This window comes from Pecten maximus, chromosome 3 (assembly GCF_902652985.1).
Source record: "Pecten maximus chromosome 3, xPecMax1.1, whole genome shotgun sequence".
Classification (NCBI taxonomy): Eukaryota; Metazoa; Mollusca; class Bivalvia; order Pectinida; family Pectinidae; genus Pecten; species Pecten maximus.
The window spans coordinates 29,066,516-29,354,873 of NC_047017.1; the positions used below are offsets into that span (position 1 = coordinate 29,066,516).

At 38.6% G+C, this 288,358-nt stretch overlaps 9 protein-coding genes across 10 annotated transcripts in view; 7 read left to right on the forward strand and 2 right to left on the reverse strand.

Annotated features, from left to right (window-relative positions):
* Window positions 1-14,916: 14,916 nt before the first annotated feature.
* On the forward strand, window positions 14,917-16,707 carry LOC117322699 (mucin-2-like). The gene has a single exon (XM_033877638.1). It carries the CDS (start codon window positions 14,917-14,919, stop codon window positions 16,705-16,707), a length of 1,791 nt encoding a protein of 596 aa, XP_033733529.1.
* Window positions 16,708-22,749: 6,042 nt separating this feature from the next.
* On the forward strand, window positions 22,750-160,456 carry LOC117323839 (protein jagged-1b-like). Its single transcript, XM_033879322.1, has 22 exons — window positions 22,750-23,731; window positions 91,164-91,212; window positions 112,322-112,576; window positions 116,956-117,010; window positions 137,247-137,380; window positions 140,593-140,712; window positions 140,883-140,996; window positions 145,909-146,136; window positions 147,421-147,467; window positions 147,945-148,118; window positions 148,400-148,550; window positions 148,690-148,854; window positions 150,593-150,706; window positions 150,855-150,968; window positions 151,200-151,313; window positions 151,627-151,771; window positions 152,014-152,099; window positions 153,150-153,388; window positions 154,621-154,887; window positions 155,743-155,874; window positions 156,083-156,254; window positions 156,546-160,456. The coding sequence occupies exons 1-22, from the start codon at window positions 23,396-23,398 to the stop codon at window positions 157,034-157,036; spliced, it is 3,702 nt and encodes a 1,233-aa protein (XP_033735213.1). The 5' UTR covers window positions 22,750-23,395; the 3' UTR covers window positions 157,037-160,456.
* On the reverse strand, window positions 159,415-165,802 carry LOC117323841 (protein ARV1-like). The gene is made up of 6 exons (XM_033879324.1): window positions 165,572-165,802; window positions 164,364-164,483; window positions 163,749-163,908; window positions 163,354-163,417; window positions 162,809-162,957; window positions 159,415-161,584 (listed from the first exon to the last, which is right to left on the reverse strand). The coding sequence occupies exons 1-6, from the start codon at window positions 165,689-165,691 to the stop codon at window positions 161,469-161,471; spliced, it is 729 nt and encodes a 242-aa protein (XP_033735215.1). The 5' UTR covers window positions 165,692-165,802; the 3' UTR covers window positions 159,415-161,468.
* LOC117323842 (ribonuclease P protein subunit p20-like) lies at window positions 165,676-167,135 on the forward strand. Its single transcript, XM_033879325.1, has 2 exons — window positions 165,676-165,842; window positions 166,386-167,135. Exons 1-2 carry the CDS (start codon window positions 165,805-165,807, stop codon window positions 166,807-166,809), a joined length of 462 nt encoding a protein of 153 aa, XP_033735216.1. The 5' UTR covers window positions 165,676-165,804; the 3' UTR covers window positions 166,810-167,135.
* Window positions 167,136-167,618: 483 nt separating this feature from the next.
* LOC117323840 (translation initiation factor IF-2, mitochondrial-like) lies at window positions 167,619-199,546 on the forward strand. The gene is made up of 17 exons (XM_033879323.1): window positions 167,619-167,731; window positions 169,813-170,020; window positions 170,230-170,359; window positions 171,357-171,419; window positions 172,197-172,338; window positions 173,719-173,879; window positions 174,238-174,414; window positions 174,545-174,594; window positions 174,805-174,894; window positions 175,032-175,156; window positions 175,924-176,002; window positions 177,275-177,400; window positions 189,618-189,840; window positions 190,476-190,613; window positions 194,077-194,241; window positions 194,963-195,103; window positions 199,294-199,546. The coding sequence occupies exons 2-17, from the start codon at window positions 169,937-169,939 to the stop codon at window positions 199,464-199,466; spliced, it is 2,067 nt and encodes a 688-aa protein (XP_033735214.1). The 5' UTR covers window positions 167,619-167,731; window positions 169,813-169,936; the 3' UTR covers window positions 199,467-199,546.
* A 9,150-nt stretch (window positions 199,547-208,696) lies between these two features.
* Window positions 208,697-229,545, forward strand: LOC117323843 (3-hydroxyanthranilate 3,4-dioxygenase-like). The gene is made up of 10 exons (XM_033879326.1): window positions 208,697-208,829; window positions 210,564-210,645; window positions 213,839-213,922; window positions 215,230-215,336; window positions 222,137-222,238; window positions 223,167-223,207; window positions 224,685-224,830; window positions 225,226-225,294; window positions 227,325-227,407; window positions 227,753-229,545. Exons 1-10 carry the CDS (start codon window positions 208,732-208,734, stop codon window positions 227,829-227,831), a joined length of 891 nt encoding a protein of 296 aa, XP_033735217.1. The 5' UTR covers window positions 208,697-208,731; the 3' UTR covers window positions 227,832-229,545.
* A 19,164-nt stretch (window positions 229,546-248,709) lies between these two features.
* On the forward strand, window positions 248,710-271,156 carry LOC117323844. Its single transcript, XM_033879327.1, has 6 exons — window positions 248,710-248,813; window positions 250,153-250,394; window positions 250,868-251,207; window positions 251,872-251,973; window positions 252,123-252,230; window positions 271,050-271,156. Exons 2-6 carry the CDS (start codon window positions 250,170-250,172, stop codon window positions 271,142-271,144), a joined length of 870 nt encoding a protein of 289 aa, XP_033735218.1. The 5' UTR covers window positions 248,710-248,813; window positions 250,153-250,169; the 3' UTR covers window positions 271,145-271,156.
* An 8,871-nt stretch (window positions 271,157-280,027) lies between these two features.
* Window positions 280,028-286,072, forward strand: LOC117323847. The gene is made up of 3 exons (XM_033879330.1): window positions 280,028-280,782; window positions 283,422-283,488; window positions 284,385-286,072. Exons 1-3 carry the CDS (start codon window positions 280,430-280,432, stop codon window positions 284,607-284,609), a joined length of 645 nt encoding a protein of 214 aa, XP_033735221.1. The 5' UTR covers window positions 280,028-280,429; the 3' UTR covers window positions 284,610-286,072.
* A 570-nt stretch (window positions 286,073-286,642) lies between these two features.
* Window positions 286,643-288,358, reverse strand: part of LOC117323846 (E2F-associated phosphoprotein-like) — a 5,468-nt gene continuing 3,752 nt past the window's right edge. Inside the window, exons 4-5 of one of the 2 annotated variants that reach the window (XM_033879329.1) lie at window positions 287,426-287,642; window positions 286,643-287,087 (exon numbers count right to left, since the gene is read on the reverse strand). In XM_033879329.1, the coding sequence (XP_033735220.1) occupies window positions 286,733-287,087; window positions 287,426-287,642 (572 nt within the window). In that variant the 3' untranslated portion in view covers window positions 286,643-286,732. Of the gene's footprint in view, window positions 287,088-287,425; window positions 287,646-288,358 lie in introns of both variants that reach the window. The other variant, XM_033879328.1, reaches the window with a different exon arrangement.

The following is a 288,358-nucleotide window of genomic DNA, read 5'->3' on the forward strand; positions in this document are numbered from 1 at the left end:
AACGTTTTGATGTCCTCGTTTGATTTACCTACAATTTACATATTTTCAAACGTTTACTATCTATATCAATCTATAAATTCGGGACATGTTTTTTGAAACATTCTGTATTGTACATGGAACGGGAAACCATTAAACTTTTACAACCCTTTACCGGAATAGTTTACTGTTAATAAGCGGCCGTGTGTCTGTTATATCGACTGCATTCCCTTCCGGAACGCCTGGACTCGTCAACTTCGTTTTACTTAGTGATTTTCCTGATGTTTTTGATTGGTGTATAAAATATACCCAGAATTCATAGTCCTATGAAGTTATATTTCAGTAAAAATTACCATTAAGGAAATAGAAAACACGTTTTGTAATGAACTAGGAAATTATGAAATTTGGGTGTAATTGTCATAGCTCTTTGTAACATACACATTAAAACCATTCCACGGAAATACTGCCAAAACGAAGATGTACTCCTCAAAATGAAACAAAATGTTAGTTTACAAGGATCAACGAGATATTACATATGATGGTATAGCTTAGATCTATTAACCGAGGTCAAAATATGAATTACTGGAACATGTCTTTCGGAAAGATACGATGTTGTTCTGCTTTATCGCCAGTAATCGTTACATACATATCGGTCACACCCTGGAATTATAACATGGCGTTCTCAAACGTAGTGGTGAGGACGAACTCCCGGGACATACCTGTAACCATCAAACACTTCAAGCAAATTAAATATTTTCAAATAATCTAATTATGATGACAAGGTCCTCGTATAGCCGTCCTCGACAGACATATCCTGAAGCCTGCATTGCATCTTATCGATATAAAACGCTTTGATATGTAAATACCGACGGTTAGGGATGTCGGAATATAACTATCGAAAAAATGGCATACCACTCTTATCACTAGGTTTTGATCACTCCCCTAATCAATGTTCTTATCACATGTAAGATATATCGTGCCTTCCAACGCGTTTAAATCGAGTAAGAAACTCAAGACCTGCAAGTTGACTCTTTTAATACTTTTAATATGTTTAACGTTCTTTGATTGCAACAAGTCCCCAGTACAGGGATGTAATAACTTCAGAGCGCCTCCTCTTGAGTAAATATTTAATGTGTAGAATTCACTTTGAATCACCAGGCTTTTAGGTACAGTTTTTATGATTTACCCTTAATTATAAGTGATGTGTTATAGATACACGAATCTGTGCTAACCTTTCTCACGTTCATCAGGTATTTATAGAGAACAGTTCCGTGTGGTAGTGACCCCCCTATATATAACTGTTACCATGTCACAGAGAACAGTTCCGTGTGGTAGTGACCCTCCTATATATAACTGTTACCATGTCACAGAGAACAGTTCCGTGTGGTAGTGACCCTCCTATATATAACTGTTACCACGTCACAGAGAACAGTTCCGTGTGGTAGTGACCCTCCTATATATAACTGTTACCATGTCACAGAGAACAGTTCCGTGTGGTAGTGACCCTCCTATATATAACTGTTACCACGTCACAGAGAACAGTTCCGTGTGGTAGTGACCCTCCTATATATAACTGTTACCACGTCACAGAGAACAGTTCCGTGTGGTAGTGACCCTCCTATATATAACTGTTACCATGTCACAGAGAACAGTTCCGTATGGTAGTGACCCTCCTATATATAACTGTTACCATGTCACAGAGAACAGTTCCGTGTGGTAGGGCATGACCCTCCTATATATAACTGTTACCATGTCACAGAGAACAGTTCCGTGTGGTAGTGACCCTCCTATATATAACTGTTACCACGTCACAGAGAACAGTTCCGTGTGGTAGTGACCCTCCTATATATAACTGTTACCATGTCACAGAGAACAGTTCCGTATGGTAGTGACCCTCCTATATATAACTGTTACCATGTCACAGAGAACAGTTCCGTGTGGTAGGGCATGACCCTCCTATATATAACTGTTACCATGTCACAGAGAACAGTTCCGTGTGGTAGTAACCCTCCTATATATAACTGTTACCATGTCACAGAGAACAGTTCCGTGTGGTAGTGACCCTCCTATATATAACTGTTACCATGTCACAGAGAACAGTTCCGTGTGGTAGTGACCCTCCTATATATAACTGTTACCATGTCACAGAGAACAGTTCCGTGTGGTAGTGACCCTCCTATATATAACTGTTACCATGTCACAGAGAACAGTTCCGTGTGGTAGTGACCCTCCTATATATAACTGTTACCATATCACAGAGAACAGTTCCGTGTGGTATTGACCCTCCTATATATAACTGTTACCATGTCACAGAGAACAGTTCCGTGTGGTAGTGCATGACCCTCCTATATATAACTGTTACCATGTCACAGAGAACAGTTCCGTGTGGTAGTGACCCTCCTATATATAACTGTTACCATGTCACAGAGAACAGTTCCGTGTGGTAGTGACCCTCCTATATATAACTGTTACCATGTCACAGAGAACAGTTCCGTGTGGTAGTGACCCTCCTATATATAACTGTTACCATGTCACAGAGAACAGTTCCGTGTGGTAGAGACCCTCCTATATATAACTGTTACCATATTTCAGAGAACAGTTCCGTGTGGTAGTGACCCTCCTATATATAACTGTTATATCACAGAGAACAGTTCCGTGTGGTAGTGACCCTCCTATATATAACTGTTACCATATCACAGAGAACAGTTCCGTGTGGTAGTGACCCCCCTATATATAACTGTTATATCACAGAGAACAGTTCCGTGTGGTAGTGACCCTCCTATATATATCTCGTTAATACAATGTACATCACAATATATTGTTTCGTAAATACAATGTTCATTAGTATATATTGTCACGTTAATACAATTTCTACCACAATAGGTGGGGTAATCATTACAACTGTTGAATAACATTTAGTTTTTAAAATGTACCTCACGTGGAATAAACTCTAAAGGCGTTTTGATTGGTTGGCATGGTGACCATTGATCGGGATTATTTTTAATCACGTGGTTCAATGCAATTTGTTTTGCTATCATTTGAAGGCCGCTTCACGATGTGCTGGAAATGATAACGCATTAGATGTAGTTCGCAGTTGTTACAGATTCTTTTATTGCTTTGGAAGTATAAACCAATTTTTTCTTTTGTGATGATTTGTAATAAATTGTAATATTTCCATACATTTCCGAATTTGTCAGCTTTGCACATTACTTAGCGGCATTTCAAACACCACACCTGATATTTGAAACGAACACACGTTGACACAAATCAGGTCACTTCATTCTCAGAATGGCTTTTCTATTGTGGTAGAAACAGGTCACACAAACTCCTGGTTGTTGTATATGGTATTTCTTTCACTCTCGCTAAAGCTCGTGTTTTTGTAACTTTTGAAAAATAATTAACGAGGGTGACAGAAATACCATATACAGCAGTCACTCGTTGTGTAACCTCTAAATACATAACAATATATTGTCTCGTTAATACAATGTACATTACAATATATTGTCCCGTTAATACAATGTACATAACAATGTATTGTCTCGTTAATACAATGTACATAACAATATATTGTCTCGTTAATACAATGTACATAACAATATATTGTCCCGTTGATACAATGTACATAACAATGTATTGTCTCGTTAATACAATGTACATAACAATGTATTGTCTCGTTAATACAATGTACATAACAATATATTGTCTCGTTCAAAAAATGTACAAACAACAATAGCAAGATTTTGTACATCGCAAGAAATGCATCAAAAGGAAATACTTTGTCTATAAAATGTACAATAGTTGATGATATTAATTATATATAGAACAGTACGCTATCGTAGTTATACATCACTGTGATAGATTATCGTGGATGACAAAAAATGTACAATAGTATCTTCTTTAATATGAAATATCTCAGCGTTGTATTGCTCTTTAACTCCGTTAGTATGTTTGAATACATTAGTAAGATAATATAAATAGTTTACTAATCTATAATACACATCTCAATAAACAATGGAACTAGACTCAGTGTCAACCCATTCTAAAGCATGCGTCCATTGTCGGTAACACTGTCTACCTACAACAATGGGCAAGTCCTAGGAGAAGCAAGCTGACACCGTAATTACAGGTAATTAACAGATTAGGCTGGGCTGCTGATATATAGATTAGGGTTTTAATTAAACTGTATCCTGATCGTGATGTCCCATCTGTACCGGTAAATAATGTTCCCAAACTAAAACATCTGCGAGGTACGAACTGAGAGCACCTGCCACCGCATATTACCAATACGCCGGAATCTCCCTGATCGGGACCAGTTCTCAGCGGTGATCAATCGATCTCTGCGTCATTTGTGATTTAGTCTTTTTTTTTTTTTTTTTTTGTGGTTTACTGACGGATTGGCTGATATCCATTGAACAGTTTAAGCACCAATGCAGTGAAGAGAACATTATTTGTTTTTAAAGGAAACTTAATTGGTATCAATTTTATAAAACTATATCAAATGTACTGCATTTCCCCTTTTGATTTTACATATTTCGGAGACTATCAATGACGAGTCCTAGAAGGGTGAAACAACCGTATGATGTCCCTGGCTTCACTGACGAGTCCTAGAAGGACGAAACAACCGTATGATGTCCCTGACATCACTGACGAGTCCTAGAAGGACGAAACAACCGTATGATGTCCCAAACATCACTGACGAATTCTAGAAGGACGAATCAGCTGCATGATGTCCCTTACATCGCTGACGAGTCTTAGAAGGACGAAGCAGCTGCATGATGTCCCTAACATCAATGGCGAGTCCTTCCTGGTCGATCATTACTGACGAGTCCTAGAAGGAAATAAAACGCTGTATGATGTCCCTAACATCATTGACAAGTCCTTGAAGGAAGAAACATTGTACACATGTATGATGTCCCTATAGCATCACCAACAAGTCCTTGAAGGACGAAACAGATGTATGATGTTCCTAGCATCACTGACGAGACCTAGAAGGACGAAGCAGTTGTATGATGTCCCCGACATCACTTATTCCGAGTCTGTGGAGGATAAAACAGCGGTTTGATGCAGTTGTTATATTCACGTCTCTGTATTTGTCACTTTTCACGTGTGTGTCGTTTTTGTACATTTTAAAGCACCCGACTATAACTTGAATTAATCAAAGGACAGTTTAATAGATTTTACCTTTTGATGTATCAAAGGATTGGTTAAATGACACACACATTTAAATTGCACCTCTGAATGTGAATTTGAGTTTTAAATGGAATCTCTACTCGCATAAGTGAAGTATGATTATAATCAATATTAAACATGTATATTCATTAGTGTTTAAATTAAAACGATTAGGATATTAACTGAGGGTCTTTATAAACCTTTAAATATATGTAAGTTTTCAAAGGGACCAATCAATGCATTAATTAAAGAAGTGCATTCTGGTCTCAAAAATTTGGGAAGAACAAAGTGTAATAACACCATTATTTTTGTTGGGTTTTAGGTAAATACCTTTAGAAATATCAAACAGTCTAATGTCCTTGAATGCTATCTTGGAACCATCGGTTTATCGTTTAGAATATGATAGCCATCCAATTACGACAGTTAAAACGGACTTCACGTGCTTTATAGAAAAGAACCGACGCGCAGGAGGCTAAATAGCGTTTTAAGACAATTTAATGGAATGCAAACAGACCAGATGGTAGCTTCAATTGGGAACATTGATCTGTGAAGCACACTTCATTTTTCTGCATGTGTACTTGAGTTAAAGAGTAAATAGATCGTGCATGTGGTGAGCGAGAGGAGAGGACCTCACCGGACACAAAGGTCACGTTAGGTCACCGTAATACAAGTACACTGCATCCAGGAGGAGGAGAAGGAGGGGGAGGAGATTAAAAAAAACAAGCGCCATTAACCCAAGTTGAATCAGAAACAATAGACTGGTGTCACTACATTGTCACGAGATGGACACTGGGTGCGAGTATAAGACCACAGCGGACACTGACATCCGTCAACTAACCAGGACACTGTCCAGAACAATGGTAATACTGGTGTAAAAACAAAAGGCATTGTCATACATTTTATCAATGGTTAGTAAATAATGAATAAAACAATCGTATTTACTAACTGGTATATTTCTATGTCCTCGAATTAATTGTTCCAGGAACAATGAAAATATTTTGTATTATGGCGAGTGAAATATATATACGGAGACGTCTTTTATGTTTCAGTGAAGTTGAGTGTTTGTCCCCAAGGTTCCCGTGATACATGTCGACTGCCGATATACAGTAAGACACATGTCGACTGCCGATATACAGTAAGATACATGTCGACTGCCGATATACAGTAATGTCGACTGCCGATATACAGTAAGATACATGTCGACTGCCGATATACAGTAAGATACATGTCGACTGCCGATATACAGTAAGATACATGTCGACTGCCGATATACAGTAAGATACATGTCGACTGCCGATATACAGTAAGACACATGTCGACTGCCGATATACAGTAAGACACATGTCGACTGCCGATATACAGTAAGATACATGTCGACTGCCGATATACAGTAAGATACATGTCGACTGCCGATATACAGTAAGATACATGTCGACTGCCGATATACATTAAGACACATGTCGACTGCCGATATACAGTAAGATACATGTCGACTGCCGATATACAGTAAGACACATGTCGACTGCCGATATACAGTAAGATACATGTCGACTGCCGATATACAGTAAGATACATGTCGACTGCCGATATACAGTAAGATACATGTCGACTGCCGATATACAGTAAGAAACATGTCGACTGCCGATATACAGTAAGATACATGTCGACTGCCGATATACAGTAAGATACATGTCGACTGCCGATATACAGTAAGATACATGTCGACAGCCGATATACAGTAAGATACATGTCGACTGCCGATATACAGTAAGATACATGTCGACTGTCGATATACAGTAAGATACATGTCGACTGCCGATATACAGTAAGATACATGTCGACTGCCGATATACAGTAAGATACATGTCGACTGCCGATATACAGTAAGATACATGTCGACTGCCGATATACAGTAAGATACATGTCGACTGCCGATATACAGTAAGATACATGTCGACTGCCGATATACAGTAAGATACATGTCGACTGCCGATATACAGTAAGATACATGTCGACTGCCGATATACAGTAAGATACATGTCGACTGCCGATATACAGTAAGATACATGTCGACTGCCGATATACAGTAAGATACATGTCGACTGCCGATATACAGTAAGATACATGTCGACTGCCGATATACAGTAAGATACATGTCGACTGCCGATATACAGTAAGATACATGTCGACTGCCGATATACAGTAAGATACATGTCGACTGCCGATATACAGTAAGATACATGTCGACTGCCGATATACAGTAAGACATATGTCGACTGCTGATATACAGTAAGATACATGTCGACTGTCGATATACAGTAAGATACATGTCGACTGTCGATATACAGTAAGATACATGTCGACTGTCGATATACAGTAAGATACATGTCGACTGCCGATATACAGTAAGATACATGTCGACTGTCGATATACAGTAAGATACATGTCGACTGTCGATATACAGTAAGATACATGTCGACTGCCGATATACAGTAAGATACATGTCGACTGTCGATATACAGTAAGATACATGTCGACTGCCGATATACAGTAAGATACATGTCGACTGTCGATATACAGTAAGACACATGTCGACTGTCGATATACAGTAAGATACATGTCGACTACCGATATACAGTAAGATACATGTCGACTGCCGATATACAGTAAGATACATGTCGACTGCCGATATACAGTAAGATGCATGTCGACTGCCGATATACAGTAAGATACATGTCGACTGCCGATATACAGTAAGATGCATGTCGACTGCCGATATACAGTAAGATACATGTCGACTGCCGATATACAGTAAGACACATGTCGACTGTCGATATACAGTAAGACATATTAACAAACTCAATGAATCAGCATACAACAAACTCACGATAGAAACTGTGCCTCAAGTGTAACGGTAAGTGTAGGTGGTGTGGACGAAATCTATTGTTTAACAACAAGTAACGAATTCCGTAATGGAAAAGATTACTTCCCACCTGTGCCATGAGGTGCCTATATTTCTCAGCACTAGAACCACCAGACAAATATCCATGGTTGATGAAAAATGAAAACAACATTTCAAAATCGCTGACTTAACCTAGTTTAGATACTACAGTATAGTGAGAAAAAAGGTTTGTCCACATGGAGAGGGTAAATATAGAAAAAAAAAACAAAAACAAAAAACAAAGTTCGACGACCAACCTACGGTATACGATCAATAAAGTTATATATTATATATATATAATGTACATGTGCTGCAAAGATATATCAATAATTATGTTGTAAACCTGTTTGGTTCTTCTAATCTAAGGTTAGAATCCTGTTTTGCCCCATGTGGACCGGGATTCGTTAATGAAGAAATTGACATGTAAGGACGACTCGGGGTTAGATGAGGACGACTCGGGGTTAGATGAGGACGACTCGGGTTAGATGAGGAGGCTCGGGGTTAGATGAGGACGACCCGGGGTTAGATGAGGACGACTCGGGGTTAGATGAGGACGACTCGGGGTTAGATGAGGACGACTCGGGGTTAGATGAGGAGGCTCGGGGTTAGATGAGGACGGCTCGGGGTTAGATGAGGACGGCTCGGGGTTAGATGAGGAGGCTCGGGGTTAGATGAGGACGACTCGGGGTTAGATGATATGAAGCATGAGGAAGACAGTATTATGGTCGCCATGATGACAAAGATTTTCCGAGAACGTGTAAAATGCAGAATTGCCAAAACAAGAGTAACAAGGTTCAAGGCGACGAAAACAATCAAATTTCTAATCTATATCCTGGTCCCCTACTTACCCTTCATCAGCATCAAACGACATTTCTTTTAACAGCTTCTTATCATTTTACATTTTCAGCTTTTTAATAGAGAATATGTTGTTTTGATTTTACAGTGGTATTGACGCAGGTGCGAGATACATGTAGCCACTTACATGTTATGTTTATGTTAATTGATCGGCTGGCCGTATTATGTCATAAGTGTAGTGGTAGTACCCAAATACATACCGGACCTAAGTGACACTTCAAATCCTATCTTAATACTAGTAACATAAACGATTAATGCACGCCAACAATCGTCGTGGGAAAGACGAAGATATCCATTTGGAGGAGATTTCAAGAGCCTTGTTTTCAGTAAACAATTCGCCAATTGTTTTCATTCTGATATGGACTGGCTTCTGTAATTGGCCTGCCGTTAGTAAATTGTTTGACTTTCTCAGCCATGTCAAGCGTTGAGCCGTTCTGACATGCTGTCAAAACACACTCTAACATGCGCGTACATTGTACTGGGCCCATTTTCTTGGTAAGGTCAAATATCGTCCTCGTAAGGTTCGTGGAATATATGGGGCGAGAAGAAATCGTGTTAACTTACTTTTCTAATGAACACTATAAAACGGAAATAGCACGTTCATAAATAGTAACTACATTAAAAAGCCAACCAGCCTAATCATATGTTAATGTAACAATGATTCAAATAGCCAAAGCTATGTACTGGGACGTCGTTATCCGGTCATTTTCAGTATCGGTTATACTTATATACGATATTCGCTTGTGTGTCTCTACAAAATCATCTGAGATTGCTGGTTGGTAAGCCCTGCTGGTAAACTTCAGTCCCCGAAGTTTGCCGTTACCCTGCACGCCACGTTGGAATTCCTTTAGATAGTAACACCGGTTCAGAATACAAACACGTATTTCATGCTAATTTAATAATTAACAATAGTCATTAAAATAATAAACTGATAAAATTATGATGTCAATGCACATATCTCCTTCGATATGTCTAACATTTCTTCTGTCTTGTTTATTTTTCACGCCTGGATTTCCACATTTTAACCCCTGGTGCGGTCTCGATTCGGTATTTACTGTATGTATATACCAATATTCTAATTTATTTTTCAGACAAGGAGTATCCTGTATGGTGTCATAGATGAACATTGATTCTGAAGGATGTGATGTAGACAAGTGATTGTGTTATAAGCCATAAATACACGATCAAATAGCATAGTATTTGTTATAACGCCAACATTTACCAGCTATGAGTGAACATCCGCTAATGTGCTAATGATACATACAATGGACGATCCACAAACACGTGTTACGAGAAACACCTCGGTTTGTACGGATCATTAACAACTATTGGAACACTCTCGTTACTCCGATTACTGCTGGTTGTCGACAATTTCCGTTCATCAAGTATTTAATTTATGATTGTTTTAATACAACAGTATATCTGTACTTTTAGGGGTAGACAGGGGGCCGTACCTACCAGCATACCCCTAATCCACGTGACCAGCATACCCTAATCCACGTTACCAACATATCCCTAATCCACGTTAAAATACTTATGTATGTACTATTAGGGGTAGACAGAGGGACTATACCTACCAACATATCCCTAATCCACGTTACAATACTTATGTATGTACTATTAGGGGTAGACAGAGGGCTATACCTACCAACATATCCCTAATCCACGTTACAATACTTATGTATGTACTATTAGGGGTAGACAGAGGGCTATACCTACCAACATATCCCTAATCCACGTTACAATACGTATGTATGTACTATTAGGGGTAGACAGAGGGCCATACCTACCATATTCATGATCTACGTTACAATTGTTCTGATTCATCCTGCTACATGGCTATAGAATTAGGCTAAAGAGGAAAACTATTACAGGTTTGCAGATTAGCATAACTTGCACTCGTGCGAATCCAATTTGTGTGAGCATTGGTTACGTCAGAGAAGTTATAGATTCGTCAGTACCTATGGTTACGACTGCTAGTCCGTAATGATAGATTTAGTACCAGGAAATCGCCTTTCACACGCCCCAACTCTTTCTATTTTAGAAGCCGTAAATATTGCACTTTTTTTGCTATGTGTCTGTACTGTTGTTTCCATCGTATGCTTGGGGTGCTAGATGGTCCGATATGTCAGGGAGGTTGATACTAGGGATTCATCACACACCTTGTTAAAATGAAGACAAATTGTGACCTTCTACCAGAAAATGTTTGGGCCATAGTGTACAGATATGATAAGCCGTTCTAGATAACGTTACCATACGCTTTCTCAAACAGAGACGTTCTTCCAATTTCCTGCAAATGGAACAATGCTTCTTATTGTCTCCACAGACCCATTGGCAATTCTTTAACTCATAGAAGTATGGATCCATATCCAAATTCCATGACATTTCTCTAAACAGTTCTAACAGTTCCCCACATGGGTCGTTATAATGATAGGTCAGCGTTTTCGTCTCTCCTTGATGATAGTGGCCACATGTAATAATTTTGTGTAGGGGAATTATTTGACAGCCAAGACCGCTACACGGAGTTTTGTGTATGTAATTGTAGGCGTTTTTGGTAGACATTTCCGCATCAAAATTGAGGAACAATGCACTTCCTGTGCACTTGTATAGATAACGACCAATATATAACACAATAGCCCGTTGATATTCCGAGGCGTTTACAGGTCTAACGGTGCACTTTTCACTCCATTCTGTCGGCATCACATCCTCCACCAGATCATCAGCCATAAAAAACAATCATGTAAAGTAAAGACGCCAAATTCAATTTAAATAGTAAGTCCTGACCTGTTGACCCCAACAAATAACTTCAATGACGACAGTAAAATAACGACGTACGTCTTTGTCGAATACCAGGATAAAGCTCGTGCCCTCGTGGAAGTCTCCAAATATGTGAAATTTCAATCGGAGTGGTTCAAGGTGGTGAACTGCATTACAAATGTTCACCAGTCAACAGTTCCTTCACGGTTAAGGCATTGAAGATTCTTCAAAGCGACGAAGTGAAAATGATAGTTAAATCGAATGGCTTATTATATGTGAGTTAAGGTTGTTAGACTTTGGTGAACCCATACATCATGATTTCAGTTTGCCTTGTCGATAAAATTTAATTCTAATAGTTTTGTTCCTGTATCAGAAGAATTTCGTGAACAATATTATACTCCGCAAAACATTATTAATTTCTAGTTTAAATTCATTTTGTTTTACAAAACACATTTTGTGTCTCCATTTACCCGGATTTGTTTATCTACCTTTCTATGTTATAATGTCTGTGTGGATTATAACTCCCCTATCTACCTCCCTGTGTTAAAATGTCTGTGTGGATTATAACTCCCCTATCTACCTCCCTGTGTTATAATGTCTGTGTGGATTATAACTCCCCTATCTACCTCCCTATGTTATAATGTCTGTGTGGATTATAACTCCCCTATCTACCTCCCTATGTTATAATGTCTGTGTGGATTATAACTCCCCTATCTACCTATGTGGATTATAACTCCCCTATCTACCTCCCTGTGTTATAATGTCTGTGTGGATTATAACCCCCCTATCTACCCCCTATGTTATAATGTCTGTGTGGATTATAACCCCCCTATCTACCCCCCTATGTTATAATGTCTGTGTGGATTATAACCCCCCTATCTACCCCCCTATGTTATAATGTCTATGTGGATTATAACTCTCCTATCTACCTCCCTATGTTATAATGTCTATGTGGATTATAACTCCCCTATCTACCTCTCTATGTTATAATGTCTGTGTGGATTATAACTCCCCTATCTACCTCCCTATGTTATAATGTCTATGTGGATTATAACTCCCCTATCTACCTCCCTGTGTTATAATGTCTGTGTGGATTATAACTCCCCTATCTACCCCCCTATGTTATAATGTCTGTGTGGATTATAACTCCCCTATCTACCTCCCTATGTTATAATGTCTGTGTGGATTATAACTCCCCTATCTACCTCCCTATGTTATAATGTCTATGTGGATTATAACTCCCCTATCTACCTCCCTATGTTATAATGTCTGTGTGGATTATAACTCCCCTATCTACTTCCCTATGTTATAATGTCTATGTGGATTATAACTCCCCTATCTACCCCCCTGTGTTATAATGTCTGTATGGATTATAACTCCCCTATCTACCCCCCTATGTTATAATGTCTGTGTGGATTATAACTCCCCTATCTACCTCTCTATGTTATAATGTCTATGTGGATTATAACTCCCCTATCTACCCCCCTGTGTTATAATGTCTGTATGGATTATAACTCCCCTATCTACCCCCCTGTGTTATAATGTCTATGTGGATTATAACTCCCCTATCTACCTCTCTATGTTATAATGTCTATGTGGATTATAACTCCCCTATCTACCTCCCTGTGTTATAATGTCTATGTGGATTATAACTCCCCTATCTACTTCCCTATGTTATAATGTCTATGTGGATTATAACTCCCCTATCTACCCCCCTGTGTTATAATGTCTGTATGGATTATAACTCCCCTATCTACCCCCCTATGTTATAATGTCTGTGTGGATTATAACTCCCCTATCTACCTCCCTATGTTATAATGTCTATGTGGATTATAACTCCCCTATCTACCTCCCTATGTTATAATGTCTGTGTGGATTATAACTCCCCTATCTACCTCCCTGTGTTATAATGTCTATGTGGATTATAACTCCCCTATCTACCTCCCTATGTTATAATGTCTGTGTGGATTATAACTCCCCTATCTACCTCCATATGTTATAATGTCTGTGTGGATTATAACTCTCCTATCTACCTCCCTATGTTATAATGTCTGTGTGGATTATAACTCCCCTATCTACCTCCCTGTGTTATAATGTCTATGTGGATTATAACTCCCCTATCTACCTCCCTATGTTATAATGTCTGTGTGGATTATAACTCCCCTATCTACCTCCCTGTGTTATAATGTCTATGTGGATTATAACTCCCCTATCTACCTCCCTGTGTTATAATGTCTATGTGGATTATAACTCCCCTATCTACCTCCCTATGTTATAATGTCTATGTGGATTATAACTCCCCTATCTACCTATGTGGATTATAACTCCCCTATCTACCTCCCTATGTTATAATGTCTGTGTGGATTATAACTCCCCTATCTACCTCCCTGTGTTATAATGTCTATGTGGATTATAACTCTCCTATCTACCTCCCTATGTTATAATGTCTGTGTGGATTATAACTCCCCTATCTACCTCCCTGTGTTATAATGTCTATGTGGATTATAACTCCCCTATCTACCTCCCTATGTTATAATGTCTGTGTGGATTATAACTCCCCTATCTACCTCCCTGTGTTATAATGTCTATGTGGATTATAACTCCCCTATCTACCTCCCTGTGTTATAATGTCTATGTGGATTATAACTCCCCTATCTACCTCCCTATGTTATAATGTCTATGTGGATTATAACTCCCCTATCTACCTCCCTATGTTATAATGTCTGTGTGGATTATAACTCCCCTATCTACCTCCCTATGTTATAATGTCTATGTGGATTATAACTCCCCTATCTACCTCCCTATGTTATAATGTCTGTGTGGATTATAACTCCCCTATCTACCTCCCTGTGTTATAATGTCTATGTGGATTATAACTCCTCTATCTACCTCCCTATGTTATAATGTCTATGTGGATTATAACTCCCCTATCTACCTCTCTATGTTATAATGTCTGTGTGGATTATAACTCCCCTATCTACCTCCCTATGTTATAATGTCTATGTGGATTATAACTCCCCTATCTACCTCCCTATGTTATAATGTCTATGTGGATTATAACTCCCCTATCTACCTCCCTATGTTATAATGTCTATGTGGATTATAACTCCCCTATCTACCTCCCTGTGTTATAATGTCTATGTGGATTATAACTCCCCTATCTACCTCCCTATGTTATAATGTAGATTAATTATAACTCCCCTTTCCACGTTTATACCATGCACGCCACCATTATAAAACATCGCACTCACCACCAGGATCAACGTTCATCACACTCATCACCATCACCAATCCTCGTCAACCTCACCACCAGGATCATCAACTCTCGTCAACCACACCACCAGTATCACCAACCCTCGTCAACCTCACCACTAGGATCACAAACCCTCTCAACCTCACTACCAGGATCACCACCAGTATCACCAACCCTCGTCAACCTCACCACCAGGATCACCAACCCTCGTCAACCTCACCATCAGTATCACCAACCCTCGTCAACCTCACCACCAGAATCACGAACCCTCGTCAACCTCACCACCAGGATCACGAACCCTCGTCAACCTCAACGCCAGTATCACCAACCCTCGTCAACCTCACCACCAGGATCAACGTTCATCACACTCATCACCATCACCAACCCTCGTCAACCCCACCACCAGTATCACCAACCCTCGTCAACCTCACCACCAGGATCACCAACCCTCGTCAACCTCACCACCAGAATCACCAACCCTCGTCAACCTCACCACCAGGATCACGAACCCTCGTCAACCTCACCACCAGAATCACCAACCCTCGTCAACCTCACCTCCAGGATCACCAACCCTCGTCAACCTCACCACCAGTATCACCAACTCTCGTCAACCTCACCACCAGGATCACCAACCCTCGTCAACCTCACCACCAGGATCACCAACCCTCGTCATCCTCACCACCAGGATCAACGTTCATCACACTCATCACCATCACCAACCCTCGTCAACCCCACCACCAGTATCACCAACCCTCGTCAACCCCACCACCAGTATCACCAACCCTCGCCAACCTCACCACCAGGATCACCAACCCTCGTCAACCCCACCACCAGTATCACCAACCCTCGTCAACCTCACCACCAGTATCACCAACTCTCGTCAACCTCACCACCAGTATCACCAACTCTCGTCAACCTCACCACCAGGATCACCAACCCTCGTCAACCTCACCACCAGGATCACCAACCCTCGTCAACCTCACCACCAGTATCACCAACTCTCGTCAACCTCACCACCAGTATCACCAACTCTCGTCAACCTCACCTCCAGGATCACCAACCCTCGTCAACCTCACCACCAGGATCACCAACCCTCGTCAACCTCACCACCAGGATCACCAACCGTTGTCATCCTCACCACCAGGATCAACGTTCATCACACTCATCACCATCACCAACCCTCGTCAACCCCACCACCAGTATCACCAACCCTCGTCAACCTCACCACCAGTATCACCAACTCTCGTCAACCTCACCACCAGGATCACCAACCCTCGTCAACCTCAACACCAGGATCACCAACCCTCGTCAACCCCACCACCAGTATCACCAACCCTCGTCAACCTCACCACCAGTATCACAAACTCTCGTCAACCTCACCACCAATATCACCAACTCTCGTCAACCTCACCACCAGGATCACCAACCCTCGTCAACCTCACCACCAGAATCACCAACCCTCGTCAACCTCACCACCAGGATCACCAACCCTCGTAAATATCATCACAAATATCACGAACCCTCGTCAACATCACCACCAGGATCACAAACCCTCTCAACCTCACTACCAGGATCACCACCAGTATCACCAACCCTCGTCAACCTCACCACCAGGATCAACGTCCACCACAATCATCACCATCACCAACCCTCGTCAACCTCACCACCAGGATCACCAACCCTCGCCAACCTCTCCACCAGAATCACCAACCCTCGTCATCCTCACCACCAGGTCAATGTTCCATATTTACTTTAATGCTGCTGGTGACCTCCCTCATTTTGCCGGTTGTTCAAAATTAATCTTTGTATAGTGAGAATGTGATATTTATTTTTTGCTTAGTATCTTAAGCCAGATTAAAATTTTATCCTCAGTATCAATATAATCCTTCCACGTGCACACCGTATTATGGCCCGCGCCAATGTTTTACCTGTGTAGTACACGTGCTAGAGAATTCCCTGACACCTGAATAGAATAGAGATGCGTGACGTGTGTACAATAGTTTAAATCAGTTTAGAACCTGGATTAAAGCGGAAAGGAACAGAAAATCAATTAAGACTAGTTATAAAGGCCAAGCAAGAGTTTCCCCGCAGTTAGGGGAGATATCGATAGACAACTAACACGACTCCAGTACTTCAGTACACGAAACAACGGATGTAAGATATATCTATACAGATTACCTATTACTGATGAATAGCCTCTTTATTTTTGCTGAAAGGTTTTTTTAGTGATGTACCATTCCGTCAATATAAAGGTCCGAATATGAACTCAATGTCTATGCAACGAGTCCCTGCTAACACAACCAAAAACGAAATGGAGACGAAATAAAAGAAAATGTCGCAAGAAAAGGAAGCAAAACAATCAAAGCAACAGATAAATGTTGTCCTGGTGTTTGCCGACCCCGGGTCCTCTAGGTTTTAGTGCTTTCTCTAACCCGGCTACTGACACACGGATTCGATCTCGTTTCTTACATAGCTTTCCTCACCCAGCAGGTAACAATCTGTGCTCGTAATCTAATTAGCACGCGAGGGGTTGTTTTATGCTATATTTTAAATTGCTATATGTAGTTCACTCACCGATGAGGAAACAGCAGAAGGTAACGAGAACAACAGGTCCGCCGGAAATTATAGTTTTCTGAATATAGTAATGAATCTACGTTTTAACTTCACAAACCTATCATCAATATACATAACACGGGCACTCTGCTAGTGTAATATACATAACACGGGCACTCTACTAGTGTAATATACATAACACGGGCACTCTACTAGTGTAATATACATAGCACGGGCACTCTACTAGTCTAACATACATAACACGGGCACTCTACTAGTCTAATATACATAACACGGACACTCTACTAGTCTAATATACATAACACGGACACTCTACTAGTCTAATATACATAGCATGGGCACTCTACTAGTCTAATATACATAACACGGGCACTCTACTAGTCTAATATACATAACACGGACACTCTACTAGTCTAATATACATAACACGGACACTCTACTAGTCTAATATGCATAACACGGGCACTCTACTAGTCTAATATACATAACACGGGCACTCTGCTAGCGTAATATACATAACAAGGGCACTCTGCTAGCGTAATATACATAACAAGGGCACTCTGCTAATCTAATATAAATAACACAGACACTCTGCTAATCTAATGTACATAACACATACACTCTGCTAATAATTTCGTGTATAGTAACATTACATCTCGTGTATAGTAACATTACATCTCAGGTATAGTAACATTACATCTCGTGTATAGTAACATTACATCTCAGGTAGAGTAACATTACATCTCGTGTATAGTAACATTACATCTCGGGTATAGTAACATTACATCGCAGGCATAGTAACATTACATCTCAGGTAGAGTAACATTACATCTCGTGTATAGTAACATTACATCTCAGTTATAGTAACATTACATCTCAGGTAGAGTAACATTACATCTCAGGTATAGTAACATGACATCTCAGGTATAGTAACATTACATCTCAGGTATAGTAACATTACATCTCAGGTAGAGTAACATTACATCTCGTGTATAGTAACATTACATCGCAGGCATAGTAACATTACATCTCAGGTAGAGTAACATTACATCTCGTGTATAGTAACATTACATCTCAGGTATAGTAACATTACATCTCAGGTATAGTAAAATGGTATCTCAGCTAGAGTAACATTACACCTCAGGTGTAGTAACATTCCATTTCCGACAGTGTTTACATGTATATATCGATGTCTTTCACATTATATAGCGGGTGTTGTCAGTGAAGCACGAGACGCTTCCTTTTCGGGAACACGTGGTCTTTATTCTATGTATTGTTTTAGTGTTTCCATTCTTATCTTAATTCATATCTGTCCTTATGTTATCGATTTGAATTAACCTTACGGTGTAGCTGTGTCGTTTATGATATCCCGACATACTTTAGAATGACCTTTGTAGTTATCTCATATCTTTACAACCTTCACAGTAACGGTTGCTCCACCTGTTTCGGAATGTACTTGTTATTATCTATTAAAATAATATTTGTTGTGAAAACTTAAATTTGGAAAATATGACATTTTCCAGATAAAACAATGTGGGTGAAAAACATTTAAACCTTAACAAACCACCAAACATTTTAGAAATGTGCTATAGGAAATTAAACCATGTTTCCAGTTTAGATGTTACAAAAAGCAGAATACCTTCGTTTAATAGATTAATTATAATTTAAATACATTTGATATGAAATTGCCAATTAAAAATAAGGTGATTTATATCGATTTTTAGTAATTGTGAAAGCACCTGCCAACATATCTCGGCCATCCTTGTATGGCGCCCGGGGAAGGCTGGATATTGTGGTAGAGTAGTCGTTCTTGGCATACTCATTCCGTGTAATACGTATGGAGCGAGTGTTTAGATCTAGCTTAAGTTAAATGTGAACACTGAGAAACATTTAAACAACTTGTTTGCCTAAGAAGGATAACCCATCAAAAAAACTTTGAAATATCTCAGTTTTCGCGTTAATGCTTAGAAAGAATTCATTTTGATGTCTAAATGAACACTATCATAAAATATGTTACTAATGAGTTAGCTTCGCCTCTCTGATAAACGAGTTTTTTTTATTCATATTTGAGCGTCTAAATGATATTCACAGATATTGGATTTCTACTTTTACATCAAATGACACATTTGATAATTTATTATACCGCTTGATTTTATGTATCTAATTTATATTTTTTTCTGAATCGTGGGAAATTTTACATCACATATTTCGTTTATGACGAATTCATTTGAATATTTATCTGAAAGTTACACCACTAGTTCGATAACGGGTATTTATATCGCAATCATTGAAAATACATCAACCAGATACAAAGCGCTTTGAATATATAGAGATATGACACTCGCTGTTTAGGACATATCTTCTTCATAATTGTCGAATTATACACATCAACAACTTTGATAAATATTTTAAAGCCCGAACACGTTTGATATCCACTTACGTTGTCACTATCTAGTATGAAATCATTCGAGATGAAAATGACGAGAAAAATGACAGCTATTGCAAGTCTAACAGTTAAAATACTAATCACAAAAACTACCGCAAAAATCTTATCGGGGAATATTAACTCCGCCATGTATTTATGGTATATAGGTAAGACATTTTAAGTTAACTGTACCGTACACATCTATGTAAACAACATGGTCCTAGTTATATAGGTAAGACATTTTAAGTTAAATTAACGAACTGAGCTAGATCTTGTTGATCTGGAATTAAGACATTATATAAGTAAGTAAAAATGTCGGAAACTCAATTAACATATCACCTTTGGAGTTAGTAATAAATACAGATATGCCGAACAATGTTTATAGAACTGCGCCATAGACTCTTTAGGTCTCGCCAATGATGTTGTTGGCTAAACATATTGTAACTCAGACAGGTGTATCATAATGGTCCAGAACAAAAGCTATATTAGTAAGAAATACAACTCATCATCATCATGCCAGAATACGTATTCAGCTGAATTCATAAAATAGTTTCGAACAAAATAGTTAAGATACTAATTTAAGTACAGCCCAGGCGAGGATCACCTGAGAAAACAACCTGAAGACATCGCATGCCAACAGTAATAACACTAAATAGATGGGGCTAGGTAGAGTACGAAATGTGGCTGTACTCGCGATACCCCTCAATGTGACATTTCCTATCCCTTCACATTAGGTTCTCACACTTCTAGCCAAGTGGAACCAACCTAACGACCTGGCCCATCGAGCGCTGCCTCCCGTATCCCTCCCGAGCTGGCCACTAATTATGTATGCAGACGAGTGCAATGCGAGTTAGAAACCTCGCTTATATAGCAGCTAAACCGTTACGCCGAATAGTTATTACATGTCATCGAACGCGACATGGGCGTTAGGACGGACGTGGGGTTACGACTGGGTCGAGGAGGGTCACAATTACATCCAGTTTAAAGCTAGTATTAGGTATGAAAAGGCAAAACTATTGTGTGTTTATACAGATTTTTGTACACTTGTGTGACGTGCGCTTTGATTAATTTATAATCTTGAAAATTCAGAAATAAAACGAGAACGGTACGACCACAGCCAACCTGTCGCTGTCCGGTCTCATCGCCTCGATTCATTTTTGATTTATTTGACAAGATATATTGATGCTACGATTTGTTTCGTTTTTCCTGTTATCTTTATTTTGTGGTATGTTTTCTCTAATTATTTTGTGGTATATTTTATCTATTTTACTTTATGGTATAATTTATCTATCTTTTTGATAAGTGCCCGTCCTTAATATCCTTCTTTGGGCGTCAAACAATACCGAACAAATAGCTGGAAATCAACAGCGTTATTAGTTATATAGACCAGGTGATGATAACGTTGAGTCTACCTAAAAAAGGGAAATTTGCTAACCTTGAAGTACTATTTAAGTAAAAATTATTATCAAAATGTTGCTATATATTGATTCATACGCGATATTGCTTTACACACAGTTGTATGAAATATAAATCATCCGAAACACAACGATATATACACAAATATTTTGAATATTTTGATATTATACGCATCCAGTAAATTCAATTTCTCAGAGATCGTGTTCTAAAGGGGTATGTTGAGGAATGTATGTAGAGTACATTATATTATTGATCATAAAACGTTATAATTCGTAGGTTAAATTCGGTATTTGGTTGAGTTTAAATACCATTAATTATTTAGACATATTAAGTAATGTACTACTGAGTAAACACTTAAGCTATTGAGGACGAGTTGTTATATAGAGTGTGGAAAAACTGGAGACCAAACGGGAGATGCTTGGAGTGTGGTGTTCACGACAAAGACACGACAATTTACTTTACCAACTTTTATTGAGTTGATAGTTGAGATTACAGGTGTTAAATACGACGTTCGTAGTCTGAAAGTCAGCCTTGAGTGGTGGGCAGGGCGAGCGTCCTACCTGTGACGGGCCGTGACAAATGACTTGAAGGTAGAGGCGAGAGAGTTTTCCCACGATCCTCACTCTGCGTAGAGCTGTCATCCCTATTTACCAGCGTCTGTTTGGTCGCGCGTGCCCTTTATAGCCAACAGATCAGTATGTACGTTGTAATAAATAACAGTCTACCTGAATTCACCTGTAGTTAAGTTGGATAATTTGTATCGTTGTCAAATGAATGTTTAATATTAAATTTGTTTGAGCTGTGCTCTGACTGTTACTTCACCAAATAGCAGAATTTATGTCAAGTTAACGTCTGAATCGCACCTCCCGTTGGTACGACAAAGGCGAAATGTTATATTTTAAATAAGTTTATTTGACAGTTCACCAGTTATATTGGTTTAGTTCCTGCTCAGATAATGTAAATAATCATCAATAAGAAATTACCATACATATGAACCACGAGTGATACGGAAGGTCAATAACTATAGTTTAATCCATTGTAAAGCATATTATACTGTTCCAATGCAACAAAGACCCCCTGTGTGGAGTTTCGATAGGAAAACACACTGGCTGGGTACTCTAGGGCCCCTCTTGGATATAAAACTGCATTACTACCGTAGAAACAGCGATCGACATTTAATTCTTTAAAATGTGAACAGGTTTTGTAAGGTTGACCGGTCCCAAATCGATAAATATATATTAATACTGCGTCTTGTTAAACTACATTATATGCTTACAGGGTGCTATAGACAAGACGTCTACGGCTCGGGTCTGTCCTACACGAGCGGTCGCGTGAGTTGCGCGTGCCTACTGTTGACATGGAGCAGTACACTACTATCTGCCGCATCAGATTACCCCCGCCATTGGATGATAGAGAGAGCGTGCCGGAGGATTCCACAACTTATACGATGATGCGTAGAGGTTAGGTGTTGTTTGAAAACTTGTGGAACCAAGTGTTGGGTAATTGTAATGTAACGGCATCGCAATGCAAACACATGCAAATGAACTAATTTGATTTGAAGAACCTATTGTGCTGTGGTCACATGCTTGAGTGCGTGTCCGAGGTTCGCACGCCACAACGCCGACACCTGACCGATAGGCCTATAGTAGAACACTTCGAAAACAGACAGCATTGCCCCTTTAATTTTAACAGATACGAGGACATGCGCAGTGTATACTTGAGAGTAAGAATAAGTTCCCACACTGTGTACGATGGAGTAAAAAATTTGTGATCATCGCGAAAGATGCAAAAGGATTTAAATTATTTGTACCGTGGAAAATAGAATTCCTCGAAGGATGTTAATGGAGCGATTTTATGAAAAATATAAGTTAACAGGATTTGCCCAGTTTTGTTTTCGTAGGAATGGTTTTTGGCGATTCCTTGGAATCTATATGTGTGATTTTGCTTCGGAATGCTTCTCCAAGACAGGTATGTTTAATGGTTAACAGGGAGAAAACCTTCCCACGATCACGTTTTGGAAGGAAAAACTATGATCCTTTCCAGTTTATTTGTTTTTCTGGCAATCTTGGGAATTTCAACAGGTTCTGGTTACTTTGAAATTCAAATTACAACTATCCGGAACCCCCGAGGAGAGGTGTTAGATGGGGAGTGTTGTGATGGGGATCGGGATGCTGAAAATAAGTGTGTAGAGGAGTGCGATACATTCTTCCGTGTTTGTCTCAAGGAATATCAAAGTAGGGTTACTATCGATGGCCACTGTACATTTGGAAATGTTACAAGCCAGGTTTTTGGAGGAAATACCTTTACCTACCCAATGGATAGTAGCAGAACCCGACTAAAGCTACCCTTTGAGTTTTCCTGGACGGTAAGTACTTAGTATTTATTTATCATTTTGCATTAAAAAAATAATCGTTAACAGTATTATGAATTTATGCCATGACATGAAACGCGTTACTGAAGATAATGTTTACGTGGCTGGAGTGTCACAAGAGTGTCGTCTGCCCCGTGTGATTCAGTGGTCCTCAGAAGAGAAACGTTTGCCATGCGTGGGAGATTTTCTCACGCTCGCCTGTTCAGGTGTATATAATGTTGTCTATTTACCCTGTGGGCCAAATATATAGATATCCCTTACATGTGATCTACTAGTTTTGCTTTCATTTGAAGATTACCCAGGAAAGATAACACGTTCTTGCATGTATCATATCCATAATTCGCTGTACGGGGAAAAATTAAATAGCGACGAAACATGCATTATTATCACACAAGTTTTTACGTAAATGGTTCTCTGCATTCATTACATCACAGACATAGCACAGTTTGTGTTATATCACAATAACGAAAAATTAAAATAGATAAATATGTTTAAGAAGGTATTATAGAGCGTTACATTTATTCCGTCATAATAAGATCGGATCTAGATGTACTACACTTGATAAACCACTACAGGAATATGGCACTACAATAACATATATTAGCTCGTTAAATCCGTATAAGAATATGTTTCGGTAAACTATCTTATTTTCAGACAATATTAAGCAAGTTTCATTTATTGCATCACAAAAAGAACATACGTTCATTCTACATCAGTATGGGAAAACATCAGTGTGTTATAACATTAGAGAAAAATAGCACACATCAGTTAACTCCACCGTAAAACAGTAAATGGTCGTTACATTAGAACAAGAACATATTTTGGTTCGTTTCATTGTATCAGAACGTATTTGGTTCGTTTCATTGTATCAGAACGTATTTGGTTCGTTCCATTGTATCGGAACACATTTTGGTTGGTTACATTGTATAATAACACATTTTGGTTGGTTACATTGTATCAGAACGTATTTGGTGTGTAACATTGTATAATAACACATTTTGGTATGTTACATCAGTATAATAACACATTTTGGTTGGTTACATTATATAGTAACACATTTTGGTTGGTTACATTATATAATAACACATTTTGGTTGGTTACATTATATAGTAACACATTTTGGTGTGCTGGAGATCTACTAAAGGGGGCAAACAGACAAGTAGTAGTTCAGAAATTCGACATTAAACAGTTATAGGGAGTGATGATGAGGTACATTTTTGACATACATTCTAGATGATGCATTGTATTCTAATGACCTAAGAGGTATTAAAATCTCATTACCGTGTCAGAAGGTGTACGTGTGTTACAGGCTGGTAAAGACCAGCGCTCATTCTGAAGGAAGTCTCCTCCCTCCTTATAGTAAAACACTCGCATACGCGTGGATAAATTTCATTGATACATTTGCCAAGAATATGCCAACCTATTTCAAATGTGGCAGAAAAGAGTCTGTTTACATGAGCCTTTGGCGTGACTAAGTCGGTCCAACACATTTCAAGGTATTGCCGAAGTTCTGCGGGATGAGGCAGGATGTTTTGTGATCAACGTAACGCTCCGTCTCAAGGAATATATCCCCCACGTAGGGAAATGAGTAAGCTGCTATGGTTATGTTATACTGTACGATACACTGACCCATTTTGACATCTCCCTGTGTTTATAGGGCTATTCAATAAACATGTCTCATCGTTTACCGTGTCAACCAAAGTCTTTACATAATTATCGTCGGTATCAAACACTGTGACGGTGTATCACTTGCTACACCGTTTGATATAACTACGGAGGTGATGAATACAGGCATGTGTGAGGCAAATTACAAAGTCATTACCGGCAGGCGACATGCTCGCGATGGCGGTCGCCGGAAGTTGGCACGCGTCGCCACCGGTTGACGGAAGTCACAAAATTGGACTGTCAACATGCTTGAATTGCTCTCAAAGAGTTTAACGATTCCGCATCACGTATTCAATAGACGCTGCTTTTGAATTCTATAACCATGCCTATTCAATGTACTGTGATAGACCGACATTACAACACATATATTTCGATTTTATCAAAACACGTGTTTTCACATCTGACGGAAATGGAAAAGCAAATCGTTTTTTCTAATCCACAAAGGTATACACTCAATGTTACATGTACTTTTATACTTCTGTTTCCAGCACATTGGTAAAAGTTATAGGTCTTTTTTTTTTTTATTAAGGACAGTGTAACTAACATTAGTTTAAACATATATTTAATCATTAGTATTTAAACAGCATATTATACATTTTCCATGAGAAAATCGCGTGATGTACATTTGAAATATTTAAAATTAAAGTAACATAGTTTAACCACACAGGGCACACATTTCAATTATATTCATAAAACAATCAAATATAATAAAAAAAGTTTTTGAAATCCTGTACAGAGATATAACATTTTATACTGAAATCCTGTACAACAATATGATATTTCATACTGCAATCCTGTACAGCAATATTGTATTTCATACTGAAATCCTTTACAATGAAGTCGTATATATACTGAAATCCTGTACAGCGATATGATATTTTATACTGAAATCCTGTACAGCGATATGATATTTTACACTGAAATCCTGAACAGCGATATGACATTTCATACTGAAATCCTGTACAGCGATATCGTATTTATACTGAAATCCTGTACAGCGATATGATATTTATACTGAAATACTGTACAGCGATATTATATTTTATACTGAAATCCTGTACAACGATATATTTTATACTGAAATCCTGTACAGCGATATCGTATTTTATACTGAAATCCTGTACAGCGACATCGTATTTATACTGAAATCCTGTACAGCGATATGATATTTTATACTGAAATCCTGTACAGCGATATCTTATTTATACTGACATTCTTTACAGCGATGAGATGCTGAAATGATCTATAGTGAGAGCCTATTCCAAACTGAAATACTGTTAAACGATGGGGAGTTCTATAATGATGTAATGTACATTGAGAGCCTATTCTATATTGAAATACTGTTAAACGACGGGGAGTTCTATAATGATGTAATGTGCAGTGATAGGATATTCAAAATAAAGTAGATGTGATAAAAGAAATCCTTATAAATAAAATATTCAGTCAAAACCGATGGTATACTTCCTATTAAAACAGCATTCATTGTTATTCAGCAGGCATATCATTCCACACGACCTCGTAGTCTACCTCATCGCCAAGGTATACGAGTTTAAATACCGTTTGCTACATGTTTTGCAATGATAATTAAGGACAAATTGACTTGAAAATAGCGACGGAGATCAATTTGAGTTTTGTTGGATGTCGTTCCCACGCTTACACTGTTTACAGTGTTCAGACAGTCTCAGTCTTCTCTGTTACATTAGGGTGTCTTATCTCCTATATCAGCCCGTAATACACACTCCCTTTAACTACTTACAAAATACACTCCATTCTACATACTCAAAAATTAATATACACTCCAGTTTGCTTACTCATAACATACGCTTCATTTAAATACTTATAGAATACATCCTATTTTGCTTACTAATAAAATGCACTCCATTTTACATACATATATCACACAATCCATTTTACATACACGTAATAAATAATCCATTCTACAAACACATATTACACATATATGTTATACAATTTGATAGATATATTATTACACAACCATTTTAATAACATATATTACACAATGCATTTTCCGTTTTAAATTACACATTAACAGTGGAATTCTACAAGAAATAGTAATTTCTACCATTTGGGGTATTTATGAAAATAGATAATTAGATAAGCATAAGGTATTATTATGATTTTTTTGCGCTCAAATAGCAAATAAAAAAGGAGGTAGAAATTCTAGAAACAAAGTTTTATACATGATTATCAATCACGTGTCCAACGTGTTATAAAACAATAAAGACAAGGAATGTTTTACGTACTTACTGAAAACCATTAACATACATGTATTGATGTACACTGAAAACCATTAAAATATTGATGTACACTGAAAACCATTAACATATTGATGTACACTGAAAACCATTAACATATTGATGTACACTGAAAACCATTAACATATTGATGTACACTGAAAACCATTAACATATTGATGTACACTGAAAATCATTAAAATATTGATGTACACTGAAAACCATTAACATATTGATGTACACTGAAAACCATTAACATATTGATGTACACTGAAAACCATTAACATATTGATGTACACTGAAAATCATTAAAATATTGATGTACACTGAAAACCATTAACATATTGATGTACACTGAAAATCATTAAAATATTGATGTACACTGAAAACCATTAACATATTGATGTACACTGAAAACCATTAACATATTGATGTACACTGAAAACCATTAACATATTGATGTACACTGAAAACCATTAAAATATTGATGTACACTGAAAACCATTAACATATTGATGTACACTGAAAACCATTAACATATTGATGTACACTGAAAATCATTAACATATTGATGTACACTGAAAACCATTAACATATTGATGTACACTGAAAACCATTAACATATTGATGTACACTGAAAACCATTAAAATATTGATGTACACTGAAAACCATTAAAATATTGATGTACACTGAAAACCATTAAAATATTGATGTACACTGAAAATCATTAAAATATTGATGTACACTGAAAACCATTAAAATATTGATGTACACTGAAAACCATTAACATATTGATGTACACTGAAAATCATTAAAATATTGATGTACACTGAAAACCATTAACATATTGATGTACACTGAAAATCATTAACATACATGTATTGATGTACACTGAAAACCATTAAAATATTGATGTACACTGAAAACCATTAACATACATGTATTGATGTACACTGAAAACCATTAAAATATTGATGTACACTGAAAACCATTAAAATATTGATGTACACTGAAAACCATTAACATATTGATGTACACTGAAAACCATTAAAATATTGATGTACACTGAAAACCATTAAAATATTGATGTACACTGAAAACCATTAAAATATTGATGTACACTGAAAATCATTAAAATATTGATGTACACTGAAAACCATTAAAATATTGATGTACACTGAAAACCATTAACATATTGATGTACACTGAAAATCATTAAAATATTGATGTACACTGAAAATCATTAAAATATTGATGTACACTGAAAACCATTAAAATATTGATGTACACTGAAAACCATTAACATATTGATGTACACTGAAAATCATTAAAATATTGATGTACACTGAAAACCATTAACATATTGATGTACACTGAAAACCATTAAAATATTGATGTACACTGAAAACCATTAACATATTGATGTACACTGAAAATCATTAAAATATTGATGTACACTGAAAACCATTAAAATATTGATGTACACTGAAAACCATTAAAATATTGATGCACACAGAAAACGTTAAAATATTGATGTACAACAAAACGTTAAAATATTGATGTACAACGAAAACGTTAAAAACATTTGTCCAGGTATGTAGCGATTTTTTTTTGCAAAGCAACGCGGTTGTATCGGCATTAAGCTGCATGTAAGTATGGCTCGATTTTAGCTTGAGTACGTTCTACGTAACAAGAGTTATTGAGGAGCCAATGCAGATCGCGTGTGACTATTGCTTAATGTAGAATACTATTTCTATGGGGAAATTCGTATTCAACTTTAAAGTCCTAATCGTTATCATATGAAAGTACAGACGTAAGTGGAGATTCTGAGGTTCCATAAACGCCTTTGTATGATGAAGATAAATGGTATACACCAATTTACTTTACAATATGGTTAACATACCTCTGTCAACGAGATCGGCACTTCTTGTTAAATGGTCAATACACTGGAATTCGTTCATATATTTTATTTCACATTATCAAGATCACATTTCATTTCAATATCAATTTCTTTTTTGAAATGGTGAAGTTTTATGTGATATTTAACATATTACCGGTGTAATTGTCCATCATGGATCCAGCATGTTAGGTTAGATAGGAACTACCGTATGTGTTGTGTATTGGGAGAAAACAGCTGTAGTTTGGCACGAGTAGTCGGGATTTTGTAGGCTGTATAAAACATTAGCTGATAAAGCGCAGATTTAATATTCAAAGTGAGGGTAATGCACCATCACGTGGTCTACATTATCATACCAGGAGATCGTACGAGTGAGGGCTTGTAGAAGAATTTGGATATTATCTCCCAGTCGTATCCGTCTTAGATGTTAGAACATTTGTAATATTATCTTAATTTCCTTAGAAGATTAGGAGATATGATTTCGTTATTATATGCAATAAATTGAATCAATCAATCAGTGTACATAATAAAACAAAAAGGGCAATGTTTATTGTCAATTAGGCCACCAGAGGACAACCACCTAATACAGTGAATACACCGCCTACTAGGGCGACTTATACAAAACCACCTATTACTACAGCGACTAATACAACCTACTACTACAGCGACTAATACAACCTACTACTACAGCGACTAATACAACCTACTACTACAGCGACTAATACAACCTACTACTACAGCGACTAATACAACCTACTACTACAGCGACTAATACAACCTACTACTACAGCGACTAATACAACCTACTACTACAGCGACTAATACAACCTACTACTACAGCGACTAATACAGCCTACTACTACAGCTACTAATACAACCTACTACTACAGCGACTAATACAACCTACTACTACAGCGACTAATACAACCTACTACTACAGCGACTAATACAACCTACTACTACAGCGACTAATACAACCTACTACTACAGCGACTAATACAACCTACTACTACAGCGACTAATACAACCTACTACTACAGCGACTAATACAACATACTACTACAGCGACTAATACAACCTACTACTACAGCGACTAATACAACCTACTACTACAGCGACTAATACAACCTACTACTACAGCGACTAATACAACCTACTACTACAGCGACTAATACAACCTACTACTACAGCGACTAATACAACCTACTACTACAGCGACTAATACAACCTACTACTACAGCGACTAATACAACCTACTACTACAGCGACTAATACAACCTACTACTACAGCGACTAATACAACCTACTACTACAGCGACTAATACAACCTACTACTACAGCGACTAATACAACCTACTACTACAGCGACTAATACAACCTACTACTACAGCGACTAATACAACATACTACTACAGCGACTAATACAACATACTACTACAGCGACTAATACTACAGCGACTAATACAACCTACTACTACAGCGACTAATACAACATACTACTACAGCGACTAATACAACATACTACTACAGCGACTAATACAACATACTACTACAGCGACTAATACAACATACTACTACAGCGACTAATACAACATACTACTACAGCGACTAATACTACAGCGACTAATACAACATACTACTACAGCGACTAATACAACATACTACTACAGCGACTAATACAACCTACTACTACAGCGACTAATACAACCTAATACTACAGCGACTAATACAGCCTACTACTACAGCGACTAATACAACCTACTACTACAGCGACTAATACAACCTACTACTACAGCGACTAATACAACCTACTACTACAGCGACTAATACAACCTACTACTACAGCGACTAATACAACATACTACTACAGCGACTAATACAACCTACTACTACAGCGACTAATACAACATACTACTACAGCGACTAATACAACATACTACTACAGAACTACTACTACAGCGACTAATACAACCTACTACTACAGCGACTAATACAACCTACTACTACAGCGACTAATACAACATACTACTACAGCGACTAATACAACCTACTACTACAGCGACTAATACAACCTACTACTACAGCGACTAATACAACCTACTACTACAGCGACTTATACAACCTACTACTACAGCGACTAATACAACATACTACTACAGCGACTAATACAACCTACTACTACAGCGACTAATACAACATACTACTACAGCGACTAATACAACCTACTACTACAGCGACTAATACAACATACTACTACAGCGACTTATACAACATACTACTACAGCGACTAATACAACCTACTACTACAGCGACTAATACAACCTACTACTACAGCGACTAATACAACATACTACTACAGCGACTAATACAACATACTACTACAGCGACTAATACAACCTACTACTACAGCGACTAATACAACATACTACTACAGCGACTAATACAACCTACTACTACAGCGACTAATACAACCTACTACTACAGCGACTAATACAACCTACTACTACAGCGACTAATACAACCTACTACTACAGCGACTAATACAAACTACTACTACAGCGACTAATACAACCTACTACTACAGCGACTTATACAACCTACTACTACAGCGACTAATACAACATACTACTACAGCGACTAATACAACCTACTACTACAGCGACTAATACAACCTACTACTACAGCGACTAATACAACCTACTACTACAGCGAATAATACAACCTACTACTACAGCGACTAATACAGCCTACTACTACAGCGACTAATACAACCTAATACTACAGCGACTAATACAACCTACTACTACAGCAACTAATACAGCCTACTACTACAGCGACTAATACAGCCTACTACTACAGCCACTCGTCTGTTAGCTTGACTATTTGTTTGTTTGGGTTTTACGGCCCATCGACAGCTAAAGGGTCATTTAACCTTGACCAGGGCAGGTATGCATGTAAATATTATATATTATACTGTATCAATGTTCTACGCAGTAAGTTTTTAATAAAAACACAGTGGATGATGTGGAAAGTAGAATGAGTTCATGGTTAGTATAAATACAGTATTTATCATTATGGTATGGCTATTAGAATCAGTTCATGGTTAGTATAATTACAGTATTTATCATTATGGTATGGCTATTAGAATCAGTTCATGGTTAGTATAATTACAGTATGTATGGTATGGCTATTAGAATCGGTGAAGGTTAGTAGTATCCATAATGTATGCATTTATTACTGTTGATATTTATGCTAGAACGTTCGCACAGTAGAATTGCTGACCGCCAGTTACTCTGGTGGTACTGAAACGTTTGATCTAAAGAACACAATGTTGTGCTGCCTACAACAACTGTTTCGTCGGGGGATTAGGGAAAGACCTGCTCCCTGTCATCCGGAGGCCGCCGTCTCCATGGAAAGACAGACTATACTTTTCATTAATATTCACTCCTTAACTTAATCGTTTTCCCATAGGAAAGCATTATTGAGTTTAAGGGGGAAATAGTTAAGAAACTTTCCTTGAATTCTGTAGTGCTTTAATATGAAAAATGTTAAGTTAAGGATTTTCCTTGAGTAAGAAATATTGACGATTATTTGAGGCCAGCTCTGCTCAGTGTGTTACCTATGATCCTCAAATAGCCGGGTATAGGGACCGTGTGAAATCTATCAGATTACCGACGCTTCCCAGGCCCGCGATCACCCCTCGGTTTAGCATGTGCTGCTGACAAAAGCCTGGTACTCTACACCTGCAATTAAAATGAACAGCATTAAGGCCGTACGATCGTGTTGACATAGTTATACAGGTGTAATTCTGCCACCTCTAAAACACCCTCTAACATCTCAACTACTCTACACTAGGTAATGGCGATTATGTATTCAAGTACCATGACACGGTATAAGGTGCACTACATCATAGTAATCTGAACGCCTCCTGACAATAGCAGCAAAGGAGAGGAAGACACACAATAACGCTGTATGTATAGCATTAAGATATAATTATAGATATCAAGGTCGGTTCAGACACTATGACAACTGTGAGAAAGTTAGTATCGCATAGCACCGTGACCATCTACCTGATACAGACCTTACCGTGACAAAGGACCGTGACCATCTACCTGATACTGACCTTACCGTGACAAAGGACCGTGACCATCTACCTGATACAGACCTTACCACGACAAAGGACCGTGACCATCTACCCGATACAGACCGAACCACGACAAAGGACCGTGACCATCTACCCGATACAGACCGTACCACGACAAAGGACCGTGACCATCTACCTGATACTGACCTTACCGTGACAAAGGACCGTGACCATCTACCTGATACAGACCTTACCACGACAAAGGACCGTGACCATCTACCTGATACAGACCGTACCACGACAAAGGACCGTGACCATCTACCTGATACAGACCGTACCACGACAAAGGACCGTGACCATCTACCTGATACAGACCTTACCAAGTGACAAAGGACCGTGACCATCTACCTGATACCAGACCTTACCACGACAAAGGACCGTGACCATCTACCTGATACAGACGGTACCACGACAAAGGACCGTGACCATCTACCTGATACAGACCGTACCACGACAAAGGACCCGTGACCATCTACCGGATACAGACCCTTACCACGACAAAGGACCGTGATCATCTACCTGATACAGATGGTACCACGACAAAGGACCGTGACCATCTACCTGATACAGACCTTACCACGACAAAGGACCGTGACCATCTACCTGATTAAGACCGTACCACGACAAAGGACCCCGTGACCATCTACCGGATATAGACCCTACCACGTGCAAAGGACCGTGGCCATCTACCTGATACAGACCTTACCACGACAAAGGACCGTGACCATCTACCTGATAAAGACCGTACCACGACAAAGGACCGTGACCATCTACCTGATACAGACCTTACAACGACAAAGGACCGTGACTATCTACCTGATACAGACGGTACCACGATAAAGGACCGTGACCATCTACCTGATACAGACCGTACCACGACAAAGGACCCCGTGACCATCTACCTGATACAGACCGTACCACGTGCAAAGGACCGTGACCATCTACCTGATACAGACCGTACCACGACAAAGGACCGTGACCATATACCTGATACAGACCGTACCACGACAAAGGACCGTGACCATCTATCTGATACAGACCGTACCACGACAAAGAACCGTGACCATCTACCTGATACAGACCGTACCACGACAAAGGACCCCGTGACCATCTACCTGATACAGACCGTACCACGTGCAAAGGACCATGGCCGTGTCCCGCAAACAGCCGGTACCTCGTGTGCGGGACCCTGATGGTCTACCTAATACAGACGGTCCCACGGGCGCATGCACGTGATCGGCAAACTTTGGGAGTGTGAAGAGAAAGGCATCAGACATAAAGTTTGAGCTGGGACAGAACAGCGACAGAAGGCCTTATGTATTACCAACTGTCTTTGCCGATTGCTCTTTGGTGTGGCCGATTAACTTTGACCAAAATACTGTTCGATGAACAGTCAAATGGTATAAAGGGATTTATTATCAACAACAAAAGGTATACGATCTTCAAAAGTGGAAGAGATGAATGCTTAAATAGAATTGAATGAGAGTGGTACTTCTGTCGGCACGAGACAAGTAACCGGGAAGTACAGGCAGTTTACCGGAAGTAAACCCTGGAGCAACAGTGAGGCATAGACTTGTGTCAGGGGCAATACACACAGAAAAGATATGACATTCAGCGCGATAAAAAAAACGCGATAGACATGGTGACGGATGAGAGAGTGCATGGGAAAGTGCGCCTGCAATGTTAAAGGCGGTCATGGTGAATGAATCCGGACTGCAGTGTGTGTAACGACAATGGTTAGGAGTGTATACACAGAGTGCACACGATAACAGTGATGCATCACCATAATTAGAAAACTATCTGTGTTAAAATATCTAGAACGCCGTATACCTAGGCTGGCATGTCGTTGCTATTATGATGGTATAGTGGTTGGATGCTGGGCTGTGTGATCGAAAGGTCATGGGTTCGAGTCCCGACACGGGCACTGCATCCTTGAATAGGATACTTTTCTCCATTGTGTTCCAGTCGAGGGCAGTGCAAGAAAAGTCATGTGTAAGCTGATATTATATACAGATATACCATACAAAGTCAAACAGTCCCATCATCCTCGGTTCTAACAACTATTTGATGACCATACTCAGGTCTGAAGTATCAACCTCCCATAAACAGATCAGAATACATTGGAAAGAACATTCAAGTTCACTTATTGAAGAACGAGATAAACGTCCGATCTGGGAATTGACTGTAGTAAAATGCAATTCATCGTCTAATGAATTACACTTCCGATCTGGGAACAGACTGTAATAAAATGTAATTCATCCTCCAATGAATTACAGGGTTGCAAAGTCATTGGTATTTTTAGAATACTCTTTGACCTGTCCCTGGCGATTTCAAGGTCATATTTACACAATCTTAATTTTGTAAAAAGCCTTCCAAGATTGAAACAGGTATTTTAAGATAATTTTTTTAATGTTTTTGTATAGCTTTGATTTATTGCTCTAGCTCGTCCATTGCTCACGGAATGTTTGTTGATGTGTATTAACTTAGCATTGATGTCGTATTTTGTTTTGTTTTTGTTGGAAGGAAATGGATGTTTTAAACCTATACTAAACACATTGGAGGTTTGTAAAACATATTTTATGAACGTGTACCAACTGTAGGTGCCATCATTATTAGTGCTTTACTCAGAATTAGTGATTTGACGATTTTTTGTCATTATCGAGAGCTCTCAGTAGAGCAGCTTTGGTCGTAACATGGGATTCAACGGGATAATGGCGAAATTCTCTTCTGAAGGCATGTTTACAGAATTCAAAAGATTGTCTTGTTAAAATGATGTAAAATGATGTTTTATCAATGTGGAAGAGATAATAGAAATGTTTACCGTTTGTCTCTGATCTAGTCTTAGCACTGATAAGTATTTCATACAAAGTACACATACCGAATTTCTAAATTAAATGTCAGAATTGGTTGAATTAATGTATTATCAACATATGTATATAAAGTAAAAACTTACGACGAAAATGAATGGAATACACGAGCTTTTTTATAATTATGATAAAATCAAGACAAACACGGCCATGCACGATGGTTTATTGTGCAACAACTCTTTTACACCCGAGGCATGTCTCCAGTATTAATATAGTATACGTTTTTGGCTGCGGTTCAATAAAACTACTAAATCCACTAAGATTATTATTGAAGTTTTTAAATGTGGACCATGCTATTGATCAATTTTAACGTACGGCTTAAGTATATGGTAGTATTGTATGAGTAAACATTGGAACATTTTCTAGAGCAGATATTGTCAATGGCAAAAATCGAGTGAGGTTACGGAGCGAAGACTCGATTTACACATTCTGTATTTCATATTACGTAAGAGTTGAGGGGCGAGGAGCACTGTACCACATACCTTTACACAGCTAGCATCGCCTGCCCAATGGAACATCACACACGCTCTAATACGTAAGATATTGTTTACTAGATGCTGCCTGCTAGCAGACAGTGTATCAAGTAAAACAGACATTCACAAACCCAACACATTACCCAGTAATACACTGTCAATACCCATATCATACCGTCTACAAGACATGCAGCCGTGTGTCAAAAACGTTAAACTGAACCAGCCAAGGACGAACATACAACTGCTCAAGAAGCACGTTCTCTTTTTAACAAAATATGCATTCCGTACATATACACGAAACATTAACTGAAAGAACGTGATCAAGTCTTTGTTTCGTTAAAATAACCATTTTTCGATTAAACATGAGAGGTATCGGGTAACGAAAAGATAGGTATTTCAGTTACTGGTGGCAAAACCTTATAGGTTCCTTTATAAAGGTCGTACAAGTGAGAACATTAATTGGTCAGCATACACATTCCCAGTGTTATAGAATACATCTAAAACTGACGAAATGAGATGTGAATTATTCGAAACTTGATGATATCAAATAAAGCCCTTTTACCAAACATGTTGTGAATGAACCACTAATTTTGACGTGGCCTTATCGGGTCGCATCACGATTGTGTTTCCGCGATTGTGATTTGTATCATAGAAGTACCAGGGCACCATCTGATGTCTCACCAAAAGGCCATTAGACACAAACACTAGATGAAGTCCGAGTCCATGCATCAAGAATGACTTATGTAGATATGGCAATGCTTATGTTGTTAATTTTATGCGGTAATAATTTAACAAGCATTTTGATTGGCTGAAAAAACTATGTTATCAGCCCAAGTAAAAGGTAACGTCCCTGTTTATAATATTGTGTTTGATTGGATGATACAACGGCGTAATAATTTCTAAGAGAAAAGAGTCCATCAATAAAAAGAGATTTCCACTGGGATTGTGTAGAGTAAATTAAATTATAAGGTTTAACTTGAACAATATGATTATGATATTGAGCTATAACAACAAAAACTGGAGTGCACTCTCGTCATTTCGTGGTTTATTTAGAGTAAACGGCGTTTATGTATTTTGTTAAAGCTCCAATACATAAAAATATGCATCAAATTACTTATGTGATTACTGTGAGTAAACATTTGAATTTAAATTTGAATTTATAAACAAGTTAATCCTTAATTAAATACTGGGAAGACAGAATTATACTTTAATATATAATGCATTTAGTGAGAAAAAAATCAATAATTACTTACATCATACTTTAAAATGATATTTTCAGAACAATATTTTAAACATTTTCTCTTAAATAGCCTTTAGCAGTTTTAAACATATAAGTTTAAACAACAATATTTATTCAATAATCAAGCTTAGTGAATATATTTATTTACACTTGGATAACTAACTGAGAGCTAGATTTTATGATATAATTGTGTGATATATACACAGTAACAAGGTGGGTCCATTATAATTGGTATAGAGCAGACACCTGTAATATTTCCGTAGTATCAATACACCAGGGGGACATTTATCGGAATTACGGATGTCTGACTGCCGACAGACACAACTCTCCGGTGGAGATCAATGTACGGTACAATACCCTCAAACACGACGTGAAAAAAAAGTAAATTATAATGTCATTGTTGACAGGAAGGTGAAAATCATTTATAACGCTTCCTGTGTAAAGGTGACAATGGTTGTGTAAACATTCGGCATCCAGTTCTTATTTATATAACATACATCTTGTCTAAAGAAGATTCGTGGATTACATTTTTTATTTGATAAATAGGATCTGAAGAAGGTGTGGGTATAACACTGTAGAACACTGTCACAGTAAGGCGGCGGGCGTGATAAAGTGTGTGTCTGAACTATCCGGCCCGAACTCACTTTATCACTAGCCCTCCACCTCTGGGTTGCGAGTTCGAAACCCACGTGGGTTAGTTGCCTGGTACTGACCGTAGGCAGGTGGTTTTTCTCCGGTTACTCCGACTTTCCTCCACCTCCAAAACTAGGCACGTCCTTAAATGACCCTGGCTGTTAACAGGACGCTAAACAAAATAAACCAAACCAAATATTATTCTTCTTCTTTGGCGAAAATGATATTACAGACAGGTACGATGCACAGAAAACAGTGTAATTGATTTGCGCGTGTGGCATTGTAACCAGTCCCTTTATCGAGGGTGTATGCTAATAATTGTTTGACAGTATACATATATAAGCATGCTATAATACATCAATATTATACTGTAATGAGAAGTATAATATAGCAAATTTACCCATGAACAAAAGCCTCTCGGAGACCACAAATGCATAGTTACCAGTCCCGGACATAACTAAAAAATATATTACTGACTTTGGAATAAATTTTGATTTTTCCTATTTTTTGGCTTACACGAAATATCCGAGAGACTTAAAAAGAGTTTTTTTCCCCTGTTTACGATATTTTGATAGACCGTGAAGACACTAAGAATGATTAGATATTAGACATTATTTTGTGACTAACTGAGTAGCCAAGTCATAATTAGTACCAATGATGAGAATTTGCTCCACCCAGCCTCGTTCCCACTACTATCGGGTTCCAATGTTGAATGCCCACCCAGCTCTCCAATGGAAAGCTATCTGTGTGAGCGGCATTTGTCTTACTGTCATGCAATAATCCAGTTCCAATCAATACCACCAATGGGCTGTCTAAAGTTTTTAATTATTTACAATAATCGCGATCTTAATGAATACATCACCCCTCTCCTGTTTCTTCACTGTGTCGTTAAAATGCATAGCGCTCTTTTTGTTATGAGCGTAGGTGTCTATTTGTGATTAATATTGAAAGCATTGGTAATAAAATGTTGGGCAATTTCATAAACCAATGGCGATTTTGTTCCGATTTATCCGTTTCTGCCGTGTGGATGATACCGGCGTTCTGTCAGAATCAATATCACTTAATACTATTTTCTCAAGAATGTCCTGTCAATACTGTAATAAAGATATGATTTATTCTATATTCCGTATGGCGGGGTTTCTATTTTGACGCGTAATGCTGTGATGTGACCATTGCTCTACGATCCTTTGGTATGTACGCATTTGTGTAGTTGGTGACACTTTACAATTTCAAATATAATATGGGATGAAAGCGGCAGTTTTTGGTTGTCATTGTCGGTGCTGGTTATACATGAATAGTACATGTCAGTCAGTTGTACCAACACACCTACAAAAAGCATCCTGTATACCTGTGTTAGAATACGAATCTCATACTGAGTATAGTACATGTCGCGCGCGTGCACGCGATTTATATAAAGCTATAGAGTATATTTAGTAATTAAACTGTTTCTTTACAAGATGGTGTTTTGAGATAAAGATCAAAGCCTCGCTTGGCGTCTTTTACTAGGCCCTCTATCAAAGGAGGCTAATTTTGTGATTATCACGTGACAGGTAGCCGTGGGATTCGGGGGGCACCGTCCCTCCATGGTTTATCTAAATACCCAGATATACTCGCTGACTCCTTACCCAATTAATTAGAGGATGATGCTATAATGTTCCGAGTTTATTCGGTTCACATGACTCGCTGGTGATGCTCCTTTAGATTTGTCACGGGTATAGATGTATACGTACTATTCCCACGGTCACACGTACGTACACCATTAGCTCTGGACATTTCACAATATACAACGGAAAATAAATTTTACAGATAAATAGTTTAATATACAAATATTATAATACATCAAATATAATTATATCTTTTGACGAGATTGTATTGGCAATATCAAGGAACATTATTCATATTAAGAATTATTAATGAAACTGCATTGTATGTGCCAGACACTATTTACATAATTTAAATAGATCAACTAGTGACTATATACTATATAAATTGCATGTCATCTAACAAACAAAATATCAACAAAATGCATATATGTCACGTGACTGTTTAAGTCATGTGGCACGCTCTGGTCATTATAAATTGTACGATCTAAAGTACACAAACAAAATATTGGCGGGTAACAAAATGCATCTAGCATATATGTCACGTGACTGTGTAAGTCATGTGATACGCACTAGTCAAAATGGCAGACGTTTTAGATCTTTAGAGCCTGGTGAGTGGTCTTCAATATTATCACGTTGTACATTGAATTGTATGGTAAATCCAAAAGTACACATAATGCTGATTTTGCTTTCAATAGTTGAAGTATTATATTACGAGGACATTACAGGTGATGACATGATGTATAGTCTGGTCACATCTTTTTCTGAGCTGACATACATCATCCCATGGAAAAAAATCGTCTGAACAGGAACCGTCTAGATATCTTCACAAATAGGTCTCTTATGTTATTACATGAGAATTATCAATATCGCATGAACTGAACACACAGAGAAGGATTCTAAATGTGGGTGCATCAAGTTTTCTGATTTTATAGGTTTGGGTCTTGATTGTGTGGTGATAAGGTGGTGATGTCAATCAAACACTATGTAGTGTGCTGTTTTCGATCTAGTTCAGATCGTGTATGTTGTAGCTAAGGATTGATACCACTAGTAATTCAGTCCTGTTAACCTGCTGATCAGTGTGACTACCCAGCCCACCTAATTTATATATAAGTACACTTTCTCATTGAATGAATATCATCAGGATGGAATAAGAAAAATAATGTGAACAGATTATTTTGAGACCACATTGTAAGTGTATCTAGTTGTCTTGAAACTGATGTTAAAGGAAAATTGAAAATAACCATAAAAATTGCAGGCATGTCATTATGGTCAAAGTTCCTTTTTGAATTTGTCTTTAGTCTGTGACAAAAGCTTTGTACAAAAACCTGTTTACTTGCAGGTTTAAAGTGACCTGACTTAGCGACCATAGACTGTTTTATAGAGAAGTTATCAGTTTTGATTGTTTACCGTGATAAACAGGTTAAACGAAACATGAAGAAAACAGCAAGCAAAAGACTGGTAGGGAAAGCATAGCTCCAGCATTACAATGCCGTCAAACTGACTACAGAGTAATTGAGCTGTAATTATAAATAATAATTCTGCCCAGACTTATTCTACCATAAACAATAATAATCACATGTAACTTGATATTTAAGGGTGTTTAGATGGTGACAATATATTCCTGCTTTAATTAGTTTTTTTTGTTTAAATGATTGATGGATCAGTTTTAATTTTCTGTTAAGATTACCTCCAGTTAAACAGACCTTATGATCCCTATAAGTTTTAGCAATAAATAATGGTGATTTAACGTCAGTGAAAGAAAACCTATCAATGGTGCTCGTGTGCTATATCTTACAAAAATGATTTACAATTTTTGTCGGAAACTAATTGATTTGAAGTTAGAAGTGTTTGACGACTTGTGGAGCACATGCAAGTTTGTCTTGTCCCTTGGCCACCCAGATGAGCTCTGTTTTTCCAGTCCACATGTCAGGCCATCACTTTGTAAAAACATGTACTTAATTACATAATTAAGGAGAAATGTAATTGAGTATTGTATGCAGCTGTCTGTTTTTCTAGTTGTTTAAGAATAGTGCAAGCTTTAGATGGGTGGATCAGTGCAGAACACTTATTTTGATACCATGCATGGCATATCAAGGAATGAAGCAAGATCATGACTACTACAATAATGAATCTAGGTGGTTTGAAGAGTGGACACCAACCTCACAGAAGGTTTCATTACATATCTGGAGATATTCAGCCTGAAAGTTTTTTGGCACTAGATGATAGTTTATATGATTTTGTGATATTATTAATAAATTTGTAGGGGTGGAGAACTGTAATGTTGGCACCCAGGACCAGTTTTTGTGAGGATGTGTCAAGACTGTTTTATAAACTTTCATCAAGATTTTAACGAATTTGGCCGTTTGACGGTTTGGAGAAGATGTGTATATTTCGTGTGCTGAGACTGAGAGACTAGAGGTTATATAGTACATTCCCGTTCTGGCATGCAATCCACATGCATGCTATAAAAAGTGTAGGATGTGCATGTCACACACATGTGTAGATTATATATAACACAGGTCAACTTACATATTTATCTTCACACTATACAGGCCAATGATGATGACACAACTGTAAACAAGATGGCTTCCAAAAATACCTTTTTCCCTGTCAATTTGTGGAACTACTTTCTATTTTTTCTAGATTATTAATAGAACAGTGAAATGCCTGGGACTAGCTTAACATTCTAGGCAAAAAGAAAGTCAACAAATACTGAAAAATGTTTGTGATTTCAATAAGTAAACTACTTTGTATGTATATTTGGGGGCTATTATATGAATTTTTCTTTTTCACCTGTTCCATCAAATACCATATCACAAAATAATAAGCGTGGGAGAAAGTTTTATGATTGAATGGCCTCCTTTATTCAGTTCAATTCAATTTCTGCCTCTCATAAATCTTTATGCTTAAAGTAACAATTTTTGTGATAATCTCTGTATTTATTCTGAATTCCTTGACCAAGGTTGACAAAATCACTCAGATCCCTAAATCAGTAATAGGATGGAGTACTTAATGAAAAATACTGTGCTGGCCATGGGGTGCAAATTAATGACTTCTCAATCTCCAACACAATAGCCTGTTTAATTCCCATTAACCTGGGCTATAGTAACGTGACCTCTCTATTCTCAGCTTTTACATACCTAGAGAACTGCAAACTAGAAGCCCATGTAGCAGAGAAGTACTGCTGAAGTTGTGTCATAATTGTTATAGCAGGATAAATTGTTTAATTGTTAATTACTATAATAAGTTAAGTCATTGATAAATAATGTAGTTTAGAACTTCTGTTTTGACCATCAAACAAGAACATGACATAACTTTATACTTCTGTGCCAACCCATTAAACAAGAACATGACATAACTTTATACTTCTGTGCCAACCCATTAAACAAGAATATGACATAACTTTATACTTCTGTGCCAACCCATTAAACAAGAATATGACATGACTTTGTACCCCTTTGTTAGCCCATTAAACAAGAACATGACAAAGTTTTGTACCTCTATGTTAGCCGATTAAAGAACATGACATAACTTTGTACTGCAGTGTTGCCCCATTAAACAAGAACATGACATATCTTTGTACCTCTATGTTAGCCCATTAAACAAGAACATGACATAACTTTGTACTGCAGTGTTGCCCCATTAAACAAGAACATGACATATCTTTGTACCTCTATGTTAGCCCATTAAACAAGAATATGACAAAAATTTGTACTTTTGTGCTGACCCATTAAACAAGAACATGACAAAGTTTTGTACCTCTATGTTAGCACATTAAACAAGAACATGACATAGCTTTGTAACTCCATGTTAGCCCATTAAACAAGAATATGACATAACTTTGTACTTTTGTGCTGACCCATTAAACAAGAACACGGCATAGCTTTGAAGTAAACCTTTACCAACAGCTTTAACAGGTATTTAATATAGCTAATTGCTACCAGGACATATTCTGTTTGCTCTTTTGATAACATTTAGTGCTGAGTTAAAGCGTTTATGTCAATTTCATTAATTTTATGTAATTGCCACCCTATAAAATAAGATAGCTGATCACAGGGACAGGTGCATAAGAGGATTTTTTTCAGGAAATGTGTTTTGTTTAAAGGAATTCTTTGTAAAATGCTGGAAATTTAAAACAGCTATCTTATGAAGAGCCTGGTCAGAATGCCTCTGATGCCATCCCGGATATCCGTACAGACTAATCCAATCATCAATTTAGCATTAATGGTATTGTAGAACACTTTATAGCCACAATCAAGTTCATTTCATTTATCTTCAATCACCTGCAGCCAATCACCTAAGCTGGAGCCCATAACTCTCAGTGCATCCATAATTATTCAATTAGAAATTGTTTTTAACTGTCACAATAGGAAAAATGTGTTGGAAAAGAGAAAAGAAGAAAATTGTCATTATACCTGGTCGAATGTAAGGTAACTGCATGTCTGAGTGATGAATAAGTGACATGAAAATGAAAAGACATCAAATGGCTCAGATACAGGGTATTGTAGGGGAATGAGAAGGTACAGAGACCCCTCAGGTACAGGGTATTGTAGGGGAATGAGAAGGTACAGAGGCCCCTTAGGTACTTGGTATTGTGGGGGAATGAGAAGGTACAGAGGCCCCTCAGATACAGGGTATTGTAGGGGAATGAGAAGGTACAGAGGCCCCTCAGGTACAGGGTATTGTGGGGGAATGAGAAGGTTCAGAGGCCCCTTAGGTACTTGGTATTGTGGGGAATGAGAAGGTTCAGAGGCCCCTCAGGTACAGGGTATTGTGGGGGAATGAGAAGGTACAGAGGCCCCTCAGGTACAGGGTATTGTGGGGGAATGAGAAGGTTCAGAGGCCCCTCAGGTACAGGGTATTGTAGGGGAATGAGAAGGTACAGAGGCCCCTTAGGTACAGGGTATTGTAGGGGAATGAGAAGGTACAGAGACCCCTCAGGTACAGGGTATTGTAGGGGAATGAGAAGGTACAGAGACCCCTCAGGTACTTGGTATTGTGGGGAATGAGAAGGTACAGAGGCCCCTTAGGTACAGGGTATTGTGGGGGAATGAGAAGGTACAGAGACCCCTCAAGTACAGGGTATTGTGGGGGAATGAGAAGGTACAGAGACCCCTTAGGTACAGGGTATTGTAGGGGAATGAGAAGGTTCAGAGGCCCCTTAGGTACTTGGTATTGTAGGGGAATGAGAAGGTTCAGAGGCCCCTTAGGTACAGGGTATTGTAGGGGAATGAGAAGGTTCAGAGGCCCCTTAGGTACAGGGTATTGTAGGGAAATGAGAAGGTACAGAGACCCCTCAGGTACAGGGTATTGTGGGGGAATGAGAAGGTACAGAGGCCCCTCAGGTACAGGGTATTGTGGGGAATGAGAAGGTTCAGAGACCCCTCAGGTACTTGGTATTGTGGGGAATGAGAAGGTTCAGAGACCCCTCAGGTACTTGGTATTGTGGGGAATGAGAAGGTACAGAGACCCCTCAGGTACAGGGTATTGTAGGGGAATGAGAAGGTACAGAGACCCCTCAGGTACTTGGTATTGTGGGGAATGAGAAGGTTCAGAGACCCCTCAGGTACTTGGTATTGTGGGGAATGAGAAGGTACAGAGACCCCTCAGGTACAGGGTATTGTAGGGGAATGAGAAGGTTCAGAGACCCCTCAGGTACAGGGTATTGTAGGGGAATGAGAAGGTACAGAGACCCCTCAGGTACAGGGTATTGTAGGGGAATGAGAAGGTACAGAGGCCCCTCAGGTACAGGGTATTGTAGGGGAATGAGAAGGTACAGAGACCCCTCAGGTACTTGGTATTGTGGGGGAATGAGAAGGTTCAGAGGCCCCTCAGGTACAGGGTATTGTAGGGGAATGAGAAGGTTCAGAGACCCCTCAGGTACAGGGTATTGTGGGGAATGAGAAGGTACAGAGACCCCTCAGGTACTTGGTATTGTGGGGGAATGAGAAGGTTCAGAGGCCCCTCAGGTACAGGGTATTGTAGGGGAATGAGAAGGTTCAGAGACCCCTCAGGTACAGGGTATTGTGGGGAATGAGAAGGTTCAGAGACCCCTCAGGTACTTGGTATTGTGGGGAATGAGAAGGTTCAGAGACCCCTCAGGTACAGGGTATTGTAGGGGAATGAGAAGGTTCAGAGGCCCCTCAGGTACAGGGTATTGTAGGGGAATGAGAAGGTACAGAGACCCCTCAGGTACTTGGTATTGTAGGGGAATGAGAAGGTTCAGAGACCCCTCAGGTACTTGGTATTGTGGGGGAATGAGAAGGTTCAGAGACCCCTCAGGTACTTGGTATTGTGGGGGAATGAGAAGGTTCAGAGGCCCCTCAGGTACAGGGTATTGTGGGGAATGAGAAGGTACAGAGACCGCTCAGGTACTTGGTATTGTGGGGGAATGAGAAGGTTCAGAGGCCCCTTAGGTACTTGGTATTGTGGGGGAATGAGAAGGTTCAGAGACCCCTCAGGTACAGGGTATTGTAGGGGAATGAGAAGGTTCAGAGACCCCTCAGGTACAGGGTATTGTAGGGGAATGAGAAGGTTCAGAGACCCCTCAGGTATTTGTTGTATTTTTGTTTGGAAAGGAGGAGATACAGTATTAATAGACCAGAAAATCAATATCATTGCTGCCAATTTCAGAATTAAAAGTTCTTATCATTTTTCAACTGCCACAGGTATTGTTTGCTAAACAGAGGATGGTGTCCATAGTTCTGAGTCAGTGGCCTATTTCATTAAATATACTTTATATAGCCAGTAGTGAGATTGTGATTTCGTAATTGAAATAATTGATTTAGCTGTCTCCAAGATTGATGTCCTGAATTAATATGTGTAAGAAAAGGTGTTATGTCTGGGAACCTGGTACAGCACCAATATTTATTTCTCTTCCATCCTCAACTTTGGTTATAATTATGTAATTTACCTGATTGATTTCCAGGTAGGACATCCTTGGAGTCACAGGTAGCTCTCAGACTACTGTTATGTAGTTGCTATACTGGTGGTGAGGCTACTGTCAATGTAAAATGGGTTAGATTGTAAGCAGTATGATGGATGACACAAATGATGGATGGAAATTCTGTGAAATCTCTTTTATAAACTATACTTTAATTGATAGCTTTTAAAATTCTATTAGTAGATTGACTTTTGGTTAAAAAAAGGGGGTCTGAGAACAGAATTTGTTCCAGCGTCAATCTCTAATGAACGTATAATTACAGTTGTTTGTACGGCTGATTTGTTTTTCCAGTGCAAGGCCTTGATAGTATTGGTCCATGATGAAGTACTTGAGTCAGTCCCCTAGTCTATAACTGGTGGCAGCACCAGTTAGGTCCCCTTAGCTATAGTCTGTGAAAGGTGGCAGCACCAGCGAGGTCCTCTGAGTCATTTAGATGTGTGGGAGGTGGCAGCACCAGTTAGGTCCCCTAGTGTGTGGGAGGTGGCAGCACCAGTTTATGGTTCCCTGGTCTGTGACAGGTGGCAGCAAAAGTTAGGTTCCCTGTTCTGTGACAAGTGGCAGCACCAGTAAGGTCTCCTAGTGTGTGGGAGGTGGCAGCACCAGTTAGGTCCCCTAGTGTGTGGGAGGTGGCAGCACCAGTTAGGTCCCCTAGTGTGTGGGAGGTGGCAGCACCAGTTTATGGTTCCCTGGTCTGTGACAGGTGGCAGCAAAAGTTAGGTTCCCTGTTCTGTGACAAGTGGCAGCACCAGTAAGGTCTCCTAGTGTGTGGGAGGTGGCAGCACCAGTTAGGTCCCCTAGTGTGTGGGAGGTGGCAGCACCAGTTAGGTCCCCTAGTGTGTGGGAGGTGGCAGCACCAGTTTATGGTTCCCTGGTCTGTGACAGGTGGCAGCACCAGTTTATCGTTCCCTGGTCTGTGACAGGTGGCAGCACCAGTTTATGGTTCCCTTGTCCATGAGAGATGGCAGCATCAGTTCATAGTTCCCTGGTCTGTGACAGGTGGCAGCACCAGTTTATCGTTCCCTAATCCGTGAGAGGTGGTAGCACCCGTTTATGGTTCTCTGGTCCATGAGAAGTGAGAGCACCAGTTTATGGTTCCCTGGTCCATGAGAAGTGAGAGCACCAGTCAGACTGCAGTATTGTCTAGAGTGAAAGATAGCAACACTCATTTGAACTGTATAAAAATGAAGGCAACTGACCTCCTTGCATCTACATGAATCAGACTCTGTCAATCTTATACTGTTGTTGGGTGTTGATAGCTCAGTGGTGTATGGAATGATCTACAGGTGTCTATAATAGGCATTTCGTTCTCCAGAAAGTACAGATTTATTGTGTTGGTGTTGGCTAATGAAAGCTTCCCCCCTCTTCAAAATTGCCAGCACACTGCAAGGGAGATGCACCAATGTTCATTAAACTTTACAATAAAATATTCCAGAGTAAGTAGTGTACCATGTGTAGTTATTGGCTATTGAGGTTTTATACATGTATTGGTGTTTATAGTGACCAATTAATATGGCTGACTATCTGACAGTGATAGTAGGGTAGTGATAGCCATTCCTAGAATGAGTCTTCGGTACTGTCTGTAGGGTAGTGATAGCCGTTCCTCGAATGAGTCCTCGGTACTGTCTGTAGGGTAGTGATAGCCATTCCTAGAATGAGTCCTCGGTACTGTCTGTAGGGTAGTGATAGCCATTCCTAGAATGAGTCCTCGGTACTGTCTGTAGGGTAGTGATAGCCGTTCCTCGAATGAGTCCTCGGTACTGTCTGTAGGGTAGTGATAGCCATTCCTAGAATGAGTCCTCGGTACTGTCTGTAGGGTAGTGATAGCCATTCCTCGAATGAGTCCTCGGTACTGTCTGTAGGGTAGTGATAGCCATTCCTAGAATGAGTCCTCGGTACTGTCTGTAGGGTAGTGATAGCCATTCCTTGAATGAGTCCTCAGTACTGTCTGTAGGGTAGTGATAGCCATTCCTAAAATGAGTCTTCGGTACTGTCTGTAGGGTAGTGATAGCCATTCCTAGAACGAATCCTCAGTAATGCCTGTAGGCTGTAGCGTCGATAGCCATTCCTATATTTCTGAGAAGTTGACTGTACTTCTGGTTGACCGTTTGCCGAGGAACTTTTGCGATGTTTACAATTCTAGTTGTTATTTGGTAATGAAATAAACCACACATTTTGTAGACTCCGGTCATATTTGTTAACGGCTCTCTGATAGAGAAGCATGCTGGTCTTACACATCCACCCTCGTTTTACATATATCTATACATTCTTATCTCCCGAGTTGGTCCTTACTGTAATAGAGGTCTGTAGTTCCTGGGGATACCCCTACAGCTACAGGGACACTGAGTTAATATCAACAGTCACTTCAGCTCTCACAACTAATTTATAAAGTATATACACTATCTATTATCTCAATGTATTGTTTGCCCATCACTGAATTTGTTCACTGTCCTGATCGGGACAACCCTACATTAGTTACTCTGTGTATACAGCATCAGCATCAGTAGCATCCACAGGAGGTCATTTGACCAAATCAACAGATGGCAACCAGTACAGACTATATAGCTAGTAGGTTACGGCATGTATCTACAGATAGTCTCCAGAGGCCAGTACCGCCAACTCTTACTAGCATGTATCTACAGATAGTCTCCAGAGGCCAGTACCTACAGATAGTCTCCAGAGGCCAGTACCGCCAACTCTTACTAGCATGTATCTACAGATAGTCTCCAGAGGCCAGTACCGCCAACTCTTACTAGCATGTATCTACAGATAGTCTCCAGAGGCCAGTACCTATCTACAGATAGTCTCCAGAGGCCAGTACCTACAGATAGTCTCCAGAGGCCAGTACCGCCAACTCTTACTAGCATGTATCTACAGATAGTCTCCAGAGGCCAGTACCGCCAACTCTTACTAGCATGTATCTACAGATAGTCTCCAGAGGCCAGTACCGCCAACTCTTACTAGCATGTATCTACAGATAGTCTCCAGAGGCCAGTACCGCCAACTCTTACTAGCATGTATCTACAGATAGTCTCCAGAGGCCAGTACCGCCAACTCTTACTAGCATGTATCTACAGATAGTCTCCAGAGGCCAGTACCGCCAACTCTTACTAGCATGTATCTACAGATAGTCTCCAGAGGCCAGTACCGCCAACTCTTACTAGCATGTATCTACAGATAGTCTCCAGAGGCCAGTACCGCCAACTCTTACTAGCATGTATCTACAGATAGTCTCCAGAGGCCAGTACCGCCAACTCTTACTAAAAGGCTATTTCCGCTTTCTGATGAACCAGGAAGTGGTTGGGATCTACTGCCTCAGACCATGTGTTCCTTTAGAGATCAGCTGGTTTGTGTCATTGATCTTTGTCATATTTTAGTGATCTTTGTTGTATTTTAGTGATCTTTGTCATATTTTAGTGATCTTTGTTGTATTTTAGTGATCTTTGTTGTATTTTAGTGATCTTTGTCATATTTTAGTGATCTTTGTTGTATTTTAGTGATCTTTGTTGTATTTTAGTGATCTTTGTTGCAGGTTTTCAAGGTGACTTTGTTGTATTTTCGGGGACTTTATTAGAAGTGTATGATAATGCAGGTCCAGTCAGAGTACAAATTTTGGCTCAAAAGGCCAGAAGTATGAATATTTAACAAGGATGCACACATTACAGTGTATCAAGTTTTCACTCACCTGATCTACATAAGGCTGTAGGATTCATGTCATGTGACCAGTAACAATTAGTATGCATTAATATCAGTGTGAAGTTGTAATTTGAGTGTAATAAGGCATTATGTAAGTTCAAACAAGCACATGTTGGTCGTAAAACATTGAGTTCCTATCAGACTCTTGCCTGGTGTAATTGAAGGAGTGGATTCTCTCACTTTGAGGTAAAGGAGGGCCTGATTTAATTACTGGTAATTAGGCCCCTAACACCACCACAGTAGTTTGGAAACCTTTGGTACCAATGCTTGTGGTAATTATTATTCTGTAGATATTAAAGTTACTAGATGAAAAAAACCTACTTCTTTAAAAGAACCTCATTTGCTCAGTAGGTAAGTTGAAGGAATGAGTGATTTACCAAATGTGTTAGGCAGTTTCCCTTTGAACTTTATGTGACTAGATACATGTGGATATATAGGTGGGGTGAGGCAGATATACAATAAATACGATAGGTGATAAGGCAGCTCATATTCACCTACATGGTCTAGACTTTTTCACCCGTTGGCCTATTTGGTCTAGTGATGTTGGGGTGAGAGGTCTAGTCGACAGTCTGGAGCTGGTGGGGGATTACTGTGGGTCTGTGAAGTGATATGGGGATGGGAGGTGGGAGGTGGGGGTCGGAGGTGGGAGGGGGGGAGAGTGGGTCTAGTCTGCAGTAGTCTGGAGCTGATGGGGAACTACTGTGGGTCTGTGAAGTGATATGGGGATGGGAGGTGGGAGGTGGAGGAGGGGGGTGGGGGTCGGAGGTGGGAGGGGGAGAGTGGGTCTAGTCTGCAGTAGTCTGATAGTGATATGGGGTGATAGTGATAGTGGGTCTAGTCTGCATTGTAACAGTCTGATGGGGAACTGCTGTGAAGTCTGGGAGTTGGTCTAGTCTGTATCAGTCTGGAGCTGATGGGGAACTGTTGTGGTCCTGAACTGGTGGGGAACTGCTGTGGTCCTGAACTGGTGGGGAACTGCTGTGGTCCTGAACTGGTGGGGAACTGCTGTGGTCCTGAACTAGTGGGGAACTGCTGTGGTCCTGAACTAGTGGGGAAATGCTGTGGTCCTGAACTAGTGGGGAAATGCTGTGGTCCTGAACTGGTGGGGAAATGCTGTGGTCCTGAACTGGTGGGGAAATGCTGTGGTCCTGAACTGGTGGGGAACTGCTGTGGTCCTGAACTGGTGGGGAACTGCTGTGGTCCTGAACTGGTGGAGAACTGCTGTTGTCCTGAACTGGTCAAGAACTGCTGTGGTCCTGAACTAGTGGGGAACTGCTGTGGTCCTGAACTAGTGGGGAAATGCTTTGAAGTCTGGAAGTGGGTCTTGTCTGATGTGATGGAAATAAACCTGTTAACTTGCCTCAGTAGTTAGAGTGCCTGTCCACCAGCATTGGGAGGTCTGTGGCATTAGGTATAGATAGTCTGCCTAATGGCTATAGATTACTATCTCATGGCTATCATAGCATACATGCATTGGTTTTCCAAAGTATTGAGGGGATGGAATGAAAAAGAGATTAGAGGATGTTAACTTTTTTATTATCATTGTTATGGAAGATCTTTGTGTCCTGTACAATGGTCAGTACCTCTGGTTGTCTGGGATATTATGCTCAGGTGTGAATCATTGATTTCACAAATATCTACAGTAAGGAAGTAATTGATATCACTTAAACTCTGACACAGATGGTGCCAGCAGTTTTAATAACATCAATAATTAGGCTGGTGCTTTCTGGCTGTTTGATTATGGAGGAAAACCCAATATTTATCAATCTTATGGACTTAAAAAGAATGCATTGGGGTGAAAGTTTCCAGGAAAATAGTTTCTTTGTATTCTAAAAATCTATATTTTTCAGGGTGATTGGTTTAATCATTAAATACCATTGGTTGTGATGTTTACAAGATCAAAGGGGCTTGTTGGGCAGGAGCTTTGATGTCACCAAATCATTCAACTGTTTATTAAGTACAATCACATCAGAGTCACTGAAAAGATTGTAACACATGAAGAATGCTACCTGTAGTGCTCAAGGATTTTAGTTATCACTCCACTCTGTGTTATAATATTTGGCCGATATTTAATTTAATGTTAATATTTGGTAAATAATTTTCTAGAAATAATATGGGTAGGATTGGGCTAGTAGTTACTGCATGCAGTGATATATAACATTAGGACTTTGGTAGGATTTGGCCAGTAGTTACCATAGTGACATAACATGAGGACGTTGATAGGATTTGGCAAGTAGTTACAATAGTGACATAACATTAGGACGTTGATAGGATTTGGCCAGTAGTTACCATAGTGACATAACATGAGGACGTTGATAGGATTTGGCAAGTAGTTACAATAGTGACATAACATTAGGACGTTGATAGGATTTGGCTAGTAGTTACCATAGTAACATAACATGAGGACATTGATAGGATTTGGCCAGTAGTTACATGTACCATAGTAACATTGGGACATCGGTACGATCCTGCCAGAACATTAACCCTTACAACGATTTGTATAATTATGAAACTTTCAAAATGTTTCATTTTACTCTCATATTAATACAGTATAATTTATCAAAACAGGCCCCTGTCTACTCCGAATCCCTGTCAATTTTAGAGTGTTTCTATTATGTATAAAGATATTATATTGCATTTTTTTTGCATTGTGAACTTAAACTAAGAAAATTTTCCTTACTTATTTGATTATTGGGTATTTTGAGTATGTAAAAGTTGAACCTGTTTCAAACCACAGGACTTAATGTACTCTTGCCTCAAGTCAGAATGGAAGTCACATTTAAGTATAAAATGAAATTCATCTTCAATGTAAATTTTATTACACACATTTCACAATCATTGAGCTCTTTGTAGGTTTCTAAATCTACTTTGTTCAATATTTGAAGTATGTGAACTAAGCCTGAAACTCCCGACACACTTTTTGTATTCATGAGTTATAAATTGTTAAATAATATTGTGGGGAAAAATTCTCAATAAGGTGTCGATAAAGAAACCCTCTTGAACTTGTTTGAATACTGCATAATAATTCTTGCTGATATACATCAGATAATCTTTGTTCAATAATTCTATAAATATTTCTACTATTCAGAAGTGTCGCTGTTGATCGAAGTGGTAGATAATTAATCCTAAGTGTCGCTGTTGATCGAAGTGGTAGATAATTAATCCTAAGTGTCGCTGTTGACCGAAGTGGTAGATTAATTAATCCTGAGTGTCGCTGTTGATCGAAGTGGTAGATAATTAATCCTAAGTGTCGCTGTGGATTGAAGTGGTAGATAATTAATCCTAAGTGTCGCTGTTAATCGAAGTGGTAGATAATTAATCCTAAGTGTCGCTGTAGATTAAGTGACCATGGATGTGATTTACCCGTTTTTTTAATTGCCATATCGAGGTGGTTGATGACAATTTGCCACACCAAAATAACTATCGTCACATAACGTAAATACTTTCCAATGTGCTTTTTAAACAATATATCTGATCACATGCGTGTCTTTCGAGCATCGAACCAGTTGATCCAGAGTGTCTGTATATCGATACGGAGGATGACCCAAAACATGTGAACAGTTGTAAATGTTACTGTGAGGCAGTATTAGAAACTTTACAGACTTACTCACGAGATTTAAGAAATTGATTATACCAGCGACTAATTAAGACAGTAAAATACTATGTGGAAACAATAACGATAATAACGATAATAACAACAATTACAGCATTAACAACAGTAATGTTGTTTTTGTCGTTTGCAGTGAATGAAGGTGATTGGTATAGGATCTTTTTCTGACTTGAAAATGGTGACAGGAAATATTATAACATACATGTACATGTAGAATTATATATTCTTACTAGTAAACACGGATTCCCTGTCCTAGAATACGACCACCAAAATGGTGACAGGAAATATTATAACATACATATAGAATTATATTCCTACTATTGTACAGGGTTCCCCTGTCCTAGAATACGACCACCAAACCGGCATCCATAATCATTATTTAAAATTTAATGGGAAAAATGAAATCTCACCAAATATATTCCCAGTTCAATGACCCGAAAAATCTTGAAAACTTATCTAGGTGACTTGTGAAGCCTGTCAATTCATACTGGCTGTTAATGGTGCTTATCATTCACTGGTGTAACCATATACATATCTCTAAATACACAGACAATTACATATCCCCTAATACAGAGACACCTACATATCCCCTTACACACAGACAATTACATATTGCCAATTACAAACACTTACATGTCCCCAATTACAGACACTTACATATCCCCAATTACAGACTCTTACATATCCCCAATTACACAGACACTTGCGTATCCCCATGCAAATTAATACATAAACACTTACATATCCTCTAATACAGAAACACTTACATATCCTCTAATACAGAGACACCTACATATCCTTTAATACAGAGACACCTACATATCCTTTAATACAGAGACACCTACATATCCTCTAATACAGAGACACCTACATATCCTTTAATACAGAGACACCTACATATCCTTTAATACAGAGACACCTACATATCCTCTAATACAGAGACACCTACATATCCTTTAATACAGAGACACCTACATATCCTCTAATACAGAGACACCTACATATCCTCTAATACAGAGACACCTACATATCCTTTAATACAGAGACACCTACATATCCTCTAATACAGAGACACCTACATATCCTCTAATACACAGACACCTACATATCCCCAATTACAGACACTTACATATCCTCTTATACAGAGACACTTACATATCCTCTAATACAGAGACACCTTCATATCCCCTAATACACAGACACCTACATATCCTCTAATACACAGACACCTACATATCCTCTTATACAGAGACACCTACATATCCTCTAATACAGAGACACTTACATATCCCCTAATACAGAGACACTTACATAAGATAAACGTACTGTGAAATAAAAAGAGAATCTTCCAACTATAAAAAAGAAATTAACAGATTCTCCTAAATATAGAAAATAATTAACAGAATTTCTCAAAAATAGGAAATAACTAACACAATCTCCCAATTAAAGAAAATAATTAATAGAATCTCCAAGCAATAGAAAACAATTAACAGAATCTCCCAACAATTGAAAATAATAAACAGAATATCCCAAATATTGAAAATAATTGATAGAATCTCCCTGATGTAAAGAAAATTATTAATAAAATCTCCAAACAATAGAAAGTAATTAATAGATCCCCCATCTATAGAAAATTATTAACCGAATCTTAATTTCAAACTATAGGAAATAATTAACAGAATCTCCCAAATATAGCAAATAATTTACAGAATCTCCAAAAAATACCAAATAATTTACAGATTCTCCAAAAAATACCAAATAATTTACAGATTCTCCAAAAAAAATAGGAATTAATAAACACAATCTCCAAACAATAGGAAATAATTAACAGAATCTCCCAACAATGGAAAATAATTTATTTGTCATTGATTATTAATTCTCTGATCAATTTATGCATTGATTTCTCTCAAAGATAAATAATCTACAATACACTACCCAAGTTATACTTAATACCTATAAATAAATATAAATAAAATACAATTGTAGATGTAAACACACCATTTCTGTGTAATCCCATGCTGTAACAATTACAAACTTATAGGCCATTCATTCCTCTCTAGATGACATTTACCTTTGAACAGTCGAACAATCTTATATTTAGCAGAAAATTAACACACTCTGAAGTAGATAGGGAAAGCCGTGTATGAATTACTAGTCTTATGCTTCTCGTGTGTACTTCACAGGTTTAAAGTAGCTTTTTGGCATTGCTCTTCAACCACTTGATGAGGTAGCATTCATTTAACTAGTTGCCATCATAAAAATACTTGAGATGCTTGACAGAGGATCATCTATTGCCAAGTACAATTCATTAAGCTTGGAGAGTTTCTAACAAGACCTGTACGTTTGTAGATCGTTCATGGAACATACAGGTATCAACAAGGTACAATATATCTCTATACATACAGGTATCAACAAGGTACAATATATCTCTACACATCACAGGTATCAACAAGGTACAATATATCTCTACACATCACGTACAGGTATCAACAAGGTACAATATATCCCTACACATCACATACAGGTATCAACAAGGTACAATATATCTCTACACGACACATACAGGTATCAACAAGGTACAATATATCTCTATACACATACAGGTATCAACAAGGTACAATATATCTCTACACATCACATACAGGTATCAACAAGGTACAATATATCTCTACACATCACAGGTATCAACAAGGTACAATATATCTCTACACATCCCATACAGGTATCAACAAGGTACAATATATCTCTACACATCACAGGTATCAACAAGGTACAATATATCTCTACACATCACGTACAGGTATCAACAAGGTACAATATATCTCTACACATCACAGGTATCAACAAGGTACAATATATCTCTACACATCACAGGTATCAACAAGGTACAATATATCTCTATACACATACAGGTATCAACAAGGTACAATATATCTCTACACATCACAAACAGGTATCAACAAGGTACAATATATCTCTACACATCACAGGTATCAACAAGGTACAATATATCTCTACACATCACGTACAGGTATCAACAAGGTACAATATATCTCTACACATCACAGGTATCAACAAGGTACAATATATATCTACACGTACATCCCATACAGGTATCAACAAGGTACAATATATCTCTACACATCACATACATTTGCTATTATTTTTACATGGACATTGACCATCATCATGTCATTTTCTGTTGAATATATGAACAGTATATGTAAAATTGAGATTAAAACATGCTTCTTTCCAGGATATGGTTGAAGATTTGAAACAATGCCTGTGTTTTGCCAGCCACAAGTACCACTATACTGCTATACTTTGTATTCAGATGATTGTTAAGGCCCAATGGACCTTTTGTTTAGTGTTCTTTTTTATTCTGTATGAAAATGAAATACATCTGGTGTTTAAGTTTTGCTATCAGTCGGTTTGACATATAACTCCTTTTTACATCACTCAGCGGGTTTAAAACTTGACACTTATTCCTTTTTTTTAACATGAATTACAAAATAAAATAATTTATTTCAGCGGGTATTACTTTAATCTGATCTTGTTTAATTAGGTTCCAAGTAGGCCTAATACTGAAGACATAAAAGGAATGATATGACTTAAAGAGCTTCATTTAACAAATTACAAACGGTGTTGTTAAAGTTTGTAAGAATGACTTGTAATTAATGTACAATTATATTTAATAGATTGTTGTGCAATCATTGTAATGTAAAGGCAGCTGTGTGTCATTTGGGGATTAAGGGCTTACACACCCCGGTCAGAGCAGCATTTCCTCTGTTAGCTATCAGATAGATCACTTTACTGCTTCTTCAGTACTGTAGTGTACTCTCAAATGGTTTTGCTTGCGTAAATTTGGAGAAGTGTTGTCAACAGTGATTACATGAACATCAATTTTGAGTCCCTATGGTATACAAACATGTTGGTCGTTATAATTAGTTTTATTAGTTAGCTCATACCCAGGGGAAAAACCAGTGAAGATGAATTTCAGTAAAGCCTGCATCATGCAGGCTGTAATTAATACATTTTTACCCACGATGCCTCACTACAAATCAGTAGGGGAGGACTTATGCTAATACAAGCAAATCACAGACAAAGCTATTGGAATCTGGGAGATGAGAATGGATGACAGGGATGGATAATGATCATCACCGGAGAGAGAGAGTAGCATACGAATGTCTCCAACCCTCCCTCACATTGTCACTAGATTTGTAAAGCATAAAAAACGTCCTGCAGTTCTGTTTATTTAATCATCTGAAACAAAATAATGACCAAAATTCTGAGGAAATTCAAATCTCATTTGTTATCTGGAAAGTATAAAAAAACTGCATTCCTAAATTATTAAAGGCAGCCAAATGAGACAAAGTCTAAACGATAGAATGTATTTCTTGTCCGTGTTACTGGGCAATCATCGGCAGAATTAAAAACATTGATGTTTTTTGTGGTACATTAGTGAATGTATATCTACACAAGCATTGATGTGTTACAAGCATGTCTGGGTGCTCCTCACTCTTTCCAAGGAGAAAGTAAATTATCAAGCCATAAAACCTGGAAGCTATGCTGTGATTATGTGTCAGAACTTTGGACATAGACAGATAGGCCAGTGATTTGGGTGCGGTAATGACCGATGTTGGAGTGCCTGTCCCAACCTCTCTTCTCCTTTGTGGAATGATTGAGGTAATAATGGTATTCATTTGAAATTTTACCATCTAGACTGCCTCATTTGTAGAGTTTTCCTGCCATTAGTTCGAGCAGGATTCGAGTATTTAGTCAGCCATTTGTGTATATTGGTTTGACTGGAAGTTTGGGTGCTCCATAGCTGCTGTTGGAACTCCTCAGCTACTAACATGTCCCTAAGGCCAGCATTACCAAAGTTATGTTGGACAATGTAGGATGTACATTATTATGTCTATAAAGCACTGTAGATATAATCTTCATCACCTATAATGTAACAGATGATCGACAAATACACCACAAGAAAATACTTTACTATCTTATACCTGTTTTACCTGATATAAAGGTATTGTAATGACCCTGGATGTATTGAGGACATTAAACCCCTAAAACAAAACAGTATTTTACCCGTACAATCTTATCTGGGTACTTGTGCTGTAACGATATGCATCCCTCACGATATGATAGATATTGCAATACTCACGATACAATACGTATCACAGTAATTTATTTCGCAAATATTCAAGGAAATATGTTAAACACTATCTGTTTCTGTTACACGGATCCAAAATGTTTCCAACTATTTGATTTAAATTAAGCTGCCAGTTCTTTCAATTCTAAGCAGTCACTCAGCGAAAGCGCTTCCACCGCCATGCTGGATTGGGCAATACTAATTAACATGCAGAAAACCCGAAACGGCCTGATCTGGAAAAAAAGACGGAAAAAAAATCCAGTGAACCGAATTGTGCCATTTGCACCATGATGTATCATCCCACGGATTACTGTTGCAGCACTGTCTGATCGAGAGACCTGTTTCATATGTACAATGTTTTACCTGTACTATCTGATCTGGATACCAGTTTTACCTGTACTATCTGATCTGGATACCAGTTTTACCTGTACTATCTGATCTGGATACTTATTTTACCTGTACTATCTGATCTGGATACCAGTTTTACCTGTACTATCTGATCTGGATACCTGTTTTACCTGTACTATCTGATCTGGATACCTGTTTTACCTGTACTATCTGATCTGGATACCAGTTCTACCTGTACTATCTGATCTGGATACCTGTTTTACCTGTACTATCTGGTCTGGATACCAGTTTTACCTGTACTATCTGATCTGGATACCACTACCAGTTTTACCTGTACTATCTGATCTGGATACCACTACCAGTTTTACCTGTACTATCTGATCTGGATACCTATTTTACCTGTATGATTTGATCTGGATACCAGTTTTACCTGTACTATCTGATCTGGATACCTGTTTTACCTGTACTATCTGGTCTGGATACCAGTTTTACCTGTACTATCTGATCTGGATACCACTACCAGTTTTACCTGTACTATCTGATCTGGATACCTATTTTACCTGTATGATTTGATCTGGATACCAGTTTTACCTGTACTATCTGATCTGGATACCTGTTTTACCTGTATTTTCTGATACCTGTTTCACCTGTACAATGTTTAATCTGTACTATCTGATCGGGATATGTGTTTTACCTGTACAGTGTTTTACCTGTTCTATCTGATCTGGATACCTGTTATTCATTAATTCACCTGTACAAACAGACATATCTGTGAGATGTTACCTTGTTAATGAGATTATTTCCGTTTCTGTTTGGCCATTGTTGGCGTTCTGTGTGATAAGTGTTTGTAGTGCGGGGTGTGTTGGAGCTCACTGAACACATCTGTGTCTACTAACAAGTTGCCACTACGGATGTCTCTCACAGAAAAATAACAGTTGTATAAATAAAACTGTCATAAATTTGATATTTGTTTCTTTGATAAAAACCTGTAAAATCTGCGGCCTGTGATATTTCTGTTGGGCCCTTGTCACCATCATGTTAGCTGTGGTACACACTTCCCTGTATCTTACACTGGTCCATATGTACACAAAGGCTACCCAGTGTTTGGTTTTGCCAATCTTGAGAAATGCCACACTGCATTTCTTATCTGTGCACTTGTCTCCCACAAGGTGTGTTCCCAGAGATGTTGCCAATTTCCCTGCAACTAGGCCATGATACATGTAACATAGGCTCCTACCCATAATTCCCCCACCCAGCATGTTACATTAGGCTGTCCCATATATCTTCAGATTACCTGCAAATTGTAGATAACAATGATTTAAGTGTATAACAGCAATCTTGCCATTGAAATATTCCTTCGATACAATGAAGAGAATAATGTGAAGGAATTAATGAAAATAATCCTGCCCATGCTGGGACTCGAACTAGTGACCTCCTGCTCTCTAAACTTCCCACCTAAGCTCTAGCTTGGCTGATGAGAAATTTACACCAGCTAAATATGTACTCTCAATGTTTACACTCTAGTCTCTATACCTTTGTTGTGTTTGATATTTCAAAATTTTGTTCAGAATTGCTGCTGGTTTTCAGAGATTTTACAAAGTTATCAGTTCTTAAAAACAAAATTATCAAAATATTTTTCAAACCAGCCACTGTTTCAAGCACTGGAAATATTATGGTATAAACTTGACCATGCTATCATCAGATAGTTAAAGCATATCCTTTCAAAACATGTTTGTTTCACTGAAATTAGTTTGTCTTACAAAAGGAATTTGAAATGGTTTTCTGGCCAAGCCTGGGAATCCCGCCATAATCACCTTGCAGACAGAGGTAGCAGACGGCCATGTCAGTAGGTACATCATGTTACTACTCTGTATATAGTGATTACCGATAGATTACTTATTTCTGACCTTCTACACCAAGAATAATGACATTTCATGGGAAAATCTGTGAACAATTTGGATTTTATTCTCAGGAGAATGTCTTGTAGACATCTAGTTGAGTGGTATCGGGGTAAGATCTTCCCATTATGGCCGACTGTCTGGTCTCTGGTCTCACTGTGTGGGTAGCACATTCAGAACCACATTAGGGCTCTATGGGGTTGTACATTGATAAAAAATCAAGTGTCATATTGTCACTGAACAAGTTTATGCTGAATCATCATTTCACCATGGAGAGAGTGAGTCTGTAAGTACAATGATGAATAGGAATATATATTTCAGGTTTAATGACTTTTTTTTTCTGATGAAAGTAGAATTGACTTGATTCTGTTTTTCCTTACATGTATATTTCAGAAACCCCCAAAATGAAAAAGTAATATAATTTTATAAGATGTGACATAAAAAATTGGAATATTATTTTGAGATATAATACCATCACATCAAATTATCTTATTAACCGATACCAAATACTTAAGAAAGATTAACCATAACTATCCTCAGAAATTCAATGATTTTTGTATTATATGCATTGCCAGCAATGATAAGCTCATCCGCAGGCCAGTGGAGGAATTTGATAGGTTGGCCACACTAGGCCAGTGGAGGAATTTGATTGGTTGGCCACACTAGGCCAGTGAAGGAATTTGATTAGTTGGCCACACTAGGCCAGTGGAGGAATTTGATTGGTTGGTCACACTAGGCCAGTGGAGGAATTTGATTGGTTGGTCACACTAGGCCAGTGAAGGAATTTGATTGGTTGGCCACACTAGGCCAGCTGATGAATCTGATTGGTAGATCACACAGGACAGAAGTGCAGCCACTGGATGCTGTAACTGTTTGTAGAAGCCTGTCATTGCATTGTGAGTCATGATGTAACACTAGGGGTTTTAATACTGACAGATTATGTGTGGCAGGTCAATATTCCTACCGACAATCCGCTCAGGTTCCTTCTCATCTATATCCACGTGTCAGTAAACCATCTCCAAGATAATCCCAAGTCTATCGGGGAAACATTGTGATCTGCTGGCAATCATATATGTAGGACTTGTTACTCTGAAAGAACATTGCTGTTTGTAGGATTATGATGCTTTTTAAAATCCAAGAAGGTTTATCATATCCATTATGGACCTCCAACAGCTGCCAGCTTTTGAAAGGGAGGCCAGGGGGCTTTTAGTCACCGATATACACACAATGTTAACCTAGGTCGCTAGCCTTGGTAGAACTTCATGATATAGATAACAAAATATATGACAAAATTTTGTTTTAATTTTCTATCAAATCTTTTTTTAATTTCAAATAGTCAAGCATTCATTGAAGTAATGAAGATGCAAATATGCCATTATATTATTAAAGGCACACTTGTAAGCTACAGTATGGTGATATTGGAGATTGTAATTCAATGGGATGTGAAGAGAATAATTGATCTTAGTTGGACTCTCCATTTTGGTATTATTTCCGAATGGACAGTTAGGATAAAAATACACTCATAAATCATCTATGTGAGAAAAATCTTTGAAGAGATAAGGATGGTTGCTATCTTCCGTTGGGGATTAAAATCTAATCTATAGATTTGTTGTGGGTAAGACATCAAAATAAAAAGTATGGAAAAAAACATTGATAAGAGGGTGGCATGCTTTCAGCTGCCATAGGGTGATAATTGTCTGAAGCTCCCCAGTGACTGTGGATGGTCAACTATCCCCTTCTATCCCCTCCATCTCCTACCTTCTACTATCACTCTTCTATCCTATCTCCACCCTCCCCTACCCTCCTTTTACCCCCTCATATCCCCTCCTCCTTAGATCCTCCGTCCTATCCCCTCCTCCTTAGATCCTCTGTCCTATCCCCTCCTCCTTAGATCCTCCGTCCTATCCCCTCCTCCTTAGATCCTCCGTCCTATCCCCTCCTCCTTAGATCCTCCGTCCTATCCCCTCCCACAATCAATTCCCCTTCCTACACGCAAATTCTATCCCACTCTCCAATGAAAAATCAACCAGGGAAAATCTTTAAGATTAAAAGAAATATTAATAGTTTCATTTTGATTTTGGCTACTTGGTTGAATAGCACCAACTGACCGCCCCCAGCATTGTGAGATGTCCCTCTGTTGATGTAGTGCCCACTGACCGCCCCCAGCATTGTGAGATGTCCCTCTGTTGATGTAGTACCAACTGACCACCCCCAGCATTGTGAGATGTCCCTCTGTTGATGTAGTACCAACTGACTAATTGTGAGATGTCCCTCTGTTGATGTAGTACCAACTGACTAATTGTGAGATGTCCCTCTGTTGATGTAGTACCAACTGACTGCCCACAGCATCGTGAGATGTCCCTCTATTGATGTAGTAGCAACTGACTGCCCACAGCATTGTGAGATGTCCCTCTGTTGATGTAGTACCAACTGACTAATTGTGAGATGTCCCTCTGTTGATGTAGTACCAACTGACTGCCCACAGCATTGTGAGATGTCCCTCTGTTGATGTAGTACCAACTGACCACCCCCAGCATTGTGAGATGTCCCTCTGTTGATGTAGTACCAACTGACTAATTGTGAGATGTCCCTCTGTTGATGTAGTAGCAACTGACTGCCAACAGCATTGTGAGATGTCCCTCTGTTGATGTAGTACCAACTGACCGCCCCCAGCATTGTGAGATGTCCCTCTGTTGATGTAGTACCAACTGACTTATTGTGAGATGTCCCTCTGTTGATGTAGTACCAACTGACTGCCCACAGCATTGTGAGATGTCCCTCTGTTGATGTAGTACCAACTGACCGCCCCCAGTATTGTGAGATGTCCCTCTGTTGATGTAGTACCCACTGACCGCCCCCAGCATTGTGAGATGTCCTTTGTTGATGTAGTACCCACTGACCGCCCCCAGCATTGTGAGATGTCCCTCTGTTGATGTAGTACCAACTGACTTATTGTGAGATGTCTTTCTGTTGATGTAGTACCCAATGACTTATTGCGAGATGTCCCTCAACTACACACTAGGAGTCTTGTGTCCCTGGATTCCTTCTTATCTCTGTCTAATTAAGTCCTGAGAAAAAGAAACTTGTTCTGTTAGTACCTTTTCTTTGGATGTGTGAAAATGGCCTCCCACAAATGTAGGAGGTAATTTGTTTTGTGGATGATAGATGTGGGAGACTCGGGTTCCTTATCTGGCCGTACTACTGCCAATTAATGCAGCTTCTCATCACTTTTTCCACTTGGTACCTATTGACCCCACCCCCTGCCTCGATGTACCATTCCCTCACTATCATAACACAGGTGTTTCTTTCTCTTATCATGTCAGTTTGGTACATTTGTAATTTGAGATATTCAAGGTTTATTGATTATACAGAAAGATTCCAGGTAAGATTTACGTACATTTGTTTTTAGACTGGAAGGAAGGAAGGCGTTTTTGTTAATTTTGATATGAGGTGATTTCTAGGGTTTGTATTTACTAAAAGTTTATGTTTTATAATTTGTGGGAGATAATCAATGATGACTGTCAGTGATAGGGTCCCTCACAGATCCTTGTATTCTTATCAGTCATGTTTACACCTCCGATGATAATCAGGTATCTTGTCAAGATGTTGTGAAACTGAATCACTTTTGAAGTCTTCCCTAAAGCTCCTGGGGATTTAGTGAGATACCTTAGAAGGCACTATTATCACATGATCATGGGGTGATACTGTTTGATTGATGTGTGGGGCTGTGTGGGTCCCCTCCGAGTCCTGTGGTACTTGGACGTGATGAAGTGGGTGATAGCAGCCTGCTCATGCCCAGAATGAAGCCAATGTCAATGCTTTGTCAACTGTTATCTGTGTGACTGTCCACACCCTTCATCCACCCTGTTACCCCTGACGGAGAGAGAGGATGAAGACCCTGGGAATACTTATACAACATCTATAGCTTCTCATTCCCACCACCTTATGTAGGTTACATCTTCTAGTTTATGATCCATGATACAGCAACAAAGATACAGATAAAGGTTGTACTATAAAGTATGTAGGTTACAAAAGGTCACCAGTGTACTGGTGTAGAAAAGTCAGCATACTTGTTACCTGTATATCAAGGTCAGCATACCTGTCCCTGTGTACAAAGGTCAGCATGCCTGTCCCTGTGTACAAAGGTCAGCATGCCTGCCCCTGTGTACAAAGGTCAGCATGCCTGTCCCTGTGTACAAAGGTCAGCATGCCTGTCCCTGTGTACAAAGGTCAGCATGCCTGCCCCTGTGTACAAAGGTCAGCATGCCTGTCCCTGTGTACAAAGGTCAGCATGCCTGTCCCTGTGTACAAAGGTCAGCATGCCTGTTACTTGTGTACAAAGCTCAGCATGCCTGTTACTTGTATACAAAGGTCAGCATACCTGTTATTTGTGTACAAAGGTCAGCATACCTGTTACCTGTGTACAAAGGTCAGCATACCTGTTACCCATGTAAAAAAGATCAGCATACCTGCTACCTGTGTACAAAGGTCAGCATACTTGTTACCTGAGTAAAAAGGTCAGTATACTGATACCTGTCAATATGCTTGTTAACTGTGTACAAAGGTCAGTATACCTGTTACCTGTGTATGTCCTACATTTGTATAAAAAATGCTTTATATAGTTTAACAACTACTATACCAGGTTACCATAGAGATGTAATATCTATTTGGTTGCATCTGTACATGCACTTTGTTTCCATTCCATTTGAATTCCTAACAAATATCTTGGGTTCTTCACACATCCCAGACACAGCGTGCTCACTGCATTGTTCCTGGGTTTTTACGGAATTGTAAAGATCAACAAGTGTATCTGATAGAGTATGTGATTTGTTAGATACACATGTAGACAAGAAGGGTAGATCAGGGCTGACGTGATTATAGTAACAGACTGCAGGTATTAACCACTGCCTCTGTACGATCTGCTATATCCCCTTTGAAGTCACCTACAGATAGGCGGATTAGATGCTTACGTACTTGGGCAAATTGCCTGATGTTAGCTCTATCTATAGGTATATATCATGTCAATCAAGCTTCCTCCATTTCAAGGCTTTCATATTTTCCCTTCCTGATAAAACGACCAACAAAGACGGTGAACATGTTTTGTACTGCCATAACTGTGTATGTTAGATAAAAGTACATGGTGTTGTGTGGTGTAGTAGAGGGTGTTGTGTGGCGTAGTAGAGGATGTTGTGTGGTGTAGTACAGGATGTTGTGTGGTGTAGTACAGGGTGTTGTGTGGTGTAGTACAGGATGTTGTGTGGTGTAGTATAGGGTGTTGTGTGGTGTAGTAGAGGATGTTGTGTGGTGTAGTAGAGGGTTTTGTGTGGTGTAGTACAGGGATGTTGTGTGGTGTAGTAGAGGGTGTTGTGTGGTGTAGTAGAGGGTGTTGTGTGGTGTAGTAGAGGGTGTTGTGTGGTGTAGTAGAGGGTGTTGTGTGGTGTAGTAGAGGGTGTTGTGTGGTGTAGTAGAGGGTGTTGTGTGGTGTAGTATAGGGTGTTGTGTGGTGTAGTAGAGAGTTTTGTGTAGTGTAGTAGAGGGTGCTGTGGTGTAGTAGAGGGTGTTGTGGTGTAGTACAGGGTGTTGTGGTATAGTAGAGGGTGTTGTGTGGTGTAGTAGAGGGTGTTGTGTGGTGTAGTAGAGGGTGTTGTGTGGTGTAGTAGAGGGTGTTGTGTGGTGTAGTATAGGGTGTTGTGTGGTGTAGTACAGGGTGTTGTGTGGTGTAGTACAGGATGTTTTTGTTGTGTTACCAGTAAAGATTGTTTGTATTCCTGTAGTCCTTTGTTAAGGAACATTTGTATGACTTGTATATTAGCTGTTATGTCTTTCCCCGTATAAGGTACTGATGATTCATTAGATGTACAGGCTAATTAGTTGTGTAAATTTGAGGTCATCCCAGGCCGTGAGAAAAGCATGTAATAGCTTCTGTTATAAGATACATTCCCATACTGGTGCATACTAATGTAACAGTGAAGCAATTATCAGGTGACAATTATTGTTCACATACCTGCTACTGTCTCATGGGCAATGTCTTACAGGTATCTTACAATGTCTTACAGGTACAGGTATCTGACAATGTCTTACAGGTATCTTACAATGTCTTACATGTACATGTATCTTACAATGTCTTACAGGTACATGCATCTTACAATGTCTTACATGTACGAGTATCTGACAATGTCTTACAGGTACATGTATCTTACAATGTCTTACAGGTACATGCATCTTACAATGTCTTACATGTACGAGTATCTGACAATGTCTTACAGGTACATGTATCTTACAATGTCTTACATGTACATGTATCTTACAATGTCTTACATGTACATGTATCTTTAATTACAATGTCTTCAGGTATCTGACAATGTCTTATAGCTACTTACCTGACAATGTCTTAAAGCTATAGGTACACCTCACTGTCTTACAGGTATATGACAATGTGTTATAGGTACATGACAATGTGTTATAGGTACCTGACAATGTCTTACAGGTATCTGACAATGTCTTACAGGTACCTGGCAATATCTTACAGGTAGACGTATCTGACAATGTCTTACAGGTAGACGTACTTGATAATGTCTTACAGGTAGACGTACCTGACAATGTCTTACAGGTAGACATATCTGACAATATGTTACAGGTAGATGTCCCTAACAATGTGTTACAGGTAGACCTATCTGGCAATGTGTTACAGGTAGACGTACCTGACAATGTCTTACAGGTAGACCTATCTTGCAATGTCTTACAGGTAGACATATCTGACAATGTCTTACAGATTGACATACCTGACAATGTCTTACAGGTAGACCTATCTTGCAATGTCTTACAGGTAGACATATCTGACAATGTCTTACAGATTGACATACCTGACAATACCTTACAGGTAGATGTATCTGGCAATGTCTTACAGGTAGACGTACCTGACAATGTCTTACAGATAGACATATCTGACAATGTCTTACAGGTAGACATACCTGACAATGTGTTACAGGTAGACATACCTGACAATGTCTTACAGGTAGACATATCTGACAATGTCTTACAGGTAGACGTACCTGACAATGTCTTACAGGTACCCAACACTAGCTGTCTTAGGCATCTAACACCATGCCATATGTACATTTGATATAACAAGGATCACACACGACATTATATGTTGGTGTCTCATTAGACCATTTAAATCTAATAGTAAAACCATCATCTGAAATAATTATATCTTTTCTATGATGTTTATGGTGTCAGTGATGGTTATGACAGAAAAGACGTGTGGCTGTCAATCAGGATTGGATGAGCCACATAAAGAAGCTTTGAGGTGTGCACTGGCCTGTTTGAGTTAACAAATGTACCAGTAGATATGTTTATTTACTGAGTGAGTTAAATATGTTTCATTTTTTTTCTAAATTGATGAAATTATTGTAGATTTGTTAGGAGTGTAAGTTGTTAGGCTCCAGACAGCTGGAGACTTATTCCACCTATACACCGATAACATCTTAATTACTATAGGTATGAATTAAAATGTTTAATGCAGAAGATGGGGAGACTGGTAGAGTACATACAACAGAGCTAACTCTCATGTGCAGGTGTAAAGCACCCAGCATGTGTCCTCCTCTAATCCCTCACCATCTCTGTAGGACGCAGTGTCACACAACTTTGATGATCTGAGTAGGGAGTATAAACCAGGCATGGGAAAAGGCTGTCTGTGTTAGCTACCAGCAGATTCTTCATTGTATTGACAGTATACATAAAGTACAAGGTCACTGACATAAAGTACAAGGTCACTGACATATAGCACAAGGTTGCGGACATATAGCACAAGGTCACGGACATATAGCACAAGGTCACGGACATATAGCACAAGGTCACGGACATATAGCACAAGGTCGTGGACATATAGCACAAGGTCGTGGACATATAGCAAAAGGTCGCGGACATATAGCACAAGAGCACTGACATTTAGCACAAGAGCACTGACATTTAGCACAAGGTCACCGACATATAGCACAAGGTAAGCGATATATAAATCACATGGTCACCAACATATATCAGAAGGTCACCGACATATATCGAAAGATCACTGACATATAGCACAAGGTAAGCAATATATATACCACAATATGGCTTTATTATATAAGGTCACCGACATATAGCAGAAGGTCACTGACATATAGCATGAGGCCATGGACATAAAGCACAAGGTCACCAACCAAGTATTGACATACCTAATTTGAAAAAGTATGTGAAAATAAAACTACTGCACAAAATGCACTAAATTTTCAACAAACTTAAAGATTTATAGTAAACAGCGTGTGTCGATGATCAACACAAGATATCACTTGTCAATCTTGCTGATCTTATCTCAACAAAAGATAGATTTTTGGTCTCGTTTAAATTGATAAGCAACATGTGTTGTGAATTAATATAGTGACATATATATATTATGTTTCCACCAAAGCTGTCCCCAGCTGGCACCACAACCAGCTTGTCATAACAGGGAGACAGATACAACCTTGTGAATAACCTGACAAGGACGGCCACTGGTCAGTCAAATACCTGATGTTGATGGCCACTGGTCAGTCAAATACCTGATGTTGATGGCCACTGGTCTGTCAAATACCTGATGAGGATGGCCACTGGTCAGTCAAATACTTGATGTTGATGGCCACTGGTCAGTCAAATACCTGATGTTGATGGCCAGTGGTCAGTCAAATAACTGATGTTGATGGCCAGTGGTCAGTCAAATACCTGATGTTGATGGCCACTGGTCAGTCAAATACCTGATGTTGATGGCCACTGGTCAGTCAAATACCTGATGAGGATGGCCACTGGTCTGTCAAATACTTGATGTTGATGGCCACTGGTCAGTCAAATACCTGATGTTGATGGCCACTGGTCAGTCAAATACCTGATGTTGATGGCCACTGGTCAGTCAAATACCTGATGAGGATGGCCACTGGTCTGTCAAATACCTGATGTTGATGGCCACTGGTCAGTCAAATAATATACAATGTACCTGACAAGGAATAAGAAGGTGGGGAATAAAGATGCTGTATGGAAATGCAGTGGCCACTCAAATAACATACCTGACAAGGTCTAAGGGTGGGGATACAGGTGTTGTACAAGGACATACTGGTCACTCAAATAACATACCTGACAAGGTTTAAGGGTGGGGATACAGGTGTTGTACAAGGACATACTGGTCACTCAAATAACATACCTGACATTAGGTCTAAGGGTGGGGGATACAGATGTTCACAAATACCATAACTCTATAGGTTAAATGGCTTAGTTAATAGGGGCAGGTACGAGATGCTGGGACTGAATGCAAGTGTAATTTATGGGATATAGGGTAACAAAATATTGGGTAACATATGGTATATACAGTGTATATCCCTGGTTATTTGGTAGAACATCAATGAAAAGTCCAAATGAAAACCTAAAAAAGGGATTTGAGTTAGATTTGGAGTCAGCCTATTGTGGCCACCACAGAATCAGGGAAGTATAGAGGCTTTTAACAGATGGACTGTTCATCAGAGGGTTAGTCGGGAGATTGTAACATAATCAATTAAGCAATCTAGCTAATGATAATTTGTCAGTCATGCAGCAAAACTATGAAGGCTCGTTAAATCAATTAACAACATATTGAATAATTACAAAATAATCTTTGCACTTTATTTTCATGGCATTTATGACTACAAATTAACTGGTCTAAAGACTTAATGCAGTATGTGTAGTCTTTTCTTAATGTAAAAGAAAGCAAAACAATTTTCCTCAATACATTGAATGAGGAAGAACACATCATGGTGAAAATTCCCAGGATACTGGCGAGATCCCAAGCTATTGGATGTATGACCTCAGTGTTTGGTACACAACTCTGTTTACTACCACGGCATACATTTCCTACACCTAATTCTAGTTTTTTTTATCCTCATGCAGTTTTCCACAAAATGCCTTCCACACACAGATTGTATTTTCTACAGAAGACATAGGTGAAATTCCATTGAGGCAGATTTGATGTTTTCTCTCTATCAAAACTTTTTGTAAGGTGCAGCGTTTCTTGTTCCACTGAACTGAAGGCATATATATACATTTACTTTCTAAAACAGTCCTAATTAGGGTCATAAAATCAGTAAAGGTCATTTTGCATAATAAGAGCTTAATGCATGGTTGTGATAGATTCACGACAAAGTACACAGCAGACGCATGGCAATACATACAAAGGACCCCAAGAAATACACACGATGGACTCACAGCAATACACATGATGGACCCACAGCAATACACATGATGGACCCACAGCAATACACATGATCGACCAATAGTAATACACATGATGGACTCACAGCAATACACATGATGGACTCACAGCAATACACATGATGGACCAACAGCAATACACATGATGGACTCACAGCAATACACATGATGGACCCACAGCAATACACATGATGGACTCACAGCAATACACATGATGGACTCACAGCAATACACATGATGGACCAACAGCAATACACATGATGGACTCACAGCAATACACATGATGGACTCACAGCAATACACATGATGGACTCACAGCAATACACATGATGGACCAACAGCAATACACATGATGGACTCACAGCAATACACATGATGGACTCACAGCAATACACATGATGGACCAACAGCAATACACATGATGGACTCACAGCAATACACATGATGGACTCACAGCAATACACATGATGGACTCACAGCAATACACATGATGGACTCACAGCAATACACATGATGGACTCACAGCAATACACATGATGGACCAACAGCTATACACATGATGGACTCACAGCAATACACATGATGGACTCACAGCAATACACATGATGGACCAACAGCAATACACATGATGGACTCACAGCAATACACATGATGGACTCACAGCAATACACATGATGGACTCAACAGCAATACACATGATGGACTCACAGCAATACACATGATGGACTCACAGCAATACACATGATGGACTCACAGCAATACACATGATGGACCACAGCAATACCACATGATGGAATCCAGCAAGTACACATGATGGACTCACAGCAATACACATGATGGACTCACAGCTAATACACATTGATGACCAGCAAACATGCTGGACTCACAGCAATACACATGATGGACTCACAGCAATACACATGATGGACTCACAGCAATACACATGATGGACTCACAGCAATACACATGATGGACTCACAGCAATACACATGATGGACCAACAGCAATACACATGATGGATTCCCAGCAATACACATGATGGACCAACAGCAATACACATGATGGACCAATAGCAATACACATGATGGACTCACAGCAATACACATGATGGACTCACAGCAATACACATGATGGACTCACAGCAATACACATGATGGACTCACAGCAATACACATGATGGACCCACAGCAATACACATGATGGACTCACAGCAATACACATGATGGACTCACAGCAATACACATGATGGACCAACAGCAATACACATGATGGACTCACAGCAATACACATGATGGACCCACAGCAATACACATGATGGACTCACAGCAATACACATGATGGACTCACAGCAATACACATGATGGACCAACAGCAATACACATGATGGACTCACAGCAATACACATGATGGACCCACAGCAATACACATGATGGACCAACAGCAATACACATGATGGACTCACAGCAATACACATGATGGACTCACAGCAATACACATGATGGACTCACAGCAATACACATGATGGACCCACAGCAATACACATGATGGACCAATATCAATACACATGATGGACCCCAAGAAATACACATGATGGACCAATAGTAATACACATGATGGACCAATAGTAATACACATGATGGACTCACAGCAATACACATGATGGACCAATAGTAATACACATGATGGACTCACAGCAATACACATGATGGACCAATAGTAATACACATGATGGACCAATAGTAATACACATGATGGACCAATAGTAATACACATAATTGACATTTACAGGATGGACCCACAGGGTTGTGTTGATATGATAACTATATCAGCAATCTGCAATATGACTGACTAAAGGTCATCTTGGTTGACCTGGAGAAGAGATAAAGTCAAATACAGCTCATTAAACTAAATGATTTGTTAGGGTGACCAAGCCTGTTGTGAGAGGGGTTGGTGTGACCAGGATGACCAAGCCTCTTGTGAGAGGGGTCAGTCTGACTCCTGGTCACTCCCTAAGTGACCTAATGTCAGTTTACCTCTGTTCCTGAATGTCTACTAGTCTGGCGGTCAGAGATGACCAGTTGTATTGCGATCAGGTTCAGTAAATATTATACTGTTGACTTATGATGTGTGCTGAGATGTCCAATCATGAGCTCTTCCAATTTATGTATTCCGCTGACACTTTCATTTACTGCCTAATAATGACTGGTCAAGTTAGTGATGTCTACTACTGGACCAGGGGCTTGACCAGACCAATACATCTCCATATCTGTCACAGAAGGACCAATAAAAACACATCTGATGGAGATGACCACTCCAGAGAGGTGTAAAAACAGTAGTGGACACAATCTTCGAGGGAATTCACTTTAGCATAATTGACATTTAGTAGACACTTTTTGTTAAAAAACTCATTAGTTTGTGTTAAACATGCCGACAGCTACTGGACACCAGATTTCTCAGATAACAAAGGATTCACTAGATAATACTGACTAAAATATATCTGGCTCCACTAATTACTCTGTTTTAGAGAGATAATTTTATTAAGGTTATCACTGTGCTCTTCAATATTACAGCTGAAGTCTTGTATTTGATAAAAAGATGACTCATTTTGTTGAATTTTCTTCCTACGAATGTACAGCTGTATTAATGACATTTCCACTTTATTGTTTAATCCATTGGATTGAGGGGATGCATGAAGCATTGTTAATTGGCTCCCATAACCTGTTATAAGTGGATTACAGGTAAAATGGTATGCTGACTCACGACCCGCTACATAAGCTTAACAAGGCAAGCAGAATTTATTACAACAAATATTTATATTACATTGCAGGGCAAACCTTGTTGGCATATGTCAAACAAAAGGGATGTACAGTATCCTCTTAATTTGTTTTACACCAAATCATTATTGTACTCATCCAGTTCAATGGGACAGAACATTCCATTCTGGAGAATGGGGTAGATCGCTAATAGATATTAATAAAGATTTTAATTTGTGTTTAGCGTATTGTCCCTTCTGAAGAGGAACCTAGATGTTTTGCTAATAGTTCACTAAGGATAAGTAATAGGTGAGGGAAGCCAGTACATTGAAGCCTAACAAAATAATGGAACGAGATAACAAGTTATGTAGCAGCATCCAGGCCTATTTACACTGTAGTAAAATTAGTTAATTAATTTCATATGCTTAGTGTTTTATTTTTACATAAAATTTGAACACATGTGTTAGTAATTTTATTTAGAGAGTAATATTTAAGACTTTGAGGATTCTAATTTAGGGAGTGTGTATATAGACTGATGTGATTTTGTAGGTCAGACATGTGTTCTATATAATAAGTTACCAGATATTGCTATCTCCTGGTGATCAGGAAGGTCATGTCTGTTGTAATATCATGTCTGTAAAAAGTCTCAAAGTTTGGAAACAAACATCTAATACTTTGATTGGACTAGATGAAATTTTAATTTTCTAAAATTCTACATGAAATGAAACAATTACAGACAAGTAAATACAGGAATTGGAAGGTAAACATGTTTTATGCAGCACTGTTTAATGTAAAACTAAATTTAAATACTCTTTTCCTATGTCTTTTAATGTTCAATAAATTTAAAAGAAATCTAGGTAAATGTGCATGTGGGTTCTTTACATGTATTTTAAGTGTGTGTGTGTGTGTGGTATTTTAAATGTTATGAGAATCGAGGACAGGCCCTAGTCATGGCCAGACAACATCCCTATGTACATGTATATAGGTATATCAGTATACCTTTATCAGTATAACTGTATCACTATAACTGTATCAGTATACCTGTATCAGTATACCTTTATCAGTATACCTATATCAGTATACCTTTATCAGTATAACTGTATCAGTATAACTGTTCAGTATAACTGTATCACTATAACTGTATCAGTATACCTGTATCAGTATACCTTTATCAGTATAACTGTATCAGTATACCTGTATCAGTATACCTTTATCAGTATAACTGTATCAGTATAACTGTATCAGTATACCTGTATCAGTATACCTGTATCAGTATACCTTTATCAGTATAACTGTATCAGTATAACTTTATCAGTATAACTATATCAGTATAACTGTTCAGTATAACTGTATCACTATACCTGTATCAGTATAACTATATCAGTATAACTGTTCAGTATACCTGTATCAGTATAACTGGATCAGTATACCTGTATCAGTATAACTGTATCAGTATACCTGTATCAGTATAACTGTATCAGTATAAGGAAGAACAGAACTCTATGATTTGGCATCAATGGTTCCATATTAGTGGTTTTCAGTTTTACTTGAGGTTGTCATAGGATGCTGGGACTTATAAGTTTTACTTGAGGTTGTCATAGGATGCTGGGACTTATAAGTTTTACTTGAGGTTGTCATAGGATGCTGGGACTTATAAGTTTTACTTGAGGTTGTCATAGGATGCTGGGACTTATAAGATGTTAAATTCTAAGGATCTAATGTCGTTTATATTGTATTCTCCATCAAAATGACACAGTTGTGCATGTCTGGTGACAACGTACTGGGAATCATTAAAACGTACTGAATATGGATCGACTCCCTAGGAACAAGGACTTCCATAGAAACTAAGTAGAAACACAAAGACAGAGTCGTCAGGTCGTTAACACAGGGCCAAGGAGCTGTCCTTTGTAATAGATCTGTCCAGATTCTTGGGAAAAGTAAACTAAGAAATCCCTAAAGCTAGACCTGAAGTGTCAGATAACACTCCGACCCTGATAACACACACAACCAAATCTTATTTTCCTGACAAATACATCTCCTCTTTATCCTAAGGTCATTTCCATTTGACAGTGGAACAACATTTTTATAAAAGCTTACTTCTAAAAAAAATCACATCTTTGATTTGAATTGAATTATTGATTTGCAGCATTTGAGTGCTGGAGATTTAAAGTTGGGTATGTAAGGTTGTGTCTGGGTGTGTATATTTGCTCTAAGATTGGAGATTCAATTTGAATCTTAAATGTCCACATCTCAATGCAGTTCTGTCAACACAGACTGAATTGTAGTAAACAGGGCCTGAAGCCAGGGTGGGAAATGTTGCCAGGCATTTGTAGGTGCTGATGAAGTTTGGATGATTGTACTATAAGGTCTCACACAACTGAATATTTTACTAATGACTTAATCCACTCAATCACTCATTTGATGTTCAAATGATGTAAAATCTATATTAAATCAGAGTTTGAAGATTTTGCTACCTAAAAAATAATATTGTATAGGTTTAATGTCAAATAAGAGCACACAGATACTCAATAGGCATACCCTGACATTTACAGTTAGACTGTGGAACCCCCACCTGGGGAATCCCTGCCTTTTTTTACTTGTGGTCCTAATTAGTCATTTTCTTTTCAGTAGGAGTGTATATTTTTGTTTTTCAAGTGATAAGACATTATTCTTGTTTCTCACATATAGGAAGTACCTATTCCATATGTTAATTACTCAAGAAAAAAAGCTACAAACCTCAGAAACAAATTTTCGTTAGGGACTTGGTTCAGGTGAAACAGCAGCTGATTGGCTGATTTAGTTGTGTGAGTCCTTGACATGACATAAATGATAGTATGCTGAAGAAACATGTTAATTGGTTTTTATACTCTGTGGAATATTGACGGCTCTTTTCGAGTTTGTTAAATCCATATGTTTTCTATTTGTCTTGCAGTAGAAGGCTAATGTTTTGGGACAGTTTTCTTTGCAAACCTGCAGTTCAGTCACAATGGATGTTGCTGTTTTGATTCTTTTGTGCGGTTCTTGTATGATGCTATGAATTTAACTTAAGAAAATTGTTTTCACTTTTACAAATATTTGATGTATCTATATGATTTATAACTAAACTGTTTTGGGTATTGGAAAGCCCAAGGGACTGTTTATAAGGCCCTTTATAATTAGTTAAACTTTTGGGTCAAGAATTGAAATAATGGGAGTATAAATTTTACATTGTAAATTGTTTAAAACAAATTGTGCTGGGATGAAGTATTTCATTATGTGTCATATGCACTTATTAATAGGTATTGGACAAAATGCCCAAAACTGGCCATCCCAATTAATATCCTTAGTTGATGAAAGGACGTTTAACAATACAAAATCAAACCAAACCTAAAAATGTTTGGACTCAGTTAAACTTTCAGACTGACAAATCATAAATCTGTTTGCTGTACACTACAACCCCTACAACAATTTATTTTAAAATGCAATTAAAATTTATTTATTAAAATAGATGTTTATATATGGCCCTGGCTGACTGTCTTGGTACATTGTATCTATTAATAGGTAGTGTTAGTTTTGATGGTCACTGAAGTGTGAAATGTGTTTCTTTGCATAAAGTCAAGTCCAGGTGTAACATAAATAGATAAGAGGAAACAGGTTTTAAAATGTCATAAATTAAATATTACAGGTGTAATAAATGATAAAGTTGTTGTGTAATTTAGTGGTTCACACGGTATCAGGAGCTTCCTTAACACTTCGTGTATCCCCACGGAATCATTGTTCTATATATGAAAGATGATGTATTTATAGCCTTATTAATCAATGAAAAAGAAAATTTAACATTTGTAATATAAACACCAAGACATATGTATTTCTTAATTTGACTGATGTATACAAGAAAACTATCATGAGCACATCTAACATCACTATAATGAACAACTCTGATATCTGTATACAAACGTCTAGTATGGAATTGAAATCCAGCTCCATTATCACTATACATGTACAACAGTACAGTACAGGACTGTTCATCAATTTTTAAAAACATTTTTTTATGAGATTGTTATCTTTTATCATCACAATCCTGTATATTGATATACATGGTAACTATTCTGTGCCATTAAACATTGTATACCCAGGACATTAAAAAATACCTTACACTGTGAACTATAGTCAAACCTGTCAATAGAGGCCAATCATAGCAAGTCATAGCAAAAAAAAGTGGCCTTTATATACAGGTCCTTGTCATACAGAGCTGGCTTTTTTAGGTCAAAATCATCCTCTGGTCCTCAGATTAATTTGTGCGGTTTAGCATTGTTATATGCCCGTCAAATTTGGAGTGAGTATTGCGGGATGGCATTGTCCATCCATACGGCTGTCTGCTGTAAACATTCAGTTGTCCTGCAATCTCCTACATTTTTTTATCAATCTCTTTCAAGCTTATTTTTGCATAAGTTGTTGCCCTTTGTTTATATCATTATTTGGTTTTGTCCGGCAATCTTCCCCTTCATTTTTTTTGACCGATCTCTTTTAAAACTTTGAATACATTATGATCCTGATATAAAGTTGTGTCTCCTTGAAAAGGATTTCAATTTAACTTTTTTGCATAATTTTTTGCCCTTTATTTCAGTCAAATGTTTTGTGGGTAAAATTACACTGAAAAGTTTTGTGAGTAGAATTACAGAGATGCTTTGTGGGTAATATTACACAGAGATGTTTTGTGGGTAATATTACACAGAGATGCTTTGTGGGTAATATTACACAGAGAGGTTTTGGGTAATATTACACAAAGTTTTTTGGATAATATCACACAAAGTTTTTTGGATAATATTACACAGAGAAGTTTTGTGGGCAATATTACAGAGTTGTTTTGTGGGCATTGTGTTACACATAGAAGTTTTGTGGGTAGCTTATTACAGAGATGTTTTATGGGTAATATTACACAGAGAAATTTTTATGGGTAATATTCAGATTTACACATTGATCAGCCTGACATCTGCTGCTAGTTGTATGCTGACACTGTTTACACGGGTACATTCCATGTGAATACTTGGCTGTCTACCTTTTGTGTGGAGAGTTTTATGTCAGATGAAATTAAGATAACTTTATAATAGATTATTGATGTTGTAATATACACTGGATAAAAACCTTGTAGACAGCTATGTGGAGGTCACATGTTTGTGTGACAGTCGATTAAAGTTGTGTAGATGTTTGGTGCATTACGTTGATAATAAGCCATCTAAATGTACATACACATAATTCCTTATGCTGAGATGTTTAAGTAGGGCTCAGTGGTCCATAAGGTATAAATATTCCATTGTTTCTGGTAGATATAACAATGGTAAGTATATCCCATTGTTTCTGGTATGTAACAATGGTTAGTATATCACATTGTTTCTGTTAGGTAACAATTGTAGGTATATCCCATTGTTTCTGTTAGGTAACAATGGTAGGTATATCCCATTGTTTCTGTTAGGTAACAATGGTTAGTATATCCCATTGTTTCTGTTAGGTAAGAATGGTTAGTAAATCCCATTTTTTCTGGAAGATAACAATGGTTAGTATATCCCATTGTTTCTGGAAGATAACAATGGTTAGTAAATCCCATTTTTTCTGGAAGATAACAATGGTTAGTATATTCCATTGTTTCTGTTAGGTAACAATGGTTAGCATATCCCATTGTTTCTGGTAGATAACAATGGTTAGCATATCCCATTGTTTCTGGTAGATAACAATGGTTAGCATATCCCATTGTTTCTGGTAGATAACAATGGTTAGTAAATCCCATTGTTTCTGGTAGATAACAATGGTTAGTATATCCCATTGTTTCTGGTAGATAACAATGGTTAGTATATCCCATTGTTTCTGGTAGATTATCTGCAGACAGAATAAAGTAAAACCTATTTCCAGTTTGCGTCTCTGACTAAAGCAGCGTTGATTATGCAATAAGACACTTGTCATAATCGGTTTAGCCCAGGCGAGATTCCTATTGACCATTTTGAGATCCGGAACAGGTGATGGTTGGTCATGAAATAGCAATTCATCTCCAAGGATTGATCTCAGGCAGTCAGCTGATGTTGTTAAACAATTGTAATAGGAAAAATCCTCTCAGAACTGCCCTGTACAACACCATGCTGTCAGGCCGATATGTACCAATGAATTAAGAGGATAATCACAGCCTTCAAATGTTTGCTCGGCTGGCTGGTCTGTGTGAACCAGCTCCTTGTGTATGGGAAGATGTCAACTCCAGCTGCTTTTGTCTCACCCAATACACAGACAAAAATAACTCTTAATTCTCACCCTAATACAGACCTTCATGTTGCACAGACAAAAATAACTCTTAATTCTCACCCAATACACAGACAAAAATAACTCAATTCTCACCCAATACAGACCTTCATGTTACAGACAAAAATAACTCTCAATTCTCACCCAATACACAGACAAAAATAACTCAATTCTCACCCAATACAGACCTTCATGTTACAGACAAAAATAACTCAATTCTCACCCAATACAGACCTTCATGTAGACAAAAATAACTCAATTCTCACCCAATACAGACCTTCATGTAGACAAAAATAACTCAATTTTCACCCAATACAGACCTTCATGTTACACAGACAAAAACAACTCAATTCTCACCCAATACAGACCTTCATGTAGACAAAAATAACTCAATTTTCACCCAATACAGACCTTCATGTAGACAAAAATAACTCAATTCTCACCCAATACAGACCTTCATGTAGACAAAAATAACTCAATTCTCACCCAATACAGACCTTCATGTAGACAAAAATAACTCAATTCTCACCCAATACAGACCTTCATGTAGACAAAAATAACTCAATTTTCACCCAATACAGACCTTCATGTTACACAGACAAAATTAACTCTTAATTCTCACCCAATACAGACCTTCATGTTACACAGACAAAATTAACTCTTAACATCATTATAATTCATATACCCACTAAGCTCCAGTTTGGGAACACTAGTATGTTCACAGATATAAAATGATATGGAATTATGTATGGATGATTATGTCTGAAGAACATATAAGAAATTCTCCCATCTTCATCTTGTCCTGATTGACATGCAAGTGCTTCACACGAGCTTGCAGCTCCAATTTTAAAGACTGTTTCTTCCACTCACAGCTTACACAAAATTCTTAGAGAATGTGTTTAGTTGTGAGGAGGGCAGATAGGTAATATCTTGAAAATGTTAATTAGCATAGCATTTAGATTTAACTAGAGTACGCACACCTGGCAAATGTAGAGAGCATTTCAATAGCAATTACATCACCGATTTATGTAGCACCGTTTCAAGTTGAAAAATGATAGCAATTTATTGTCTATAATGGAGAATGCACATTACACGCTTAGAGCAGATGATGTGAGCAAATTCAAATCTTCATGTAAAAACAACTTAAGAGGATTCCTTTTATTACAAATATCTTTGTTTTGCTCGTCAATTGTGTGTTACACCTGGCTACAGAGTGAAGGAAGCTTGTCTGTTTATATCCTTAATATATTGACATTTCTATAGATATATTAACACCACTAGTTATCAATAGACTGGGTGGTGTGGTGGGTATGCTGATCTCAGATGTGTGTACCAGACCCTTTGGTCTTCTTGATCAGTTACATCCCCTCCCCTATGTTATCCTGCCTGGCCTGTATATTACAGCCCCTCCCCTAATATGTTCTTGTCTGGCCTGTATATTACAGCCCCTCCCCTATGTTCTCTTGCCTGGCCTGTATATTACAGCCCCTCCCCTAATATGTTCTTGACTGGCCTGTATATTACAGCCCCTCCCCTAATATGTTCTTGTCTGGCCTGTATATTACAGCCCCTCCCCTAATATGTTCTTGTCTGGCCTGTATATTACAGCCCCTCCCCTAATATGTTCTTGTCTGGCCTGTATATTACAGCCCCTCCCCTAATATGTTCTTGCCTGGCCCTTATATTACAGCCCCTCCCCTAATATGTTCTTGTCTGGCCCTTATATTACAGCCCCTCCCCTAATATGTTCTTGCCTGGCCCTTATATAACAGCCCCTCCCCTATGTTCTCTTGCCTGGCCCTTATATTACAGCCCCTCCCCTAATATGTTCTTGTCTGGCCTGTATATTACAGCCCCTCCCCTAATATGTTCTTGTCTGGCCCTGTATATAACAGCCCCTCCCCTTATATGTTCTTGCCTGGCCTGTATATTACAGCCCCTCCCCTAATATGTTCTTGACTGGCCCTTATATAACAGCCCCTCCCCTAATATGTTCTTGACTGGCCTGTATATTACAGCCCCTCCCCTAATATGTTCTTGCCTGGCCTGTATATTAACAGCCCCTCCTATATGTTCTTGTCTGGCCTGTATATTACAGCCCCTCCCCTAATATGTTCTTGACTGGCCTGTATATTACAGCCCCTCCCCTAATATGTTCTTGCCTGGCCCTTATATTACAGCCCCTCCCCTAATATGTTCTTGCCTGGCCTGTATATTACAGCCCCTCCCTTGCCTAGCCCCCAGCTCCTTCACATCTGAGTAGTTGATAGATGATCAATGTTTAAATATTATTTTTATCAAAAGTTTTCTGGCCCTCCATTTTTGATCTTCTGTTTCTGCCATTGAATGGTCATGCAAATGAAGATGACATTGGAATTTCCATAAGATCAAGCTCAAGATGTAAATGTATTGTGATGTTTTGTTAATTTAGGAAAGGTTTCAACCTTCCTAATGTTAAAGTGGTGACTCAAGTTGGTTTTTCCAACTTCTGATTGTAATAAAACTCATAATAGTACAAGTTTACTCATCTATGTTAGATGTTGGTGCAGAAACTGTCTGTGTACAGGGTTACAGTGAGGAGGGGTTAATGTCAGTTACAGTGGAGGGTGGGAGTCGGTGAGGATAGGATACCATGGGTTACAGTGGAGGGTGGGAGTCAGGTCAGGATAGGATACCATGGGTTACAGTGGAGGATGGGAGTCAGTTAGGATAGGATACCATGGGTTACAGTGGAGGATGGGAGTTAGTCAGGATAGGATACCATGGGTTACAGTGGAGGATGGGAGTCAGTGAGGATAGGATACCATGGGTTACAGTGGAGGATGGGAGTCATTCAGGATAGGATACCATGGGTTACAGTGGAGGATGGGAGTCAGTCAGGGTAGGATACCATGGGTTACAGTGGAGGATGGGAGTCAGTCAGGATAGGATAACATGGGTTACAGTGGAGGATGGGAGTCAGTCAGGATAGGATACCATGGGTTACAGTGGAGGATGGGAGTCAGTGAGGGTAGGATAACATGGGTTACAGTGGAGGATGGGAGTCAGTCAGGGTAGGATACCATGGGTTACAGTGGAGGATGGGAGTCAGTGAGGATAGGATACCATGGGTTACAGTGGAGGATGGGAGTCAGTCAGGATAGGATAACATTGGTTACAGTGGAGGATGGGAGTTAGTCAGGATAGGATACCATGGGTTACAGTGGAGGGTAGGATACCATGGGTTACAGAGGAGGATGGGAGTCAGTCAGGGTAGAATATCATGGGTTACAGTGGAGGATGGGAGTCAGTCAGGATAGGATACCATGGGTTACAGTGGAGGATGGGAGTTAGTCAGGATAGGATACCATGGGTTACAGTGGAGGATGGGAGTCAGTCAGGATAGGATACCATGGGTTTACAGTGGAGGATGGGAGTCAGTCAGGGTAGGATACCATGGGTTACAGTGGAGGATGGGAGTCAGTCAGGGTAGGATATCATGGGTTACAGTGGAGGATGGGAGTCAGTGAGGATAGGATATCATGGGTTACAGTGGAGGATGGGAGTCAGTGAGGATAGGATACCATGGGTTACAGTGGAGGATGGGAGTCAGTGAGGGTATGATACCATGGGTTACAGTGGAGGATGGGAGTCAGTCAGGATAGGATACCATGGGTTACAGTGGAGGATGGGAGTCAGTGAGGATAGGATACCATGGGTTACAGTGGAGGATGGGAGTCAGTCAGGGTAGGATACCATGGGTTACAGTGGAGGATGGGAGTCAGTCAGGATAGGATACCATGGGTTACAGTGGAGGATGGGAGTCAGTCAGGATAGGATACCATGGGTTACAGTGGAGGATGGGAGTCAATCAGGATAGGATACCATGGGTTACAGTGGAGGATGGGAGTCAGTGAGGATAGGATACCATGGGTTACAGTGGAGGATGGGAGTCAGTCAGGATAGGATACCATGGGTTACAGTGGAGGATGGGAGTCAGTCAGTGTAGGATACCATGGGTTACAGTGGAGGATGGGAGTCAGTGAGGGTAGGATACCATGGGTTACAGTGGAGGATGGGAGTCAGTCAGGGTAGGATACCATTGGTTACAGTGGAGGATGGGAGTCAGTGAGGGTAGGATACCATGGGTTACAGTGGAGGATGGGAGTCAGTCAGGATAGGATACCATGGGTTACAGTGGAGGATGGGAGTCAGTCAGGATAGGATACCATGGGTTACAGTGGAGGATGGGAGTCAGTCAGGGTAGGATACCATGGGTTACAGTGGAGGATGGGAGTCAGTCAGGATAGGATACCATGGGTTACAGTGGAGGATGGGAGTCAGTCAGGATAGGGTATCATGGGTTACAGTGGAGGATGGGAGTCAGTCAGGATAGGATACCATGGGTTACAGTGGAGGATGGGAGTCAGTCAGGATAGGATACCATGGGTTACAGTGGAGGATGGGAGTCAGTCAGGATAGGATACCATGGGTTACAGTGGAGGATGGGAGTCAGTCAGGATAGGATACAATGGGTTACAGTGGAGGATGGGAGTCAGTCAGGATAGGATACCATGGGTTACAGTGGAGGATGGGAGTCAGTCAGGGTAGGATACCATGGGTTACAGTGGAGGATGGGAGTCAGTCAGGGTAGGATACCATGGTTTACAGTGGAGGATGGGAGTCAGACTGGAATATCCAGGTCCAGTGATGTTTTCTTCATCAGGACAAACCTACTGTTCCTTCCTATTTCCATAGAACTCTCAGGTTTTGAGATATTTCCAATCTCCATGGAACTCTCTGGCTCTTAGATATTTCCTGTCTCCTTTGAATACCCAGGTTTTTTTTTATATTTCCCATCTTCATAGAACCTTATTGCTCTGAGACATTTCCCTATTTCAATGGAAATCTCATCTCCAAGGAACTCCCTTGATCTGAGATGTTTCCTGTCACCATAGAATTCTCAGGGTCTGAGATAATCCCTATGTGAAGACTTCCTCTACAATAACACATGGAGGAAGTGTTTATTTGTTTGCCCATCTGGCAGTGTATTTATTGACAATGTCAGAGTCAGGAGCTCTGGCCACATAATCAAAACCAGTCATAACTACTAAAGACCAACAACAATTAACCAAGGAACAAGTGTCTGTGGTTTTATAATGCTTATCATTTCCTTACTATAGATGAAAATCAGTAAAGGTATCTGATATAAAATATGTAACATTGAGGATATCTGATGTAGAATATGTAACATTGAGGATATCTGATGTAGAAAATGTAACATTGAGGATATCTGAAGTAGAATATGTAACATTGGGGATATCTGAGGTAGAATATGTAGCATTGAGGATATCTGAGGTAGAATATGTAACATTGAGGATATCTGAGATAGAATATGTAACATTGAGGATATCTGAGGTAGAATATGTAGCATTGAGGGTATCTGATGTAGAATATGTAACATTGAGGATATCTGATGTAGAATATGTAACATTGAGGATATCTGAGGTAGAATATGTAACATTGAGGATATCTGAGGTAGAATATGTAACATTGAGGATATCTGATGTAGAATATGTAACATTGAGGATATCTGAGGTAGAATATGTAGCATTAGGGATATTTGAGGTAGAATATGTAGCATTGGGGATATCTGAGGTAGAATATGTAACATTGAGGATATCTGAGGTAGAATATGTAATATTGAGGATATCTGAGGTAGAATATGTAGCATTAGGGATATTTGAGGTAGAATATGTAGCATTGGGGATATCTGAGGTAGAATATGTAACATTGAGGATATCTGAGGTAGAATATGTAACATTGACGATATCTGATATAGAATATGTAGCATTAGGGATATTTGAGGTAGAATATGTAACATTGAGGATATCTGAGGTAGAATATGTAACATTGAGGATATCTGAGGTAGAATATGTAGCATTGAGGGTATCTGATGTAGAATATGTAACATTGAGGATATCTGAGGTAGAATATGTAACATTGAGGATATCTGAGGTAGAATATGTAGCATTGAGGATATCTGAGGTAGAATATGCAACATTGAGGATATCTGAGGTAGAATATGTAGTATTAGGGATATTTGAGGTAGAATATGTAGCATTGAGGATATCTGAGGTAGAATATGTAACATTGAGGATATCTGAGGTAGAATATGTAGCATTGAGGATATCTGAGGTAGAATATGCAACATTGAGGATATCTGAGGTAGAATATGTAACATTGAGGATATCTGAGGTAGAATATGTAACATTGAGGATATCTGATGTAGAATATGTAACATTGAGGATATCTGAGGTAGAATATGTAGCATTGACGGTATCTGATGTTGAAGATGTAAATTGAGGGATGTTCCAGCACTCCCATATGACCTTGACATATGTAATGATTTCACTTGAAAGCATGATGAAATTTCATTGATTGAATCCCATGGGAGTTGAGCAGAGTGTTTAACAGATATTTATCTATTTTGGTTTCTAGCCCTGGGTTTACTATATCTTTACATCAGGTTTTTTCAGCTTTGTGGAAACTTTAAATTAAGGAAACATCTTTGTAATGTGACCTTTAACCTTGAGTTAGATGGTTGAATGTCTGACAGTAACGAGCGAGTGTACTATTGGGAACAGACATGTAATGTGTTTAATCCCATTGTAATGGCCAGACCTGGCACTGTCTTCTGTAATCTACTCAACTTTACAATGCTAGTTTCAGAGTTGTATGTAATTGAAGCACATATTACCGTGTATGAGGAAATGCAGTACTCCTCAGACACATAAACCAGGACCGTACCTAACTCAGATTCACAAAACACGCACAAACAAATTACTTACAAGTTGAAGATCACGTTTGAAACAAAAATGACAGTGAAAGCTTTTAGCATGTTATTACAGGACTGACTCAGAGCAGGTTAACTATTGTACAGTAAACTGTTGTATTAAAGCTTGTTTGTGTTTATTAATTGGATCAAAGTCCTGATGCAGTAAATGTCTCTGTGTAGTAACTGAGGGCATGCACAGTAAAACTTCTCCTATGTCTATAGTGTAACATAGCAGTACTGTGACACTCTCAACCTGTGGTCTGATGTGTTCCAATATGGCAGTAGGAAATTTGTAATGCCAATGTCAATGAAATGTTTAACACCAATGTCAAGGTCAAACAGGCTAGAAATATGAATATTAATGTCAAAGTCACAAAAAATGTAATGTCAAGGACACACTAACAGTGAATTTGTTACACCAATGTCAAGGTCACACAAAAAAGCATTATTAGACTGACAATTATGTCAGATACCAATGTGTGAGATATTCTGTAGTACTGTATGACAGTTCAGACTACCCACTGTGTAGACCTACTGTATGTAGTACTGTATGACAGTTCAGACTACCCACTGTGTAGACCTACTGTATGTAGTACTGTATGACAGTTCAGACTACCCACTGTGTAGACCTACTGTATGTAGTACTGTATGACAGTTCAGACTACCCACTGTGTAGACCTACTCTATGTAGTGCTGTATGACAGTACAGACTACCCACTGTGTAGATGTTCAGACTACCCACTGTGTAGACCTACTCTATGTAGTACGGTATGACAGTTCAGACTACCCACTGTGTAGACCTACTGTATGTAGTACTGTATGACAGTTCAGACTACCCACTGTGTAGACCTACTGTATGTAGTACTGTATGACAGTTCAGACTACCCACTGTGTAGACCTACTCTATGTAGTACGGTATGACAGTTCAGACTACCCACTGTGTAGACCTACTGTATGTAGTACTGTATGACAGTTCAGACTACCCACTGTGTAGACCTACTGTATGAAGTACTGTATGACAGTTCAGACTACCCACTGTGTAGACCTACTGTATGTAGTACTGTATGACAGTTCAGACTACCCACTGTGTAGACCTACTGTATGTAGTACTGTATGACAGTTCAGACTACCCACTGTGTAGACCTACTCTATGTAGTACGGTATGACAGTTCAGACTACCCACTGTGTAGACCTACTGTATGTAGTACTGTATGACAGTTCAGACTACCCACTGTGTAGACCTACTGTATGAAGTACTGTATGACAGTTCAGACTACCCACTGTGTAGACCTACTGTATGTAGTACTGTATGACAGTTCAGACTACCCACTGTGTAGACCTACTGTATGTAGTACGGTATGACAGTTCAGACTACCCACTGTGTAGACCTACTGTATGTAGTACTGTATGACAGTTCAGACTACCCACTGTGTAGACCTACTCTATGTAGTACGGTATGACAGTTCAGACTACCCACTGTGTAGACCTACTGTATGTAATACTGTATGACAGTTCAGACTACCCACTGTGTAGACCTACTGTATGTAGTACTGTATGACAGTTCAGACTACCCACTGTGTAGACCTACTGTATGTAGTACTGTATGACAGTTCAGACTACCCACTGTGTAGACCTACTGTATATAGTACTGTATGACAGTTCAGACTACCCACTGTGTAGACCTACTGTATGTAGTACTGTATGACAGTTCAGACTACCCACTGTGTAGACCTACTGTATGTAGTACTGTATGACAGTTCAGACTACCCACTGTGTAGACCTACTGTATGTAATACTGTATGACAGTTCAGACTACCCACTGTGTAGACCTACTGTATGTAGTACTGTATGACAGTTCAGACTACCCACTGTGTAGACCTACTGTATGTAGTACTGTATGACAGTTCAGACTACCCACTGTGTAGACCTACTCTATGTAGTACGGTATGACAGATCAGACTACCCACTGTGTAGACCTACTGTATGTAATACTGTATGACAGTTCAGACTACCCACTGTGTAGACCTACTCTATGTAGTACGGTATGACAGTTCAGACTACCCACTGTGTAGACCTACTGTATGTAATACTGTATGACAGTTCAGACTACCCACTGTGTAGACCTACTCTATGTAGTACTGTATGACAGTTCAGACTACCCACTGTGTAGACCTACTGTATGTAGTACTGTATGACAGTTCAGACTACCCACTGTGTAGACCTACTGTATATAGTACTGTATGACTGTTCAGACTACCCACTGTGTAGACCTACTCTATGTAGTACAGTATGACAGTTCAGACTACCCACTGTGTAGATGTTCAGACTACCCACTGTGTAGACCTACTGTATGTAGTACTGTATGACAGTTCAGACTACCCACTGTGTAGACCTACTCTATGTAGTACATGTACTGTATGACAGTTCAGACTACCCACTGTGTAGACCTACTCTATGTAGTACTGTATGACAGTTCAGACTAACCACTGTGTAGACCTACTGTATGTAGTACTGTATGACAGTTCAGACTACCCACTGTGTAGACCTACTGTATGTAGTACTGTATGACAGTTCAGACTACCCACTGTGTAGACCTACTCTATGTAATACCATATGACAGTTCAGACTACCCACTGGCTGTTTAGAACTTAACCTATCTAGCTTATCATTTGATGAACAATTATCTGGATGTAAGGTATAGAGAAATATTAAGATGTGGTGTAATTTTGATTTAGTGTTATCAAGTCTCGCCCGATATAGTTTAATCTCTGTATAACCCCTTCAGAGCACTCCGCAACATAATCTCTGTGATATAATGGTAATTCATGAGTTTCTTCTCATTTTTTCCTGCCCTTTCCTACATTTTCTGAAATACACAAGATAAAATATTGAATCTGTGTTTTTGTGTTTTACAGAGATCTTACACACTAATCTTAGAAGCCTGGGACCAGGACACCATGTCATGTAAGTACTATACACCCATATCATTGTCACTGGCATTATTGGAAATCTCCAACAATGACACAAATAACTGTTGGAACTGTATTGACATTTATGTTTGATCAACTAAACACAATTAATGTACATCAAGATATTGCTTAAGTGTTGTATACTGGTTATAGATTTTGATAAGCATTTAAACCCTGTATTTACTATGACCTTCTTCATATGATTTGATGAAATGCAACTATCAACCAAGAGGACAGACATAACACTAGGTAGGACACAGGACAGACAACACCTTGTATGACACATGACAGACAGACATAATATTTGGTATGCCACATGACATACATCACACTTAGTAGGATACAGGACAGACATAACATTATATAGGACATAGGACAGACATAACATTATATAGGACAGGACAGACATAACATTATATAGGACATAGGACAGACATAACATTATATAGGACACAGGACAGACATAACATTATATAGGACAGGACACACATAACATTATATAGGACAGGACAGACATAACATTATATAGGACATAGGACAGACATAACATTATATAGGACACAGGACAGACATAACATTATATAGGACAGGACAGACATAACATTATATAGGACAGGACAGACATAACATTATATAGGACAGGACATACATAACATTTGGTATCCACAGGACATACATCACACTTAGTAGGACACATGATAGACATACCATTATATAGGACACAGTATAGACATACCATTATATAGGACAGACAGACATAACATTATATAGGACACAGGACAGACATAACATTATATAGGACACAGTATAGACATACCATTATATAGGACACAGGATAGACATAACATAATATAGGACACAGGACAGACATAACATTATATAGGACACAGGATAGACATCACACTTAGTAGGACACAGGACATGTACAACACTAGGTAGGGCACATGACAGACATAACACTAAGTAGGACACAAGGCATACATAATGTTATATGCTAGGAAGGATACAGGACAGTAAGACAAAGGACAGACAGAACACTAAAGTAGGACACAGGACAGACATGACTCAAGGCAGGACACAGGCAAACACAGGACAGACACAACACTAGATAGGACACAGGACAGAAACAACACTAGATAGGACACAGGACAGACACAACACTAGATAGGACACAGGACAGTAGGACACAGGACAGACATGGCTCTACGCAGGACACAGGCAAACACAGGACAGTAGGACACAGGACAGACGCAACACTAGATAGGACACAGGATAGACATAGCTCAAGGCAGGACACAGGCAAACACAGGACAGTAGGACACAGGACAGACACATAACTAGATAGGACATAGGACAGTAGGACACAGGACAGTAGGACACAGGACAGTAGGACACAGGACAGTAGGACACAGGACAGACACAACACATACTAGATAGGACACAGGATAGTAGGACACAGGACAGACACAACACTAGATAGGACACAGGACAGACACAACACTAGATAGGACACAGGACAGACACAACACTAGATAGGACACAGGACAGACACAACACATACTAGATAGGACACAGGACAGTAGGACACAGGATAGTAGGACACAGGACAGACACTCTTATGTGCTTAGTTCAGTAAAGCGTTGTTACGTGTATCAGCAGTGAGCATCTATTATACAGAAAAAACTACCCATCAGCAGTTATATCCTGGTACAGAAATGTCGTGAGAACCATCAATAGTTAAGTACCCTCTCCTAAATAGATTGTATTATATCAACAAGCTGAAAAAATTCAATTAATTTTGTGTTAAAATTATCCAAAGAAAGTATATTTTATTTGTAGATTGATTTTTGTCTGACTTGTGTAGAACTGTCACTGTGAAGTTAGCTACACCTGATCTATAGCCCCATATTCTATATACCCCTCTATTTAGATGTTAGCGGCTTCACACATCCTCACGACCTATTGTTGACCTGTATTAGAAGCAGTTATCAATTTGTGTTTGTGATGTAATGACATACTAACTATTACCAATTGAGTGTAATGGACCCATTCATACACATTTCTCTTGATTTGCTCCATAAATTCTATTTAGTGTAGAATTGAATCTTTCATCTGTGAGAGGTGGATGTGCTTAACCATATGTTTAAACCTTTTGTTGCCCTAACCACCGTAAACAGGTACTTACTGTGGCCATAACTTCCCCAATATCTCATCTTGTCATTATCTAGATCCCTTCAACTAGAAGTTTAGATCAAGTCATGTAGATTTTTTTTGGGGAGGTTTGAAAATGCATAATTATATTTACATAAATTGTGAACGAGTTATCTTAACAACACTTTCCCATCACCTGTTATGGTCCTATAGATATAACTTGATTGAGATCAGTTCCTCTCTATGATAATGTCGTCCTACTGCCTCCATCTGTAGGCCTAGCTATTTGTATATACTTATCTGATGTGCATTCCATCTCTTAGTTTTCCTATGACATTTCTAAAGCTTTAGGAACCACTTAACAAACCAGCTTCAATGACACTTTAGTATTAGAATTTTATGACAGCATATAGTTCATGTTCACACTAGTATATCAAATCATAAGATACTCTAGGACAGCTTCACTCTGTTCATCTAATTGGTACTTTAATTTGATCGTAGTTAATATATCAAAAATATCTAGATTATAGTGAGATGAAATTGTGATTCACACAGTGTTGAGTTCTAGAAGGGGGAACAATACAAATTTTCAAGCAAGTTTTTATCAAAGATTACAAAAATAAGTCTTAACATTGATATAGTCTTGTGATAGTGTTGTGCAGTTCTGATAATAATTGTGTTTGTGTGCTTAGATCAACCAAAAGACCATTCACCTTTCATGGTCATAAACTTGTTATGAATAAAAACTGAGCATTTGTATTTAAAGTTGGTTGTGGGGTGAGTTAGTTACACAAGTCTGACTGGTAACTGATAGCTTTGTATATCAATGGCTTCAATGTTAAAAGAACATAAAACAGAAAATATGAATTTAACACATTAGCCAAAGTCAAATTATGATAATGAGGTAGTCAAGCTTAATTAGGTCAACCAAAAATGTTCAATGTTGAAACAGATCTTTTCCTTAAGAAATTACAATAAAAGAATATCTTGATCAAGGTTATGGTCATGGTTAGCCTCACACATAAGCTTTCATCAAACATTGGTCTATCTGAAGTCTGAAGTCAAGAGTCCAGGTGACCATGACCATTGGCTTATCTGTAGTCTGAAGTCAAGAGTCCAGGTGACCATGACCATTGGTTTCAAGTTGCTGATTGTTTTGCTTTTTTAATTTTCAAAATAAGAAATCGCAGTGGGATGAAAGGCACCGTGAACCTGACAGAATTCCTGTCTCTATTTGATCTGTGTAATTACAAATCTGCCAGCTTTGCTGGAGAGATGATGGCCACTCAATCAGATATATCAGTCAAAGTGCTTCTGAATTTGTTTGAACAGCATGCATCTTCAGTTGAATCTTGTGTCTCATCATAAACTGTCAGTTGGAGTTTGATGAGCCTGCTAGGAATGCATTCTGTTTACACTTAGCCAAAGTGAGGTCATAGTTCAAAGGCCAAAGGCTTCAGGACTGAAAAATGTACCCAAAACATCAATAAAATATTAATAGTTTGTTGTTTTCAAACACAGGCATTATTTTCAGTAGATTTCATTATAGAAAGAATTCAATGTTTTACATGAAAAGTTTAGCATTTTTGCTCTCATAAAACATTTGCAATACGATATCTTATTTCAAGGGTTAGTATCAGTTCCAATAATGGTTCTAACAGCAATGTGAACTGGGTGTAATATAGCTTCATTAGCACAATACATTTCATTAAATTATGTTTGAAACACATCGGATATTTAATCAAATTTGATACTGAGGCTGAGGTAGGTAATCTAATTGAGAGATCTGTGGAGGTCATGACCTTTGGCTGGGAGGTGAAGCTATATCAGACCTTAGGGCTGACTATCAGATCAGGCTGGGCACACCAATTTCTACAAGTGAAAATTGAAAGATGTATTTTAATGGAAATTGATAAAGGGTATCAGAGGTTATGTCACTCTTGGGGGTAGGAGATAGATGTCCCAACCAGGGGTCTGTGTGTTGGGGAGCTGCACTTAATGTCACACTTGGGGGCAAGAGATAGGTGTCCCGACTATAAGGGTCTGTGTTGGGGAGCTGATGGGGACTGTGTGTTGGGGAGCTGATGGGGACTGTGTGTTGGGGAGCTGTTGGGGGCTGTATGTTGGAGAGCTGATGGGGGCTGTATGTTGGGGAGCTGATGGGGGCTGTGTGTCGGAGAGCTGATGGGGACTGTGTGTTGGGGAGCTGATGGGGGCTGTATGTTGGGGAGCTGTTGGGGGCTGTATGTTGGAGAGCTGATGGGGGCTGTATGTTGGGGAGCTGATGGGGGCTGTGTGCCTCTGTAGTAGAAACTGTAGTAGATCTAGCCTGATAGTGCTTATTTCAATTATGATGAGGAATCTGGTAGAAAACACAAGTTATGATAAGGCATAATATGCTGGGATAAAATCAGAGATTTATAGAGCGTACCAAGAACAGATTCTCATGTCTGTACATCAGAGACTGAATGTAGCTGGTTCTTCACTTGTACAATTTTATAGAGTATCATCTTTGGGTATTCCTTGGGCACAAATTAGGTGCAGTATTTCCAAGCATGTGGGTATAGAGTCCATTATGAGCCTCTTTACTGATACCACTGATGTTTTTTCGTCTAATGAGCTAACACACCTAATATCATCTGTATATTCTACTCTGAAGGATTCCCCACTGTCCCTCATCTCTGCGGATATAAAAAGACTGGTATGACATAAAAATGTGAACTTTATCTCTTCCAGCTGCTAATTTCAGTCATCAAACTGGATTGGTTTGCTCCCCTAACATTGCCTAACTACTATCTGTGTAATACCTCAGGCTAGTGTAGTACAACTTTGTTTACATTTTGGCTTCGGCAGCTGGAAATGGAGCCCTTGGGGCTGGGGAAGACATAGAGCAGGATAATTATTCTGATTTCAATTTGAATTTCTGACATTTATTTCAGAAACACATCTAATCAGTTCTCCCAGTGAATTATTTAATTGTGTGAGCAGTTGTATTTTGTATTTGATAATTTGTATTTTAGAGCCAGTTTGGTAGAATAATGGACAAGGTTATCCATGGAGAGCTTCTCTTATCACAATTAAGTATCATTTGTTGATGTAATATTATATTTGGCAATGGACAATCAGAAAAAAATACACATATTTTCAAACAGTACATTTTAGACAGTACAAGAATGCAGCTATCGGTACACAGACCTGACTGAAATGTAGGAGTTTTTTAACCGAGTAGTTCAAGGTTATAGCCTCCGTTTCTATGACATCATTAGTTATTTCCTTATATATACAGGTGAGTGTTGTAGAGCTGATGCTCTACTTGTCTGGTTACTGACAGAAGTCTCACATCTACAGGGCACTGGAATCATACAGTAAATAATTCCTTCACAGAAGCATAAATATTGTGTCAGTATTCAAGATGATTTTTCCTTTTATCATTTTATGTTATTTTTTGAGGGAAAGAGAGAGAGGGGGGGGGGGGGGGGGGGGGGGGGTACAGGGACATGTAACAATGTGGTTTCTGGTGAAAAGGAGGTGCTTTCATTATTACAGTATGAAATGCTACGTTTTGGATTACATAGTCCTATCCTGGATGTCATACCTCTGACAATGAAGGACCTGGAAAAGTAGAAGCTGTAGGGAAGAGAGGGACTCCTCACAGAGCCTAGTCAGTCTGTGATAGATCTACCAGGTACAGTGGGGTAATGTTTGTTGATGCTGCTAGAGAAGACATCTGGTACTGAGGCTGGGGATGGAGAATCAGGTGCTTAGACTTTTTACAGTAAATATCTGAAAATTTGTTCAGCTCTAATCCTACCAGAATGGTAATCCAACATTACTGAGAATAAAAACAGGCTACAGACTGTTTGATATTCTGACCCCTAACCCACTAGTGTGTGGCCATTCTCTAGTGTTAATATATATAAGTGTGTGATACCACACAACACTATCTCCATGTGGTCAGCTATGGTCCAGTCCCTGCCTAATCAAGATTTGATGTATGGGATTGTAGACACATGGCCTTTTAGAGTGAGCTGCACTGGGCTTCATCTAGACAGGGAAGTGTGACCATGAAATCCATTACACCTTCTTCAGAACTCGGGAAATATCCTTACCCATGTGTTATACGGGTGTTATACAAGTGAGGCAGGTGTTATACAAGTGAGAATGGGTATAAACAGGTGTTATCAAGTATTATACAGGTGTTGAAAGGTGTTATACCTGTAAGGTAGGAGTTATACAGGTTCAGAAAGTTTTCATATGGGTGTCATCAGGTGCTATACAGGTGTAATACAGGTGGAAATAGGTGCTATGCAGGTTGGAACTCGTGTTATGCAGGTATTCACAGGTGTTATACTAGTGAGACAGGTGTTATAGAGCAGGGAACTGGTGTTATACTGGTGAGGACAAGTGTTATACATGTGAGAACAGGTGTTATACTGATGGAGACAGGTGTTATACTGGTGGGAACAGGTGTTATTCATGTGGGAACAGGTGTTATACTGATGGAGACAGGTGTTATACATGTGGGAACAGGTGTTATACATGTGGGAACAGGTGTTATACGTAAGGGAACCAGTGTTATTCAGATGAGAACAGGTGTTATAAGTGTGACAGGTGTTATACAGGTCGGAACATGGTCCGGAGACATGGAGGTGTATTGTACAGGTGGGTACGGGTCAAGACAGTGAGGGTAGGAGTTATGACTGTAGAGACATGGAGGTGTATTGTACAGGTGGGTACAGGTCAGGACAGTGAGGGTAGGAGTTATGACTATAGAGACATGGAGGTGTATTGTACAGGTGGGTACGGGTCAAGACAGTGAGGGTAAGAGTTATGACTGTAGAGACATGGAGGTGTATTGTACAGGTGGGTACGGGTCAAGACAGTGAGGGTAGGAGTTATGGAGGTGTATTGTACAGGTGGGTACAGGTCAAGACAGTGAGGGTAAGAGTTATGACTGTAGAGACATGGAGGTGTATTGTACAGGTGGGTACGGGTCAAGACAGTGAGGGTAAGAGTTATGACTGTAGAGACATGGAGGTGTATTGTACAGGTGGGTACGGGTCAAGACAGTGAGGGTAGAGACATGGAGGTGTATTTACAGGTGGGTACGGGTCAGGACAGTGAGGGTAGGAGTTATGGAGGTGTATTGTACAGGTGGGTACGGGTCAGGACAGTGAGGGTAGGAGTTATGGAGGTGTATTGTACAGGTGGGTACAGGTCAAGACAGTGAGGGTAGGAGTTATGACTATAGAGACATGGAGGTGTATTGTACAGATGGGTACGGGTCAAGACAGTGAGGGTAAGAGTTATGACTGTAGAGACATGGAGGTGTATTGTACAGGTAGGTACGGGTCAAGACAGTGAGGGTAGGAGTTATGGAGGTGTATTGTACAGGTGGGTACGGGTCAAGACAGTGAGGGTAGGAGTTATGACTGTAGAGACATGGAGGTGTATTGTACAGGTGGGTACAGGTCAGGACAGTGAGGGTAGGAGTTATGACTGTAGAGACATGGAGGTGTATTGTACAGGTGGGTACGGGTCAGGACAGTGAAGGTAGGAGTTATGACTGTAGAGACAAGGAGGTGTATTGTACAGGTGGGTACAGGTCAAGACAGTGAGGGTAGGAGTTATGGAGGTGTATTGTACAGGTGGGTACGGGTCAAGACAGTGAGGGTAGGAGTTATGACTGTAGAGACATGGAGGTGTATTGTACAGGTAGGTACAGGTCAAGACTGAGGGTAGGAGTTATGACTGTAGAGACAAGTGATATGAAAGTGGAGATATGTTGTATAGGTGGGTACAGGTGGTATACAGGTGGAGTGCTACCTTTAAATGTTATAGGTGGTAACGAGCTATAAATGTTCTTCAGCAGAGGACAAGTGTTAGCTATAATTGCCTTCTGACTTTCATGTTCTGTTAGACTGGATTTCCATCTTGATGTTGGATAAGATGATGATCTGCAATTTCTTATCTTAGGCATGCTGTACTAATTGCGTACAGGTATTCTGTGGGATGCTCAGGGCTGATTATCAAGTAATACTTCTTTCATATCTCCTTAGAAAGTCTACAATTAACATTTAACACCTGCACACTATAAAGAGAAGTTTGAACCACGGATGCTGAGGTCTTACATTGGATGTCAGTTGGTGGCAGCAAATTATGACCCCATTCCATGTGAAAACAAAGTTAACATGTAAAAGTTTTCCTTGGTCATCAAAGTCGTCCAGTGTCGAAAAGCTTTTAACTAGAAATGCCGTTCTTGGCACAGAATGTGACATTTGGATGGGATAGCATTTCTGTAATTTTTAGCTCACCTGGACCGAAGGTCCGGTGAGCTTATGCCATGGCGCGGCGTCCGTCGTCCGTCGTCCGTCCGTCCGTCAACATTTGCTTCAAATCGCTACTAGTCAAAAAGTTCTTATTGGATTTTGACCAAATTTGGCCAGAAACATCCTTGGCAGAACGGGAACAGATTTTGCATAAATGGTGACTCTAACCCCCAAGGGGCCAAAGGGGCAGGGCCCAATAGGGGAAATAGAGGTAATTCCTTTAAATCGCTACTAGTCATAAAGTTATGAATGGATTTGAACCCAATTTGGTCAGAAACATCCTTGGGGAAAGGGGAACAGATTTTGCATAAATGGTGACTCTGACCCCAAAGGGGCCAAAGGGGCGGGGCCAAATATGGGAAATAGAGGTAATTCCTTTAAATCGCTACTAGTCATAAAGTTATGAATGGATTTGAACCCAATTTGGTCAGAAACATCCTTGGGGAAAGGGGAACAGATTTTGCATAAATGGTGACTCTGACCCCAAAGGGGCCAAAGGGGCGGGGCCAAATATGGGAAATAGAGGTAATTCCTCTAAATCGCTACTTGTCATAAAGTTATGAATGGATTTGAACCCAATTTGGTCAGAAACATCCTTGGGGGAAGGGGAAGAGATTTTGCATAAATGGTGATTCTGACCCCAAAGGGGCCAAAGGGGCTGGGCCAAATATGGGAAATAGAGGTAATTCCTCTAAATCGCTACTTGTCATAAAGTTATGAATGGATTTGAACCCAATTTGGTCAGAAACATCCTTGGGGAAAGGGGAACAGATTTTGCATAAATGGTGACTCTGACCCCAAAGGGGCCAAAGGGGCGGGGCCAAATATGGGAAATAGAGGTAATTCCTTTAAATTGCTACTAGTCATAAAGTTATGAATGGATTTGAATCCAATTTGGTCAGAAACATCCTTGGGGGAAGGGGAAGAGATTTTGCATAAATGGTGGCTCTGACCCCGGAGGGGCCAAAGGGGCAGGGCCCAATAGGGGAAATAGAGGTAATTCCTTTGAATCACTACTAGTCATAAAGTTATGAATGGATTTGAACCCAATTTGGTCAGAAACATCCTTGGGGGAAGGGAAGAGATTTTGCATAAATGGTGGCTCTGACCCCGGAGGGGCCAAAGGGGCGGGGCCCAATAGGGGAAATAGAGGTAATTCCTTTAAATCGCTACTTGTCATAAAGTTATGAATGGATTTGAACCCAATTTGGTCAGAGATATCTTTGGGGGAAGGGGAACAGATTTGCATAAATGGTGGCTCTGACCCCAAAGGGGCTTAAAGGGCGCGGCCCAATAAGGGAAGTAGAGGTAATTGCTTTAAATCGCTACTTGTCATAAAGTTATGAATGGATTTGAACCCAATTTGGTCAGAAACTTCCTTGGAGGAAGAGGAACCTATTTTGCATAAATGGTGACACTGACCCCCAAGGGGCCATAGGGGCGGGTCCCAATATGGGAAATAGAGTTAATTCCTTTAAATTGCTACTAGTCATAAAGTTATGAATGGATTTGAATCCAATTTGGTCAGAAACATCCTTGGGGGAAGGGGACCAGATTTTGCATAAATGGTGACTCTGACCCCGGAGGGGCCAAAGGGCAGGGCCCAAGTGGGGAAATAGAGGTAATTCCTTTAAATCGCTACTTGTCATAAAGTTATGAATGGATTTGAACCCAATTTGGTCAGAGATATCTTTGGGGGAAGGGGAACAGATTTTGCATAAATGGTGGCTCTGACCCCAAAGGGGCTAAAGGGGCGGGGCCCAATAGGGGAAATAGAGGTAATTCCTTTGAATCGCTACTAGTCATAAAGTTATGAATGGATTTGAACCCAATTCGGTCCGAAACATCCTTGGGGAAGGGGAACAGATTTTGCATAAATGATGGCTCTGACCCCGGAGGGGCCAAATGGGTGGGGCCCAATAAGGGAAATAGAGGTAATTCCTTTAAATTGCTACTAGTCATAAAGTTATGAATGGATTTGAACCCAATTCGGTCCGAAACATCCTTGGGGGAAGGGGAAGAGATTTTGCATAAATGGTGATTCTGACCCTAAAGGGGCCAAAAAGGCGGGGCCCAGTGGGGGAAATAGAGGTAATTCCTTTGAATCGCTACTAGTCATAAAGTTATGAATGGATTTGAACCCAATTTGGTCAGAAACAGGGGAACAGATTTTGCATAAATGGTCACTCTGACCCCCGAAGGGCCAAAGGGGCTGGGCCCAATAGTTGAAATAGAGGTAATTCCTTTAAATCGCTACTAGTCATAAAGTGATGAATGCATGTTCTATAAACAATTCTTGAGGTCTTTCAGACCTTAGAGAGTCTGGACTTCATTACTCTTTAGAGCAGTTTGGATTCCCACACTATAACCATATATAGCATTGTTAGAGTTTTACAAATAAAACAAATTGAATATGAACATTATTTTGACAATTGGTCTAATCCAACCAGGTGAGCGATACAGGCCCCATGGGCCTCTTGTTATTTGTTGGGGCTGCAAGTGGATCTATGAGATACCAATTTGGGGTCTAGCTAAAGTTACCAGAGTTGATCATTGTTATGTGTCTCAAGTCATTGACAGGGCACAGAGTCCTATTCCTGACTGACAGAGAATTCCTGCTACACAAGCTCCAGTTATAACCTCTAGCCTGGTGCACAGGGTCCTAAGGCTGGATCTGCCTGGGTATCACAGAGAGCAAGGTCAGCCTCAGAACCATCTCCAGTGTCAGCCTCAGTATCATTCCTAGTGTTAGCCCCCAGTGTTAGCCCCAGTGTAGCCTCCAGTGTTAGCCCCAGTGTAGCCCCCAGTGTTAGCCCCAGTGTAGCCCCCAGTGTTAGTCCCCACCATTAGCCCCCAGTGTAGCCCCCAGTGTTAGCCCCCACCATTAGCCCCCAGTGTAGCCCCCAGTGTTAGCCCCCAGCATTAGCCCCAGTGTAGCCCCAAGTGTAGTCCCCAGTGTTAGTTCCCAGCATTAGCCCCCAGTGTAGCTCCCGGTGTAGCTCCCAGTGTTAGCCCCCAGTGTTAGCCCCCACCCAGTGTAGCCCCAAGTGTAAGCCCCAGTGTAAGCTGCAGTATCATATCCAGTGTCAGCTTCAGTTCCATTTCCAGTATAGCCCCCATTGTAAACCCCCAGTGTAAGCCCCCAGTGTCAGCCTCAGTATCATTTCCAGTGTCAGACTCAGTGACAATCATCTCCAGTCTCGGCCACAGTATCATCTCCAGTATCATCTCCTGTGTCAGTTTCTGTATCATCTCTAATGTCAGCCTCAGTATCATCTCCAGTGTCAGCCACAGTATCATCTCCAGTGTCAACCTCAGTATCATCTCCAGTGTCAGTCTCAGTATCATCTCCAGTGTCAGCCACAGTATCATCTCCAGTGTCAGCCACAGTATCATCTCCAGTGTCATCTCCAGTATCATCTCCTGTCAGTCTCTATATCATCTCCAGTGTCAGCCTCTGTATCATCTCTAATGTCAGCCTCAGTATCATCTCCAGTGTCAGCCACAGTATCATTTCCAATGTCAGCCTCAGTATCATCTCCAGTGTCAGTCTCAGTATCATCTCAAGTGTCGGCCTCAGTATCATCTCCAGTGTCATCTCCAGTATCATCTCCAGTATCAGCTCAAGTGTCAGCCTCAGTATCATCTTCAGTGTCAGCCTCAGTATCATCTCCAGTGTCAGCCTCAGTATCATCTCAAGTGTCGGCCTCAGTATCATCTCCAGTGTCAGTCTCAGTATCATCTCCAGTGTCAGCCACAGTATCATCTCCAGTGTCATCTCCAGTATCATCTCCTGTCAGTCTCTATATCATCTCCAGTGTCAGCCTCTGTATCATCTCTAATGTCAGCCTCAGTATCATCTCCAGTGTCAGTCTCAGTATCATCTCCAGTGTCAGCCACAGTATCATTTCCAGTGTCAGCCTCATTATCATCTCCAGTGTCATCTCCAGTATCATCTCAAGTGTCAGTCTCAGTATCATCTCCAATGTCAGCCTCACTATCATCTCCAGTGTCAGCCTCAGTATCATCTCCAGTGTCAGTGTCATCTCCAGTGTCAGCCTCAGTATCATTTCCAGTCAGCCTCAGTATCATATCCAGTGTCAGCCTTAGTATCATCTCTAGTGTCAGCCTCAGTATCATCTCCAGTATCATCTCCAGTATCATCTCCAGTGTCAGCCTCAGTATCATCTCCAGTATCATCTCAAGTGTCAGCCTCAGTATGATCTCCAGTGTCAGCCTCAGTATGATCTCCAGTGTCAGCCTCAGTATCATCTCTAGTGTGAGCCTCAGTATGATCTCCAATGTCAGCCTCACTATCATCTCCAATGTCAGCCTCAGTATCATCTCCAGTGTCAGTCTCAGTACCATCTCCAGTGTCAGCCTCAGTATCATCTCCAGTATCATCTCAAGTGTCAGCCTCAGTATCATCTCCAGTGTCAGCCTCAGTATCATCTCCAGTGTGAGCCTCAGTATCATCTCTAGTGTGAGCCTCAGTATCATCTCCAGTGTCAGTCTCAGTACCATCTCCAGTGTCAGTCTCAGTATCATCTTCAGTGTCAGTCTCAGTATCATCTCCAGTGTCAGCCTCAGTATCATCTCAAGTGTCAGTCTCAGTATCATCTCAAGTGTCAGCCTCAGTATCATCTCAAGTGTCAGCCTCAGTATCATTTCCAGTCAGCCTCAGTATCATCTCCAGTGTCAGCCTCAGTATCATCTCCAGTGTCAGCCTCAGTATCATCTCTAGTGTCAGCCTAAGTATCATCTCAAGTGTCAGCCTCAGTATCACCTCCAGTGTCATCTCTAGTGTCAGCCTCAGTATGATCTCCAATGTCAGCCTCAGTATCATCTCCAGTGTCAGTCTCATTATCATCTCCAGTGTCATCTCCAGTATAATCTCTAGTGTCATCTCCAGTATCATCTCAAGTGTCAGTCTCAGTATCATCTTCAGTGTCAGCCTCAGTATCATCTCCAGTGTCAGCCTCAGTATCATTTCCAGTCAGCCTCAGTATCATATCCAGTGTCAGCCTCAGTATCATATCCAGTGTCAGCCTCAGTATCATATCCAGTGTCAGCCTCAGTATCATCTCTAGTGTCAGCCTCAGTATCATCTCCAGTGTCATCTCCAGTATCAGCTCAAGTGTCAGCCTCAGTATCATCTTCAGTGTCAGCCTCAGTATCATCTCCAATGTCAGCCTCAGTATTATATCCAGTGTCAGCCTCAGTATCATTTCTAGTGTCAGCCTCAGTATCATCTCCAGTATCATCTCCAGTGTCAGCCTCAGTATCATCTCCAGTGTCATCTCCAGTATCATCTCAAGTGTCAGCCTCAGTATCATCTCCAGTGTCAGCCTCAGTATCATCTCCAGTGTCAGCCTCAGTATCATCTCCAGTGTCAGCCTCAGTATCATCTCCAGTGTCGGTCTCAATATCATTTCCATTGCCAACCTCAGTACCATTTCCAATATTGGACTTTAATTGATCCTAGTTGTGAAAGCAGGATTTGTATAATATTTTTTCATGAAATTATTTAAATAAATTACAGGTTCAGGATGTATACATTTTAAACAAAGGATTGGCTGCTGTTATCATGCTGCACATAGACTTTGATAAATACAGTAGGTTTTTACCAAGCGCTAGAACTAGGTTGTAAATACAGTAGGTTTTTACCAAGTACTAGAACGAGGTTGTAGTAAGCTGACAATAGCTACATTACTCTCAGTTCACACCAGTATTTATCTTTATATATAGAAAGTTTTAAATTCAAAGATTTTTTTTCTAACCTGTTCCACATTTTAAAAGAAAGCCATAGAAATCACACAAAGAGTGCTCCAATTACACTGTAGATAAAAGACATTTCAGTTACCTGCAAAAACTTCGACATTTGTGCTAACCACCTTTTTAGTAGGCTGTAAACAAATCACTCATCAAAAAAGGGCAAAAAGATAAGGTTTGATTACACTGTCGGGAGAGTATACTTTCACAATTTCCAACAATAAAAAGATGCATGTGTTTACATTTCTACCATACAACCTCTAGTCTCTACTCTACTCTTTTCTTCTGCTTTCTTGAGAATTGTTTTTTTCCCTAACAGTTGGTCTCGGGAGTTTTTTTTTTTTTTTTTTTTGAGTGATTGGTCTCAGATTTATTTTGGTCTTGAGAGTTGAATTTTCTTTTTGTTCTCCATTACTCTCTATTGGGCTTTTTCTAGGTGATCTTTTTTGTTTTAAGTTGCTCTCGGCTGTTAGTATTATGGGTAAAGAGAGGGTAGGTAATATAAGGCCGACATGCAGAACCTATAGTGGTAGGTCAAACTAGTCCAGGTAAACACTCTGCTTCACTTCCAATTAAGTTGACTAGCCAATCAGAGGGTAATTAATGTTCTAACCAGTTGGAGACTGGACCTCGGACGCTGCCCAGTTTTCAGAATCTGACTAAAGATCTGACCGGTGGGGCTGACCCTGTGATGTTTTCATTACCATGGGATAACCCTCAGGTTGATGTCTATAGGGCTGGTAGGAAAGCAGGGCATGTGTTTTACAAGACAGAGAAGGGTTTGTATCCGTTCTGACATTTTATATTGTCAGATAATTCCTAAATGTTTGTAGTAGTCAATTTTAACCTATTTTTGATTCTGTTCCGTGGTTATTTTTGGCTTCGGTAAGAAGATCTGACCTTAGACAGTCTGGATGCACCTTACAGCTTTATCATGTATTACTAAACTGTCCAGCATCTGCAGCATCCTGGTTCTCTAGTCCCCCCCCCCCCCCACCCCCCCACCCCCCCAACCCCAACCCCAACCCCCAACCCCCACTACACAAGGTCCAAAGGAAAATCAGAAATATATGAAGATCATGGAATAGATAACTGCTTGTGAAACGTGCTCTTCAAACACTCAAACTTCTGTTGTTTATTAATATGGACAAAAGTAATGTGCTTAATTCATTTACTAAAACATAAATTTCCATCAGATTCAACATTACTGATGGTTATTAAACAAATAAAAAGATGTATTATACTTATCATTGCCTTCTGCTGAGATTAGTATCACAAGATGATGGCGTAGATCTTGCCCAGTACCCAGAGTCTGGAGAGTTTGTGTAATGGAGACCACTGTAATTAGTTTGTATACAGAAATATCTCGTGTTCCTCTACTTTGTTTTCTATCGGTTATGATGGTGAAATAATTTGTAGAAGATTTGAGGAGATAAGTTTCCGTATATACAAATTAAACGTCCACCAAGTTCTATATAATAAAGTGGCCAATCCATCCACATTACCGTTATAAATAATCACTCCAGAAATTACGTAGACATAGACAACCAAATTTTCTGCTGATTTAAGCCATTTTGTAAGAATTATTTTAGATGATTGCATTATGAGTAGGGAGATGTTTTTGTTTGTGCTGCGTTAATAAGGGGTGTTGGAGGGGATGATGGGTAGTTGGAGCTCTCCTCCTCAGCCTGCCAGCTGGCACTCTGAATATTGGGTATGCATGATTTTACACAAGAATAAAACAACAGATCAGGAGTTCAAGGACGACTATTTTTAACTTCAAATATCTAGTTCTTATGTTATTTACATCATGGAAAAACTGTAGGAATTCCAACTTCTGCAAGACAAGTTTTCTTCATTGTAAAACTGAAAATTGAACCAAGACTGATATGATATGAGCAGAGAGACATGGCTGGTACTTGTCTGTTTTGCACTTAGTTACCAAAAAATATGTAGAAGTATTTTGTAGCTTGTAAGTGATGGTTGCCTACTACCATGGTACAACTCCTCGTAATGTTATTACTCCATGCATACACATCCTCGTCAAATTACGGGCGGACTGCCAGGGTACATTCCTCGTAACTGTTGAGCAATCTACTAGGTGCTGCAAGCGGCCATTTTCTACAACCATTGTTTTCTCTTACTACGAAACTCTCCAACACTGGCACAGGGCTTACTACGAAACTCCTCCCCACCTCTCCAACACTGGCACAGGGTTTCCTGAGGAACTTAGAAACTTAGAGTACCCCCCCCCCCTCAAACATTTAATAACTGCATGTTGCTAGTTTTACATAAAACTTTCATCCATCACTTGCCTTTATTTTTGGCTATTTTTTTTATTGATAAGTACCTTATGCAGTTTAGTGTATGATGTCTGCTATGGAAGTTATTTATTTTATGGTACGATGTCTGCTATGGAAGTTATTTATTTTATGTTACGATGTCTGCTATGGAAGTTATTTATTTTATGGTACGATGTCAGCTATGGATATATAGTTTATGGTATGATGTCTGATATGGATATATAGTTTATGGTATGATGTCTGATATGGATATATAGTTTATGGTACGATGTCTGATATGGATATATAGTTTATGGTACGATGTCTGATATGGATATATAGTTTATGGTATGATGTCTGATATGGATATATAGTTTATGGTATGATGTCTGATATGGATATATAGTTTATGGTATGATGTCTGATATGGATATATAGTTTATGGTATGATGTCTGATATGGATATATAGTTTATGGTATGATGTCTGATATGGATATATAGTTTATGGTACGATGTCAGCTATGGATATATAGTTTATGGTATGATGTATGATATGGATATATAGTTTATGGTATGATGATATTGTTCAGTATAGTAGTTAAGGGTACAGTGCTTGTTATTGTGTATTGTTTACAGTATAGACCTGATGACACATTGATCATGCTAATGAAGAGAGAGTTTTGTACTCTAGTCCTGTCAAGTGATGAGATGGGGACTAATTAGCAACAAGAGGCCTACTCTTCTGATGAAATATGACCATACTGTAGTAGATAAACTATCAACAGACTCTAGGCTTCCTCTCAATAGTTGGTAGGATGTACTCAGAGATGAAAGATCTCCACAACATTTTCGTTGTGACCTTCCAGGGTGAAGTTGGTGTGGAATCCAGTGAACTTGATGATTTCCTGTGTTTGTTTATATCAACAATTCTTACTCTGTCTTGTTTGAATCTGATTATGTAAACTATAAAAATTCAAAAGTTTATTGTAGGATGTCCCTTGTCTGGTTAAACTTTAGGATACAGTGTATATAGATTTACTGTAGGATGTCCCTGTCTGGTTAAACTTTAGGATACAGTGTATATAGATTTACTGTAGGATGTCCCTGTCTGGTTAAACTTTAGGATACATTTTATAAAGGTTTAATGTGGGGTGTCCCTTGTCTGGTTAAACTTTAAGATATAAAGGTTTACAAGGGGATGGTCCCTGTTTGGTTAAACTATAAGAGATAAAGATATAAAGGGTTACTGAAGGATGGTCTGTGTCTGGCTAAAACAGCCTAGGTTTGTGAGCTCCAGCTGGTATGAAGACCAGACTCGTCCAAGGATTAATTGACACAAGTATTTGGTGTTTACCTGAAACTTACTGGTGAATTCAGAGTGTTATGGTAACAATGTTGTTTACATACAGCACCAAAAATATTGGACAGTATTCAGTATTGGTGTTTTGGGATCAAGCTGTTTGGGTTAATTTGGTAGTTATGAAGGTTGAGGGCATGGTTCTGTAAAAGGTCTGCCGAGATTCTGTAAGAGGTCTGCCGAGATTCTGTCAGAGGCCTGCCGAGATTCTGTAAGAGGCCTGCCGAGATTCTGTGAGAGGTCTGCTGAGATTCTGTAAAAGGTCTGCCGAGATTCTGTAAGAGATCTGCCGAGATTCTGTGAGAGGTCTGCCGAGATTCTGTGAGAGGTCTGCCGAGATTCTGTGAGAGGTCTGCCGAGATTCTGTAAGAGGCCTGCCGAGATTCTGTGAGAGGTCTGCCGAGATTCTGTAAGAGATCTGCCGAGATTCTGTCAGAGGCCTGCCGAGATTCTGTAAGAGGCCTGCCGAGATTCTGTGAGAGGTCTGCCGAGATTCTGTAAAAGGTCTGCCGAGATTCTGTAAGAGATCTGCCGAGATTCTGTGAGAGATCTGCCGAGATTCTGTAAGAGATCTGCCGAGATTCTGTGAGAGGTCTGCCGAGATTCTGTGAGAGGTCTGCCGAGATTCTGTAAGAGATCTGCCGAGATTCTGTGAGAGGTCTGCCGAGATTCTGTGAGAGGTCTGCCGAGATTCTGTGAGAGGTCTGCCGAGATTCTGTAAGAGATCTGCCGAGATTCTATATGAGGTCTGCCGAGATTCTGTAAGAGGTCTGCTGAGAAATCTGGTGCATTCTGTCTATGTTAGGTTTGGGGAAATGTCCCAGAAAACAATATTCTGTTCTTCAGTAGAACCAACTGCATATCTCATGCTTGCTTGAATGTTTAGAGAGTATACACTTAAAGTACAATAAAGATATATGGTCTCCTTGACAACCATCATGAAGCCTTTACCGATTGGTTGACAACCTGTAACATTATCTGGATTCTCTCTTTCTTTTTGTTTTGTTCCAGAAACCTAGTAATCTTTTTTTTCTCTTTCACACATGATGATAAGGCAAAATATAATTAAGGTCACGATTAATGATGCAGCTCTAATGTGAGGTAGGATGGCAGACGGCCTGATTACCTGGGCAGGTTTCTGTATACACTTTGCGGTTTATCAGGTTTTACATAAATTATACTCATCAACCGTGCCGTGGGAAAGTATCTCAGTGTCAAAATCCCATAGCAAAGCTCAGGTGGGATTTTGTTTTTAGATATTAATTTATTCATGCACGTAAAATAAATGGCTCTTCACTGTGTTTTTTCTGGCATTGTAAGTTTAGTTGATGTCTAACTGTCCCTACCGGCCGTGTCACTCTATGTACAGGTGTATTAATACATGGCAATTGTGAGAACATTCTTAGGAATCTTTGATATATGACAAAGAACTCATAGCGTGGCAATATTGTGTAGGAAATTAAAATTGAAGTACCTGTAATGATATCATGTCAATGTTCAGTATTAAAGAGTTACGAATATATAAATATGTATATGTTATGAATTACAAAATAATTGTAAATGCATTTCTGAAATTTGTAAAAAAAAAAGATTCATAAAAAAATGAGATGACAGATATCAATTTGTTTTAATTTTGTGAACTCAGTTTAAGGTTCCCACATGATAATCTAGTTCAGAATAAAGTAATGTTTAGTTAATAGGTTCTGTATGAACTTGAAAATAACCTTATATGCTAAATAGAGTGAAAGGGTGGCAGGGCCCGGGGTGAGCAAAGGGGGAGGACAGAGGAGGGAATGAAAGAGGCAGAGAGGAAAGGGGAAAGGTGAGTGAAGAGAATGAAGAAGGAAAAGAAAAGGCAAAGAGAATTAAAATGGGAGAGAGCAGATGAGAAAAGGTGATGGAAAGTGAAGGGGTAATGATGAGAAGAGAGGGGATGAGAGAATGAAGAAATGTGAGGGGGACGAGAGGGTAGAACTCCTGATGATGAGGGGGAATCATTAAGGTGGAAACAATCATATAGGATTTGGTTTATGAAGCAACTTCTGGTGAAGATGCTGAGTAATGTCTCCAATTATTGCACAATAGTATCAGATTGTCTCGTTATGGATTCTCAAGATGTGTGGTTATCTACAGCTAGTGTCATGGTAAGGGATGAATTTGGATGGGAGCCTGTGTCCCAGTTACCGAGTGTACTCAAGAGTGTACCCATGTCAACACACACTGAACAACTCATTACACTGCACTGATTATCCTAGTTCTCAGTGAAGTTTAACCTCAAAGTTAGAAGGGCAGGAATGGGAAAATGAAATTAATCTACATTACATGAAGCATATATGTAATAATAAGTGTTTATTTCTACAACATCTTCTCTTATCCTCATGATCTTTTGTATGCGTGTCCTTCAAATGTCCATTGTCCATTTTTTAATCATTCTTAATTTTAGCACTCTTCCTCAAAAGAACTTGTAGATGTCCTAGCTAAGGTTCAAAGTTCAAAGAACAAGATGGCTGAGAGCTCGCAATATTGGTTTTCAACACTATATGATGCTATTAGATAGATCATAAGATTTATATAAGTATCGTCCTTTCTGCCCTTAGCTGTGCATATTTCATTTTGAGGCTATATGAATGGACAAGATTGCTAAGAATTTGATATTTGCATTCATAATGCTGTTTCTCCTTATATACTTAGGGAACTTTTTCATCATATGTCTGTTTTGATTGGTCTTTAATATGTCATATTTAATTCTAAGACATATTGCAAGAACAAATTGCCCTCCTTTTGAGAGCTATGGGAATTTTCAGAAGAAAAATACAGCAGACAGAGGTAAAATAAATCCAGCTACTCTACCCAATAACATTATCAGTTTGAAAGAGCAATTTCAAACACAGCGAAATTAATGCATTTTAAAGCATGTTGCCACATGATTCATTCACAATTGACAGGGATGTTAATATCACAGACAATAAAGAGGAAAAATGGTCCAAGGAACCAATAAAGGTGTACAATGGTGGAGGTCAATAATCCACTGTTTGGTTCTATAAGCATGGGTGCTGAAAAAGGTGATCAAATTTGGATCCTCATTGAAAGCAGCACCTCTAGATATAATGTACCTCTATAATATTTTGGTTTATTTCAGACGACGGTCAGATTATCGATCATGCAGCACCTCTAGATTTTATGTAACTATATAATATTTTGGTTTATTTCAGACGATGGTCAGATTATCGAACGTGCAGCCCATTCAGGCATCATACTCCCTGGACAGGACTGGCACACGATCACACATAACGGGCCAACAGCGGGCCTCATCTACAGGATACGCGTCGTCTGTGATGAACATTACTATAACACAACATGTACCAAGTTCTGTCGTCCACGCAACGACAAGATCGGACATTATAACTGTGATCAGAATGGAGATAAGGTGTGCATTGATGGCTGGATAGGGCCTGATTGTGAGGAAGGTAAGTAATGTGGAGTTAGGGGTAGGCTAGATAGAGCCTCAATGTCGGGAGGGTAGGTAACACAGAGTTAGGGGGAAGGCTGGATAGGGCCCCAATGTCGGGAGGGTAAGTAATGTGGAGTTAGGGGGCAGGCTGGATAGAGCGAAAAATGTCGGGAGGGTAGGTAACACAGAGTTAGGGGGTAGGCTGGATAGATCCCCAATGTCGGGAGGGTAAGTAATGTGGAGTTACGGGGCAGGCTGGATAGAGCGAAAATGTCGGGAGGGTAGGTAACACAGAGTTAGGGGGTAGGCTGGATAGAGGCTGATTGTGGAGAGGGTAGGTAACACAGAGTTAGGGGGTAGGCTGGATATAGGCTGATTGTGGAGAGGGTAGGTAACACAGAGTTAGGGGGAAGGCTGGATAGAGGCTGATTGTGGAGAGGGTAGGTAACACAGAGTTAGGGGGTAGGCTGGATAGAGACTGATTGTGGAGAGGGTAGGTAACACAGAGTTAGGGGGTAGGCTGGATAGGACCCCAATGTCGAGAGGGTAGGTAACACAGAGTTAGGGGGTAGGCTGGATAGGGCCCCAATGTCGAGAGGGTAGGTAACACGGAGTTAGGGGGTGGGCTGGATAGGGCCCCAATGTCAAGAGGGTAAGTAATGTGGAGTTAGGGGGTAGGCTGGATAGAGGCTGATTGTGGAGAGGGTAGGTAACACGGAGTTAGGGGGTAGGCTGGATAGAGGCTGATTGTGGAGAGGGTAAGTAACACAGAGTTAGGGGATACATTGTAGGTTGGATATAGGGGCTCTGTAGGATAAGTTTAGGGTAAACTGGAGTCCAGATATCGACCTATATCTTTTTTACGATATCTGTAGAAAGCTTGGCCAGAGTAATACCCTTTACTCTCTTTTTCAATTTTTTTTTTGTTTCGAAAATTTTCCTTAGAGTTATGCCCCTTTAATAATTTCCAAAAATTTAATGTGGGGGTGTTTAATTAGCCTTTAACATATAGTTCTACTTTATTTCAAGAAGCACTTTATTGTCATTTGAACCATGTATATAAAAATGTGTAAGAATATCCTCTTCACCTAGTTTGTGAATGGGAGTACGAATCAGCCAGCATGACAGGCCATTTCCAGTTTATGATAACATCACTGATGTCATATTTGACAGTATAGATGAAACTAGTTGTTGTTAAAATTAAAATTGAAATCCCAATGTTGATGGGTCACCTGTACCTTCTGTTATTGTCACCTCACCTGGGCGTGGGAAATGTCACTTTTAAAATTTCCGGATATTTTTTAATGTCATTTTATTTCCTTTTTGTTAAGTAATGCTTTTTCTTGGACATTAAGAGCAATTGTAAGTTTAGAGTTTCACTCCTACATATCACAAGTATATTGTGTGTAGATGGCAGGTAACACATTCTGGGGAGCCACATCAGTCTCTATAGTGAGTATGAGGAATGGCAAGTTGTAAATATAGAAAATAGAGTAAATCTATGTAAACCCCTGTCCACGAATCAGCTCCATTCCTCATTTTTGCAGAATCATTGATTTTAAAATAGTATGCTGAAAGTGGTACAAATTAGCTCTCCAAAAACTTTGATACTAATCTTTTATTCCGGGGAGGGGGCTAATTTGAGGATAAATTTGGTATTATATTATTAGCTCACCCGGCTTGAAGAATCAGATGAGAACATGTCATATCAGGTTGCATTGTCATCCATCCCTTTTGTCATTCTGTCAACTAATACTTAAAAAAAAAAAAATTGTCACCAAGTTGAAATAGAAATATCTTTAGGCTGTGGGGGAATTAAAAATGTTAAAGAGTGATTTCTCCTCTAGTACAAACGGAATGGCTGACTCCTAGGAGGCTAGGCTTAAAGTCTCTTTAGCTACTTCTTTGAAAGTACTGATTATTGTATGAACAACTCGAGTGTCCTTTTCTGACAAGTGACTTCTTCTCTGGAATCATATATTAAACTATATTTGGTTGGACACATCAATTGTCTGTTACCCATGGTTGATTGAACTACACTACGCTACACCTATCACCCTGTGGGTCAACTCAGTGAGAAATCCTTGTTTCCATGACGTCACTCTATAAATGGAAACCAATCAACATAACCCTTTCAGAATAAGAACTCTTCAGTTTAGAGGGAAAATATTAAAAAGTACATTGTACATGTAAAAATATGGCTGCACCCACGAAGGCATGCAGATTCTGTGATAAACATATAGTGGGCAAGAAGTCCTAGAGATCGTTAGTGTTTTAAACGAGTATAACCTAGTAGGGTAATGTTTTTGGGATGTAAGGAACATCCCAGGTGTGCATGGCATGTAATTTGTCTGTCCAAAAGCTAAACAGAGAATAGAAATTGAACAATGACTTGAAGGTGTTCACAGAGGCTGAAATGCCTGATAACCGGCTTTTCCACCACCTAGACCTGTTTTAACTGATAGGAAGACATCACTGTCAGACAAAAGGTATCAATAATATACTGCTGAAATGATCTAAACCTGTTGATATTAAATTTCTGGGACACGTTTTTGAGATCACTTGCCACCATTGTTGTTGATATTCAGCTTCTATACAGCATATCTTACCTTCAATCTGACTGGCTGAAACTTTGATAGGAAAATGTGATGGAGCCAATCAAATAGCCTCTTTTAAAATGAGGGTGAGCCAATCAAATAGGCTCTTTAAAAAACAAGGATTTTTCACTGAGTTGACCCACGGTAGCATGTAGTGTAATAAAATTAACCACAGTATCCAACTTGCTTTTGAAGTTGATGATTCTAAATGTAAAAACAGACTAAGAGGGACTAACTTCTCAGGAATCTTTAAAAAGGCAAGACAGTTTCTGATTGGTCAAGGTCCCCACTCTGTAATAACATATATATACAGTGCAGGTCCTATGGGGACAAACACTATAAGTAAATAAATAATGCTGTTAGAACTGACTCAGGGGTCCGCAGGCTTCACACACAACAGGAATCAGTCAGGATCTTAACACTATATAACCATATATAGTCATACATGTATATGTTCAATTTGCTGGTCTGAAGAATTGATCAAGTCTCATGTGCACTTAATCCTTCATGCTAACATGGTTGTCCTGTATACCTGATGACCTCTTAGGACTTAGTCTTGAGAGCTAGCTTAGAAATATTTGAAATCACTATCAAATATAAAAAAACATGTTTTTGCCTTATTGCCAATATGTAGGATGCTGGAGTATTTGATCAGACTCGCTGGAGTGTAGGAGAATCACAATCATCATTATCTCAACTTAATCAGTATCTTGTCATCTTAGTTAAATAATCTAAGTATTACATGAGTGACACAGGCCTGATGGACCCTTTGTTTGATTTTACTTGATTTCTGGTTTATAGTTCAAGTATTGGAAATTTGAAAAAAATTTTGTTTACACTTGTTGAATCATTGCAGGAAGGTGTTTTCTGTGTGAGCTTCACAAGGATCACCACAAATGTACATCATATTCAGCGCATAGCATTCAGTTAAGATCAGATTACAATGGGTCTTTTTCATGATAATCAATATTGTTTTTGTCAATCTTATCTAAAGAAATAGTTTTTATTTAAATAAGATAGACCATGTTTTTATTTTCACAAAAGACTAAAAATAAATAGAAACTTGACAGCACATGTTGTTTGTGTGTAGAGTGTCCAGGTGCCATCTCTAACCTAATTTAAAAATCAACATATTTTTATCCAACACAGATTGAACACACTTATGATCAGATGTCCTGTATAGAATTTCTATCTATCTTAGTATTTGATCTCTTTGTTGGAATGTTAAAAGACATAAGTTTAGTTTATTGATGTTTTACTAAGTACGACAAGGTATTACATCAAAGTATGACAGTGATTTACGGTGATTAATAGTGAAACAGATCACACCTGTTCTGACTACAGGAACCTATAGCTTCCAGGTTGTGACTGCTAATATTCACAGAGCTTTGACTATTAAATTTGTATTTTTTTTTTTAAGTTCATTTTTTTTACTTTGAAATTTAGAAATTACATTTATGCATATGAAAATAGAGATACCAAATTATTTTTCATCAGGAGATTGAAGTACATATGCTCGAAAAAAATTATACCTAGGCAAATTGGTACATCTAGATCATGTCACATTTAACACTGTTGGTCTTTATTTCACAGTGAAAACCAAACACTCTTTTTATTTACTAAACAGTATTTGCTCCTCTTAACAATTTATTGACACAGAATGTGCTTTGACCTTGGAGGTGACCTTGAAGCCTCATATCAAAGACAGATTTGTATAGTTATATTGTTAGAGGTCTATTTGTATAGAGATTTGTTCTGTGTAATGATTGAGATGTGACTTCCCGTCCTTATGTTTTAGCCATATGCCGAACAGGCTGCAGCCACGGATCATGCGACACCCCTGGGGAATGCAGGTAAGATGTCTTATTTCTTTTATCAGCAGGGACACCTTCAATACACTTATTTAATTGTTTATTTTTGTTTTGTGTATATTGTTTTCTTAATGTTACATTGTCATCAATTTCATTGAAAAGGACTGACTCATGAAAGCCAATGTAGGGATACTGAAGGTCAATATAGGGATACTGAAGGTCAATAAAGGGATACTGAATGTCAATAAAGGGATACTGAAGGTCAATAAAGGGATACTGAAGGTCAATATAGGGATACTGAAGGTCAATATAGGATACTGAAGGTCAATATAGGGATACTGAAGGTCAATATAGGGATACTGAAGGTCAATATAGGGATACAGAAGGTCAATATAGGGATACAGAAGGTCAATATAGGGATACTGAAGGTCAATATAGGGATACTGAAGGCTAATATAGGGATACTGAAGGTCAATATAGGGATACAGAAAGCCCAATATAAGAATACTGAAGGTTAATATAGGGATACGGAAGGCCATTATAGGGATACTGAAGGTCAATATAGGGATACTGAAGGTCAATATAGGGATACTGAAGGTCACTTGGAGTGGTCATGGCACCAAATCTGTAATAGGACAGAATAATGAGGAAAACAAAATCAAATTGAGGACCTCTTGCTCTGAAAATGGTTCCTACCACTAGGCTAAAGGGGAATATTAAGGTCACCTGTTTCACATTTTCACCTTTACAATCTTATGTAATGCTTGAGGGAGCTAAAGTTTCTCTAAGGAGAACTAGATCTAGAGGAAAACAGTGTACAAACACCCCAATCTCTCAGATCTAGAGGAAAACTGTGTACAGTAAACACTGTTCAGATTTCTGACTGACTTATAAATAAACAACTCATTCTGTGATTGTTTTATTGGATAAAAAGTATTTTTTCTGAAACTTTGGTAAGATATGGAATCGAGTGATACTTAAAGTTACATATAATATCTGAGTGATACTTATGGTAAGATATGGAATCGAGGGATACTTAGGGTAAGATATGGAATCTGAGTTGTACTTATGTTAAGATCTGAGTGATACTTATGGTAAGATATGGAATCTGAGTGGTATTTATGGCAAGATATGGAATCAGGAGTGATACTTTGGGTAATTAAGATATAAGGTCTGAGTGATACTTACGGTAAGATATCAGATCTGAGTGATATCTATGGTAAGATATCAGATCTGAGTGGTACTTATGATAAGATATAGAATCTGAGTGATACTTATGGTAATACATGTATATGGAATCTGAGTGATAGTTATGGTATTAAGATATCAGATCTGAGTGATACCTATGATAAAATATAGAATCTGAGTGGTTCTTTTTTAAACCTGACAAAAATTCTGGATATCCTGGGTTATTTGCTGATGGTTTCTGGTATTTTCAGTGCTTTTTTTACATGATGGGTTAAATGCTGGCATTTACCTCTGAGAAAATCAACCCTTTTCATATCATAATGTAAACGTCGGCATGAAAAACAAAATAAATATTAAACATGTAAAGGTCAGGATTTTCTCATTAGCCACTGAAACAGTTCTTCACTTCCTTACTGTCAATAGAGAAATAAAACTGATTAAAAAATAAATCTGTTTGGGAATGCATTATAAAATCTGGAAACAAAGGATGATGGTCCTGTAAGCAGATGTCATGGTTGTGTGGTTTGTAGAGATACCTACTGGTACAGGTAAGGACTGTCCCAGTGGTAAACAGGAGACATTCCCACGCTACATGTTACCACACTGTGTCATGTGTCTAATTACAAACCTCTATATGGGTGATGAAAATTTAACTATTGTCTTTTGGTCCCTTCGAGTCATAACAGCCTTGTCAATTGGCAGAAGTTTTTTGGCACTTTATAAAGATTGACTTCAAAAAGTGTCTTACCCTGTACAAATATGTAACATATGTCTTACCCTGTACAAAAATGTAACATATGTCTTACCCATTACAAATATGTAACATATGTCTTACCCATTACAAATATGTAACATATGTCTTACCCAGTACAAATATGTAACATATGTCTGATCCAATACACATATGTAACATATGTCTTACTCTGTACACATATGTAACATATGTCTTACCCAGTACACATATGTAACATATGTCTTACCCTGTACAAATATGTAACATATGTCTGATCCAATACACATATGTAACATATGTCTTACCCAGTACAAATATGTAACATATGTCTTACTCTGTACAAATATGTAACATATGTCTTACCCAGTACAAATATGTAACATATGTCTTACCCTGTACAAATATGTAACATATGTCTTACCCAGTACAAATATGTAACATATGTCTTACTCTGTACAAATATGTAACATATGTTTTACCCAGTACAAATATGTAACAAAAATTATTTATTACCTTGTACAAATATTAAATTTAAGATGGCTATAAAGTATTGGTGCCCTAAATCATGTCATGTCTTTCTAATTATGAATCTTGTTAAAGAAATGACAGTTAATTAGCGTTATGTAAAACCTTCATTGGTCATGTTTAAAATTATACTGAATTCCTCAGATAAAAACTCTGTTTCGAGGTACATATAGCCATGTCAAGGAGTGATCTCAGTGTAGAGAAGGACCTGGATAGACACAGAATAAACTTTATATACTCATCCTCAGTCAATCAATAAAACATTATTGTGTTAAGTTTTTACCATGTAATGAAATATTATTTTACTTTTGATATTTTAAGTTTTGCTTCTGTTATGAAAAGTATGAATATACATATTAGGATTTTTGTTGTTGTTATTTTTGGGAAATTATTTTAATAGATCTAAATTTAATTTGAATAAACTCTCCTGAATTGTTCCTTAAATCATGTTTAAATTGTCTCATATAAACAAGAATACTCCCATGTATTAAGGAATCACTTAAGATTGTTATTTTTATACCTGAAGTACAAAGTGAAAAAGTATTTAGACTTTACATACTTGTTACAGTGGCTGGATAATTAAGCAATGATAGTTGCTGGGGACTGTACATTGCACTAGATACTGAATTATTTCAGGTTCAGTAACTGTCAACTCCAAAGTCACTTGACATTTCTCCATGCTGATATGGGCAGTCAATCACATCTGGGAGCGTACATGCATGTGCATTGTGTTTGCGCGTAAATCATTGAAATGTCACCTTTAGGTAATGAAAGATTAAGATGGGTCAGACTCTTTGGCATGTAATAATCGTGTTGCTAGTAATTTTAACCGTGCTGTAATTAGATTTCCAAGATGGCTGCTTTGATTGGATTGACTGTCATTCTACATAAAATTCGACCACCGTTAGCCATGATACACTGATAGGGATAGAATAACTCCACAGTCGGTGACAAGGACTTCTACAGTGTTGATAAACGTAGCCTTGATAAACGTAGCCTTGTCTTCCTTTGTCTGGCTGTTCTGATCTGCCAATTCAAGCCCCGTTGTCTGGCTGTTCTGATCTGCCAATTCAAGCCCCGTTGTCTGGCTGTTCTGATCTGCCAATTCAAGCCCCGTTGTCTGGCTGTTCTGATCTGCCAAGTCAAACACGATTCTTTTGCACTTTGCTAGTTTTTAGGTAAATGTCTAAATAAACAACATAACAATTAGGTGTTCACTGTTTATCAGGTTGATCAAGATCAGAAGTTAGCTATTCACGCTTTATCAGGTTGATCTAGATCAGAAACTAGCTATTCACGGTTTATCAGGTTGATCTAGATCAGAAGTTAGCTATTCACGGTTTATCAGGTTGATCTAGATCAGAAGTTAGCTGTTCACTGTTTATCAGGTTGATCAAGATCAGAAGTTAGCTATTCACGCTTTATCAGGTTGATCTAGATCAGAAGTTAGCTATTCACTGTTTATCAGGTCGATCTAGATCAGAAGTTAGCTATTCACGGTTTATCAGGTTGATCTAGATCAGAAGTTAGCTGTTCACGGTTTATCAGGTTGATCTAGATCAGAAGTTAGCTGTTCACTGTTTATCAGGTTGATCAAGATCAGAAGTTAGCTGTTCACGGTTTATCAGGTTGATCTAGATCAGAAGTTAGCTATTCACGGTTTATTTAGTTGATCTAGATCAGAAGTTAGCTATTCACGGTTTATCAGGTTGATCTAGATCAGAAGTTAGCTATTCACGGTTTATCAGGTTGATCTAGATCAGAAGTTAGCTATTCACGGTTTATCAGGTTGATCTAGATCAGAAGTTAGCTATTCACGGTTTATCAGGTCGATCTAGATCAGAAGTTAGTGATTCACTGTTTATCTGGTCGATCTAGATCAGAAGGTAGCTGTTTATCAGGTTGATCTAGATCAGAAGTTAGCTGTTCACAGTTTATCAGGTCGATCTAGATCAGAAGTTAGCTGTTCACGGTTTATCAGGTCGATCTAGATCAGAAGTTAGCTGTTCACGCTTTATCAGGTTGATCTAGATCAGAAGTTAGCTGTTCACAGTTTATCAGGTCGATCTAGATCAGAAGTTAGCTATTCATAGTTTATCAGGTTGATCTAGATCAGAAGTTAGCTGTTCACTGTTTATCAGGTCGATCTAGATCAGAAGTTAGCTGTTCACTGTTTATCAGGTCGATCTAGATCAGAAGTTAGCTGTTCACTGTGTATCAGGTTGATCTAGATCAGAAGTTAGCTGTTCACTGTTTATCGGGTCGATCTAGATCAGAAGTTAGCTGTTCACGGTTTATCAGGTTGATCTAGATCAGAAGTTAGCTGTTCACGGTTTATCAGGTCAATCTAGATCAGAAGTTAGCTGTTCACGGTTTATCAGGTTGATCTAGATCAGAAGTTAGCTGTTCACGGTTTATCAGGTCGATCTAGATCAGAAGTTAGCTGTTCACGGTTTATCAGGTCGATCTAGATCAGAAGTTAGCTGTTTACGGTTTATCAGGTCGATCTAGATCAGAAGTTAGCTGTTCACTGTTTATCAGGTTGATCTAGATCAGAAGTTAGCTATTCATAGTTTATCAGGTTGATCTAGATCAGAAGTTAGCTGTTCACTGTTTATCAGGTCAATCTAGATCAGAAGTTAGCTGTTCACTGTTTATCAGGTTGATCTAGATCAAAAGTTAGTGATTCACGGTTTATCAGGTTGATCTGGATCAGAAGTTAGCTATTCATAGTTTATCAGAATGCATTCTAAGATTGCCAGGATACACTGACTGACATTTGTCACTGATAGTGAATAGAACCTCTGTAGGTTGAAATACTAATTATGCAGTAAATTAAATGATACAAAAGCTTGTAAATGTTTATATTGTAAAGTACATTAAGTAAGGTATATGACACCTATACCTAGAAACTAGTCCTACTGACTCTAGATCTGGTAGTGAGAATTTCTCTTCAGCTCGATGGAACACCAGATTTATAGTAAGCCAGTGGCCCTGGGTTCGATTCCTATTGAAGGCATTAAAAATAATGACCCATTTAACAGATACAAAAACGTAATGTACTAACGGGAGCAATCTATTGGTAGGACGTGCGAGAATGTCTGCCATTTATCTGTAAAAACTTCAGGAATTATTTGCAGCACGCCATTGAGCTCGGGCTTCCTGGGAAGATGGCTGCCGTATGCCAAAACATCACTTAGATTTCCATCTGTTCATGAGTATACCTTAATTGTTTTTCACATCTAATATTGTTTCAATGAACACCTGTTTCTGATTGCTGTCTAATTCATACAAGCAGCCTCTTCCTGGCACGCCAGGTTTTAACTATTGGTACATTTACAGACGAAGGTTATGTAGCGTAGTTCTCACACAGGTAATATACTATATCTCCTATAGTCCAACAACATGTACCTGTGTAGGGTGACAATGTCTGGTCGGGACTAACTCGTACCTAATGTGTGTAGGGTGACAATATCTGGTCGGGACTAACTCGTACCTAATGTGTGTAGGGTGACAATGTCTGGTCGGGACTAACTCGTACCTAATGTGTGTAGGGTGACAATGTCTGGTCGGACTAAGATGTACATTATGTACCTTATGTGTGTAGGGTGACAATGTCTGGTTGGGACTAAGACGTACATTATGTACCTAATCTATGTAGGGTGACAATATCTGGTTGGGATTAAGACATTCATTATGTACCTAATGTGTGTAGGGTGACAATGTCTGGTCGGGACTAAGACGTACATTATGTACCTGATGTGTGTAGGGTGACAATGTCTGGTCGGGACTAACTCGTACCTAATGTGTGTAGGGTGACAATGTCTGGTCGGGACTAAGACGTACATTATGTACCTGATGTGTGTAGGGTGACAATGTCTTGGACCTATTCCTTTGTAGGGTGACAATGTCTGGTCGGGACTAAGACATACATTATGTACCTAATCTATTTAGGGTGACAATGTCTGGTCGGGACTAACTCGTACCTAATGTGAGTAGGGTGACAATATCTGGTCGGGACTAAGACGTACATTATGTACCCAATGTGTGTAGGGTGACAATGTCTGATCGGGACTAAGACGTACATTATGTACCTAATCTATTTAGGGTGACAATGTCTGATCGGGATTAGACGTACATTATGTACCTAATCTATTTAGGGTGACAATGTCTGATCGGGACTAAGATGTACATTATGTACCTAATCTATTTAGGGTGACAATGTCTGATCGGGACTAAGACGTACATTATGTACCTAATCTATTTAGGGTGACAATGTCTGATCGGGACTAAGACATACATTATGTACCCAATGTGTGTAGGGTGACAATGTCTGATCGGGACTAAGACGTACATTATGTACCTGATGTGTGTAGGGTGACAATGTCTGGTTGGGATTAAGACGTACATTATGTACCTGATGTGCGTAGGGTGACAATGTCTGGTCGGGACTAACTCTTACCTAATGTGTGTAGGGTGACAATGTCTGGTCGGGACTAAGACGTACATTATGTACCTAATGTGTGTAGGGTTATGCCTTCACTGATCTTAGTTTTAGGGTGACAAAAGAGAGACATGGTTGACTGATTAGTGAAAATTAATTAAAATCAGAAATAACTGAGTAGAAACTTTCCCACACTATCTTGCCTGCTATATAAATGTCAAATTCATCATTCATGAATTTAAAATTGATGTGAGGCGTCATTGGGTGACTTGAGACATATCAATCATTGTTAGCTGTGTTTTCCCTTGTTGCTTGTTCTAGCTTCCCATATGTTCTCCCCCATTATAGGCATGATGGCTGACAGATTTTAATTAGTTACAGAATATATGTTACAGATATAAAAATAAAACGACACCTTGGAGGTAAATTGACAGGAGGAACTTCCTGTTTACTCTGATTAAAGCTGCTATAACTCACTGTATGTACCAGGTAAAATGGAGGATGACAGCGTTTTATATCACTCTCTCCAATCATCACATTCATTCTGTGATATCAGTTTATACTTTATTAAGTTACATTACTTACCTGACATCCTAATGGTCATGTTAACACCACAGGTACCCACCTGTCCTACAATGTCAATACAATACACAGGTGACAAATACCCAGATAAATGATTTGTGCATTATTGAAACAAATTCAATTCACAGAATTTAATTTGATGCAGATTTTTCATCTGGTTGACAAATTTATTTTTAATCAGTGAAGAGTAGTTTTAATTTGTCTGGTTTGATCTCGTCTGATCAGCTTGTCTGATGACATTCGGTATCAGTGTTTAATTTAATCTTCCATTTATCAAGTTCCGATAGAAAGCTTATTTGATATTAAAGAATCCGCTGGGATTAATGAGGTGTAATATGAGGTATTCAGGTTTTCCTGATCAGTGATTAGCCACAGGAGTGCAGAACAGGAGGGATAATAGAGATGGTGGTGGGTCTGAGGAGGGCTCGCATTGTAATACCCAGTCACTGGTGTATGATAGGTGGTAGTGATGTCTAGTACCCAGTCACTGGTGTATGATAGGTGGTAGTGATGTCTGATGTTGTAATACCCAGTAAAACGTTGTAGTACCCAGTCACTGGTGTATGATAGGTGGTAGTGATGTCTAGTACCCAGTCACTGGTGTATGATAGGTGGTAGTGATGTCTAGTACCCAGTCACTGGTGTATGATAGGTGGTAGTGATGTCTGACGTTGTAGTACCCAGTCACTGGTGTATGATAGGTGGTAGTGATGTCTGACGTTGTAATACCCAGTCACTGGTGTATGATAGGTGGTAGTGATGTCTGACGTTGTAGTACCCAGTCACTGGTGTATGATAGGTGGTAGTGATGTCTGACGTTGTAGTACCCAGTCACTGGTGTATGATAGGTGGTAGTGATGTCTGACGTTGTAGTACCCAGTCACTGGTGTATGATAGGTGGTAGTGATGTCTGACGTGTAGTACCCAGTCACTGGTGTATGATAGGTGGTAGTGATGTCTGACGTTGTAGTACCCAGTCACTGGTGTATGATAGGTGGTAGTGATGTCTGACGTTGTAGTACCCAGTCACTGGTGTATGATAGGTGGTAGTGATGTCTGACGTTGTTAGTACCCCAGTCACTGGTGTATGATAGGTGGTAGTGATGTCTGACGTTGTAATACCCAGTCACTGGTGTATGATAGGTGGTAGTGATGTCTGACGTTGTAGTACCCAGTCACTGGTGTATGATAGGTGGTAGTGATGTCTGACGTTGTAGTACCCAGTCACTGGTGTATGATAGGTGGTAGTGATGTCTAGTACCCAGTCACTGGTGTATGATAGGTGGTAGTGATGTCTGACGTTGTAGTACCCAGTCACTGGTGTATGATAGGTGGTAGTGATGTCTAGTACCCAGTCACTGGTGTATGATAGGTGGTAGTGATGTCTGACGTTGTAGTACCCAGTCACTGGTGTATGATAGGTGGTAGTGATGTCTGACGTTGTAGTACCCAGTCACTGGTGTATGATAGGTGGTAGTGATGTCTGACGTTGTAGTACCCAGTCACTGGTGTATGATAGGTGGTAGTGATGTCTGATGTTGTAGTACCCAGTCACTGGTGTATGATAGGTGGTAGTGATGTCTGACGTTGTAGTACCCAGTCACTGGTGTATGATAGGTGGTAGTGATGTCTGACGTTGTAGTACCCAGTCACTGGTGTATGATAGGTGGTAGTGATGTCTGACGTTGTAGTACCCAGTCACTGGTGTATGATAGGTGGTAGTGATGTCTGACGTTGTAATACCCAGTCACTGGTGTATGATAGGTGGTAGTGATGTCTAGTACCCAGTCACTGGTGTATGATAGGTGGTAGTGATGTCTGACGTTGTAGTACCCAGTCACTGGTGTATGATAGGTGGTAGTGATGTCTGACGTTGTAATACCCAGTAAAACGTTGTAGTACCCAGTCACTGGTGTATGATTGTTGACAGTGATCATAACAAGTCATCATCTCATTCAACTTTCTATCCGTAAATCTACTTTCTGGAGGATGTTTTTTTATTTGTATGGAGCTAGTAATTGATTAAATTCTGCAGCAGGATACAAAGCTATGTGAGCACATGTGTACACGTCAGAATGTCTCTATGTCATTTTTATATAAACCATTTGTGCAGTTTTTTAATTAGCTTTCCCTTAATTCTATTTGAGAATTTAACTTTTTAATTCTTATTGATTATACTAATTGACTCCTAATAAAGTTTCAGTAGGAGACAGTTTGTAGGATGACTTCGAGTGTAGGATAACCTCAAGTGTTAGGATGACCCTGAGTGTAGGATTACATCTAGTGTAGGATTAAGCGAGAGTAGGATGACCTTAGTGTAGGATGACCCTGAGTGTAGGATTACATCTAGTGTAGGATTAAGCGAGAGTAGGATGACCTTAGTGTAGGATGACCCTGAGTGTAGGATTACATCTAGTGTAGGATTAAGCGAGAGTAGGATAACCTCAAGTGTTAGAATGACCCTGAATGTAGGATTACATCTAGTGAAGGATTAAGCGAGAGTAGGATGACCTTAGTGTAGGATGACCCTGAGTGTAGGATTACATCTAGTGAAGGATGAAGCGAGAGTAGGATGACCTGAGTGTAGGAGGACCCAGAGTGTACCTGAATGTTGAAGCTAGGACCCTGAGTGTACATGAGTGTATAGGAGGAGGACCCTAAATGTACCCGAGTGTACACGAGTGTACCTGAATGTACCTGAGTGTACCTGAGTATAAGAGGACCTGGAGTTAAACTGAATGTAGAGCTAGGACCCAGGGAGTGTATCTTAGTGTAGAAGCTACGACCCTGAGTGTACCTGAGTGTAGGAGGACCCCAATGTACCCGAGTGTACCTGAGTGTACATGAGTGTAAGAGGACCCTGAGTGTACCTGAGTGTACCTGAGTGTAGGAGTTAGGACCCTGAGTGTACCCGAGTGTAGGAGGACCTTGACTGTACCCAAGTGTAGAAGGACCCTGAGAGCTGGCTTCAGCTGCTGCTTGTTATTCATCATTCTTTCTCAGTGCTGAATGCTAACAGCCTATTTCCATTTATTGCCTTCTGCAGCGAAACATTATTTCTACATACTTTCCGGCCAACTATAATAATCCTGGAGATGGGCTCATTTATTTTATTTTTTTACTTTTTTTGTTTTATGAAAAATTGATGTTATGGCCCGCGGGTGTGAGGTACTGTGGCGGACAGCTGCCATGGCAACAGAAGACAACAAAGTCTGCTGTCGGGCACACCAGCCAGCCTTAGTCTGATGGTGATTACTGATAATGCTTCAAATCTGATTCCATTGCAGGCAGATGCAGTTATAGAAAAAAGATATGAAATAATAATGTCCAATAATATCATTAGATCCGGTTCATCAGGCCATTGAACATGGCTATGGAGATGGAGCAGTGGTTAGGGCCTGATCATTATCCTCTCTGTTTTTGGAATGGTCCGGGCCAATTATTGAAAATATGTTAAACTTGTGTGTTATTTGATGCTGGTCTGATCTCCCTGATCAGCTGCCACTACATATGACAGTAGGGCAGTAATTCAATTACAAATAGCTCATCCTGCCACATTATTTCCTCCAATCTCATAATTCATAGAAATCAAATTCAGTGAACAACACTGTAAATTCATTGTATGGCGTACCATACAAACTGGTGACTTAAATTCTATCTCATCCACTTACTTTTATTTTATCGTTTTTTTTTTTAATTAGTTAAAATGTTTGCTCTTTGTATATCTTGACCAATTAAACCAGTTAAGGAATTTGTAAGTTTGCGATCAGTAGTGTTAATCAGGTGACTTTGTTAATCTTTTTTTTTACAGCTATCTCCTATCCCATCTAGGTCCCTCTCCCTACTAGGCCCTCTCCCATCTAGGTCCCTCTCACCTACTAGGCCCTCTCCCATCTAGGTCCCTCTCCCTACTAGGCCCTCTCCCTTCTAGGTCCTCTCCCTACTAGGCCCCTCTCCCCTCTAGGTCCCCCTAACCACTAGGCCCTCTCCCCTCTAGGTCCCTCTCCCTACTAGGCCCCTCCCCTCTAGGTCCCCCTCCCCACTAGGCCCTCTCCCCTCTAGGTCCCTCTCCCTACTAGGCCCTCTCCCCTCTAGGTCCCTCTCCCATCTAGGTCCCCCTCACCACTAGGCCCTCTCCCCTCTAGGTCCCTCTCCCTACTAGGCCCTCTCCTCTCTAGGTTCCTCCTCCATTACTCAGCAGTACTATACTAGCTATCCCTGTGCCCCCTCCTATTACCAAGCATTGAACTAACTAGCCCCTCTTCGCTCTGGGTCCTCCTCCATTACTCCATTACACACTAGCTAGCTAGCCCCCTCCCATCTAGGTCCTCCTCCATTACTCCACTACACACTAGCTAGCTAGCCCCCTCCCATCTAGGTTTTCTGTCAATACCCAACTATCAATGATGAATATTTAGATATAAACATGAGATTGTTGTGGGTGCTGTGTATATGCATGTTTGAACTATAATTCTTAACTCTGTTTAGATAATGATCAATCTTCTAATCTTGAAACAACCTTTGTAGTGTTGAAAAAAAGGTTTTCATAGAAATCAGTTAAAGTGCACTTTTCATATTTGTTAAACTATTTGACAAAAGAGTTGGTACATTTTTTAGTTTGAAAATATTTTAATATTTGGATGTGTACAGTATATATATACACTGGTGATCAGATAGCTCAACATTTGATGATATTGTGAGGTTTAATTCCATATTTCTATTCTGATAATGCTCCATGGTGGTCTGAATTGATTTCACCAAATGACCATTTGGAAATCTGACAAGTTTTGTGAGATTTTAGGCAATCCTTTACTGTCCAGGTGGCATAAAACAGTGTATAACACTTTAAATAAAGTCATAGTGTACTTGTAATTTAGGTCACGGTGACTCCATCTGATCTAGGACACAGAGGCTACTCCATCTATTAAAAAGGGGGATTCACTTGAATGGATATATTATCTTAATAGTTACCATTAAAGGAAGACATCAAGAAGGAAATAATCATTGGTGGTATGGATTACAAGTAACAGGCTTCAGTATTTTAACAGGGTCTAGGTGACAAGTGGGCAGTGTCTAGGTGACAAGTGGACAGTGACTGGGTGACAGGTGGGTAGTGTGTAAGTGACAAGTGGATAGTGTCTAGGTGACAGGTGGACAGTGTCTAGGTGACAAGTGGACAGTGTCTAGGTGACAGGTGGACAGTGTCTAGGTGACAAGTGGACAGTGACTGGGTGACAGGTGGACAGTGACTGGGTGACAAGTGGACAGTGTCTTGGTGACAGGTGGACAGTGTGTAGGTGACAAGTGGACAGTGTCTGGGTGACAAGTGGACAGTGACTGGGTGACAAGTTGATAGTGTCTTGGTGACAGGTGGATAGTGTGTAAGTGACAAGTGGATAGTGTCTGGGTGACAGGTGGATAGTTTCTAGGTGACAGGTGGACAGTGTCTAGGTGACAAGTGGACAGTGACTGGGTGACAGGTGGACAGTGACTGGGTGACAAGTGGACAGTGTCTTGGTGACAGGTGGACAGTGTCTTGGTGACAGGTGGACAGTGTGTAGGTGACAAGTGGACAGTGTCTGGGTGACAAGTGGACAGTGACTGGGTGACAAGTGGATAGTGTCTTGGTGACAGGTGGATAGTGTGTAAGTGACAAGTGGATAGTGTCTAGGTGACAGGTGGACAGTGTCTAGGTGACAAGTGGACAGTGTCTGGGTGACAGGTGGATAGTGTGTAAGTGACAAGTGGATAGTGTCTAGGTGACAGGTGGACAGTGTCTAGGTGACAAGTGGACAGTGTCTGGGTGACAAGTGGACAGTGTCTAGGTGACAAGTGGACAGTGTCTGGGTGACAAGTGGACAGTGTCTAGGTGACAAGTGGATAGTGTCTGGGTGATAAGTGGATAGTGTGTAGGTGACAAGTGGATAGTGTGTAGGTGACAAGTGGACAGTGTCTGGGTGACAAGTGGACAGTGTCTAGGTGACAAGTGGACAGTGTCTGGGTGACAAGTGGATAGTGTGTAGGTGACAAGTGGATAGTGTGTAGGTGACAAGTGGACAGTGTCTGGGTGATAAGTGGACAGTGTCTAGGTGATAAGTGGACAGTGTCTGGGTGACAAGTGGATAGTGTGTAGGTGACAAGTGGACAGTGTGTAGGTGACAAGTGGACAGTGTCTTGGTGACAGGTGGACAGTGTGTAGGTGACAAGTGGACAGTGTCTGGGTGACAAGTGGACAGTGTCTGGGTGACAAGTGGATAGTGTGTAGGTGACAAGTGGACAGTGTGTAGGTGACAAGTGGACAGTGTCTGGGTGACAAGTGGATAGTGTCTGGGTGACAAGTGGATAGTGTGTAGGTGACAAATGGATAGTGTGTAGGTGACAAATGGACAGTGTCTGGATGACAAGTGGACAGTGTCTGGGTGACAAGTGGACAGTGTCTGGGTGATAAGTGGATAGTGTGTAGGTGACAAGTGGACAGTGTCTGGGTGATAAGTGGACAGTGTCTGGGATGACAAGTGGACAGTGTCTGGGTGATAAGTGGACAGTGTGTAGGTGACAACTGGACAATATCATTTATTAGTGATTCTCTCCTCAAGCAGGTAGTGATCCTCTGTCAAGTAGTGAATATCTGTCAGGTAGTGATCCTCTGTTAGGTAGTGATCCTCTGTCAGGTAGTGATCATCTGACAGGTAGTGATCCTCTGTCAGGTCGTGATCATCTGACAGGTAGTGATCACCTGTCAGGTAGTGAACCTCTGTCAGGTAGTGATCATCTGACAGGTAGTGATCATCTGTCAGGTAGTGATCCTCTGACAGGTAGTGATCGTCTGTCATGTAGTGATCGTCTGTCAGGTAGTGATCGTCTGACAGGTAGTGATCGTCTGTCAGGTAGTGATCATCTGTCAGGTAGTGATCCTCTGACAGGTAGTGATCCTCTGTCAGAAAGTGATCCTCTGTCATGTAGTGACCCTAGGTAGTGATCCTAGGTAGTGATCCTCTGTCAGGTAGTGATCCTCTGACAGGTAGTGATCCTCTGACAGGTAGTGATCCTAGGTAGTGATCATCTGTCAGGTAGTGACCCTAGGTAGTGATCCTAGGTAGTGATCCTCTGTCAGGTAGTGATCCTCTGACAGGTAGTGATCCTAGGTAGTGATCATCTGTCAGGTAGTGATCATCTGTCAGGTAGTGATCATCTGTCAGGTAGTGATCGTCTGTCAGGTAGTGATCGTCTGTCAGGTAGTGATCCTCTGACAGGTAGTGATCGTCTGTCAGGTAGTGATCCTCTGTCAGGTAGTGATCCTCTGACAGGTATTGATCCTCTGTCAGGTAGTGATCCTCTGTCAGGTAGTGATCATCTGTCAGGTAGTGATCATCTGTCAGGTAGTGATCGTCTGTCAGGTAGTGATCGTCTGTCAGGTAGTGATCCTCTGACAGGTAGTGATCGTCTGTCAGGTAGTTATCCTCTGTCAGGTAGTGATCCTCTGACAGGTATTGATCCTCTGTCAGGTAGTGATCGTCTGTCAGGTAGTGATCCTCTGTCAGGTAGTGATCCTCTGTCAGGTAGTGATCCTCTGTCAGGTAGTGATCACCTGTCAGGTAGTGATCCTCTGTCAGGTAGTGATCCTCTGTTAGGTAGTGATCCTCTGTCAGGTAGTGATCGTCTGTCAGGTAGTGATCACCTGTCAGGTAGTGATCACCTGTCAGGTAGCAGACATCTCATCAGACAGGCTGTATGTGGTCTGATGTGATGAGATGTGATGTGGTACCTATCATTACATTTGTAAATGTCACTTTTAAACAATTTTCCTCTGGGATATGTAATCCCTACTGTACCTGCATATATCTGAACAGTAGAATTAGATGTTCACTACTGTCACACCTGTACACACCTGTGTTCGTTACACACCTGTAATATATCTTTCTAAGCAAATGTCTTTCTCTGACTGTACATTTCAATATAAAATGTTACGTATGCTGGTATCAGCATTATTACAGGGTTTAGGGAGAAAGCTGTCATGGTGTGATATTAGGTAGGGATGTGTGTCGTTCATTTTTCTTTCGGTGACCTTTCTCACCTGTTAACAGACAGTAAGTAAAGTCACCAGACCCTACCATCTTATCAGGCTGGAGTTTCCCGTGAGAAAGTTTGCTGGACCGTGTGACAACAAACGTGCCTGTACGCGGTAGCTGTTATGTTTACAGAAGTGGGGACTGACCCCAGGAGGGCACTAGTATCTTTTTAACAGTCTAATACTTTTAATGCTACACATCTTATTGTCCTGACAGGAGTGTATTGGTGAAGTCAGTTGTGGAGATATGGGGTAGCTGTGATGGTGTCAGTCATACTGTCTGTTATTGTAAGGAGATACTACCAATCTCTTCAGGGTACATCATTAAATACTACTTATCAGGAACTGAAACCATCAAGTACAGGTATAAACTGGCTAATTTGGATACTTAACAGATAGAAAAGTCCTGATAAAACTTATTGGTTTAAAACTGTGTCTCAGTGAACATGTCCTAAACATCCTATATCATCACCTCACGTTTTCATCTCAAAGAACATAAATCTTCTATAACTAATTATCCTTGGCCCCATGACAAGGTGGGAGAAGTCACTATCAATTAAAGCTGATACCTATAGTGTAGGTCTGCTGACAGTCAATAGTCACCTGATCCCACACCCAACAGTTTTATCCAAATATTTGTCAGCTTTCCCTTTAATGTATGCACATTATACTTTGTATGACAGTTCATTTAAAAAATAAATTTTCTTCCAATAATCAAAAAAAAAGTTTTCTACAAACTTTCCACCTGTTGGCCTTCATGGGATTTCTCAGTAGGTCTTCATGTTGGAGGGGAAAAAACTGCATTGTCACCAAAGTGATATCATACCTTTACATGTCTGACCATGGTCACCAAAGTGACGTCATACCTTTACATGTCTGACCATGGTCACCAAAGTAACTTCATACCTTTACATGTCTGACCATGGTCACCAAAGTGACGTCATACCTTTACATGTCTAGTCAGAAAATCAAACCCCAGTCAACTTGGTGAAAGCCGGGCAGGTACCCACTATATACCCTTGGAGAGTCGGAGTTATCTTGACCTTTTACCTGTTAAGAAGATGTGACCTTTGACCTAACCAATATTTTCTCTGTAAGATGTAACATTATAGTATTAATAAACAGAAGATGTACCTCCAGTAAAGTTCAGGTACATTACACTTTTAATGACTTAAAATGGATATCTTGCAAATAAAAATTTCAAATCTATTTTTGTCAAATTATAACTGTCAAGTTCCTTGAAGAAAAGTAACAAGATTGAGATTCATTAATATTCCTTCTGGAATTCATCTTATTGCTGGATACCGAAGATGTTTTTTTTTCTTTGAATGATTGCCAAATCCCTATAAAAATCTCCCATTGATATTTAAACTAGACAGTTCTAGGCTAGCTGATGTGAAAGGCCTTTTACCTACAAAGTTCATTCATAAGTTTTGTGGCCTTCTGCCCGCCTGGTGAACAACAAGGTCCCAACAGTAGTTTGACATATATACCCCAGATTTAATCTTCCAGTACTCTCACCTAAAATCAATCCAATGTGTTAAAAGAATAAACATCATTATTGTCCATCTAAACTGCTGACATTAACTTTTAAAGGATTTCATCAGCCTGTCTTTGAGAAGCTGACACTGGTCATGAGGCCTAATCAAACTCTATTTGATTGACATTTGAAGATTATGTGGTAAACTGTAGGATATACCAGATAGTCAGGCAAAGATCATCACTCCATGGAGTCTTGTCCATGGCCACTTCTAGTACTACACTTGGTTCTACTTGTCAGCTGGAAGTTCACTGTGTATACACTGTACCCCACTAGTCAGCTGGAAGTTCACTATGTATACACTGTACCCCACTAGTCAGCTGGAAGTTCACTATGTATACACTGTACCCCACTAGTCACCTGGAAGTTCACTATATATAAACTGTAACCCACTAGTCACTTGGAAGTTCACTATATAAACACTGTACCCCACTAGTCACCTGGAAGTTCACTATATATAAACTGTACCCCACTAGTCACCCAGAAGTTCACTATATAAACACTGTACCCCACTAGTCACCTGGAAGTTCACTATATAAACACTGTACCCCACTAGTCACCTGGAAGTTCACTATATATACACTGTACCCCACTAGTCACCTGGAAGTTCACTATGTAAACACTGTACCCCACTAGTCACTTGGAAGTTCACTGTATAAACACTGTACCCCACTAGTCACCTGGAAGTTCACTATATATACACTGTACCCCACTAGTCACCTGGAAGTTCACTATATATAAACTGTACCCCACTAGTCTCCTGGAAGTTCACTATGTATACACTGTACCCCACTAGTCACCTGGAAGTTCACTATGTATACACTGTACCCCACTAGTCACCTGGAAGTTCACTATATAAACACTGTACCCCACTAGTCACCTGGAAGTTCACTATATATACACTGTACCCCACTAGTCACCTGGAAGTTCACTATATATAAACTGTACCCCACTAGTCACCTGGAAGTTCACTATATATACACTGTACCCCACTAGTCACCTGGAAGTTCACTATGTATACACTGTACCCCACTAGTCACCTGGAAGTTCACTATGTAAACACTGTACCCCACTAGTCACCTGGAAGTTCACTATGTAAACACTGTACCCCACTAGTCACCTGGAAGTTCACTATATAAACACTGTACCCCACTAGTCACCTGGAAGTTTACTATGTAAACACTGTACTCCACTAGTCACGTGGAAGTTCACAATGTAAACACTGTACCCCACTAGTCACCTGGAAGTTCACTATGTAAACACTGTACTCCACTAGTCACCTGGAAGTTCACTATGTAAACACTGTACTCCACTAGTCACCTGGAAGTTCACTATGTATACACTGTACCCCACTAGTCACCTGGAAGTTCACTATGTTAACACTGTACCCCACTAGTCTCTTGGAAGTTCACTATATATACACTGTACCCCACTAGTCACCTGGAAGTTCACTATATAAACACTGTACCCCACTAGTCACCTGGAAGTTCACTATATATACACTGTACCCCACTAGTCACCTGGAAGTTCACTATATAAACACTGTACCCCACTAGTCACCTGGAAGTTCACTATGTAAACACTGTACCCCACTAGTCACCTGGAAGTTCACTATATATACACTGTACCCCACTAGTCACCTGGAAGTTCACTATATAAACACTGTACCCCACTAGTCACCTGGAAGTTCACTATATAAACACTGTACCCCACTAGTCACCTGGAAGTTCACTATGAAAACACTGTACCCCACTAGTCACCTGGAAGTTCACTATGTAAACACTGTACTCCACTAGTCACCTGGAAGTTCACTATGTAAACACTGTACTCCACTAGTCACCTGGAAGTTTCACTATGTATACACTGTACCCCACTAGTCACCTGGAAGTTCACTATGTAAACACTGTACCCCACTAGTCACTTGGAAGTTCACTATATATACACTGTACCCACTAGTCACCTGGAAGTTCACTATGTAAACACTGTACCCCACTAGTCACCTGGAAGTTCACTATGAAAACACTGTACCCCACTAGTCACCTGAAAGTTTACTATGTAAACACTGTACTCCACTAGTCACCTGGAAGTTCACTATGTAAACACTGTACCCCACTAGTCACCTGGAAGTTCACTATATATACACTGTACCCCACTAGTCACCTGGAAGTTCACTATGTAAACACTGTACTCCACTACTCCCCTGGAAGTTCACTATGTAATCACTGTACTCCACTACTCACCTGGAAGTTCACTATGTATACACTGTACCCCACTAGTCACCTGGAAGTTCACTATGTAAACACTACCCCACTAGTCTCTTGGAAGTTCACTATATATACACTGTACCCCACTAGTCACCTGGAAGTTCACTATATATACACTGTACCCCACTAGTCACCTGGAAGTTCACTATGTAAACACTGTACCCCACTAGTCACCTGGAAGTTCACTATGAAAACACTGTACCCCACTAGTCACGTGGAAGTTCACTATGTAAACACTGTAACCCACTAGTCTCTTGGAAGTTCACTATATATACACTGTACCCCACTAGTCACCTGGAAGTTCACTATGAAAACACTGTACCCCACTAGTCACCTGGAAGTTCACTGTGTATATACTAAACCCCTCCAGGGGACTTGGTGCTAACATTTCTCCTTCATGGATAAGTAATCAATGGGATGAATTGATCACCTGGAGGAGAACTCCCGGCAGATTGCTGGGAACACTGTGTTTGTTCATCCTTATAAGGAATTTATATAATTGTGATAATATTGAAGATCAATATGTTATACAAGATAAAAATCCAGACCAGTGAATTGTAAAATCTTACCGTCACCTCTCATGTCTTATATATTCATCAGGGAGAACAGTTTAATGAGGAAAAATTTCTAAAGGTCCATCTGACATATGGACATGGTTTATTTTTGGGAGAGATATTTCATGCTCCCTTTCATGCTCTGCCATGTATATTTGTATTGAATGCAATCAGATTTAATCTATTCTTCCCTCAACAAAGTTGGTGAGGAGTATGTCTGTTCATATCGTTAAGAAAAACTGTGCAGTCCATTTCTTGCAAACTATTATTAATATATTCTTGTATATTTCAGGTATATGTATGAGTAGCCCCCTAAGTGACCAGTGTACCTCTATCCATGCTATGAACAGGTTTTTAATTATTTTTCTTGTGTATTTCAGGTGTATGTATGGGTGGCAGGGCCCCCTATGTGACCAGTGTATCCCCTACCCTCGCTGTGAACACGGATCATGTAATGGCTCACCTTGGCAGTGTTTCTGTCACGTTAACTGGGGAGGCATTCTCTGTAACAAAGGTACACAATCAAGGGACAACGGCAATATGATGTATCAGTCGGAACCACAAAACTTTATATCTTTACCATGAAAGTGTCATAATCATTTTCAACAGGTCTAATTATTGGTTGATCACAAAATTAGAGAGAAAAAAAATATTTGAAAATAATAATCTGATATATCACACACTATCAAGATCTAATTGAGACATCACACAGAATCAGGGGAAATAATGAATATATCACACAGAATCAGGGGAGATAATGAATATATCACACAGAATCAGGGGAGATAATGAATACATCACACAGAATCAGGGGAGATAATGAATATATCACACAGAATCAGGGGAGATAATTAATATATCACACAGAATAAGAGTAAATGATATATTGCTCAGAATCGGGGAGAGATGATTAATATGTCACAAAGATTCTGGGGAGCTAATGAACATATCACAAAAAATCAAGGGAGATGATACAGTATCAAGGGAAATAATCAATATATCGCACAGAGTCAGGGGAGATAATCCCTACATCACACAGAATTAGGAAAGGTAATATGTCACATAGAATAAGGGGAGATAAATAGTATATAACACAGAGTCAGGGGAAATAATCTAGATACTGTGTATCACACAGAATTAGGGAAGATAATATGTCACAAGGAATCTGGGGAGATAATATGTCACACAGAGTCAGGGGAGATAAGTGATATATCACACACAGTTGTTGAGATGATTAATATATCACACAGAATCAGTAGCAATAATGAATATGATCACACAGAATCAGGGGAGATAATGCATAGAGTCCGTGGAGATGATTGATATATCACACACAATTAGGGGAGATAATGAATATATCATACAATCAGGGGAGATAATTGATATATCACACACAATCAGGGGAGATAATTGATATATCACACACAATCAGGGGAGATAATTGATATATCACTCACAATCAGGGGAGATAATTGATATATCACACACAATCAGGGGAGATAATTAATATATCACACACAATCAGGGGAGATAATTAATATATCACACATAATCAGTGGAGATAATTGATATATCACACACAATCAGGGGAGATAATTAATATATCACACACAATCAGGGGAGATAATTAATATATCACACACAATCAGGGGAGATAATTAATATATCACACATAATCAGGGGAGATAATTGATATATCACAGAGAGTCAGGGGAGATAATTGATATATCACACAGAATCGGGTTTAATGAACAACTGTTGGAAATATTTCCATGTGCTTGGAAATAACATTTGACAGGTGACTTTATCCCAAATTGATGTAATCATACTTAAACCATTTCAGACATTACAAGTTAGAGCAATGTGTTTTAAATAGAAATGAATATTGAATTTGTCAGTTTTAAGATGTGTGGTGTCATTATATAATCAGTTTGTGGTGGTGTAAGAGATACCACTTGAGCCATACGGCTGTGTCACCCTGAGTCCCTCCTGCTTTACACCAATTAATCATTCTCTGGCATCCGAATAAAGACAATTATGCAAATCAAATTAGCAGAGATTCTTGTGCTGTAAGTTTCTACAGAATATGTGTTCAAATTAAAGGAATTGACATAAATTTGTAGAAGCACGGTATTAACTGATTGGCATAGTAACCAGATTTTATGGCGGCTGGATTTTATGAGGTGTCAACTGGTCCGATAAGGAGACGAGAATAAATTCCAGTGAATTTTTTAGGAATCTTCTTTTCCGTCAGGCTATTAGGGATAAGTGTGGGTGGCAGATCATCCATGGGGGCCCACATCACTGGACCACACTGATTGCATTTTGAAATACTTGTTTCATCACGTCAGTTTTCTTTGAAAGACTTCTGTGGGAAAGTGATGAGCTACAGATGATGTGGTAGCTGAGTATATCTCTCTGATAGAAGTGAGAAGTGAGTTTATCTCTGGGCTTTAGTGGTCAGTGTTGAATACAGGTGTCTAGGTGTAGTGGTCAGTAAGGAGATTTTATCAGTGGTCAGTACTGGTGTATACAGGTTCTGATCAGTACCCAGGATGTATTTTGTTTCTATGGTACTGTGTTATGTCCCCAATAGACCTGTCTACCTGGACTACTGCAGCATTGTCAATAATACCCCTTCATAAACCTGTTTTTATACCAGATTATAATTACCCTGTTGTGTTATGTCCCTGTATTGCATATGTCCCAGATGAACCTTTTGTGGTATATCCCTGTATTGTTTGTGTCCCAGACACAGGGGCATGTTGCAATAATAATACATGAAATGATTAAAATGTATGTAGGTTTAACCATTTCATGTATTATTATTGTAACGTGTCCCTGTGTCCCAGATGAACCTTTTGTTGTATATGCCTGTATTGTTTATATCCCAGATTATCATGTTGTGTGATGTCCCTGTATTGTTTATGTGCCGGATTATCATGTTGTGTTATGTCCCTGTATTGTTTATGTCCCAGATAAACCTGTTGTGTTATGTCCCTGTATTGTTTATGTCCCAGATAAACCTGTTGTGTTATGTCCCTGTATTGTTTATGTCCCAGATTATCATGTTGTGTTATGTCCCTGTATTGTTTATGTCCCAGATAAACCTGTTTTGTTATGTCCCTGTATTGTTTATGTCCCAGATTATCATGTTGTGTTATGTCCCTGTATTGTTTATGTCCCTGATAAACCTGTTGTGTTATGTCCCTGTATTGTTTATGTCCCAGATTATCATGTTGTATTATGTCCCTGTATTGTTTATGTCCCAGATTATCATGTTGTGTTATGTCCCTGTATTGTTTATGTCCCTGATAAACCTGTTGTGTTATGTCCCTGTATTTTTTATGTCCCAGATAAACCTGTTATGTTATGTCCCTGTATTGTTTATGTCCCAGATTATCATGTTGTTTTATGTCCCTGTATTGTTTATGTCCCAGATTATCATGTTGTGTTATGTCCCTGTATTGTGTTATGTCCCAACATGTTGATGTACCTGATGAACCTTTTGTTTTATGTCCCAACATGTTGATGTACCAGATGAACCTGTTGTTTTATGTCCCAACATGTTGATGTACCAGATGAACCTGTTGTTTTATGTCCCAACATGTTGATGTACCAGATGAACCTGTTGTTTTATGTCCCAACATGTTGATGTACCAGATGAACCTGTTGTTTTATGCCCCCTTGTTGTACCTGTTTTAGTGAATGTTTCCATCATTTCAGACCTGAACTACTGTGGCCGCCATCAACCGTGTAAGAACGATGGCATCTGTAAGAACACTGCTCCTGACAATTATGACTGTACTTGTCCTAATGGCTTCTCAGGGGTCAACTGTGAAATAGGTAAGGTCATAAACTATTTCAATGTCAAGGCATTCAAATTAGGAGTCTTCAGTTTTAAGAAGAAAATTTCTGTTGAAAAAGTTCAAAAAGATCTAATCTAAATTGATAATGAATTACCATATATACTTTTGACCAGATAGATATATAAACATATGTTCATATCATTTCAGCGGAGCATGCCTGTACGTCAGACCCCTGTGCCCATGGAGGGAGGTGTATTGATGTGACTGGTGGATTTGTCTGTAACTGTCTGCCAGGATGGACTGGTGTCTTGTGTGACTCCAGTAAGTACATGATAGAACTATGGTCTACCGCTCTATGGCTGGTGTCTTGTGTGACCTGATAGAACTATGATCTACCCCCCTATGGCTGGTGTCTTGTGTGACCTGATAGAACTATGGTCTACCCTCCTATGACTGGTGTCTTAGTGTGACTCCAGTAAGTACATGATAGAACTATGATCTACCCCCCTATGACTGGTGTCTTGTGTGGCTCCAGTAAGTACATGATAGAACTATGGTCTACCCTCCTATGACTGGTGTCTTGTGTGACTCCAGTAAGTACATGATAGAACTATGGTCTACCCTCCTATGACTGGTGTCTTGTGTGACTCCAGTAAGTACATGGTAGAACTATGGTCTACCCTCCTATGACTGGTGTCTTACTGTGTGACTCCAGTAAGTACATGGTAGAACTATGGTCTACCCTCCTATGACTGGTGTCTTATTGTGTGACTCCAGTAAGTACATGATAGAACTATGGTCTACCCCCCTATGACTGGTGTCTTACTGTGTGACTCCAGTAAGTACATGGTAGAACTATGGTCTACCCCCCTATGACTGGTGTCTTATTGTGTGACTCCAGTAAGTACATGATAGAACTATGGTCTACCCCCCTATGACTGGTGTCTTGTGTGACTCCAGTAAGTACATGATAGAACTATGGTCTACCCCCCTATGACTGGTGTCTTGTGTGACTCCAGTAAGTACATATGTACATGATAGAACTATGGTCTACCCCCCTATGACTGGTGTCTTGTGTGACTCCAGTAAGTACATGATAGAACTATGATATACCCTCCTATGACTGGTGTCTTAGTGTGACTCCAGTAAGTACATGATAGAACTATGGTCTACCCTCCTATGACTAGTGTCTTGTGTGACTCCAGTAAGTACATGATAGAACTATGATATACCCTCCTATGACTGGTGTCTTAGTGTGACTCCAGTTAGTACGTGATAGAACTATAGTCTACCCTCCTATGACTGGTGTCTTACTGTGTGACTCCAGTAAGTACGTGATAGAACTATAGTCTACCCTCCTATGACTGGTGTCTTAGTGTGACTCCAGTTAGTACATGATAGAACTATGGTCTACCCCCCTATGACTAGTGTCTTGTGTGACTCCAGTAAGTACATGATAGAACTATGATATACCCCCCTATGACTGGTGTCTTGTGTGACTCCAGTAAGTACATGATAGAACTATGGTCTACCCCCCTATGACTGGTGTCTTGTGTGACTCCAGTAAGTACATGATAGAAATATGGTCTACCCCCCTATGACTAGTGTCTTGTGTGACTCCAGTTAGTACATGATAGAACTATGATATACCCCCCTATGACTGGTGTCTTGTGTGACTCCAGTAAGTACATGATAGAACTATGATCTACCCTCCTATGACTGGTGTCTTACTGTGTGACTCCAGTAAGTACATGGTAGAACTATGGTCTACCCCCCTATGACTGGTGTCTTGTGTGACTCCAGTAAGTACATGATAGAACTATGGTCTACCCCCCTATGACTGGTGTCTTGTGTGACTCCAGTAAGTACATGATAGAAATATGGTCTACCCCCCTATGACTGGTGTCTTACTGTGTGACTCCAGTAAGTACATGGTAGAACTATGATATACCCCCCTATGACTGGTGTCTTGTGTGACTCCAGTAAGTACATGATAGAACTATGGTCTACCCCCCTATGACTGGTGTCTTGTGTGACTCCAGTAAGTACATGATAGAAATATGGTCTACCCCCCTATGACTAGTGTCTTGTGTGACTCCAGTTAGTACATGATAGAACTATGATATACCCCCCTATGACTGGTGTCTTGTGTGACTCCAGTAAGTACATGATAGAACTATGATCTACCCTCCTATGACTGGTGTCTTACTGTGTGACTCCAGTAAGTACATGGTAGAACTATGGTCTACCCCCCTATGACTGGTGTCTTACTGTGTGACTCCAGTAAGTACATGGTAGAACTATGGTCTACCCCCCTATGACTGGTGTCTTAGTGTGACTCCAGTAAGTACATGGTAGAACTATGGTCTACCCCCCTATGACTGGTGTCTTGTGTGACTCCAGTAAGTACATGGTAGAACTATGGTCTACCCTCCTATGACTGGTGTCTTAGTGTGACTCCAGTAAGTACATGGTAGAACTATGGTCTACCCTCCTATGACTGGTGTCTTGTGTGACTCCAGTAAGTACATGATAGAACTATGGTCTACCCCCCTATGACTGGTGTCTTGTGTGACTCCAGTAAGTACATATGTACATGTACTTGATAGAACTATGGTCTACCCCCCTATGACTGGTGTCTTGTGTGACTCCAGTAAGTACATGATAGAACTATGGTCTACCCTCCTATGACTGGTGTCTTGTGTGACTCCAGTAAGTACATGATAGAACTATGGTCTTCGCTCTATGATGTCTTTCTTTGTGGTCATATAAAGTGTTGTCCAGTATGTATTCAATATAGCAGCAGGCCCCTTTAAAGGATCAACAACTGGCCCGCCTCTTTGCCTTCCCCCTGTATTTTCCCTGCCTGCTCTATAGAACAGTCATTTTACTACAGATAACTTTAATATCTGATTAGTTATACATGTTCAGTGTATGAGTTTTTAGAGAAGTGATCCATTTGTTTGTGTTTTAACAATAAGGGTGGACCTCCAGTGTCCTCTGCTCTCCGAGTAGTGTCCTTCCCACCTGTTGATAACATGCTTTGACTATAAGTCGTGTGAGCCTCTTAGTTTGACCACTACAGCTGTTGTCGGTTCTATTGTGTTCTCCTTCTGTGGAGAGTTCGATACTCCTCCCAGTGTGGCAGAAGTACCATTGAAGTTTTGGGTCTAACCATTGAGGGGTATAGACACAGAGATACAGGTGGATCAGGTAACGATGGGATGCTCATCAACAGGCTTGTGTCTCCTCCAGTGTGGGACACCGTGGGACAAGAGAGAGTCGAGTGTTTTATGTGCTGGCAATATTCAAGCAGTTGTTTAACTTTCAAATAAAACTGTAATATCACCAAGTCGGTTATTGCCTAGACCGACCGGACCATATGACCTATGACCGCTATATAACTCCAGTATTGATTTACAGCATGACCTGTGATCTCTCTATATCTCCAGTATTAACTGACCATATGACCTATGATCTCTCTATAACTCCAGTATTAACTGACCATATGACCTATGACCCTCTCTATAACTTTCTTTTAATTGACCATGTGACGTAATTCTCTGTAATTTATGGAAAAAACAACCTTTCTATAAATACAATGTACAATTATCATTTGTCCGACATAAATACATGTGTTCAGGAAACCAGCACACATTTCTATATCAAATAAATGTTTTATTGAATGTTGAATGTGCTAAAACCAGTGTTATGTAACAAGCTTACTGTGAAAATGGAAATAATTAAACCATTTCCTGTAGCTCTTTATAAATTATGTAGTTAAGGTATTGTAGAACGTGTAAGTGTTTGGTTAGATAGGCCCAGAGATAGAGGTGAGACTGCTGTCTTTGTAATTGACTTCAGACATGGTGTAGACACAGTAGATCATAGCTCTCTGTGCAGCCACAATGTAACAATCAATTAGATAGCTCATGGAAAGAAAGTTGCCAATTTAGTTTTAGACATCAGACTTTAATTGAATTATTCCACGAATCCTAATGATTTAGATGTAGATAGGACTTATGACATGTTTGCGTGAGAAACATCAATGCTATTATATTTAAATTGAAACAGAGCATGATATATAGCCCAGGCTGTCTACACAGCAGTAGAGATTCGCCACTCCTCACAGTCACCACTCCTGACCATCCTCACCCCTCACAGTCCCCACTCCTAACCATCCCTCACCCCTCACAGTCACCACTCCTAACCATCCCTCACCCCTCACAGTCCCCATTCTTAACCATCCCTCACCCCACAGTCCCCACTCCTAACCATCCCCATCCCTCAGCATCCTCATTCCTAACCATCCCCACCCATCACAGTCCCCACTCCTAACCACCCCTACCTCTCAGCATCCTCATTCCTAACCATCCCTCACCCTCAAAGTCCCCACTCCAAACCATCCCCACCCCTTACAGTTTCTTTCCCTTACCATCCCCAACCCCACCCCTCACAGTTCCTATTCCTTACCATCCCCATCCCTTAGAGTCCCCATTTCTAACCATCCTCACCCCTCACAAGGGTGAATACCTGTATCATAAATAAACCATTTTCCACAGGAGGGTGAATTCTAATGCTATAAATAAATAAACTTTTCCACACAAGGGTGAATTCCTTTACTATAAATAAACCATTTCGTCACATAAGGGAATTTCTTAACTATAAATAAACAGTTTCTTACATGAGTTGATTCCTGTCCTATGAATAAACCATTTCTCATGTGGGTGAATTTCTATACTAAATGTAAACCATTTCTCATGTGGGTGAATTTCTATACTATAAATAAACCATTTCTTGTGTGGGTGAATTTCTATACTATAAATAAACCATTTCTTGTGTGGGTGAATTTCTATACTATAAATAAACCATTTCTTGTGTGGGTGAATTTCTATACTATAGATAAACCATTTCTTGTGTGGGTGAATTTCTACACTATAAATAAACCATTTCTTGTGTGGGTGAATTTCTATACTATAAATAAGCCATTTCTCGTGTGGGTGAATTTTTATACTATAAATAAACCATTTCTTGTGTGGGTGAATTTCTATACTATAGATAAACCATTTCTCGTGTGGGTAAATTTCTATACTATAAATAAACCTTTTCTCGTGTGGGTAAATTTCTATACTATAAATAAGCCATTTCTCGTGTGGGTGAATTTCTATACTATAGATAAACCATTTCTCGTGTGGGTAAATTTCTATACTATAAATAAACCATTTTCTCACAGATATCAATGAGTGCGCCTCAGACCCATGTCAGCATGGCGGGACCTGCCTGGACAAGGTCAACAGATACGAGTGTTTGTGTCCATCAGGATGGAAAGGGCCGCAGTGTCAGCTGGACGGGGACGAGTGTAGCGGAAGTCCCTGTGTCAACGCCTTCTCCTGTCAGGACCTAGTAGGGGACTACATCTGTGACTGTCAGCCCGGCTGGACCGGCAAGAATTGTGAGACAGGTAAGTTATAATACTGGGTATTATATATAGGATCATCACAGATGGCGAAGTTACTGTGTTACTAGCGAAATCTTTTAAAAGTGATATTCCACACAAGTTGAGGATTTTATAAGATAAGCTTTTGATGAAAAAAGGACAAAAGTATCTTCTTCTTTTTGTATGGAAATTGTATGCTTCAATTTACCATATAAACAAGCTAATGACATTTCATTTGTGATCTAATCTACTATTTATAAATGTTTGTGTGACCCTAATTGTGTCCTTACAGGCTTTCTTTGTATTAGCTGTATGACAAATAATTGTATACATTATAAACTCAACTAGAAAAGTGTGACAAAGCAATGAACTAGCAATCCCAGCGAAAATCACAATTGAACAGTGCAAACACATGTACGTTTACCCAATACACATGTACGTTTACCCAATACACATGTACATTTACCCAATACACATGTATGTTTACCCAATACACATGTGCATTTACCCAATACACATGACATTTACCCAATACACATGTACGTTTACCCAATACACATGTACGTTTACCCAATACACATGTACATTTACCCAATACACATGTACGTTTACCCAATACACATGCACATTTCCCAATACACATGTACATTTACCCAATACACATGTACATTTACCCAATACATATATACATACTTTACATAAAATCTATTGTCAAGTGCCTTTCCCCAATGTGCTCTAATTTTGTATTGGCTGGTTATCCAACCAATTTCGCTGGTACAAACTGACCACAAGGAAGATATTTTGATGCTGACAATAGATTTAAAAATCATTAGTCCTTAATAGGTACAGAGCAGCAAGAAATTTTGCAACTTTGCAGAATATCCATTTAAAGGTCTATTGGCAGAAACAAACAAATAAAAAATCAACATTAAATTTACAGGCTTACACACTTTTTTGAGATAGATCAGACATATATGATTCAATATTCTAAAACTAACAGGTGGTCACATATCTACATATGTATAAGATAATAGATATTGATAAAAGTCACCGAGGTCCATGTGTAAATATTCATATTTACAGTTAAATCTTATCTAAAGTAATTTATGAGGAATGTACATGGTACATAAATTCCTGAACTTTCACTTTTAAATATAAAAAAATATATCTTCTCTTTGTTGCAAATTTTTTTAGATTGTATCAATCTAAATATCTTGGTCAATATTTCACTATATAATTGTGGAAGAATGTAATAATTACAGGTTAAAGGAAACATATTGTTCTGACTTGGTGCTTTGTTGGTTACAGATATAGTCGATTGTCATCATCAGTGTCAGAATGGAGCTCATTGTGTGGTAAGTAGGCCAAGGGGAGATAACTCCCACTAAATATTGGGCATTACACTGTAACACATGTACACATGTAGTATGATATAGCTACTACCTCATTAGCTGGAAACAATAGATTTTTATGATCTCCATATCTTTGTAATGCCAAGTTCTTTCATGTAAAGTTAAAAGGTGAAAGGTCATATTTCACCTCTTTTGTAATAAAAAATATGTAGGATAGTATCATAATAGATTGTTTATTGGTCATTGGTCATTAGGCAATGTTATTGTATTATATTTACTCATTGTATTATCTAGTTATTTCTAGTGTATTATACTCATTGTTATTATATTATACTCGACATTGTAATTGTATTATACTCGACTTTGTTATTATATTATACTCATTGTAATTGTATTATACTCGACTTTGTTATTGTATTATACTCATTGTAATTGTATTTTACTCATTGTTATTGAACTGTCATTCCTGCTGTATTCCAGGACCTAGTAAACAGCTACCACTGTGCTTGTTTACCGGGATACACTGGTCGCCACTGTGAGTGGGACATCGACGAATGTGAGAGTAGTCCCTGTCAGAACAATGCCATCTGTCATGATCAGGTCGCAGGCTACACCTGTGAATGTGCACTCGGCTTCACTGGATTTAACTGTCAGGTGAGTAGGATAACTATACACGTGTTCAATATAAGATCATTAAATGTTTGTTTCTTTAAAATATGCCAAACTTATAATGCCAGCATTAATAGGTTCGGTGATATATTGACAAGAAATATATAAACTTTCAGTATATACAAATGTATTTGTAGTGAGACGGTATATAGGTCTAGAACTGGACTGTTTATTATGTTTATAGCGTACATGTCTTTCTGGAGGTAAGTGTCCTTACTGATGGTAAAGTTTTAGTTTTAAGGAGACTTGATGTTTTGATGTTTCAGGTTGACATTGACCCCTGCTACCCCAGTCCCTGTGAAAATGGAGCCAGCTGCTTCAATGTCCAGGGGGACTACTACTGCCACTGTCACGATGGCTGGGAGGGCAAGAACTGTCACAAGGTCAAACCCACCTGTGATTCAAGGTCATGTCAAGGTGAGAATTGTATGTGTCGATGAATTGGTTTTAATTGTCATGCGTGAGTTGCTTGGATAGAAAATAAATTTAAGGGTGGGGTGACAACATTGGTCGGTAGATCTGGTACAGTACTACAAGTTTTTACATATATTTACAGTGATTGACAGTTGTACCATAGCCATACCCTCCAACAGTAGCCGTGGGGGTGTACAGCTCATCTCCTCCAACGTGTGTGGTAAACACGGCATGTGTATCAGCCAACCCAACGGAGAGTTTACATGTGCCTGTGACCTTGGCTTCACTGGAACCTACTGTCATGAAAGTAAGTCAACTCAATATTCTCTAATTATCTCAACTTATTGTCCTAATATCTTCATACATTATCACTGTCCTCAAAAGGAGATATTGATTAACTTGTCCTCATAGTTACCTAAACTACCAAAGTCCTCCGAGAAAGAGATTCTCTAACTGTCCTAATGTCCTCCTAAACTACCAAAGTCCTCCGAGAAGGAAATTCTCAAACTGCTAATGTCTTCCTAAACTACCAAAGTCCTCCGAGAAGGAAATTCTCAAACTGCTAATGTCCGTATATCTTCCTAAACTACTAAAGTCCCCCGAGAAGGAGATTATATAACTGTCCTAATGTCCTCCTAAACTACCAAAGTCCCCCGAGAAGGAGATTATATAACTGTCCTAATGTCCTCCTAAACTACCAAAGTCCTCCGAGAAGGAAATTCTCTAACTGTGCTAATGTCTTCCTAAACTACCAAAGTCCCCCGAGAAGGAGATTCTCTAACTGTGCTAATGTCCTCCTAAACTAGCAAAGTCCTCCGAGAAGGCGATTCTCTAACTGTGCTAATGTCTTCCTAAACTACCAAAGTCCTCCGAGAAGGAGATTATATAACTGTCCTAATGTCTTCCTAAACTACCAAAGTCTTCCGAGAAGGAGATTCTCTAACTGTGCTAATGTCCTCCTAAACTACCAAAGTCCTCCGAGAGGGAAACTTTTCAGGTTGTTGGCTAAATCTTGATTTAGCAAACTTTTAGATATTCTTTGTCAAAGATTGATTATGTAGCAGTACATATTGATTATGTAACAGTACATATTGTTTATATAGCTGTACATATTGATTATGTAGCAGTACATATTGATTATGTAGCAGTTCTTATTGATTATGTAACAGTACATATTTTTTATATAGCTGTACATATTGATTATGTAGCAGTTCTTATTGATTATGTAGCAGTTCTTATTGATTATGTAGCTGTACATATTGTTTATGTAGCAGTACATATTGATTATGTAGCAGTTCTTATTGATTATGTAGCAGTTCTTATTGATTATGTTGCTGTACATATTGTTTATATAGCAGTACATATTGATTATGTAACAGTACATATTGATTATGTAGCAGTTCTTATTGATTATGTAGCTGTACATATTGATTATGTAGCAATACATATTGATTATGTAACAGTACATATTTTTTATATAGCTGTACATATTGATTATGTAGCAGTACATATTGATTATGTAGCAGTACATATTGATTATGTAGCAGTTCTTATTGATTATGTTGCAGTACATATTGATTATATAGCTGTACATATTGATTATGTTGCAGTACATATTGATTACGTAACAGAACATATTGATTATGTAGCAGTACATATTGATTACGTAACAGTACATATTGATTATGTAGCAGTACATATTGATTACGTAACAGTACATATTGATTGTGTAGCAGTACATATTGATTATGTAGCAGTACATATTGATTATGTAGCAGTACATATTGATTATGTAGCAGTTCTTATTGATTATGTAGCAGTTCTTATTGATTATGTAGCAGTACATATTGATTACGTAACAGTACATATTGATTGTGTAGCAGTACATATTGATTATGTAGCAGTTCTTATTGATTATGTAGCAGTACATATTGATTACGTAACAGTACATATTGATTGTGTAGCAGTACATATTGATTATGTAGCAGTACATATTGTAATGAATGTTTATTTATGTTTACTGAATGTTTGTCCTTATTTTTCAGACATAAATGACTGTTTGAGTAACCCCTGTCAAAATGGTGGTACCTGTATAGACATGGTCAGTTCCTACCAGTGTATATGTAAGGAGGGATGGGAGGGAGCCCTGTGTAACCTCAGTAAGTATATATATATAAATATATAGATGTGGTCAGTTCCTATTAGTAAATATGCAAAAAGTAATAACAAATCATCATTGTATTGTACAGAGGAACTCCTTTGTAGATCTTGGCAGTACAAAACATATTGATAACTTGTTGTTTACAGATAAGGATGAGTGCGACCCAAACCCATGTAGGAACAATGGTTTATGTATAGACGTGGTGGCCGACTTTGTGTGTCAGTGTGCCGAGGGCTGGAAAGGAAAAACATGTACTCTTCGTAAGTACACATATATACATAAGTATACATATTTGTACACTTTGTAAATACATATATATATAGATCACACACTAGCGTACAGTTTGTAAGTAACATTCACTTTTCATCTGATTCCCTGATAACATGTGTCACACATTTATTATATAGAACACACACTAGCGTACAGTTTGTAAGTAACATTCACTTTTCATCTGATTCCCTGATAACATGTGTCACACATTTATTATATAGAACACAGTCAGTGTGAGATGACAACCTGTACCAATGGAGGCACTTGTATCGACCTTGGTGACACGTTCACTTGTAAATGTAGCGTCGACTACATCGGCCGTACCTGTCAGAGACGTAAGTATAAAATCTACTGAATTGAGCATTTGAATATAACACTTCCTCCTAATCACAAACTGTCCATTACCAGCTAACTTACTGTAATTGACTGAACTTGTGTTTATTGTGTGGTTGCATTTTCATTGTAATGTTGGCAATATTTATCCAAATCTGAGGAAATATATTGGAGATAAATAGTCAATAAGTATGTGTAAGTGGAAAAGTGGAATGTAAACTATACATAATGCTGTAGACTGCTGTTCCGGCTTACCTACTTAGGCTAAACTTTATGACATATTTGGTCAGTCAGAATAATTATTTTCTGTTGCAGTTGCTAAACGAGCATGCGACTTATCTCCATGTGATAATGGAGGGACCTGTGTCAACAGTGGGGATAGCTTCACATGTATTTGTAAGGAGGGCTTCGAAGGGCCGACCTGTCAGTACAACATCAATGATTGTAACCCATTCCCCTGGTAAGTACCTCGGTCAGTATCTATGTACCCATTCCCCTGGTAAGTACCTCGGTCAGTATCTACGTACCCATTCCCCTGGTCAGTATCTACGTACCCATTCCCCTGGTAAGTACCTCAGTCAGTATCTATGTACCCTTTCCCCTGGTAAGTACCTCGGTCAGTATCGAGGAAATTTGGTGTCTCAATCCTCCAAAATCAAAACACTTGCCCTGTGTATACATCTTATTATGTTTCTGTTACAGTTACAATGGAGGTCGGTGTCTGGATGGGGTCAACTGGTACAGGTGTGTGTGTGCCCAGGGCTTTGCTGGACCTGACTGTCGTGTCAGTAAGTATCATAACTGTTTACTGCAGGAGCCTGATTTAGTGCTCTGCCAAAGTTGTTGTGCATTGTGTAAAATAACTGCAATTGAAAACAATTTTGTATTGATATAATACACATGTATCTATAGGAAATTGTGATGACATAATACACATGTATCTAAAGGAAATGGTGATGACATAATACACATGTATCTAAAGGAAACGGTGATGACATAATACACATGTATCTAAAGGAAATGGTCATGCCTATTGTAGCAGATATATAGAGTTTAAAATTCATCAAAAGCTCATTACTTTAACTAACTTTCCCCTTTAAGCACGCATTAACTAAATGTACTCATCTAGATCCTTACAAATCTGGATGTGTGCATTTTATCAGGCACTGACAACAAACATGTTATCATGCACTGGATCCGGATGCCCATGAGAAACCTTGAAATTAGAAAAAGTACCGAGATATTTCTCTCCAAGTAAAAAAGAAAATGGAATGCTGCAGCTGGAGATTATGTAAACATAAAATGGTCAGGAATAATTTGGCTATCAGCTATAAAAGTAACATGCATGAAAATCAAATGTAGCAGCACAAAAACTAGCCACTCAGCCAGGACCGTGAGAATCTGGCCTACAGAAGAGGAATTTAGTGATTTTAGAATAGGATGAGGGTGGGGGGTTTGAAATTATCAGGAATGTGTGTTAACAGCTTATCTTGTTTGTGGTAAGATAGCATCAGGAACCGCTGTATCAAGTTTTCTGTGTCCTTTCTGTTACAATATACAGTGCTGTAGTCCATTACTGTTTATCAAAGGGGATTATGGGTGATGGGAGTTATAAGGGTGTTCAGTACAGAGAGGATATCTCTACACATAAACAGATGCTCAGATCATAGAACTTTCTTCAACACGACAACTTTTTAAAATTATATATGAGTCATTATGTAAGAATTCAAGCAGAATTTGTTTAATCATGTTATTTAAAAAACCTTATCTACCATGTTGTATTAATGTAAATGATTTTGGTAGTACTATTCCTAAAGGTGCTATTGTATTGTTCTCAGATATAAATGAGTGTGCATCCAGTCCCTGCACCTACGGCAGTACATGTATTGATGGTATTGGGGAATATCGATGTATTTGTCCCCCGGGGAGGACTGGGCCTAGATGTGCTGAAGTGGAGGGCCAAAGTCCATCCCCACAGTCTTGTATCTTCAATCGTGGCATTTATCCTGACAAGTCATCCTGGGAACACGAGTGTAACATGTGTAGCTGTGACAACGGTGCTGTCCACTGCAGCAAGGTAAGGCTTCAGGGCTGTAGGTCCTTAAACAGTAAGGTAAGGCTTCAGGGCTGTAGGTCCCTACACAGCAAGGTAAGGCTTCAGGGCTGTAGGCCTAGGTTCTTAAACAGTAAGGTAAGGCTTCAGGGCTGTAGGCCTAGGTCCTTAAACAGTAAGGTAAGGCTTCAGGGCTGTAGGCCTAGGTTCTTAAACAGCAAGGTAATTTTCCAGGACTGTAGGTCTCTAAACAGCAAGGTAATGCTTCAGGACTGTAGGTACCTAAACAGTAAGGTAGGGCTTCAGGGCTGTAGGTCCCTAAACAGTAAGGTAAGGCTTCAGGGCTGTAGGTCCCTAAACAGTAAAGTAAGGCTTAATGGCTGTAGGTCCCTACACAGCAAGGTAAGGCTTCAGGGCTGTAGGTCCCTAAACAGTAAGGTAAGGCTTCAGGGCTGTAGGTCCCTAAACAGTAAGGTAAGGCTTCAGGGATGTAGGCCTAGGTCCTTAAACAGTAAGGTAAGGCTTCAGGGCTGTAGGTCCCTAAACAGCAAGGTAAGGCTTCAGGGATGTAGGCCTAGGTCCTTAAACAGTAAGGTAAGGCTTCAGGGCTGTAGGTCCCTAAACAGCAAGGTAAGGCTTCAGGGCTGTAGGTCCCTAAACAGTAAGGTAAGGCTTCAGGGCTGTAGTTCCCTACACAGTAAGGTATAATAAGGCTTCAGGGCTGTAGGTCCCTACACAACAAGGTAAGGCTTCAGGGCTGTAGGTCCCTAAACAACAAGGTAAGGCTTCAGGGCTGTAGGTCCCTACACAGCAAGGTAAGGCTTCAGGGCTGTAGTTCCCTACACAGCAAGGTAAGGTTTCAGGGCTGTAGGTCCCTAAACAGTAAGGTAAGGCTTCAGGGCTGTAGGTCCCTAAACTGCAATATAAGGCTTTATAGGTTTATGGGTCCCAATAAAGGAAGGTAAGAGGTCACTGGCCTCTATTCACAGAAGGGAGATAACTCCTATATACAACCATATTGAAATATAAACAAGCACAATGCTGCACAGTGTGGTTGTCTAGTCTTACAAAATAAATAAATAAATAAAATAAAGATTGAAGGAGTTTTCTGATATAATTCCCCTAGGGACGAGTACCTAATGCCTGTTAGTAGATAATCTATCACAGGGTGTAAGTTGTGGGGGATGAGAATAGATGTGGGGATAGAGGATACGGATATAATGATTGACTGTAATGCTTCATGTTTTTGTTAACAGATCTGGTGTGGGCCCAAAAACTGCCTGTCACACCCCAATCTCACTGAGAGTGTTGTGCACTGTGGGTCAACACAAACCTGTGTGGTGCAGACCGAGGACATCTGCTTCACCCCACCCTGTCTGCCCTGGGGGCAATGTAAGGACATGGACAATATCAAGGACCCCGCCCCTCAGGGGGTCCAAACCACCTGCATTCCAAACGCGGCACAGCTCAGCAACACTTGTGCCAAGATTGCATTGATATTTGACAAATCAAAAATGCCATCGGTTAGTATCTACTTCACTGTGATCAGTAAGATTTTATGGATGTAGATAGCAATATACATGTATAACAGTCTCTGGTCAGTTAGTGTTTCTGGTCAGTCAGTGTTTATATATGGTCATTTAGTGTTTCTGGTCAGTTAGTGTTTATGGCCAGTTTGTGTTTCTGGCCAGTTAGTGTTTCTGGTCAGTTAGTGTTTCTGGTCAGTTAGTGTTTCTGGTCAGGTAATGTTTATGGTCAGGTTAACGTTATGTTTATGGTCAGTTAGTGTTTATGGTCAGTCAGTGTTTCTGGTCAGTCAGTGTTTCTGGTCATTTAGTGTTTCTGGTCAGTTAGTGTTTATGGTCAGGTAATATTTATGGTCAGTTATAGTGTTTATGGTCAGTTAGTGTTTAAATATGGTCAGGTAGTGTCAGTTAGTGTTAGGACATCACAGTCGAGACAATATTGTGTTTTAATGTACAAGGCTCATGACATCACAGTCAAGACAATATGTAACAATAGATGTTATAGTTTATATCTGTTATAATGTACAAGACTCAGAACATCACAGTTGTGACAATATGTTAAAATAGATATTATAGTTAACACACACAGTTCTCATGCAGCCAAGATATATAATAGTATTATAATTTATAAGACACACCAGCGGTTGTTTATTTCAGGGTTTCACGGTTAAGACGATATAGTATTATAATTTATAAGACACACCAGCGGTTGTTTATTTCAGGGTATCACGGTTGAGACGATATAGTATTATAATTTATAAGACACACCAGCGGTTGTTTATTTCAGGGTTTCACGGTTAAGACGATATAGTATTATAATTTATAAGACACACCAGCGGTTGTTTATTTCAGGGTATCACGGTTGAGACGATATGTGACAAGCTGAGACAGATACCCACTATCCAGAAGCTGGGCAAGGAAAAGCTGATCTACATCATGTGTGCTATCCAAACCGGACACCCAGACACCATCGAGGTTCTGCTGGTAAGTTGGTGTGTGTAAATGTAATTATTTAATTTCGTACCTGTATGTTAAGCTGGTGTGACAAATAAAACATTACACAATGTAAATCTAATGTAAGTATTATATACCTATGTGTTGTTATGGGTACAGATTTGATGTTATAAATGACATTAACTGCCGACGAGCCAGAAAACAATATAAATTTCCAACAATGTGCCTTTTATTACAGTCCACGGAACACACAGTGGATGCAGGTAATTCACAGATGGATCGAGTGTTGAAGCGTGCGCTGGATAACCTTACCAACACCATCAGTCACAAACTGACCAACAGCAGTGCTCTGGCTGCTGTCATAGAGGTCCAAATAGAGACGGCAGTCGTTAAGGAGAAGGGAGTATTAGGTATGACATTCTGTTTAGAACTCTCTTGTGTTTAAGGAAAAAATAAACATACATGTATTAGATACAGTGTAATACAATGAGGGAAAGCAACATCATTATGTTATGTTGTCAGCAATTTCCTTAAGGATAATTACTGATCACTCTCAGATCTCTTTTTCTAGAGAATATTAGAGAATATGTTCAGTTTTGTATTAAGAAGCAGTGTGAAACATTTTTTTATGATACAAGACGAAGTTTAGTATTGTATTTAATGTAAAAAACATTATAAAATGGTGTTTTATTCTGTTACAGGGTCAACCTACATTATTCCTGCAGTGTGCTCCGTGATCGGCCTTCTAGGAGTAATCACAATTATTTGCCTTGTTGTGTTCCATTTCAAAAGACAGAGAGCAATAGAACGTACAAAACGAGAGGCAAAGTATGTCGCTCAAAAGACTAATAACGAAAATGAAGCAAATCTTCGTCGCTACAAAAACCCGCTGTTCGCTGGGACGGACAAAGGTGGAGGGACAAAAGACTTGTCCTTCACAGAGCTACAAGAGTTAGATTTAGATAAAATTGAAAAAAGTCCAACACGGCTGTTACGCCTACAGGACTCCCCTAATGACTCCAATGATTGGAAAAAAACTAGTCCCATACAAAAAACAAAAACTAAAGACATTAATATAGAGCTGTCGAGGTCACGCTCTTTAGCTGTGAGGGCTGCTGCCGAGCGAGACTTGGCCGAGATACATAGAACTTTTGGTGCAGATTTAAGTTCGGAAAGTGAAGTAATGGTGTGACATACCTTACATGGATATTAGTTATCTCCCTTGAATAGATGCTCTGGCTAGGTGGTGTGTTTACTTGTTGGTGCAGAGTGTATAGCATCTCTAAGTGTTTGTGGGATTATTCTATGTTGTCAGATGTAGTGTGCTTCACACAACAGCAGTGTAGAAATTTCCACCTAGGAAAATTTACAGAACGTGCTCAAAATGGAATGAATCTAAAGTTGTGAAACTGAAACAAGTACAGAGGTGAAGGGGGCTATAGAAACGTTTAACTCAGGAAAATGTCAAATAAACTCTACCAAAACTACACCAGGTGTGGCACTCCCAAGGGGAGATCACCCTCGCCAGGAACAACATCCCCAGATACCATCCATCCATTGAACTTCATTGTGTATCGGAGTCATTGAAAACCAAATGATGAACCCTTATGTATTTTTTTACAAAAAAAAGTCCAAGTTTTCTACAACAGTATGTCTATACGCACAGGGAGGATGTTGTGGTTTGTCGTACCCTCATAACCACTCGCATAGATTCATTACCACTGTACACTTCAGTAACTATTTCATCTGTATGATGTACGGAGAACTGGAGATCCATTTCATTGACCAACCATTGACTCATTTGATCAACACATTTGTATATTATCATTATCATATACCATACCAACTTCCAGTGGATATGCTGTAATCACACTGACTTCTAAATGACGATTTGCTGTAATCATACAAATCTCTCACTGGAAGGTTTGTTGTAATCATACAGATCTCACACTGAAGATTTGCTGTAACAGATCTCTCATTAGGAGATTTACTGTAATCACACTGATCTCTCACTGGAAGATTTGCTGTAATAACACCGATCTCTCACTGAAGATTTACTGTAATCACACAAATCTCTCACTGAAGATTTGCTTTAACAGATCTCACTGGGAGTTTACTGTAATCACACTGATCTCTCACTGAAGATTTGCTGTAATCATGCAGATCTCTCCCTGGAAGATTTTGCTTATAACAGATCTCTCACTGGAAGATTTGTAATCACACAGATCTCACTGAAGTTTTGCTGTAACAGATCTCTCATTAGGAGATTTGCTGTAATAATGCAGATCTCTCCCTGGAAGATTTGCTGTAACAGATCTCTCACTGGAAGATTTGTAATCATGCATGCTGATCTCTCACTGGAAGATTTGCTGTAATCATGCAGATCTCTCACTGGAAGATTTGCTGTAATAGCACTGGTCTCTCACTGGAAGATTTGCTGTAATAGCACTGGTCTCTCACTGGAAGATTTGTTGTTAGAATGCTGATCTCTCACTAAGAAAACCTGTACGAATGTTGATGTTTTCTCTTGACTTAGGCGGAATCAAGGATAAATCTAATGATATGATTACATAGCTGTTTTTTATTATTTATTATTGTAACTGTGTGTTGGACATCTATTGATTCGTGCTGTGAACTGTAACTTGTAATCATTTTGATATGTATATAATTTGTACATACATGATCTTAATGTGCATTTGAAATTATTTAATGCCATTTCTGTGAGAAAATCTTAATTTAATTTATAATTTATGAGAGAATGTTTTATAAAATTCTGTTGTGAAGAAATGACCGAGATATGTCACTGATTATATCTTTGTATTCCATATAGGATCGCATATTGATTACTCATGCCATATATGGTCATGTCTAAATTTATCATTTTGGCACACACCACAAGAACCTGGCTACGAAGAATTCTTCAAGAACTTTTCTTATTGTAAAAGTTTATATTTTTTGTGTAAGTCATGTATAAGGTGTGTGTGTAGTTACAGTCTCTTTCCCAAAAATCAAAGTCATCTATCATCTTGGTTTGTATTCAAATTGTTACAGGATTTAAGAGTCCAAGAGTCACAGATTTATTTTTAACAGCAGATATATAATGATTATCATTTAATGAATATTCAATGAAAAGGTTGTACTTTAGACTCCATATTGTGTGGGGGCAATTATCAATTTCATAAAATAATCACCGTAAAATAACAAGTTTACATTTAAAACAAGTAATTACACCCACACAAAAATTATACAAATCATGTACTATCTGTATTATATGGATATTGAAATTTAATAGTAAAGTTAACGATTCCGTCATTTTATATATAAAGACTGCCTTTATGTACTTGGCAACTGATCAACAGACAAAATTATTAAGTCAATAATGCAAACAATTAGTTTGATATGTGCACATCTACATGTACCTATGGATACAAGTCAATGCATTAAGACTTGCAGTCCATGGCAAAGTGTTGATAATAACTTGTTCAGGACTTTTTTTTTTCAAATGAAGTTATAAAACTGCTGTGTTAAGTACATGTCAGCATGATTATTACAGTATCAGATGTGTTTCACCTGTTAAAACATATGTTAGAAAACTTAAATAACTTGTGTGAAATTTAGATATTCCTCACATACAGAATTTTAAATTCACACAGAGACAAGGAATTCTTGGATGGTTTCTTTAATAAAATATTCATCAGTATTGATAGTTTAGACGTGAACCTCATGAATTCTCAAATTCAATCTCTTTGATAAAAAAATCCATTAATATTTGTTAAATAAATTGAGGTGTTTATCACTAAATGACATCATATTTTCATGGGTGAGGAGACTGTTGTCATCATTGTCTGTTAGCTTTAGTCATGGATTTGTGTGATATTTGTATGGTACATTATCATCATAGAGAGAGTGGCAGAGAGTGGGAGTAAATGATAGATATATGTAAAAGTACAATTTTGAGAAGTATTCTGTGTATTGTCATTACTGAGCATCTATGTTCCTGTATTACCAGGGAGTTATAACTATGTTGGTGTATTGATTCAACTCAAAGTCTCTACCATAAAAGTGTACATTGTACCACAACACAAAAATTTACATGTAAAGTACAAAGATTTACAGGTACAGTACAAAGATTTATATGTAAAGTACAAAGTTTTACATATAAAGTACAAAGTTTTACATGTACAGTACAAAGTTTTACATGTACAGTACAATTTTTTACATGTAAAGAACAGAGATTTACAGTTTCAGTACACTGAGGTACAGAAGTTTATAGATTCAGTACAAAGTTTTACAGATTCAGTGGACAATTTTCAGATTTAGTAGAAAGTTCCACATGTTTAGTACAAACATACACACGTTTAGTACAAACATACACACGTTTAGTACAAACATACACACGTTTAGTACAAACATACACATGTGTAGTACAAACATACACACGTTTAGTACAAACATACACATGTTTAGTACAAAGTTACACTGGTTAGCTGTAGTTACTTTGAGTTGAAGCAATAGATTCCCAACGGCCAAAGCAGCTTCATGTTCTGTCTGTGTCACAACCTGTCATCAGTGTCATGACAAAAAACTCAAATAAAGCGTTTTATAAAGAATAGTACTTGAGTTATTTTATTTTTGAATTTATCTTTGAAAACAAATCATATAGCAAGAAAACTTTTCTAGATAGAAAGAAAAAAACCAGAATAAGAAAAGAAAACCTGTGATGTTTATGTTTCTATAAATAGATATTATATTGCATATTACCTGAAACTTAATCACACAATCTAAAAAAAAATCAAGTCACATTTTATGGGAGCTTTACAAAGCAAAAAAGTCTAGTAAAAGCACCACCTGGCCCTGTTCCACAAAGCACCATCTTGAATTGATCCCATGGAGCACCATCTTATCTTTGTCCAAGAGTCCCAACTTGTCCTGGTCCAATAGAGCACCTCCTTGTCTCAATCCAAAGGAGCACCATCTTATTCTGGCCCAAACAGACCACCAACTTGTCTTGGTCAAACAGACCGCCAACTTGTCTTGGTCAAACAGACTGCCAACTTGTCTTGGTCAAACAGACCGCCAACTTGTCTTGGTCAAACAGACCGCCACCTTGTCTTGGTCCAATAGACCGCCACCTTGCCCTGGTCCAACAGACTGCCATCTAGTCTTGGTCCCACAGACCGCCACCTTGTCTCGGTCCAACAGACCACCACCTTGTCTTGGTCCAACAGACCACCACCTTGTCTCGGTCCAACAGACCGCCACCTTGTCTTGGTCCAACAGACTGCCACCTTGTCTCGGTCCAACAGACCACCATCTTGTCTTGGTCTAACAGACCGCCACCTTGTCTCGGTCTAACAGACCGCCACCTTGCCTTGGTCTAACAGACCACCACCTTGTCTTGGTCCAACAGACCGCCATCTTGCCTTGGTCCAACAGACCGCCATCTTTTCTTGGTCCAACAGACCGCCATCTTGCCTTGGTCCAACAGACCGCCATCTTTTCTTGGTCCAACAGGCCGCCATCTTGCCTTGGTCCAACAGACCGCCACCTTGTCTTGGTCCTAAAGACCGCCACCTTGTCTTGGTCTAACAGACCACCTAGTCTTTGTGGTCTGGTTATAATCCTCACACTTGTCCTTGCGAAAACATGTTTTGTATCCAGATGGATGTCACTGTGGCAACAACATGTCCTAATATTACAGATGTGATGCAAATGGAAATGTGGCAGCTTGGACTGAGAACTGAAAAAAAATGAAGATTGATCTATATTCTTCTAAAATGAGAACTGAAAAACATGACCTACCTTAATCTAAAATGAGAACTGGGAAACATGGCTTACATTCATCTATAATTCATTTATAATGAGAAACAAAAATTACGACCCTACCTTCACTGAAACTGATCTATAATAACAACCTCAAAATATGACCTACCTTCATCTATAACGAGAACTGAAAAACATGACTTACCTTCATCTATAACGAGAACTGAAAAACATGACCTATAGCTACCTTCATCTATAACGAGAACTGAAAAGCATGACCTATAGCTACCTTTATCTATAACGAGAACTGAAAAACATGACCTACCTTCATCTATAACGAGAACTGAAAAACATGACATACCTTCATCTATAATGAGAACTGAAAAACATGACATACCTTCATCTATAACGAGAATTGAAAAAACATGACATACCTTCATCTATAACGAGAATTGAAAAGCATAACATACCTTCATCTATAAAGAGAACTGAAAAACATGACCTATAGCTACCTTCATCTGTAACGAGAACTGAAAAATATGACATACCTTCATCTATAATGCGAACTGAAAAACATGACCTATAGCTACCTTTATCTATAACGAGAACTGAAAAGCATGACCTACCTTCATCTATAAAGAGAACTGAAAAACATGACCTATAGCTACCTTCATCTGTAACGAGAACTGAAAAACATGACATACCTTCATCTATAACGAGAACTGAAAAACATGACCTACTTTCATCTATAATGAGAACTGAAAAACATTATCTAGAGCTACCTTCAACTATAATGAGAACTGAAAAACATGACTTACCTTCATCTATAACGAGAACTGGAAAACATGACCTATAGCTACCTTCATCTATAACGAGAACTGAAAAACATGACCTACCTTCATCTATAACGAGAAATGAAAAAACATGACCTTTATATATATAGCTACCTTCAGCTATAATGAGAACTGAAAAACAGGACATACCTTCATCTATAACGAGAACTGAAAAGCATAACATACCTCAATTTAAATCCATCTAAAATTCAATCTTCCTTTAGGTGTAATTCTGTCTAATAACTTTGACAAATCTATGAAAAATTGAAGTTATGATAAAAATCTGTGCAGTACTACAGGAGGTTTACAACATCCTAACTTGATTACTGGTGTATAAAATAGACTGTAGTGTAGTTGTACAAGGATACCTCTGATGGCTTGGATGTTGGCAGCACACACGAACACTCGACTAAGGGACACATAGATGAGGCTGTAGTTGGTCCCCCACAGTACCGCAGGAATCACAAGGATTTTACCAAAGTTGGACAACAGTATCCCATGCATCAACTCTCCTGGCCTGTCAAACAGCACAATGTGTCAAATCATTTGTAAGGAAAAGAGAAGTACCTGCAGCTAAAAATCTTATTACAAACTGATACAAAGAGTCAAATACGTGTACTGTATTTGAGGAATAGTGTAGTAGAGCCAATGCCGTTGTAGTATAATGGTGGACTGATGGGTCCTTTGCATTTCACATGGATACCCAAAGGTATGCAGAGGATTGATAAAATAAGGTAAACTCAAATCAGGAGAATCAATTACAACAGGCTGGAGGCGGGGAATTAAAACTCATTTGGTAAAAGTCTATACTGTGTATCACCAAATAAATAAATATCCGCCTTAACCCTGTTGTGATTGGTTATCCTGATTTGATTTTTGTATAATTAAAGGAAGAGATATAACAATGGCTTACCTGCATTTCTCCGAAGAAACCATCATGATGCATAAAATGATTATTGAAACAGTACTTAACAACTCTGTAATGAAAGTAAATATACTTTAGTAAACAAATCACATCCTAGTAGTATCAAATTATGGTGCAATCCTTTTATAAATCTATGTACAGGTATAAATACCAATGGTACAAGAATGTGATGATGAGGTACTTCATCTTACACTGTACTAGCTTGTCACTGGAATCAACACAGTTTCAGACTGGTCTGATATAGGGTTAAAATTACGCATTGTTATATGATACATACACATGTAGTTAAATATGTTACCTACTAATGTTAGACTAAAATTTTGATAAAGCCCTCCAACCCCCACTCCAAATCTGTAAAAGTTATAGGTAGTTAAATGTATTACCTATTAATGCTAGACTAAAATTTTGATAAAGGCCCCACTCCAAAGCTGAGTAGATCATGTAGTCAGGTCGAAGGCGAGACTCTCCACTGTTTGGTCGCTGCAGCAGCAGTTTTGTAAAAGCATCACAGAGTAATAAGATGGCTACTAACTTCCATTGTCCCTGAAATAAACGAAATGTGACAGTTAGCTGTGGTCACTCAGTGGTCACTCAGTGGTCATTGTTGTATCACTGTGGTCAGAAAGCATCTAAGATGTTTCAGACAATCAAACCCATACAGTACAGTAAGTTTACTTGAAACATCACTATTACACATTCTTCTTGATAATAATGTAATAGTTATGTTACCTGGTTACAGTCTCATTAACATCAAATCCTATCATTCAATCATCATTATATTTTCTTTATATTTTTTTTAATAAAACAAAAATTAGAGATATCAAATATTTTGGTGTTCAAATTAAAATCAAAATGTATACATGTACATGTACCAATGTAATACCATTATATCTATTAGAAATAAAACAGAAGTGGCTACAATTTGTGACATGATCCTTAATATTATCATGCATAAATTCTGTTTTCTAAAAGATTTACCAAACTTCCTCACTCCTTACCTGAGATTGTCTATTGTATAAAACATGTCGGAAGGCTTGCTGCTTCAGTAGTAAAGCATCCAAACAAATGATAACTGGCTCGGACTCAATGTATTTATCTACAACCTTCTGGCAATGTTTCTGAAACAAATTATTATTTGCATTTCAGTCGAACGTTTTACCATATTTTCTACACTAAAATCGAACTGAACTTAACTGGTCATAAATGTTACTCCTGATGATTTTCATTTCTTCACTGAAAAGCATATAGTTTTCAACTTTAAAAGTTTCTGCTGGACATTTCCAATAATTTGTACAGTGTGTATTGGCAGCTTGTCATAATTTTTCTCATATAATTTTTGATTATTTCTGCAGATACAGTTGACAGTTTAAGCTTCTTAAAGTGGTTATATTTACCATTACTCAGCATTGTCTCACAGCTATCAGACTAGATTGATTAGTGAGCATCTGTTAATAGAGTGACATGGTGGTGTAGAATACTGTAATTCCTACCACAGAAACTGGTCATCGGTACCACTAGTAACCCATGGGTTGTAAAATTTAGGAGTAGGAACAAACAGGATAAAGCAACAGAAAATATATATATATACATCTCTGTATGTCTCATATCTATGAAGTATTGTACATGTATACAGCTGGGTGTTCACTATAACCTTTATACTTAGTCACTATGTTTAGACTAGTAGTACACTATGTTCAGACTAGTAGTGTAATATGTTTAGACTAGTAGTGCACTATGCTTAGACTAGTAGTGAACTGTGTTCAGACAAGTAGTGAACTGAGTTCAGACTACTAGTGCACTATGTTAAGACTACCAGCGCACTATGTTTTAGACTAGTAGTAAACTATATTTGGACTACTAGTACACTTTGTTTAGACTAGTAGTGAACTATATTTAGACTACTAGTACAATATGTATAGATTAGTAATGCATTGTGTTTAGACTAGTAGTACACTACATGTATGTTAGGCTAGTAATGCACTACGTTAAGCTAGTAGTGTATTATGTTTAAACTAGTTGTGCACGATGTTTAGACTAGTAATGCACTATGTTAAGATTAGTAGTGCACTTAACTTAGACTACTAGTGCGCTATGTTAAGACTAGTAGTGCACTATCTTTAGACGAGTAGTACACTATGTTTAGACTAATAGTGCACAAGAAGGTTTATGCCCTGTGATCAAACAGTAAAACGTGATATTTTCTTACGCAATGCTCGATCTTGATAATCCCAGAATTGAAGTCACGGTAAAGTTGGTCATTGTTGTTTCCGCAGCTAATACACTTGTATTCCCGTGCATTCATTTCTAAGTTTGATTGATTGTTCATAGTTCCTACTTTTGACAGTCTACTTTCACTTTTCAATCCGGAAGTTGCTGGTAGACAACAACAGTTGGTACCAGATCCGGAGTATGAACTTCCTGTCTGCTTAGAAAAACAACATGCAGACCGGGGAGGACAGAGGGAAAACTCATCCAAGGTATACAACCTGTGTATTTGAAGATGGTTATCTTAAACCTGTTAGAATAATTCACTTCAAAGTTTATTATGAAAGTGATCACAAGACGTCACCCTAACAATACCATAAGATTTTACTTTTAGGTTGTGTACTGAAGTAGATCTTCTATACTAACTGTTAACTGTTAGAATGTTTTAGGTGCATGTGGTGGTGGACTTATTTTTATGATTTTACTCAATTCTCCTATGGGAATAATGATCTGCCAGGACGGCTTTTAAGAAAACTACTGATTCTCCAGAAATTCACCTGGACAGCTCCTGAATGGAAAGGAGAGAAAGACACTCGATCAAGACAAGACAAGTGATGGATTTTAGTATGGCACAATAACAAACTTATTACACACATGTACATGTATTCACAGGCGTTTGAAGTTCTGACTGTAAATTTACAGTCAGAACTTCAAACGCCTGTGATGTATGTACTGCAGTACTGGTATATATTTCAGTTTATATACTGTCATTGATATTGTTTCAATATTTTACGTCATGTTTTCCTTGATTACAGATCAAAGTCAGCAGAGCTGAAAGACCTGATTGACAAAGAAGAGTTTAACCTACGTAAGCGTCTGCCACGTAAATTACCAAAACGCAAGAATGATGTTTACGTTAGTAGGAAGACCAACTTCAAAGGACAGCTTGAAAGATGTAAAAAGATACTGGACATGGAAAATGAAGTTTTTATTCATGGTTTAGGAGCCGCAATAACTAGAGCTTCAAATCTAGCTTTAACCCTAGAGTCATCAGGCCGAGGCACTGTAGCTACAGCTGTGCATACATCAACTGTTGAACTGGTGGATGATCTTGAGCCCGACAAGGAGGATCACGAACCAGAGACATTTTCACGAAACAATTCTGCGATTCATATAAAAGTGTACAAAGTCCAAAGTGCTCTGTTAGTGACTTCTGGTGACGATCCTTCTCACTCATGATTGTTAGGAATCTATATTAATGTGTGTCATATATCACTAAAGTTTTACTCTGATGTGTCACAGGCTCAGTAATGTGAGACCCACAAATCATCAATAAAACATTCTAATGTCAGGGCGCTGATGCATTGTGATCAACCCAATAAAATATTATAATATCATTATGATCTGACTTCAAATAAATTTCTCATCATTGTATTGAGATTTAATTCAGGATCTGCTTCAATGCTTCAATAAAACAATCTGATGTCTTTATGATCTGACATCAAAAAAATATTCTGATGTCATTGTAATCTGACATAAATAAATTGCTTGTCATTGTATTGAGACTCAGTTTTTTTTATCTGCTTCAATAAAACATCCTAATGACGTGATAAAATAAATTTATTGTAATTTCTTTGCATGAATTTTTTTTTATTTCTTAACATTTAAGCTTTAAATACCAGGTAACTTAGTTTACATGCATTTATAATGTTAGTTGGTAGGATGGTACAATGTATAATACATTTGATTGAATTCACAGATGTACAGAAGATCTGTGGGTCACATACATGACCCAGAGTGACTGTTGTTTCATCCCACATTAACATTCACACACTTAAGAGCAAATAAAAGATGTATACATACACAGCATTGTAGTTTACTGGCTTCCAAGGAAATGCATGTAGAACTAAATTTATAAATTTCAACACTATCTTGGGATGCCATGATCAAAATCAATATGCTTTCTTTTTAAATATATTGTTTTTCTTATATTTTTTTAAAGATATTACTATGATATATTTACCAAATTGTATAATAGTTCATTATTACTTTTCGGATTTTTACACTGTGTGCATTTTCCGGATTTCATCACCCGGTCTTTTTTTATTACATTATCCAATATGGCGGCATCCATGAAACCGGCAATGCTGTCAAGGTTGTGGTAAGTTGACTGTCCTCCTAAGGATAATCTTAATGATATATATATATTTTTCAACAAATAATGAATGTATTTAGTATACGTTCTCTTACTGACACAATGTATTCGTTATGTTTTTAGCGACAGTGACAAATTTATCTGGCAAATCGTAGCGTACATTTTTAAGTTAGTAGATCTAGATAGTCGTACGGTTATGCAACGTAAATTAACCCAGCATTCATTGTATACATGTTTCTCGGCAAAGCGGTTTAATAATAATTCCGTATTATTTTGTGAGAATCTACTCATACTTGAACATTGGAGAACAAAATGAGGTATTTATTTTAGTATATATTTTTTTTCAATTTAATGTTTGAACAATAAAATTAGAAATGGAAAATAGTGGTGTAAGCTTAGCTCCCATTAATCGTGAACTTATGCTTGCATACCAAAGCATCCACAATTAAAAAAAAACAAAAAAACAAAAGAAACGAGAGATAGAGATCAAGATAAAAGTCTAAAAATCATCCATTATTGCTTATCCAACTAATTTTATAAATAAGCAAATATTGTGAAAATAGAATCAATTCTATAATTTGTCAGATTAATTATTTTCCTCTAACGTTTTTTCAAAAAGATTGATTTAAGGGGTAAAATGTCATAATTTGGTGAATTTTGAGATTAAGTCAAGTGATTTTGCGTCATTTGATATTTGTTTTGCAATGCATCAATATTTACTCGGGGTCTATAGGCCTATATTATATCATGGTGTCTGGTTAAGTTTGCCCAGGGAAAAATGCAGGGGTGAAAATGGCCTATGGCAAAATCAGCCCTATGATATATATTATATGTATATATGTATAACTATATACTATACTCTTATATTTACTTTTAATGTGATTCAATAATCTATGATTAATAAATATTACACATTAAATAAGATTCACAAGCTTTACCTGCTGGTGTTGTTATTAAGATTTGACTCTTAATCTAATGTATACAGGGTAATGTATACAGGGTGCTTTCATACTATCAACTGAAATGATCTTAGTGTATTTCTTTTGGAAAAATACTGAAATGGTAGTGAATTTATTTTTGAGTTTGTCTAAAACTTACTGTACTGACAGTACAGGACAAGCAGAGACATAATAACATGTAATTCTTGTTTCATGTGAACACTTGTTGAAAAGATATGGTTACATATACATGTATATTTACATACAAACCACAGTACACAAATGAGCAACGTCTGTTTCCAATTAATTCTTATGTGAGCTTTGTGCAGTATACATGTACAGTTGTATGTATAGATGTGTATACAACTATTGGTGTTGACATCTCATAAGGTATCAGTGAAATAATGCAGACCTGCTATTTATGTTCTTACATAGTATGTTTATTGGTGGCAGGAAATCAGCATGAAATGTCTGTGCACCTGTCGAATGGTCAACGATTACGTATCCAGCCCAATACATCAGCAAACAATTATGAAACAGAACATATACAGAAACAGAAAGTACAGTGAATGACATCACAGACAATGATAACACACCTGTACACATTCAAGAGTGCAATATAAACACTGGGTTACATGAATACATGTTACAAAAATCTGTGCATAAACATTTGCTCTCCTGAAAAAAAACTCAGTCTCCATTCTGAGTGAGAGGGAATTTGGTTCCCATTCTGAATGACAGGGCATCTCACTCGGTCTCCATTCTGAGTGAGAGCTCGAGGGAATTTGGTCTCCATTCTTAATGACAGGGCATCTCACTCGGGTCTCCATTCTGAGTGAGAGCTGGGAATTTGGTCGCCATTCTGAATGACACATGAAGGGTTATGTTCTAGGACTGAAGATTGACTTCCCCTACCTGTTAACCCTGAACATTTAATTCAGGAAGTTAACAGCAAATATATTTATTGTTTTTAAATGCTGGTTGTTAAATAAATGTATGGTGATTAATTGCTGAATACACCTTTTGACATTCTGCTGAGAATGACCATTTGAGGACAAATAAAGTAAGATATATTGTGTAATTGTTTGCAATTGAATGAATTTGAATTGAAATAACCATGTTACAACAGGTGTTTTTATTGTTAAACAGGTAATTCAACGATGCTTCGTTTGGTGTTCCGAGGATGGCAGAGGCATTGTGTACATTCTAGAATGTACGTAGTGTCGAATCCCTGTAGACTTGAAGAAGGGATGGTAAATAAGCTTGCAACAATATGTGTCACTTCCAGCACACAGCTCCCTGTCAATATCTTCAATTCTTCAGAGGAATTCATTCATCAAGTGTGCATTATTCAAAGGTAAATTTCCCACATAGTGTTGATATAAAGATTTAGAAATACTGTAAAAAGATACACAACTTATGACTTTTATTTTGTCATCTTTTTTAGAATTTTTAAGTGGTTATTTTCCGTAATTCAGGGCTTAATTTATATCATTTATACTGTATGAAAATAAAAATGTGCATTTTATTAAATGTTTTCATTTTCCTTTTTAACAAAACAATCAGAGAGGAAACAAGAAGAGGAAACCAATTTCCTTTGGATCAAAAAAACTCCATGTGGCAGAAGAAATATTTGTTAAGGTTCCACAGGGTGTATCTGTTGAAGAATTTGCATTACTGCTGGAAATTAATGAAGGTATATTAGCTTCAACTTCAAGAGGGGTGTCAAGGGATGTAGCAAATTTCTGGTTCCCTGAGAACAAGTCCCTATCTACTTTTTTTTACATTTCAACAACCTGAGATAAAAAATGAGGTTACTGTACCATAGATTTCTGACATTGGCTGTACTGACTTTATCAATGATCTAATTGTCCTGAAACTTCATACACTTACTAAAATCATTATCACTTGTATAAACCACTTGGGGTCAAAATTGAGGCCACTGTTACTGTTAATAGATTTTTAATGTCTTTACACTACTGACTTCATCAATTTTCTCAAAGTCCTGAAACTCCATATGCATGCTCACAACTGTCATCATTTAGGCAGTTTTGGGTTTAACTTTCTGGGATCAAAATTGGCCTCACATTACCTCGGGAAGTTCCAAGGTGAGTGGTTTGTCAGTCCCTATATCCAGAGACCCTATTCAAAATGACCTGGCTGTTCACTAGGCAATACATTCCTTAAACACAGCAAACAAACAAATAAACGCAAAATTGTGTCACTTTTACTATGAATACATTTTCAACATCCTCTTTCTACCAACTTCATTCATTATATCTGATAATCCTAAAGCTTCATACATTTACTCAAAACTATATGATCTCTTGAATACATTTGTATGATTTCAATCTCCTGGGTTCCGAATTGAGGTCACTCTAATTACTATAAGTAGATTTTTGTTTTACTTACTCTATCAACTTTGTCAAAATTATTAAGTTCTGTTTCTTCAAACTCTTACTCACATCTATCATCTTTTGTGATGATATATAGCTGTGTTTTCCTGAGCAGCATTGTAATTCATCTATTGTTGAGTTCCTCCTTCAATTTTAATACTGTATATATAACTTAAACGTATCTCACATTTTACTCTGTTTAACTCTTGTTCAGGATGAAAATCTAACTAGTAAATCAGTTTTTCTGATACATTTGCTATGTTACTTTGCATATTGTGTTTTCTCTTTCTTTTTCAGACACAATAAAGCAATACTACATGAAAACTGTTGGTGGTAGTGATTACGAAAAGTTCAAATCAAGTATGTATGATTTACAAAATGTTTGTTAGGGTACAAAACCCTATCGGACTAGTCAGTGACACAGTCGTTGTCACAGGTATGTGGACTAGTTGGTGACAATGTCACTGTTACATGTATGTTATCTAGTTGGTGACAATGTCACTGTTACATGTATGTTATCTAGTTGGTGACAATGTCACTGTTACATGTATGTTATCTAGTTGGTGACAATGTCACTGTTACATGTATGTTATCTAGTTGGTGACAATGTCACTGTTACATGTATGTTATCTAGTTGGTGGCAATGTCACTGTTACATGTATGTTATCTAGTTGGTGACAATGTCACTGTTACATGTATGTTATCTAGTTGGTGACAATGTCACTGTTACATGTATGTTATCTAGTTGGTGACAATGTCACTGTTACATGTATGTTATCTAGTTGGTGACAAGGTCGTTGTCATGGGTATATGGACTATCATGTGACAGTGTCATTGGTACTCTTTTGTGGACTAGTTGGTGACAAGGTCATTGGCACCCTAATGTCGACTAGTTGGCGACAGTCAATGGCATCCTTATGTGGATTAGTCAGTTATAGTCACTAGACCGTTAGTTTTCCTTTTTCAATTGATGAATGCTTTCAGCATCATTACTGTCTGAATTCAGTATTAAGGAGTATTTTCCATCATATAAATCTATGTCTATGTTACATTTTGACCAAACTAGTTATTTCAGTGTTTCCTGAATTTGACACTTTCATCGATGTGTTTGTCATGTTCCGATCTGATTTTCCACAGGGTTCCAGTCTCAACCATCACCTGTGTTAATGAAATCAATTGGTAAATCTGTTGGAGTGACAGTGAAAGTATTTGAGCCTCAGTCAGCTGATCAGGTCATACATACTGAGGAGGAGCAGGATGATAAGGATATACACCCTCCGTATGTAACCTTACCATATATACCCCTCATATGTCACATATACCATATATACCCCTTGTATGTCACACCTAGATATACCCCTCATATGTCACACCTATATATACCCCCCGTATGTCACACTTATATATATACCCCTTGTATGTCACACCTATATATAACTCTCGTATGTCACACCTATATATACCTCTCGTATGTCACACCTATATATATCCCTTGTATGTCACACCTATATATACCATTCGTATGTCACACCTATACATGTATATATCCCCCGTATGTCAAACCTAGATATACTCCTCGTATGTCACACCTATATATACCCCCCGTATGTCACACCTATATATACCCCTTGTATGTCACACCTAGATATATACCCCTTGTATGTCACACCTATATATACCCCTTGTATGTCACACCTATATATACCCCTTGTATGTCACACCTAGATATATACCCCTTGTATGTCACACCTAGATATATACCCCTTGTATGTCACACCTATATATACCCCTTGTATGTCACACCTATATATATACCCCTTGTATGTCACACCTATATATACCCCTTGTATGTCACACCTAGATATATACCCCTTGTATGTCACACCTCTATATACCCCTTGTATGTCACACCTATATATATACCCCTTGTATGTCACACCTATATATACCCCTTGTATGTCACACCTAGATATATACCCCTTGTATGTCACACCTATATATACCCCTTGTATGTCACACCTCTATATACCCCTTGTATGTCACACCTATATATATACCCCTCGTATGTCACACATATAATACATACCCCTTAGTATGTCCATTGTGTTTCAGCCCTCCCCCAGACCCCAGTGTGTTGGTGACTGTCTGTTGTCACCACCATGTCCTTAATATGTCCATTGTGTTTCAGCCCTTCCCCAGACCCCAGTGTATTGGTGACACGACCGCCTGTTGTCACCATCATGACCTTAGTATGTCCATTGTGTTTCAGCCCTCCCCCAGACCCCAGTGTCTTAGTGACTGTCTGTTGTCACCATCATGACCTTAGTATGTCCATTGTGTTTCAGCCCTCCCCCAGACCCCAGTGTTTTAATGACTGTCTGTTGTCACCATCATGACCTTAGTATGTCCATTGTGTTTCAGCCCTACCCCAGACCCCAGTGTGTTAGTGACTGTCTGTTGTCACCACCATGTCCTTAGTATGTCCATTGTGTTTCAGCCCTTCCCCAGACCCCAGTGTCTTAGTGACACGACCACCTGTTGTCACCACCATGACCTTAGTATGTCCATTGTGTTTCAGCCCTTCCCCAGACCCCAGTGTATTGGTGACACGACCACCTGTTGTCACCACCATGACCTTAGTATGTCCATTGTGTTTCAGCCCTCCCCCAGACCCCAGTGTGTTAGTGACACGACCACCTGTTGTCACTATCATGGGCCATGTAGACCACGGTAAAACATCACTGCTCGACTCTCTCCGAAAGACTAATGTGGTGGAAAAAGAATTCGGTGGGATCACTCAACACATAGGAGCATTTTCTGGTTTGTTACCAACATTCCATTTCTCAGTGTGATCAACTTCTTGTTTCTGGTTTGTTACCAACATTCCGTTTCTCAGTGTGATCAGTTTCTTGTTTGACCATTTTGAGCTTTATCACCTTGCTGAATTGATTAATCACCTTTCAGATTTTATATTTCGCTTAAAATTTATCTAATGTTTTAAATACATTAAGCACAAAGCACGATGCCTCACATTTGCCTTCATTGAACACATGATCATTCTTGTAATATAGATGCCTTAGACAAAATTCTGCCATCTGTAACTTTCAGATATGAGTGGTTATAATACAAGATGAATGTCTTTCATAGCAGTGAAGTCTAAATCTCAATCTGTTTTCAGTGAAACTGCCAACAGGGGAATCCATAACCTTTCTGGATACTCCTGGACATGCAGCATTTGCGGCCATGCGTGAACGAGGAGCCAATGTCACAGATATAGTCGTCCTGGTGGTGGCAGCAGATGATGGCGTGATGGAACAGACAGAGCAGTCCATCAAATACGCAAAAAATGCAGGAGGTATGACTAGATATTGGTGTAGTCTGTAGGCTGCTAGTCCCTTACTGTAATTTATGCTAGATAATGTTTATAGCCTATAAAACAGGCAAATATTTAAATGTTTTCTCATGCACATTCTTTCTTATTTCAGTACCAATCATTGTAGCCATAAACAAGATAGACAAACCTGAGGCAGACATTGTAAGTACCGTTAAATATGTGGGCTGGTCATCTCTCCTTCTATATTATATAAACAACTTTTGTCCCCTAAAATGATGGACAGCTCGATGACACAATTTTATATTACTATATTTCTATATACTGTATTTCTTTTGTATATTGATTGAGTAACTATAAGTGAATTAGTATTTTTGCTTAACTTATAACTTGATCAAAAAATCTACTCAACAGGAACACACCAAAAATATGCTGGTACAACATGGAATAATTGTTGAAGATTATGGAGGTGATGTACAAGCAGTTCAAGTGTCGGCTCTTAAGGTAACATCTCCAGGGGATTTTCAATCTTTGATCTAGAATGACAAATGTCAGAAGACTATTTATTTATAGTGTCACATTTCATATGCCACACCCACTCTATTTGACATTAATGTCAGTCAGTGGTTTTACTATTGCAGGGAACAAATCTTGATAAACTTCAGGAGGCTATAGCAATACAAGCCGAAGTCATGGAGCTTAAAGCTGATCCTGGTGGAAAGGTCAGAGGTCGGGTCATAGAGGCCAGCACTGATGTTGGTAGAGGGTAAGATGTCAAATGTTATGAAGAGGAGAGTCATACATATATGTATGTCAAAAGTTATGAAAGGGAGGGTCATATGTCAATGATTATGTGGGGAAGGGTCAGGCCAGAAGTCAAGGTTATGAAGTGGGGGGTCATAGGTTAAGTGGGGAGGGTAAGATGTCGAGGGTTATGCAGTGGAGGGCCATATGTCAACATTTATGTGGTGGTAGGTCAGATGTCATAGGTTCTGTGGTGGAGGTTCAGATGTCATAGGTTCTGTGGTGGAGGGTCAGATGTCAAAAGTTATGTAGTAGCAGGTCAGATGTCATAGGTTATGTGGGGGAGGTCAGATGTCATAGGTTCTGTGATGGAGGGTCAGATGTCAGAGGTTATGTGATGGGGGAGGGTCAAATGTCTAACGCTATGTGGGGGAGGTCATATGTCATAGGTGAAGTGGGGAGGGTCAGATATCAAGTGTTGTGTGCTGGAAGGTCAGATGTCTAAGGCTATGTAGTGGAGGGTCATATGTCAAAGGTTATGTGGGGGAGGGTCATATGGCAAAGGTTATGCGATGGAGGGTCTCATGTCAAGGGTTATTTAGTGGAGTGTCAGAGGTGATGGCAGGTCACATATCATAGATTTTTTAGAGGAGGGCAAGATATCATCAGTTATGTCTACTTAGTGGAGAGTTAACTGTCAAAGGCTGGATGTGTCAAGCTCAATTAAAACTAATTTCAAAATATTTTCCCATGGAATGATAGCAAAGATTTTGTAAAAAACATTTTCAGGAGGTTGGTAACAGCTGTAATCGAGAGTGGAACACTGAGGAAAGGAGACCTTCTCATTGCTGGTACAGCCTGGGCCAAGGTGAGCGTGGAGATAGGTCGATGGTAATGGTACAAATGTCTATAGAATTTCAATATGTTACCTTTATTATACCCCCGCAACGAAGTTAGAGGGGTATACTGGAATCAGGTTGTCTGTCCGTCCGTCTGTCTGTAGACGCTTTTTGTCCGGACAACTCCTCCTAAACCGAAGGGCCGTTTTCAATGAAACTAAGTCAAATATAGAGAACCATGTGTGGATGTGCATCTGACTTTCTTTTTCTCAAAATTATGGTTGCTATGGCAACTGGTCACTATAAACAGGTTTTCCGATAAGAACCCTAACTTTAAGTTTGTCCGGACAACTCCTCCTAAACTGAAGGGCCGATTTCAATGAAACTTCACACAAATATAGAGGACCATGTGTAGATGTGCATGCCACTTTCTTTTTTCTCAAAATTATGGTCGCTATGGCAACTGGTCACTATAAACAGGTTTTCCGATAAGAACCCTAACTTTAAGTTTGTCCGGACAACTCCTCCTAAACTGAAGGGCCGTTTTCAATGAAACTTAAGTCAAATATAGAGGACCATGTGTAGATGTGCATGCCACTTTCTTTTTTCTCAAAATTATGGTTGCTATGGCAACTGGTCACTATATCACTGGGTTATCTTAGTTAGTCTCTAATTAACAGTTCCAATTCACCATTGACTCGTGCCGATTGCGGGGGTATTAGTCAGCCATCCTGGCAACAGTTCTAGTTGAGTGTGGAGATGGGAAGATGGTGAAGGTACAAATGTCAATAGAATCACAATATTTTACCTTTGTTTTGTTTTTAACATTTTAAACGCTAGATTCCATGGTCACTGTGAATTTCAAGCTCGCCTCTGCAGATGGGGGAGACCTTATTTTGTTACCTGGCGTCTGCGACAGCATTAGTTTTGAAATGTTAATTTTTTTGTGCAAGTGTTGAAAGACATGAGTAAACCCCTTTTATAATTGCACTAGGGTTCTAATAGGTTAACTTGTATTATTCTGTTACTGGTCGGAATGAATATAATTTTTTGGGGAAAAGGTTGTTGTGTGATTAGAGTACATTTTTGTATTTTAATAACACACCCAGTTAATGTGCGATTAGAGTATTTTAGTAAGCATGCCCACTTTCTGTGTGATTAAGTGCATTTAATAGACACACTCAACTCATTATGTTAACACTTCTCACATCATGTCTTATTAGATTTTATGTATGATCTGTATACAATGTAAGCAGAACTTTTTTGAGTAATTTCCTTATTGACATTTGCTGTAACACTAGGTTCGTCAAATGTTTGATGAAAACAGAAAACCTTTAAAAGAGGCACCACCATCGACACCTGTGGAAATCACTGGGTGGAGAGAACTACCATCTGCAGGGAGTGACATACTTCAAGCTTCCTCTGAGGTATGGATTTCTTCTTCAAAAAATGTGTTGAAATTATCCTTTAGTTATTGGCCTAAGTGATAGCTTCACAGGCATTATTGTACATACCGAGGTATATTAACTGGCTAAATTTAATATTGCTTACAGGGGCAAAATATTTGGAGCTAATTGAAATACCCTCTTCAACCTTCGTTTCAAATTATGTCAAGCCATTAACACAAATTTTGTTGTGATCACGTTATAGTGTCTGATATTTCCTACAGACATCAGAGTCTAACCATGACATTACAGTACTGTTATAGTGTCTGATATTTCCTACAGACATCAGTCTAACCATGACATTACAGTACTGTTATAGTGTCTGATATTTCCTACAGACATCAGAGTCTAACCATGACATCACAGTACTGTGATAGTGTCTGATATTTCCTACAGACATCAGAGTCTAACCATGACATCACAGTACTGTTATAGTGTCTGATATTTCCTACAGACATCAGAGTCTAACCATGACATTACAGTACTGTTATAGTGTCTGATATTTCCTACAGACATCGGAGTCTAACCGTGACATTACAGTACTGTTATAGTGTCTGATATTTCCTACAGACATCAAAGTCTAACCATGACATTACAGTACTGTTATAGTGTCTGATATTTCCTACAGACATCAAAGTCTAACCGTGACATTACAGTACTGTTATAGTGTCTGATATTTCCGACAGACATCAGAGTCTAACCGTGACATTACAGTACTGTTATAGTGTCTGATATTTCCTACAGACATCAGAGTCTAACCATGACATCACAGTACTGTGATATTGTCTATTTCCTACAGACATCAGAGTCTAACCGTGACATTACAGTACTGTTATAGTGTCTGATATTTCCTACAGACATCAGAGTCTAACCGTGACATTACAGTACCGTTATAGTGTCTGATATTTCCTACAGACATCAGAGTCTAACCGTGACATTACAGTACTGTTATAGTGTCTGATATTTCCTACAGACATCAGAGTCTAACCATGACATTACAGTAATGTTATAGTGTCTGATATTTCCTACAGACATCAGAGTCTAACCATGACATTACAGTAATGTTACAATGTCTGATATTTCCTACTGACATCAAAATCTAACCATGACATTACAGTACTGTTATAGTGTCTGATATTTCCTACAGACATCAAAGTCTAACCATGACATTACAGTACTGTGATATTGTCTGATATTTCCTACAGACATCAGAGTCTAACCATGACATCACAGTACTGTGATATTGTCTGATATTTCCTACAGACATCAAAGTCTAACCATGACATCACAGTACTGTTATAGTGTCTGATATTTCCTACAGACATCAGAGTCTAACCATGACATTACAGTACCGTTATAGTGTCTGATATTTCCTACAGACATCAGAGTCTAACCATGACATCACAGTACTGTGATATTGTCTGATATTTCCTACAGACATCAGAGTCTAACCATGACATTACAGTACTGTTATAGTGTCTGATATTTCCTACAGACATCGGAGTCTAACCATGACATTACAGTACTGTTATAGTGTCTGATATTTCCTACAGACATCAGAGTCTAACCGAGACATTACAGTACTGTTATAGTGTCTGATATTTCCTACAGACATCGGAGTCTAACCATGACATCACAGTACTGTTATAGTGTCTGATATTTCCTACAGACATCAAAGTCTAACCATGACATTACAGTACTGTTACAGTGTCTGATATTTCCTACAGACATCAGAGTCTAACCATGATATCACAGTACCGTTATAGTGTCTGATATTTTCTACAGACATCAGAGTCTAACCGTGACATTACAGTACCGTTATAGTGTCTGATATTTCCTACAGACATCAGAGTCTAACCGTGACATCACAGTACTGTTATAGTGTCTGATATTTCCTACAGACATCAGAGTCTAACCGTGACATCACAGTACTGTTATAGTGTCTGATATTTCCTACAGACATCGGAGTCTAACCGTGACATTACAGTACTGTTATAGTGTCTGATATTTCCTACAGACATCGGAGTCTAACCGTGACATCACAGTACTGTTATAGTGTCTGATATTTCCTACAGACATCAGAGTCTAACCATGACATTACAGTACCGTTATAGTGTCTGATATTTCCTACAGACATCAGAGTCTAACCGTGACATTACAGTACCGTTATAGTGTCTGATATTTCCTACAGACATCAGAGTCTAACCGTGACATCACAGTACTGTTATAGTGTCTGGTATTTCCTACAGACATCAGAGTCTAACCATGACATTACAGTACTGTTATAGTGTCTGATATTTGCTACAGACATCAAAGTCTAACCGTGACATTACAGTACTGTTATAGTGTCTGATATTTCCTACAGACATCAAAGTCTAACCATGACATCACAGTACTGTTACAGTGTCTGATATTTCCTACAGACATCAAAGTCTAACCGTGACATCACAGTACTGTTACAGTGTCTGATATTTCCTACAGACATCGGAGTCTAACCATGACATTACAGTACCGTTATAGTGTCTGATATTTCCTACAGACATCGGAGTCTAACCATGACATTACAGTACCGTTATAGTGTCTGACATTTCCTACAGACATCAGAGTCTAACCATGACATTACAGTACTGTTATAGTGTCTGATATTTCCTACAGACATCAGAGTCTAACCATGACATTACAGTACTGTTATAGTGTCTGATATTTCCTACAGACATCAAAGTCTAACCATGACATCACAGTACTGTTATAGTGTCTGATATTCCCTACAGACATCAAAGTCTAACTGTGACATCACAGTACTGTTATAGTGTCTGATATTTCCTACAGACATCAAAGTCTAACCGTGACATTACAGTACTGTTATAGTGTCTGGTATTTCCTACAGACATCAGAGTCTAACCATGACATCACAGTACTGTTATAGTGTCTGATATTTCCTACAGACATCAGAGTCTAACCATGACATTACAGTACTGTTATAGTGTCTGATATTTCCTACAGACATCGGAGTCTAACCATGACATCACAGTACTGTTATAGTGTCTGATATTTCCTACAGACATCGGAGTCTAACCATGACATCACAGTACTGTTATAGTGTCTGATATTTCCTACAGACATCAGAGTCTAACCATGACATCACAGTACTGTTATAGTGTCTGATATTTCCTACAGACATCAGAGTCTAACCATGACATCACAGTACTGTTATAGTGTCTGATATTTCCTACAGACATCAGAGTCTAACCGTGACATTACAGTACCGTTATAGTGTCTGATATTTCCTACAGACATCAGAGTCTAACCATGACATCACAGTACCGTTATAGTGTCTGATATTTCCTACAGACATCAGAGTCTAACCATGACATCACAGTACTGTGATATTGTCTATTTCCTACAGACATCAGTGTCTAACCGTGACATTACAGTACTGTTACAGTGTCTGACATTTCCTACAGACATCAAAGTCTAACCATGACATTACAGTACTGTTATAGTGTCTGATATTTCCTACAGACATCAGAGTCTAACCATGACATTACAGTACTGTTATAGTGTCTGATATTTCCTACAGACATCAGAGTCTAACTGTGACATTACAGAGCTGTTATAGTGTCTGATATTTCCTACAAACATCAGAGTCTAACCATGACATCACAGTACTGTTATAGTGTCTGATATTTCCTACAGACATCAGAGTCTAACCATGACATCACAGTACTGTTATAGTGTCTGATATTTCCTACAGACAAGTCTAACCATGACATCACAGTACTGTTATAGTGTCTGATATTTCCTACAGACATCGGAGTCTAACTGTGACATCACAGTACTGTTATAGTGTCTGATATTTCCTACAGACATCAGAGTCTAACCATGACATTACAGTACTGTTATAGTGTCTGATATTTCCTACAGACATCAGAGTCTAACCATGACATCACAGTACTGTTATAGTGTCTGATATTTCCTACAGACATCAGAGTCTAACCGTGACATCACAGTACTGTTATAGTGTCTGATATTTCCTACAGACATCGGAGTCTAACTGTGACATCACAGTACTGTTATAGTGTCTGATATTTCCTACAGACATCAGAGTCTAACCATGACATCACAGTACTGTGATATTGTCTATTTCCTACAGACATCAGAGTCTAACCATGACATCACAGTACTGTGATATTGTCTATTTTCTACAGACATCAGAGTCTAACCATAACATTACAGTACTGTTATAGTGTCTGATATTTCCTACAGACATCAGAGTCTAACCATGACATCACAGTACTGTTATAGTGTCTGATATTTCCTACAGACAAGTCTAACCATGACATCACAGTACTGTTATAGTGTCTGATATTTCCTACAGACATCGGAGTCTAACTGTGACATCACAGTACTGTTATAGTGTCTGATATTTCCTACAGACATCAGAGTCTAACCATGACATTACAGTACTGTTATAGTGTCTGATATTTCCTACAGACATCAGAGTCTAACCATGACATCACAGTACTGTTATAGTGTCTGATATTTCCTACAGACATCAGAGTCTAACCGTGACATCACAGTACTGTTATAGTGTCTGATATTTCCTACAGACATCAGAGTCTAACTGTGACATTACAGTACTGTTATAGTGTCTGATATTTCCTACAGACATCAGAGTCTAACCATAACATTACAGTACTGTTATAGTGTCTGATATTTCCTACAGACATCAGAGTCTAACCATGACATTACAGTACCGTTATAGTGTCTGATATTTCCTACAGACATCAGAGTCTAACCATGACATCACAGTACTGTTATAGTGTCTGATATTCCCTACAGACATCAGAGTCTAACCATGACATCACAGTACTGTTATAGTGTCTGATATTTCCTACAGACATCAGAGTCTAACCATGACATTACAGTAATGTTATAGTGTCTGATATTTCCTACAGACATCAAAGTCTAACCATGACATCACAGTACTGTTATAGTGTCTGATATTTCCTACAGACATCGGAGTCTAACCATGACATTACAGTAATGTTATAGTGTCTGATATTTCCTACAGACATCAGAGTCTAACCATGACATCACAGTACTGTTATAGTGTCTGATATTTCCTACAGACATCAGAGTCTAACCATGACATTACAGTAATGTTATAGTGTCTGATATTTCCTACAGACATCAGAGTCTAACCATGACATTACAGTACTGTTATAGTGTCTGATATTTCCTACAGACATCAGAGTCTAACCATGACATCACAGTACTGTTATAGTGTCTGATATTTCCTACAGACATCAGAGTCTAACCATGACATCACAGTACTGTTATAGTGTCTGATATTTCCTACAGACATCAGAGTCTAACCATGACATTACAGTACTGTTATAGTGTCTGATATTTCCTACAGACATCAGAGTCTAACCATGACATCACAGTACTGTGATATTGTCTGATATTTCCTACAGACATCAGAGTCTAACCATGACATTACAGTACTGTTATAGTGTCTGATATTTCCTACAGACATCGGAGTCTAACCATGACATTACAGTACTGTTATAGTGTCTGATATTTCCTACAGACATCAGAGTCTAACCATGACATTACAGTACTGTTATAGTGTCTGATATTTCCTACAGACATCAGAGTCTAACCATGACATTACAGTACTGTTATAGTGTCTGATATTTCCTACAGACATCGGAGTCTAACCATGACATTACAGTACTGTTATAGTGTCTGATATTTCCTACAGACATCAGAGTCTAACCGTGACATTACAGTACTGTTATAGTGTCTGATATTTCCTACAGACATCGGAGTCTAACCATGACATCACAGTACTGTTATAGTGTCTGATATTTCCTACAGACATCAAAGTCTAACCATGACATTACAGTACTGTTACAGTGTCTGATATTTCCTACAGACATCAGAGTCTAACCATGACATTACAGTACTGTTATAGTGTCTGATATTTCCTACAGACATCAGAGTCTAACCATGACATCACAGTACCGTTATAGTGTCTGATATTTCCTACAGACATCAGAGTCTAACCATGACATCACAGTACCGTTATAGTGTCTGATATTTCCTACAGACATCAGAGTCTAACCATGACATTACAGTACTGTTATAGTGTCTGATATTTCCTACAGACATCAGAGTCTAACCATGACATCACAGTACTGTTATAGTGTCTGATATTTCCTACAGACATCAGAGTCTAACCATGATATCACAGTACTGTTATAGTGTCTGATATTTTCTACAGACATCAGAGTCTAACCATGACATCACAGTACCGTTATAGTGTCTGATATTTCCTACAGACATCAGAGTCTAACCATGACATCACAGTACTGTGATATTGTCTATTTCCTACAGACATCAGAGTCTAACCGTGACATTACAGTACTGTTACAGTGTCTGACATTTCCTACAGACATCAAAGTCTAACCATGACATTACAGTACTGTTATAGTGTCTGATATTTCCTACAGACATCAGAGTCTAACCATGACATTACAGTACTGTTATAGTGTCTGATATTTCCTACAGACATCAGAGTCTAACTGTGACATTACAGTACTGTTATAGTGTCTGATATTTCCTACAAACATCAGAGTCTAACCATGACATCACAGTACTGTTATAGTGTCTGATATTTCCTACAGACATCAGAGTCTAACCATGACATCACAGTACTGTGATATTGTCTATTTCCTACAGACATCAGAGTCTAACCATAACATTACAGTACTGTTATAGTGTCTGATATTTCCTACAGACATCAGAGTCTAACCATGACATCACAGTACTGTTATAGTGTCTGATATTTCCTACAGACAAGTCTAACCATGACATCACAGTACTGTTATAGTGTCTGATATTTCCTACAGACATCGGAGTCTAACTGTGACATCACAGTACTGTTATAGTGTCTGATATTTCCTACAGACATCAGAGTCTAACCATGACATCACAGTACTGTTATAGTGTCTGATATTTCCTACAGACATCAGAGTCTAACCGTGACATCACAGTACTGTTATAGTGTCTGATATTTCCTACAGACATCAGAGTCTAACCGTGACATTACAGTACTGTTATAGTGTCTGATATTTCCTACAGACATCAGAGTCTAACCATAACATTACAGTACTGTTATAGTGTCTGATATTTCCTACAGACATCAGAGTCTAACCATGACATTACAGTACCGTTATAGTGTCTGATATTTCCTACAGACATCAGAGTCTAACCGTGACATTACAGTACTGTTATAGTGTCTGATATTTCCTACAGACATCAGAGTCTAACCGTGACATTACAGTACTGTTATAGTGTCTGATATTTCCTACAGACATCAAAGTCTAACCATGACATTACAGTACTGTTATAGTGTCTGATATTTCCTACAGACATCAGAGTCTAACTGTGACATTACAGTACTGTTATAGTGTCTGATATTTCCTACAGACATCAGAGTCTAACCATGACATCACAGTACTGTTATAGTGTCTGATATTTCCTACAGACATCAGAGTCTAACCATGACATTACAGTACTGTTATAGTGTCTGATATTTCCTACAGACATCAGAGTCTAACCATGACATCACAGTACTGTGATATTGTCTATTTCCTACAGACATCAGAGTCTAACCGTGACATTACAGTACTGTTACAGTGTCTGATATTTCCTACAGACATCAGAGTCTAACCGTGACATCACAGTACTGTTACAGTGTCTGATATTTCCTACAGACATCAGAGTCTAACCATGACATCACAGTACTGTTATAGTGTCTGATATTTCCTACAGACATCAGAGTCTAACCATGACATCACAGTACTGTTATAGTGTCTGATATTTCCTACAGACATCAGAGTCTAACTGTGACATTACAGAGCTGTTATAGTGTCTGATATTTCCTACAGACATCAGAGTCTAACCATGACATCACAGTACTGTTATAGTGTCTGACATTTCCTACAGACATCAGAGTCTAACCGTGACATTACAGTACTGTTATAGTGTCTGATATTTCCTACAGACATCAGAGTCTAACCGTGACATTACAGTACTGTTATAGTGTCTGACATTTCCTACAGACATCAGAGTCTAACCATGACATTACAGTACTGTTATAGTGTCTGATATTTCCTACAGACATCAGAGTCTAACCATGACATCACAGTACTGTTACAGTGTCTGATATTCCCTACAGACATCAGAGTCTAACCATGACATCACAGTACTGTTATAGTGTCTGATATTTCCTACAGACATCAGAGTCTAACCGTGACATTACAGTAATGTTATAGTGTCTGATATTTCCTACAGACATCAGAGTCTAACCATGACATTACAGTAATGTTACAATGTCTGATATTTCCTACAGACATCAGAGTCTAACCATGACATTACAGTAATGTTATAGTGTCTGATATTTCCTACAGACATCAAAGTCTAACCATGACATTACAGTACTGTGATATTGTCTGATATTTCCTACAGACATCAGAGTCTAACCATGACATCACAGTACTGTTATATTGTCTGATATTTCCTACAGACATCAAAGTCTAACCATGACATCACAGTACTGTTATAGTGTCTGATATTTCCTACAGACATCGGAGTCTAACCATGACATTACAGTACCGTTATAGTGTCTGATATTTCCTACAGACATCAGAGTCTAACCATGACATCACAGTACTGTGATATTGTCTGATATTTCCTACAGACATCAGAGTCTAACCATGACATTACAGTACTGTTATAGTGTCTGATATTTCCTACAGACATCGGAGTCTAACCATGACATTACAGTACTGTTATAGTGTCTGATATTTCCTACAGACATCAGAGTCTAACCGTGACATTACAGTACTGTTATAGTGTCTGATATTTCCTACAGACATCGGAGTCTAACCATGACATCACAGTACTGTTATAGTGTCTGATATTTCCTACAGACATCAAAGTCTAACCATGACATTACAGTACTGTTACAGTGTCTGATATTTCCTACAGACATCAGAGTCTAACCATGACATTACAGTACTGTTATAGTGTCTGATATTTCCTACAGACATCAGAGTCTAACCATGACATTACAGTACTGTTACAGTGTCTGATATTTCCTACAGACATCAGAGTCTAACCATGACATTACAGTACTGTTATAGTGTCTGATATTTCCTACAGACATCAAAGTCTAACCATGACATTACAGTACTGTTACAGTGTCTGATATTTCCTACAGACATCAGAGTCTAACCATGACATTACAGTACTGTTATAGTGTCTGATATTTCCTACAGACATCAGAGTCTAACTGTGACATCACAGTACTGTTATAGTGTCTGATATTTCCTACAGACATCAGAGTCTAACCATGACATTACAGTACTGTTATAGTGTCTGATATTTCCTACAGACATCAGAGTCTAACCATGACATTACAGTACTGTTATAGTGTCTGATATTTCCTACAGACATCAGAGTCTAACTGTGACATCACAGTACTGTTATAGTGTCTGATATTTCCTACAGACATCAGAGTCTAACCATGACATTACAGTACTGTTATAGTGTCTGACATTTCCTACAGACATCAGAGTCTAACCATGACATTACAGTACTGTTACAGTGTCTGATATTTCCTACAGACATCAGAGTCTAACCATGACATTACAGTACTGTTATAGTGTCTGATATTTCCTACAGACATCAGAGTCTAACTGTGACATCACAGTACTGTTATAGTGTCTGATATTTCCTACAGACATCAGAGTCTAACCATGACATTACAGTACCGTTATAGTGTCTGATATTTCCTACAGACATCAGAGTCTAACCATGATATCACAGTACTGTTATAGTGTCTGATATTTTCTACAGACATCAGAGTCTAACCGTGACATTACAGTACTGTTATAGTGTCTGATATTTCCTACAGACATCAGAGTCTAACCATGACATTACAGTACTGTTATAGTGTCTGATATTTCCTACAGACATCAAAGTCTAACCGTGACATTACAGTACTGTTATAGTGTCTGATATTTCCTACAGACATCAGAGTCTAACCATGACATCACAGTACTGTTATAGTGTCTGATATTTCCTACAGACATCAGAGTCTAACCATGACATTACAGTACTGTTATAGTGTCTGATATTTCCTACAGACATCAGAGTCTAACCATGACATCACAGTACTGTTATAGTGTCTGATATTTCCTACAGACATCAGAGTCTAACCGTGACATCACAGTACTGTGATATTGTCTGATATTTCCTACAGACATCAGAGTCTAACCATGACATCACAGTACTGTTATAGTGTCTGATATTTCCTACAGACATCAGAGTCTAACCATGACATCACAGTACTGTTATAGTGTCTGATATTTCCTACAGACATCAGAGTCTAACCATGACATCACAGTACTGTTATAGTGTCTGATATTTCCTACAGACATCAGAGTCTAACCATGACATTACAGTACTGTGATATTGTCTGATATTTCCTACAGACATCAGAGTCTAACCATGACATTACAGTACTGTGATATTGTCTGATATTTCCTACAGACATCAGAGTCTAACCATAACATTACAGTACTGTTATAGTGTCTGATATTTCCTACAGACATCAGAGTCTAACCGTGACATTACAGTACTGTGATATTGTCTGATATTTCCTACAGACATCAGAGTCTAACCATGACATTACAGTACTGTGATATTGTCTGATATTTCCTACAGACATCAGAGTCTAACCATAACATTACAGTACTGTTATAGTGTCTGATATTTCCTACAGACATCAGAGTCTAACCGTGACATTACAGTACTGTTATAGTGTCTGATATTTCCTACAGACATCAGAGTCTAACCATGACATCACAGTACTGTTACAGTGTCTGATATTTCCTACCGACATCAAAGTCTAACCATGACATCACAGTACTGTTATAGTGTCTGATATTTCCTACAGACATCAGAGTCTAACCATGACATTACAGTACTGTGATATTGTCTGATATTTCCTACAGACATCAGAGTCTAACCGTGACATTACAGTACTGTTACAGTGTCTGATATTTCCTACAGACATCAGAGTCTAACCATGACATTACAGTACTGTTATAGTGTCTGATATTTCCTACAGACATCAGAGTCTAACTGTGACATCACAGTACTGTGATATTGTCTGATATTTCCTACAGACATCAGAGTCTAACCATGACATTACAGTACTGTTATAGTGTCTGATATTTCCTACAGACATCAGAGTCTAACCGTGACATCACAGTACTGTTATAGTGTCTGATATTTCCTACAGACATCAGAGTCTAACTGTGACATCACAGTACTGTTATAGTGTCTGATATTTCCTACAGACATCAGAGTCTAACCGTGACATTACAGTACTGTTATAGTGTCTGATATTTCCTACAGACATCAGAGTCTAACCATGACATTACAGTACTGTTATAGTGTCTGATATTTCCTACAGACATCAGAGTCTAACCATGACATCACAGTACTGTTATAGTGTCTGATATTTCCTACAGACATCAGAGTCTAACCGTGACATTACAGTACTGTTATAGTGTCTGATATTTCCTACAGACATCAGAGTCTAACCGTGACATTACAGTACTGTTATAGTGTCTGATATTTCCTACAGACATCAGAGTCTAACCATGACATTACAGTACTGTTATAGTGTCTGATATTTCCGACAGACATCAGAGTCTAACCATGACATCACAGTACTGTTATAGTGTCTGATATTTCCTACAGACATCAGAGTCTAACCGTGACATTACAGTACTGTGATATTGTCTGATATTTCCTACAGACATCAGAGTCTAACCATGACATCACAGTACTGTTATAGTGTCTGATATTTCCTACAGACATCAAAGTCTAACCGTGACATTACAGTACTGTTATAGTATCTGATATTTCCTACAGACATCAGAGTCTAACCATGACATTACAGTACTGTTACAGTGTCTGATATTTCCTACAGACATCAGAGTCTAACCATGACATTACAGTACTGTTATAGTGTCTGATATTTCCTACAGACATCAGAGTCTAACCATGACATTACAGTATAGGTATCTCTGCCTTCCTTCGGTCTTTACAGGCAGAAATCAGAGATGCAATTGCCTGGAGGAAAAACAACCAGCACAAACAAAAAGAAGAGAAGATATTCGAAGAAATTGAAGAAAAACAAAGAAAACTGAGGAATGTGTATCTTGAAAAAAGGAATTTAAACCGTTTGAGTGGTTATTTTAGACGGCCACAGAAAAAAGTGAAAGAGTCTGAAGAAGACGATACTAATCCACAGTTGTCTCTAGTCATTAAAGGTAAATCTGAATTAATTATAACACACAAAAATAGCAAGTGTTTTACATTAACACTATTGTTTTTTTTTATCAATTCAAGGTAAACATTGTATAGTAGTACTGTAGGCTCTAGTTGTTAAAGGCATATATTCACAGAAATTGTCTGTAGCCACTTGAAATGAGTGTTTTACTGGAGGGACATTCAGTTAAAGTTTACTTTATAGCCCATATTAGGCTGTTGTTCATGGTGTCCTCAGTCTTTCTTTTGTACAAGGGTATGTCTGACCCTGATCAAAGGTTATATACTTCAAGGTCAACTGGTCATGCAGAAAATGAGTCAGTCCTTTGTAAGAATCCTGATTGTTTTTTGCAGTGTTGTAGCCATGAATAGAGATGCATTGTTACAGTAGCAAAAACTGGCACACCATATACACTTGAGAAGCATTCAGAAACAATACATGTAAAACTGTAGCAAAGTTTAAACTTTAATCTTTGGTAATATCTTGCCTTAATAAAAAAAAACTTTGAAGCAGTTGCTTAGATATTACTACTGAAATCTTCACAGCAGACACTTGTTCTACCAAACTTTTTGGAAACATTGTATGTGAGCATATTTGGTGGATAATGTGCCTGGTATAAATTACTTTATTTTTCAGGTGATGTTGATGGATCTGTGGAAGCCATTTTGAATTGTCTCAGTACATACAAATCTACCCAATGTCGACTGGATATTCTTCGGTATGATGTTGGAGAAGTGACCACCACTGATGTGGAAACAGCAGAAGTATTTAATGGTCAGTTCACTCTTATTTAATGGTCAGTTAATTCTTACTTAATGGTCAGTTCACTCTTATTTAATGGTCAGTTAATTCTTACTTAATGGTCATTCCACTTTTATTTAATGGTCAGTTAATTCTTACTTAATGGTCATTCCACTCTTATTTAATGGTCACTTAATTCTTACTTAATTGTCAATCCACTCTTATTTAATGGTCAGTTCACTCTTATTTAATGGTCAGTTCACTCTTATTATATAGTCAGTTCACTCTTACTTAATGGTCAGTTCACTCTTATTTAATTGTCATTGAACTTTTATTTAATGGCGAGTTACTTTTTAGCTCACCTGGACCGAAGGTCCGGTGAGCTTATGTCATGGCGCAGCGTCCGTCGTCCGTCCGTCGTCCGTCGTCCGTCCGTCGTCCGTCAACATTTGCTTCAAATCACTACTAGTCAAAAAGTTCTTATTGGATTTTGACCAAATTTGGCCAGAAACATCCTTGGCAGAAGGGGAACAGATTTTGCATAAATGGTGACTCTGACCCCCGAGGGGCCAAAGGGGCGGGGCCCAATAGGGGAAATAGAGGTAATTCCTTTAAATCGCTACTAGTCATAAAGTTATGAATGGATTTGAACCCAATTTGGTGAGAAACTTCCTTTGGGGAAGGGGAACATATTTTGCATAAATGGTGGCTCTGACCCCCGAGGGGCCAAAGGGGCGGGGCCCAATATGGGAAATAGAGGTAATTCCTTTAAATCGCTACTAGTCATAAAGTTATGAATGGATTTAACCCAATTTGGTGAGAAACTTCCTTTTGGGAAGGGGAACATATTTTGCATAAATGGTGGCTCTGACCCCCGAGGGGCCAAAGGGGCGGGGCCCAATATGGGAAATAGAGGTAATTCCTTTAAATCGCTACTAGTTATTAAGTTATGAATGGATTTGAACCCAATTTGGTCTGAAACATCCTTGGGGGAAAGGGAACAGATTTTGCATAAATGGTGACTCTGACCCCCGAGGGGCCAAAGGGGCTGGGCTCAATAGGGGAAATAGAGGTAATTCCTTTAAATCGCTACTAGTCATAAAGTTATGAATGGATTTGAACCCAATTTGGTCTGAAACATCCTTGGGGGAAGGGGAACAGATTTTGCATAAATGGTGACTCTGACCCCTGAGGGGCCAAAGGGGTGGGGCCCAATAGGGGAAATAGAGGTAATTCCTTTAAATCGCTACTAGTCATTAAGTTATGAATGGATTTGAGCCAAATTTAGTCAGAAATGTCCTTGGGGGGAAGGGGAACAGATTTTGCATAAATGGTGACTCTGACCCTCGAGGGGCCAAAGGGGCAGGGCCCAATATGGGAAATAGAGGTAATTCCTTGAAATCGCTACTTGTCATAAAGTTATGAATGGATTTAACCCAATTTGGTCAGAAACATCCTGGCAGAAGGGGAACAGATTTTGCATAAATGGTGGCTCTGACCCCAAAGGGGCCAAAGGGGCAGGGCCCAATACAGGAAATAGAGGTAATTCCTTTGAATCGCTACTAGTCATAAAGTTATGAATGGATTTGAACCCAATTTGGTCAGAAACATGCTTGGGGGGAGGGGAACAGATTTTGCATAAATGGTGACTCTGACCCCCGAGGGGCCCAATAGGGGAAATAGAGGTAATTCCTTTAAATCGCTACTAGTTATTAAGTTATGAATGGATTTGAACCCAATTTGGTCAGAAACATCCTTGGAGGAAGGGGAACAGATTTTACATAAATGGTGACTCTGACCCCAAAGGGGCCAAAGGGGCGGGGCCCCATAGGGGAAATAGAGGTAATTCCTTTAAATTGCTACTAGTAATAAAGTGATGAATGCATGCTCTAAAAACAATTCTTGAGGACTTTCATACCTTAGATAGTCTGGACTTCATTAATCTTTATAGCAGTTCCGATTCCCACACTATAACCATATATAGCATTGTTTGAGATTTACAAATAAAACAAATTGAATATGAACATTATTTTGACATTTGGTCTAATTCAACCAGGTGAGCGATACAGGCCCCATGGGCCTCTTGTTTTCAATGGTATTGAGAAAAGTAAGATTACTGATAGAATCTATTTGCAGCAGCCATAACTTTCCAGTTGCTGTTCATCTGTGATCCATTATGTGTCCATATCAGTTCTCCAGGAAGTACTTGATTTTAGGAGTAGGTTCCCCTTGGTCCTTATTTGTGAATGTTCAATTTTGAGACTGGTCCAAAAACAAATTGTTGATCTCAGATTTTGAGAGTTTAAGTTATTTCTAATGCTCAACAAGTTCTGGATCAATTTTCCTCAAATTTCTTATCAGATGAGGGATTCTTTTATTTTATAGCTGTGCTTATTTAACTTTGAAACAATTTGGAACAATATGCTGACAATGGCTCCCTCTTAGATCTCCATTTTAATTGCAATAATTCTACATTTGTGACAAACCAAACATATTAATAGAGAGATGAGACAGTGACCAATTAAAATAATTAAGCGATGAGAGAGTGACAAATTAAAACTATTAATAGAGGGATGAGAGAGTGACAAATTAAAACTATTATTAGAGGGATGAGAGAGTGACAAATTAAAACTATTATTAGAGGGATGAGAGAGTGACAAATCAAAACTATTAATAGAGATGAGAGAGTGACAAATTAAAACTATTATTAGAGGGATGAGAGAGTGACAAATTAAAACAATAGAAGAATGAAGGAGTGACAAATTAAAACTATTAATAGAGAGATGAGAGAGTGACAAATTAAAACTATTATTAGAGGGATGAGAGAGTGACAAATTAAAACAATAGAGGGATGAGGGAGTGACAAATTAAAACTATTAATAGAGAGATGAGAGAGTGACAAATTAAAACTATTAATAGAGAGATGAGAGAGTGTCAAATTAAAACTATTAATAAAGTGATGAGGGAGTGACAGATTAAAACTATTAATAGAGGGATGAGAGAGCGACAAATTAAAACTGTTAATAGAGGGATGAGAGAGTGACAAATTAAAACTATTAATTAAGCGATGAAAGAGCGACAAATTAAAACTATTAATAGAGGGATGAGAGAGCGACAAATTAAAACTATTAACAGAGGGATGAGAGAGTGACAAATTAAAACTATTGATAGGGGGATGAGAGAGTGACAAATTAAAACTATTAATAGAGAGATGACACAGTGACCAATTACTATTAATAGAGGGATGAGAGAGTGAAAATTTAAAACTATTGATAAAGTGATGAGAGAGTGGCAAATTAAAACTTTTAATAGAGGGATGAGAGAGTGACAAATTAAAACTTTTAATAGAGGGATGAGAGAGTGACAAATTAAAACTATTGATGGGGGATAAGGGAGTGACAAATGAAAACTGTTAATAAAGTGATGAGGGAGTGTTAAATTCAAACTATTAATAAAGAGAGTGACAAATTAACATTACTATTTCTAATTCTTGCAGGTGAAATTTATGCATTTAATGTGAAAGTTCCAGAAGATATTCATTCACTAGCCACAGCGAAAGGAATTACAATTAGGGAACACAATGTGATATATAAGATGATTGACGATATCAAAGAAACCATAATTTCTAGGATCCCTGAGGAGGAAGTGGAAAATGTGATAGGTATGGTATCAAATACGGTAACGTAGTTATAGGTATTGTATTGTAGTTATGGTACGATATCAAATACGGTATTGTAGTAACAGGTATTGTATCGTAGTTACAGGTATTTACATTTGCTCCGCATTTCCCCATTGACACAATGCTAAGAGGCAGTTGCCACCATACGCCTTTAACACCCAGTGCCTCAGGCTATAATGATAACAAATACAGTAACATAATATATGTCCCTGGTTATAAGTATGATATCAAATATAGTAATTTAAAAGTAGTTATAGATATGATATCAAATACTGTAACGCAGTTACAGGTATTGTATTGTAGTTATAAGTATGATATCAAATACTGTATTGTAGTTAGAGGTATGATATCAAATACGGTAACGTAGTTACAGGTATTGTATTGTAGTTATAGGTTTGATATCAAATACTGTATTGTAGTGCAGGTATTGTATTATAGTTATAGGTAAAATATCAAAATCAGAAATGTAGTTATAGGTAATACATAGTTATAGGTATGATATAAAATATGGAAACGTAGTTATAGGTAATATATAGGTTATTGGTATGATATCAAATACGGTAATGTAGTTATTGGTAATTTATTTTTATACATATGATATCTAATACTGTATTGTAGTTATAGGTTATATATATACATGTAGTTATAGGTACAATATCAAATTTGGTATTGTAGTTATAGGCATCATATCAAAATGTTTCAGGCGAAGCAAATGTGATGCAGTCCTTTCCTTTCCATGATGGTAAAAAGCAGCTGTCAGTAGCTGGCTGTAAGTGTGTTAAAGGGAGCCTGTTGATTTCCTCAAAGTTCAAGGTCATGCGGAATGGTGAGACATTATATAGAGGTAAATATGATGTCTTGAGGTTTTTTTTAGGATCATGCAAGTACCTGAGAGAATATATTAGGATATAATGTTGATTATCTATAGAAGTATGATAGTATAAGAATTTGTGTCTATTAGGACCGTCTTGTGTATCACACCATTACAGTTCCCAAATCATGATTTCATCATATCACAGTCATATCAACACCTGATGATATCATGTCACAGCCATATCACCACCTGATGACATCATGTCACAGCCATATCACTACCTGATGACATCATGTCACAGCCATATCACCACCTGATGACATCATGTCACAGCCATATCACCACCTGATGACATCATGTCACAGCCATATCACCACCTGATGACATCATGTCACAGCCATATCACTACCTGATGACATCATGTCACAGCCATATCACTACCTGATGACATCATGTCACAGCCATATCACTACCTGATGACATCATGTCACAGCCATATTACCACCTAATGACGCCATGTCACAGCCATATCACCACCTGATGACATCATGTCACAGCCATATTACCACCTAATGACGCCATGTCATTACATGGTGACATCATGTCACAGCCATATCACTACCTGATGACATCATGTCACAGCCATATCACTACCTGATGACATCATGTCACAGCCATAACACCAACTGATGACGCCATGTCAGTCATATCACCACCTGATGACATCATGTCACAGCCATATTACCACCTAATGACGCCATGTCACAGCCATATCACTACCTGATGACATCATGTCACAGCCATATTACCACCTAATGACGCCATGTCACAGCCATATCACCACCTGATGACATCATGTCACAGCCATATTACCACCTAATGACGCCATGTCATTACATGGTGACATCATGTCACAGACATATCACCACCTGATCTGTAATGTAGCCTTTGTAGGGGTTAGGTTCTCAGTTACCATTCTCTGTAACGTAGGGGTTAGGGTCTCCGTGATCATTCTTTGTAATGTAGGGGTTAGGGTCTCGGTGACCATTCTCTGTAATGTAGGGGTTAGGGTCTCGGTGACCATTCTCTGTAATGTAGGAGTTAGGGTCTCGGTGACCATTCTCTGTAATGTAGGGGTTAGGGTCTCGGTGATCATTCTCTGTAATGTAGGGGTTAGGGTCTCGGTGATCATTCTCTGTAATGTAGGGGTTAGGGTCTCGGTGAGCATTCTCTGTAAGGTAGGGGTTAGGGTCTCGGTGAGCATTCTCTGTAATGTAGGGGTTAGGTCTCAGTTACCATTATCTGTAATGTAGGGACTAGGGTCTCGGTGACCATTCTCTGTAATGTAGGGGTTAGGGTCTCAGTGATCATTCTCTGTAATGTAGGGGTTAGGGTCTCGGTGATCATTCTCTGTAATGTAGGGGTTAGGGTCTCGGTGACTATCCTCTGTAATGTAGGATTTAGGTTCTCAGCTACCATTCTCTGTAATGTAGGGGTTAGGTTCTCAGTTACCATTCTCTGTAATGTAGGGGTTAGGTCTCGGTGACCATTCTCTGTAATGTAGGGGTTAGGGTCTCGGTGACCATTCTCTGTAATGTAGGGGTTAGGGTCTCGGTGACCATTCTCTGTAATGTAGGGGTTAGGGTCTCGGTGACCATTCTCTGTAATGTAGGGGTTAGGGTCTCTGTGACCATTATCTGTAATGTAGGGGTTAGGGTCTTGGTGACCATTCTCTGTAATGTAGGGGCTAGGGTCTCGGTTACCATTCTCTGTAATGTAGGGGTTATGTTCTCAGTTACCATTCTCTGTATTGTAATGTAGGGGTTAGGGTCTCGGTTACCATTCTCTGTAATGTAGGGATTAGGGTCTCGGTGACCATTCTCTGTAATGTAGGGGTTAGGGTCTCGGTGACCATTCTCTGTAATGTAGGGGTTAGGGTCTCTGACCATTATCTGTAATGTAGGGGTTAGGGTCTTGGTGACCATTCTCTGTATTGTAATTTAGGGGTTAGGGTCTCAGTAACCATTCTCTGTAATGTAGGGGTTAGGGTCTCGGTGACCATTCTCTGTAAGGTAGGGGCTACAGTATCAGTGACAATTCTCTGTACTGTAGGGGTTAGGGTCTTGGTGATCATTCTCTGTAATGTAGGGGTTAGGTTCTCAGCTACCATTCTCTGTAATGTAGGGGTTAGGGTCTCGGTGACCATTCTCTGTAATGTAGGGGTTAGGGTCTCGGTGATCATTCTCTGTAATGTAGGGGTTAGGGTCTCGGTGACTATCCTCTGTAATGTAGGATTTAGGTTCTCAGCTACCATTCTCTGTAATGTAGGGGTTAGGTTCTCAGTTACCATTCTCTGTAATGTAGGGGTTAGGTCTCGGTGACCATTCTCTGTAATGTAGGGGTTAGGGTCTCGGTGACCATTCTCTGTAATGTAGGGGTTAGGGTCTCGGTGACCATTCTCTGTAATGTAGGGGTTAGGGTCTCGGTGACCATTCTCTGTAATGTAGGGGTTAGGGTCTCTGTGACCATTATCTGTAATGTAGGGGTTAGGGTCTTGGTGACCATTCTCTGTAATGTAGGGGCTAGGGTCTCGGTTACCATTCTCTGTAATGCAGGGGTTATGTTCTCAGTTACCATTCTCTGTATTGTAATTTAGGGGTTAGGGTCTCGGTGACCATTCTCTGTAATGTAGGGGTTAGGGTCTCAGTTACAATTCTCTGTAAGGTAGGGGCTACAGTATCAGTGACCATTATCTGTAATGTAGGGGTTAGGGTCTCGGTGATCATTCTCTGTAATGTAGGGGTTAGGGTCTCAGTCACAATTCTCTGTAAGGTAGGGGTTAGGGTCTCAGTGACAATTCTCTGTAAGTAGGGGCTACAGTATCAGTGACAATTCTCTGTAAGGTAGGGGTTAGGGTCTCGGTGACCATTCTCTGTAAGTAGGGGCTACAGTATCAGTGACAATTCTCTGTAATGTAGGGGCTAGGGTCTCGGTTAACATTCTCTGTAAGTAGGGACTACAGTATCAGTTAACATTCTCTGTAAGGTAGGTGTTAGGGTCTCGGTGATCATTCTCTGTAATGTAGGTGTTAGGGTCTCGGTGACCATTCTCTGTAAGGTAGGGGCTACAGTATCAGTAACCATGCTTAAGAGACATGAGGGAAAAGTAGGTGAGCAAATATTACTTTCTTCATAGTTTTGTACAAGAAAATCACGGTAATCCAATTTTTATTTTGTATTTTTTCATATTATTGGGTATATCTTTAAAAAAAATATCCTTATGAACAATAACCATTCGAATTTGATGATATATGTATATAAAAAACATCAATTATTAATTATAAAAAGGTTATCACAATTCGTTGATCAATAGTCTGAATATGCAAATTTTGTGACATATACGATAACACGCATGCGCACAACACACTAAAACACCTGAAAACAAAAATGGCTTCCAATGTGAATCGACTGCGGTTGAAAACGATAACAGCTTCCGCAATGAAGAGAATAATTGGAAAATGGGTCAAACACAATCCTAGAATTAAACTGGGGAAGCAGTACAATACAGTTCAAACATGAAAACAGCAGTACGTAATACGGACGCTGCTCGTATTCTGCTTGGTTGCTGGATAGTAGGTCATGACAATCTCGGTAATATTTACACAAACTCGGTAATATTTATACAGTCTGTATCAGTACATCGCTACTGTCACTATACTATATGTACGGTGTTTACACTTATTTACACATAAATATATGTGCCGGAATATATACAGAACGTGTTATTTAACATTTAAACCACTGTATAATATTGTTGTCCAACTAATCCAATTCGCCTTATAAACTATCGTGTGTTTGTGTTGCCTCGATTTCAAAACAGTTACGTGATGATTTAAAAATAATTTCCGCGCTAAATTTAGAGGGGGATTCCCAACTAAATCAAGTGGTCAAGCTGGACATGAGGATCGACTGTGAACATTGGGACAGCACAGAAATATAACTGGAAAGGAACAAAACACATACATTCATTGAAAATTACAACGTTTTTACCGTGATGTCCCTTTAACCAAATCGAGTATAAATCAACTATATAATAAAAATGTTATATAATGTAATTTACTGATTACTAATTTGTGACTTTAAGCAATCTTATCACTGAATAAGCTGTAACCTACTGGTCAGTATGAAATATGTTACAAATGATTTTACTTTGGATTTCAGGAAATGCAGTATCGATGAAACATTTTAAAAAGGATGTTGATGAAATAAAAAAGGACATGGAGTGTGGGTTAAGACTGTCAGACGAGGGGTTTGTGTTTCTACCTGGAGATAGCATTGTGTGTTATGAGTTACAGAGAGAAGACGCAAAACTAAATTGGAATCCGGGATTTTGATGATAATATTTTTTAGTCAAATATTTTTTTTTATGAACTAAGTGTGAAAATGTGAAATAAATTAAAAAGAACAGTGGGAATAAGCATGTTCATTTATTGGGAGTTGTTAAGCGTTAAAGTCACTCAGTGATACGACCAAGAAGATATTGCACACTAGCATGTTGTCTGGGCTCATTCCCGGAACACCAACTCTGGTAAAGACAAAGGAAGGTGTTTATGTAGGAAGTTCTTTGAAGTTCAGTTATAGTCTGTTTCAATATGGAATACCAACTCAGGTAAAAAATAGGGTCAACTCAGGTATATGAATCAGAAATAGTTTTCTAAATTCCAATCACTATCATATAGATTATTTTACTAGTAAGAATGAAACGACAATATCATATCAATAAATAAGTATAAAATGAGTAAAAAATAAATATGACATACATGTATGTATATGGTAAATTTTATCTTATAGATATTTTTGACATGTTCACATCATCATCAATTGTCATTATTGTTTTTGGTTATGTAAAATGTAAATTCAGTCCATCATGTATGTTATACGGGACACGACGGATTATAAGTTTTATACTTGTGTCTAAACCCATTTTTGTTTTGACAAATAAAATACATTCTGTAGGTCTAAACGAAAAATAAAAAATCAAATTTTCAAAGCACTATTCCTAACTATATATTTCACTATTGATTATGATAATATTAGATTAAAACATATAGATAAAAGATAAACAAAATTAGAAATTGTTTTCTAAATTTAACGCACTAATTATATATATTACTATTAATAATGACCTGTGCATTCTCCATTCCGTGTATGATTAACAAAAATTATTATTACTAACTAAGCCTGAAACAGACACAAGAATGTTACAATTGTTCTACAAGAACTGATCTATACAGTAATTATATGATAATCTAAACAAATCTGGAAAAATCAATCTATGTATAGGTATTCGAAAACCTGTACTAATCAAACCTGATTACAGCTACAACTTTACAAGAATTTTACACAATAACTTAATTGTCTATACAAATCTGAAAAACGTACAAAGTTAATCATTATGAAAAAATCAAAGTCTAACTAATATACAATTGCTTTACAATGAAAAAGTATGAATATAAGATTCAGTAATTATGCCAATTTAAATGCTAATTCAAATGATGATAATCAGATATATATTTACAATATAAATGAAAAATGATAATGGGCTGAAATAATTTAAAAGAATGTAAATTAAACAGTGGTATCAAAGTATTGTTTGAATATTTACACTAAATCTGAAAACAACCACAAATTCAATCAATGTGACACAAAATTTAACAAAATGTTGAAGTTTGATAAACTTTTTTCAGAAAATATATGATTTAAAAGTATTCAACGTACAACTGTTTTACAATTCAAGATTCAGTAAGTAAGTATTTACATGTATATGTCTGCCACGATGTTGATAATTCAAATATCAAAGCAAAATATGATGATTTTCCAAAGTGTGCTTAGTTTTATACACTATTTGTGAAACAGTTTGGCAATCATTAACAGCTAATGATTTTCTGATCACCTAACAGGTGAGTTAATTTACCTGTGTTCTTACACTTAAGACATTTCTGTAACGGACTATAACTCCCTATCAACACACCTTAACCCCTATGTAAACACCCCACCCTAACCAGAGTTGGTGTTCGGGGAAGACCCCGTTGTCTGCAGGTGTAGTGAAGCCCAACAATAACACCTCGCCTGAGGTGGTCCATGATGGCAGAACTTCCAGTATTGCTAAAATATTTATATCAATTGTTCCAAATACAACTACCAGAACATTGGGGACACTTAATGTGCCCACACATCACAAAATTTACTTGACAGCAGAAGAAGAGCCCATGTCTACAAAGTTGAATGCCAAATCATTGAAACTCGACACACTAACCTAATCACTCCTAGAGCCCACCTCAAACAGGAATAATTGGGATACTACTAAAATACCAACTATGATGTGACATCAATGAGTAAACGTTGCCTCCTTAGTCATACATACAAATCACACAAATTCTCAGCACAGTGTAACGCTAGAGTTATTGGTTAACTATTAAAATCACACAGAATCTGTCAACACAGAGTTATTGGTTAACCATCAAAATCACACAGAATCTCAGTCGACACAGAGTTATTGGTTAACCATCAAAATCACACAGAATCTCAGTCAATACAGAGTTGGTTTTTTTAACCTTTTAAAATGACATAGAATCTCAGTCGACAGTTATTGGTTAACCATTAAAATCACACAGTCGATACAGGAAATAATTGGGATACTACTAAAATGCCAATTATGATGTGACATCCATGAGTACACATTGCCTCCCCAGTCATACATTAGAACTACGTTCACTCGTGCTCAATCCAGCAAGTTCTGAGAGAGATCCCACTTTGTAGTCGGTCAAAATGGGATACAATCACAGCAGAACTTTCACCTAGATGGTAGACCTCAATTCTATTTAATTAAATGCAAACGGAATATGGGAGAAATTACAAGAGGTCCAAGGGTCTTTATCATCACCAGAGCACTGATATGTATACTAATAGATGATGTTTTACGTTTAAACTTACATTTAACATATCTAACTAAAACTGACAGGTCAGCAAGGACCCCATTAAACTGATTATGTGGCTGTATATCCCCCATAATCATCAAAATCCATCTGTCCATATTGCTGTGCAAGAAATACATACATTACACATGTATTAGAGTGACTGTTGTTTCTATCCCATTGTTATTGGGCTAACAGAAAACATCCATTTATTAACTTCAGTTTGCTATTTGAACCTTAAAAACCACACGCCAATAACAGCCAGAGTTATTCACGGTTAGAGATCAAATTTGTCCTTAAATCTTGGACCCAAATAACCTTGACCTTTGACCAAGTGATCAACTTTGTTGCATTAAGTCATAAGAAAATTTTAGCAGTGAAAAGATACAAAATTTGACAATGACATTTGACCGAGTGACCTTGACCAATGACCTGTTTACTGCTTGTTTGATTTAGACCAACTTTGTTTCATGATGTCATAACAAAATGTTCATCAGTTCACCTATGCAAAAAATGACCTTGACTTTTTATCATGTAACTTTGACCTTTGGATCTATGAAGAAATAGCTATTACAAACTTAAATTCTCAAAATCCAAGATGGCCGTCTGTCGGCCATTTTGTTTTTTCTGATCAAAAATTTTAAATCAATTGGCACATCTAGGAACCAAGGGGGATCTACACATAAAGTTTGAGGAATATCCCTCCATTACTTTTGAAGAAAAAGCGATAACAAACTTTCAATTCTCAAATCCAAGATGGCGCCTGTCGGCCTTTTTTTCAATCAAAAATCTATATTCAATTGGCACAACGAGGGACCAAGTTTGAAGAATATATCTCCGGTACTTTCAGGAAATAGCAATGAGAAAGATTGTTTACCGACGGACCTTGGACGCAGGGTGATTTGCAATAGCCCATGCCATCTATTGATGACTGCACAAAATGTATACAATGTACCATTGTACTATTATACGCATGTAAATTTTCTTGAATCAGCTGAAGTGCTTAGGTCCTCCTTAATTTATAGATAACTATGGAGTACCTTAGAATGTTACCGAGACAAATTTCAAAACATTGCGACCTCAAAAAAACCTTATGTACGTGTATTTTTATAACGGTTCTATATCAACTCTTACCTCTTCAGGATGTATACATACACAATATTTCTCAACCTATTAAATATATTAGGCCTACTCAACCGCACATTACATTACAAATTTTAGCTGTAAGTAATTATAAGGAGGTATTTTCATTTCATATGAGCCGAGACGTATCGCGTGCACGTCTCTGATATCTTAAATTAGATATTCTTTCAGACTTCCAGATCTTACACGAAATGAAAATTAATTTAAAGTAGCCTACTTTTCAACGCATCACTAAACTGTCGAAATTGGGGAGGACTTCAAACGGAGACAGCTAGCCGTTTTCGTTTTTGCGGTCCAAACTGCTTGTCCAGTTCAATGGACTGGTTTTACGTTGTTCGGACGAACGATTTACCCAAAAACACCCCAAAACTACCAAAAAACACCTTAAAACATCTCACAACATCAACACATTATATGAAAACATCATTAGAAATTGATATGTATATGTCAACATATCAAATACAGCTATTGATACTTTCTTTTGTTGACTTATCGGCGAGTAGGGTTTTGACGGCGAGGGAGATAACTCTTACAAACAGTCATACAAAACCAACCACGTGGAAATAAGAAAGAACTATACGTATCAAGTTGATATCATCTTTATTAAGTACATAATATGCCACAACTGAACTTGAACCGGTAATATACATAAGTAACTAGTGTAATTACAAGAGGAAATTGATTAAAAATAAATAATGAATTGAAAAATATAAAATCTCATTACATAACCTTTTCAACATATATAAAAGTCGTAAAACTAGGTTAAAAATAAAATTAGATCAAATATATTTACTTATTAAAAAACTTCATTGATATTGAACAACTTCGATAAAATTGATAAATACACACAATATTGGGAAAGTAGATATCGGTCTACATCACCATAGAGTATGGCTCCGACACGCGGAAACTGAGACCGATCATCTACATAACTAATTTAATGTTTGAATTAAAAGAGTACATTGATTATTGTGAAATAACTCTTAAATTGACAATATAAAATTTCATTATATATAATAGTTTCAACATGCATAAAAGTCATAAAACTAGGCTAAAACCTGAATTAAGATCAAATCTATTTACACATTAAAAAACTACATTCATGATGAATAACTTGGTTGAAAATTTATAAAGAAATGCACACAATATTAGTAAGTAGATATTGGTCTAGATCACCATAGAGTATGGCTCCGACACGCGGAAATTGAGACCGATAATCTACATAACTAATTTAATGTTAGAGTAAATAAGTTACAAATATAATGAAATACATTTTAAAATGAAAATACATTGGTTACAAAATTTTGTACATAACTGAAAAAAACATTGATTACAAAATGGTATATAAAGTATAATTTATAACTCTGTCCATGAACAAGCGCAATCTATTTTTTAATTTACGCAATATTTCAGGTTTTTTCTGATCGTTGTCGCCTGCGCTGGCCAGGTTTTTTTTTACCGCAGGTCTGTTTTGGGCGTGCACATCGAAAGTCGAAAACGGTTGCCGAAATAGTGTCTGTTTTGTTTCGAGTTTTTTTTAATTTCAGAAATTTCTGGAAGTGTTCATCTTTTTCATTATTTGATTTTGTTACCCAAAGATCTTGTGAAATTGCTAAATGAGAGCATCTGTTAACTAATCTAAAATTTCCCCTACCGTGCAATGCCCTTCTTAGATCTCACATATGGATTTTCGAAACAAGTGCTACTTTCTCAACTAAATCCGGAAGTTTGTGTTGTTTGAAGTCTGCTGCTTGTTTAATGCGATTGTTCATGGACTCCGAGTTGTTATTGGTCCATAAATCTTCTATTGTGCCCTGTCGAAGAGGCGCTATGACATATGCCTTAATTTTTTGTTCGAGATACCTAGTCCAATCAATACTTCTCAAACTGTGAATTTTGTACCAAATGTGGTTCCAAATCGACCCGTCGTGTTAAATATTCATCATCATTTTTCGTAAAGGCAAGGCCATCCGTTCCAGAAATTATTTTAATGATTCTATTTCTTTCTATTTCAGGAGTTCCTGTCTTTTCTAGATACCTTGCACAATTTTCTTTTATATGTCTTGTGCACAAAAGGAAGTCTGCGTTCTTGAAAACGTCTTGTAAGGCATTTGTCATAGCGCGCTCTTCATCGCTACCTATTGTTAATTTGACATCCCCAAGTTTTTATCTAACGTGCTGAAAAAATATCTATAGGTCCCTTCCTCCCCATCCCAATGTAACAATACAGGCCCTAACATGATTGGATTTCCCCCTGTTTTTGTTTGAACAACTCCCTGTTTTTATATGTCATTGTTGTTACCACATGGCCATTTTGATTTTGTTTTACCACGCGCCATGACTACAGTGGGATACTGTTAATGCTGATGGTTAACAGGTCATTTCAAGTGATTTCTGAAAACTACTGAATACAACAGGACATGATTGGCTGAAATTCCATTGTTTTTACATTAAAGTATGTTTATGCAGGTATGCTTACATCGGGCACGCTTCTGAAAACATGCTTCATGGTTTCGCAACCATACCAAGTTTTATTAAAATTAAAATCACAGCCGAAATCACATATACCAAGCTTGCCCTCTCCTTTAATCTAGCCGTATAATTACGCCCCTAGGCGATATCAATACCACACCTGGGACCAATTAACACCTGGCCGGTGGATGGCCATTTAATTACTCCTCACTTCTCCGTTATATACAGTAAGTAAAAGTAAGTAAAAATAGTTTATTCAAGTGTCACATGTTTCAATACAATACATAAAATACAGTTTTCATCACTGAGTTATTAAAACACCCGGCCGATTTCGACCTATGAGACACTGTCATATCATCATCTAATAAGAGCTATGCATTAACTCAATTTAAGAAATACATGCTAAAATATTCTAAAGTATTGTCACATTTGCTTACAATATATTACAATATATTACAATTTTAAAATGTACAATAAACCTGATCCAATTCATAAAATATTCAACAATGATAAAATCAGATAAATCTGACACAATTTCTAAAATATCTCACCCTTAAAAGCATTGCCGTCTTCTGTACATTTTATATAAAACAGATGATAATGAGCACTGTAGTGCATTATTATTCATTAAATATATAAGTTTATGTTGGGAGTCAAGCTCAAAAAAAGTAGGATTAAACACTCCTGCTTGCTCCAACAAAGTATTTCTTAAATCATCGTAAAAATCACAATCAATCAGGAAGTGAGTTTCATCTTCAATATGGTTTGAACTACATAATCGACAAACTCGTTCTTGTAATGGAGTTTTTGGAACAGTGTACCGACCGGTCTCTATATTCAATTTTAAGTTACCACAGCGAAATTTCGCTAAACATTTACGGTGGTGCCTACTGATAATCGTGGTGACATAATATTCAGGTGTAACACAATATTTATACTTTCTGTAAGTTCTAAGTTTGTTTCCGTTCTCACAATAGCCTAATTAACAGCACACGACCGACAAATCAGGCGTGTCGAACAGTCGCTACACGACCGACAAATCAGGCGTGTCGAACAGTCGCTACACGACCGACAAATCAGGCGTGTCGAACAGTCGCTACACGACCGACAAATCAGGCGTGTCGAACAGTCGCTACACGACCGACAAATCAGGCGTGTCGAACAGTCGCTACACGACCGACAAATCAGGCGTGTCGAACAGTCGCTACACGACCAACTTTCCGGACACATACCGTAACGTACAATTTTAACACAAAACATATTTAAAGTTAAATTTTATTTTCAAATATTATAAGCCAGGCTGTTCTCTATCATATCAATGATTTAGTATCATTACATTATAAAGAAATGATATCTTATAAACATATCAGATATCTTATATGATCAATAATATATGTTATAAATAATAAATGTATAGTCAAGTAATTATCAAAACCAAAGATACATTTGAATAATATATCATTTTGCCCTCTACTTCTCTTCTCGATATCCACAAAACCACTTTTGAATAGCCTGATCATTTAGCTTTTGTTTAACAATATACATGTATTTCAGTTTTTGCCGATCTTAACTTGTATTTTTTCAAAATACCAACATAACCACTTTAAATGAAATATATCCATTTTGTCATATAATTTACTTGATAATTCATCATCTGTAGTTAATTAGTGCCAAAATAAAAATTATATTTACTAATGAGAAACGTCCTGATTCCCCGTATACGATATCATTTGGGATACCTCTTCATGTATTAGTATGTTTTTTTTTATAAACATGAAATGACTGTCTCTAGGCAAGTAATACTTTCAAATCCCCAGAAAAGGGGGTACGTGAATAACCATTAACACAAAACCGGGCCATATTACCGGGCGAGAGACCGCACCGCTGATGAGTCGGCGTCTCGTCACGGTGTCTTTTCACATGTGAACAGAACATTACCTGAATATTAATAAGAAACTAGCTGCAAATTACAATATCTATTTTATTTTAGTATGCAAAAGTTTTCATAAAGTACAGACATAGATATTATAGATATAGATATAGATATAGATCTATAGATATAAGATCTATAGATATAGATCTATAGATATAGATACAAATATAGAATATAGAATATAGAATAGAATATAGAATGTAGATATAGATATAGAAGGTAGCAAGATATGTATTTGATACCAACAAAGTCAGAGTGCAATAGCATATTTATTGTTCAATCAACGGACATGTATACATATATGCTTCATCGAACAGCATATCCATGAGAAAACACATCAAATTTAAGCAATAGTAATAATTCAATCGTTAATAAGGTAAATGAAAAAAAAATGTCTGGAAGATAAATGTGCGTGAATCGACAAACTACGCTAGATAATTGTCTTGCCGGTTTTATTGTATGACTGTTTGTAAGAGTTATCTCCCTCGCCGTCAAAACCCTACTCGCCGATAAGTCAACAAAAGAAAGTATCAATAGCTGTATTTGATATGTTAACATATACATATCAATTTCTAATGATGTTTTCATATAATGTGTTGATGTTGTGAGATGTTTTAAGGTGTTCTTGGGTAGTTTTTGGGTGTTTTGGGGTGTTTTTTGGGTGTTTTTGGTGTTTTTGGGTAAATCGTTCTGCCGGGTCCGGGTCTTCGGACCTGGCGATTTTATATTGTTTTGTATTGTATTCTATTGTTTTTATTTAAAAACGGACGAACCGGTTTGTCCGCATAAGCGAACAGACCCCTATTTTGTTGCGCCATTCACAATATTCATATTATGACGTCATAATCGGTTGTAATATGACTTGCACAGCTAATGAAAAACGTCCCACAATATGACAATGCAAAAATAGTGCATAGGTCTCTGCTGTAGATAAAGGACGATAGCTTGTGTAATACTTATATTCTGTGTAAAATTTGCCTAGCTATGTGTCGTCAGTAAACCAAATTGTATTCGTGAGACTACACTACCATTTACAGTGATTCATATATAAATGCACTTAGTCTTATGCACAACAGAAATATTTTAGTAAAATACCCCATAAGTACCCCACAAAATAAACCCAGAACCTCGGCCATCATGTCTTCCCCTGTCACCGACCCTGTCCAAAACAGCACCGGCAAATGGATCGAAGAGAACAAACAGTTTTTCCTTCCACCTGTCTGCAACAAGATGATGTAGGTCAATTACATGCTCCGTCTATTTTTATAACTTTGACCGATCGCGATTGTACCTGAACTTTGAGTGGAGAGATCACACGACTCCCTTGCCTCAGTGAACTTCGCTCGTTGACCGCATTTTATTACTACAAGGCATGCGATGTTGTAATGACATGTTGTTGACTTGGTCAAGCATCAATTTCATGTTCTTTAGGTGATAATGTTACTATGTGTGGGATTCTGGGGTTGTTTATTTTACTTATTAGCTCTATATAGGTCTAGGCTTATAACAAGTTAACCTTGACGAGAAGACTATTTATAGAATCTAGGTCAAACGTGTCACTAACTTCAAATAAACAGGTAAACAATAAAAATGAATCATACTGCCATAATTGAATTCGATATAGCATTAATGGTACCTTTATACAATATATTGGATTTTTAATGTAAATATAAACTTGCATCTAAATGCATTCATTAGAATTATCTACTTTCTATATATATCGGGGAGTATACATTTTTTTTTGTACATACATACATGTACAATATGTATACATATATATATATGTATGTCCATGGTTATATGTTCCCCTGAAAGTACTTTCATGGGCTTTTTGCCATTCATCCGTGGACTGGCATCTGTCCATCCTTGTATGTGGCGTCATGACAGTCCATATTTTACCAGTACATCATTATGGATATAGTATCTACCCAGAGATGGTATAAGAAGAAATATTTACTCACTAAAAAACAGCTAGTTCAGTATCAAAATACAAGGCCAAGTGCTCAATTAATAATCTTCCTGTATTTCCATTAATTCCAAATCCTGAAATAAAAGAATTAAAAATCATGCCATGAATGTCTTCTTTAAATGGGAATATACACAGAAAATAAAATTAGACTCATTTTTACAGTGATATCACTTAAGAACTTTTTTAAGGGATATCACCTATTCGAATAGGTGATATCACTTCAGAATATTTTTTTTAGTGATATCACCTATTCCAATTGGTGATATCACCTATTCGAATGAGTGATATTACCTATTCAAATAAGTTATATCACATATTCGTTTCATTAAGTGATATCACCTAATCGAATGGGTGATATCACTTAATCGAATGGGTGATATCACTGATTGAATAGGTGATATCACCTATTTGAATAGGTGATATCACCAAATGGGAATGAATAGTAAAACTGTGCCCCATACTGTACATGTACATTACTGTGGCAGGCCATTTGGGTTTTACCTTATTTACCAATTTAAATACAGATATCTCCACTTAATGATAATGATATCTGTTTTTGAAATAGAAATATAATCTCGGGGATTATTTTGGGTTATCAAATGGATGGGTCATTTTCAAGAAAAAGAACTATCTGTAAATTTAAAGGATTTTTCTGAATCATGTGGGCCAATGGCCCCATGGCCCCTCTAAAAGGATCCCTGCAATCTGTATTTAATAGAAAAAAGAGATATCTATATTTAAAACACAGATATCTCTATTTTAAACATTAAAACAGATATATAAATAAAGATATACATGTATCTGAATTAAATGGCTCTGTAATAGCCATTAGGGTTTTAACTATTCAATTCAGATATCTGTTTTTTTGTCAATAAATATTGTTATCTCGGCTTGTTTTGGAGGCCATTTGTAAGTATATTAACGGTGACAATACATAGTTTTACTAAAACTTCCACCAATGAACATTAGATTAATTGATTGCTCTTGTTTTTCTGTGAAGGCACAATGAAGGACAAATGAAAATGTTTTATGTGGGCGGACCTAACCAAAGGAAGGACTACCATATAGAGGAGGGTGAGGAGGTAAGTCCTCCATACACAAAACATAGGTATGGTCAAATTACCATATTAAGGAGGTAAGTCCTCCATACACAAAACATAGGTATGGTCAAATTACCATATAGAGGAGGTAAGTCCTCCAGACACACAAACATAGGTATGGTCACACTACCATATTGAGGAGGTAAGTCCTCCATACACAAAACATAGGTATGGTCACACTACCATATAGAGGAGGTAAGTCCTCCATACACAAAACATAGGTATGGTCAAATTACCATATTAAGGAGGTAAGTCCTCCAGACATACAAAACATAGGTATGGTCACACTACCATATTGAGGAGGTAAGTCCTCCAGACACAAAACATAGGTATGGTCACACTACCATATTGAGGAGGTAAGTCCTCCAGATACAAAACATAGGTATGGCCACACTACCATATTGAGGAGGTAAGTCCTCCTCACATACAAAACATAGGTATGGTCACACTACAATATAGAGGAGGTAAGTCCTCCTCATATACAAAACATAGGTATGGTCACACTACCATATTGAGGAGGTAAGTCCTCCAGACACACAAAACATAGGTATGGTCACACTACCATATAGAGGAGGTAAGTCCTCCACACATACAAAACATAGGTATGGTCACACTACCATATTGAGGAGGTAAGTCCTCCAGACACACAAAACATAGGTATGGTCACACTACAATATAGAGGAGGTAAGTCCTTCAGACACAAAACTTAGGTATGGTCACACTACAATATAGAGGAGGTAAGTCCTCCACACATACAAAACATAGGTATGGTCACACTACCATATAGAGGCGGTAAGTCCTCCACACATACAAAACATAGGTATGGTCACACTTCAATATAGAGGAGGTAAGTCCTCCAAACATACAAAACATAGGTATGGTCACACTACCATATTGAGGAGGTAAGTCCTCCAGACACACAAAACATAGGTATGGTCACACTACCATATTGAGGAGGTAAGTCCTCCAGACACACAAAACTTAGGTATGGTCACACTACAATATAGAGGAGGTAAGTCCTCCACACACACTAAACATAGGTATGGTCACACTAACATATAAAGGAGGTAAGTCCTCCAGACATACAAAACATAGGTATGGTCACACTACCATATTGAGGAGGTAAGTCCTCCAGACACACAAAACTTAGGTATGGTCACACTACAATATAGAGGAGGTAAGTCCTCCACACACACAAAACATAGGTATGGTCACACTACCATATTGAGGAGGTAAGTCCTCCAGACATACAAAACATAGGTATGGTCACACTACCATATTGAGGAGGTAAGTCCTCCAGACACACAAAACATAGGCATGGTCAAATTACGATATAGAGGAGGTAAGTCCTCCAGACACAAAACATAGGTATGGTCACACTTCAATATAGAGGAGGTAAGTCCTCCAGACATACAAAACATAGGTATGGTCAAATTACCATATTGAGGAGGTAAGTCCTCCAGACATACAAAACATAGGTATGGTCACACTACCATATTGAGGAGGTAAGTCCTCCAGACACACAAAACATAGGTATGGTCACACTACAATATAGAGGAGGTAAGTCCTCCACACACACAAAACATAGGCATGGTCAAATTACGATATAGAGGAGGTAAGTCCTCCAGACACAAAACATAGGTATGGTCACACTACCATATTGAGGAGGTAAGTCCTCCAGACACACAAAACATAGGCATGGTCAAATTACGATATAGAGGAGGTAAGTCCTCCAGACACAAAACATAGGTATGGTCACACTACAATATAGAGGAGGTAAGTCCTCCAGACACACAAAACATAGGTATGGTCACATTACCATATTGAGGAGGTAAGTCCTCCAGACATACAAAACATAGGTATGGTCACACTACAATATAGAGGAGGTAAGTCCTCCTCACATACAAAACATAGGTATGGTCACACTACCATATTGAGGAGGTAAGTCCTCCTCACATACAAAACATAGGTATGGTCACACTACCATATAGAGGAGGTAAGTCCTCCAGACACACAAAACATAGGTATGGTCACACTACAATATAGAGGAGGTAAGTCCTCCAGACATACAAAACATAGGTATGGTCACACTACCATATTGAGGAGGTAAGTCCTCCACACATACAAAACATCATCTTCGCTAGCCAAGGCTTCTGATTATGTTACACTACACATGTTATTAGTCCCCTGCCGTTTGAAAAAGACTATAGGTTAACCCTCCATCCGTCTGTCCATCTGTCTGTCTGTCTGTCACGCAATAGTTGTCCGGACAACTTCTTCTGAAGTACTACTCCGATTTTAATGAAACTTGGTATACATTATCAGTATAACATGTAGTTGTGCATCCCACATTTTTTTTTCGAAAAACCAATTTTCAAAATGGCCGCCGACTTCTCATTGGTTGAGACTTGTCCGGACAACTCCTCCTAAACTACTACTCGGATTTTAACGAAACTTGGTATACATGATCAGTATAACATGTAGTTGTGAATCCCAATTTTTCTTTTCGAAAAAAACATTTTTCAAAATTGCCACCAGCTTCTCATTGCTTGAGGCGTGTCCGGACAATCCTAAAGTACTACTCGGATTTTAACGAAACTTGGTATACGTGATCAGTATAACACAGAGTTTAAAAAATGGGAAATAAATAGTTGCACCCCTGGTTCAGGCAGGGGACTTTGTATTGCTGTTGCAATACTTTCCATCCTTGTTACCATATAGAGGAGGTAAGTCATCCAGACACACAAAACATAGGTATGGTCACACTTCAGTCACCTAATCATCTCCACATTAAAGCTGGTAAGAGGTTGCATATGACCAAGATAGTTCAGTTAAAATTCCATTGTATTGCAAACTCTATTTTTCCCCGCTGATAAATTATAATCACACTCTCTATTATTGAAGTCTCTGTATATTAGTTTCTAGGACAAGTAATGTGGGTTTCCAAATCTGTTAAAATTCAATTATGAAGTTTTATTGCACCAAAATAAACATGTTAACAGTACTTTTGATATCAGCAGTTACATGGATATTAAAGTTAATTTAGATTTGCCAAATGAGGGATGATATTTATCTTAACAAGAGTACCATTGCCATGATGTCATATATTACTTGGTATGTAGACAGATGTAGGCTGTAAGTTTTATTATAAAGAGAAGATCATGTTCTTTTTCAGCTGTTCTACATGATAAAAGGAGACATGGTACTGAAAGTTGTGGAGAGGAACAAACATAGAGACATTCCTATCAAGGAGGGGGAGGTATGTATTTACTAGGTCAGTGGTGAGCTGTATGTAGGTCAGAGACGGAGATATATATTTACTAGGTCAGTGATGAGCTGTATGTAGGTCAGATAGGGATACATGTATATAACTAGGTCAGTGATGAGCTGTATGTAGGTCAGGGAGGGAGGTGTGTATGTCACTGGGTCAGGGAGGGAGGTGTGTATGTCACTAGGTCAGGGAGGGAGGTGTGTATGTCACTAGGTCAGGGAGGGAGGTGTGTATGTCACTAGGTCAGGGAGGAAGGTGTGTATGTCACTAGGTCAGGGAGGGAGGTGTGTATGTCACTAGGTCAGGGAGGGAGGTGTGTATGTCACTGGGTCAGGGAGGGAGGTGTGTATGTCGCTAGGTCAGGGAGGGAGGTGTGTATGTCACTGGGTCAGGGAGGGAGGTGTGTAAGTCACTGGGTCAGGGAGGGAGGTGTGTATGTCACTGGGTCAGGGAGGGAGGTGTGTATGTCACTAGGTCAGGGAGGGAGGTGTGTATGTCACTAGGTCAGGGAGGGAGGTGTGTATGTCACTAGGTCAGGGAGGGAGGTGTGTATGTCACTAGGTCAGGGAGGGAGGTGTGTATGTCGCTAGGTCAGGGAGGGAGGTGTGTATGTCACTGGGTCAGGGAGGGAGGTGTGTAAGTCACTGGGTCAGGGAGGGAGGTGTGTATGTCACTGGGTCAGGGAGAGAGGTGTGTTTGTCACTAGGTCAGGGAGGGAGGTGTGTATGTCACTGGGTCAGGGAGAGAGGTGTGTATGTCACTAGGTCAGGGAGGGAGGTATGTATGTCACTAGGTCAGGGAGGGAGGTGTGTATGTCACTAGGTCAGGGAGGGAGGTGTGTATGTCACTAGGTCAGGGAGGGAGGTGTGTATGTCACTAGGTAAGGGAGGGAGGTGTGTATGTCTCTGGGTCAGGGAGGGAGGTGTGTATGTTACTAGGTCAGGGAGGGAGGTATGTGTGTCGCTAGGTCAGGGAGGGAGGTGTGTATGTCACTAGGTCAGGGAGGGAGGTGTGTATGTCACTAGGTCAGGGAGGGAAGTGTGTATGTCACTAGGTCAGGGAGGGAGGTGTGTATGTCACTAGGTCAGGGAGGGAGGTGTGTATGTCACTGGGTCAGGGAGGGAGGTGTGTATGTCACTAGGTCAGGGAGGTATGTTTATCACTAGGTCAGGGAGGGTCAATGAAAAGTTCATCAGACGTATTTTAGGTTTGTTTAGCTAATGTTTACATGATTTGAGATTTCTACTAGATAGCACCACTTTGTTTTGTGTTGTAGATTTTGTTTTGTGTTGCAGATTTTTCTATTGCCATGTAGAGTAGCCCACTCTCCCCAGAGAAAACCAGACACCATTGGCATGGTGATAGAAAGGGACCGCGCTCAGACAGAAAAGGATGGACTCAGGTGGGGTCAATTGCTTTTTAGCTCACCTGTCCGAAGGGTAAATGAGGTTATTTATCCCTTAGTGCAGCATCCATCGTCTGTCTTCCGTCTGTCCGCTTAAACTTTTTCCTTTAAACAACTTCTCAAAAACCATTGGGCACAGAGACCTGATATTGGTCCTGGAGCATGCTGGAGTGAAGGGTACCAAGTTTATCAAATAAATGACCTTGACCTACAATCTAGGTCACAGGGTCAAATATGATAAAATCTTTAAAAAACTCCTCTTCAGTAATCAAGAGGCCCATTGACTTGTTATTAAGCCTGTAGCATGCTTGAGTGAAGAACACCAGCTTTGTTTAAATGAATGACCTTGACCTATATTCAAGGTCAAAGGACTCAAATTTGCTAAAGTCTTGACAAAATTTCTTCTTAACCCTTTGGTCACATAACGAGTCTGTATATAGTGGCCCTCAGCGCTTATCTCGACTCTATGCAAATTTCATTCATTCATGTTTTGGACATATTGATAAGTAATTTCTGTAGGTTGTCTGGTATTATAGCTAGCTAAATCGTATTTAGTTTTACATCTGATTTTGGTAAACACAAGGCTATAAAGGTCAAATTGCATACAGAAGTCCAGGTTGATATGGCACGGGTTCGTCTAAAATTATATTGGCACCTATAAGTCTGCTTTTCACGGCAGAATCTAAACTTAATATCAATATTGAAGAGAAAAGTCCCGTAGATTTCTTTAAGCTGTTTTTATCCCACCATCATCAGATGGTGGGCTATTCAAATCGCCTTGCGTCCGTGGCCCGTCCGTCCCTCCGTCTGTCAGTAAACAATTCTTGTTATCGCTATTTCTGAGAAAGTACTGAAGGGATCTTTCTCAAATTTCATACGTAGGTTCCCCTTGGTGCCTAGTTATGCATATTGCATTTTGGGACCGATCGGAAAACAACATGGCCGACAGGCAGCCATCTTGGGATTTTGACCATTGAAGTTCGTTATTTCTGAGAAAGTACTGAAGGGATCTTTCTCAAATTTCATATGTAGGTTCCCCTTGGTGCCTAGTTATGCATATCGCATTTTGAGACCAATCAGAAAACAACATTGCCGACAGGCAGCCATCTTGGATTTTAACAATTGAAGTTTGTTATCGCTATTTCTCCGAAAGTACTGAAAGGATCTTTCTCAAATTTTTATATGTAGGTTCCCCTTGGTGCCTAGTTATGCATATTGCATTTTAAGACCAATCGGAAAACAACATGGCTGACAGGTAGCCATCTTGGATTTTGACAATTGAAGTTTGTTATCACTATTTCTCAGAAAGTACTGAAGGGATCTCTCTCAAATTTCATATGTAGGTTCCCCTTGGTCCCTCGTATTGCATTTTGGGACCAGTCTGTCCTGAAAACAACCTGGCAAACAAACAGCCATTATCGCAAAATCTCAAATTCTCATATAGCTAGGATTCCCTTGTTTGAAAAGTACTGGAGGGATGTTTCTCGATTTGCACAGATTAGTAAAATGAAGGGAAAAAGTAGAGAGAAGATCAATCTGACATAGAACCTATAAAGATCATTCAATGGTGGGCGCCAAGATCCCTCTGGGATCTCTTGTTTTATGATGAATTTATAGATTTAATTGTCACAAATACAAATGTGTATGCCTAACAAAAGATCGATGCCAGTATATAGCAGGTGTAGATTCAAATTTGATTAAATGGTGTACTGTGAGTGCACACGGAATGAAAGTATTTTTTCTCCAACTCTATCAATGGGTATGGTGAAGAAATAAGATATTGATACTTTTCTGGTCCTGTAATGATATGATTTTTACACCAGTTTTGGGGGGAAAATATGTGCAGGGATCGTTGAATATCAGTTATTTTAATGTTATACTGTCCATTGCTTTCACCTGGATGACAATAAATAGATGAGAATGGCCATGTATCAGGATTTAGGTCAGAGGGATCTCTGTAATCATATTCAGGCATATAGAGTGATATGTTTTAAAATTGAATGGTAAGACAGAGATTGCATGGCTAAAAACAACCATCTAAACACTGTAATATGAACACAATACCTTCAATGAATTCTTGACACACCTGTATAGGTGCAAATTAATGTCACCAGTGTACAGTATGTTACACTTTTAGGAACCTTTATTGTCAAGTTTTGTTGTGGTGGACATGTCAAATGGGAAAAATTTAGGTCAGACTTTGAGAATTATTTGAGAATGGTGCCTAATACAGGACCCTACAAACACTTTGCGAAATCCTTGTATAGTTATCTCTGTATACAGTGTTGTAGGTTTATAGGTAACTCTGTATATAGGTAACTCTGTATATAGGTAACTCTGTATATAGGTAACTCTATATATAGGTAACTCTGTATATAGGAATACCAGTCTCCCCTATATACAGTGTTGTAGGTGTATAGGTAACTCTATATATAGGTAACTCTATATATAGGTAACTCTATATATAGGTAACTCTGTTTATAGGTAACTCTATATATAGGTAACTCTGTATATAGGTAACTCTGTATATAGGTAACTCTGTATATAGGAATACCAGTCTCTCCTATATACTGTGTTGTAGGTATATAGGTAACTCTATATATAGGTAACTCTGTATATATATAGGTAACTCTGTATATAGGTAACTCTGTATATAGGTAACTCTATATATAGGTAACTCTGTATATAGGTAACTCTGTATATAGGTAACTCTGTATATAGGTAACTCTATATATAGGTGACTATGTATATAGGTAACTCTGTATATAGGTAACTCTGTATATAGGTGACTCTGTATATAGGAATACCAGTCTCCCCTATATACAGTGTTGTAGGTATATAGGTAACTCTATATATAGGTAACTCTGTATATAGGTAACTCTATATATAGGTAACTCTGTATATAGGTAACTCTATATATAGGTAACTCTGTATATAGGTAACTCTATATATAGGTAACTCTGCATATAGGTAACTCTATATATAGGTAACTCTGCATATAGGTAACTCTGTATATAGTCTAGTCACCCTACGCTAAAAATGGCCAAACCTCAAAGTAATTGCAACAGAAACAAATCACACGTTTTTAAAGACTACTAAAACACAAGAATGACATATCAAAAATCGACAGTGACCAGATGAGGGGAAATTATATTTTTTGGGTCTTGAACTTGAATATCTGATACTCAAAATCAATGAAAATGGCACAATCTACGTAAATGACAAAATACTTAATACAGTGAAAATAAGCGTTTTTGAAGCAAGTAAAACAAAAAAAATGCTATGAAAACGTGATATTTTTATGAAATATCATGTGTGAATGATGATATTTAGGGGCGAGTTGTCCTAAATGACAAGTCATCTGCAAGGCATCCGTGGGAGTTTTGTCCAAATTGAAATGTTAGAATCATGGACACGATAATACATCAGGTAAGCATTTGGTCTTTATGTTTGACTAACCAACACAGTAAATTAAGAATGAAAATTAGACAATTAAATTGTTTTCTTGACAAATTCCTAAGTCTAGACAGTACTATTTGACAATGGACGAGTTGACTTAATGCACTGTGGGTACAATGTACGTAATGCTATGTACAAAATATATGCATACTTGAAACCTAACTTGGAGTCAAACAAGCCGTTGAGTCTATCGTGTTTGTTTTTATAAATCCTGTGAAGTTAAATCAGTTATAATACTGTCATCCGCCTCATCAGTCAGTGGTTGGGACGAGTTGGAACAACTGGTACCCTTACATTCTCCACAAACTGTTGAACACTCCATACCATGTTTCCTGCATGTACATCGTTTAGTGTCACAATTTGTTTTGCATTGGCAACGGATTATCCGTAATAGGCACTCGGGTGCTGCAGCTTTGTTTGTTTTGATTGGCAAAAGTCTGTCCTCCAATAGCATCCATCCCCAGTCTACAGGATCCAGGTTTGCCTCTGATGTCCATGTTTGTACCTGATGATACGTTCTCAAACTATGAAACGATGCAGCGGCAGATGTTGGTGGTATAGTATGAATCTGTAGGAACGTTTTATTGGTCAATACACGGTTAGAAAATTTTCTATATCTTAATTCATCCAGATTTCCATTTGGTGAGCTGTTATACAATGCACATATGAGCTTCTCCCCTGATGCTATCACTTGATCCTTGGAACACTGAGAGAGAAACTGACTTGCTTCCGCCCTCAAGGCGTCACTTTCGAGAAATTTCTTCAGAGTTGTCGCCTTTCCTACGCCGAATAATCTCGAAGTAGTATCACAACCACTGATTGCATGAATGACCGGCAGTATCTGACACATAGCATTTCCAAGAACGGTTTTTGCTTTCTTCACGTCCCATATTTTGTATTTTGCAGTAGCAGAATGGTCAGATTTGAAAATGAGTTGATGATCAGAGACGGCAACATAATGTAACAGCAAAACTAAGAGATCTGTATCTTCTCCGAACAGAATTGAAGGCTTTGAAACTGCAGATGTTATTGCTGTTTGCGCAATTAAGACGTCTGCATCAGCAGTGGCATGTTTTGTTTCTATTCCACATTCCATGATCTTCTCGCTTAGCAGGTTGATGAAGTTCTGCTTATTTTGACTGTTTGCTAAGAATGTATCCTTTTTGGAACGGAATGGAGTGTTTTCGTCAAAACATACTTTTGTCCCGACTATTCCACGTGTACGTCGCAGATGAATAGCATCCTTTGTATCTGGACTGGAAATGTAGCCATCGAAAACAACGACGGAATCTGTGCCCAATCGTCGAATGTAGTCAACGTATCTCTGACAAATGTAACCAAATGTTGCATTACTTGGCCAGTGTACACGATGTAGAAGGGATCCGCCGTCAAGGATGTAACGGAATTCTCCTTCAAGTGTATCAGATGCGCTACAGTCGCCGAGATTCCATATGGCATCGAGGAGCAATGATTTCTGCGCCGCTCTCATGAAACCGGATGGTTCAAATAATGAACTAGGGTGACTACAAAGCTCATAAGAGAAAAGTTCTTTTTGATCGTCGCAGATGTTGTTAGCAGCAGCAATAAAGCGCTGGAAAAGCAGCTGGGGATCAACAGTTATGACGTCTTCGTTGACTCTTATTGATGACTTTTCGCCAAGGGTTACAGCTCGTTGATTCCGCTTGAAAGAGAAGTCACCGACAGATTTGCCGTCCATTGATTTCAATACAGCCATGCCCACTTCTCTTGCCTTGTCTACGTTGACTTTACTGTCAGCTGTGCAAATGCAATTTTCTTTTAAAATGAAATCAGGAGCAGTCGAACGAGTTCTTTTTGGGGTCAAACAGTCTGTCTCATTTACTTGTCTTACGCTTCTCGGATTGACGTAATCACGCCGGCAACCTTGATGAACTCTTTCACCGGGAGATGTTACGATGCCGTCGCCTCTCTGCCTACTCACTAGATTGATACTTTCACTCCCTTTCAGCCGAAGTTGAGAGAATGGTTCTCTATCGTCTAATGGTTTTGAGCAAAAGATGCAGGCATCCATTACTATCTGCAATGAACAAAAAAAAAGGGTGAAATCTTTTTTAACAAATATCGAACTTACAGACTAGAAAATCCCTATTGATGGAAAAAATCAAAAAATCTTGAAATTAATTAATATTTAATGAAACATTGTAAAATAAAATCAAAATACAAATAAAATACATGCATAACTAAATAAAACAGAAATGTTGAAACAAAATTATTCATGTTCATATTATTATTGATACGAAATTACATGTAGAATATTGAAATAACTTACCAGTCTGTCAGGTTATTTCCGGGTATCCGTATAACATAGAAAATGCCATAAATTGAAAATGAAAGATTAAAACAATAAAAATATAAGCAAATACAAACAAAAGTGTTTGAAATGGATAAAAAAAATAAAATATACGCATATAAAGAAAGAAAATAGTGAAATCAGACCGAAGAAATAAATTGCAAATGCATTACGCAATATTACCAATATTTGCAATATTGTCATCTAAGGGCTTCCATACATTTACATTTCAGCGAAGCCTCGGGTTACTAATTCCTCAATTTTTAGATTCTAGAAACGGTTTCCCGATGTAATCTTAATAAAATATAATCTAATAGCTTCATATAAATCATTCTACATTCAGGTTTTGTCAAAACAGGTGAAATAAACCACATTTTTGCTTAGAATCGTCGACTAGGATGCCGTAATGCAACACGGTGGCTTATTTGTTAAATTCATCGGACTAACGACAAAAGGGGCATTCATATTTTACAATTTGCTTTTATAATCATTTCTGATTCACAGAGAATCATTTATGAGTATTGTTTTAACTTACCGTCGTCACAATGACTACGATGACTACTGTCGTCTGCATTTGTTTACATCGTCGGTCTTACGGAGTTGTCGTTCTTTACTGTGTATTATATCTACGGCGGCCCGTAGGCGCCAACAACGTTACATCGTAAAACAACAAATTTCACATAGGATTTTTTCATATTTCCCCCGTGTCGATTTTTGTCGATTTTGTATATGTAGTATATGATGACATAATTCAATGTTTCCAGCATAAATCGTTTCTGTTGCAATTTCTTTGGGGTTAATCATAGGGTGACTAGACTAATATAGGTAACTCTATATATAGGTAACTATGTATATAGGTAACTCTATATATAGGTAACTCTGTATATAGGTAACTCTATATATAGGTAACTCTCTATATAGGTAACTCTATATAGGTAACTCTATATATAGGTAACTCTGTATATAGGAATACCAGTCTCTCATCTATACAGTGTTGTGTGTGTTGCAGGTATTATATAGAGGAAGATGGTAAACCAACTCTCAAGTCTCTGTATGAGGAATGGTTCCACTGTGAAGATCTTGGGTCACAACTTGGACCAATCATCAAAAGGTAAGAATACTATCTACACTGTCACTCTGTTGTCACACTACCCTGTCACTCATTTTGTCTTTGTACTATGTCACTCTATATTGTTACATTATTCTGTCACTCTGTCGTGTCACATTCTGTCACACTATCTTGTCACATTATTCTGTCACTATATCTTGTCACATTATTCTGTTACTATATCTTGTCACATTATTCTGTCATGATCTTGTCACATTATTCTGTCACTATTTCGTCAAATTATTCTCTCACTATTTCGTCACATTCGGTCACTATATCTTGTCACATTATTCTGTCACTCTATCTTGTCACATTATTCTGTCACTATCTTGTCACATTATTCTGTCACACTATCTTGTCACATTATTCTGTCACATTATCTTGTCACATTATTCTGTCACTATCCTGTCACTTAGTTCTGTTACTCTATCTTGTCACATTATTCTGTCACTCTATCTTGTCACATTATTCTGTCACTCTACCTTATCACATTATTCTGTCACGATCTTGTCACATTATTATGTCACTATCTTGTCACATTATTCTGTCACACTATCTTGTCACATTATTCTGTCACTCTATCTTGTCACATTATTATGTCACTATCTTGTCACATCATTATGTCACTATCTTGTCACATTATTCTGTCACGATCTTGTCACATTATTCTGTCACGATCTTGTCACACTATCTTGTCACATTATTATGTTACTCTATCTTGTCACATTATTATGTTACTCTATCTTGTCACATTATTCTGTCACTCTATCGTGTCACATTATTATGTCACTCTATCTTGTCGCAGTACTCTGTCACTTTTTCTTTCCACAGAACTCTGTCCCGCTATCTTGTCACACTATCCTGTCACACTATTTTGTTACTGTATTCTTTCACATTAGCTGGTTACAATACTTTGTCCCTCCTGTTTCAGGTTCTTCGCATCTGAACAGCACAAAACAGGGCAACCAGTTGGTAAGTTTTGTATAAATTATTGTTTTATTGTTTAATAATGATGTGACATTGGCAGGCAGATGACCTTGGATGACTAAATGAATTTGTGATAGAAAGAAATAAACAGCCACTTTAATCAATTACACTGACCTAGGTGCCATATGGAAAAGAACACAGAACGTTGCACCTGAAATCAAACATTTCTTCTCTAAATTATTTCGCAGAACTATAAAGTTCATATGGATATTTACACAGAATAAAAGAACTATCTAGAGGATATCATTGATTTATGAATGTTTTTTTCCCCTTCAGAGTACATATACAACAACTCTTTTCATACATACCTCTTCATGTTGTTTTTCTTAGCCCTTAGTTGCCATTGTTTATGCATTTGTTTTCAGTAACCATTTTCTTCTTTTGAAAAGAACTTGAACATCTGTATACTAATGCAGTGTTAGGATAGAACCAGTAACAAATTTTACTGAAGTGATATAATGACATTAAATCAGCAATAGCCATGATGTAATCACAAAAGATTCTCTTTACTTTCAATATAGAAAGTTTTAAGATTACATTGTTGTAACAAGACAAAAATTGGTACTCCTAAACCAAATAAGGTGTGTACATTTTTTGGGCCTGTGAGCTTCTGCCATGGCGCAGTATCCGTCATCTGCCCATCGTCCATCACCTTTTGCTTCAAATTACTACTAGACAAAACGTCCTTAATGGATTTGAACCAAATTTGGTCAGAAAGATCCTTTGGGAGAACAGATTTTGCATAACTGGTGGGTCTTACCCCCCTGGGGCCTGAAGGGCGGGGCCCGATTGAGGAAATAGAGGTACTAATACTTTAAACTGCTACCTGTCAAAAAGTTCTGAATGGATTGAACCAAATTTGGTCAGAAAGGGGGGGGGGGGGGGGAAAGATTTTGCATAAATAGTCGGACATCTGGCCCGAGGTCCAATACGTTAAATTGAGGTAAATCCCTACTTATCCTGAATGATTGAATAGATTTTGAATGAAATTTGATCAGAAGCAGTATTGGGCAAAAGAGATCTAATGTTGTATAAACGGAGGGTGTGGCTCCCTTGGGCTAGAGAGAGGGGCCTTATGGGGGGGGGGGGGGGGGGGGGGGGGGGGGGGGGGGACCTCCTTCTTCCTTCTTGAAGAATGACAGGATTTTGTCCATGTTTGGTTTAAACCATAGTTGGAAGATACAGCAAAAAAGGCAGAAAGGTAATTATATTGAACATAAAATATTTTTGTGAAGATTACTGAAATAGCCAGGTGAGCGATGCAAGCCCTCTGGGTCTTTTGTTTAAGAATTGTTTATAAATTCACATGCTACCTCTTTGAGATTGGTGTGTTAATTTGATCATTTTTTATCTTCAAATGTGTATGTGTGTGATGTTAACTGAACTCAAAACAATAGAATTCATTTATGGAAGCTTGAAAATTCACTGATCAGTCAAACAAGCTATTTTGTTATGTAAAAAGGGGAGATCGCTCAACCTCCATTTGAGCTGGATTCCAATATACAGCTACAGGATCCTTTCAGTCTGAAGGAATGGATCAATAAGAACCGGACAGAACTAAACAGTAGTGGTGTGGTCAAAATGTTTGGGAATGGTAGCCAGTTTAAGGTATGCATCTTCTAAATACTTACATGTGATAGAATGTCAGTTTAACATGTATTTATAGATCAAATTTTCTGGTAAACTCACAAATAGGTATTAATGTTAAACTGGAAAAGATAGCTCACTTTACTAGCTCAAGCTGTCAGGAATTTTCCTTTTGTCTAGAGGTAGATTATAGAGATTCATTTGTTTGGCTCCAATGTAAAAAAAACAGTGAAAAACATCTTCAGATATGGGGGAGAAAATGATGACGGGCAACTTGCCACTTGGAATCATGACAAATAATTAGCCAGAGACCTTAAGCTAGCTGAAGAACTGGCTGAGTTGAATCATCAGCTTAGTAGAATAAGATTAGAATAGATCGAGTTGAGTTTTACTACAGCTGCATTATATATTGACAGGTCAGTGTTTATGGAAAAGGAGAGCATACAGATCAATGTCCTAATGCTGAAATTTTCATTTGGCAACTGGTGAGTACCCTATATTGTTGTTTGGTACCCACTGGTGAGTACCCTATATTGTTGTTTGATACCAGGTGGTGAGTACCCTATATTGTTGTTTGATACCCACTGGTGAGTACTTTATATATATATATATATATATATTGTTGTTTGGTACCCACTGGTGTGTACCTTATATATATATATATATATACTGTTGTATGGTACCCACTGGTGAGTACCCTATATTGTTGTTTGGTACCCACTGGTGAGTACCCTATATTGTTGTTTGGTACCCACTGGTGAGTACCCTATACTGTTGTATGGTACCCACTGGTGAGTACCCTATATTGTTGTTTGGTAACCTCTGGTGGGTACCCTATATTATTGTATGGTACTCACTGGTGAGTACCTTATATTGTTGTTTGGTACCCACTGGTGAGTACCCTATATTGTTGATGGTATCCACTGGTGAGTACCCTATATTGTTGTTTGGTATCAGGTGGTGAGTACCCTATATTGTTGTTTGGTACCAACTGGGGAGTACCTTATATTGTTGTTTGGTACCAACTGGTGAGTACCTTATATTGTTGTTTGGTATCCACTGGTGAGTACCCTATATTGTTGTTTGGTATCAGGTGGTGAGTACCCTATATTGTTGTTTGGTACCCACTGGTGTGTACCCTATATTGTTGTTTGGTACCCACTGGTGTGTACCCTATATTGTTGTTTGGTACCCACTGCTGAGTATCCTATATTGTTGTTTGGTACCCAATGGTTAGTACCCTATATTGATGTTTGATACCCACTGGTGAGTACCCTATATTGTTGTATGGTACCCACTGGTGAGTACCCTATATTGTTGTTTGATACCCACTGGTGAGTACCCTATATTGTTGTTTGGTTCCCACTGGTGAGTACCCTATATTGTTGTTTGGTACCCACTGCTGAGTACCCTATATGATTGTTTGGTTCCCACTGGTGAGTACCCTATACTGTTGTATGGTAACCACTGGTGAGTACCCTATACTGTTGTATGGTACCCACTGGTGAGTACCCTATATTGTTGTTTGGAACCCACTGGTTAGTACCCTATAGTGTTGTTTGGTACCCACTGGTGAGTACCCTATATTGTTGTTTGATACCCACTGGTGAGTACCCTATATTGTTGTTTGGTACCCACTGGTGAGTACCCTATACTGTTGTTTGATACCCACTGGTGAGTACCCTATAGTGATGTTTGGTACCCACTGGTGAGTACCCTATATTATTGTTTGGTACCCACTGGTGAGTACCCTATATTGTTGTTTGGTACCCACTGGTGAGTACCCTATATTGTTGTTTGGTACCCACTGGTGAGTACCCTATATTGTTGTTTGGTACCCACTGGTGAGTACCCTATCTTGTTGTTTGGTACCCATTGCTGAGTACCTTATATTGTTGTTTGGTACCCACTGGTGAGTACCTTATATTGTTGTTTGGTACCCACTGGTGAGTACCCTTTATTGTTGATGGTATCCACTGGTGAGTACCCTATATTGTTGTTTGGTACCCACTGGTGAGTACCCTTTATTGTTGTTTGGTACCCACTGGTGAGTACCCTTTATTGTTGATGGTATCCACTGGTGAGTACCCTATATTGTTGTTTGGTACCCACTGGTGAGTACCCTTTATTGTTGATGGTATCCACTGGTGAGTACCCTATATTGTTGTTTGGTACCCACTGGTGAGTACCCTTTATTGTTGTTTGATACCCACTGGTGAGTACCCTATATTGTTGTTTGGTACCCACTGGTGAGTACCCTATATTGTTGTTTGGTACCAAATGGTGAGTATCCTATATTGTTGTTTGGTACCAAATGGTGAGTACCCTATATTGTTGTTTGGTACCAACTGGTAAATAACTTCTATTGTTGTTTGGTACCTGCTGAGTATGAAAATCACCAGACAAGTTCAAATGGCTAATAGAGTATAAGTAATATAACACTATTCATTACACTAAACTCAGGAACATAGATTTTCTTATCTTTAGAATGGATATCCGACCCTTTTATTTACAGGAGGGAAGTTCTACTGTAACGGTTAAGGACAAGGAGTTTAATTTGGCCGAGGATGACTCACTCCTTGTTCCTCTTGGACAGAGGTAAGTCAGTACCATTGGGAATTCACTCCGTCTTTTGGAAGGTTACATTATCATTAGATAGTAAATGAAGATTTAAATCATAAACAACACAAATATCACTCGTCACATTCCCGTATCACTCTTATGGTATTATTCAGCTGTTATGCCTTAGTGTATTATTAACTTAGAAGAAAAACTATATGCAAAGTGTTTTATCAAATTGAGACTTTATAGGAATGCATAATATCTCTTCAACAAACAATGAACCTTGTGTGGATAAAATGGCAGAAAGTATAACAGGCAAATTTTCTTATTGACTCGTAGTGTTTATATCTGTCTGGTGGAGTCTCTCATATTTCCTTCCAGTTACACATCTAAGCAGGAACAAGGATCTGTGTCCATGATCTGTTACCAGGACCCCACCCTCAAGGTCAAACCCAAGTAGAAAGGTCAAGGACTCATAGTAACCAGGAACCAACAGAAATCTTCACAAGTATTAAAAATTTACTTTGACCTTCACATTTGAAATTTCAATGTCAAGGTCAAGTGAAAGTAATCAATCAACAGTTGAGAAGTTTGATGTATTACACTGTATACTAGTATACCCTTAACAGCATTATTGTATTATTGTATGGTTGTGGTTAACTCGGTTGTTTTTATAACTCCCCTGCATCAAAGTTCAGGGTATTCAAATTGCTCTGCCTGTCTGTCTGTGTTTTATACAAATCTTGTCAGCAAAACTCTTAAGCTTGTGAACTGATTGTGATGAAATTTTTTCGGAATATAATGGACCATATGTCAATGTGCATGCAACTTATTTTCTTCAAAAGTTTGGTTGTCATGGTAAGTGGTCATTATAAACTGGCTTTCCGATAAAGTGCCATAACTCTTCAGTCATTTGACCAATTTAATGCAGCCTTGGTCAAACAGTGTAACTAAACAAAGCCTATATTTTGACAAACTAGGTGTTTCCAAAACTTTACCATGGCAACACAATCCTGGCCTCTGATTGGTCAAACTTTAGTTATTTGCTGATTTTAACTAAATTTAGGTATGTAGGAGATGCCAGACATCTTGGCACATGTTCATGTTTCGTTGCTATAACAATCATACAGACGGAAATATGGGTCTTCGATTAGTCAAAATTTACATTTGTCGGCAAATCTTTCAAAGAAAACACTTCCTAAATTTATCTGATTCTGATGAAACTTCATAGACAGTGGTTTGGGAGTGGGGGATATTTGTCAAGTCATCCATACCAGTTCTAGTTAGGTATCTCTTACTCATTTTGCTTTAAAGATGCGTTGTTTTATTTGTTTCTGGAGACTACACGTATTCCTTACTGGATGCACCTGTGAATGCACCGGTGGGATGGCAGAATTTTACTTAATACTCATTTGTGTTATACATTCCTTTTATACATTGTAGTTGCATGGTCTTGTATCTTTAGTATTTAAGTGTTTAAAGGTGAATCAACGGGAAGAAACCCACACTTACACATGTTAGAAATTATATACAGATTGAAATGCATTATAATATACTGCTGATTTGAAACAAAAATCACCAAGTGAAATTAAAACTCTGCGAAACCTTCTTCATTGATATTGGAGTCTTTGGCTTATATAGTTGTATTCTTGCATCCATCCCACAGTGACTGTTGAAGACCTATATTATCAAGGGCTCCAATAATGATAACTGTTTAAAGGGATTGTGATAAAATTGAATACATGTTTATCATATAACTTAAAAATTCTATCCCTCCAATGGAAAGTAGACAGCCTGAGCCCAAATAGACAAAAGAAAAATTGGTAATTAATGTCAAGTACTAGTACTTTTGAACTTAGTCACCAAAATATTCAGGTGAGTGAGGTTGTCCTCATGTTATGACATTGTTTTTAAAAAGAGAGATTAAATGATTAAGATATATATATGTGTGTATGGATCGGAATAAACTGTGTACATGTAATTTGTATTGCCCCGATTCAGAAAATTTGATATCTTTTAAACATGTACATATATACAATATATAGATACCAGTTAGCGTTTATAATCTTGTTGAAGGAATCAAATTCCTATTGCATATAGTAATACCTTCTATTTTATTATGTTTTTTAATCAGTTTTGTCGAGAATAATAAACAGATATTTTATAAAAGATAAGTATTGTTATTTTTTGTATTTATTTCCAAGCAAAAATAGCTTAATGGGCCTGTATTACTCACCTGTTAATTCTGCAGATAATTTAGTTCATAGATGTGGAACTCAAATTCACACCCTCAGTAAATGTGGCATGTACGACATATTCTAATTGCAAATATTGTACACAGTAATACGGTCGCTTTCTAGCTTCACACTTGGGGGAATTTCCTTTAGTTCATCAGCTTCACACTAGGGGGATTTCCCTTCAGCTCATCAGCTTCACACTAAGAGGGAGGGGGGGATTTCCTTTAGCACATCAATCTGTAGAGTTCCCTAGTACTCCACTCTATGCTGGATGTCAAGATGGATAAGTGCCTTGATTGACTATGTATCAATGTCAAAAATTCACCACCTTATCAGAGATCAATGGATATTTCAATAATCTTTAATTACCATTCTCATGGATAGTGTGATATTGCTTAAATTATTTTATGATAACTTATGTTGATGACAGTACTAGTGCCTGTAATTAACCAAAACGCATCAAGTGGCCGGGCAATAAAACAACATATCTCTCTGAGCCGTGTGAGCCAGGGAAATATAATATCATATCTTACTGAGCCGTGTGAGCCAGGGAAATATAACATCATATCTCACTGAGCCGTGTGAGCCAGGGAAATATAATATCATATCTCACTGAGCCGTGTGAGCCAGGGAAATGAAACATATCTCCCTGGAGCGGTGCCCTATGGTAGAGACGTGCATGTTACATATAACTAGAAATGTAAGAAAATAATACCACAGAATTTAAATGACTTTGGTATAAAATCAGTACTTCATGACAGGTTTAGTGTGTACAAGTTCCAAAACGCATGTACAATGAATAAATCTCACTTTAAAAACTTCAAAGACGTTTATGCGGCACATTTATTCAAAATTGCTTTTAAACAGTTTAACCTTGAGTCATATCTATAAGTTTAGCTTAATTCCAAAGAACTTATAATTATTAGCAAAACTGTAACTGGTGGATGGGCTGGCATGCTACATATTAATTGTGTTTGTTTACTATGTAATACAGTATTGAGGATGACTTTATTTCAATGTAATAACTACAGTTGAGTGTAGACTAAAGGTTACGCAAAGTGCACTCCCAGTATATGGTAAGTGATATCCCATACCACCATTATAAAAATCAAAGTTCAGTGAAAATGATTAGTATAGGTTAGAAATTTCTAACGGACCCTTATTAGCTAAAGTGAGCCACTTTCTTTAAAAAGTTGAAACCTTTACCTATACTTTATTACCCCTATGTTTGAAACTGCATTTAATCGTTGTTGATATCTGCAGTGAGCTACCATTGATTATGGTTATCTATACATGTCAATATAATTAAAATTAGGCTTGTAATTTTAGCTAATCTACAAATTTTAGAAGAGTGGAAATTACAAGTCTCATTTAATTACAATATTGCAGTGTATCGTAGCAGAAACTACAAGTCTAATTTCAATTAGTGTATTATAGAGAAGTGGAAATTACAATTCTTATTTTAAATACAATATTGCAATGTATCGCAGCAGAAATTACAAGTCTTGTTTTAATCATAATATTGCAGTATATCTTAGCAGAAACTAAAAGTCTAATTTTATTTAGTGTATTGTAGAGGAGCAGAAATTACAAGTCTAGTTTTAATTAGTGTATTGTAGAGGAGTGAAAATTAGATTGTTATACATACTAAAATGTATATACGGTATACCATTGTATCACTATTCTATTGTCTAACATGTACGTATACCCTGTTCTGAAATATTGACCTCTTGTAACACACACAAGTGTCAAGAATGTAATAAAGAATCGGAATCTGAATACATCAAAATATTGTATTTCAAAAAAGTATATTACAAACATGTATTCATTGTTAAGCAAAATTATGGTCATACAAGATGTTTCACTGATCTTGGCTGATAAGCCATTTACATTCATGTCAGAAAAAAATGTAATAAGTTAATTGGGAAACATCAATCACATTATTCATGGGATTTAAATGTAATGAGTTCTATTTATCACTGGGCAGTAAAAGTGATGGGGTAGTAAGTGTTGGAGTTGAGAGACTTTCTAAACTTGAGGTATTCAAAATTCATTAAAAGAAAATTAGAATGGCCATTATATGTATATAATAATTGTTACAATGAATCTTTGTCACTTACTGTCACCGTATATTTTTCTGGAAACCGAATATCAGTGTATTCACACTAAATATCAGTTTTGAAAAATTTCATACAATTAATTGATGTTTCTGATATAATAAATTACACTAAAAATTGTACCTATAAGTACCTAATAACAACAATAAAATCTTAATAAAAACAAAGGTAAACGTTTAAATATGTTAAATTGTTAGATAATCCTGGTACAGGCCATCATAGAAGTGACCTGAATATCAGGTACTGTAGTCTGAGCATTTTGTTTAGTGATGTGTGTTGTAAATACACAATGTAGAGTGTAAACTGTGACTAAATAAATTCAACCAGATGTTCACAACATCTCACATAAAATAAAATCTGACACAAAATCACACGCTTGTCACAAGGCAAGAGTTTCTTACAAACACCTTTGAGGGAAACTTTCTCCTTACTTCATCAGCAAAGTAAAAAATCTTATCAATACTGAGTTGTACACCATTATTGTACAATAAAATTGAATATTGGAAATTGTTCAGAAAAAGTAAAATTTTCTAAACAGTAAAAGTAACAATATCTGAATACTGTATCACAATGTTAAATCACAGAAAGTAAAAGTCAAATATTCAACCATGAATAATACAACCAAACGGTACTAACACATACTATAGGACTGAGAGTATTAATGGCAGTTAAAGGCTCAAATACCTAACAGTTTAGTGGACTAGAATATTATATAATCAGGTTCCTTTGTATTTTTGGGTAACAGACCAATCCATAATCTACCATATCACCTGAAGTATGTTAACATTGTATTTCCAAATCAAAGGTTCCACTTTCAGGTTTAGCCAGTGACAAAGGTGCAGAGAAGAAAGCTCTGTAAATGCTATTCTACTGATAAGTCTGGAAACCTACTACATGTAAAGTACATTCCTATTGTCTCTTTGATAAAGATCCAGTTGGGAAATACGTTATTTTTAACATTATATACTTCTTCCCAATCATTTAACCGAGGTCAAATCACAGTGACCCATTATTATTGAGCTGGCAGTCTGCACGTAGCCTGTAAGTGAATATTTCAAGTTTCATAAAAAAAAAAAAAAACAACAACATCTGCAGCGTTTAAAAGCTTTTACCAAGTCACCACTATCCCGAAAATTTTAAATTTTTTGACTTTTGATCTCGAATTCCAGACCATCATGACCTAAATTTAGTGCACTGCAATATATAGCTTGGCTGGAGAGAACTTGTTTGTTACACTAAATAGAGGTAATCAAGAGATATTTACATTTGACATGATAAAGGACAATCTATATGAACTAAACAAAAAAAAAAACAGGATTATATTTAAAATTAAAAATCAATAACAAACACATTTAAGAAAATGCAACCCATTCCATGTAAATTTTAAATTAAAAAAAGTCAGAAAAGGAAAAACATGAAAGAAAATATAAAGGATTCAAATCAATTCCATCTCAGTACACAACAAACAACAATAAATCACCAACAATCAAAATGTCTTGTCAAAAACAAACAAGAAATATCTTTAAAAAAGATAAACGGCATAGTTTTAATGCTGGTGGTTATAGTGTAAAACTGCTGGTGAAGTAAATCAACGAACTAATGCGTTTCAGCACGGATAACAAAATTATATCAGTTTGAATCATTTTTGGTGATAATAAGACTGCATTTGAATCAGGAATATAATTTCATTAATGTGTCATTTGAAAAGATACATCCACTTATTCAGCTTGCATTTGTATTTTGCATTGACCGCTACATTGACCAATCACATACTTCATCTAGACCAGTAACGCCACCTGTCGCGTCATATCCGGGGCCAAAAGAATATTATACGGCTATGCCGATAAACGAGTCGAGGCCAAGAGGGCCTGTACTGCTCACCTGGCTATTTCACCAAATATGATGAAAACTTCTACAATCTGTATTTGAATTAAATAATAATAACTTTCCTAGTTAAGGATCTAAAATTGATTTAATCAGTATATTAAAAACCATTTCTTTGTTTTAAAGAAGTCGATTATATCAAATACAGTCAAATTGATATAAATTGAACCACTTTGCTCGGTTTCAGAGAAGAAGTCATTCATGTCAATATAGCTAAATTGATCCCTTTTGGCCCCATCCCTCAGGTCCCTGGGGGGTCAGCCCCATCATTTGTACTATATGAGTCCACACCCCATATGGATGCTTCTGACCAAATTCGGTAAAATTACGATCAGCTGTTATGAAGAAGTCAATTGCTGACGGACAGACAGACGACGGATGCCACAGTATGGCATAAGCTCACCTTGGTCCTTCAGACCAGGTGGGCTAACAATTACCCTGGATGTGTATAGTCTGCATACACAATGTGCAGTGGCTAATCATAAGTACAACACGCAAGAACGCTTGCCAAAACATTGTTCAATTACAATACTTCAAAATTTTGAAAATTGATGGAGATTGGACAAAAGATGAAGCTCTCCGTGCAAGAATTTGTTTACAGATTTTACTAAGTGCTCACACCTTTCATGATATATTTGCAATGGTGATCCCATTATATGGTCCCTAAATTTATATAGCATTGATTTAGATGTATAGCTACATAAAAGAGTATATCAACCAGCATCCTTATAAACAATATCAATAAATAAATACAATAAATAACCCAATTTGAAAATAAGTTATGCTGTATTAGAAATTTCAACCATAGAAATATACAATATATATATATACTGGTATCACTCAAAAAAATGGGAGGTACAACGCATGTGTATGATATCAATGAACAATACGTCTGATTGAAAATTATGTAAGGTTAAATTTAAAATGAGCTATTTTTAAAATGTCTGTTTGAGCTAGGATTTATCTTTATTTCAAAAAACAAAACAAGAAAATTGAAATATAAACAATTACTTTTGAGCTGCTTTATAAAAATGAGAAGGGACATAATGGGGATTGAGTTGTATTACACAACTCTCTAAAAATGAATTTATGCATATTAAAATATTTCTGTATTACATAAAATAAAGTTAATTTTTTACTGATTATTTAGGAAGTTACTTATTCTAGATACTAGTACAATTGTACAAAGTGTGAAGTCACAAGAACATTATGACTGGTCCCTAATATTTGTATAATGTACTCTGTATTCAGTGATAACCTTGTAATATCAAAATAAATCGGGATATCCCTTGATTTTTGTATCGAAATATAAAGAAACTACAGAAAATTAAATCATGTAGTTGCTACAAATGTACATGATTTCGTCAATTTCTATTTCTATATTAAGACCCAAAACCCAACACATTTTCTAAGATTGGAATGGGAGTAGTTAATTATTTCCTAAAATATGGCAAACATCAAGAATTTTTTCCACTGTGGCTGACACTGTCTGGAGAATGATGAGTGGAAGCCCCCCAGTGCAACATACTCGTATATCGCAGTAAAAAATATTCCGCAAACAGATTGCCAATATACCAAATGGGTGCATATTCCATTGTTATAAGGCCCATAATGTTCCACTGAAACAGTGTGTAATCCCAGGGACATGCTCCAAACTGAGAGAGGATATAACCCACACTGAACTCCCAGACATATGTCCCAATTGTGTACACCAGGCCTCGCACCAGCAACGGCACCTTCCCGTTCATCTGTGAGTACATTTGCTCGAAAACTATGCCAAATGACCCGTAGATAAAGAAACACCACACACTGGTGTTGCCGGGTAATTTCCAGTTGACATTCACTATAAACTCCCATAAGGCTGTAAAAATAATTTCTACAGAGAAGCCATGTATTCCATAACAGTAGAACCGCTTCATGGTAGACAGCGGGACTGTGCTTCCAACTTCAGATGTCATAGTTCTGGAAAAGAAAATATCACAGATTACTGTATGGTAAGTAGTAATATCATACATAATGCTGTAAGCCCGAGGGTTTATCAAACACAAAGTTGTATGCCTGAAGGTTTATCCTACACTACGCTGTAAGTTCAGTTGCAAAATGTAGTTTATTTTGTACAATGCTGTATCCCTGAGGATTTATCAAATGCAATTTTGTATGCCTGAAGGTTTATCCTACACAATGCTGTATGCCTGAAGGTTTATCCTACACAATGCTGTAATCCTGAATGTTTATCCTACACAATAAGCCTGAGGGTTTACCCTACACAATAAGTTTGAGGCTTTATCCTACACAATAACCCTGAGGGTTTACATTACATAATAAGCCTGAGGGTTTTGCCCTACACAATAAGCCTGAGGGAGTATCCTACACAATAAGCCAGAGGGTTTATCCTACACAATAAGTCTGAGCGTTTATCCTAACAATAATCCTGAGGGTTTGTCTTAAACAATAAGCCTGAGGGTTTATCCTAAACAATAAGCCTGAGGGTTTGTCCTACACAATAAGCATGAGGGAGTATACTACACAATAAGCCAGAGGGTTTATCCTACACAATAAGTCTGAGGGTTTATCCTAACAATAATCCTGAGGGTTTGTCTTAAACAATAAGCCTGAGGGTTTATCCTAAACAATAAGCCTGAGGGTTTGTCCTACACAATAAGCCTGAGGGTTTATCCTACACAATAAGCCTGATGGTTTATCCTACACAATAAGCCTGAGGGTTTGTCCTACACAATAAGCATGAGGGAGTATACTACACAATAAGTCTGAGGGATTGTCCTAAATAATAAATTTGAGGGTTTAACCTACACAATAAGTCTGAGGGTTTATCCTACACAATAAGCCAGAGGGTTTATCCTACACAATAAGTCTGAGGGATTGTCCTAAATAATAAATTTGAGGGTTTAACCTACACAATAAGTCTGAGGGTTTATCCTACACAATAAGCCTGAGGGTTTATCCTACACAATAAGCCTGAGGGTTTATCCTACACAATAAGCCTGATGGTTTATCCTACACAATAAGCCTAAGGGAGTATCCTACACAATAAGCCCGAGGGTTTATCCTACACAATAAATCTGTGGGTTTATCCTTCACAATAAGCCTGGGGGTTTATCCTACACAATAAGCCTGAGGGTTTAACCTACACAATAAGTCTGAGGGTTTATCCTTCACAATTAGTTTGAGACTTAATCCTACACAATTAGTTTGAGACTTTATCCTAAACAATAAGCCTGAGGGTTTGTCCTACACAATAAGCATGAGGGAGTATACTACACAATAAGCCAGAGGGTTTATCCTACACAATAAGTCTGAGGGTTTATCCTAAACAATAAGCCTGAGGGTTTGTCCTAAACAATAAGCCTGATGGTTTGTCCTACACAATAAATCTGAGGGTTTAACCTACACAATAAGTCTGAGGGTTTATCCTAAACAATAAGCCTGAGGGTTTGTCCTAAACAATAAGCCTGATGGTTTATCCTACACAATAAGCCTGAGGGTTTAACCTACACAATAAGTCTGAGGGTTTATCCTTCACAATTAGTTTGAGACTTTATCCTACACAATAAGCCTTAGAGTTTATCCTACACAATAAGTCTGAGGGTTTATCCTAACAATAATCCTGAGGGTTTGTCTTAAACAATAAGCATGAGGGTTTATCCTACACAATAAGTCTGAGGGTTTATCCTAAACAATAAGCCTGAGGGTTTGTCCTACACAATAAGCATGAGGGAGTATCCTACACAATAAGCCAGAGGGTTTATCCTACACAATAAATCTGTGGGTTTATCCTTCACAATAAGCCTGGGGTTTATCCTACACAATAAGCCTGAGGGTTTAACCTACACAATAAGTCTGAGGGTTTATCCTTCACAATTAGTTTGAGACTTTATCCTACACAATAAGCCTTAGAGTTTATCCTACACAATAAGCCTGAGGGTTTATCCTACACAATAAGCCTAAGGGAGTATCCTACACAATAAGCCTGAGCGTTTGTCCTACATAATAAGTCTGAGGGTTTATCCTAACAATAATCCTGAGGGTTTATCCTTCACAATAAGCTTAATGGTTTATCTTACACAATAAGCCTGAGGGTTTATCCTACACAATAAGCTTGAGGGTTTATCCTACACAATAAGTCTGAGGGTTTATCCTACACAATAAGTCTGAGGGTTTATCCTACACAATAAGTCTGAGGGTTTATCCTACACAATAAGTCTGAGGGTTTATCCTACACAATAAGCCTGAGGCTTTATCCTACACAACCTTGTAAGCCTGATATATGGCATATCACTGTGAATCTGACAGTTTATTAAATTCTTCTACACAATGCTGCAAGCCTGAGTGTTTTTGGTTGATCATAAATCTCAACAATTCTCATACATTTGAAGGTTATTTGACATGTTGCAAAAATAATCCACTTCCTTTGTTAAATTTAAAATGTATGATCAAATCAGATGTGCCGACACATATTAACATTTATTGAAAATAAATACCATAGACACAAGAATAGCATGCAACAGATAGAAAGTCTGAGAAAGGATCCCAAATGAATACAAGGAAAGACAGGTTAGGTAAGCATTTCGTTTTACACCATGAACACCATGTTAAAAAGAAATTTAAAACATAATCTGGAGCGTCAGAAATCACTGTTTTCCTGAATTAATAAAAAACCACGAAATTCGTAAAAAACAGAAACTGTTTAAACAAAGGTTCTTTTGATAAGCAGAGGAGGTACTATTTCAATAAAATATACTAAAATCCAAAATTTTGATGTTTATATAAATGTACGAGACATTCAATTGTTATATATACAAATAAATCTTGCAAAATCAAGATTGTCTCGACATTCCCAGGGAGTTTTCATGATTAGGCTAGGGAGAATTTCCCTTTAGCCTTAGCGGAAGGAAGCTTCCTTGGAGAGCGATAGGACACAATTGCTAGGCCTAGTTCACAAGTCCCTGTGGCCTTGTTTGAAGACCAGGGTGGGCAGAGTATCTCCTGCAGTGTAGCTACTGTTGTAGTGGAAAAGCGTTTGACACTTTGACTGAAAAGAAGTCAAATATGACAAATGCTTTTTCGCTACAACAGTATACATTGTAGCTACTGTCAGTAAGTGTGATCTCCTGTCTATTCTTCTGAGTACTACAGAGCCATCAATGCCAAGCGTGAAAAAAAAAATATGATTTTGATTTATGAAAAAAATTGAAATGACTTCAAGTTGTACAAGAACGGACTCTGATGGTACATTTGAAGGTATCAACAATGTCGACAGAGAGGAGATTCCTTCAGGAACGTGCATACGGGGATTGGAGACTCCACCAGTTTGGAGACCTAGGTAGTGTGCGCTTTGGTATTTGTGCCGGGGGCCGCGGTGGCCGAGTGGTTAAGGTGTACCGACACTTTATCACTAGCCCTCCACCACTGGGTTGCGAGTTCGAAACCTACGTGGGGCAGTTGCCAGGTACTGACCGTAAGCCGGTTGTTTTTCTCCGGGTACTCCGGCTTTCCTCCACCTCCAAAACCTGGCACGTCCTTAAATGACCCTGGCTATTAATTTAATAGGACGTTAAACAAAAACAAACAAACCAAATATTTGTGCCTAGCGGTGAAGGCACGACTACCACTGTAACACTAACTACTATATAACAGTACGTAGACTTCAGGTAAAATTGGATATATTTGATCACAGGTCTGGTATTAGATGTAAAATTTTAACTTTTTCAAAATCATTTCCTATCTAACTTGATGATCAAGCTATGCAAAATGTATTCTGCATTTAATTGATTCGAATATGAAAAAAAATGTATAAATACTTTTGGAGAAAACTTGCTAAAAATAAACTTTATTTGATGCAAAATTTTGATATTTTCATAACAAAAAAATGTTTCAAAAACTGAATCAGTGCAGAGACCTATATAAATTTAGTATATAGGGGTCTGATCAGTGCCAGTGTTGAATTTATTCGGCATTTTACTGATTGGACGAGTATTTTTAGAGATTGGTTCACAATAAGGTTGTATATTCTGAGAACCTTAGAACAAACACCATAGCTGTTTTTATCACTCATAAAATATGACTGTTGGTAAAAAAATATGATGTCAAACATATAAATAAATTTCTAATTTACTGAAGATTTGATCTTTTAAATGTTGTTCAAAACAGGTAGTATCAAGTTTAACAATATACTATCATATTTGTAACAATATAAACATATGATAAAAAGAGGGAAAAACTCATTTAAACGACATGTTCACGTACTAATTTGTGTTGCTTCGCCATGTGGAATGAGATCGGCAGAGGCACAGTATAAATAGGGGGAGCTAACTCGTGTCGTCTCCCTACCCGTTACTAACAGAGACACCAGTTATCCCTCTCCGTACGTGCGTCCCCGATTCCATCGAGTTACATTTCTGGGATAGAGTGATCATGAGCGCATACTTTTGTAGCAGTTTCTAGACGTTTGGAGGTGTCGTAAGACAACTTATCTGTTGCACACATCCTCAACGCATTGCTATGGTGCGAATATAGCAACTGTTGTGTTTAAGTAGAAAAATGTGTCATGCTTTTCTGCTACAACAACTGTATGTACTGTTTCTCTCGTATATAGCAGACACGTTAGACATGCAAATAACGGAATTCACAGTGCTTATAAATTATTATGTTTGGTCTTACCAGTGAGCTCCTTATGACTTGGGTGACTGAAAATAAAGATCTTGTTTTAGGGTAGTGATTCTATACAGAATGTTAAAATAACGCTTAATGTACTACCTACATTGTTCGATAGTATAAAGCGTTTTGAAGTAGCAGATCATATCGTTAATCTATCAACCGCTACAGGAGCTAAATACTATGTAGTTCAAGACATCGTTTATCGACTATATTGTCCTAATTTCGATGTTAACAATTAAATCCGATGTATTTATAAGATTGTTAATAAGAAATTGAAAGCTTTAACTATAAAGATGTATTTCTGTGCCAGTTGATAGGATTGAGATGGAGAATATACCGGAATTTGTAAAGTCGTCTGCTCCTGTCAGATATAGAGGATATTGAATGATTTCCCGTTTAATATAGAGAATACATGCATGGTCAGTGTCTTAAAATTTGCTGTAGGTCCCTGCTGTAGGACCTATTTTGGCGAGGGTAAAGAAAGAAAAAAAGTGGCGAGCCTTGGCGAGCCACTGTTGTCTTTCTGTCCCGAGCCAAAAATACTGACCATGTATTCTATTTATCCTGCAACAATAAAAAAAATCATTTCGGAGTGAAACGGTGTCAAAAATGACAGAAATATGTTCGCCTTTTAAACGTTGTTTCACTTTGAAGTTGGTTAGTCGAATTGACGTACGTGCTAAGATTCCAAAATACAGCTGTTTTCCGTCACTGCCGTATACAGCACAAATATATATACGGTGGGTGTATTCCGACAATGTGGTGTGGCAGTTGCACGATAAAACATATTTCACTCGTATGACAGAATATCGATATTTTGCGAAGCACGAGTGAAAAATATCGAAATATTCTGTCATACGAGTGAAATATATGTTACATTTAACGGGAAACCATTCAATTTTCTATTTATTGCATTTCATATACTTAAAAACAAAATTGAAAACATCGAAAAATTGATAGTGTCAAAAAGTTATCGGATAATCTGTGCATGAAAAGCTAACGTCAAGTGAGTATTTTGTCAAAAACTATTGTCAGAATATTTCAGAAATACAGCCAACTAACCGATTTATCTATCTCCACTTCGACTGGATAAATCAGCAAATTTCAATGTGGTGAATACAAAGGTTAGCTCTGATTGATCAAAAACGGAAAACTTTCACTGCAAAATCTTATATTTCTACTGCAAAACATATACAATTGTAGATCTACATATGTATTTTCACTGCAAAATCTGCTCATAGCTGCAGTGAAAATATGTTTTATTAGTTTGACGAATTTCTATATTTCACTGGCAAAAATGCAATAGAATATATTATTATGCATCCGGAAAGTACGCATGAACCACACCAAGAACCACCTGATCTGATTGGCTTGTCCGTGAGTGTTGCTAGTTCCGTTTCCGGTACTTGTGAACACCGTCGCGGTCGCCGCGAGAGTTTAATTGCAAGTCAGCACAGTTTTCATTGATGTACGGGTTTGTTTTTCTTGCGTTATTTACGTTTAACTTATTTATTAAACAGGTTTACCGATATTTTGAAGTTTGAAGTGATCGTGTTCGGTGTCGGCGGCGACTGTCCTTGCGTTTCTCTAATCAATCGGTGCTTTAGAAGCCAATAAAACTTTCAAAATATTTCTAGTATTTCGTAATTCTATAATCTTTCCAAAAATAAGGAGTTCTTGATTGATCATTTAGAAAATGACATAAAATGGCATATAGCTAAATGTCTAGAATTGAGATGGTAATAAGATAACAATTATTTCAAAGGTTCGTGCGCAATGTCGCTTCTTTGTTACTCAGTGAATAACATCATTTCCCTCATTTTGACATTGAGTTGTAAGCACTTGTTGTTTCAGAACTACACTATAATATACATATTGTATCTGAATTTTGAGTATGAATGACTTGAAAACGGATTATGAATTATATCAAAACAAATTATCTCCTATATCAAAACCGTTTACCAAATGTATCACTTAAAACCAGATATCTATATACTAACTTCGTATTCTACACCTACATGTAAGTAAGTGAATAGGAAACCATTAGAATGCTGTTTATAAGAATTCCTGTGAAATTTAATCATCAAATATTCGTGATTTCGACCATTTGATAATGCTATCGCTACAGGCAGACCTCTCTAGTCACCAGATTATATTGTGCCCGGTCAATTCTGATGACCATTTTGAACTCATTGTATTCCCGGCAAATAGACTGGTAAGGTTCAAATCTGTTTGGAGAAACTGCTGATGTTCATTTATCAATTGACTCCTAAACAAAGGCCTTGACCACGAAGATCTGAAGTCTTGGTGACTCCTAAACAAAGGCCTTGACCACGAAGATCTGAAGTCTTGGTGACTCCTAAACAAAGGCCTTGACCACGAAGATCTGAAGTCTTGGTGACTCCTAAACAAAGGCCTTGACCACGAAGATCTGAAGTCTTGGTGACTCCTAAACAAAGGCCTTGACCACGAAGATCTGAAGTCTTGGAGCTTCGAAACAGTAAGCCATTACCAAGAAGCTGTACTCAACTTAAGAAGTTTGTGATGAAGGTGCACAACACGGATTAACAATATACCGTTATTGTATGGGTGTGAGGGAAATGAAACTTTTATTGTCCAATCAAAATGAACGAAGAAAATAAAAACAAAACAAAAACACGAAAATTCGAATGACGGTTAAATAGCTCATTCCGGGTAAATAACACTTTATTGGCGGTTAAATAGCTCATTCCGGGTAAATAACACTTTATTGACGGTTAATAACATTATCAGAGGATGTGTTTCCAATAGCACTTATATTGTCTACTTTTCATATAGTGTAAAATGAGGAAAGGTGTGATAATATTATTCAACAATCACGGCAGGTACAATTGATCATGATGCACCATTTCGAATCCATTATCATTGTTCAACATATCGTGCAGAAACATTATCATGTTGGAAAAATACAATCAATCCATTATACACGATATTATATGGACCCACAATAACATAATTCCTTCAATAAACTATAGTACGATTAAGTGTGTGTACATTCTATAGTATAATAAAGTGTGTACATTCTATAGTACGATTAAGTGTGTGTATATTCTATAGTACGATTAAGTGTGTGTATATTCTATAGTACCATTAAGTGTGTATACATTCTATAGTATAATAAAGTGTGTACATTCTATAGTACGATTAAGTGTGTGTATATTCTATAGTACCATTAAGTGTGTGTATATTCTAAAGTACCATTAAGTGTGTACATTCTATAGTACGATTAAGTGTGTGTACATTCTATAGTATAATAAAGTGTGTACATTCTATAGTACGATTAAGTGTGTGTATATTCTATAGTACCATTAAGTGTGTGTATATTCTATAGTACCATTAAGTGTGTACATTCTATAGTACCATTAAGTGTGTGTACATTCTATAGTACCATTAAGTGTGTATACATTCTATAGTACCATTAAGTGTGTACATTCTATAGTACCATTAAGTGTGTATACATTCTATAGTACCATTAAGTGTGTACATTCTATAGTACCATTAAGTGTGTGTATATTCTATAGTACCATTAAGTGTGCGTACATTCTATAGTACGATTAAGTGTGTGTACATTCTATAGTATAATTAAGTGTGTGTACATTCTATAGTACGATTAAGTGTGTGCATATTCTATAGTACCATTAAGTGTGTACATTCTATAGTACCATTAAGTGTGTGTACATTCTATAGTACCATTTAGTGTGTGTACATTCTATAGTACCATTAAGTGTGCGTACATTCTATAGTACAATTAAGTGTGTACATTCTATAGTATAATTAAATGTGTGTACATTCTATAGTACGATTAAGTGTGCGTACATTCTATAGTACCATTAAGTGTGTGTACATTCTATAGTACCATTAAGTGTGTGTACATTCTATAGTACCATTAAGTGTGTGTACATTCTATAGTACGGTTAAGTGTGTGTACATTCTATAGTATAATTAAGTGTGTGTACATTCTATAGTACGATTAAGTGTGAGTACATTCTATAGTATAATTAAGTGTGCGTACATTCTATAGTACGATTAAGTGTGTGTACATTCTATAGTACCATTAAGTGTGTGTACATTCTATAGTACGATTAAGTGTGTGTACATTCTATAGTATAATTAAGTGTGTGTACATTCTATAGTACCATTAAGTGTGTGTACATTCTATAGTACGATTTAGTGTGTGTACATTCTATAGTACCATTAAGTGTGTGTATATTGTATAGTACCATTAAGTGTGCGTACATTCTATAGTACCATTAAGTGTGTGTACATTCTATAGTACGATTAAGTGTGTACATTCTATAGTATCATTAAGTGTGTGTACATTCTATAGTACCATTAAGTACATTCTATAGTACATAGTGTACATTCTATAGTACCATTAAGTGTGTGTACATTCTATAGTACCATTAAGTGTGCGTACATTCTATAGTACCATTAAGTGTGCGTACATTCTATAGTACCATTAAGTGTGTGTACATTCTATAGTACCATTAAATGTGTGTACATTCTATAGTACCATTAAGTGTGTGTACATTCTATAGTACCATTAAGTGTGCGTACATTCTATAGTACGATTAAGTGTGAGTACATTCTATAGTACGATTAAGTGTGTGTATATTCTATAGTACGATTAAGTGTGAGTACATTCTATAGTACGATTAAGTGTGTGTACATTCTATAGTACAATTAAGTGTGTGTACATTCTATAGTACAATTAAGTGTGTGTACATTCTATAGTACGATTAAGTGTGTGTACATTCTAAAGTACAATTAAGTGTGTACATTCTATAGTACGATTAAGTGTGTGTACATTCTATAGTACGATTAAGTGTGTGTACATTCTATAGTACCATTAAGTGTGTACATTCTATAGTACGATTAAGTGTGTACATTCCATAGTACGATTAAGTGTGTGTACATTCTATAGTACAATTAAGTGTGTACATTCTATAGTACGATTAAGTGTGTGTACATTCTATAGTACGATTAAGTGTGTACATTCTATAGTACCATTAAGTGTGTGTACATTCTATAGTACGATTAAGTGTGTGTACATTCTATAGTACCATTAAGTGTGTGTACATTCTATAGTACCATTAAGTGTGTGTACATTCTATAGTACGATTAAGTGTGTACATTCTATAGTACGATTAAGTGTGTGTACATTCTAAAGTACAATTAAGTGTGTATATTCTATAGTACGATTAAGTGTGTGTACATTCTATAGTACGATTAAGTGTGTGTACATTCTATAGTACCATTAAGTGTGTACATTCTATAGTACGATTAAGTGTGCACATTCTATAGTACGATTAAGTGTGTGTACATTCTATAGTACAATTAAGTGTGTACATTCTATAGTACGATTAAGTGTGTGTACATTCTATAGTACGATTAAGTGTGTACATTCTATAGTACCATTAAGTGTGTGTACATTCTATAGTACGATTAAGTGTGTGTACATTATATAGTACCATTAAGTGTGTGTACATTCTATAGTACCATTAAGTGTGTACATTCTATAGTACGATTAAGTGTGTGTAGATTCTATAGTACAATTAAGTGTGTGTACATTCTATAGTACCATTAAGTGTGTGTACATTCTATAGTACCATTAAGTGTGTACATTCTATAGTACGATTAAGTGTGTGTACATTCTATAGTACCATTAAGTGTGTGTACATTCTATAGTACCATTAAGTGTGTGTACATTCTATAGCATAATAAAGTGTGTGTACATTCTATAGTACAATTAAGTGTGTGTACATTCTATAGCATAATAAAGTGTTTGTACATTCTATAGTACAATTAAGTGTGTGTACATTCTATAGTACGATTAAGTGTGTGTACATTCTATAGTACCATTAAGTGTGTGTACATTCTATAGTACAATTCAGTGTGTGTACATTCTATAGTACAATTAAGTGTGCGTACATTCTATAGTACCATTAAGTGTGTGTACATTCTATAGTACCATTAAGTGTGCGTACATTCTATAGTACCATTAAGTGTGTGTACATTCTATAGTACCATTAAGTGTGTACATTCTATAGTACCATTAAGTGTGCGTACATTCTATAGTACCATTAAGTGTGTACATTCTATAGTACAATTAGGTGTGTGTATATTCTATAGTACAATTAAGTGTGTGCATATTCTATAGTACCATTAAGTGTGTGTACATTCTATAGTACCATTAAGTGTGTGTACATTCTATAGTACCATTAAGTGTGTGTACTTTCTATAGTACCATTAAGTGTGTGTACATTCTATAGTACCATTAAGTGTGTGTACATTCTATAGTACCATTAAGTGTGTGTACATTCTATAGTACCATTAAGTGTGCGTACATTCTATAGTATAATTAAGTGTGTGTACATTCTGTAGTACGATTAAGTGTGTGTACATTCTATAGTACCATTAAGTGTGTGTACATTCTATAGTATAATTAAGTGTGTGTACATTCTATAGTACGATTAAGTGTGTGTACATTCTATACTATAATTAAGTGTGTGTACATTATATAGTACGATTAAGTGTGTGTACATTATATAGTACCATTAAGTGTGTGTACATTCTATAGTACTATTAAGTGTGCGTACAATCTATAGTACCATTAAGTGTGTACATTCTATAGTACGATTAAGTGTGCGTACAATCTATAGTACCATTAAGTGTGCGTATATTCTATAGTACCATTAAGTGTGTACATTCTATAGTACGATTAAGTGTGCGTACAATCTATAGTACCATTAAGTGTGCGTACAATCTATAGTACCATTAAGTGTGTGTACATTCCATAGTACGATTAAGTGTGTGTACATTCTATAGTATAATTAAGTGTGTGTACATTCTTTAGTACAATTAAGTGTGTGTACATTCTATAGTATAATTAAGTGTGTGTACATTCTATAGTACAACTAAGTGTGTGTACATTCTATAGTACGATTAAGTGTGTGTACATTCTATAGTACCATTAAGTGTGTGTACATTCTATAGTGCCATTAAGTGTATGTACACACAGTAGGCCCACATTATCAATTAAACTTGCAAATTTATCACACGACAAAGATGAAGACTATGCTAAGATTGTAAACTTTTAAAACTTGTAATGTGCCCAGAAAAATGAGAATAAGTCGCAAAAATGCCGTAATCAAAATGGTCATAAAATGTACGTATTGATAGGATAATGCAAATCTGTTAAGTAGGAGAAATCTTGCATTGCAATACCTCATATCGTTTATAAGGTGTATCATCTATCTCTTTCTTCCTAAAGGACATTACTTTTAGCTTCTATGTTTAAACGTTTGCGTACCATCCACCTAAAGGACATTCTCCATATCTTCTATATAAAACGTACCATCCACCTAAAGGATATTCCCTATGTCGACTCTTTAAAACGGACTATCCACCTTAAGGACATAACCTATATCGACTATATAAAACGTACCACCTAAAGAACATTCTCCAGATCTTTATATAAAACGTACCATCCACCTAAAGGACATTCTCCATATCTATATATATAGGTCTCTGATAAAACGTACTATCAACCTAAAGGACATCCCCTTTATCTTCTATATAAAACGTACCACCCACCAAAAGGACAATCCCTATATCTTCCATTCTCTTATTCAATTTACCAACATACAGAGTGTATCATCCGCCTATAAAGGCTATCTATCCTCTTGCACTATACATTCAGCCAAAAATGGTATCGATTCGTTGATCATGGATTTTCTCGAAAGTATTGATATCATTCCTGATGGTTTCGGATAAAGTAAAACGATTGAATATTTGGAATATTTGAATTCGATTAATGAATATTAGGTGGTGCCCGTCAAAACGGTGACATGCGCAAGTCTAATTTCCTCTGTATCAGGTCTATCTAACCAAAAAGTATTCTCAGTAACTATGCGATGCTATTTCTGGCGAACATTTGTGGACTATCTAATAGCTGGCCCATCAATTTCGGTGTATTTCCGGTATTTACTTTCGATTGATTAAGATAAATAAGATACTAAAAACAAACAAGATTTTTTAATACAATAATAATATATCGACTTTCGCAGATATTTCGTTTTCTTCGTCCAAAACAATTAGTGTAAGTGGAAGTGAAAGTGAAAGTAGGAGCAACTTTTTCGATTCTGGGAATATCCACCCAGTTTTGTTGATTATGGTCAAGACAGTTGAACTAGTCCAACTAGGATGTATTACTATTAAATAAAGACGAACCTAATAATATTTATTTGCTTTCTTGCGAGAGTTGACAAAGACTTTCAATACCTGTATTAACAACTGCAGGTCCGTCTAGAACAAGGTCTATGATTGAAATGTTACACATGATCAATGAATTAATCGCTATGTCCACATAAACGCACACTCCCCAGGTAACCAGAGCAGGTAGCCTGAGTGAATGCCAGGACTGTGATGAATGAGTGCCATCATTGCATTCATATTTGTTTGTCATGAACATCAAAAAGCACATTTCAGGTAATGTCGCGTCTGCATTTTAATTTAGATGAACTTTTACATGAAGCTAAGGGCCCTTACTTGGGGTCAGGAACTAAAGTTATAATGAAATTGACTAATTTTAATTTGTAACACCGTTTCTTGTCTATTTATCCACCGATACAACCAGAGACATATATACAGATATATATATCTATATATGTCTCTGATACAACATTGGAATCGATAACAAAGTGCATTTTCAAACAAACAAAAAACAAAAAAACAACAACACCTGTTTCTAGTTATATGTTTTTTGAAAAAGCACTTTATACGTAACTCTTTTAAATCCTTGTTCATGGCTGTAGAAATTCACAGAATTTTACCCAATTTTTGGCCTCAAGCATCCGTGGGTGAAGGGCAGCCAATTATGTATAGCGGTGGGTGTGGCCTCAAAAATCTTCTAAATACTTGATGATTAAAAAAATTTGATCATTTTGTGTTTGTAATGCAGCATTTATTTCCATAAAATCGACCGTAAGAGGAAAAGCTACGGTAACCGCTGTGTGCACACAGCATTATCAACATTTATCAGTTGGAGCTTGCACAAAAAATCACTTTTGCATACCGTATTTATTCTAATAAACGCCCTGGGGGCGTGAAATTTTTCCAAGGTGGGGCGTTTAATGGAGATCAAAATTTCAGAGTCGGTAAGTTGTGAGATCTGTTGTATGTACCCATTTCACACCATGAAACATATAGTGGTACTGTGTATATAGTTACTGAAACTTTGTTTTGTGGTTTGTGTTAGTTTTATGTTGGATATCCTTTAAATAATTACCTCTGGACACACGTGGATGGATATATAAGTGTGCCACGGTAAGTTCTTTTTCTCGAATTGAGGAATTTTTCTTTCCAAAAAGGGGGTGGGGGGTGTTTATTAGGGCGGGGGCGTTTATTAGAATAAATACGATATATTGCCACAAGTATGTCTAATTAGTAGTATTTTTTCACTGATGAGCATTTTGATATCACATTATGAAACAATGACATCATGGCAAGCCCTTGCTGACCTGCGTCAGTATTCTAATTTGCTTTGAATTTTCTTTGGAAGAAGAGTGCTCAATCTAGATAGGCAAAAGTTGACAGAAAATATACTTTTTACCTTCAAATTTTGGAGTTGTAAAATTATTTAAGAGTGATTTGTCATAATCACTGATATATTCATATGAGCAATACAGGCCCCATCGACCTCTTGTCTTAAAAAACCTTTTGTAGCTTTCCATCTATTGAATACTACAATGTATTATAGGCTTGTAGTTTCTCTTCTTTTCACTCACAACAGTTTAGTTGAATATGTATGAATTTCTTTGTTATACAGGCTATTTATGATTGAAAATGGGAGTTGATTTAGCCGTATACAGAGTAAGAATTGGGAAGTTTGTACATAGAAACACTGAACAAGGCCTGTCTAATATAGTTTACCTGCTGAAAGCCATTGCCAGTGTGAGACAAGAGATAGTAAGGATCTGTCGCTGGAAGGGAACAGTTTCCTTTATTCAACTACTTCTTCTGGCACAGGGAGTGGAACCAAACCCGGGACCTCAAGTCAAGGATGAACAGGTAAGATATATACACTGTCTGAACCTGAAGTCAAGGATGAACAGGTAAGATATATACACTGTCTGAACCTTAAGTCAAGGATGAACAGGTAAGATATATACACTGTCTGAACCTGAAGTCAAGGATGAACAGGTAAGATATATACACTGTCTGAACCTGAAGTCAAGGATGAACAGGTAAGATATATACACTGTCTGAACCTGAAGTCAAGGATGAACAGGTAAGATATATACACTGTCTGAACCTGAAGTCAAGGATGAACAGGTAAGATATATACACTGTCTGAACCTGAAGTCAAGGATGAACTGGTAAGATAAATACACTGTCTGGACCTCGAGTCAAGGATGAACAGGTATATCAGGCTTTCCTCAGTCTATGACGGCTAACTTATATTAAGTTGATTAACTTCGATTAGAGTTTTTGGACTCTGACAACTCGCAACTTGATGAGGAATACACTTTCCTTTTATCCAGGCTGTTGCAGCTGGTGGCAGTGACCCTGACACAGTACATGTATCTAGAGAGACTTTAAGCAAAATAGTTTCGGATCTTGTCCAGGGTGGAAAAACAGAAACCATGATGTCTGCTCGTCCCCAGGGAGAGGCTTCTGGAAAAATGATGTCTGCTCGTCTCCAGGGAGAGGCTTCTGGAACAATGCTGTCTGCTCATCCCCAGGGAGAGGCTTCTGGAACAATGATGTCTGTTCGTCCCCAGAGAGAGGCTACTGGAACAATGATGTTGGCTCATCCCCAGGGGGAGGCTACTGGAACAATGATGCCTGCTTGTCCCCAGGGAGAGGCTATATTGATGCAATGTATGTTAGACTCAGAACTTCCCTTACACTACTCATCATATCATGCCTTTTTAATGTTGTTTTTGAGATATTGGATTTGTTAACACATTAACTTAGCCTACTGTCAGTAATACTAGAATGGATTTTATGAGTTATTGAGAATGCCACTGGTACTACTGGAGAGGATTATAGGTTGTGTCAGTCCCCCACTGGTACTACTGGAGAGGATTATAGGTTGTGTCAGTCCCCCAGTGGTATTACTGGAGAGGATTATAGGTTGTGTCAGTCCCCCACTGGTACTACTGGTGAGGATTATAGGTTGTGTTAGTCCCCCACTGGTACTACTGGAGAGGATTATAGGTTGTGTCAGTCCCCCACTGGTACTACTGGAGAGGACTATAGGTTGTGTCAGTCCCCCACTGGTACTACTGGAGAGGATTATAGGTTGTGTCAGTCCCCCACTGGTACTACTGGACAGGATTATAGGTTGTGTTAGTCCCCACTGGTACTACTGGAGAGGATTATAGGTTGTGTTAGTCCCCCACTGGTACTACTGGAAGAGGGGACTATGGGTTTGGGAAGTTTTCTTACTGAAAGTATGTGATGTTTTATGTTAATATCAATGCTTGCCTACAGGTTGGAGATCCTCTGTCTTGATATCAGATTTTTATTTATTGTATTTCAGATCAGGAACAGAACATTAGGAAATTGAATGTATCATTTCCAGGAGCAGAAACCGGTGTCCTTGATGATAACAACACTATTAATATCACTAAATCAGAGATGGGTGAGTACTGGATGGTAACAGTGTTTATATTAAGTCTTTAATCAATCTGTTTGATGAAAAAAATTAGAAATGCACGCAGTAGTAATGTTCTACATGTAACATGTGGTTTCTTTCTGACAACATAAATTTGATTGAATTTATATCTGTAGATGATGAAACCAAAGCCACGCTAAAAGAATTCAACCAAACGGTTAAGACAATGAACCAATGGAAGCCACAGCAAAAGCCACTAGAATCATCTTCAACTCAAAGCAACAGTAAGTACACTGACATCACCAACTCACACCAACAGTAAATACACTGACATCACCAACTCAGACAAACAGTAAGTACACTGACATCACCAACTCACACCAACAGTAAGTACACTGACATCACCAACTCACACAAACAGTAAGTACACTGACATCACCAACTCACACCAACAGTAAGTACACTGACATCACCAACTCACACCAACAGTAAGTACACTGACATCACCAACTCACACCAACAGTAAATACACTGACATCACCAACTCAGACAAACAGTAACACTGACATCACCAACTCACACCAACAGTAAGTACATTGACATCACCAACTCACACAAACAGTAAGTACACTGACATCACCAACTCACACCAACAGTAAGTACACTGACATCACCAACTCACACCAACAGCAAGTACACTGACGTCACCAACAGTAAGTACACTGACATCACCAACTCACACCAACAGTAAGTACACTGACATCACCAACTCACACCAACAGTAAGGACACTGACATCACCAACAGTAAGGACACTGACATCACTAACTCACACCAACAGTAAGTACACTGACATCACTAACTCACACCAACAGTAAGGACACTGACATCACCAACTCACACCAACAGTTAGTACACTGACATCACCAACTCAGACCAACAGTTAGTATACTGACATCACCAACTCACATTAACAGTTAGTACACTGACATCACCAACTCAGACCAACAGTAAGTACACTGACATCACCAACTCAGACCAACAGTTAGTATACTGACATCACCAACTCACACTTACACTAAGTACACTGACATTAAAAACTCACACCAACAGTAAGGACACTGACATCACTAACTCACACCAATAGTAAGTACACTGACATCACCAACTCACACCAACAGTTAGTACACTGACATCAAACAGTAAGGACACTGACATCACTAACTCAGACCAACAGTAAGTACACTGACATCACTAACTCACACCAACAGTAAGTACACTGACATCACTAACTCACACCAACAGTAAGTACACTGACATCACCAACTCACACCAACAGTTAGTACACTGACATCACCAACTCACATTAACAGTTAGTACACTGACATCACCAACAGTAAGGACACTGACATCACTAACTCAGACCAACAGTAAGTACACTGACATCACCAACTCACATTAACAGTTAGTACACTGACATCACCAACAGTAAGGACACTGACATCACTAACTCACACCAACAGTAAGTACACTGACATCACCAACTCACACCAACAGAAGGACACTGACATCACCAACTCACATTAACAGTTAGTACACTGACATCACCAACTCACATTAACAGTTAGTACACTGACATCACCAACTCAGACCAACAGTAAGTACACTGACATCACCAACTCACACCAACAGTAAGGACACTGACATCACCAACTCACATTAACAGTTAGTACACTGACATCACCAACTCACATTAACAGTTAGTACACTGACATCACCAACTCAGACCAACAGTAAGTACACTGACATCACCAACTCAGACCAACAGTTAGTATACTGACATCACCAACTCACACTTACACTAAGTACACTGACATTAAAAACTCACACCAACAGTAAGGACACTGACATCACTAACTCACACCAACAGTAAGTACACTGACATCACCAACTCACACCAACAGTTAGTACACTGACATCACCAACAGTAAGGACACTGACATCACTAACTCAGACCAACAGTAAGTACACTGACATCACTAACTCACACCAACAGTAAGTACACTGACATCACTAACTCACACCAACAGTAAGTACACTGACATCACCAACTCACACCAACAGTTAGTACACTGACATCACCAACTCACATTAACAGTTAGTACACTGACATCACCAACAGTAAGGACACTGACATCACTAACTCAGACCAACAGTAAGTACACTGACATCACCAACTCATATTAACAGTTAGTACACTGACATCACCAACCCACTGGTACTACTGGAGAGGATTATAGGTTGTGTCAGTCCCCCACTGGTACTACTGGAGGGGACTATAGGTTGTGTCAGTCCCCCACTGGTACTACTGGAGAGGATTATAGGTTGTGTCAGTCCCCCACTGGTACTACTGGAGAGGATTATAGGTTGTGTCAGTCCCCCACTGGTACTACTGGAGAGGATTATAGGTTGTGTCAGTCCCCCACTGGTACTACTGGAGAGGATTATAGGTTGTGTCAGTCCCCCACTGGTACTACTGGAGAGGATTATAGGTTGTGTCAGTCCCCCACTGGTACTACTGGAGAGGATTATAGGTTGTGTCAGTCCCCCACTGTACTACTGGAGAGGACTATAGGTTGTGTCAGTCCCCCACTGGTACTACTGGAGAGGATTATAGGTTGTGTCAGTCCCCCACTGGTACTACTGGAGAGGATTATAGGTTGTGTCAGTCCCCCACTGGTACTACTGGAGAGGATTATAGGTTGTGTCAGTCCCCCACTGGTACTACTGGAGAGGATTATAGGTTGTGTCAGTCCCCCACTGGTACTACTGGAGAGGATTATAGGTTGTGTCAGTCCCCCACTGGTACTACTGGAGAGGATTATAGGTTGTGTCAGTCCCCCACTGGTAGTGAAAAGGATTATAGGTTGGTACCCCAAATTTACAGGATTATAGGTTGTGAGTCCCCCACTGGTACACGGAGGGGGGTAAGGTTGTTTATTCCCCCCGGTATTGGGGGAATAAGTTGTGTGTCCCACTGGCCAAAAAGGTTATAGGTTTCCCCCCCTTTGGGGAAAGGGTTTTTGGGCCCCCCCACTTTAAGGGGGGAAAATTTTGGTTGTCCCCCCGGGGGGGGGGGGTTTAGGGGGGTTTTTCCCCCCCCTCTTGGGGAGGGGGTTTTAGGTTTGGGGGCCCCCTGTACCCACGGAATTGGGGGGGTTTCCCCCGGACTACTGGGGGGATTATAGTTGTTATCCCCCACTTACCGGGGGGGATTATAGGTTGTGTAGTCCCCCACTGTACTATGGGGGGTTTTGGTTTTTTTATCCCCCTGGTCACGGGGGTTTTTGGTTGGGGGGCCCCCTTACACGGGGGGGGACATGGTTTTTAGCCCCCTTTTCCGGAAGGGTTTGGTTGGTCAGTCCCCCACTGGTACTACTGGAGAGGATTATAGGTTGTGTCAGTCCCCCCACTGGTACTAATGGAGAGGAGTATAGGTTGTGTCAGTCCCCCACTGGTACTACTGGAGAGGATTATAGGTTGTGTCAGTCCCCCACTCGGTACTACTGGGAGGATTATAGGTTGTGTCAGTCCCCACTGGTACTACTGTGAGAGGATTATAGGTTGTGTCATTCCCCCACTGGTACTACTTGGAGGATTATAGGTTGTGTCAGTCCCCCCACTGGTACTACTGGAGAGGACTATAGGTTGTGTCAGTCCCCCACTGGTACTACTGGAGGATTATAGGTTGTGTCAGTCCCCCACTGGTACTACTGGAGAGGATTATAGGTTGTGTCAGTCCCCCACTGGTACTACTGGAGAGGATTATAGGTTGTGTCAGTCCCCCACTGGTACTACTGGAGAGGATTATAGATTGTGTCAGTCCCCCACTGGTACTACTGGGAGGGGACTATAGGTTGTGTTAGTACCCACTGGTACTACTGGACAGGATTATAGGTTGTGTCAGTCCCCCACTGGTACTACTGGAGAGGGACTATAGGTTGTGTCAGTCCCCCACTGGTACTACTGGAGAGGATTATAGGTTGTGTCAGTCCCCACTGGTACTACTGGAGAGGATTATAGGTTGTGTCAGTCCCCCACTGGTACTACTGGAGAGGATTATAGGTTGTCAGTCCCCACTGGTACTACTGGAGAGGGGATTATAGGTTGTGTCAGTCCCCCACTGGTACTACTGGAGAGGACTATAGGTTGTGTCAGTCCCCACTGGTACTACTGGAGAGGATTATAGGTTGTGTCAGTCCCCCACTGGTACTACTGGAGAGGACTATAGGTTGTGTCAGTCCCCCACTGGTACTACTGGAGAGGACTATAGGTTGTGTCAGTCCCCCACTGGTACTACTGGAGAGGATTATAGGTTGTGTCAGTCCCCCACTGGTACTACTGGAGAGGATTATAGGTTGTGTCAGTCCCCCACTGGTACTACTGGAGAGGATTATAGGTTGTGTCAGTCCCCCACTGGTACTACTGGAAAGAATTATTTAGGTTTGGTTTTCCCCCCCCCCCAAATACTGGGAGGGTTTGGTTTTTAGTCCCCCTGGAAGGGGGGGGTTGGTTGGGCAGCCCCCCCGGTAAAAATTTGGGGGTTTAGGTTTTGGGGGGGGGTTATAGGGGGGCATGGTTTGAGCCCCCAGGTATCAAGGGGTTTTTGGGAGGGGACATAGGTTGTTTGTCCCCACTTACTACGGGAAGGAAAAATTTTTTTTCCCCCCCCGGGATTTGAAAAATTTGGTTTTTTTGTCCCCCCCCCTGGGAACCAAGGTTTGGTTTTTTCCCCCCACTGGAGGGGGGAAATTTGGTTTTCAACCACGGAATTTTTGGGGACATAGGTTTTCAGGGCCCCCCCTGGTATGAAAAAGGGTTTTAGTTGTGTTTCCCCCCCCGGGGGGGCTATGGGGGGGTTTGGGGTCCCCTGGTTTAAACCCCAAGGGGCTAAGGGGGGGTAGAAAATTTTTGGGGGGGGGGGGGGTTGTGTTGTCCCCCCTTACTAGGGGAACTAAGGTTTGGTTTTATTGTAACTAGGAATTTTTTTTGTCCCCCCCCTGGTACACGGGAGGGACATAATTGTGTTATCCCCCATGGTATAGGGAGGGGGATTTGTTGTGTCAGTCCCCCAGGGGGGCCGGAAGGGTTATAGGTTTGGTTTTTTCCCCCCCCCCGGGGGGGGAAAATTGTTGTGTTTCCCCTTTTACGGGGGGAAAATTTTTTCCCCCTGTACTACGGAGGGGAATAGGGGGTTTTTTCCCCCCCCACCGGGGGGGAAAAAATTGGTGTTTCCCCCCCGGTTTTTGGGGAAAAAGGGGGTTAGGAATTTTTTTTCCCCCCCAGGGAAGGATTTTAGGGGGTGTCAGGCCCCCCGGCCCCTTTTTTTTTGGGCCCCCGGGTTTTTTTTGGTCCCCCAATACTGGGAAGGTTAATTTTGGTCCCCCCTTCTTTTGGGGGGAAATTGGGGGTTGTCCCCCCAAAAGGTTTTATGGGGAGGGGTTTGGGTTTGGGGGTTTTTTTCGGGGGTTTGGGTTATCCCCCCCTGGTACCGGGAGGTTATAGTGTCGTCCCCCCACTGGGGCTACTGGAGAGGGGGTTGGGTTTTTTTTTTCCCCAATTTTTTTTGGGGGGGGCCCCTTTAAATTTTTTAAAAATTGGCCCCCCGGTTTTTGGAATTTTTGTCCCCCCCTGGTACTCTGGAAAGATTTTAGGTTTTGTCCCCCTGGTACACTGGAGAGGATATAGGTTGGTTTAGTCCCCCCCTGGTACTACGGGGGGTTTTTTTTGGGTTGGGGTGGTTTTCCTGGGAGGATTTGGTTGTGTCCCCCCTCCCCACTGGAAATATGGGAGGATTTTAGGTTTGTTAGTCCCCCCTGGTACTACTGGGAGGATTTTTTTGTGGTCCCCCACTGGTTACGGAGAGGGGTTATAGTTGTGCATCCCCCCATGGTACTACTGAGGGGGGGAATGGTGTTTCCCCCGGCTTGGGGGGGGTTAAGGTGTGTCCCTTCCCCCCGGATAATGGGGGGGGTTGTGAGTTGGTACCCCTGGAGAGGTTTGGTTTTGTCACCCCCCTGGTACTACAGGATTAGGTTTTTTGTAGTCCCCCCGGGATTATGGGGGGGGTAGTTTTTGTACCCCCCGGTTTAATTTTAAAATTAAGGGGTTTTTTCCCCCCCACTGGTTTTAAAAAGGTTTGGGGAGTCCCCCATGGTACTACTGGAGAAAATTTTGGGTTTTCATTTCCCCCCTGGGGTATTGGAGAAATTTTGTTTTTTTTAGGTTATTGGGGGGGAAAAATTTTTTTGTCAGCCCCCTGGTTTGGAAGGATTTTTGGGTTTTGTCAGTCCCCAGGTACTACTGGGGGAGGATAGGTTTTTTTCCCCCCCTGGTACTTGGGAGGTTTTAGGGTTTTGAGTCCCCCTTTTACTGGAGAGGATTAAGGTTTGGGGCCCCCCACTTTTTGGGGGGGGCTATAGGTTGTGTTAGTCCCCCACTGGTTTTCTGGGGGGAAGGGGGTTTTTGGGTTTTTTTCCCCCCCCCTTTTTTAACAAGGATTTATGGTTTTGGGGGTCCCCCCCCCCTTTTGGGAGGAGGAAAGTTGTGTAGTCCCCACTGGACTACTGGAGAGGGTTATTTTTTTGGGAATTTTTTCCCCCCTCACCGGAGGAAATTTTTTTTTTTCAGTCCCCACTGGTATACTGACATGATTATAGGTTTGTTAGTCCCCCTGGTACTACTGGAGAGGGTACTATAGGTTTGTTTATTCCCCACTGTATACTGTGAGGGGACTATAGATTGTGTTAGTACCCCTGTACTACTTAAGAAGGATTATAGGTGTGTTCAGTCCCCCACTGGTACTACTGGAAGAGTATAGGTTGTGTCATCCCCACCTGGTACTACTGGAGAGGATTATAGGTTGTGTCAGTCCCCACTGGTACTACTGGAGAGGATTATAGGTTGTGTCAGTCCCCACTGGTACTACTGGAGAGGATTATAGGTTGTGTCAGTCCCCCACTGGTACTACTGGAGAGGATTATAGGTTGTGTCAGTCCCCACTGGTACTACTGGAGAGGATTATAGGTTGTGTCAGTCCCCCACTGGTACTACTGGAGAGGATTATAGGTTGTGTCAGTCCCCCACTGGTACTACTGGAGAGGATTATAGGTTGTGTCAGTCCCCCACTGGTACTACTGGAGAGGATTATAGGTTGTGTCAGTCCCCCACTGGTACTACTGGAGAGGATTATAGGTTGTGTCAGTCCCCCACTGGTACTACTGGAGAGGATTATAGGTTGTGTCAGTCCCCCACTGGTACTACTGGAGAGGATTATAGGTTGTGTCAGTCCCCCACTGGTACTACTGGAGAGGATTATAGGTTGTGTCAGTCCCCACTGGTACTACTGGAGAGGACTATAGGTTGTGTCAGTCCCCCACTGGTACTACTGGAGAGGATTATAGGTTGTGTCAGTCCCCCACTGGTACTACTGGAGAGGATTATAGGTTGTGTCAGTCCCCCACTGGTACTACTGGAGAGGATTATAGGTTGTGTCAGTCCCCCACTGGTACTACTGGAGAGGATTATAGGTTGTGTCAGTCCCCCACTGGTACTACTGGAGAGGATTATAGGTTGTGTCAGTCCCCCACTGGTACTACTGGAGAGGATTATAGGTTGTGTCAGTCCCCCACTGGTACTACTGGAGAGGATTATAGGTTGTGTCAGTCCCCCACTGGTACTACTGGAGAGGATTATAGGTTGTGTCAGTCCCCCACTGGTACTACTGGAGAGGATTATAGGTTGTGTCAGTCCCCCACTGGTACTACTGGAGAGGATTATAGGTTGTGTCAGTCCCCCACTGGTACTACTGGAGAGGATTATAGGTTGTGTCAGTCCCCCACTGGTACTACTGGAGAGGATTATAGGTTGTGTCAGTCCCCCACTGGTACTACTGGAGAGGATTATAGGTTGTGTCAGTCCCCCACTGGTACTACTGGAGAGGATTATAGGTTGTGTCAGTCCCCCACTGGTACTACTGGAGAGGATTATAGGTTGTGTCAGTCCCCCACTGGTACTACTGGAGAGGATTATAGGTTGTGTCAGTCCCCCACTGGTACTACTGGAGAGGATTATAGGTTGTGTCAGTCCCCCACTGGTACTACTGGAGAGGATTATAGGTTGTGTCAGTCCCCCACTGGTACTACTGGAGAGGATTATAGGTTGTGTCAGTCCCCCACTGGTACTACTGGAGAGGATTATAGGTTGTGTCAGTCCCCCACTGGTACTACTGGAGAGGACTTATAGGTTGTGTCAGTCCCCCACTGGTACTACTGGAGAGGATTATAGGTTGTGTCAGTCCCCCACTGGTACTACTGGAGAGGATTATAGGTTGTGTCAGTCCCCCACTGGTACTACTGGAGAGGATTATAGGTTGTGTCAGTCCCCCACTGGTACTACTGGAGAGGATTATAGGTTGTGTCAGTCCCCCACTGGTACTACTGGAGAGGATTATAGGTTGTGTCAGTCCCCCACTGGTACTACTGGAGAGGATTATAGGTTGTGTCAGTCCCCCACTGGTACTACTGGAGAGGATTATAGGTTGTGTCAGTCCCCACTGGTACTACTGGAGAGGATTATAGGTTGTGTCAGTCCCCCACTGGTACTACTGGAGAGGATTATAGGTTGTGTCAGTCCCCCACTGGTACTACTGGAGAGGATTATAGGTTGTGTCAGTCCCCCACTGGTACTACTGGAGAGGATTATAGGTTGTGTCAGTCCCCCACTGGTACTACTGGAGAGGATTATAGGTTGTGTCAGTCCCCCACTGGTACTACTGGAGAGGATTATAGGTTGTGTCAGTCCCCCACTGGTACTACTGGAGAGGATTATAGGTTGTGTCAGTCCCCCACTGGTACTACTGGAGAGGATTATAGGTTGTGTCAGTCCCCCACTGGTACTACTGGAGAGGATTATAGGTTGTGTCAGTCCCCCACTGGTACTACTGGAGAGGATTATAGGTTGTGTCAGTCCCCCACTGGTACTACTGGAGAGGATTATAGGTTGTGTCAGTCCCCCACTGGTACTACTGGAGAGGATTATAGGTTGTGTCAGTCCCCCACTGGTACTACTGGAGAGGATTATAGGTTGTGTCAGTCCCCCACTGGTACTACTGGAGAGGATTATAGGTTGTGTCAGTCCCCCACTGGTACTACTGGAGAGGATTATAGGTTGTGTCAGTCCCCCACTGGTACTACTGGAGAGGATTATAGGTTGTGTCAGTCCCCCACTGGTACTACTGGAGAGGACTATAGGTTGTGTCAGTCCCCCACTGGTACTACTGGAGAGGATTATAGGTTGTGTCAGTCCCCCACTGGTACTACTGGAGAGGATTATAGGTTGTGTCAGTCCCCCACTGGTACTACTGGAGAGGATTATAGGTTGTGTCAGTCCCCCACTGGTACTACTGGAGAGGATTATAGGTTGTGTCAGTCCCCCACTGGTACTACTGGAGAGGATTATAGGTTGTGTCAGTCCCCCACTGGTACTACTGGAGAGGATTATAGGTTGTGTCAGTCCCCCACTGGTACTACTGGAGAGGATTATAGGTTGTGTCAGTCCCCCACTGGTACTACTGGAGAGGATTATAGGTTGTGTCAGTCCCCCACTGGTACTACTGGAGAGGATTATAGGTTGTGTCAGTCCCCCACTGGTACTACTGGAGAGGATTATAGGTTGTGTCAGTCCCCCACTGGTACTACTGGAGAGGATTATAGGTTGTGTCAGTCCCCCACTGGTACTATTGGGAAGGGGATATAGGTTTTTTTTTCCCCGAAATTAAGGGTTTATTTTTTTTGGAATAAGGGTTTTTTCCCGTCCCCCCGGAAAAAAAGGGTTTGGGGCATTTTTGGGAATTTGGTTTTTGTCTTCCCCCGTTTTTGGGGAAAAGGTTGTGTCGTCCCCCCCTGGTACACTGGGAGGATTTAGGTTGTGTGTCCCCCACTGGTCTACTGGAGAGGGTTTTTGGTTTTGTCAGCCCCCCTGGGTTTTCTATGGAGAGGACAAGGTTGGTAGTCCCCCATGGTACTAATGGGGGATTAGGTTGTGTTTCCCCCCTGGGACTGGGGGGGGAAAAGGTTGTGTCAGCCCCCTTTAAGGGGGATTAGGGTTTGGGAGTCCCCCACTGGCTACTGGGGAGGATAAGGGTGTCAGTCCCCCCTGGTACTACGGGGGGGGTTTTTTTGTTCCCCCCACCGGATTGGGGGTTTATTTTTATCCCCGGTATTGGAGAGGACTTTTTGTGTGAAAACCCCTGGAAAATTGGGAAGGGGGTTTTTGTTTTTTTCCCCCCTTTACTGGAAAAATTAAGTTTTTTTCAGTCCCCCCCGGTAAAAAGGGATAAAATTTTTTTTTTTCCCACTGGAAAAGGGGGAATTTGTTTTTTCAGTCCCCCCGGTATAGGAGGGTTGGGGGGCCCCCCCGGCTAAGGAAGATTATAGGTTGGGTGTCCCCACTGGTATACTGGGATTTAGGTTGTGTTGCCCCAACTGGGTACACTGGAAAAAGGATTATAGGTTTTGGGCAGCCCCCCAAAACGGGGGTTTAGGGTTTGGGTTGTTCCGTCCCCAGGACTTAGGGGTTAGGGGGCCCCCCTCCCCCGGAAATAAAATTTTTTTTTTTTATCCCCCCTGGTTCGGAGAGAAATTTTAGGTTGTGTCCCCCCCCCGGATATTGGGAAATAGGTTTTTGTGTCCCCCCCTTTTTTACTGGAAGGATTATTGTGTGTTCCCCCACTTTACTTGGAGAGGGTTAGGGGTTTGTCCCCCCACCACTGGGAAACAAAAAAGGGTTAAGGGTTTTGGTTCCCCCCCGGTACTACGGGGGGATTATGGGTGTCGTCCCCCCTGTATATGGGGGGATAAGGTTGTTAGCCCCCCCTGTTTGGAAGGGGACTAAGTGTGAGTCCCCCTTGTATCGGGAGGATTAAGGTTTGTTTTGGGCCCCCCGGAGGGAAAAAGGTTTGGGTTTCATCCCCCCCCGGGAAGGAAAATTTTTTGTTTTCCCCCCCTGGTACTACCGGGAGGGTTATAGGGGTTTTTTTCCCCCACCCGGGATCTGGGGAGGAATTTTGGTTTTTCCCCACTGGTACTTGGGAGGATTATGGTTTTTGGGGGCGGGGTTTTTACCCCCCACAAAAAAAAACAATTTTGCCCCCTTTTTTTTTGGGGGGTTTGGAGAAATGGTACCCCTGGAAGGGGGAAAGGTTTTTGTTCCCCCCTGGTTAAGGTTAAGGTTTTTTAGTTGGGGCATTTTGGGGGGAAATAAGGTTTTAAAGGTGGGAAAAAGGTTTAGGGGTTTTTTGATCCCCAAATTTGGGGGGGTTGTCAGTCCCCCTGGCACTGGGGAGGGGGTTTTTGGTTTGTCCCCCAATTGTATATGAGAGGATATAGGTTTTTTTCAGCCCCCACGGGGAGGGGATAAATTTTTTTAGCCCCCCCGTTTAAAAAGGGGAAGGTTTTGGGGTCCCCCCACTTTTAAGGGGAAAATTTGGTTTTTCCCCGGACTATGGGAAAGGGTTTTAAGGTTGTGTCGCCCCCACTGGACATAAGGGTTTTTTTTTTTTTTTGGGTTTTTTTTTTTGTTTTCCCCCCAACCCGGAATGGAAGGGGTTTGGGGGTTCCCCCCCTGTATTGGGAAATTATGTTGGTTTCAGGCCCCCCGTATTGGGGGAAAAAATTTTTTTATCCCCCACGGACAAAAGGAAAAAGTTTTTATCCAGGACACGGGGTTTTTAAAGGGGGATCCCCCCTTACAAAAAGGGAGAGGGGTTTTAGTCCCCATTTCTTGGAAAAATTATAGGGTTTTGGCAATGGGCTACTGAAATTGGTTTTCCCCCCCAAAATTGGGAATTTTTAGGTTTTTCCCCCACTTTAAAAAAGGTTAAAGGGTTTTTACCCAAATTTTAAAATAAATTAAGGGGTAGTCCCCCCTGGTAACCCAAAATTATATTTTTTATCCCCCATGGACAGGGAAAAATTTTGCCCCCCAACTAGAATTATGGGTGCAGCCCCCACTAAAACGGAAGGGGGTTTTTTTTACCCCCCTGGGAATACTTTTAAAAGCCGGGGGACTAAGGGGTTTTTTCCCCCAAAAAATTTACTTGAACATAATTTTTACCCCTTTAAAAAAAAAGGGGGGTCCCCCCCCCACTTACACGGAAAATTTTAAGGGTTTTTCCCCTTTTCCCGGAAACACTGGGGAAAATAGGGTTTTCCCCCCCACTACCCAAAAAGGAATATTTTACCCCCAGTTAAAGGGGAAAAAGGTTTTAGCCCCCCGGGACTAATTTAATAAGTTTGAATCCCCCACTTACCACGGAAGGGGGAAATTTTCCCCCCCCCCTGGGACAACAAAGGGGCAAAGGTTGTTTTCCCCCACATATAAGGTTTAGGGTTTTTTCACCCCCACTGGGAACTGGGCCAAAATTATAGGGTTTTTTATCCCACTACACTAAGGAAAATTTTTTAAAAACCCCACGGGGACCCGGAAAAACTATTTTAAGTTTTTACTGAAAAATTTTTTTTTAAATTTAATGGCCCCCCCCGGGGGGCCCCTTCTTAATCAATTTTTTTTATTTATTTTAATAAACAACAAAAATTAAGTTTTTAAGCGAAACTTTCCAAACAAAAATAAATCAAAATAAAAGTCAGGGGCATTTATATTAACTTTTAAAAACCCAGAAAAAAATTGAAAACACCCCTAATTTCCCCCAATTTAAAGGGCTTTTCCCACCATAAATTTATTAATTTTTCAATAGAAAAAACCAAAACCCCCAAAAGAATTACCAAAATAAACAAAAACCAAAAGCCCCGCAAAACCAATAATACTTTTTAAAGCAAACAAAATTCAAAGAAGCCCAATCACCAAAATAAAACACTGCATCACCAACTCAAAAAACAAAATTGACATCCCCCCCAACCAAAAAGTAAGAAACCAAAACCCCCAAAAAACAAAACTTACCCTAACCCAAAATAAAATAAAACCCCTCAAACCCCAAAAAATAACCGAACCCCCCCCACCAACTAACCCCCCTAAATAAAATTCCCCCAAAAAAAATAAACCCCCAAAATCACCCAAAAATAAGACACTGCAACCAACAAAAACTAATCCGCCCCAACTCCCCCAAAGTAAGTACAATCACAAACCCCCACACCAACGAAACCGGCCCCCAAAAGCCCACTCACCAAAAACCCCGGACCTACAACCACCCAAAAAACCCGAGGGCCCAATCACCAAAATTTAAAAACTGACCAAAAACTCACCCCAACAAATAACGCACACAAAACCCCCACACAACAGTAAGGACACTGACAAACCCCCTCACCACTTTCAACCCACATCACCAACTCAAAACAGTTAGTTAAAGACCACCAACAAAAGGTTTTAAAAAATTAAATGGCCCCCCTTCCCCCTGATACCAAAGACCAAAGTTTAGTTCCATACCAAAAAAATAAAATTTTCTTAAAAAAAACCCCAAAAAAGGGACAGGCAAAAACTCCAAAATTAAAAATTAAACCCCTTTACCAAAGGGGATCTTTTAAAAAAAAGGGAATTTGGGGGGGCCCCAAAAAAGTACACTGAATCCCCAAAACCCCCAAAAAAATAAGGGAAATTTTTTTCCCCCCCCAAAAAACTGAATTTCCCCCCCCACAAACATTTAGAACCTTTCCCCCCCACTTACTTTAAGATTTTCCCCCCCCTGTAATAAATAGAAAAGGGGAAACAATGACTACCAAATTATAAAGTTTAGCCAATACCAAGGTAAGGTTCCCCACTAAAAAATAGTAATGAAAAACCCCCCCAAAAAAAAAAGGGTGGGCCCCCCACCAAAATAAAGGGTTTGTTTTTCTCCCCCCAAATTAACTTTTAAAAAAAAAAATTTGCACCCAAATTTTACCTGTAACCAAATAACCAAAAGAAGGCCCCCCCTGACATAAAAAATTAAAATTTTAAACCCCCCAACACCAAATAATTAAATTTGTTGCATCCCAAACGACCAAAAAGAAGTAAATGAAAACCCAATGGGGCCCCTTGAAATAAAAACCCCCCCCCCTTAAACAAAAAAAAATTTCCCCCAAAAAAAATTTTCCCCCTGTTCCATGAAAACCCCCAAAAAAAGTTGGTACCCAAAAATCACAAAAAAATGCTCCCCCCCCAAAAGTAATACCGAAAAATATTTCCCCCCCATGTACACTGAAAAATAATCCCCCTAAGTCACTGACCCAAAAAAAGTTGTTAACTGCTACCAAACCCCCCTTAAAGTTTTTTCCCACCCAAAAAAATAAGGAAGGGGCATTTTAAAAAAATAAGTCAATGAATCCCAAAAATTAAATTAAAATTAAAAGTAACCCTGTTAACCCTTTAAATTTTTTTTGGTCGCCCCCCCCGGGGGGGAGGGGCTTTGGGGGGCCCCCAACTTATACTAAAGGGAAAGGGTGAGCCCCGGGGGAAGGTTATAGTTATCCCAACTGGTTTGGGAAAAAAAGGTGTGTTCCCCCCCCGGGACATGGGGGGTTTGTTTGCCCCCATTTTTTTGGGAAAAAAAGTATCCCGGAAAAAAAAAGGGGACCCCCTGAAAATAAAAGGCAAGTTTGGGGATCCCCCCAAAAAAACCGGGGGGGGGAAATTTTAATTTTTCCCCGCCCAACACTGGAAAAAACCCCCCCCCCAAATCCAAAAATTTTTTGCATCCCCCACTTTAAAAAAGGGGAAAATTTTGGTTAGTCCCCACTGGACAAAAATTTTTAGTTTTCCCCCCCCCGGGATACAAAGAATTAAATTTTCATCCCCCCCCCTACACGGGGGGGGGAAGGGGGACCCCCCCCCTACGGGAAAAAAAATGTGCATCCCCCACTTACTACAAAATTTAATTTTTTCATCCCCACCCGGACACTGGGCAAAAGTTTGGTTGCCCCACTTCCAAAAGGGGGTTTTTTTTTATTTCCCCCCCGGTAAGGGGGGAAAAATTTTTTCCCCGATACAATAGAATTTTTATTTTTTCCCCCCCCTACCTTCCCAAAGTTTTTTCCATCCCCCACCCACTCGGGAAAGGGAAAATTTTTCCCCCCATTACCCATGAAAATTTAGGGTTTTCATCCCCCAGTTTTCAAAAAAAAGGGGGGGGCCCCGTCCCCACTGGGTTTTTTTACCCCAAAAAAAGGGGGAGCCCCCCCGACTAAAGGGAATTTTAAAAAAATACCATTTAAAAACAATTTAATTCCCACCCCCCTACACAAGGAAATTTGGCACCCCCCCCCCAAAAGGGATACTACAGATTTAATTTTTTAGTCCCCCCTTAACCACAGGAAAATTTTTGGGGCCCCCCCCCCGGGACACTGGGGGGGAAAAAAATTTTTAAAATTTTCTGAAAAAAAGTTTTTTTTTAATACAACTTCCAAAAGGGGGGGTCCCTTCTTTTAAATTTTTTTTTGGGGCAACGAACAAAACTTAAAATTAATGTACCCTTTTAAAGGGCGAAGGGGTTTTCCCCCTTTTTAAAAAACCCCTTATTAAACTAAACAAGTGGGGATCTTTAAAAAAAATTAAAATTTTGAAACAAAATAAAAAAATAAAAGGGGGGGTGAAGTTTCTCCTTTTGGGGCCCCGCCATAAAAATTTTTTAAAAGGGAAAAAAAGCCCGTGGGGGGGGAAATAAAAAGGTTAAAAATGAAAATTTAAAAACCCCAAAGAAATTCCTTATAAAAGCCCAAAGAGAAAGAATCAAAACCGAAAAAAATACCCCCCAAAAAAAAAAAATGTAAGGAAAACCTTAAAAGAACCCAATTTTAAAAAAAATAAAAAGGAAAGCTTAAAAATGAAAACCCGTAAAATACCCAAAATTTAAAAAAATTTAAAAAAAACCCAAAAAATTTTTAAAAGGGGGGTGTTTAAAATCCCCAAAAATAAAAAGAGGGGGGAAAAAAAACCCCCGGGCTGCCTTAAATTTTAAAAAGGTAAAAAAAAAACCCCCCCCCCCAAAAGAAGAAAAAAAATTTTAAAGGGAAAAAATTTAAAAAAAATTAAAAAAAAATCACCCCAAAAAATGTCCAAAAAGGAAATGTTCCCCCCCAACATAAAAAATGAATAACCCCAAAAAAAAGCCAAAACCAAATTTAAAAACGTTAAAACCCCTGAAACCCCCAAAAAACCCCCAAAAAAAACCCTAAAAAATTTCCCAAAATCCCAAAAACAAAAATTAAAATAAACCCAAATAACCAAAATATTTAATAACCCCCCAACTCAACAATAAAACCTGACATAAACCACCAAAAAAACCAAAATCACAACTCAAAAAACAAATAAACTCCCACCACATTAATAAAAACCAAAACACAGTAAAACACTGACTCCAATCCAAACCCCTTAAAAAACACCTAATCCCAACAAAAACCCCCAAACCCAAACCCCCCAAACCCAAAAATAGTTACACTGACTCCACCCAAACCAAAAAAAAAAATACACCAACCCAACCCAAATAAAAACTTCCCCCCCCCCAAATAAAACCCTTTTCCCCCAAAACCCTAAGTTAAATACCTTTCCCCCCCTAAAAAAAAGGGGCATCCCAACTAAAAAAAACCACACCAAAAAACCCAAAAGTTAAAAAGACATACAAATCACACCAACAAAAAACCTAACACATCACAAACAGTTTAGACACTGACCACCCTAACCAACAGTTAGTAACGACAACCCACTAAACCCCCCCCCCAAAAAACCCAACTAAAAACAAAAAGAAGGGAAAAACCCCAAAAAAAAAGTATCCCGACTCACAATACCTAAAAACCCCAAAATTAAAAAAACCCAAAAGGAAAAACGAAAACAACTCAAACCAAAAGTTAAAACCAACAAACCCCCAAAAACCAAAAAAAAATTTTTTCCCCTTTAAACCCAAAGGACGACACACAACCAACCAAAAGTAAAACCCTACCACCAACTCCCCACACCCCAAAAAAAGGTTTAAATACTACTAACCCAAACCCCCAAGAAACATGAAAAAAAACCCCCCCCAAAAATAAACCAATCACCCAAAACCCCAACCGAATACCACAAAACAAAACACACCCCAAAAGTAAGGGCACTGACAACCCCCCAAAATCAACCCGGGTCCTAAACCCCAAATTAAAGTTTGAATGAAACCAATAACCCCCCCCCCCCAAAAAATAAACCAAAGGGGAAAAATCCAAAAAAAACAGAAACCCTCCCTAAAAAAACCCTGTTTTCCCCCAAAAAAAAAAAAACCCCAAACAAACCATAAGTAATGACTCCCATACAAACCCCAAAAACAACTAAACCTTAAAAAATTTTCCTTTCCCCCAAACCCCCAAAAATAAACCCCTAAAAAAATTTTCCCCCCCCCCCAAAAAAAATTTTAAAAAATGCCAAAACCCCTAAAAGTTAGTTTTGCATAAACTTTAAAAATTGAACCACCAAAACCAAAACAAAGGGGAATAAAATACAAAACCCCCCCAAAAAAGCCCCCTTTTTTACACCCAAATTGAATTTCTAAACCCCCTTAAAAATTCCCCCTCGAAACAGGGAAAAACCCACTTAAAAAACCCCGAATCCACCAACCTAAACCCCCAAAATAATTTAAACCAACCCCGGGGAAAAAAAAAATCAATTAAATTTTTTACATTTAATCCCAAAAAAATTTCATAAATTTCCCTCAAAAAATAAAAGTAAAAAATACCCAAATAAAAAGTTTAAACCCCCTAAAAAAACCCCCCCTTTAATTTAATCTAAAAAATTTAATGACTAAACTCCCCCAAAGTAAATGAATACCCAAAATTTTTTAAACCCCCAAAAAAAAATTTAAACCCCCCAAAGCCCCTTTTTCCCCCCCCAAAAAAAGGGTTTACTGAATCACCCTAATTCAGTTAATTCAAACTACCCCAACCCGCCCTTTTTTAAAATAATAAAAAAAACAAAAAAATTTTTTTAAAAAACAAAAGTAAGGGAAAAAGAATACCAAAACCAAAGTTAAACCCCTACCCTAAAAACCTTTAAAAATCCCCCCAAAAATTCATTGTAATTTAAAACCCCTAAAACCAAAAAAATAACCAACCCAACAAAAGGAACGAAAAACCCCCAAAAAAACCTAAACCCCAATAAAAAAAAAATCTTAAAAACCCCCCCCATAAAAAAAAACCAAATAAAAAACTTAATTCCCAAACTTTAAAAATTTACTCTCCCAACAGAAAATGAATCAAAAACCCCCCAAAAAATTATAAACACTACCCTGGTGTGAAAATAGACCCTGGAGTATTCCCCATCCCAAGGGACTTAGTTTCTTTAAACACAATCATGTTGGAAAAACAATCCCTGGGGTCTTTTCACCCTCTTAGGGAGTTTGGACTTTATTTCTGGGTTATATCTTTATAGCAGTTGAGATCCCCATGCCATAATCACATGAAGCATTGTTCGACATCAACAAATAAAGCTATTTTACAAATTGAACATGAACATTATTTTGATGTTTGGTGAAATCCAACTAGGTGAGTAATAGAAGCCCTATGCGCCTTTTGTCAATTTTCATGTTTGTCTTGGGTTAAAGTTGTGAAAAATGGATCTGACAAGCATCTATCTTCAAGTTATATATTTTGAAATTATTATCTCATTTTCTTTAGAACTATTTCATTGGTCATTCTTAATTTTCCTGTGTATGTTCCTTGTGGTTCCTAGTTGTGCTTTTTCAATTTTGATACTAATGAGGAAAACATGACAGGCTGCCACCTTTGATTTCGACTGTTGAAATTTCAGTTGAAAGTTGCTATTTCTTGAGCCCATTTAAGGTTCCCTTTTGTCCCTTTTTAGTTATAAATGTTGAAATGTTTGAAATGATTAGAAGAACAAAAATAACTTGTCATAACATGATAGTTAAGACGACAGTCAAGAAAAGTACCGATAAGATAAAGCCAAAAAGATAGTCCAATGGTTGGCATCTTTGTCTATCAGTCAAATGTCTTTAAATACATAAACGTAAAATCGTTTACATTGTAGTAAGGGTTCAATGCCTTGTTGAAGGTATTCCTGTTTCTGTATTAACAGTCCCAACAAGTAAGGAAAGCAGTACAAGACAGACTAAACATAGAAAGGAAGACAGAGAAGTGTCAGCCACACGGAAACACTTAGAAGGCAAGTAAAATGAAAATATGATTAGCTTGGTGATGTTAGCAACAATGAAATCATTTTATGGCAGATTCACCAAAATTTTATTTTAACAATCTTGAATAATTGTTTTCTATTAAACTTGGTAACTAATGACTTCTATCTTAACCATCAGTCAATATTACAGTACGAATATCAGAATGACCCTTTCCTTCAAAATTATTTTAGGTGCAGCTGAAGCAACCATTTCCAAATTAATATATGACTCTGAGGATGTTCTGGTGTCGAGGAGTAGAGGTGAACAGGCAGTGACCCAGTGTCTAAAGAATTACAACATGGCCATCATCACAGGGGTAACAGGTGAGGGAAAAACAACCTTAGCAGCAACGATATTGAAAGACCTTAGAGACGGTAAGCTGGATGAAGCGTTTCACTCCAAAATCCCCAGTTCAGATGTTCATTCCAGACGATTGGTCAGCAGTGATAGATATCGAAGAGGATATCGTGGTTTTTGTGGATGACATATTTGGAACTTCAAATTACCAGGTAGATCTACTGAATAGATGGAAGCCAGTTTTCAAAGCAGTCGGACAGGCTTTAGAAAAGAAGGTCATGTTGCTTTTAACGTCCCGCAGCCACATTTTAGAAGATGCCAGACGTGATGCCGGCATAACAGATGACACTAATGATCACATTCTATCAGAAAAGAAAACCGTTGATATCACAAACGACCACCAGCTCACTGCACAAGAAAAGACAGAATATGTTAGGAAATTACGCTGACTTTTACAAAAGGAAGAAGGATTTCCGTTATAGTTTAGCAGTACTAAAGCCAAACAGATCTATTGGGTTTCCACAAGTATGCTGTCTTTTCTTTAATGATCAACAGTTATATGAAAAGGGAGACGAGTTTTTTGAGCATCCAGATATACTACTTGAAAGTGAAATAGAGAAAATGAGTAAGTGTGATAAACGTAAATATTTTGCTCTGGTGTACTGTTTTTTACAGCCCGAACAAAGTGTTGACAGCAGAAACCTAGACCCACTAAACATGTCAAAGGATGAGAGGAAGACATTGAAGGTATACGCTGAAGTATGTGGTGTAGATAGTTCCAATCATACCACTTTACTGAAGGAGGCGTTGTCTTCACTGAGATATACATACCTCAGCTGTGAAGACACAGTTTACAAATTCAGTCATGAATCTGTCGCAGAAAATGTTTGCCTGGTGTTTGGTTCGGAGAATCCAAAGATAACATTGGAGAGATGCAGCAACCGTGTTATTCTAGAGCTTTTGGATTTGTCACAAATTAGTCGAACAACCCTTCCTCGTTTGACTGTAACGCATAATTGCTTTAATGCATTGTCCGAGAGAATTTACAAAATGGTCACCAAAGAACCTTCGAGGTCTTCGGAGAAGCTCACTCTGGAATCGTTTTCTAGATTCCAAAATGAACAGTTTGCATACCATTTATTTGATTATTTGTCAAAACATAAGAGGATAAAAGAAACTATCACTGTTCATACCAAAGATAACAGCAATTTGCTGTCAGCTTGTGCAAACAATGCGGCTTTCTTATCAGCATTATTCCGGTCAAAAGTGGATACTGACATGATCAATCAACATGGTGCTCTCCATTTCACCGCTTGTTTACAAGACGCGCTACACCAGGCAATTCAGCACGAAAACATTGACACCATTTCCATGTTAGTAACACAAGGCGCGGTTTTCGATACAGCCTGTATGAGATATGCATTCCAGATCCAAAATGATGAAAATGTTCGGCGAGAAGTCTTGTCTGGAAATATATGGACATTAACTGAACTGAAAAAAGCTTATCTTGGAGAGCCTAATCAAGAAATAAAATGTGATGTTTCGAGATTGAAACGGACGTTCTGTAACATACCACCGCTTCATATAGACAGAGAACAAGGACAAACACAGCAAGCAAGAAACAACGGGAAACAAGAAGAAAGAAAACAAACCGGTTTCCAACGCATGTTATCAGAGCTCTTGGCTACAGCACCAAACAGTGAAAAAAGAACGTCTATAATCAAAACGATTCTGGACTCTAAAAGCAAGATGTTGAGCGACCTGATATGTATCAGAAGAATATTAGGTCCAGAGAGTTTTGATGCTGCTTTGATTCAGTACGCGTTATACCGATGTGACACTGACATGGCTCGGTTCCTAGTATTATCTACAAGACTCGCGGACGATCAAATAGATGCCTTGCTATCACAGCAAGTTCACAGTGGCCATCACAAGAACATTGAAATTTTATGCAGAGCAGGAGGAAAGTTAAGGCCTGACGATTTTGTCCAAATATCGGGGATTAGTGGCGATGCAGTGTCTAAAACTGTCGACATTATGACAACTTTCGGTCAATTTTCAAGTGACACACTATCCTGGGCTTTGAAATCGGCATTGTGTTCGGGATCCAAAAATACCATTTGCTCCCTGTTGTCAAAGAATGCAACCTGTGACCTTGATCATGATACAATTCAGGAAGCTTTATGCAGGCGAGATCTAGATACCGTTAAAACTATTTCTGATCTTATTGCCAAGGCACATGTTTCTGATGCTCTCGATGCAGCTGTACGCTTTGGACAACCACTGCTCGTGAAGGACCTGATTTCACGAGGTGGAAAATTCAAAGAAGATGCTCTGATTGCAGCCGTTTGTAGAACATCTGAAGTTTTCGAAATTGTCAAACTGGTAGAAAACTCGAAAAGATGGTCCCATCGCCGTTTTACCAGTGCTCTTTCCAAAGCTGTCGAGATATGCAGACCAGATGTGATTCCGTTTTTGAATAAAGCAGGCGGGCAGTTTGATGATGACAGTTTACAGAATGTTTTGAAATGGAACGTAGAGCATCATGTACAGGCATCTACAATCCGATACGTACTGAGTGCCAGAGGGTGGTCTCTGGACCTCATACAGGCAGCATTGGTAACGGCTGTTGAGAGGTTGTTTGTCGGTAGGGGGAAAACTTCCTGTCCTGAGTTTGTAGCGCTGATGTTGTACGAGGAGAAAAACATTCCAAATGAACTGAATGAAGATGGAGGCAATATTAGAATAGACATCCGCAACATTATCAGATTCCTTGAAAACCAACAGCGTTCAAATAGGGATGTCTTGGGAGCTATTCTCAATACAAGTGTGCAGTTCGGACGTGCGGACGTGGCAGCTCGTCTGATTGAGAGCGGTCTTCAATTCGGCTATAACAGCCTTCTTGATTCTGTAGGTAGCCAAGGAATCCAGGAGAATGAAAGGCATGAACTGGTCCGACTTGTCAGAACATCTCGCCATTGGTCGGATAGCTTACAAACTGAGGCATTAGATAAAGCGCTTCAGTGTGGACAAGAAAACATTGCCAAATTTTTGCATGAAAATGGTGCCAAATTTTCAGATAGAAGTCTTTTGAATGCTATACCAGCAATCTCTTATGGCCCTGACCCTTTACCTTTGGTAGAATATGTACTGACATCCCAGGAGGAATTCAAATCACCTCAATTGTCAGCTGCATTAGTCAAGTCTATAGATTGTTGTAACTTCGAATTGATGCTCGATCTACACAGAAATAGGGCGGAGTTTCCAGACGGATGTCTGAAACAGATTGTCTGCAAAAAGTGCAAATACATTGATAGGATGAAAGCAATCGAATACGCATGTAAAGCGCGACAATGGTCGCAAGAAGAGAGACAGAAAGCACTGCTGGAAGCTGTCAAGTTTGGTGATATAGCAATGACGAGGACCATACATAGCATTGGTGCTCGCTTCTTTGACAGATGTTTGACAGAAACAATGGAAAAGAAGATGAAACCTTCGCATCGTCTGTGCATGGTCAGACTTATCGTTTCTGGTAAGACAATATCTCCAGAGGAGATAGATAGAGCCTGGATCAAAGCAGGCAATCGTTCAGAGACAAAACTGGCCACTTTTCTTCAGCAAGTAAAAGCAAAATAACTTCTTTCTGGAAAATAATCAAAACATAAGAGATGGGCTAATTATCCGCTACAGTATCAGTGTTGTCCGAATTGTCAGTTTTGTCTGATTGAATAACGTATAGTGGGTTATTGTAACGAGGTGCAAAATTAAGAGAATTTAGCGACTAACTATGACGCTGAAATATTAACATCATTGAAGTAAACTTGCTAATAAATATTGCGAATTGATTCATGTGGTGTGAACAGAAATAGTACCGAAGGTATAGAAGACATTGTAATGTGAGCATTGCTCACACCTGGTACGTTTTTACTGTATTACTTCACAACATGGATAAACGTTCACTAAGTTACAATATTTTCTGTAATATGCAAAAATTACAATTTTTGGTTGGCTAATCGCTAAAATTAACAATTGAATTTGATGTTAAAACGTCAACGTTTACACTCGCTGAAATAGCCTGCTATGCGGTAGTTGTTATCAGGTATGCGTGTTTGATATAGAACAAATCCAGAATAAGGGAGGTAGGACTGTTTTAAGGAATGTTGTATGAAGAACAGACTTGGGATGGAGATTTAGATTAGACTTCCTATATTTGTATCTTTGCATCGTCCTTGGATGTTGAAAGGACGCTAAAAATCAAACCAGTCTGTTACCTGTTTTTAGTTTTATTTTTAAATGTGTGATTTTTATTTTGAGCGTTGATATATTTGAATATTGACATACTATAAAAGGAATGCTTTGTTAAATTATTGACATACTATAATAAGAATTAAATTTTGTATTTTCTATTTCAACTGATTATGTATTTTAATGTCTGTCCTATATGGATGTGGAGTGACACATGAGAAGGGAATTTAGATATAATTCAGTAATTAATCAGCAATAGATAGAATATTTGTACTACTATATACATATGGTATATGTATATCTACTGCATATAGTATATTCGGTCAGCATCATGTTTCGTCGAAGTAATTCGCCTGTCAAACGCAGACCAAATACGTACGACATTATCAGTAGGATTCTGTTGTTCAATAGAGGCAGTGGTAAATTATTATCTGAGCGGTGTACTTTTCGCAGAAAGCTGTCTAACAGAGTGAACCAAAATACAAGTCATATTTGACCAGCAGCATGCTAGGCTGCAGGGATATTGCCAGTTACATTCACATTACGTCATATTTGTATGCAATAAATAAAGGTTATACAACGAGAGGTTGTTGGATATGGAATTTATTTCACTCGAGTAAGCTATTTTTTTAAGTTACAAAAGACACGGAATTTAGCGAGTGTCTTTTGTAACTTTAAAAAATAAATAACGAGTGTGAAATAAATTCTATATCCAAAAATCATGAGTCATGTGACCTGTTTTTACCACAATAATATCAGCTTGAATCAAAGGGGAACGTTGCCAAGTATAATTTCGCGTATACAAATAAGGTGTACAAGTGACGGCTGGGACCCGATGATATGACGTTATCCGATTATTGATGACGTTAATAACAATTGCAGTTCGGATCAAATGTCATCGTGTAAACCAATCAAAACGCGTTTAGGGTTTATTCCACGTGTGGTATAAACTGAATGTTACTCAACAGTTGTAATGATTATTGCATGCCTTGGGAGTTGAATAACAACCACCTATTATGGTAGAAAGTGATATCTCCTGTTAAGGTTCAACAAGGCCGGTATACAAAAGTCCTTTTACACAACAACGAAAAAAATAGATCATCATACCGGCGGTATATCAGTAGATTCGTTGGAACATATGATTTCCAATTAAGGTACATACTTTCGTAAATAGTATTGTTGTAAATTTATATCATATCTTATGATAACATATGTCCTTGCCCTATTCTCCATTGAACTTTATGTGGGGAAAAGGACTTCATATTGTCCCTAACAAGCATATTGACCCCCCCCCCCCCCCCCCCCAAGATTTAACATAACAAATTGGTACTAATCCTGTACAATATGGGGATTTATGTTATTGTGCCCTGTGTCCTCGCTCTTTATTTGTTCCATGGTATTTACCTTACACATTTATGTTTTAGTTGATGCCTTCAACAAATAGACTGACATGTTAAACTTTTAGAGAAGGTTGGATATTGGCATGACATAATGACTATCTGCTGTTGCATTTTTTATAAGCCCAACTATTGATTTTTGAAAGTGTTGTTTTGTCTTTGCGTGTGATTGTTACATAAATTATTAATGAATCTATGGCACCCCTATTTCATCTTCGTAGGGGGCGTATTGAACCTTAAGATCAACAGGAGTGACATTGAAAGTCGCATAATAAACTTTCAAAAAGACTTCTCTTCATCGGCAGAAGACCACAACACTCTGAGAACGTTTGTTTTAATACATTTGATATGTATATCATAACGAGGTTCTCGGAAGTTAGACTAATAGCAGGGAAGAAACACAAGTGAAATGTGAGAAACAATTATTGTGTCATGTGCTTACACTTATATGGGATACGATACCATGACCGATTTTGTCGAGTTCTTTTCTCTTTGAACAGCACGAGTTAACTCACTGAACGTGATATTTCAACCCTGCCAAGTAGTATCACGGCTAATAGTGTATTACTGGTGTTGGATGTTATTTGAATTGTTTTAAGTTAACTGCTGTTTGTTTCAATGTGTGATCATAAAATAACGTATCATGGTATGATACCGAATGTTTATATGTACCTTGAGATCCATTGCATAACATATTATTTATACAGAATACAGAATATTTTGAGGGAATATATATTTTTGATATACACATGTTTCTTGTATGATAATAAAGTGTTTGACAAATTGATTTAATTTGCTTTATGTCACCAGTCACTTGGTCATTTATCACAACTGTTTTGCTGTCATTACAGCCATTTTAAAGCCAAGAATGTACTCTCAAATCGGAAGCTTTGCTGCCCTGTACGACAAGTTTATCACGACTATTATACTGTCAAGCCTGATTCTTGACGAGACTAGCACGACTATTATACTGTCAAGCCTGATTCTTGATGAAGCTAGCACGACTGTTCTATTGTCAAAGCCTGACTAGATTATACTGTCACACCAAGAGCTTTGCTGCCCTGTACGGGACATTTACCACGACTGTTCTACGGCAAACTCCGCCGAATACAGGAGCTTTGCTGCCCGGTACGAGAGTTTATCACGACTATTATACTGTCAAGCCTGATTCTTGACGAGACTAGCACGACTATTATACTGTCAAGCCTGATTCTTGATGAAGCTAGCACGACTGTTCTATTGTCAAAGCCTGACTAGATTATACTGTCACACCAAGAGCTTTGCTGCCCTGTACGGGACATTTACCACGACTGTTCTACGGCAAACTCCGCCGAATACAGGAGCTTTGCTGCCCGGTACGAGAGTTTATCACGACTGTTCAATTGTCAAATCCCTACTAAATTATAAACTCATATCAGAAGCTTTGCTGCCCTATACGGAACGTTTACCACAACTGCTCTACTTTCAGACTCTGTCCAACACAGGAGTTCAGCTACCCTGTACGAGAGTTTATCACGACTGTTCTATTGTCAAGCTCGATTCTTGAAAGGGCTATCACGACTGTTATATATATACGGCAAACTCCTCCGAATACAGGAGCTTCGCTGTCCTGTACAGGACATTTACCACGACTGTTCAATTGTCAAAGCCTGACTAGATTATACTGTCACAACAAGAGCTTTGCTGCCCTGTACGGGACATTTACAATGTCTGTTCTACTATCAACTCTTCCCAATACAGGAGCTTTGCTGCCCTGTACGACAAGTTTATCACGACTGTTATACTCTCAAGCCTGATTCTTGACGAGGCTATCACTACTGTTATACTGTCAAAGCCCGACTAGATTATACTGTCACACCAGGAGCTTTGCTGCCCTGTACGGGACATTTACCACGACTGTTCTACGGCAAACTCCGCCGAATACAGGAGCTTTGCTGCCCAGTACGACACGTTTATCACGACTGTTCAATTGTCAAACCCCTACTAGATTATAAACTCATATCAGAAGCTTTGCTGCCCTATACGGAACGTTTACCACAACTGCTCTACAACTGCTCTACTTTCAGACACTGTCAAATACGGGAGTTTATCACGACTGTTCTATATATACGGCAAACTCCGCCGAATACAGGAGCTTTGCTGCCCTGTACAGGATATTTACCACGAGTGTTCTACGGCAAACTCCTCCGAATATAGGAGCTTTGCTGCCCTCTAAGGGAAATTTACAACGTCTGCTCTTCTGTCAAACTCTTCGCAATACAGGAGCTTTGCTGCCCTGTACGGTATACGTTAATCACGACTGTTCTGCCGTCAAACCCTTGCCTAGACTGTAGTCATTACAGGAGCTTAGCTACCTTGTACGGAATGTTTATTATGATTACTCTGTCAAACCAGGCCTTATTTAGAATAAACAGATTATCATGATTGCTCTACTGAAAACCCCGCCCACAACAGGAGCTGTGCTGCCATGTACGGGACGTCAATTGTGATTGCTCTACTGTCAAAACCTGCCTATAGTATACTGTCTTTACAGGAGCTTTGCTGCCTGACGGAATGTTTATTTTGATTGCTCTACTGTCAAACCGGGTCTAGGTTGGATTAGATTAGATACCTTTTGCTGAGGCTTGTGTGATGTTTATGAGTTTAAAGATATTGCTTGAATAGTGATTCACAATGGTTAATATCTCCTTTCGCGTGATGAATCATAATTATAGTGTCCCAACAGTTATAAACCGGGACATCCTAGCTACGGAACTTTCGAAACATTCTGTAATGCTTCTCTATAGGAAATTGTAAGTAAAGAAATATTAATAAAATTTAGCCCTGATCGTGGTAGCAGAGAGTTAAAGCAGTGTTTAGGAGACGGAAGTCACAAGTTTACATACAGGTATGCCATCGTGTATAGGACCCGTATGTTACCAGCAGGACCTGATAGGTAATGTGGTACGTTATCAAGTTCCGTGTTTGGTTTTATTGATTGCCTGGTCACGTTCTAAATGGGAAAACGTTTGTATGGAATCAAAAGATAATAAGTGCGTTGTTATGAAACACATCATTTCTGTAGCAGGCGTTTAGTGTGGTTATATTATCGGAGCAGTCTCGCTTCACTGACTGGCATTAATCATTAAGAATAGTTAATTTCACCGCCATATTTGTGGATCGAGGTAAAGATGAAAATCGATAGGAAATACAGGTGTTGTACAACAATCACGAGCACGTGACCAGAAAGAACGCCCTAATATATTATAGATGGTGTACATGTTGAGCTGTAGATGTCTATCCCAATACTGAAACTCCAACAAGACGCGTAACCGCAGCCCTATCAGGGCAGTATGACGTTATAAATGGGTATTGGTTCCAACACTTCAACGATAGTACCGGGGATATCGACAGCTGGTCCGGGGGTAGAGGACCAGTGTAACACCACATATCTATGTGATCAATCGTACTTCCTCGGAGCTGATCTCCTACAATTCGCCCCGTGCCCCCCTCCATGGAAAAAGAGTCTACTATGGGAGGTGGCTAGGAAGAAGGGACTAACAGATTACGAGAGTGGACAGATAGCTTTAAGGTGTGTCATCCCCCACCCTGAAAATCAGATACCCGGCAACCAGTGTGGGTCCTCGTGCATCGCAATCGTTGTTTTAAGTGGATGTATATTACTGACGATATGCTTGGCAACTTTGTGCTGGTCCAGGTAGGTATTTCACGGTTCATTTACGTCACATCACATTTACCAAGACATGGTTCATAAACTAGGTTCATTTTTTTTTAAGATTAGCTGTATTGGTATTTCCGTGTATATAAATACACCCACGTCGAATACTCCATTTCACCACGACAGTGGACATTATCTTGTTTTGTGTAAACATGGCTTTTCAACCACTCGCATATCATTTTGTGTTGACACTCTTACCGTGTTGTTTTGTTCTTTACTGGAGGGTGAGGGGGTAGATGTGTGCAGCTTATAATTCACGGTATATTAGGAGACATGCACCATGGTTTGTTGTTTGTTTGTTTTTTTTTCAAATCACGCACTTCTTACCTTCACAGCAAAACGTATACAATATGTGGGCTATATATATAGGATCAATATTGCAGATGTGTCCGTGGACTTGTTGATTTGTTATCAGGTATCAACGTAAAACATAACATATCGATTAGTTGTTTTAAAATCTGAAAACATCTGTGGTCTAAGTGTCATAAAAATACGATTAATTCCTTATATTTATTTAAATGCGTCAGTGTTATACTAAGAGCACTGCGAGGCGAAGCAATATACGACCGTCGATTGCCATATACTTAGTAGTGTTATTTGTTAAAGAGTGGCTAGCTGGTATGATATGAACCCCACCCTTCACAACAAAGACAATGTTCAATGCTCTAGCAGTTTTAGAAAAACAAGCAATTTAAAGTCTCATTAGACATAACTTGGGAAGTTAATCAGGATTGCTAATAGATAAATTGCAAAGTCGTTCAATCTCGCATATAAATATATCGATAATGTGCTATCATTAAAGACTTTAACGACCATGTCGAATGAATGTGGAATAAGGGGACACTGCAATCTCGCTTACCTCGATCTGTGCATACAATGTAACCAGGAGGGAAAGTTTTCCATTTCTAGGCTTTTATTACCTTATACAGTTAGGCCAATAAGCAGGCATGTGAATATCAGTGATTAAACCAATAAACAGACATGTGAATATCAGTGATTAAGCCAATAAGCAGACATGAGAATATCAGTGATTAAGTCAATAAGCAGACATGTAATATCAATGATTAAGCCAATAAGCAGACATGCGAATATCAGTGATTAAGCCAATAAGCAGATACGTGAATATCAGTGATTAAGCCAATAAGCAGACATGTGAATATCAGTGATTAAGCCAATAAGCAGACACGTGAATATCATTGATTATGCCAATAAGCATTAAGCAGACATGTGAATATCAGTGATTAAGCCAATAAGCAGACATGTGAATATCAGTGATTAAGCCAATAAGCAGACTCGTGAATATCATTGATTAAGCCAATAAGCAGACATGTGAATATCAGTGATAGTAACTATATTCCCATAATCACTATTTCCGTGACAAAACAAGGTTTGGAGATAACTTAGATAAAGGATGACATAGAAGACGCTTACTCTTCAGGAACACAGATTATTTTCCTTACATTTTTTTTCAATGGTCTCCGTGAAGGTTACACTGAACTAAGCTTGTCCGCCTTGTCCGGACAACACCTACTAAACTTGTGAACCTATTTCAATGAAACAACACAGAAATGTTAGACCCTGTGTAGACGTTATCGACGACACCAGTCATATAGGTTAGACCAAGTAATCTCAAGTTTTAAAATGTTTCGAGTGACAACGAACCACCAGACCTTCAGATACGCACCATACGCCGAACACCATAGCCCAAAAGGAAATAGAATACTACCCAAAACATGACGCCCTACATGAACATTTGAACCCCGCATTGTTTTATAAGTTTATCGATCTGTGACGGAAATCGTAATGTTTGGAACAAGCTCACGAATACTGAATGAGCTGTAAACTCTGTATCTTGGGAAAGCAATGTTGCTACTATCTAGGAATGGAAAATTGAAATACATTCATCGTTTGCTAGGTTGTAAGTAAAGATCGAGGATGTTGATTGATTGCTTTTGTTTGACGTCCTCTTTTTTTTTTTTTTTTTTTTTTTTTTTACAAATAGAGACATTTATGTACGGGACGATCGAGCTGAGAGGCCGGTGTGAGATACCTTGTTGTGACCTTGATTTCTTTGTTTTTGAGAGTATATCCAATCGACAAGATCAATACATTTCTTAACATTTAATGCAAAATATCATCAATATATCGAAAAAATCATTTAAAAAAGGACTATCCTAGGGTTATTAAAATTCATTGTCCAAGAAAACCCTGAAACAAGGCGGCAATAAGTACAGTTTGTACCTATAGTCTGTTGTAAGGCATTGTCACCAAACTTAACATTGTCTGCCAGGAATCCAATCATTCTGGTGTAGTAGATCTGATGCGTGAATGACGTTAGCGACTGCGTACAGTCATAATCCATATTCGGAAAATCAATTGATGTAAATGTCTGATAGCATTTTATCTGCCCACAAATCTCAACAAAAAAAAAATACAGCGCCAGCAAAACTCACCGAAGTGGAGAACAAGATCACATGATATTGGTGGCTAGATATCAACAACAGTTACGAATATTGACTAATTGTTTATATGTTTGAATATTCAATTCCATATATAGGTGTAGGATATACATGTGCTTTGTAAGGTCGGACTGATGGGGACACTGGTTATTTTTGTAGGAGAAGAGGCATGGTAACAAAAAGACGGAGATCGACCGACCAAAACAATACAGACCATACACATCAGGTAAAGGCGCCGATATTATAACAAACTATTTATCAATCGTATCCACCATTATAGATTGTTATAACCGATTGTTTTATAATAAAATCATATTTAGCTGTACATAACAAAATATGTGTTATTCGTGTGGACTTGATCGCACAGTATAGTATACGAATTAAATTTGTCAAACTGACAAACTATTTTTTTCGGTGTGTTGTAATAGGCAGGGTTTCCCGTCTGTCCTATATAAAATACAGACGTGTTATGTTGTATTAAACAGGGATTCCCGTCTGTCCGTATATAAAATACAGACGTATTGCATTATTGCTGTAAGCATGTGATTACTGGAAAATTGTAGTATAACTATGCTTCCGAAGTGAAGCGCAAATCAAACACAAAGCTCTCCGTTTCGTATTTATTCAGCCATTTCCTTAGACATGACGAGCATGCTAAGAATAAGGAAATGTATATAGTCCATATTCATGGTATGTGTAATAAGATATAAATTACTGTACACGTTTTAGCCTGCTATACAGTATCTCACCATTCACTGTATTGATGTCGACTATGCTTTTCCAGGGACATGCTTAGTATGTACGTCCCTGGTTTTTCACAGCAGTTGTTTTTAATTAATTGCCACAGATGTAATGATAAAGTCATCAGGTCAAAAGTTCTGTAGGATTTTGATTTCTATCGGTTCAAATATGTAGCTAGTAGTTATATATCTATCTTTATTCAGTTCAAATGTCAGGTCCGTGTCCATGCAATCATGCATAATGTAGTCTTTTCTAAATCTGTAGCAAATCGTATGTCAAAAATGTTACATGTTGTCAGAGTTTAAAAGTGTTCTTTGTTATATAAGTCCGTGTTCAAACGTTTAATCCATACTATACTGTTCCTACTGTGAACCTTTGTAGGCGACTGTCGGGAAGACAGAGCCGGTGTATGAAGAGATTCAGGAGGGCCGTGTGCACTACAGCAACATAATGGAGAGCGCCTTCGACAACCACGCCTACACCAACGACCACGTCACCGACCACGTCACCGACCACGCTCGTAGTAATAGTGATACCAGTAACAACAGCCACACCCAACTCAACGGCACAGCGACCGAGCACAAGAGTGTGGACGTCAGACTATAAAACAAGAGACACGCCCATCTCAACCGTACAGCGACCAATCAAAACAGTGAGGACGTCACGATATAAAACAGACATGCTCATCTCAATCGTACAGCGACCAATCAAAACAGTGAGGACGTCACAATATAAAGCAGACATGCTCAACTCAACGAGACAGCGACCAATCAAAATAGCGTGAACGTCAGACTATGAAACCAATCAAAAGAGTGATGACGTCACACTAAAACAACAGTCACGCCCAACTGACAGCACATTGACCAATAAACACAGTGAAACTTATGAGTATATAACAATAGACACGCTCGACTAACAGACACAATGTCCAATCAAAACAGTGAGATTTAGGAGTATAAAACAATAAACACGACCAACTCAATGAAACAGGACCGATCAAATAGCAGACATGCCCAAAACATCAGACACAGCGACCAATCAAAACAGTGAGACATAGGAATATAAAACAACAGACACGCCCAATCCAACTCATCTACACAGTGGCCAATCAAAATGTATATTACTTTTATACTTGTATATATTATGGTTGTCAGTTGTCAGAATCACACTAAACAGCCAGACATGTGTTCATGATTTACAGCTGAATTTAAAAACATAAAAAAAAAGGTTTAATCAGGAAAATTATTTAGATATCAAATGTGCCCATTTTAATTTATTTGTATACAGTGTAACAGGTTTGTATGCGATGTCCTAGGATGTATATACATGTTATATATATGTAAATATAACTGAAGAATTATTATTTGGTGGATTACTGTATTGAAATCAGACAGGCTTTTAGCATTCCATGCATATCATTCATAAATAATAACTAGTAATCAAACTGAAAACATCACATTCTTAAAGATTCTAATAATTCATGTTAACAATAAACCTGATAGGGGTTTTTTCTCTTAATTTTGCCAAAATGTATTTTAAAATAGAATTTTATATATTCACTTCCAGCACCAATGAACATGTCACTCTTCTGGACATTATTTTTTTGAGAAGATAAGCTTATAACTGTTCACAACTTAAGTTTAGAGATACAAATGAAACAGATTGAGAAACTTATAGTACATTTATGTCTGTAACAACCCAACATATTACAGCTCATGTCTGGAAACCGAAATGATTGCTGTAACGAGAGGGGAGAAAGGGAGACAACTTTTGTATAAACCAATTAATCAGAGAATGAAGAAAGTAGATAATACTTCTAACTCTGACATGTATTTTACAGTTTACACAGGGACTGAATATTCTCGTTACTGATACATATGGTGTTTTATCAAGTGTCGTTCATGAAGTATGAAACAGTCACACATTTTTCTTCTGTAATAGAAATCTATTAAATACTTTAATGATGGGTAAAATGACATCATTTGTCCTGAACAAGGACAGCAACCAAACTGAGCACATCATATGTTATTATCATCTGTGATTAACAATAAAGGTAAATAAATTTATAATGTAATGAGTCTGTAGACTGTGTATTGCCCTTACCATACAGGGGACAATATTACTGCATACTTAACATATACCTCCAGTGAAAATCAAATAAATGATTGTTTTGTCACAAAAATGTCTACATAAAATTCGCACAGTATATATATAACCAGCAGTTTGTCTATATCTGGATATATGTTTGACTCTGACATATAAATACATATGAATTATACAACTTAGTTACATATACAAATCACTGTATCATGAAGGAGGCATTTATTGAGGCCTGTTCAGGACTGTGGTGATCAACATCTTGGGTTTTTCATATAAAGCAAACATACAGTCAAACCTGCCTTTAGTGACCACCTAAATTAAGTGACTCCCTCTCATAAGTTACTGTATTTCCCCCTCCAAATTGTGTTTACTATACTAGTTACCCGAACCTAGATTAAGTAAGAGACTACCTGTGATATGTGACCTATTTATTACCTCCCTTGGAAGGTCACATATGAAGGTTTGACTGTATATACATGCAGTAGTCTCATATCATTCCATTAAACCAAGCACCTGACACATCAACTTACCAAAAGATACACCCAACCCATAAAAACACACACCCAGACACGTTCCAATACATCCACACACAACTCAATACACCTAAACATACTCTGTAAAGTTCTGTACTACGTATAGCTAGCCAGTACATTGAAGAAGTGATAAACATCATCTTGGTCATACACAGCCACCACAGTGTTACACTCTGTACATCTGACAGGGTGGAATATGTCTTTGCTAGTCTCTTCAGCAGCTTCCTGGCTCCCAGCAACACTAGTTCCAGCCTCCAGACTAGCAACATCAGTCCCAGCCTCCGCATCAGCAACACCTGCACCAATCAAACTACGGCCCTGTTTTTTCTGTTTCTTCATCTTCTTTTTAGAAATCTTAGGTTGCTGTTCTGGGTACTTTAGAAGTTCTGATTTGTCTACCGAGCAGTTCATAACAAACATGGCTCTGTACTGATTCTCAAAGGAGCTGTGTCTGCAAAACAGTGAAATTGACATCGGATCTAAAATGATGCATGTCTGGAGTCGAACATCAAATGTGTTAAAAGTATTACTGATAGTCATTTTCAAGGATAACTGCAAAATAGTAAAAAAAGAAACTAAGAAAATAAGAAGTTTGGGTTATCATATTCTTTTTGTAAATGAATGTATGTACAGCTGTAAAGTAATTTGTTTCATGATTTTTTAAATTTTCATTCATATTGTGAATAATGTTAATGATAATAAACAATATACATATACCTGTAAATGGAAATTTCCAAAAACTTTTTTATGTTCAACGTTTACTGTACATTCCGAAAATGTTACAATTACCTCTGACAATCCCTACATAGGGTGCTCATGCATGCTGGGCAGTCCAGAACGGCATCGCTGTGTGGTAGACGCCGCTGAACTTCCTCAGTCCCAGCTGTACCTGGCTGGTAATGCCGCCGTCTCTTGTCCACCCATTGCTGATCCTGATCATCCATGTCAGGGTCATACAGCAAGTCGTCATTACTCATAACAGGATTCTTCCGTTTAACACGTTCATCTCCTATCAAATATATACCACATATATACAGTGTTCATCTCCTACCAAATATATACAACATATATATAGTGTTCTTCTCCTACCAAATATATACCATGTATCTAAAGTGTTCATCTCTTACCAAATATATACCACTTATCTAAAGTGTTCATCTTCTACAAAATATATACCATGTATCTAGAGTGTTCATCTTCTAGAAAATATATACCACATATATACAGTGTTCAACTCCTACCAAATATATACCACATATATATAGTGTTCAACTCCTACCAAATATATACCATGTATCTAAAGTGTTCATCTCCTACCAAATATATACCATGTAACTAAAGTATCCATCTTCTACCATGTATATATAACATTTCTAGTGTTGCATCACCATTTCCTCCTCATCCAAGTCAAAGTTTATATATAACATACCTTGTGTCACCATTTCCTCCTCGTCCCAGTCACAGTATCATGTTGTACATATATATGTTATACATACGGTGTACATACATTGTATCATTTCCTCCTCGTCCCAGTCAAAGTTTATATATTGTACATACCTTGTGTTACCATTTCCTCCTCACCCCAGTAAAGTTTATACGTTATACATACCTTGTGTCACCATTTCCTCCTCACCCCAGTAAAGTTTATATATGTTATACATACCTTGTGTCACCATTTCCTCCTCACCCCAGTAAAGTTTACACGTTGTACATACCTTGTGT

Excerpts from the sequence above, each read along its gene's own strand:
- LOC117323843 (XM_033879326.1), top strand. The coding sequence starts at position 208,732 with ATGTCTTCCCCTGTCACCGACCCTGTCCAAAACAGCACCGGCAAATGG. Across the intron at positions 210,646-213,838 it reads ATATAGAGGAGGGTGAGGAG|CTGTTCTACATGATAAAAGG; the intron begins GTAAGTCCTCCA and ends GTTCTTTTTCAG. Across the intron at positions 215,337-222,136 it reads ACAGAAAAGGATGGACTCAG|GTATTATATAGAGGAAGATG; the intron begins GTGGGGTCAATT and ends TGTGTGTTGCAG.
- LOC117323842 (XM_033879325.1), top strand. The coding sequence starts at position 165,805 with ATGCAGACCGGGGAGGACAGAGGGAAAACTCATCCAAG. Across the intron at positions 165,843-166,385 it reads AGAGGGAAAACTCATCCAAG|ATCAAAGTCAGCAGAGCTGA; the intron begins GTATACAACCTG and ends CCTTGATTACAG.
- LOC117323840 (XM_033879323.1), top strand. The coding sequence starts at position 169,937 with ATGTGTCACTTCCAGCACACAGCTCCCTGTCAATATCTTCAATTCTTC. Across the intron at positions 174,415-174,544 it reads ATACGCAAAAAATGCAGGAG|TACCAATCATTGTAGCCATA; the intron begins GTATGACTAGAT and ends TTCTTATTTCAG. Across the intron at positions 195,104-199,293 it reads TGGTGAGACATTATATAGAG|GAAATGCAGTATCGATGAAA; the intron begins GTAAATATGATG and ends TTTGGATTTCAG.
- LOC117322699 (XM_033877638.1), top strand. The coding sequence starts at position 14,917 with ATGCACGCCACCATTATAAAACATCGCACTCACCACCAGGATCAACGT.
- LOC117323844 (XM_033879327.1), top strand. The coding sequence starts at position 250,170 with ATGGGAGTTGATTTAGCCGTATACAGAGTAAGAATTGGGAAGTTTGTA. Across the intron at positions 251,208-251,871 it reads AGAGGCTATATTGATGCAAT|ATCAGGAACAGAACATTAGG; the intron begins GTATGTTAGACT and ends ATTGTATTTCAG. Across the intron at positions 252,231-271,049 it reads ATCTTCAACTCAAAGCAACA|TCCCAACAAGTAAGGAAAGC; the intron begins GTAAGTACACTG and ends CTGTATTAACAG.
- LOC117323839 (XM_033879322.1), top strand. The coding sequence starts at position 23,396 with ATGATCCTTTCCAGTTTATTTGTTTTTCTGGCAATCTTGGGAATTTCA. Across the intron at positions 112,577-116,955 it reads AGGGCCTGATTGTGAGGAAG|CCATATGCCGAACAGGCTGC; the intron begins GTAAGTAATGTG and ends CTTATGTTTTAG. Across the intron at positions 117,011-137,246 it reads GACACCCCTGGGGAATGCAG|GTGTATGTATGGGTGGCAGG; the intron begins GTAAGATGTCTT and ends TGTGTATTTCAG.
- LOC117323841 (XM_033879324.1), bottom strand. The coding sequence starts at position 165,691 with ATGAACAATCAATCAAACTTAGAAATGAATGCACGGGAATACAAGTGT. Across the intron at positions 163,418-163,748 it reads TTTTAGTCTAGCATTAATAG|AGTTGTTAAGTACTGTTTCA; the intron begins GTAATACATTTA and ends CTTTCATTACAG. Across the intron at positions 161,585-162,808 it reads CAACATCCAAGCCATCAGAG|TTCTCAGTCCAAGCTGCCAC; the intron begins GTATCCTTGTAC and ends ATTTTTTTTCAG.
- LOC117323847 (XM_033879330.1), top strand. The coding sequence starts at position 280,430 with ATGGGTATTGGTTCCAACACTTCAACGATAGTACCGGGGATATCGACA. Across the intron at positions 280,783-283,421 it reads GCAACTTTGTGCTGGTCCAG|GAGAAGAGGCATGGTAACAA; the intron begins GTAGGTATTTCA and ends TTATTTTTGTAG. Across the intron at positions 283,489-284,384 it reads ATACAGACCATACACATCAG|GCGACTGTCGGGAAGACAGA; the intron begins GTAAAGGCGCCG and ends GAACCTTTGTAG.